A 288,358-nucleotide genomic window follows, 5' to 3' on the forward strand; every position below is an offset into this window, starting at 1 on the left:
TATTCCCTATGTGCCAACATTCTAGAGAATTTTTATCATAAATGGATATTGAGTTTTATCAAAATATTTTCTGCATATATTAAGAAAATCATAGAGTTTTATTCTTTTTGAGCTATGAGGGCTTGCCTCATAGCTCAAATCCATCTACAATGCATAAGACCCCAGGTTCAATTCTTGGGTCAGGGAGATTTGGTGGAGAAGGGAAAGGCTACCCACTCCAGTATTCTGGCCTGGAGAATTCCATGGATTGTATAGTCCATGGGGTCACAAACAGTTGGAGAGGACTGACTTTCCCTTTATTTGTTAATGTATCACATTGAAAGATTTGTGGATATTGAAAAATCCTTACATTACAGAGATAAATTGCAGTTTATCATGGAGTATGATCCTTTTAATATATTGTTGAATTCAGTTTATTAATATTTTGTTGAGGATTTTTGCATCTATGATCATAAGTGATATTAGCTTTTCATTGTTTTGCTATATTTTTATTTGATTTTGATATCAGGGTGACACTGGCCTTATAGAATGCATTAAGAAGCATTTCGTCCTCTGCAATTTTGGGGCTAGTTTAAAAGGATAGGTTTTAACATTCTCTACTGTGGAATTTTTGATATGTGGTTACCATGAAGTTTATTTATAGCAAACTATACATATATTTGATTGTTTTAAATTGCTGATCTCTTTACTTCAAATTCATTAACAATCTTAATTTGTGGTCTCTATCTTCAAACTAATTGCTTCTGATATCACATTTATGTAATGTCACTTTTCCTTTGCTGCTTTTGATATTCTCTTTATTTTTAGCTTTTTCCAATTTAATTACTATGTGGCTTTTAGTGTGCTTCTCTTTGGGTTGATTTTATCTGGGGCTCTATATTTGCTGGACTTGGAAGTTTATTTCTTTTTCCAGGTTAGGAAAATTTTCAGCTTCTATATCTTCAATTATTTTCTCAGTCCCTCTATCTCTTCTTTCTGGGACATTTATAATGGGAATATCTATGCACTTAATTTTATCTCATATTTCTCTTAAACTGACCTCATTTATTTTCATTATCCTTTTTTTTTTTCTATTCACAGTTCTTACTCTGTCTTCTAGCTCATTGATTAATTCCTTTGAATCATTTAGTCTACTATTGATTCCTTCTAATTTATTTTATTTTTCATTTCAATTATTGTATCATTCACCTCTGTTTCCTTGTTTTTTATATATACTAACTCTGTTAAAACATCTAACTTCTTGGTCTGTGCATCCATTCACTTTTCAAACCATTCACTTTCTCTGATCATCTTTACAATAATTAACCTGACTCTTTCTTGGGTAGAGTGGTTTTCTTCACCTCACTTAGTTCTTCTTCATTGGTTTTATATTGTTCCTTCATCTGGAACTTGTTTCTCCGTTGCCTAATTTTGCCTAAATTACTCTATAGGTGAGTTATGTTTTCTGACCTTAGACAAGGGATGTTTTGTAGAAGATATCCTATGTGTTCCAGCATTTCTCTCTTATCAACAGTGGTATATGCTCTAGGGCTTCCACCTATGATGACTGCATGGGTCTTTCTAGCATGATCACTTAATTATGTAGGCAGTCTAATAGTCTTGGTTAGCCCTCAGTCCAATTGACTGTTAGGCCCTGACTCGTGTGGAGGATGCTAGCTACTGATTGGTGTGACCAGGTGAGGAAGCAGCTGACTACAGGAACTGGAGGGCTCTGGAACTAATGCTAACTTAGTGGTGGATAAAGTCAACATTCAAGAGATCCTGAGGTTGTGCCTTGCCCACTGGTGAGTGAAGCCAGTCCCTGGGGCCAGTGGTGGTCGATTGATTACTCAGATCCTGGAGTTTGGTTGCTGGGACCAGAAATCACAAAACTGGTTTCAGATCACTAATGGGTGGAAATGGTTCTTGATACAGTTGGCTATGGTGTCTGGGCTCTGTTGACCTAATAATGGGAAGATTGAGGGCCAAAGTAGTCCCAGGACAGGATCTGGCCTGCTAGTGTTTGAGTCAAAATTGTAGGTTATGGAGCTGTGCTTTTCATGCTGCTAGTACATACCCTTGGAGAAGGGAATGGCAACCCACTCCAGTACTCTTGCCTGGAGAATTCTGTGGATGGAGGAACCTGGTGCACTGCTGTCCGTGGGGTTGCACAGAGTCGGACATGACTGAAGCAACTTAGCATGCATGCATGCATTGGACAAGGAAATGGCAACCCACTCCAGTATTCTTGCCTGGTGAATCCCAGGAACAGAGGAGCCTGGTGAGCTGCCATCTATGGGGTTGCACAGAGTCAGACACAACTGAAGTGACTTAGCAGCAGCAGCAGCAGCAGCAGCAGCAGCAGTGCATACCCTCTTGTGGGTAAGGCAGGATCAGGTAAGCTAGATCAGGCTCACTGGTGGGCAAGGAAAAGGCCAGGTGATTCTGAGGCTGGTACCTGGTACCTGGCCTCTGTGGACTCTGCCCCAGAGTCTCTGACTGGAAGTCCTTGAGAGCCCCAAGTATGGGGCCTGCACAGTGATGTATGGGGCAGGGTCCTTGACCCTTTTGTGGACTGGATCTCGCCAGTATCAATGTCCACACAGTCAAAGGAGCTCCCTTAAATGGATGCCGCTTGTGTCTGCACTTGCCTACTGCCTTTCTGGGAGGAACTCCAATATCAAAAAGTAGGTCTCACTCTTGTTTTTGTTATTGTTCAGTCACTAAGTCCTGTCTGACACTTTGCAGATCCCTTGATTACAGCATGCCAGGTTCCTCTGCCTTCCACTACTGCCCAGAATTTGCTGAAATTCATGTCCATTGAGTCGGTGATGCTATCTAACCATTTCATCCTCTGCTGCCCACTTCTCCTTCTGCTGACAATCATTCCTATCATCAGGGTTTTTTCCACTGACTCAGCCCTTCACATCAATTAGTTGAAGTATTGGAGCTTGAGCTTTAGTATCAGTCCTTTCAATGAATACTCAGGGTTGATTTCCTTTAGTATGGATTAGTTTGATCTCCTGGCAGTTGAAGGGACTCCAGCACCATAGTTTGCATCATTTTTTCAGTGCTTTTTGCTTATTTATGGTCTAAATCTCACATCCAAACATGACTAATGGAAACATCATAGCTTTGACTATATGGACTTTGTCGGCAAAAAGATGTCTCTCTTTCTAATATGCTGTCTAGGTTTGTCATAGCTTTCCTTTCCAGGAGCAAGCAGTTTTTAATTTCATGGCTGCAGTCACCACTGCAGTGATTTTGGAGCCCTAGAGAATAAAATATGCCACTACTTCCACTTTTTTCTCTACTATTTGCCACAAAGTGATGGAATCAGATGTTGTAATCTTAGTTTTTATAATGGTGAGTTTCAAGTCTGTGTTCTTACTCTCCTCTTTATCTTTCATCAAGAGCTCTTTAGTTTCTCTTCACTTTCTGTCATTAGAGTGGTATTACCTGCCTGTATGAGATTATTGATATTTCTCCTGGCAATCTTTATTCTAACTTGTGATTCATCTAGCCAGGCATGTTGCATGATGTATCATGCATAGAAGTTAAATAAGCAGGGTGACAATATATAGCCTTGTCATGCTCCTTTTCCAGTTTTGAAATAATAGAATGGGAAAGACTAGAAATATTTTCAAGAAAATTGGAAAGATCAAGGGAACATTTCATAAAAGGATGGGCACAATAAAGGACAGAAATGGTAAGGACCTGACAGAAACATAAGAGATTAAGAAGAGGTAACAAGAATACACAGAAGAACTATATTAAAAAAAAAATAATAACAATGACCCAAATAACCATATTGGTGTGGCCACTCACCTAACAATGGACATCCTGGAGTGTGAAGTCAGGTTGGCCATAGGAAGCATTGCTATTATTCAGCAATGCTGGAAAAAGTCAGTTGTGTCTGACTTTTTTTGACCCCATGGATTGCAGCACTCAAGGTCTCTCTGTCCCTCACTTCTCCTGAAGTTTGCCCAAGTTCATGCCCATTGCATCTGTGATGCCATCCAGCCATCTCATCCTCTGATACTTTTTTCTCCTTCTGTCCTCAATCTTTCCCAGCATCAGGGATATTTCCAGTGAATCAGCTGTTCATATCAGATGACCAATAGTGGAATTTCGGCTTCAGCATCAGTCCTTCCAATGAGTACTCCTGGTTTATTTCCTTTAAAATTGACTAGTTTGAGCTCCTTGATGCCCAAGGGATTCTCAGGAGCCTTCTCCAGTACAACAGTTTGAAGGCATTAATTCTTTGGCACTTCACCTTCTTTATAGCCATCTCTCACAACTGTGCATGACTGCTGGGAAGACCAGTGAAGCCTTCTTTATAGTCCAGCTCTCAAAACCATATATGACCACTGGGAAGAAGTAAGAAGCATTAATGTGAACAAAGGTCTGATTCTGGCTCCTTTCAGATCATTAGTCTGTCTAGCTCCTAGAGTATATGAGGTTTTTTTGTCCACCTTTTAAGAATGAAATCTCTTTCTTCCAGCTTTCTGAGAATCTAGAAAGTAACCCAGCTGTTCTTTGAAGCCTAATGTTCTGGGGTTTAATTTTCCAGTTCGGGGGCCCCATGCTGGGGAGCCAAATGTGAAGCTTGAACTTCTCATTCCTTTGAGAGAAACTCTGTAATAGAATATATTCCATGAATCACTACATTTTATGTCTATAATTTATATATTATTATACATTGACTAAACTTCAATTGAAAATAGTAATTATTCTCCTGTTTGTGGTTTGCCCACCAAAATTATAAGTTGCTTCAGTCATATCTGACTCTTTGATACCTTATGGAATGTTGCCTGCCAAGCTGCTTTGTCCATGGTATTCTCCAGGCAAGCATACTGGAGTGAGTTGTCATCTCTTCTAGAGGATCTTCCTGACCCAAGGATAAAACCTCTATCTTTTATGTCTCCTGCATTGGTAGGAGGGTTCTTTACCAGTAGCACCACCTGGAAAACCCAAAGTTATAGACTTAAATATATTTACACCCTTGGCTTATTTATTTTACCATGTTTTAAATTTTTTCTTTAATTTAGAGATGACTTTATGGTCTCCAATATACATACATAATTTATCACATTTATAGGGCATACCACATTTTTTATAGAGTTACAAAACTACAAAAAACTACTTCCAAATTGTCCCTGCCATTCTGTGTATCATTTCTGTCACACACTAAGTTTTACTAGTTTATAAACTCGAGTGCATTATTCTTATTTTTTTAAACATTGTGTAGTCATTTCAAGGGATTCAGTTCAGTTCAGTCACTCAGTCATGTCTGACTCTTTGCAATCCCATGAACTGCAGTATGCCAGGCCTCCCTGTCCATCACCAACTCCCAGAGTTCACCCAAACTCATGTCCATCGAATCAGTGATGCCATCCAGCCATCTCATCCTCTGTTGTCCCCTTCACCTCCTGCCCCCAATCCCTCCCAGCATCAGAGTCTTTTCCAATGAGTCAACTCTTCACTTGAGTTGCCAAAGTATTGGAGTTTCAGCTTTAGCATCATTCCTTCCAAAGAACACCCAGGACTGATCTCCTTTAGAATGGACTGGATGGATCTCCTTGCAGTCCAAGGGACTCTCAAGAGTCTTCTCCAACACCACCGTTCAAAAGCATCAATTCTTTGGTCTCAGCTTTCTTTATAGTCCAACTCTCACATCCATACATGACCACTGGAAAAACCACAGCCTTGACTAGATGGATGTTTGTTGGCAATGTAATGTCTCTGCTTTTGAATATGCTATCTAGGTTGGTCATAACTTTCCTTCCAAGAAGTTAAAAAATATCTTTCATATATAGATTCATTTTTACCATTATTGGAGTTATTCCTTTATTTGTGTGGTTTCATGTTCATTCTGCCTGCAGAACTTCTTCCTTGAATATTTCTTATGGTACAATGAATTTTATAAGTTTTCTTTGTCTGGCCAGATAGCTTTCACCTTAAGTTTTCAAAGACATTTTCATTAGAATTCAAAGAATTCTGAGTTATTTGCTTTTATTTGTTTACCTGCATATTTGTTTTTATGATTTTCTCCCCAACACTTTAAAGGTGCTATTTAACTACCTTCTGTCTTACGTAGCTTCTGACAAGTAATCTACTATAATCCTGAGTAGAGTTGAGTTCAGTCACTCAGTCATATCTGACTCTTTGCAACCCCATGAATCGCAGCATGCCAGGCCTCCCTGTCCATCACCATCTCCCGGAGTTCACTCAAACTCACGTCCATCGAGTCGGTGATGCCATCCAGCCATCTCATCCTCTATCATCCCCTTCTCCACCTGTCCTCAATCCCTCCCAGGGTCAGAGTCTTTTCCAATGAGTCAACTCTTTGCATGAGGTGGCCAAAGTACTGGAGTTTCAGCTTTAGCATCATTCCTTCCAAAGAACACCAGGGCTGATCTCCTTCAGAATGGACTGGTTGGATCTCCTAGGGTGGGTTTTAAAACAATAATAGTCTTCTCTGACTTCTTTCAAAGTATTGTTCTAAAGCTATATGTTCTTTGTTCTGTTTTATTGAGCTTGTTTTCTTTTTGTATTTCAATTTTGTTTTGTGTATAGTTGTTCAAGTTCACAAATTCCTTCTTCACCTTCCTTGAATCTACTAACGACTTTCTCAAAGTACTTTTTCATCAATAGTTTCTTTTATTTTAACTTGATTCATTTTTATAGCTTCTATAACTATTTAAAAATTTTTATCTATCCATGCTTACTATTTTTGAGACCTGCCCCATGGGAGAGAGTGGTGAAAGAGGAAAGGTTCCCTCATCCTTGGAACTCCCTTCACCAGCTGGGAGATCAACCAGGAAGGGTAGACAGTTTCAGAGACTCTGAGAAGGCTGCAACAGTCAGCTTTCAGTAGGCAAAACAGAGAGAGAAAAGCACAGACAGTCCTGGCCACGTCACTGTACACCCTAGCCTGAGGCATGCTTTAACTTGTGCGTGCAGTACTGTGACAACCACATAGAAAAGAGGAGGTCCCACTCAATATCTAGTGTAGGCTTTAGTAACCACAACATCAATCATACCCCTATCAAAGGGATAACAGCAAGTACACATTGAGCAAGGTCATGGCAAACATCCATAGTTATTTTTATTGAACTAAAGCTATTAGACTTAGGCATGCTATACAGGAAAGCTCCCACATAAAAGATAGACCTTTGAGACAAAAATAGATAATTATTTCTCCTAAGTTCATAGAGTCAGAGAAATATAAGTAAAATGAAGAAGCAGAAGAGTCATGCCCAAATAACAGAACAACAACAACAACAAAAATATCTTGGAAGAATAAGCAATGAGATAAATCTCTCTGAATTGCCAGCCATAGAGTTCAAAAGGAGTTAATAAAAATATTGAAGAAATTCAGAAAGGAAATTGATGGAAATGCAGATCACTAAAACAAGGAACTAGAAAATATAAAGAGAAGCTAATTTATTGTCTTTAGCTTGAGAAAAACCAATGGAAATAATGGAAATAAATAGCAAAATAAATAATGCAGAAAAACAAATAAGTGGTCTGGAAGATAGAATAACTGAAATCACTCAATCAGAACAGCAGACAGAAAGTTAAATTTAAAAAGAAAGCATATAAAAGACATAGGATAATATAAAGTATACCAATTTATTCATAAAAAGGATGCCAGAAGGAGAAGAAAGATAAAAGGGGATTTGAAAAGGTATTTGAAGACTTTATGGCTGAAAACTTCCCAAACCTAAAGACAGAAATGTATAACAAGTATAGAAAAGACAGAATCTCTCAAACAAGATAAACCCAAACAGACCTACACAAAGATATTGCACTTAAAATGCCTCGATTTAAAGATAAGGAGAATTTTAAAGGCAGCAAGAGATAAATATAGTTTATTTATTTTATGGAACGCCCATAAGGTGATCATCTGATTTCTCCACAGAAATGTAGGTCAGTTCAGTTCAGTTCAGTCGCTCAGTCGTATCCGAATCTTTGAGACCCATCAGTTGCAGCACGCCAGGACTCCCTGTCTATCACCAGCTCTCGGAGTTCACGCAGACTCACGTCCATTCAGTCAGTGATGCCATCCAGCCATCTCATCCTCTGTCATACCCTTCTCCTCCTGCCCCCAATCCCTCCCAGCATCAGCCTTTTCCAATGAGTCAACTCTTCGCATGAGATGGCCAAAGTACTGGAGTTTCAGCTTTAGCATCATTCCTTCCAAAGAAATCCCAGGGCTGATCTCCTTCAGAATGGACTGGTTGGATCTCCTTGCAGTCCAAGGGACTCTCAGGAGTCTTCTCCAACACCACAGTTCAAAAGCATCAATTCTTCCGTGTTCAGCCTTCTTCACAGTCCAACTCTCACATCCATACATGACCACTGGAAAAACAGCCTTGACTAGACAGATCTTTGTTGGCAAAGTAATGTCTCTGCTTTTGAATATGCTATCTAGGTTGGTCATAACTTTCCTTCCAAGGAGTAAGCGTCTTTCAATTTCATGGCTGCAGTCACCATCTGCAGTGATTTTGGAGCCCAGAAAAATAAAGTCTGACACTGTTTCCACTGTTTCCCCATCTATTTCCCATGAAGTGATGGGACCAGATGCCATGATCTTCATTTTCTGAATGTTGAGTTTTAAGCCAACTTTTTCACTCTCCTCTTTCACTTTCATCAAGAGGCTTTTTAGTTCCTCTTCACTTTCTGCCATAAGGGTGGTGTCATCTGCATATCTGAGGTTATTGATATTTCTCCTGGCAATCTTGATTTCCAGCTTGTGTTTCTTCCAGTCCAGCATTTCTCATGATGTACTCTGCATAGAAGTTAAATAAGCAGGGTGACAATATACAGCCTTGACATACTCCTTTTCCTACTTGGAACCAGTCTGTTGTTCCATGTCCAGTTCTAACTGTTGCTTCCTGACCTGCATACAGATTTCTCAAGAGGCAGGTCAGGTGGTCTGGTATTCCCATCTCTTTCAGAATTGTTCACAGTTTATTGTGATCCACACAGTCAAAGGCTTAGGCATAGTCAATAAGGCAGAAATAGATGTTTTTCTGGAACTCTCTTGCTTTTTCCATGATCCAGCAGATGTTGGAAACTTGATCTCTGGTTCCTCTGCCTTTTCTAAAACCAGCTTGAACATCTGGAAGTTGACCGTTCACATATTGCTGAAGCCTGGCTTGGAGAATTTTGAGCATTACTTTACTAGCATGTGAGATGTGTACAATTGTGCAGTAGTTTGAGCATTCTTTGGCATTGCCTTTCTTTGGGATTGTAATGGTCAGAGGGAGTGCCAAAATGAATCCAAAGTCATAAAGGGAAAAGCCTGCAATCTAGGAACTCTACCCAGCAAGATTATCATTTAGAATAGAAGGAGAGATAAAGTATTTCTCAAACAAGCAAAAGTTTAGAAAATACAGCAATATTAAATTACTCTAAAGGAAATATCGATAGCTAGTCTCTAAAGAGGAAAGAAGCAGGCATCTACAGGAAAAAGAAAACCACAATTGGAAAGTAAATTACTAAATAGGCCACTGCAAAATTTTTTTGTTTAAATTGTGAGAGGATAAGTATAATAAAAAAAAAGTATACATGAAAATGTAAAAGAAGACATCAAAATCATAAAATATGGGAGAAGGGAGTAAGAAAAATGGAGATTATTTTAAGAATATGTTTATGCCTATATGACTACCAGTCTGAAGCAAGTAGATATAGAAATGGATTAACATACCTGAAAAACAGGGTAATCAGAAATAAAAAATACACAATAGATTCACAAAAACCAAAAATAAGAAAACTCAAGCATAATAGAAAAGACAATCATCAAAACACAAAAGGAAAAACAAAAAGGAACAAAGAAAAAATACAAAATAACCTCGGAAACAAGATTTAAAAATGATAATAAACACACATCTGTCAATAATTACCTTGCAGTACAATGGATTAAATCCTCTGATAAAAAAATATATAGCATGACAGAATGGATAAAACATTCAGTAACCTGAAGTATGCTGCCAATAAGACACTCACTTCAGGGCAAAAGAAACACTTATACTGAAAGTGAGGGGATGAGAAAGATATTTAAGCAAATGGAAATGATAGGAAAATAGAGATAGCAATACTTGTATCACACAAGATATACTTTAAAAAAAAGACATTAAAGAAAGAAAAAAGATACCATGTAATGATAATTCATCCATGTAAGAAGATATTAAACTTATTAACACCCAATATTGGAGCACCAAAATATATAAACAAATATTGGTAGAAGTAAAGTGATGAATTGACCAGTATGAAATTACAGTAGGAAACTTTAGCACCTTATTAAAATCAACGAACAAATATTTCAGACAGAAAATCAATAAAACAACTGTGATCCTAATTGACACTATAGCAGTTACACTTAATTTATACTTTCAGGGCACTATATTAAAAAAAAAAAGAATACACAGTGTTTTCCAATGCACAAGGAACATTCAAGCATTCTCTGGAATAGACAACACACTAGTATACCAAACAAGCCTCAAGAAATTTAAGAGGATAGAAATTACTTCAAGCATCTGTTCTAACAACAACAACATGAAACAAGAAATCAACCACAGAAAGAGAAACGAGGAAAAATAATTACATGGACAATAAACAACATGCTAATAAATACCCAATGGGTCATGATGACATCAAAAAGGACATTAAAAGACAAATGACATTGAAAACACAATCACACCAAATCTTCAGGATGCAGCTAAAGCAGTCCTAAGTATGAATTTCATAGTGATGGAGGTTCACTCAAAAAAAAAAAAAAAAGGTCAAATAGACAACTTGAACTACCACTTGAAAAAATTAGAAAGACACAAACCTAAAATTATCAGACAGAAGTGTCAGGGGAATGTTTAATTTATTCGGTTCTGTCTCATCTCAACAAAAATTTGAAGCAATGGACCAGTGTTACAGCCCTCGGACAGACCAGTGTTACAGCTCTCAGATGGATCAGTGTTACAGCTCCATGTTTCAGTTCAATTTTATTTAGAAAATAAAGGGACTACATCCTCAAGGTGTGAGGGCATGCCAACCCAAAAGTTGCAGAGAAGAGAGAGACCCCTACCCTTTAGCTCCTGTTTTATGTTTTTGTTTTTGTTTTTTTCTCTTCCCCTGGGTCTGCCCTCTGTAAATTAGGCTAACCAGGAGTGCTGTTTGTTCTACCTGAGGTCTTCACTCTAGTTCTCAGACCTTCCTTTGTTCTATTTTTGCAGGCTTTTCCCTTCCTTGTATTTTAGCCACTGCCATTCTGGACTCCTTTTTCCTATTTTAACTAATGAAGGAAATAATGAAAATCTGAGACAAAATAAAATTTTTACAAAGCAATAAAACCTTAATAAAACCAAGAGGTCTCTTTAACACAGTAAAAAAGTTAACAAACCTTTGGCCAAGCTCACCAAGAAGGAAAAAAAAGGGGGGGCCCAGATAAACAAAATGATAAAGGAAAGAGGAGAAATAACAACTGATACTACAGGAAAACAAAAATCATAAGACAATACTAGGAACAATTTTATGCTAAAAAATTTGACACCCTAATGGCCCAATCAAGTTTCCAGACAAATATAGCTCATGAAAACTGAATCAAGAAGTAAGAAATAATTTGAATAGACATCTTTAGAAGTCAAATAAAATCTGTAATTAAAAAGAAAAAAAAAAAACACCTGCAATAAAAATTCCAGGCCCATGGAAAATATCACCATGATAGTTTCATTGATGAATTCTACCAACCATAAAGAGAAGAATTTATACCAATCTTTCTCAAACTCTTTCAAAAGGAGGAACATTCCCAAAGTCATTCTATGAAGCTATCATCACCTTGGTGCCAAATCCAGGTAAAGACATGTCAGTAACTCTGAAGAATACAGAGGAAATATTCTCAACAAAGGGCTTCCCTGGTGGCTTAAACAGTAAAGAATATGCCTGAAATGAGGGAGACCTATGTTTGATCCCTGAGTTGGGAAGATCCCCTGGAGGAGGGCATAGCAATCCCTTCCAGTATCCTTGCCTGGAGAACCCCACGGACAGAGGAGCCTGGCTGTCTTCAGTCCACTGGGTCGCAAAAAGTCAGACACAACTGAGTGACTAAGCACATTCACAACAAAAATATTAATATGACAACATAACATTAAAAAATATATAAAAAAAATTTTTTTTAAAGTGATCTTACACCTGATCAAGCAAGATTCCTCCCAGGATCACAAGAATATTTTAACATTTGCAAATCAATCAGTGTGATATACCACTTTCAGTTCAGTTCAGTTCAGTCGCTCAGTCGTGTCCGACTCTTCGAGACACCATGAATCGCAGCATTCCAGGCCTCCCTGTCCATCACTAACTCCCAGAGTTCACTCAGACTCACGTCCATCAAGTCAGTGATGTCATCCAGCCATCTCATCCTCTGTCGTCCCCTTCTCCTCCTGCCCGCAATCCCTTCCAGCATCAGAGTCTTTTCCAATGAGTCAACTCTTCACATAAGGTGGCCAAAGTACTGGAGTTTCAGCTTCAGCATCATTGCCTCCAAAGAAATCCCAGGGCTCATCTCCTTCAGAATGGACTGGTTGGATCTCCTTGCAGTCCAAGGAATCTCAAGAGTCTTCTCCAACACCACAGTTCAAAAGCATCAATTCTTCGGTGCTCAGCTTTCTTCACAGTCCAACTCTCACATCCATACGTGACCACTGGAAAAACCATAGCCTTGACTAGACGGACCTTTGTTGGCAAAGTAGTGTCTCTGCTTTTCAACATGCTATACCACTTTAGTAAAAGACAAAAACTACATTATCCTCTCAAAAGATGCAGAAAATACTTTGATAAAATTAAACATCCATTCATGTCAAAAAAAAGAATGAAAAAAAAAAAAAAAAACTTACCAAAGTCAGTATGCTGCTACTTAGTCATGTCTAACTCTCTGTGACTGCATGGACTGTAGCCCACCAGGCTCTTCTGTCCACAGGATTACCCATGCAAGAATACTGGAGTGGGTTGCCATTTCCTTCTCTAGGGGATCTTCCCAACCCAGGGATCAAACACAAATCTCTTATGTCTCCTGCACTGGCAGGCAGATTCTTTACCACTAGTACCACCAAAGTCAGTATATCTTAACATCATAAATAGTATTCATGACAAACCAACAGCCAGTCTATTACTCAATGGTCAAAAGCTAAAAAGCTTCTTGCTAAAATATGAAAAAAAGACAAGGATGTCCACTTTCACAACTTGTATTAAATATAATATTGGAAGTCTTAGCCACAGTAATCAGAGAATAAAAATAAATAAAAGCCATCCAAAGAGAAGAGGTTTAAAGAGAAGAGGTAAAATTGTCATTATATGAAGGTGGCACAATACTATATATAGAAAACCCTAAAGACTTCACACAAAAACTATTAATGCAGATAAACAAATTCAGCAAGGTAGCAGGATAGAAGATTAACACACAGAAATCTGTTGGATTTCTTTACACAAACAATGAGATATTAGAAAGGGAATATTTTTAAAGTACTTTAAAAATTCCACCAAAACAAATTAACATACCTAGAAACAAACCTGATTAAAGATATTAAAGATTTATATGCCAAGAACTACAACATTAAACTAGATGATTCAAATAAATTAGAAGATATCCCATAATCTTGTTTGGAAGAATTAATGTTGTTGAAATGTATGTACTAATCAAAGCAGTCTACATATTTAATATGACCCCTATCAAGTTATCATGACATTTTTCATAGAACTAGAGCAAATAATCCTAAAATTTTTAGCTTTCATAAAACTAAAGCAAGTAATCCTAAGTCATGTCTGACTCTTGCAACCCCATGGACTCTAGCCCACCAGGCTCCTTTCTCCATGAGATTTCTCAGGCAAGATTACTAGAGTGGGTTGCCATTTCCTTCTCCAGAAGATCTTGCTAACCCAGGGATCAAACCCAGATCTCCTGCATTGCATGTAGAATCTTTACTGTCCGAGGCAACAGGGAAGCCCCTAAAATTTGTATGTAACCATAAAAATTCCATAAACACTAAAGCAAATGGGAGGAAAAAGAATAAATTTGGAAGTATAACCTTCCAGACTTCAGACAATATTGCAAAGTTACAATAATCAAAATAATGTGATATTGCATAAAAACAGACATATGGATCAATCAAACAGAACAGAAAATATTAAAATAAACCCACACACCTATGGCCTATTAATCTATGACAAAGGAAGCAAGAATATACAATGGAGAAAAAACAGTCTCTTCAGTAAGTGGTGTTGGGAAAGTTGGACTGTTGCATGTAAATTAATGAAGTTAGGGCATGCCCTTACACCAAACACAAAAATAAACTCAAAATTGCTTGAAGACTTAAATATTCATTATAATACCATAAAACTCCTAGAAGGGAACATAGGCAAAACATTCTCTGGCATAAATCATAGCAATGTTTTCTTATATTAGTCTCCCACAGTAATTGAAGATGCAAATCACTATATGTAAAACGGATAAAGTCTCTACTAGATAGTGCAGGGAACTATATTCAATATCTTGTAATAAACTATAAAGGAAAGACTATAAAAATACATATCTGAATCACTTTGTTGTATACCAGAAACTACCAAATATTGTAAATCATCTATACTTCAATTAAAAAATTAATAGAAATAATATTATATTTGGAGAAGAGGAGATATGGGGGAATTTCCAATACCCAAGGCTTGTCATATGGAATATGGAGCATACTGTTCCATGTAATCCCATAGGAGAGAAAACTGACCAAAGAACAGAGGTGTACATTGATTCAATAGGACAAAGTTCAGTGGATCTAATGATGACCCAATAAAGCTCTCTAGTTCTGCAATATTTTAACTAGACTGAATCTCTAAAGATGCAAGTACAAAATTGAACTGCATTCTGTTTATCATAGTAATCTTGTGAGGATTCAAAACATAAAGACTGATCAAAAAAACAGTCTTTCTCTGGCCCATTTTCTGCAGTGGTCCTATTCCAAAACGATGCTTTCATTTACTTAACTGAGGAATAATTGCTGCCCCAATTCATTCAACTCTCTAGCTCTTAATTGCCGGGGTCCAGCCCCGGCTGATCCAGGGTATTCGAAGCAGGGACGGCGTCGGCGACTTATTTATTTATAAATATTTATCAAAGATTTAAAGAGTAATAGAATGAGGATAGCTCAGTGAGGAAATTCAGTGGAGAAAAGCGGCTGAAATAAGGATAGCTCAGTAAGAAAATTCAGTGGAGAAAAGAAGCTGAGTGGCTTGGTTTACGCGGAAAATCAATATAACCCGTGACACCAGGTTAGCTCTGACCACGGAGGCCGCAGGCGCCCTCTCGAATAGCGGAAGGTGCCCCACCTTAGACACCTTCTCGAGTGGGTCTTAGAAGCCCAGGCAAATAAATGGTCGCAGAGGACATCCGCGCTCCAGATGGACACTCAGCTGGAATTTGGGAGAGAGAGTGACATGGGGAGACCAAGTTTCAGTGAACAAGGCCCGCACTTTATTTTCCAAAGTAGTTTTTATACCTTAAGGTATGCATAGAGGATAATGGGGGAAGGGGTGGAGTCATGCAGCAAGCCAGGCTTTTTTCCTGTAAACTTATCATATGCAAAAGTTCAGGTGATAGACATCATCTTCTGGCCCGGAGGCCTGTTAACATTTTAAGAAACTTATCTTTCTCTAAAGGTGATTATTCCAAAGTCAGGCGCCAGCCTTCCAAAAAGCATTGGACAAAGCTGCATTTTACATTTCTATACACCCATTATATCAGTAAATACACTGCCAAGGACACAGTAGGTAAGGAGTATGGAGACTTAGCAGCAAACATTGGCCCAACAAGTGAAAAACCCTTCACCAATACAATTTCTAATCAATCTTTTAACTACTCAAAGGAATCTGTGTTTAGGCAGTTTAGAACATCTCCTGCCTCTCACAGTTGGGAGGCTCTGAACAATCACATGTGGCCAGAAAAACCCATTCAGGCAGGCTAGAGGATTTCCAAAGGAGTTTGTAGGTTGAAACACTGTCACATCCAAGAATTATTAACTGGAGCTGTAAGCTAACTCTTTTTCCAGAGAGAGGTAGTGGGAGACAGCCCCCCATAAAGTCAGAGGTGTAGGTGAAAGCACAAAGCAGAAAGTAGGCAGACTCTGGTTTTGGGGGTAGATGCTCGAGAATTTCCAGGGGGACTCCTGAGGCTCGATCCCGCCTTTGCGTATGTCGAGCCTCCTTCCTCATGACCTTTGTCATGGGCGGAGTGCCTCACGCTGGCTCCCGGCAGTGATAGAATTCCAGTTGAGCTATTCCAGATCCTCACTCAATATGCAATATGCCGGCTCCCAGCACTTAATGGTTATTTAATTCTAAAAGTTTAAAATTTTTTTCCTGGAATTTTTTATCAGAATTTTTCTCTTCAGCCAGGCACATTTATTGTTTTATATATTCTTGTGAAAAACACTGTCTTTTTTCTCTGTATACCTATATGCACATCATATAGGTATATGTATACCTATATGCATACTATATAGGTATATAGTATACCTATATGCACATCACTCTATATGGCTAAATCCTTAGCCACTAAGCATTCCTAAACATTCATTTCTGTGTCAGTCACATATGTGTGTTAGTTATTCAGTGGAGTCTGATTCTTTGAGATCCCATGGACTGTTGCCACCAGGCTCCTCTCTACATGGAATTCTTCAGGCAAGAATACTAGAGCGGGTTGCCATTCCCTTCTACAGGTGCTCTTCCTGACTAGGAATCAAACTCAGGTTTCCTGCAATGAGGCAGATTCTTTACTGCCTGACCCACCAGGGAAGCCAATGAGTCATAAACCTTTTAATTTGAGCAGGGATAATTCTCAAAGATGCCTCCAGTGACAAAGACATTTTTCTCAGTCCACTTCTGTCTCTCAGGCATGTCTGATTCTCTGTGACCCCATAGACTGCAGCATGCCAAGCTTCTCTGTCCATCACCAATTCACAGAGCTTCTTCAAACTCATGTCCATCGAGTAGGTGATGTTATACAACAATCACATCATCTGTCCCCACCCCCACCCCTGCCCCTTCTCCTCCTGCCTTCAATTTTTCCTAGGATCAGGGTCTTTTCCAATGAGTCAGTACTTCACATCAGGTGGAAAAAGTATTGGAGTTTCAGCGACAGTCCTTCCAATGAATATTCAGGACTGATTTCCTTTAGGATGGACTGGTTGGATCTCCTTGCAGTCTAAGGGTCTCTCAAGAGTCTTCTCCAAACCATAGTTCAGAAGTATCAATTCTTCAATGCTCAGCTTTCTTTAATGTCCAACTCTCACAACCATACATGACTACTGGAAAAAAAACATAGCTTTGACTATATGACCTTTGTAGGTAAAGTAATGTCTGTGCTTTTAATATTCTCTTCCAGGTTTTCTTCCAAGGAGCAAGCGTCTTTGAATTTCACGGCTGCAGTCATTATCTGCAGTGGAGCCCAGGAAAACAAAGTCTATCACTGTTTCCAATCTTTCCCCATCTATTTGCCATGAAGTGATAAGACCAGATGACATGCGTTTAGTTTTCTGAAGGTTGAGTTTTAAGCCAGCTTTTTCATTCTTGGGCTTCCTTGGTGACTCAGAGGGTAAAGTGGCTGCCTGCATCTGGGAGACCAGGTTTGATCTCTGGGTCTGGACGATCCTCTGGAAAAGGAAATGGGAACCCACTTTGGTACTCTTGCTTGGAAAATCCCATGGACGGAGAAGCCTGGTAAGTCCATGGGGTCACAAAGAGTCGGACACGACTGAGCGACTTCACTTTCTTCCTTTTTTTTTTTTTTTCATTCTCTTCTTTCACCTTCATCAATGGGCTCTTTCATTTCCCTTCAATTTCTGCCACAAGGGTAGTACCGTCTGTGTATCTGAGGTTATTGATATTTCTCCCTCCAATCTTGAGTCCAGCTTATGCTTCACTCAGCACAACATTTCACATGATGTACTCTGCATTAAGCTGAATAAGCAATGTGACAATACGCAGCCTTGACATACCCTTTCCCAGTACAGAACCAGTCTGTTGTTCTATGTCTGGTTTTAACTGTTCTTTCTTGACCTACATACAGATTTCTCAGGAGGAAGATAAGGTGGTCTGATGCTCCCATCTCTTTAAGAATTGTCCACAGTTTATTGTGGTCCAAAAGGTCAAAGGCTTTAGCATAATCAATGAAGCAGTAGTAGATGTTTTTCTGGAATTCTCTTGCTTATTCTAATATCTGGTGGATGTTGGCACTTTTATTTCTGGTTCTTCTGCCTTTTCTAAATCCAGATTGAACATCTGGAAGTTTTCATTTCATGTACTGTTGAAGCCTAGCTTGAAGAATTTTGAGTATTACTTTGCTAAGTTTGAGTTGAGTGCAATTGTGTGTTAATTTCAACATTCTTTGTCATTGCCTTTCTTTTGGATTGGAATCAAACCTGATTCCAGTCCTGTGGCCACTGCTGAGTTTTCCAAATTTGCTGGCATAATGAGTGAAGCGATTTCACAGAATCATCTTTTATGATTTGAAGTAGCTCAGCTAGAATTTCATCACCTCCAATAGCTTTGTCCATAATGATGCTTCCTAAGGCCCACTTTACTTCACACCCCAAGATGTCTGGCTCTAGGTGAGTGATCACACCATCGTGGTTATCTGGGTCACAAAGATCTTTTTTATGTAGTGCTTCTATGTATTCTTGCCAACTCTTCTTAATATCTTCTCCTTCTGTTAGGTCCATATCATTTCTGTCCTTTATTGTGCCCATCTTGCATGGAATGTTCCCTTGGTATCTTTAATTTTCTTGAAGAGATCTCTAATCTTTCCCATTCTATCGTTTTCCTCTATTTCTTTGCATTGATCACTTAGAAAGGCTTTCTTATCTTTCCTTGCTATTCTTTGGAACTCTGCATTCAGACAGCTATATTTTTCCTTTTCTGCTTTGCTTTTCACTTCTCTTCTTTTCTCAGCTATTTATAAAGCCTCCTCAGACAGCCATTTTAACTTGTTGCATTTCTTTTCCTGTGGAATGATTTTGATCACTGCTTCCTGTACAATGTTACAAATCTCTGTCCATAGTTCTTAAGGCACTTGGTCTATCACATCTAATCCCTTAAATCTATTTGTCACTTCCACTGTATAATCATAAGGGATTTGATTTAGGTCATACCTGAATGATCTAGTTGTTTTCCCTACTTTCTTCAATTTAAGTCTGAATTTTGCATTAGGGAGTTCATGATCTAAGCCACAGTCAGCTCCTGATCTTGTTTTTACTGATTGTATAGAGCTTCTCCATCTTTAGCTGGAAGGAATATAGTCAGTCTGATTTCAGTATTGACCATCTGGTGATGTCCATGTGTAAAGTCTTCTCTTGTGTTGTTGGAAGAGGGTGTTTTCTATGACTAGTGTATTCTCTTGGCAAAACTCTGTTAGCCTTTGCCCTGCTTCATTTTGTAATTCAAGGTCAAACTTGCCTGTTACTACAGGTATCTCTTGACTTCCTATTTTTGTATTCCAGTCCCCTGGAATGAATGTATTACTTATACAGTACCCTGCAAAGAGTGTAATAAAGACTTCTAGCAGATTTACACAGTTTTATCCAAATACCTAACATTTTAATTACCATCAACAAGATCCTAATGACCTATCATCTCCTTTATGCTCTATAAGTATCTCCTGCATCTGGCCTATCATTTACACTAGGTCCATAGAGTTTCTTGCTCTTCTTTTGCTTACCAGGAATGCTCTTTAAGATCATTGCTCATGCTGCTCCTTTGATTTCTTCATGGTTACTAGAAAGCTACATGGTATTTTCTCACTTTTTCTTTAACCTAATGACATTCTGTCAGATATGCTTTCCTTGAGCAACCTAACTTCCTTGCCTTCTTATATTTTTTTCCAAACACTTATCACTTCATATCATAATGATTTTTTTACCTATTTCTTTCAATCTTCCTGTAGTATGAAAGCTGAATGAGGACAAGATTTAATCAATTTTGAATATTGATTTATCCTCCATGTTCATATCAATGCCTCACCCACAATAGGTACTCAGTAAAATTTGTCAAATGGATGAGTAAGTGAAAGAATGAATGATAGGGAAATTTGTTCTTGAAAATTACGACTTGCCAGTCAATCTAAGTGGTAAAGCAATGTACTGAGTGTCCAGGATTCCTACTCTTTCCTGTACTGAGATTATAGGTCTCAGAAAGGAATCCATACAAAGAGAGGTAAGAGGACTGAAATAGCCTAGATTTTCTTTATTTTAATGATAATTGTAAAAATATGTGCTAGTTAATTTAACTCATATTGGAGTACACAAGAGATCCATCATGGACAATTATAGGGGCATGTAAAATTACAAGTAATAAGAGATGCACTACAAAGGTGCAGGCTGTGCATTATTATACTTTCAAGGTATAATATTATATTAATTTCTACAAAGCATATCCTTGCAGCAATAGCATAGTAATTCAATTATCAGTTCCATTTAATTACTGGGTAATATACTTAATTGATATACTCTGATTTAAGTTCTGTTAAATATAGCAAATCTCTGGAATGAAATAATTTTAATTAACAATCAACATAAAAACATTAATCACATTAGTGTAATTTCATATTCTGTATAAATTTTACAGTTTCGCTCAATTAATTAAAGTTTAGTTAAAATTATCAGATCAGTTGCTCAGTCGTGTCTGACTCTTTGCGACCCCATGAATCGCAGCATGCCAGGCCTCCCTGTCCATCACCAACTCCCGGAGTTCGCAGAGACTCACGTCCATCAAGTCAGTGATGCCATCCAGCCATCTCATCCTCTGTCATCCCCTTCTCCTCTTGCCCCCAATCCCTCCCAGCATCAGAGTCTTTTCCAATGAGTCAACTCTTCACATGAGGTGGCCATTAAAATTAAAATTACAGTTTTGTTAAATAAATAAAGCATGTATTACAAATATGAATGGTTTGTATACATAAGTGGTTTGAGTTTAAAATAGCTGCCCTTACAAATACATTGTAAAAGTAAATTTATCAAGTGAACTTGATTTAAATTTCTTTGAAGGATACATTTGGAGAAATAAAATATTTGAGTTATCAGAAGTTTCCAATTGCTTATGAAGTTTTCAACACTGTTGTTGTACATATAAGGCATTTGTTAATTTCTTTTTTAGTTATGTTTCTAGACTTTCTCTTATTATGTCCTGTACCCCTATGTTGACAGCACAAAAATCTGCCTTAATCAAAAGCCTCATTGTTCTATATGTCAAAGTCCTATACAAATTCTAAAATGAGTCAATATAATCTGAATTACTTGTTTCTTCTCATTAAGAAATTTTATTTAATTTGGAATTGTATGAAATTCTTTATACATAAAGGAAATCAAAATGAGAAACTAATTTACATAATCAAATATTTCCAAGCATATGTAAGCCAAGTGTGCTTGAAAATGCACTGCAATGGTTTAAATAAATAAGTAAAAGAAAAAAAGAAAGAGTAACAACAACAACAAAAAAAAGTCACTTGGAAAAGATGAGCCTGAAAAGAGCTCTCATTGTATATTGGAGCAAAAAATGTAGATGGGAAGACAAATGATGACACCAAGCCCAAGGCAAAAGTACTAAAGCCCAAGACCTCTCTTTAAATAACGAAATGCAATTTTTCTAAAATGTTAAGGTTATTTTATAGTAGCTATGAAATGTTTATAGTATAGCATCTATTAAAATTTATTTTATACTAGCCTGGCATGCTGCAGTCCATGGGGTCTCAAAGAGTCGGACTGAGGGACTGAACTGAACTGAACTGATAGTAGCTATATTGCCAGCGGTGTCATGAGGAAAGAAAGAGAGAGACAGAGATACATAGATACACAAGTATCAGATTAAAAATACAGCAGAGATGAATCAGTTGTGGGGCATGGAAACCAGGCACTTATTTTATTTATTTTACAACTGACTTTTAATGTTTGTTTTGTCTCCATTACTCATTGAATGAAGGAGCTACCCTCTTCTCATTTATCCATTAGGTACCCATACACTTGATTTTTCTTCTGGAATTTCTGAAGTATTGAATACATCTTAAAACCTGACATTTTATGTTTGGCTTATAATCTCTTGAGAAATAACTTCTTTGTTTCAACATCATTTTCCATTAGACACCTATTTTAAGTCCTAGTGGAACTTCAACTTTTCTGAGCCTTAGCATTTTTATCTGTGAAATGGCATTAATAATATGTCTTACATATGTTCCAAGACTAATTTTAGAGACCAATAGCAACTGAATCCAAAAAGTTTATATATATATATATATATATATATATATATATATATATGCTGCTAAGTCACTTCAGTCGTGTCCGACTCTGTGCGACCCCATAGACAGAAGCTCACCAGGCTCCCCCGTCCCTGGGATTCTCCAGGCAAGAACACTGGAGTGGGTTGCCATTTCCTTCTCCAATGCATGAAAGTGAAAAGTGAAAGTGAAGTCACTCAGTCCTGTTCGACTCTTCGTGATTCCATGGACTGCAGCCTACCAGGCTTCTCCATTCACGGGATTTTCCAGGCAAGAATACTCGAGTGGGTTGCCATTGCCTTTTCCGATCTACTTCTCTCTAGGATACCTTAAATATTTTTCTTCAAATCATTATCTAAGTAATATCCTATAAACTGCTGTATATAAATTAAAAAATATACTTCCATCTAGAGTAGTTTTACATTTACAGAAAAATTAGGAAAAAGTACAGGGTTCTTATATACCTTCCATAGTTTCCACTATTACTAATATATTTTATTGTGTTCTGTGCTCAATTGCTCAGTTGTCTGACTTTCTGTGGCCCAATGGATTGCCAGACTTTTCTGTCTATGGAATTTTCCAGGCAAGAATGTTGGAATGGGTAGCCATTCCTTCTCCAGGGGATCTTCCTAACTCAGGAACTGAACCCCAGTCTCCTGCATTTTAGGCAGATTCTTTAAAGTCTGATCCACCAAGGAAACACGTCTTTCATTAGTGTAGTACCTTTTCTTTAATTGATGAATCAATATTGATATATTGCTATTAACTAAGGTGCATATTGTTATTAATTAAGGTAAAGCTACCAGGTAAAGCTACATATGTTTCTTCGAAGTCAAGAAAAACCTGGAGTAATGGGCAAATTTGGCCTTGGTTTATGGAATGAAGCAGGGCAAAGACTAGTAGAGTTTTGCCAAGAAAATTCACTGGTCATAGCAAACACCCTCTTCCAACAACACAAGAGAAGACTCTACACATGGACGTCACCAGATGGTCAACACCAAAATCAGATTGATTATATTCTTTGCAGCCAAAGATGGAGAAGCTCTATACAGTCAGCAAAAACAAGACCAGGAGCTGACTGTGGCTCAGACCATGAACTCCTTATTGCCAAATTCAGACTGAAATTGAAGAAAGTAGGGAAAACCACTAGACCATTCAGGTAGGACCTAAATCAAATCCCTTATGGGTATACGGTGGAGGTGAGAAATAGATTTAAGGGCCTAGATCTGATAGATAGAGTGCCTGATGAACTATGGATGGAGGTTCGTGACATTGTACATGAGACAGGGATCAAGACCATCCCCATGGAAAAGAAATGCAAAAAAGAAAAATGGCTGTCTTACAAATAGCTGTGAAAAGAAGAGAAGCAAAAAGCAAAGGAGAAAAGAAAGATATAAGCATCTGAATGCAGAGTTCAAAAGAATAGCAAGGAGAGATAAGAAAGCCTTCCTCAGCGATCAAGGCAAAGAAATAGAAGAAAACAACAGAATTAGAAAGACTAGAGATCTCTTCAAGAAAATTAGAGATACCAAGGGAACATTTCATGTAAGGATGGGCTCGAAAAAGGAAAGAAATGGTATGGACCTAACAGAAGCAGAAGATATTAAGAAGAGGTGGCAGGAATACACAGAAGAACTGTACAAAAAAGATCTTCAAAACAAAGATAATCACAATGGTGTGGTCACTCACCTGGAACCAGACATCCTGGAATGTGAAGTCAAGTGGGCCTTAGAAAGCATCACTATGAACAAAGCTAGTGGAGGTGATGGAATTCCAGTTGAGCTATTTCAAATCCTGAAAGATGATGCTGTGAAAGTGCTGCACTCAATATGCCAGCAAATTTGGAAAACTCAGCAGTGGCCACAGGACTAGAAAAGGTCAGTTTTCATTCCAATCCCAAAGAAAGGCAAAGCCAAAGAATGCTCAAACTACCGCACAATTGCACTCATCTCACAAGCTAGTAAAATAATTTTCAAAATTCTCCAAGCCAGGCTTCAGCAATACGTGAACAGTGAAGTTCCTGATGTTCAAGCTGGTTTTAGAAAAGGCAGAGGAACCAGAGATCAAATTGCCAACATCTGCTGAATCATCGAAAAATCAAGAGAGTTCCAGAAAAACATCTATTTCTGCTTTATTGACTATGCCAAAGCCTTTGACTGTGTGGATCACAATAAACTGTGGAAAATTCTGAAAGAAATGGGAATACCAGACCACCTGACCTGCTTCTTGAGAAACCTAAATGCAGGTCAGGAAGCAACAGTTAGAACTCGACATGGAACAACAGACAGGTTCCAAATAGGAAAATAAGTATGTCAAGGGTGTATATTGTCACCGTGCTTATTTAACTTATATGCAGAGTACATCATGAGAAATGCTGGGCTGGAAGAAGAACAAGCTGGAATCAAGATTGCCGGGAGAAATATCAATAACCTCAGATATGCAGATGACACCACCCTTATGGCAGAAAGTGAAAAGGAACTAAAAAGCCCCTTGATGAAAGTGAAAGTGGAAAGTGAAAAAGTTGGCTTAAAGCTCAACATTCAGAAAACGAAGATCGTGGCATCTGGTCCCATCACTTCATGGGAAATAGATAGGGAAACAGTGGAAACAGTGGCAGACTTTATTTTGGGGGGCTCCAAAATCACTGCAGATGGTGACTGCAGCCATGAAATGAAAAGACCCTTACTCCTTGGAAGGAAAGTTATGACCAACCTAGATAGCATATTCAAAAGCAGAGACATTACTTTACCAACAAAGATCTGTCTAGTCAAGGCTATGGTTTTTCCGGTAGTCACATATGGATGTGAGAGTTGGACTGTGAAGAAGGCTGAGCACCGAAGAATTGATGCTTTTGAACTGTCTTGTTGGAGAAGGCTCTTGAGATTCCTTGGACTGCAAGGAGATCCAACCAGTCCATTCTGATGGAGATCAGCCCTGGGATTTCTTTGGAAGAAATGATGCTAAAGCTGAAACTCCAGTACTTTGGCCACCTCATGTGAAGAGTTGACTCATTGGAAAAGATTCTGATGCTGGGAGAGATTGGGGGCAGGAGGAGAAGGGGACGACAGAGGATGAGATGGCTGGATGGCATCACTCACTCGATGGACATGAGTTTGTGCGAACTTCAGGAGTTTGTGATGGACAGGAAGGCCTGGTGTGCTGTGATTCATGGGTCGCAAAGACTCGGACATGACTGAGCCACTGAATTGAACTGGAAGTCCATAGTTTGGGCTTCCCTGGTGGCTCAGATGGTAAAGAATATACCTGCAATGTGGAAGATCTGGGTTCTATCCCTGGGTTTGGAAGATCCCCTGGAGGAGACCATGGCAACCCACTCCAGTATTCTCATGTGAAGAATCCCCACGGAGCCTGGACGGAAATAGTTCATCAGATCGCTAAGTGTCGGACTCGACTGAACCACCAAATGTAGTTCAAGGTCCATAGTTTACGGTAGGGTTCACACCTTCAGTTCAGTTGCTCAGTCATGTCCATTCTTTGCAACCCCATGAACCGCAGAACACCAGGCTTCCCTGTCCATCACCAACCCACAGAGTCCACCCAAGCCCAAGTCCATTGAGTCAGTGATGCCATCTAACCAACTCATTCTCTGTCGTCCCCTTCTCCTCCTCCCCCCAATCTTTTCCAGCATCGGGTCTTTTCCATTGAGTCAGCACTTCACATCAGGTGGCCAAAGTATTGGAGTTTCAGCTTCAACATCAGTCCGTCCAATGTATACCCAGGACTGATCTCCTTTAGGGTGGACTGGTTGGATCTCCTTGCAGTCCCAGGGTTCACACCTGGTGCACATCAAATGCGTTCTGAAAAATGTATAACAAGTATTCACCATTATAGTGTCATGCAGAACAGTCCAACTGCTTTATAAAGCCCTTTGTAGGGGGGCTTTATAAAGCCCTCGCCTCCTCCCTCCCAGCTTTTCCCTCCCAATGGTTTTTCTATAGTTTTCTATAGTTTCTATGGTTTTGCCTTTTCCAGAATGTTACGTTTGCGTGTTAGAATCAAACTTTACATATCCTCTTCAGACTGTTTTTTTTTTTCCCCCCAATTTGGAAATACACATTGAAGCTTATCCTCTTTCTGTGGTTTGATAATTTAACATTAAAACACTCTATTATATGAATATATTACTGCTTGTTTATCCACTCACCTATGAAAGGATATCTTGATTGTTTCTAATTTGTATTTCTATTTTTGTATTTCAGTATTTCTAAGAGTAATTCAACATAAATCTTTTGGTGTTTTAATGAGGGAGGGGAGAGATGCAGCTGGAAAGCTGATATGGAATTAGATTGTGGAAACTCTCATATCCCCAAGTAAAAAGATTGGAATTTATCTAAGAAGTGATAAATAGAAATACATGAGGAAAAGTCAAACCTGAATAAAACTAAAGTTCCATGACTGAAAAGAAGTGCAGAGAGAAACAAAGCCTAGGTAACAAATGATATCTGCCTCTATAACATGTTTATACAAAATGGTTTACAATAAAAAGCAGCAATATGACTACTTCCAAGGAGGAAATGGGCAGCGTTTCAAAAGAAATCGCTTTGGTCTTAAGGAACATGCAAAAGTTCACCAGCAGAGCTTTGAAGTTGAGTTAAGCAAACAGTATGAAAAGGAATGAGAAAACCAGTAATGATACATAACTGATAACATGACAATGAGGCAAAAAGTCCTTTGTGTGGATAGATTTTCTCACTAGCTTTTTGAAACAAATCCTAGTGCCTAATTAAATGAAAATGTCTCCACTTTTTTATGCAGCTGTCTTCATGATGTGAATATACAATGATCACAATAGTTATTTTATGCATTATATTATGTTTTGTAAAACTTCAACTCCAGATAAATGAATCTGCATTTAAGATATTCAAGGCATTTTCACCAAGGTGCCCCTTAATTGGGTAGCTCACTAACCTAAAGATTGTTCATTTAAATGTGCTTAAGAACATAAGAAATTATAATTTTGTCTCATTAAAAAGCTCAGCTTAGCTAAGCTCCCACCTAGAACAAGAAAACTGTAAGAAGTAGTGTTTTCATTCTAACAAGAAGAAGGAAGAAAAAAAGAGAAAAAACAACTACAAAATCACAAGCTTTCTTAAACCCATCAGGAAGCTCATCTTTCATGGCAATAATGTAAATCTGAAATCTAAAGAACAATAGGATTTTCCTGGAAGAGCTAGGACCTGTGCCCCACATTACCTGTAACAGAGTGTGGAGGAAAATATGCCAGGTGCTGTAAAAAGCAGTGAGAATTTAACTACATTTTGGTAAAGAATTTGCCTGCAATGCAGGAGACTTGAGTCCAACCCCTGAGTCACGAAGTTTCCCTAGGGAAAGGAATAGCAACCCACTCCAATATTCTGGCCTGGAGAATCCCATTGACAGAGGAGCCTGGTGGGTATGATCCATGGGGTCACAAAGAATTGGACATGACTGAGCGACAAGCACAGGTATATAAAGGTAGGGTGCAGGTATATGCTCTCTCTTAGCATAAGAGAGAATGGAACTCCTGAAAGCCACAGACATACAGATATTTCATTCACAGTCACAAGTTCTTCTTCACAAACCTTCGCTGTGCTTGCCAGAAAGATCCAGAACAGGCAAGAGGCCTGCTGATGCATGCCTAGAAAGACAGTTTGTCAGTTTCTTATAAAGTTAAACAATACCACTGAACACTCTTATGCCTAAGTATTTACCCAAGAGAAATTAGCAAATTAACACTTTTATTCATACAATATCCTACATGTGAATCTTTATAGTGGTTTTACTCATAACTACTCAAAACTGGAAATAGCCTAAATATCCACCAAATAGTGAATAGATACATTTTGATGTATCCATAAGGTGAAACAGTAGTCAAAAACAAGGGGAAACATGCTTCTGATACACTTTAAAGCATGGATGAATCACACATTTACTATAAACTGGATACAAGAAGGGCTTCCCTGGTGGCTCAGATGGTAAAGAATCTTCTGCAATGCAGGAGACTTGGATTTTCAGTATTCTTGCTTGGGAAATCCCACGGACAGAAGAGCCTGGCAGCCTAGACTCCATGCGGCCGCAGAGAGTCAGACACGACTGAGTGATTCACACACACACACACACACACACACACACAAGAAGGCAGAATGGAAAAGGTACATACTAAATTTCATTTATATTACATTATGAAATGTAGGAGAGAAATATAGGAATAGAATACAGATCTGAGATTTGTATAGGTTAGGGTGGAGTTAAGGTTTGACTTCAAGGGCATGGATGGATTTTTTAAGCAATTTAACTATTCTGTATTTTGATTGTGTTAGTGGTTACATGAATGTATATGTCATAGAACTGTGCACTGAAAAGGGTGAATTTTCATTTCTAAAAAAAATAAATAAATAAAGTAATATAATGAAACCTCCTCCTCTTTGATAAATGGAGCATTGTCCCTGGCTTGATGAGTGGAAGGAGAAGCATGGAAACCAATTTTAGTTTTAGAGGTCAACCATCTAATGCAACAGTTTTCATCATAATTCTGCTCTCTTTTCTTTAAAACCAAACTATAAATAGCTGAGCAGTCTATTTGGAAAGTTCAATTCAAAATAGCTGGTTAAATTTGTCAGTTTGTATATTTAGGCCTATATATTCATATTTGAAGCAATATCCTAAAATACTCTGAGAAAGATACAAAATACTTTAAACAAAATATTTCACGTTTCAAACAAAAGGAATAATCTTATATTAGTTTTTAATCAGCCTTTTAATTTTAAGACAAATATAATATTTTAAGTGATACTACCACCTAATTTTAGAAAATACTTATTTTTATTCTGAACGCATAATGTAAAATTCAAACCTAAAAGTTTGCATTTGTGTGCATGTGTGTGTGTGTGTGTGTGTGTGTGTGTTTAGCTTACATTTCCCTAAGCTGATAACTGAAGAAAAACCTCTACCACAGATTATATTTGCTGTGAAATGCAAAAACAGACAGTGTCCTTTGGCTTTCTGAAAAATGGATACATATGCCATCTATAATTTTCTCTTATTATTTGCATGTAGGAATTGCAACCAGACTTGTTATGAGTGAAAAAAAAAAAAAAAAAAAAAACCCACCATAAAGACTTTAACTAATTTGTTTTCCTTCCCAATATTGAAGAAAACAGTAAAGTGCCTACCTTTGTCCCTAGTTGAGTGCAAAAGAACACTCTAGCCCAGGGGTCCCTAACCTCCAGGTTGCGGATGGGTACCTCCTATCAGGTTAGTGGCAGCATTTATTAGAAATAAAGTGCACAGTACGTGTAACATGCTTGAATCATCCTGAAGCCATCCTCCCCACATTTGGTTTGTGGAAAAATTGTCTTCCACAAAATTGGCTCCTGATGCCTAAAAGATTGGGGACCACTGCTCTAGCACACCTGAAATCACAGATGTCATATTGTGAGAAATTGCTCTTCCCACAGTGTCAAACTACTTGGCAGACTCTTCTAGAAGCAGTTGGTGAGACTAGAAGCTTCTGAACTGCCTTGAGGGCTGTCATATGCCTTATTTGTTGTTGAATTAATGGTCTGTTCAGGAATCCTGACCTCAAATTCTGAAGTTTGCATACAGAATCAAGTTAAGTGAATAAAAAATAAAAAACAAAATCAAAGTAAAAGCATCGTATTATTTCAGCAGTCTTACAAAATCAAATCACACCATTCCCAGATGTGATATTTTGTGATTGGTGTGTCATGGAGTAAAATAGCTGAAAATCAGCAATTTATCTTGCTATTGATGCAATCTGAGCCATCTCTTTGATCTCTCCTTTACTGAGCAAGCACTGTATGATCTCCATTGTAATAGGCACTAGTGCACATAAATGAACAAGGTATGGGCCCTGTGGTAAAAAATCTAAGGCAAGAAAGATATGTAAAAAAAAAATTGATGCATTGCTTCCCAGTGAAGTTTTATATATGTGTGTGTATATATATATACAGATATATATAAATAAATATATATACATGTATGTATATATAAACATGTATCCATGAAACACAAGGAAAGGACAGCAAAATCTCCATCAAATCATTGGGAATCTTACAAGGTTGTATGTAATCCATCTCAGTATTAAAGAATAAATATGAATTTTCCAGATAGAAAAAAAAAAGAAAAAGGCATTTCAGGCAGACAAAAGCAAGTATATGGGAAAGGAAAATATGTGCTGAGAAAATACTAATGCATATATGTGGAATTTAGAAAGATGGTAACAATAACCCTGTATACGAGATAGCAAAAGAGACACTGATGTATAGAACAGTCTTATGGACTCTGTGGGAGAGGGAGAGGGTGGGAAGATTTGGGAGAATGGCATTGAAACATGTAAAATATCATGTATGAAACGAGTTGCCAGTCCAGGTTCGATGCACGATACTGGATGCTTGGGGCTAGTGCACTGGGACGACCCAGAGGGATGGTATGGGGAGGCAGGAGGGAGGAGGGTTCAGGATGGGGAACACATGTATACCTGTGGCGAATTCATTTTGATATTTGGCAAAATTAATACAATTATGTAAAGTTTAAAAATAAAATAAAATTTTTTAAAAAAATTTAAAAAATAAAAGTTTTATGTTTAAAAAAATAAAAGAAAATGGTGAAATGTAATAAATAAGGAGAAATGCTTTGAAGAAGTTACAGGATGCAAGACAGAAGAGTTAGATATAAATAAAATTTAGAAATAAGGTTAACTTTACTCTAGATATTGCTCTTTTGTTGCAAGTCACAGAGAACCTTAAACAGAAAATCTGAGGCAATGATGAAATTTGTGTGGATGTAAGGACAAAAAAAAGTCAGCTTAAAGCTCAACATTCAGATAACGAAGATCATGGCATCTGGTCCCATCACTTCATGGGAAATAGATGGGGAAACAGTGGAAACAGTGTCAGACTTTATTTTTCTGGGCTCCAAAATCACTACAGATGGTGACTGCAGCCATGAAATTAAAAGACGCTCACTCCTTGAAAGGAAAGTTATGACCAACCTAGATAGCATATTCAAAAGCAGAAACATTACTTTGCCAACCAAGGTCCATCTAGTCAAGGCTATGGTTTTTCCAGTGGTCATGTATGGATGTGAGAGTTAGACGGTGAAGAAAGCTGAGCACCGAAGAATTGATGCTTTTGAACTGTGGTGTTGGAGAAGACTCTTGAGAGTCCCTTGGACTGCAAGGAGATCCAACCAGTCCATTCTGATGGACATCAGCCCTGGGATTTCTTTGGAAGGAATGATGCTAAAGCTGAAACCAGTACTTTGGCCACCTTCTGCAAAGAGTTGACTCATTGGAAAAGACTCTGATGCTGGGAGGGATTGGGGGCAGGAGAAGAAGGGGACAACAGAGGATGAGATGACTGGATGGCATCACCAACTCGATGGAAGTGAGTCTGGGTGAACTCCGGGAGTTGGTGATGGACAGGGAGGCCTGGCATGCTGCGATTCATGAGGTCGCAAAGAGTTGGACACGACTGAGCGACTGAACTGAACCTAAGGACAAAAAGCATAGTATATTCACACCTTAAGTGCAATACAAATCTCACAGGATCTCTATACTCTCTTTATTGTTCAGTGACCACATGGCCTCATTCTTTCTTCTTTTCTCTGTTTATTCCATTTTTTTCTTTTAAAAAAACTTTTTATTTTGTATTGGGGTATAACCAATCAACAGTGTTGTGGTAGTTGCAGGTGAACAGTGAAGGGACTCAGTCATACATGTATCCATTCTCCCACAAATTCACCTTCCATCCAGGCTACCACATAACACTGAGCAGAGTTCCTTGTGCTATACACTAGCTCCTTGTTGGTTGTTGTTTTTGTTTAGTCACTAATTTGTGTTCAACTCTTTTGCAGCCTCATAGACTGTAGCCTGTCAAGCTCTTCTGTCCATGAGATTTCTCAGGCAAGAATACTGGAATGGGTTGCCATTTACTTCACCAGGGGATCTTTCTGACCCAAGGATTGAACCCACATCTCCTGAATTGGCAGGCAGATTGTTTACCACTGAGGTTATTCATTTCAAATATAACAGTGTTTACATGTCTTCTCTTCTGATAGACACTGTCTTTTTGCATGGTTGTCAGTTTTTGATATGTTCTTAAATTGAGCAATTGCATCCTGAAATATAAATGAGCTTCATCTCAGGAATAGCCAACTGGTTAAGCTACAGTGTATTTGTCATTCTGTGATCATTCTGTATTTGAAGATTTGAGGCAGGCTTCAGGACAGATTTTTTTTTTTTTCTTTAGGTTGTTATAGACTCTTTAATTCATCCTTTCTCCTATATATCTATTAGACATTGTTGGAAACTCTAGGTTCATTATATATATATAATAGCTCTTTACATCATATACCTTTGTCCTTTAGCATTTCAATTTGAGAGAGTTGCTTAGGTCAAGTTTCTATTGCCTACTTAAATTTTCTAATGTGCTCATTCTATCTATTGAAACATTTCTTCTCTTACTCCACATCCTTTTCTTCCTTTTCCTTCTTCTTCTAGTGAATTCAGAGCGACTTCACTTTCACTTTTCACTTTCATGCATTGGAGAAGGAAATGGCAACCCACTCCAGTGTTCTTGCCTGGAGAATCCCAGGGACAGGGGAGCCTGGTGGGCTGCCGTCTATGGGGTCGCACAGAGTCGGACACAACTGAAGTGACTTAGCAGCAGCAGTAGCAGCAGTCTCCTTTTTTTTAATGAAATTATGCTCTGCTACATTGGGGTAACAAATTAATCCTGAATTTTTAGTGGCTTATTATAGTAATACTTGTTATTGTCTCAAAAAAATGATGGATTCAGGGAATCTTCCTCTACTTGAGGACTCTGAAATCAGAAACTTATGGCATTCAGGTAATAATGTCAGGGAAAGAAAGTCTGAATAAATTCATGAAATACTATTAAGGACCAGGTCTACATAATTTTTACTCACATTCCATTGTCTGTAACCCAGTGACTTAATTTAACTGCCAAGAAATTTGGCATCATAAAAAAGGAAAAGGAAAAATATTTGATAAAGAGTGCATACCTTTGTTGTTGCCAAAATTGTAATCTTCAAGATATTAATAGGTGATACTATTCCTTTTATATTATTTGTAGTTATCTAAAGTTCTCTTTGTTTTCTTCAATTTCAGCAAATAGTTTTCAGCAAAACTATTGTTTCTGCTGCAGCAATTGACCCCAAAGTATAATCGCTGTTCATAACCTCCTTCTTTTACTGGCTATTCTAAGTGCTACTCACTCTCAGGCAATAATTTTGCTGATCTAGGAGGCCAGATCTTCACCCATGGTGGGATAACTCAGATCTTCATCCTGGTTGCATGCCCTTTCAGATCAAATTTGCTGCAAATTTTCACCTAAATTTGCCACTGGGCATGAATGAATAAATCAGAACCTCTGTGTATCCTGATTTCAGACACACTCCTCCTCACCCCAATAATATAGCAGCAACACTCTCACCTCAATCTAATGTCCAACCAATGGTAAAGAATCTGCCCACCAATGCAGGAGCTGTGGGTTTGATCTCTTGGCCTGGAAGGCCCCCTGGAGAAGAAAATGGCAATCCACTCCAGTATTCTTGCCTGGGAAATCCCATGGACAGAGGATCCTGGTGGGTTTCCATGGGGCTGCAAAAGATTCAGACATGACTTAGCCACTAAACAACAACAATTTTTGCTAGAGTACTAACTCCTTTTTTCCTTTCTAGCCTGTCCACTGTCATAGGAGTGGACAAAATATCCAGTGCCAGCTAGATCTCCAGGCTTGAGGAAACCTTATTGTGCCCTGGTGAAACTACCCTCCCTTTAAAACGGAACTCTAGTTCAGTTTGGAGGAAAAGTGGTAAAAATTACCCAAGTGAGTCAGTGCTATTCATTGATAGTGAACAGTATGTACTCCTAATTTAAGAGACATCTATTCTACTATTGGGACATCCCAGGTGGTCCTAGTGGTAAAGAACCTGCCTGCCAATGCAGAAGACATAAGAGATGAGGGTTTGATCCTTGGGTCAGGAAGATCCTCCGAAGGAAGGAATGGCAACCCACCAGTGTTCTTACCTAGAGAATCCCATGGACAGAGGAGCCTGGGGGCTACAGTCCATAGGTTCTTATAGAGTTGGACATGACTGAAGCAACTTAGCACGCAGGCACACACATTCTACTATTGAAGATATAGCACCATATAATACCTGTTGACTTAGACTTGAATTCCTCAAAGATTCATCTAAAAGAGCTCAATTCAGATGTATCTTTAATGAAGTCACTCTAATGTCCTATCAGGAAATAGTTTTTAAATGATGCAGAATAATATAGGACAAATGGATCTTATGTTTCTATAATATTTCTTTCCTATATTTTGTATATCTCCTATATTTTAATATTCCTTGTCAAATAGGCTCATTAGCCCAAAACTATGTTATGATAATTCCATGATCATAAAATTGATACTTTGTGAGCCTGAGATCATAATGCTAGCTGAGACAGTGAAGATAAATCTATATCTAGAAAGCATGGTAAGCATATTATTTCATGCAGTGCCTCAAATAAGGAAGAAAAAGGAGATTATGTCATGATAAAATGGTCATTCTAAAATTTATTTTATTGCATTGTCTTTGGTAGCATGTTTCAAAATATTACTAAAGGTAGATATTCATTAATCTTGATAGTGATTGACTGGATATTACTCTCATCAAACAACAATTATATCCTCTAATATAGATTCTCATTTCATCTTGTAGACTAGTTTGATTATAATTGACTGCTACCAAAGACATGTGTTAGACATCTACTATATCTAAAGCACTTAGATAGGTGCATGACCTGGAAAGCTGACAGTTTATTGGCAGGACTAAGAGATAATAGCATTAATACAAGTCAAATATATAGAAGAATAAGCAGTATTATGAAAGTGCTGATGTGGGAATAGTTTATTTTATCTAGGTAATTAGGAAATGATCACAGAAGAGTTAACAATTGGATTGGGCAATGAAAAATTGGTTGAATCAAGTCATAAAAAGTTGTAGGAGCAAAGATATGGAGGAATTAAAACTTGTAATATATTTGGGAAAGGGAGAAAAACTCAGGGATACAATTCAGTACAAAGAGAAGTAGTATGGGAACGATAGAATATGTGACCAGACAAATATGTTAAATGACATATTATTAATATCTAATGCTCGTGAAAATGCATAAGTATTCAGATGTACTTGAAGCAAAAGTAATATGTAAAAAAGTGGCGTGAAATCCTGAGGAGATTTTGAGCCAAATTATAAAACTTTGAGTAGAACAATAAAGAAATGATAAAGAATTGATACCAAATAAAACATTTTGAGATCACAAGTAACAAAATTAGTGAAGGAGGAAGAAGAGAGTGGAATCAATGAAAACAACTACTAATTAATTAAATGAGGCTAGATAAAACGTTTTAAAAAAGTATGAAGTATAGAGTAGCAAAAGGCAAGGATACAAGATAACAAGTGTGATAGACATATTGATAGTAAAACAAATGTGAATCAATGATAACAGCAGATACTGTAAGTGATTCACCCATCTCCCATCAGCCTTTACCATCTCCCTGCACTCTGGCACAAATTCCAACTACCAACACCTCTGATTCTTTGCCTCAAAGTTGTCACTGACCAGCAGAGCCTGCTCTGTCTTCTACATGGTTGGGCTAGAAGCCGTGGTGAATCAATTATCTTCAGGATCCCTTAATCAATAGCTGATAGGACTATTTGAATCATTATCCCCATCTCCCTTTTCCCTGACTGGGATGATTCTCAAGTGCTTGTTCTTCTCTTCTTCTCTCATTTCTTTATACCAGGTACTCATATGGTACACATCTTTTTAAATTTTATTTTTAGTTGAAAGATACTTGCTTTACAATATTGTGTTGGTTTCTGCTATGCATCAATCTGCTATGAATCAGCCATAGATATATATATGTACCCTCCCTCTTGAAGCTCCCTTCCACCTATCACTCTATTCCACACCTCTATGTTGTCACAGAGCCCTGGTTTAAGCTCCCTGAGTCATACAGCAAATTTCCCCTGGCTATCTATTTTACATATGGTAGCACATATGTTTCCAACTACTCTCTCCATTCTTCTGACTCTCTCCTAGGCCCCCCTCCCCTCAGGTCCACAAGTCTGTTTTCTATGTTTGCATCTCCATTGCTTCCTGAAAATAGATTCATCAGTATCATCTTTTGAGATTCCATATATATATGCATTAATATACATAAGTCAGAAAGAGAAAATTATGGTAATGTACTTATTTGTTTTATTCCCTTCTTTGTATTATCTATGTTCTCTCCAATGGTGTTTTCCAGAATCACTCCCCAAATATACTACTTGCATTTCAATTATTTTCTTCAAGATATTCTATTAGGAGAACCCAATTAAAATAGGTTTACTGGAAATAGTCCTACACATCCTCGGATTGGAAAACTAAGAATGAACCTGTTCCTAGGAATACATCACCAACAATTCACTTAAAGTGGCTAGAGATAATCACTGGTGCACTTTAATATTACAATTACTAATGCTCTCACCTGAGGAGATAAAAACAAAGTATCAGTGAACTGGAATTCACTGATGTATTGATTTTATATTGCATCCATAACGTTACTATAAACTTAGTGACTTGACACAACTATATTATCTTTGAGTTCTATAGAAATCCAATACAGATGTCAATAAACTATCATGTGTCAGGAGGTCTGTGTTTCCTCTGGAGGCTCAAAGGGAGCATCCATTTTCTTGTCTTTTCAGCTTCTAAGAAGCCATTTGAATTCCTTGGCTTCGTGCTACCTTCAAAACAAGTAATGTTACCTGTCTCTGACTATTCCTCCATGGAAAGATTTTCCTCTGACACTTTATGAGTCCTGCTTTTAAGAATCCATGTGATTGGGAAGAGTCAGGGAGGGATAAACTAGAAGTCTGGGACTAAAACATACACACTATTAAAACTATATTTCAATAAAGATTTTAAAAAGAACCTATGTAATTATGTTGATTTTACCCTGATAGCTTTGTTCAGTATGACTGGAGATGGAAGTGAAGCCTAATGCTGTATAGAACTATATTGCATAGGAACGTGGAATGTTAGGTCAATGAATTAAGGTAAATTGGAAGTGTTCAAACAGGAGATGGCAAGAGTGAACACCAACATTTTAGGAATCAGTGAAGTAAAATGAAATGGAATGAGAGAATTTAATTCAGATGATCATTATATGTACTACTGTAGGGAAAAATCTCTTAAAAGAAATGGAGATGGAGTAGCCATCATAGTCAACAAAAGAGACCAAAATGCAGTACTTGGGTGCAATTTCAAAAATGACAGGATGATTTCTGTTTGTTTCCAAGGCAAACATTCAATATCATGGTAAACCAAGTCTATGACCCAACTCTAACGCCAAAGAAGCTAGGGTTGAACAGTTCTATGATGACTTACAAGGCCTTCTAGAACTAACACCAAAAAAGATGTGCTTTTCATCATAGGGGACTGGAATTCAAAAGTAGGGAGTCAAGAGTTGCTTGGAATAACAAGCAAGTTTGCTCTTGGAGTACAAAATGAAGCCGGGCAAAGTCTAACAGAGTTTTGTCAAGAGAATGTACTGGTAATAGCAAACACCTCTCCCAACAAAACAAAAGAAGACTTTGCACATGGACATTACTAGATGGTCAGTTTTAAAATCAGATCTATTATAATCTTTGGAGCAAAAAATGGAGAAGCTCTACACAGTCAGCAAAAACAAGACTGGGATATGAGTGTGGTTCAGACCATGAACTCATTGCAAAATTCAGACTTAAATTGAAGTAGGGAAAACCACTAGACCATTCAAGTATGACCTAAATCAAATCCCTTACAATTATACAGTGGAAGTGACAAACAGATTCAAGGGGATAGATCTGATAGACAGAGTGGCTATAGAACTATGAATGGAGGTATGGGACATTGTACAGGAGGCAGGGATCAAGACCATCCCTAAGACAAAGAAATGTAAAAAGGCAAAATAATTGTCGAAGGAGGACTTACAAATAGCTGAGAAAATAAGAGAAGCTAAAGGCAAAGCAAGGAGAAAAGGAAAGATAGATCCATCTGAATATAGAGTTCCAAAGAACAAGGAAAGATAAAGCCTTCTGCAGTGATCAATGGGGAGAAAAAAAAAAAATAGAGGAAAATAATAGAATGGAAATAGAGATCTCTTCAAGAAAATTACAGATAACAAGGGAACATTTAATGCAAACATGGATACAATAAGTGACAGAAATTGTATGGACGTAACAGAAGCAGAAGAAGAGGTGGCAAGGATACACAGAAGAACTATACAAAAAAGATGTTAATGACCAAGATAATCACGAAGGTTTGTTCACTCACCTAGAGCCAGCTATCCTGTAATGTGAAGTCAAGTGGGCCTTAGGAAGCTTCACTATGAACAAAGCCAGTGGAGGTGATGGAATTCCAGTTTAGCTATTTCAGATCCTAAAAGATGGTGCTGTGAAACTGCTGCACTCAATATGCTAGCAAATTTGGAAAACTCAGCAGTGGCTACAGCACTGGAAAAGGTCAGTTTTAATTCCAATCCCAAAGAAAGGCAATGCCAAAGAATGTTCAAAGTAACACACAATTACACTCATCTCACATGCTAGCAAAGTAAGGCTCAAAATTCTCCAAGCCAGTCTTCAACAGTATGCCAACTGTGAATTTCCAGATGTTCAAGCTGGAGTTAGAAAAGGCAGAGGAACTAGAGATCAAATTGCCAACATCCATTGGATCATCGAAAAAACAAGAGAGTTCCAGAAAAACATTTCTGCTATATTGACTAGGGTAAAGCCTTTGACCGTATGGACCACAACAAACAGTGGAAAATTCTCCAAGAGATGGGAATACCAGAAAACCTTACCTGCCTCCTGATAAGTCTGTATGCAGGGCAAGAGGCAACAGTTAGAAATGGTCACGGAACAAAGACGGTTCCAAATTTGTAAAGGAGTACGTCAAGACTGTATAGTGTCACCCTGCTTATTTAACTTATATGCAGTGTACATCATGTGAAATGCTGGGCTAGATGAAGCACAAGCTTGAACCAAGATTGCCAGAAGAAATGTAAATAACCTCAGATATGCAGATAACACCACCCTTATGGCAGAAAGAGAAAAACAAAACAGACCCATGATGAAAGTGAAAGAGGAGAGTGAAAAATTTGGCTTAAAACTAAATATTCTAAAAACGAAGTTCCTGTCATCTAGCCCCATTACTTCATGGGAAATAGATGGGGAAACAGTGGAAACAGTGACAGACTTTATTTTCTTGGGCTCCAAAATCACTGCATATCGCAACTGTAGCCATGAAATTCAAAGATTCTTGCTCCTTGGAAGAAAAGCCATGACAATCCTAGACAACTTATTATAAAGCAGAGACTACTTTGCCAACAAAGGCCCATATAGTCAAAGCTATGTTTTTTTCCAGTAGTCATGTATGGATGTGAGAATTGGAGTATAAAGAAAGCTGAACACCAAATAATTTATGCTTTGAACTGTGGTGTTGGAGAAGACTCTTGAGAGTCCCTCGGACTGCAAGGAGATCCAACCAGTCAATCCTAAAGGAAATCAGTCCTGGATTTTCACTGGAAGGACTGATGCTGAAGCTCCAATACTTTGGCCACCTGATGCCAAGAACTGGTTCATTGGAAAAGACCCTGATTTTGGGAAAGATTGAAGACAGTAGCAGAAGGACATGACAGAGGATGAAATGGTTGGGATTGCATCCCTGACTCAGTGGACATGAGTTTGGTCAAGGTCTGGGATTTGGTGATGGATGGTGAAGCCTGGTGTGCTACAGTCCATGGGATCCAAAGAATCAAGCACGACTGAGAGACTGAACTGAATTGAGTTGTTCATAAGTTCTATTTCTTCCTTGTTCAGTCTGGAAGATTGAACATTTATAAGAATCTCTTTTCTTTCAGGTTATCCATTTTATTGTCACATTCAGTTCAGTCCCTCAGTTGTGTCCTACTCTTTGTGACCCCATGAATCACAGCAAGCCAGGCCTCCCTGTTTGCCACCAACTCCTGGAGTTCACCCAAACTCATGTGCATCGAGTCAGTGATGCCATCCAGCCATCTCATCCTCTCTCGTCCCCTTCTCCTCCTGCCCCCAATCCCTCCCAGCATCAGGGTCTTTTCCAATGAGTCATATAGTTGTTCGTAATAATCTCATAATCCTTTGTATTTCTGCATTGTCTGTTGTAACCTCTCCTTTTTTATTTCTAATTTTGTTGATTTGATTCTTCTCTCTTTTTTTTTTTTTCTTGATGAGTCCAGCTAAAGGTTTGTCCATTTTGTTTATCTTCTCCAAGAATCAGTTATTAGTTTTATTAATATTTACTATAGTTTATTTCCTTTCTTTTTCAGCTATTTCTGCTCTGATGTTTTGATTTCTTTCCTTCTGCTAATTGTGTGTGTGTGTGTGTGTGTGTGTGTGTGCTGTTGTTCTTCTTCTTTCTCCAGTTGTTTTAGGCATAAAAATAGGTTGTCTATTTAATGCTTTTCTTGTTTCTTGAGGTAGGATTGTATTGCTATAAAATTCCCTCTCAGAACTGCTTTTGCTGCATCCCATAGGTTTTGAGTCGTCATGTTTTCATTGACATTTGTATCTAGGCATTTTTTTATTTCTTTCATAACCTGTTGATTATTTAGAAATGTATTGTTTAATCTCCATGTGTTTGTGTTTTTTATCTTTTTTTCTTGTAATTTATATTTAATCACTTAGCCTTGTGGTCAGAATAATTCCTTGATATAATTTCAATTTTATTAAATTTATTAAGATTTGATTTGTGACCCAAGTTGTGGTCTATCCTGGAGAGTGCTACTTGTGCACTTGAGAAGAAAGTATATTCTTCTGCATTTGGATGGAATATCCTGAAGTTATCAGGGAGACCCATCTCATCTAATATATTATTTAAGACATATGTCCTTATTAATTTTCTGTTTTGATGATCTGTTCATTGGTGTAAACGGGGTGTTAAAGTCTTATACTATTATTGTGTTACTGTCAATTTCTATTTTTATGTCTGTTAGTGTTTGTCTTATATATTGAGGCACCCCTATGTTGGGTGCATATATAGTTACAGTTGTTATGTCTTCCTCTTGGACTGAACCCTTGATTCTTATGTAGTGTCCTTCCTTATCACTTGCAATATTGTGTTTTAAGGTCTACTTTGTCTGATATGAGGATTGCTACTCCAGCTTTCATTTGCTTTCCATTTGCATGGAATATATATTTCCATCCTCTCACTTTCAATCTATATGTGTCTTTAGGTCTGAAGTGGGTTTCTTGTAGACAGTGTATATATAGGTCTTGTTTTTGTACCAATTCAGCCAGTCTGTGTTTTTTGGTTGGAGGATTTAATCCATTTTAATTTAAAGTAATTACTGATAAATATATTCCTATTGGTATTTTCTTAATCATTGGGGGTTTGCTTTTGTAGATTTTTTACTTCTCTTTTATTTCCTGACTATATAAGTCCCTCTAACATTTGTTTGGTGGTACTGAATTCTATTAACTTTTACTTGTCTGAAAAGCTTTTGATTTGTCCATCAATTTTGAATGAGTTCCTTGCCAGGTAGAGCAATCCTGATTATAGATTTTTCCCTTTCCATACTTTAAATATATCCTCCCATTCCTTTCTGGCTTGCAGAATTTCTGCTGAAAGATCAGCTGTTAAACAAATGGGCGTTTCTTTTGTATGTTACTTGTTGCTTTTCCCTTTCTGCTTTTAATATTTATTCTTTGTGTTTAATCATTGTTAGTTTGTTAGTATGTTCCCTGGCATGTTTCTCCTTTGATTTTTCCTGTATGGGACTCTTTGTGCATCTTGGACTTGATTGACTATTTCTTTTCCATGTTGGGGAAAGTTTCAACTACAATGTCTTCAAAAATTGCTTTCTCATACTCTTTCTTTTTCTCTTCTTCTTCTGGGAGCCCTATAATTCCAATGTTGGTTCATTTAATATTGTCCTGGGGTCTCTGAGACTATCCTCAGTTCTTTTCATTCTTTTTACTTTATTATGCTCTTCAGAAATTATTTCCACCATTTTATCTTCCAGTTCACTGATCCGTTCTTCTGCTTCAGATATTCTGATATTGATTCCTTCTAACATATTTATAATTTCAGTAATTGTGTTACTGGTCTCTGTACGTTTATTCTTTAATTATTCTAGGTCTGTGTTAATTATCTTGCATTTTCTCCATTCTGTTTTCAAGGTTTTGATCATCTTTACTATCATTATTCTGAATTATTTTTTCAGGTAGTTTGCCTATTTTCTCATTTATTTGGACTTCTGTGTTTCTACTTTGTTCCTTCAGTTGTGCAGTATTTTTCTACCTTTTCACTTTTTTTTTTTTTAACTTGTTGTGTTTGAGGTCTCCTTTTCCAAGGCTTCAAGGTTGAATTATTTCTTCCTTTTTGTTTCTGCCCTCCTAAGATTGATCCAGTGGTTTGTGTAAGCTTCATATAGGGTGAGATTTGTGCTGAGTAGTTTTTTCCTCTGATGAACAGGGCTGAGTAAGATGGTAATCCTGTCTGCTGATGATTAGATTTGTATTTTTGTCTTGTTTGTTGTTTGCATGAGGCTTCCTGCACAGGGTGCTAATGGTGGTTGGGTGATGCCAGGTCTTATATTCAAGTGGTTTTCTTTGTTGGAGTTTTCATATTTGATACTCCCTAAGGTTAGGAGTTCTGTGGCAATCTAGGGTCTTGGAGTCAGTGTTCCCACTCCAAAGGCTCAGGGCTTGATCTCTGAACTGAGCCTTGAAGAGCAAGCATATCTTCTACACCTGGTTATCAGAGGCCATGCCATTATATTGTAGGCATTTAAAAACTGGCTTTTCCTGAAGACTTGGCAGAAGCTGGACAGACTCCTATTTTGATGCACAACAAACACACGGGCACAGAGTTCCCTGAGGCCAGAAGCACCACACAGGGCACTAACAAGATGTCTACCCATGTTAACAACATGGAAAGAACCTGAAGAAGCAGCTTCATATGCAGAAGAAAGTTACCAGAAGCCTCACGTGCAGGAAGACCAGGTCTCACTTGGACTATATGGTCTCATGTGGACTATAAATGTGGTAAACCTGAGCCCGCACCTGCTGCACTGGCAAGTCTATGGTATTTTAATTAGATTCACTCACCTTGTGTCTGACCTTACTGAGGCTCAGGTTTTTGTGTCTTAGCTCAGAAGGAATTTAGAGAGAGTCAAAGTGAAAGACAAGAAATATTTTTATTTATATAGAACACTTGTAAATGATGCCAAACAGGCAAGCAAGGGAGTTCTGCCCTAAGGATTAAGGGGGGGTGGGGTACGATTTTATAGTCAAAGGAAAGAGGGAGGAGCAAAGACCATCTTTCTTCAAATAGACATGAGGCTTATATCCCTAGCTCCTACATTGTATCAGGAATGAGAGTGTCTGACCCTATAAAGTCAAAGTAGGATTATCAATGGATTTACCATGTGGTGCAATGGTAAAGAATCCTGCTAATGCAGGAGATGCAAAAGACTCCCTAGACTGGGAAGATCCCATAGAGTAGAAAGGTTATTATAGTTCTTATTCAAATCAGTAGATGGGTGGTGAAATTTTTATTTGACTTAATGTCCTGGGGCACATTTCATGTTTTTATTTATGGCTTTATAGTTGGCAACCCACTCCAGTACTCTTGCCTGGGAAATCCCATGGATGGAAGCCTGGTGGGCTGCCGTCTATGGTGTCACACAGAGTCGGACACGACTGACATGACTTAGCTTAACTTAGTTAAGCTAGCCTGCTTAATTCCATGGGAGTTCCAATAGCTTTCTTGAGCAATCATTAACTTACAGTGGTCTCCCAAAGTTCCTTAGGTTTCCGTCTATCCATAGTCCCTTACTGGGATTTCTACAGCTACATATCCATGGGGTTCTCCAGGCAAAAACACTGAAGTGGTTTGCCATCCCCTTCTCTGGTGGATCACATTATGTCAGAACTCTCCAACATGACCCATCCATATTGGGGCATGACCCATCTACACCATGACCCGTCCTACACAGCATGGCTCATAGTTTCACTGAGTTAGACAAGACTGGGATACATGTAGTCAGTTTGGTTAGTTTTCTCAGATTACGAGTTTAATTCTGTCTGCTCTCTGATGGATGAGGATAAGAGTTTGTGGAAGCTTACTCTGATGCTGGGAGGGATTGGGGGAAGGAGGAAAAGGAGACAACAGAGGATGAGATGGCTGGATGGCATCACCGATTCGATGGATGTGAGTTTGAGTGAACTCCGGGAGTTGGTGATGGACAGGGAGGCCTGGCGTGCTGCAATTCATGGGGTCTCAAAGAGTCAGACACGACTGAGTGACTGAACTGAACTGAACTGATGGTGGGGGACTGGCTGTGGGGAAAACTGGGTCTATGTTGACCAAAGGTCTATATAGTCAAAGCTATGGCTTTTCCAGTAGCCATGTACAGATGTAAGAGTTGGTCCATAAAGAAGGCTGAGCACCGAAGAACTGATGCTTTCGAACACTGGTGTGGGAGAAGATTCTTAAGAGTCCCTTGGACTGCAAGGAGATCAAACTAGTCAATTCTAAAGGGAATAGACCCTGAATATTCACTGAAGGACTAATGCTGAAGGTGAAATTCCAATAATTTTGCCACTTGATGTGAAGAGTCGACTTATTGGAAAAAATTCTGATGCTGGGAAAGATTGAAGGCAGGAAGAGAAGGGGATGACAGAGGGCAAGATGGTTGGATGGCATTACTGACTCAATGGACATGAATTTGAGCAAACTCTGGGAGAGAGTTAAAGACAGGGAAGCCTAGCATTCTGGAGTCCATGGAATCGCAAAGAGCTGGAAAAGACTGAATAACTGAACAATAACAGCTACATTTATAACTATTATATTCTATTTATATCAGGTGAATATGTACTAACAGAGGAATGAGTAACTCCTCAAAGTTATGTCTAAGGGGATAACCACGTGTTCCTTACCTCCAGGATCCTACCAGATTCTCACAGTGAAAATTCAAAAAAATAAATAAATAGCCTTTGAGTTTATATCAAGAAGAAATGACAGTTAGCTTCTTTGATATATTTTCAGAGATAACAGTGACCTACTCTCTAAAGAAAAGGACTATTTAATACTTTCTAAGGAAGGGCATTTATCCCATTCAGTCCTATCTAGCCTTTCTATGTCACCTACAGGTAAGGGAAAAAATATTCAGGGACATTTGTGAAGGTCACAGGCCTGGGGCCCAAGTCCCCAATACTAATATTTAATCATAAATTTATGTAATACTTGTCTTCCCACACATTTTACCACCACATAAAAAAGACTTTGATATAAAAATGGTAGTTTACAGCTGAACTGTATGACACAGACTCTACTTAAGAAGGAGATCTTTGTTCCTCTTTGCCAAAAATAACAGGATAAAAACAAGGACACTAGAAGAAATTGAACCTCTGACACCGATGTCTACAACAAACATTAAATACAACCCAGTGTCTACCAGGATTATTAAAACCTCACACTGAAAGCTTACATACCACAGCTCCTGTTACGTGATACATAGTCTGGTTTTCAACAGCAACAAAAAATCATGTCATACTAAAAGTAAAAAACAAAAACAAAGTTAGAAGACTTGATCCAGCACACATGATTGGCTTATTTTTAAACAAGCAAGCAGTGACAAAAATATGATGAATAAATATTTGCAATATTCTGAGTGACCATTTATAGTGTTGTTTCTTTTAATCTCAAAGCATTTCTAGGATATGCAAGCTGAAATCAATAGGAATATGTGATATTTGATTTTGAAGTTAAATGACCATAATTTGAAAGCTATTTTTATAAAAGTATTTTTATAGTATTCCTGCCTATCAGTTAGATAGATTCTTCAGTTTGTTGTTTTTTTTTTTTGGGGGGGGGGTCTGAACCTCTTATTCTTAAGGAATTTTCTTTTTTATATAAATAAAAGCTTCCTCTGGATAAAAATGAAAAGAGAGCAATGGCTTTGACTGTACAATTCATTGACAAAACTCTTGTTGACTTGTTGAAGAAATAACATGTGACAAGGTTAACCCAAGCAATTTAATCCAAAGGTGAATGTCATTTCACTAAATATAGAAAAGTTTCAAAGAAAAAAGAACACAGAATAAAGAGAGTCACTATGGATAAGTGAGCAATTTTAATTACTTTGGGTGACATAGCAACTGAAGAATATACATAGATGAAAATTAGGTATTTAGTGGAAAAGCCTAAACTGTTCAAACAAAAGCTAGATTTCAGAGGGTTGGACTCAGAATGGTGAAGAAATAGAATCCAAGAAATGCAAAACTCAATGCATTAAAGTAAATCAGTTGTAGTGACTTAAAAATTACTATATATTTCTTGATGTTATACTAATGTTTCATTGTTGACAAAGAATGTACAGAAAATAGCAATGTTTCCTTCAGATACATCATCAGGAGTCGCTGTTTAGTCAATCAGTCATGTCTGACACTATGCAACCTCATGAACTGCAGAACACCAGGCTTCCCTGTCCTTCACTGTCTCCCCAATTTTGTTCAAACTCACGTCCATTCAGTTGGTAATGTCATCTAGCCATCTTGTCCTCTGTCAATCCCTGCTCCTCCTACCTTCAGTCTTTCCCAGCTTCAGGGTATTTTCCAACGAGATAGCTCTTTGCATCAGGTGGCCACAGTATTGACACGTCAGCTTCACTACCAGTCCTTCCAATGAATATTCAGGATTGATTTGATTGACTGGCTTGATTTCCTTGCTCTCCAAGGAGATCTCTAGTGTCTTCTATAGCATCACAGTTTAAAAGCATCAGTTCTTTGCCACTCAGTCTTCTTTATGGTCCAACTCTTACATCAGTACATGACTACTGGAAAAAACATAGCTTTGATTATATGGAGCTTTGTCAGCAAAGTGATGTCTCTGCTTTTCAATAGGCTGTCTAGGTTTCTCATAGCTTTTATTCCAAGAAGCAAATGTCTTTTAACTTCATGTCTGCAGTCACCATGATTTTGTAGCCCGAGAAAATAAAGTCTGTCTCTGTTTTGATTTTTTCCCCTATTTCCCATGAAGTGATGGGCCCAGATGCCATGACCTTAGTTTTTTCAATGTTGAGTTTTAAGCCAGCTTCTTCATTCTTTTTCATCTTCATCAAAAGGCTCTTTACTTCCTCTTCTCTTTCTGCCATTAGAGTAGTGTCATCTGCATATCTGAGGTTATTGACATTTCTCCCAGCAATCTTGATTCCAGCTTGTGCTTTATCCAGCCTGGGATTTCTCATGATGTACTCTGCATATAAGTTAAATAGAAGGAGGACAATATACAGCCTTGATATATTCATTTCCCAATTTGAACCAGTCCATTGTTCTATGTCCAGTTCTAACTATGTTTCTTGACCTGCATAAAGGTTTCTCAAGAGGCAATTAAGGCAGTCTGGTATTTCCATCTCCTTCAGAAGTTTCCACAGTTTGTAGTGATCACACAGTCAAAGCCTTTAGCTTATTCAATGAAGCAGAAGTAGATGTTTTTCGGGAATTGCCTTGCTTTTTCTGTGATCCAGTGGATGTTGGCAATTTGATCTCTGGTTCCTCTGTCATTTCTAAATCCATCTTGTATACCTGAAAGTTCTCTGTTCACATATTGTTGAAGCCTAGCTTAAAGAATTCTGAGTATTACCTCGCTAACATGTGAAATGAGTCCAAAGGTGCAATTGAAGGGTCAGAAGTAGGTAGGGATACAGATGAAGCAGCATTAGCTACCAGTAGATAATCATTAAAACTGTGTTGGAAATATGTTATTTCATATTACCCTGTCCTTACATTTTTATTTGCTCAAAATTTTTCTCAATAAGATAATTCACATTTTTCCTGTCACTTCAAAAACATAAATGCATTTTTAGATGTTTTGCTACCCCAGTATATAGAGGCACTTCACTGGTGACTCAGTGGTAAAGAATCCTCCTGCAACGAAGGAGACTCCAGGAATACAGTTTCGATCCCAGTGCAGGGAAGATCCCCTGGAAGAGGAAATGGCAACCCACTCCAATGTTCTTGCCTGGAGAACCCTTTAACCCTATGTATAGAGGAGTTTAGTGGGTTGCAGTCCATGGGGTTTGAAAGAGTTGGATATGACTGAAGTAACTGAGCATGCATGCATGCAATCAGGTAGAAATATTTGTTACCTGTTCCTTACATACCTTATGTCATCTCTGTCTCTACATTTTTGTTCATGCATCTTTTAAAACTTTAGTATTTTTCATTGTTTATAAATATAGAATTTGCATCTATAAAAGAGCACAGATAATCTTATAATATCTAATTTTATTTTACTTTGCATTTTATTTTTTTAATTTTCTAGTTTCTCTATTGGACTAGTGAAAGCAAGAACTGTATGTTACTAATTTTTTTAATCTCTCACAATATCTTATATATTACAGCTGATCAGTAACCCTTTGTTATGTGAAATGAATTAATGAATGAATAATGATGTGGTTAGTATATGTGTTAGTGTGTGTGTGTACCAAGTTGATTTCTGTGAACTTAACTATGAAGATTTAGTCATGCACATCTTAAGTCTATTTTTTAATAGGTATTATATTGAGTATTTCAGTTAAGTTTATCATAAAAATGATTGCATAATAATTAACAGGCCATCTAGCCATTTAAATAATAGCTAAAAGCAATTATTTAAAATCTTCTAAAAATAAAATAATGAAAAAGCAGACACTGTAGCAGTACAGAACAGAACTGAAAGAATTAGAAAAAGCACATTTATACACATTTTATTTTCAATACTGAAATCTTGAGCAAAATTATTAAGAAGAGGAAGAAAAAAAAAAGATTTTGGAAAGCTTTCTGACAAGAAGAAAGAAATTGACTTAGATCAATCAGACCCAGCTCTGAGAAGGCATGAAAACTTAATCTCACAGTACTACTAATTAGATTACTTTTAGATCATGTTGACATCTCATTAATTTGAGTGTGCTGACCATAATATGTTAGGCATTCTAATAATTACTTTGAGACTAGTAGAAGGTTTCCTTCTTTGTAACAATAATTTCTCTCGATTTAGTAAAATACCAAAAACCTCTGGTTCATTTCAACTTTAGTGTTTCACAGACTGTATCTACCACTACATTTAACTATGACAGAAGTCATCCATGTGATCAAAGAAAAGATGTCGTTACAACAATGAAAACCATAATTATAAGTAATTATAAATCATTTCATATTACAGAATCATTACTAAAAGAAAAAATTTTATATAGGTATGATAAATAAACCATTTATGTCAATGAAGTACTATTTAAAGAAAAATCTTACACCATGCAATTTATTTATAAATTCTATTTCTAGAAATTGAAAATAAATACAAAGATTCGGCTAAAGAAATGATTATTGCAGCACTATTCATTAGAAAATCCAATAAGACTATGTTCAACAATAATACTGCATTGAATACTAGGTAATCCTTAAGATATTGATTAGACTTATGTTTACTCACTTGGGTAGTTATTCACAAATGCAAAAGAATATATGTAACAATAATATGATTAAAAATTGTATAGTGTAGAGGTTAAAAATTGGGCCCAAGGCCTGATGTCAGAACATCAGGCCTTCAATGATCTCGTTTCATTACTTATGGGTATATCATCACTGAGACTTGTTTACAATTTCTGGTTCTACATTTCTTCAAGTGTAAAATTATTTACCTAGTAAAATTATTTTAGGTACCTAATTTATCATGACAGATTTTTATTTAAATTTTAGGTACAACCAAAACAATTTGAAAAAAATACTTCTCCAACTCTCCCTCACATACATACAACTCTACTGTGTTTCCAGTTTGTAATATTTAATCATAGAGATGTGAAGTAATGAAGTGGTGCTCAAAAGTTATATATACTCACTGCCTTTTGTTACTTCTCACCATGTATTTAGGAACTAGAGTGAAAAAGTGATTTCAGTGCATTATTATCCTAGGTTATGCAGACATACTGATATTGTACTTAACAACAAGAAATCTATCATATTTTGAAAACATATATCATTATTATGTTTCAACTATGTTATAATAACAGCATTAAATTTTGTTTTCACCATGCTTATATTCTTCTCACAAAGCAAGAACAATATCTCCTGAAGAATCTATGCCTTAGTCTAACTGCATGATTACTTTGCTAAAGAACTATGATTCAATTGTTATCCTTAATCTATTTACCTTCTAAACCTGGTATTTCTGGATTACTGAAATTGTTAGGGATGCCCTCTCATGCTAACCCAGAGAAACTGATGTTTCCTCTTTCCTATTCCTTTTTGCCTTGTGTATTAGTTTTATATGTAACAGATTACCACATATATAGTGGGTTAAAATAATACAATACAAATGAATCGTCTTACAGTTCTGGAAGCCAGAAGTCCTAAATAGATTTCACTAGGCTAAAATACAGGTGTCAATAGGACAGCCTTCCTCCCAGAGGCTCTAGGAAAAAATCCATTTCCTTCACTTTAATAATTTCTAGAAGCCACATCTTTTCTTTGGCTCACAGACTCTACCCTCAGAGCCATCAGGGTAACACATTCAAATCTCTCTTTCTCTCCCTCTCACACACACAGCTCTTTCTGATTCCAGTCTCATTCCTTTCTTTATATGTGCCCTTGTGATTACATTGAAGCCTGATGGATAATCCAGGATAATCTCCATCACAAACTCCTTAACCTTTTAACATGTAATGTAATACATTCACATGTTCCTGGGATTAGGGCACTGACATTTTTAGAATGTCTACGATTCCACATCATCCTGCCCCCTGCCCCCTCCACAACTTCCTACACATAACCTCCTCCTTGGTCCACATGAGAGACAAAGATAGGAATAAATTAAGCAGTAACATGATTAATAGAGAAAAGAGGAGAGTTTAGTGGTATACTTAGGAAGTAGAATTATCTTTGCTTAATGATCTCTTAATTGTGTGGTAGGTTGAGCTATCAAGGGGAAGAGAGGAAGTCAGGAAAATAAAATTCTCAGTAAAGAACAAAAATTCTCAATAAATTTTTGGGTGGAGAAAAGCCAGGAGCGCAGTTTGTGAAAAACTGCAGGTGAAAATCTACAGTAGATGTTAGGATAAGAAAATTATTAAGTGTCATGGACTTTTGTATAAAATTCAAGCCTACTTTTTACGTCAATGATTTACTGTGCATATTGATTACTTAATATTTGAATTACACATTTTAAAAAGAAGATAAACATACGACAACACAAGCAGCTGTTGTCATCTAAAAATATTCCCCTTAATGGCCTATAGATATTCCTTTTTAGCTGTTCTGCACAGTCTTGTAGGACCGATGCAAATTATAAATGATGAAATTATTTTTTATTTGTGTGAAAGTGCCAACAATCTTGTCAGCTGTAAAGACAGTTGGCCCACAATCTTTAGATGTTAGTCTATTCAGTGTTTTTGGTTTCATTCCAGGAACAGGCTATGAATAGCTAACTTGGTGAGGTTTGTCTTTGGTTTTCTTGCAAAGCTTTATTTGATGCTGATTCATAAATTATACTTGCTGCATTACAGAATTTCATTATCTATCATTCATTAGAAAAAGCATACTAAATAGATATTAGTATTACTTGTCAGGTATTGCCTGAAGGATGAAAAAAGTGGATGAAGGCATTGTAGTTTACCAGCAGAGAGGCAAGAAAATGCAGGCTCTATTCCTCTTGTCCTTGATATGAAACATGTCTTATAATGAAGTCCAAATTTAGGCTAATTAATGGATAAGAACCATTAGTAAACTCTTAAATGAGAAGATGTTTATTATATCTCAGCCCTCCACAAATAGCTGTGAGAGGTACAGTGCTACAATGTCTGGAATGTAATAAATTATAGATAAATAAATGTGAGTAACAAACTTTAATTATTTCCCTGAATGAAGTCACGAATATTTGTTAATCAGAAAATTTTGAATCCTCATAAAGAAATACTGAGTATTCTTTACATCACAATTTTAACAAAGATTTATGATGTTTATGATTTTCCTTCATACACACATAAATACAAACAAATCAATGAGACAAAGATTCAACATCTGTCTGTAACTTTTCCCCTATTTTACTAATATAATGTTTGCACAGTATCTTAAGTTTACAGAAATAGAAAACATGGTCCCTTACCTCAAGAGCTTATGGTATACAAAGAATAATAAATACAGTGACAAATATAAAGATAAACCAGAATGTTTCTAACAGTCAAGTCACTGATTCCAGTTAATTTTATATCACTTTTCAGAAATGCATAGTAAATTTCTAGGAGATGAGTATTAATATAAATCGAAACAATGCTTTTTACTAAAATATTTGAAATTGATGATTTATGTTATTTTTAATTTTATTTTTCAGGCAAGTCTTTATCAGGGCCCCTACCACAGCAGGGGCCAGCAGAAATAAGAAACAGGTTTGTTTGCTCTCTGGGGGAAGGGAACTGAACTGGTTCCTTAAATGGGGTGAGGGTAAGAGTGTGTCCAGGAGTCTGGCCAGAGGCCTGGCTTAGATGAAACTGTCTTTTTAAATAAAGGAGCATTAGTTAGAAACAGGAGCGCTTAGATTTTTGAAAAGCCAGTTTTGAAGAGGTTTTAGAAACAATTAGAAGTTAATGATTCAGAGAGCACAAGATATTAATTACAGCTGGACAGAACTCTGCAGGCAGCCTAAGGTCTTCATGGTGTTACCACCACTCCTTTCCTAGTCCCTAAATCAAAGGGCACTAAGACCTAGATTCAAAGAAACAATGGGATGATAGGATAATAGAGCCGACTTGTAAGAGAGCTAGAAAGATTTTTAGACTGTATGCCCAAATTGTTGGGTTATAGGGTAAGGGTAATGGGGATGGGGGTAGGTCATGACAAATACTGAGCTATGGAAAGGAGTAGTTCAGTTATGAATGGAGATAATTATGTATTTCTTAACTTTTTCTAGGACTATTTTTTAATCAAGTAGAAATTTCTGATTGGATTGTCAAAATATCATTTATCTGATTAAGAAAAAATAGAATTCATATAAACTCAAGCAAGTAAGATGAAAGAATTTGAGAGAATCTAACCAATTTAGAAAAACGAATGCAGAAATAGTTGACCAGATTTCCATAGGGAGCCGTAACAGCCATAATAAATGAAACATCAGAATCAATGTGCCAGAAAGATGATCATCATGATAGATCTATGTGTTTCATTTATGAAATAAAATTGGGACAAGAGAGGAGGAAAAGGGTACGACAGAGGATGAGATGATTGAATAGCATCACCAACTCAACGACATGAGATTGAGCCAACTCCGAGAGTTGGTGAGGGATAGGGAGGCCTGGGGTGCTATAATCCATGAAGTCACAAAGAGTCAAACATGACTGAGAGACTGAACAACACAAGGAAAAGTAAATTTCTGGGTGTGTTAAGTGACATTAAAGACAGAAGAAGAAACAATCAAAAACATTTGGTCTCCAAAACAGTTTTATCCTTTTTCCTAAAGAAATATTTCATAATTGCATGTTATCTTAATATGGGCAAACAAAAAGATCATTGAAGAGGAAAATAATGGAATGTTTGAGATTTTTAAAAAATGTGTCAAAGTTGCTAGTCCTGTCTGACTCTTTGTGACCCCCTGGACTATAATCTCTAGGCCAGAATACTGGAGTAGGTATCCTTTCCCTTCTCCAGGGGATCTTCCCAACCCAGGAATCAAACCCAGGTCTCCTGCACTGCAGGCGGATTCTTTACCAGCTGAGCCACAAGGGAAGCCTAAGAATACTGGAGTGGGTAGGCTATCCCTTCTCCAGCAGATCTTCCCAACAGAGGAATTGTACTGAGATCTCCTGAATTGCAGGTGGATTCTTTTCCAACTGAGCTATCAGGGAAGCCCTTTTAAAAAATGTATTCCTTTAAGACACTTATTCAGGGTTTTCCAGAGGAACAGAACCATCACCATGGTCTTTTTATAAGATAATAAAAGAAGGAAATTTAAATAGCAGTTGTAGATAAATATAACATTAACTGTCCATCTTTAAAACCTAATGTGTCCACTACTTGCTTCATTTTTTTTCTGAATGTTTATGGAAGATAAAAACATAGTTCTTTTACTTTCTGAAGAAGGACTGAAAATGGATGAGCTTTTTACCTAGTATTAGTAAACTTCAGGAAATTGCCATATTTGATGGCATATAGCTTTGAGGACCTCAAGTTTAGCTGGGTGCATGTGTACTCAGTTATGAAAGATTCTTTGTGACCACATAAACTGTAGCCCATCAAGTTCCTCACCCATGGGATTATTCCGGCAAGAATACTGGAGGGACTTACCATTTTCTCCCCCAGGGGTCATCCCGATCAAGGGACTGAACTAGGTATATTTTTCCCCCTTTCAAATCAAACTGCTTATGAATTTTCAATTTGCAATTTTAGTGTCTAAAAGAAACATTTTAGTTATTTAAGATACTTGTCCTGTGTGTTGTTTTAAAATATTGCTTTACTTGCAATCCACTTGCATCACCCTGGCCAAGTATTATAATGCATGAGAGCAAAATACTTAAAGCAACTTAAAACTGACTTGCTGCTGCTAAATCCTAATTTATTTTTAGGGTTTCCAAGAAACCAAATTGTTCAACCGTGTTCAACTCTGCATTTAGTATGTAATGACAAGTCAGAAAATGACTTTATAAAAAATTTCAACATCATAAGTACACTTCAGAGAAAGCACTATTGAAGAGCCCTGCACTGTCTGGCTTTAAACATGCATCAGGACCAAAATATGGTCACAAAGCAAGAATTCTTTGAGATCATGGTTTTGCCACCTCGGAAAAAATAAAGAAATAAATTGCCATTATTAGTAACTTTTTCTGCTAGGATTGGGAGAAGGGTAAAAAAAAATTCATAGTAGCTTCATTATAGACTTCCACTTCACTTAAAGAAGTGGTAATATTTTAATATATTATTGTAAATGGATATGAATAGTTTAGATTTTGCAATAGTAATTAAAGTCAGGCTAAAATGTGCTACATTTTGAAGCCTTTGCAATTCAGTCTAATTTCCATGGATAATTGCGTATTCACTGCTTATTTTCCCTCAGGGTGATCAATTGCTAAGGGAAATATCCTCCACATTTTCCTACAAATAGGAATGATTCATGTCTGTTTCTATGCATTTTTTATTATGTTTTGTATAAAATTGGCAGCCTTGCATATTGTACATTTCTAAATAGGGGATCATTGCTGAAAGGTTTTCCCCACTAATTGGTTCTGGTTTAGAAATCCCCAAACTTACATCTGTATATTTAGTGGCCCATGTGTCACAAATACAAAATAGCCAAAAATAACTTTGCTTTGTTAAAGTTGTTGTTGTTGTTTAGTCACTAAACTGTATTTAACTCTTTGTGACCTCATAGACTGAAGCAAGCCAGGCTCTTCTGTCATTTATTATCTCCAACAGTTTGCTGAAATTCATATACATTGAGTCATTGATGGTATCCAACCATCTTCTCCTTTAGCCTTCAACATTTCCCAACATCTGGGTCCTCTCCAAGAGTTGGCTCTTTGCTTGAGTGGCCAAAATATCAGAACTTCAGCTTCAGCATCAGTCCTTCCAATGAATATTCAGGGTTTATTTCCTTTAGGAATGAACAGGATTGATCTGCTTGCAGTCTAACAAACTCTCAAGAGTATTCTTCAGTACCACAATTCCAAAGCATCAATTCTTTGGGGCTCAATCTTCTTTAAGGTCCAACTCTCACATCTGTACATGACAACCACAGAAATCATAGCATTGACTAAATGGACCTTTATTGGCAATGTGATATCTGTGCCTTTTAATATATTTCCTAGTTTGGAAATAGATTTTATTCGAGGGAGCAAGTGTCTTTTAATTTCATGGTTGCAGTAATCACCTGCAAGTGATTTGGGAGCCCAAGAAAATAAATGCGTCACTGCTTCCACTTTTTTTCCTTTCTATTTGCCATGAAGTGATGGGACTGTATGCCATGATCTTAGTTTTTTGAATATTGAGTTTCCAACTAGCTTTTTCACTCTCCTCTTTCACCTTCATCAAAAGGCTCATTTAGTTTCTCTTCACTTTCTGCCATTAGAGTGTTATCATTTACATATCTGAGGTTGTTGATATTTCTCCAGTCAAATTGATTCCAACTAGTGATTCATTCAGCCCAGCATTTCACAAGATGTACTCTGCTTGTAAGTTAAATAAGCAGGGTGACAATATATAGCCTGGTTGTATCCCTTTCCCAATTTTCTACCACTCAGTTGTTGCATGTTTGGTTCTAAATGTTGCTTCTTGACTTGCATACAGGTTTCTCAGGAAACAGAGAGATTTCTAGTCTTTTTCAGTGCTATTGCTTTCCTTTCAGTTCAGTTAGTTCAGTCGCTTAGTCATGTCCAACTCTTTGCGACCCCATGAATCGCAGCACGCCAGGCCTCCCTGTCCATCACCAACTCCTGGAGTTCACCCAGACTCACGTCCATCGAGTCAGTGAGGCCATCCAACCATCTCATCCTCTGTTGTCCCCTTTTCCTCCTGCCCCGAATCCCTCCCAGCATCAGAGACCTTTCCAATGAGTCAACTCTTCGCATGAGGTGGCCAAAGTACTGGAGTTTCAGCTTTAGCATCATTCCTTCCAAAGAAATCCCAGAGCTAATCTCCTTCAGAATGGACTGGTTGGATCTCCTTGCAGTCCAAGGGACTCTCAAGAGTCTTCTCCAACACCACAGTTCAAAAGCATCAATTTTTCGGCGCTCAGCTGCCGGGGTCCAGCCCCGGTGGATCCAGGGAATTCGAAGCGGGGACGGCATCGGCGAGGATCAGGAAACAACTGCTTAATTAAACTTTAATTAAGGATATAAAGAGTAATAGAATAAGGATAGCTCAGTGAGGAAGTTCAGTGGAGAAAAGAGGCTGAAATAAGGATAGCTCAGTGAGAAAATTCAGTGGAGAAAAGAGGCTGAATAATTCAGTCAGAAGGTGAGAGAAAGAACGACATGGGGAGACCAAGTTTTGGTGAACAAGGCCCGCACTTTATTTTCCAAAGTAGTTTTTATACCTTAAGTTATGCATAGAGGATAATGGGGGAAGGGGTAGAGACATGCAGCAAGCCAGGCTTTCTTCCTGCAAACTTATCATATGCAAAAGCTTAGGTGATTTGCATCATCTTCTGGCCCGGAGGCCTGTTAACATTTTAAGACCCTTTCTTCAGAAAGCTTATTTTTCTCTAAAGGTGATTGGTCAGGAGCCACCCTCCAAAAGCATTAGATAAAGTTGCATTCCTACAGAGCAAAGGTGTGGTGGGCTATAACAAGAAAAAGAATTAACTCAAGGGTCCCAGGTTACAAACATTAAAGCTACTACTTACACCAATTATATTAATCAATACACTGCCAGGACACAGCAGGTAAGCGATATGGAAACTTAGCAGCAAACATTGGCCCAACAAGTGAAAATCCCTTCACCAATACAATTTCTAATCAATCTTTTAACTGCTCAAAGGAATCTGTATTTAGACAGTTTAGAACATGGAGCTGTAAGTTAACTCTTTTTTCAAAGAGAGGTAGTGGGGGACAGCCCCCCGTAAATCAGAGGTGTAGGTGAAAGCACAAAGCAGAAAGTAGGCAGACTCTGGTTTTGGGGGGTAGATGCTCGAGAATTTCCAGGGGGACTCCTGAGGCTCGATCCCGCCTTTGCGTATGCTGAGCCTCCTTCCTCATGACCTTTGTCATGGGTGGAGCTCCTCACGCTGGCTCCCGGCAGTGATAGAATTCCAGTTGAGCTATTCCAGATCCTGAAAGATGATGCTGTGGAAAGTGCTGCACTCAATATGCAATATGCACTCAATATGCAATATGCCGGCTCCCTGCACTCAGCCTTCTTCACAGTTCAACTCTCACATCCATACATGACCACAGGAAAAAACATAGCCTTGACTACACGAATCGTTGTTGGCAAAGTAATGTCTCTGCTTTTGAATATGCTAATCTAGGTTGGTCATAACTTTCCTTCCAAGGAGTAAGTGTCTTTTAATTTCATGGCTGCAGTCACCATCTGCAGAGATTTTGGAGCACAAAAAACTAAAGTCTGACACTGTTTCCACTGTTTCCCCATCTATTTCCCATGAAGTGATGGGACCAGATGCCATGATCTTCGTTTTCTGAATATTGAGCTTTAAGCCAACTTTTTCACTCTCCACTTTCACCTTCATCAGGATGCTTTTTAGTTCCTCTTCACTTTCTGCCATAAGGGTGGTGTCATCTGAATATCTGAGGTTATTGTTATTTCTCCCAGCAATCTTGATTCCAGCTTGTGCTTCTTCCAGTCCAGCGTATCTAATGATGTACTCTGTATATAAGTTAAATAAGCAGGATGACAATATACAGCCTTGACGTACTCCTTTTCCTATTTGGAACCAGTCTGTTATTCCATGTCCAGTTCTAACTGCTGCTTCCTGACCTGCATACAAATTTCTCAAGAATACCCAGCTGTGGATGTGACTGGTGATAGAAGCAAGGTCCGGTGCTGTAAAGAGCAATATGGCATAGGAATCTGGAATGTCAGGTCCATGAATCAAGGTAAATTGGAAGTGGTCAAACAAGAGATGGCAAGAGTGAATGTTGACATTCTAGGAATCAGTGAACTAAAATGGACTGGAATGGGTGAATTTAACTCAGATGACCATTATATCTACTACTGCAGGCAGGAATCCCTCAGACGAATTGGAGTAGCCATCATGGTTAACAAAAGAGTCCAAAATGCAGTACTTGGATGCAATCTCAAAAACTACAGAATGATCTCTGTTCGTTTTCAAGGCAAACCATTCAATATCACAGCAACCCAAGTCTATGCCCCAACCAGTAATGCTGAAGAAGCTGAAGTTGAATGCTTCTATGAAGACCTACAAGAACTTTTAGAACTAACACCCAAAAAAGATGCCCTTTTCATTATAAGGGACTGGAATGCAAAGGTAGGAAGTCAAGAAACACCTGGAGTAACAGGCAAATTTGGCCTTAGAATACGGAATGAAGCACGGCAAATACTAATACAGTTTTGACAAAAAAATGCACTGGTCATAACAAACACCCTCTTCCAACATCACAAGAGAAGACTCTATACATGGATAACACCAGATGGTCAACACCGAAATCAGATTGATTATATTCTTTGCAACCAAAAATGGAAGAGCTCTATACAGTTAGCAAAAACAAGACCAGGAGCTGACTGTGGCTTGGATCATGAACTCCTTATTGTCAAATTGAAACTGAAATTGAAGAAAGTAGGGAAAAGCACTAGACCATTCAGGTATGACCTAAATCAAATACTTTATGATTATACAGTGGAAGTGAGAAATAGATTTAAGGGCCTAGATCTGATAGATAGAGTGCCTGATGAGCTATGGAATGAGGTTCGTGACATTGTATAGGAGACAGGGATCAAGACCAACCCCATGAAAAAGAAATGCAAAAAAGCAAAATGGTTGTCTGGGGAGTCCTTATAAATAGCTGTGAAAAGAAGAGAAGTGAAAAGCAAAGGATAAAAGGAAAGAGATAAACATCTGAATGCAGAGTTCCAAAAAATAGCAAGAAGAGATAAGAAAGCCTTCTTCAGCGGTCAATACAGAGAAATAGAGGAAAACAACAGAATGGGAAAGACTAGAGATCTCTTCAAGAAAATTAGAGATACCAAGGGAACATTTCATGCAAAGATGGGCTCGGTAAAGTACAGAAATGGTATGGACCTAACAGAAGCAGAAGATATTAAGAAGAGATGGCAAGAATACACAGAAGAACTGTACAAAAAAAGATCTTCACAACCCAGATAATCACAATGGTGTGATCACTGACCTAGAGCCAGACATCCTGGAATGTGAAGTCAAGTGGGCCTTAGAAAGCATCACTATGAACAAAGCTAGTGGAGGTGATGGAATTCCAGTTGAGCTCTTTCAAATCCTGAAAGATGATGCTGTGAAAGTGCTGCACTCAATAGGCCAGCAAATGTGGAAAACTCAGCAGTGGCCACAGGACTGGAAAAGGTCTGTTTTCATTCCAATCCCAAAGAAAAGCAATGCCAAAGAATGCTCAAACTACCACACAGTTGCACTCATCTCACACGCTAGTAAAGTAATGCTCAAAATTCCCCAAGCCAGGCTTCAGCAATACGTGAACCGTGAACTTCCAGATATTCAAGCTGGTTTTAGAAAAGGCAGAGGAACCAGAGATCAAATTGCCAACATCCGCTGGATTATGGAAAAAGCAAGAGAGTTCCAGAAAAACATCTATTTCTGCTTGATTGACTATGCCAAAGCCTTTGACTCTGTGGATCACAATAAACTGTGGAAAATTCTGAAAGAGATGGGAATACCAGGCCACCGGATCTGCTTTCCTCTATCTCTTTGAATTTTTCGTTTTAGAAAGGATTCATATCTCTCCTTTCTATTCTATGGAACTCTGAATTCTGTTGAAAATATCTTTCCCTTTCTCTCTTTCCTTTCCAGAGAAGGCAATGGCAACCCATTCCAGTACTCTTGCCTGGAAAATCCCATGGATGGAGGAGCTTGGTAGGCTGCAGTCCATGGGGTCGCTAAAAGTCAAACACGACTGAAGCGACTTAGCAGCAGCAGCAGCAGCATGCATTTCACTCCTCTTCTTTTCTCAACTATTTGTAAAACCTCTTCAGAAAACCACTTTGCCTTCTTCCATTTATTTTTCTTTGGGATAGTTTTGATCACTGCATCCTGTACAATGTTTTGAACCATCTTCCATAGTACTTCAGGCACTCTGTCAGCCAGATCAAACCCCTTGAATCTATTCATGACGTCCATGTATAATTGTAAGGGATTTGATTTAGGTCCAGGCAAGTCTTTTGTCCTTATCTAACAGAGGGCAGACAGAATGAAAACTACAATTGTGGAAAACTAAAGAAACTGACCACAGGGATTGCAGCCTTGTATAACTCAATGAAATGATGAGTCATGCTGTGTAGGGCCACCCAAGACAGATGGGTCATGGTGGAGAGTCCTGACAGAATGAGCTCCACTAGAAGAGAGAATGGCAAACCACTTCAGTATTCTTGCCTTCAGAACCCCATGAACAGTATGAAAAGGCAAAACGATAGGACACAGAAAGATGAACTCCCCGGGTTGTTAAGTGCCCAATATGCTAGTGGAGAAGAGTGAAGAAATAGCTACAGAAAGAATAAAGAGGCTGACCCAAAGTGAAAACAATGCTCAGCTGTGGATGTAACTGGTGATGACAGTAAAGTCCAATGCTGTAAAGAACAGTATTGCATGGGAACCTGTAACTTTAGATCCATGAATCAAGGTAAACTGGAAGTAGTCAAAGAGGAGATGGCAAGACTGAACACTGACACTTAAGGAGTCAGTGAACTAAAATGGACCTGAATGAGCAAATTTAATTCAAGTGGCCATTATACCTACTTCTGTGGGCAAGAATCCCTTAGAAGATATGAAGTAGGTCTCATAGTCAACAAGAGAGTCCAAAATCCAGTATTTGAGTGCAGTCTTAAAAATGACAGAATGATTTCTGCATATTTCCAAGGCAAGCCATGCAATATCACGATAATCTAAGTCTATGCCCCAGCCACTAATGCCAAAAAAGTTGAAGTTGAACAGTTCTATGCTGACCTACAAGACCTTTAGAACTAACACCAAAAAATATGTCCTTTTCCTCATAGGGGACTGGAATCCAAAAGTAGGAAATCAAGAGCTCCCTGGAGTAACAGACCAATTTTTCCTTGGAGTACAAAATGAAGCAGGTCAAAGTCTAACAGAGTTTTGTCAAGAGAAAACATTGGTCATAGCAAATTCACTGGTCATAGCAAACACCCTCTTCCAACAACACAAGAGAAGACTCTATACATGGACATCATCAGGTGGTCAATACCAAAATCAGATTGATTATATATTTTGCAGGGAAAAATTAAGAAGCTCTATACATTCAGGAAATACAAGGCTGGGAGGAGAATGTGGCTCAGATCATGAACTTCTTGCTGCAAAAATCAAAGTTGAAGAAAGTAGGGAAAACCACTAGACCATTCAGGTATGACCTAAATCAATTCCCTTACAATTATACAGGGAAAGAGATAAATAGATTCAAGGGATTACATCTGATAGAGTGCCTGAAGAACTATGGACAGAGGTTCTTAATGTACAGGAGGCAGTGATCTAAACCATCCCTAAGGGGGGAAAAAATGCAAAAAGATAAAGTACTTGTCTGAGGAGGCCTTTTGAATAGCTGAGAAAAGAAGAGAAGCTGAAGGCAAAGAAGGAAAGAAAAGATAGATATATCCATCTGAATGCAGAGTTCCAAAGAATGGTAAGGAGAGATAAGAAAGCCTTCCTAAGAGAAAAATGCAAAGAAATAGAGGAAAACCATAGAACGGGAAAGACTAAAGATGTCTTCAAGAAAATTAGAGATACCAAGGGAATATTTCATGCAAAGACGGGCACAATAAAGGACTAAATGGTATGGACCTAACAGAGACAGAAGATATTTAGAAGAGGTATCACAAATATACAGAAGAAATATACAAAAAAAAATCTTAATGATGCAGATAAACACAATGGTGTAGTCACTCATCTAGAACCAGACATCCTGGAATGCGAAGTCAAATGGGCCTTAAGAAGCATCATACAAACAAAGCTAATGGAGTTGATGGAATTCCAGATGAGCTATTTCACATCCTAAAAGACAGTGCTGTTAAAATACTGCACTCAGTATGCCAGCAAATGTGGAAAAGTCAGCAGCGGCCACAGGACTGGAAAAGATCAGTTTTCATTCCAATCCCAAAGAAGGGTAATGCTAAAGAATATTCAAACTACAGCACAATTGCACTCATCTCACACAATAGTAAAGTAATACTCAAAATTCTCTAACCTAAGCTTCAACAGTACGTGAAATGAGAATTTCCAGATGTTCAAGCTGGATTTAGAAAAGGCAGAGGAACCAGAGATCAAATTGCCAACATCCAATGGATCAAAGAAAAAGCAAGAAAATTCCAAAGACATCTACTATTTGCTTCATTAACTATGCTAAAGCCTTTGACTGTGTGGATCACAGTAAACTGCAGAAATTTCTTAAAGAGATGGGAATATCATACCACCTTACCTGCCTCCTGAGAAATCTGTTTTCAGGTCAAGAAACAACAGAAGCAGACATGAAAAAAAAAAAAAAAAAAAAAAAAAAAAAACTGGTTCCAGATAAAGAAAGGAGTATGTCAAGGCTGTTTATTGTCACCTTGTTTATTTAACTTATATGTACAGTGCATCATGCAAACTGGCAGGGTGAATGAAGCACAAGTGGGGATCAAGAGTGCCATAAAAACATCAATAACATCAGATATGCAGATCACACCACCCTTATGGCAGAAAGTGAAGAGGAGCTAAAGAGTCTCTTGATGAAAGTGAAAGAAGGGTGAGCAAGCTGGCTTAAAACTCAACATTCTAAAAACTAAGATCATAGCATCTGGTCCTATCACTTCATGGCAAATAGATGGGGGGAAAAATGGAAACAGTGACAGACTTTATTTTCTTGGGCTCCTAAATCATTGCAGATGGTGACTGCAGCCACAGAATTAAAGGACACTTGCTCCCTGGAAGAAAAGCTATGACAAACCTAGACAACATATTAAAAAGCAGGCATTACTTTCCTGACAAAGGTCAATGTAGTCAAATTATTATTTTTCCAGTGGCCAAGTATGGATGTGAGAGTTGGACTGTAAAGAAACCTGAGGGCTGAAGAATTGATGCTTTTGAACTTTGGTGTTGGAGAAGACTCTTGAGAGTCCCTTGGGCTGCAAGGAGATACAACCAGTCAATCTTAGAGAAAATTAGTCCTGAATATTCATTAAAAGGATTGATGCTGAAGCTGAAGCTCCAATATGCAGGCCACCTGATTTGAAGAACTGACTCATTGGAAACAAACCTGATGCTGGGAAAGATTGAAGGTGGGAGGAGAAGGGGACAACAGAGGATGAGATGGCTGGACAGTATCACTGACTTGATGGACATGAGTTTGAGTAAGCTCCAGGAGATTGTGATGGACAGGGAAACCTGGTGTGCTGCAGTCCATGGGGTTGCAAAGAGTCCAACTCAACTGAGGGACTGAACTGAACTGAAGTGAGCATACCTGAAAGGCCTAGTGGTTTTTCCTACTTTCATCAATTTAAGCCTGAATTTTGCAATGTGGAGCTAAAGATCCGAGTCACAGTAAGCTCTGGGTTTTGTTTTTGTTGACTGTGTAGAACTTCTCTAACTGCTAAGCATATCTAATCAAGTTGATCAGTATTGACTATCTAGTGATTTCCTTTTTTAGAATTGTCTCTTGTGTTGCTAGAAAAGGGCATTTGCTATTTCCAGTGTATTCTCTTGACAAAAATATTATCCTTTGCCCTACTTCATTTTGTACTCGAAAGCCAAATTTGCCTGTTATTTTGAGTATCTCTTGACTTCTTAATTTTGCATTTCAACTCCCTATTATAAAAACGACATTTTTTTTGTCATAGTTCTAGAAGGTCTTGTAGGTCATCATAGAACTGTTCAGCTTCAGCTTCTTTGGCATCAGTGTTTGGGGCACAGACTTGGATTACTGTGATCTTCAGTGGCTTGATTGGAAATGAATTGAGATCATTCTGTCATTTTCGAAACTGCATTCAAATACTGGATTTCAGACTCTTTTGTTGACTAGAGGGTACTCTATTTCTTCTAAGGAATTCTTGTCAACAGTATTAGATATAATGGTCATCTGAATTAATTTCTCCCATTCTAGTCCACTGACTCATAAGATGTTGATGTTCGCTCTTGCTATCTCCTGTTTGACCACATCCAATTTACCTTGATTCTTGGACCTAACATTACAGGTTTCTATGCAATATTGTTCTTTACACCATCAGACTTTACTTTTGCCATTGGACATATCCACAATTGAGGGTTGTTTCCGCTTTGACTCAGCTGCTTCATTTTTTCTGGAACTATTTGTACTTGACCTATGCTCTTCCCCAGTAGCATATTAGACACTGTCTGCCCTTGGGACTCATTTTCTGATGTTGTATCTTTTTGCCTTTTCATAGTTTTTGTGAAATTCTGTAGGCAAGAATACTGAAGTGGGCTGCCATTTCCTACTCCAGTTTGTTACTTTTTGTCAAAATGCTTTATTATGACCCGTATGTCTTGACTGGACCTTCATGACATGGCTCATAGTTTCAATGAGTTACACAAAACTCTTTCCATTACAAGACTGTGATTCATGAATGGGTTTGTTAAAGTAGTAACTTTATATATACATACACTTTGCTAAAATATAAATTTTAAATTACTTTATTTTTCCATTCCATGACATGTAATGGCAAAGTAATTCAGTATAAGATTAGAGGAACTCATATAACTTTGTTAATCCTAAAGGAAAACTGTATCAGTTTTCTTTACTAACCAGGAGTAAATGGGTGACAAGCAGAGAGCTATTATTATATTACAGGATAAACTCTTTGCCCCTCAGGTTTTTAGCATGAAAGATAGAAGAACAAAAGTTATCTATTTTTTTCACCAAGGGGTGAAGATTAATTACTTCTGATATCCCATGAAGGGAGTTAGATAACTACAAAAGTTCTATCTGAACTCTTCAAATTTTAATTTCTGACTGGAATGGGTGAATTTAACTCAGATGACCATTATATCTACTACTGCGGGCAGGAATCCATCAGAAGAAATGGAGTAGCCATCATGGTCAACAAAAGAGTCCGAAATGCAGTACTTGGATGCAATCTCAAAAACGACAGAATGATCTCTGTTCGTTTCCAAGGCAAACCATTCAATTACACAGGAATCCAAGTCTATGCCCCAACCAGTAACGCTGAAGAAGCTGAAGTTGAATGGTTCTATGAAGGCCTTTTAGAATTAACACCCAAAAAAGATGTCCTTTTCATTATAGGGGATGGGAATGCAAAAGTAGGAAGTCAAGAAACACCTGGAGTAACAGGCAAATTTGGCCTTGGAATACAGAATGAAGCACGGCAAAGACTAATACAGTTTTGCCAAGAAAATGCACTGGTCATAACAAACACCCTCTTCCAACAACACAAAAGAAGACTCTATACATGGACATCAGCAGATGGTCAACACTGAAATCAGATTGATTATATTCTTTGCAGCCAAAGATGGAGAAGCTCTGTACAGTCAGCAAAAACAAGACCAGGAGCTGACTGTGGCTCAGATCATGAACTCCTTATTGCCAAATTCAGACTTAAATTGAAGAAAGTAGGGAAAACCACTAGACCATTCAGGTATGACCTAAATCAAATCCCTTATGATTATACAGTGAAAGTGAGAAACAGATTTAAGGGCCTAGATCTGATAGATAGAGTGCCTGATGAACTATGGACTGAGGTTCATGACATTGTACAGGAGACAGGGATCAAGACCATCCCCATGGAAAAGAAATGCAAAAAAGCAAAATGGCTGTCTGGGGAGGCCTTACAAATAGCTGTGAAAAGAAGAGAAGCAAAAAGCAAAGGAGAAAAGGAAAGATATAAACATCTGAATGCAGAGTTCCAAAAAATAGCAAGAAGAGATAAGAAAGCCTTCTTCAGTGATCAATGCAAAGAAATAGAGGAAAACAACAGAATGGGAAAGACTAGAGTTCTCTTCAAGAAAATCAGAGATACCAAAGGAACATTTCATGCAAAGATGGGCTCGATAAAGGACAGAAATGGTATGGACCTAACAGAAGCAGAAGATATTAAGAAGAGATGGCAAGAATACACGGAAGAACTGTACAAAAAAGGTCTTCATGACCCAGATAATCACGATGGTGTGATCACTGACCTAGAGCCAGACATCCTGGAATGTGAAGTCAAGTGGGCCTTAGAAAGCATCACTACGAACAAAGCTAGTGGAGGTGACAGAATTCCAGTTGAGTTATTTCAAATCATGAAAGATGATGCTGTGAAAGTGCTGCACTCAATATGCCAGCAAATTTGGAAAACTCAGCAGTGGCCACAGGACTGGAAAAGGCCTGTTTTCATTCCAATCCCAAAGAAAGGCAATGCCAAAGAATGCTCAAACTACTGCACAATTGCACTCGTCTCACACGCTAGTAAAGTAATGCTCAAAATTCTCCAAGTCATGCTTCAGCAATATGTGAACTGTGAACTTTCTGATGTTCAAGCTGGTTTTAGAAAAGGCAGAGGAACCAGAGATCAAATTGCCAACATCCACTGGATCATGGAAAAAGCAAGAGAGTTCCAGAAAAACATCTATTTCTGCTTGATTGACTATGCCAAAGCCTTTGACTGTGTGGATCACAATGAACTGTGGAAAATTCTGAAAGAGATGGGAATACCAGACCGCCTGACCTGCCTCTTGAGAAATTTGTATGCAGGTCAGGAAGCAACAGTTAGAACTGGACATGGAACAACAGACTGGTTCCAAATAGGAAAAGGAGTACGTCAAGCCTGTATATTGTCACCCTGTTTATTTAACTTATATGCAGAGTACATCATGAGAAACGCTGGACTGGAAGAAACACAAGCTGGAATCAAGATTGCCGGGAGAAATATCAATAACTTCAGATATGCAGATAACACCACCCTTATGGCAGAAAGTGAAGAGGAACTAAAAAGCCGCTTGATGAAAGTGAAAGTGGAGAGTGAAAAAGTTGGCTTAAAGCTCAACATTCAGAAAACGAAGATCATGGCATCTGGTTCCATCACTTCATGGGAAATAGATGGGGAAATAGTGGAAACAGTGTCAGACTTTATTTTTCTGGGCTCCAAAATCTCTGCAGATGGTGACTGCAGCCATGAAATTAAAAGACGCTTACTCCTTGGAAGAAAAGTTATGACCAACCTAGATACCATATTGAAAAGCAGAGGCATTACTTTGCCAACAAAGGTTCATCTCGTCAAGGCTATGGTTTTTCCTGTGGTCATGTATGGATGTGAGAGTTGGACTGTGAAGAAGCTGAGCACCGAAGAATTGATGCTTTTGAACTGTGGTGTTGGAGAAGACTCTTGAGAGTCCCTTGGACTGCAAGGAGATTCAACCAGTTCATTCTGAAGGAGATCAGCCCTGGGATTTCTTTGGAAGGAATGATGCTAAAGCTGAAACTCCAGTACTTTGGCCACCTCATGCGAAGAGTTGACTCATTGGAAAAGACTCTGATGCTGGGAGGGATTGGGGGCAGGAAGACAAGGGGATGACAGAGGATGAGATGGCTGGACGGCATCACTGACTCGATGGACGTGAGTCTGGGTGAACTCCGGGAGTTGGTGATGGACAGGGAGGCCTGGCGTGCTGCGATTCATGGGGTCGCAAAGAGTCGGACACGACTGAGCGACTGATCTGATCTGATCTGATCTGATCCAATGTAAGATATTTTCCCCCCTAAGACTCAATAAGTCTTAGTGATGATGACCAAGACGGTGGGTCAAACTTCAGAGCCGCTATAAAATGTAACTTTGCCCTCAATCTGAGCATGAAATTAGGACTCCACAGTATTTGTACCCATAAAAAGATGCTTTAGGTTTTGGATCCTATGCCAATATCATAAGGTTTCAAGTTTTCAAAAAGATTAGTTTTATTATTTACAGAACAAATGTATAAAACTTTATAATAAGGCAATATATTTTGAAGTTGCATACTCAGAAAGAGGAACGCATCCTTAAAAATTAAGCAATTCTTGCCCTGAATTACGTGCTGTAAAGATATTGCAATTAAATCTTTACCAACCTACTTTATTCAGCTTTGTATAATCCATTTCTATAAGGTGTCTGTCACTTAAAAGACATTCCAAGAAAATTTATTCAATGCAGGAAGGTTATATATGCATAAAACCTACATTGTTCACGTTTCATTTTAAATTGAAATTTAAAGGAATAGTTTAAGGCAAAAGACTTTTAAACACGCACAATTATAATATCCAGTTTAAGAAAATAATATGAGCAATTTTGGAGTAACATCCTTTAACACACAATAGGATTCAACTTCTTTGGCAAAGAATTTTAAAATCAATAGTGTAAGAGTCAGGACTTATTTCTTTTAGCTATAAATATTCATTTACACATTTCCCCACTGTGCACTAAAGTAGTAGAAAAAGAAAGTGTACACATAAGCTGGGGATAGGTGATGGCCAAAAACATTTTAGAAATCATTCATAATTTATCTCTCTCTCAAATAGTCTTGTAGCAAAAGAACATGTTCACTTGTGTAACACATTGCACTTCAAACTTACTTGGCCATGGAATATTTTATTCAAAGGAGGGATATCTATTAATATCTGGTAGAGCTAGCATTCTAAAGAACATAGTTTTAGGAAACGTAATAGTTACAAATATTTCCCCAAGCATTTTAAAGATGTATTGCTCTACTGTAGATGTAAGGAAGTCCTAGAGGTAGTATAGAGTTTTATTTTAATGTCAACAAAAATATATGTACATGCATGTATACAAGTGCATAGGGAGCGAGAGAATTAATTTTTATCATGTAAAAACTTTCTGAGCTTGTTTGACTTTTTAAAAAGCTATTTAAGGATGTGAGAATTTATCAAATATATTTGTATTAGCTATTGAGATAATCATGCTGCTGCTGCTGCTGCTGCTGCTGCTAAATCGCTTCAGTCGTGTCCAACTCTGTGTAACCCCATAGACGGCAGCCCACCAGGCTCCCCCGTCCCTGGGATTCTCCAGGCAAGAGTACTGGAGTAGGGTGCCATTGCCTTCTCCGGAGATAATCATAGGGTTTTTCTTTTACTTATTACATGAAAGATTAGATTTTTTAAATATTTAAGCATTATTCCATTTTCTACTTGGTAATGGCTAATGTATTATATTTGATTTGCTAAAATTTTACTTGAGATTTTGCATCTTTATGAGTGAGATCTATTTCCAATTATATGTACTATATCTATAGTATTTTTGTATCAAAGCTATGCTATATAATATCAAGCTATTGGGAAATTTTCCTCCTTAAAGAAAATTAAGTGCTGAACGAGTCAAATAGGGTATAATTGATTGTTTGAAGTTTATAATAAGCTCAATTTTGAAGCCTTCTGTGAACATTTTTTTTAGTAGCTTTTGGTAACTATCTCAAAAATTTTGTAAGGCTCTTTGTCTATTCAAATTATACATCATTTTGTGGTCACTTTGGTAACATATTACATAGCACATCATATCAATCAGATTCAATTTCATTAGCATCATAATTACAAAGTATCATTACATCATTTTGCTCACATTAAATTTTGTACAATTACTCTACTTTTCTTGTTTACATTAACAGTTGGTTTATATATTTTATTATGTATAGAAAAGTAATTCATGACTATGTTAATGCAAATTTTATTCAATTTTATACTTAATTATATATATATTGCTTTTTAAAGTTATTATAATTTGTTTTCTTACATTGATTTTGTAACTATCTTTAATATTAGATATGATTTTTAATTCAATTTATGTTGATATTATATTACAAAATAATCAAAATTTTTAAGAAGAGGAACTTTCTTCTGAGAATATGCTTTTGTGTTAGTCACTCAGTTATGTCCAACTCTTTGTGACTCTGTGGACTGTAGCCCACCAGGCTTCTCTGTCCATGGAATTCTCCAGGCAACAATACTGGAGTGGGCTTACATTTCCCTCCCCAGTGGGTTGCCATTTCCTTCTCCAGTATATGTTTTTACCACAATTCAGAAACTTGATAATGTAGTACCATTAATATCTACATAATTTTATTTAAAGCTTATTTTATAGAAATATAAAATAGTTAAAAAAATGTTTCCTGCTAGTAGAAGTATGGATGGCTTTTATTTATTGTAGTCTTGTTTTCCATTTATTACCATGTTGCCTACAGTGAACATATATTATTTTTCCAGGAACAATTTTCTTTTTTTCTAATTAAGATGATCTGTAAATGTATGACTGAAAGTAAGCCCTTTATCCCCAATACAAAGCAATAAATTAACTATCAAAAGTGTTTTTTTTGGTGTTAGTTCTAAGAAGTCTTGTAGGTCCTCATAGAACTGATTAGCTTCAGCTTCTTTGCCATCAGTGGTTGAACCATAGACTTCGATTATTGACATGTTGAATGGTTTGCCTTGGAAAGGAATAGAGATCATTCCGTCATTTTTGAGATGGCATCCAGGTTCTGCATTTCACTCTTTTGTTGACTATGATGGCTACTCCTTTTTTTCCAAAGGATTCTTGCCCACAGTTCAGTTCAGTTCAGTTTAGTCCTCAGTCATGTCTGACTCTTTGTGACCCCATGAGCTGCAGTATGCCAGGCCTCCTTGTCCAACACCAACTCCCAGAGCCTACCCAAACTCATGTCCATTGAGTCATTGATGCCATCCAAACATCTCATCCACTGTTGTCCCCTTCTCCTCCTGCCCTCAATCTTTCCCAGCATCAGGGTCTTTGCAAATGAGTCAGCTCTTCACACAAGTATTGGAGTTTCAGCTTCAGCGTCAGTCCTTCCAATGAATATTCAGGACTGATTTCCTTTAGATCTGACTGGTTGGATCTCCTTGCAGTCCAAAGGATTCTCAAGGGTCTTCTCCAACACCACAGTTCCAAAGCATCAATTCTTCAGGGCTCAGCTTTCTTTACAGTCCAACTCTCACATCCATACATGACTAATGGAAAAAACATAGCCTTGACTAGGCGGACCTTTGTTGGCAAAGTAATGTCTCTGCTTTTTAATATGCTGTCTAGGTTGGTCATAACTTTCCTTCCAAGGAGTAAGTGTCTTTTAATTTCATGGCTGCAATCACGATTTGCAGTGATTTTGGAGTCCAGAAAAATAAAGTCAGCCACTGTGTCCTCATCTATTTGCCATGAAGTGATGGGACCGGATGCCATGATCTTAGTTTTCTGAATGTTGAGCTTTAAGCCAAATTTTTCACCCTCTTCTTTCACTTTGATCAAGAGGCTTTTTAGGTCTTCTTCACTTTATGCCATAAGGGTGGTGTCATCTGCATATCTCAGGTTATTCATATTTTTCCCGGCAATCTTGATTCCAGCTTGTGCTTCCTCTAGCCCAGAGTTTCTCATGATGTACTCTGCATATAAGTTAAATAAGCAGGGTGACAATATACATCCTTGACATACTCCTTTTCCTATTTGGAACCAGTCTATTGTTCCATGTTCAGTTCTCTGTTGCTTCCTGACCTGCATATAGGTTTCTCAAGAGAAACATACAGGTGAGGTGGTCTGGTATTCCCATCTCTTTCAGAATTTTCCACAGTTTTTTGTGATCCACACAGTCAAAGGCTTTGGCATAGTCAATCAAGCAGAAATAGATGTTTTTCTAGAACTCTCTTGCTTTTTCAGTGATTCACTGGATGTTGGCAATTTGATGTCTGGTTCCTCTGCCTTTTCTAATACCAGCTTGAACATCTGGAAGTTCACGGTTCACATATTGCTGAAGCCTGGCTTGGAGAATTTCGAACATTACTTTACTGGTGTGTGAGATGAGTGCAATTGTACAGTAGTTTGAGCATTCTTTAGCATTGCCTTTCTTTGGTATTGGAATGAAAACTGACCTTTTCCAGTCCTGTGGCCACTGCTGAGTTTTCCAAATTTGCTGGCATATTGAGTGCAGCACTTTCACAGCATCATCTTTCAGGATTTGAAGTACCTCAAGTGGAATCCCATCACCTCCACTAGCTTTGTTCATAGTGATGCTTCCTAATGCCCACTTGACTTCACATTCCAGGATGTCTGGCTCTGAATGAGTGATCACACCATCGTAATTAATGGGTCATGAAGATCTTTTTTGTACAGTTCTTCCGTGTATTCTTTCCATCTCTACTTCTGTCAGGTCCATACCATTTCTTGCCCAGAATAGTAGATATAATGGTCATCTGAATTAAATTCACCTGTTTCAGTCCATTTCAGTTCACTGAATTCTAAAATATCAGTGTTCACTTTTGCCATCTCCTGTTTCACCACTTGCAATTTACCTTGATTCATGGACCTAACATTTCAGGTTCTTATGCAATACTGTTCCTTACAGCATGGGACTTTTCTTTCACCACCAGACACATCCACAACTGGGCATTGTTTCTTCTTTGGCTCAGCCTCTTCATTCCTTCTGGAGCTATTTCTGCACTCTTCTCCAGTAGCGTATTGGGTACCTACTGACCTGGGGAGTTCATCTTTCAGTGTCATATTTTTTTTTTTCCCTGTTCATACTGTTCATGGGGTTCTCAAGGCAAGAATGATAAGTTGTTTTTCATCCTCTTCTCCTGTGGACCACATTTTGTCAGAATTCTCCACCATTACCCATCTGTCTTGGGTGGCCCTACACAGGATGGCTCATAGTTTCATTCAGTACCATTTTTAAAAGTAGGAAAGCATAGGAATAATGTTCCACATGAAGATACAAGACTTCCTTTGGATTAAAAAGGAAGAAAATGATATTTGGGAATTGTCTACCAAGGGCTGCCAGTATCTATATTGTTTTATTTTGCAACAACATATATCAATTTTTTTATTTGATTAGTGCAAATACTATTTTTATTTATGAGCTTATATATTTTCCACAGAATTGATATATTTTATACTAAAATATGGAACGCTAAATTGAAATTATATTCATCATGTTATATCCACCATGTAATAACCAACTTGACATTAATTTTATTAGACTTACTGATAATTTACTTGTGCATAAGAAGAAGTTATCATGAAAAATAGCTAGCAGTATGTACCATTTATAAAGAATTTATTTTCTGAATCTATATAAGATTTTTTATATAAATTTATTTATTTTAATTGGAGGTTAATTACTTTACAATATTGTATTGGTTTTGCCATACATCAACATAAATCTGCCACAGGTATACACGTGTTCCCCATCCCAAACCCCCCTCCCTCCATTTTATATTATTTCCTCATTGGAATAAATATTCTTGTAATTACTTGCTAAAGACAAAACTATTAAAGGATTATATTGGGATTAAGTTTGTCCAGTACCCGCTTTGACAAGGCAATTGATGTTGTTTAATTGCTAATCTGTGTCCATCTCTTTTGCAACCCTATATCCTGCCAGGTACCTCAGTCCATGTGATTTCCCAGAGAAGAATACTGGAGTGGGTTGCCATTTCCTTCTCCAGGGGATCTTCTTGACCCTGAGATCAAACCTGCATTTCCTACATTGGCAGGTGAATTCTTTACCACTGAGCTACATGGGAAGCACTGCCAAGGCTATGAGTGAGTGTGTGCATGGCTCAGTAGCTTCAGTTGTGTCTGACTCTTTGTGACCCCATAGACTGCAGCCTTCCAGGATCCTTTGTATATGGAATTCTTCATGCAAGAATACTGGAGTGGGTTTCCACGCCCTTCTCCAACCTAGTCTATGCACCCTCTATAAAACTACAGAGCTTCAGGAGTCCTTAGCTAAAAGGAGAAGTTGTCTCTGACCTCAGTGACTTTCTTTTCTGGAGATGGATACAGAGCAACTGAATCACTTGGGCTTGAGCCCAGTGCCAAAACCAATACTCTTTGATTGGTTATTTTACCTTCACCTCTTCCTGGGTTCTGGGTTGTGCCAGAGTTTGGGAATTGATACTAGAATAGTGATGTCATATACTGGAGACAAGAAAAGTTCAGAAAATTAATTGAAAGGAAGGATTTCTTATAGGTCAGCACAAATTTCTGAATCAAGGTGTGTAGAGTTGTCTAAAAGCCCCAAAAATGACACCACCTATGCATAATTTGTTACTTTATCAGTTATTATAGTAAAGCTTCTCAGTTATGATCTCTCTCTCTCTCTGTCTTTTTTTTTCCCCTTCCTTTAATAGAATTGTGCTGAATTTGCAATACTTTGGTCACCTGGCGAAAGTCAGGTGGCGAAGAGTCAACTCATCGGAAAATATCCTGATGCTGGGAAAGATTGAAGGCAGAAGAAGAGGTTGACAGAGGAAAGATTGAAGGCAGAAGGAGAAGAGGACAACAGAGGATGAGATAGTTGGATGGCATCACGGACTCAATGGACATGAATTTGAGCAAATTCCAGGAGATGGTGAAGGACACAGAAGCCTGGCGTGCTGCAGTCCTTGGGGTCACAAAGACTCAAACACAACTGAGCGACTGAACAACAACTCTTCAGGTCACTAAATCTAAAATTTCAATATTTTTCTCTGTCATTCATCTTTACCACTGAAGTTATAGCTTTTGAAATTATATGTATAGTGCTTTATATATTGTGTTTACAACCAGGATGACATTGAAAATTAAGAAAATGTAGTTGTAAAAGTCAGTTCAGTTCAGTTCAGTCTCTCAGTCATGCCCGACTCTTTGTGACTCCCATGGACTGCAACACGCCAGGCTTGTCCATCACCAACTCCCAGAGCTTGCTGAAACTCATGTCCATAGAGTCAGTGATGCCATCCGACCATCTCATCCTCTGTCATCCCCTTCTTCTCTCACCTTCAATCTTTTCCAGCATCAGGGTCTTTTCCAATGAGTCCGTTCTTCTCATCAGGTGGCCAAAGTATTGGAATTTCAGCTTCAGCATGAGTCCTTCCAATGAACATTCAGGACTGATTTCCTTTAGGATGGACTGATTGAATCTCCTTGCAGATCCAACAAACTTTGTGCACACCGGGACCCAGGGACCCCACAAAGACTGAGACAGAACTGTGTTTGAGCATCTCTTGTGGAGGTACGGGTCGCAGTGGACTGCCACAGGGACGGGGTTCTGGGATTGGGTTCTGGGACAGAGTTTCTTTGGGATTGGAATGAAAACTGACCTTTTCCAGTCCACATTAAATACAATACAAGAAATATGATTAGATACACCACCTTTAGTATATTTCTTTTTTTTATTACGATATTCTAGGTTCCCTACTTTGTGATGTTAAATACAGTTGTAAAATAGAGATACATTTCCATATATTTCCACATATATACATGACTATGAAATCCAGATTTTCCTTTTTCCCTCTGTGATTGCCCATCTAAATATATGATTCATGTATTACATGTAGGGTGTATTCCAAAACACTTCATGAGTGTCAGTATATAAACACACTGCCTAAAGATATTTTACCAGCACTTTTCCTTTTAAAAATTAGAGTCTAAAAGACTGTTCTATACATCTGTGTCTCTTTTGCTGTCTCACATACAGGGTTATTGTTTCCATCTTTCTAAATTCCATATATATGTGTTAGTATACTGTATTGGTGTGTTTCTTTCTGGCTTACTTCACTCTGTATAATAGGCTCCAGTTTCATCTACCTCATTAGAACTGATTCAAATGTATTATTTTTAATGGCTGAGTAATACTCCATTGTGTATATGTACCACAGCTTTCTTATCCATTCATCTGCTGATGGACATCTAGGTTGCTTCTATGTCCTGGCTATTATAAACAGTGCTGCAATGAACATTGGAGTACATGTGTCTCTTTAAATCTGGTTTCCTCAGTGTGTATGCCCAGCAGTGGGATTGCTGGGTCATAAGACAATTCTATTTCCAGTTTTTTAAGGAATCTCCACACTGTTCTCCATAGTGGCTGTACTAGTTTGCATTTCCACCAACAGTGTAAGAGGGTTCCCTTTTTGCCACACCCTCTCTAGCATTTATTGCTTATAGACTTTTGGATCACAGCCATTCTGACTGGCGTGAAACGATACCTCATTGTGGTTTTGATTTGCATTTCTCTGATGACGAGTGATGTTGAGCATCTTTTCATGTGTTTGTTAGCCATCTGTATGTCTTCTTTGGAGAAATGTCTATTTAGTTCTTTGGCCCATTTTTTGATTGGGTCATTTATTTTTCTGGAATTGAGCTGCAGGGGTTGCTTGTATATTTTTGAGATTAGTTGTTTGTCAGTTGCTTCATTTGCTATTATTTTCTCCCATTCTGAAGCCTGTCTTTTCACCTTGCTTATAGTTTCCTTTGTTGTGCAGAAGCTTTTAAGTTTAATTAGGTCCCATTTGTTTATTTTTGCTTTTATTTCCAATATTCTGGGAGGTGGGTCATAGAGGATCCTGCTGTGATGTATGTCGGAGAGTGTTTTGCCTATGCTCTCCTATGAGTTTTACTCTGTGGGAAAGGGAGAGGGTGGGATGATCTGGGAGAATGGCATTGAAACATGTATAATATCATATATGAAATGAATCACCAGTCCAGGTGTGATGCATGATACTGGATGCTTGGGGCTGGTGCACTGGGACAACCCAGAGGGATGGTACAGGGAGGGAGGAGGGAGGGGTTTCAGGATGGGGAACACGTGTATACCTGTGGCAGATTCATGTTGATGTATGGCAAAACCAATAAAATATTGTAAAGTAATTAACCTCAAATTAAAATAAATAAATTTATATTTAAAAAAAGAAAGAAGATTATTGGCTAACATCATTCATGAATATTGACACAAAATTCTAATCCAAATATTAGTAAAAATAATTAGCCAAAATAATTCAGTGCCATGTAAAGAAAATAATGCATGATGACCAAGTGGGTTATGTTCCAGAAATGAAAATTTGGCTTAATATTTAGAAATCAAATAATGTCATACATAACATTAATAAAGCCAAGAAAGAGAATCAAGGAAGCTAGCAAGTCTTTGAATAAATCAATACCTATTCATTATAAAACCAAAAAAAAAAAAAACAAAAAATAAAAATCAGAGTCTATATATATTTGTCTATCATAAATATCATATATATAATTACTTATCATTGGTATATATTATATCACAGATATAATAGAAAGTTATGTTTGAATAAAGTCATATCTTTTACATCTGTATTAACATTTATTAAGAGAGCTTTAATTCTCATTCTTCTCCATATTGGAACATTTTCAGGAATCCAGAAAAGTAGCAATTGTCTAAAAATTTAAGTTACTGACATATAGTGTCTTTAAAGTTAATTTTAGATGTACAGCTATATCTTTTTTTCACTATCTTTGATAATATATATTTTTAATCCTTGTATACACAATATTCTCATGTATATTTTAGTATGATACTACCTCACACCAATATTGTGACATACGTCATCTTCCTAAGTTCCAATGAATTGTTGCTATATAACGAAATACTCTAAAACTCTTGTTTTTAAACAGCAAAATTTATTCAGTCTTTATCCTGCAGTTTGGGCAGGATTCAATGGAGATGTAAGTCTGTTTACATGATTTACCTAGGTAGCTATCACTGGTCATATAACCACATTCAATGAGGAGCAGCTTAGTGGACTCCTCTCTCTACCTTCTAAAGCATAAGTTAAATAACCCCACCCCACCACCCCCAAAAAAGTGTTTATTGGAAAACAAGAACTCACATTTAGTGTGAATAGACTCATATGAATGAAAGTTCCAAAAGAATCTTTAGGGGGAAGGGAAATATATAAAAGTTGTAGAAATTATCAAGGACAGGTTAAAAAATAGAAAGGCTGGAGGGGCTAGAGATAAACATTGATCATTTAATGTCTGCCTACTTGCCTGAATATCACTTATGGAAATTGTGCACTTATAAGTGAAACTGCCAGGTATTTCTGCAGTGAAGCATCAGAACCCAAGCTTAATTTCACTTTGAATTTTCTATGTCCTAGAGTTGAAAGCAATTAGATAGCAAATTCTTTCAAACCCTAAGAGAAATAAATCGTTAAAAGTGTTTGAAAAAGAGAAGAGCCTAGCTGTCATTTCCTGTGATATTAACTTGGAAAACTGTTCATTTCCATATACCTTTTTAGGACCTGCAGATGTTTTAGATAGCTAATTTTAGCACATGATAAATCACTGCACCCTGCAATGCAATTTTCCTCATTTTAGATGTGCAAAAGCCTGTTTTTTTTTTGTTTTTTGTTTTTTTTTTTTTGTAATTGAGCATCAAACCAGTATCCCCGCCCCCCACCTCCAGGAGAAAATTTAAATTCAGTTTCCAATTAAGGAGATAATTGTACAGTTGAATGAAGGATCTCTATCAGTAAGCCACTTTTAGACTGAGATTGGATGAATTCTTTGTATATCTATCTCATTTCCTGTAATTTTGATTCTCTGGCACTTAGATAATGTTGAAGTAAAGAATAAGATCTGTCTTTCTTCAGTTCAAATAATGAGTCAGTGATCAGTCAGATGAATCCCCAAATCATCTTTCATTATCTGTGACAGCTATGTTTTTGAACAAATCACTTGGCTTTGTTTTTCTATGGTAACATTTCAAGGGCAGTTTCCCAACCTTCAAAAAAGTTTGCATAGGACAACACTAAGTGATTCTGGAAATGTAAATCTTATTTGCATAATTTAGCCATGAATTTTTTGAGTATCTACTGGTATTCAAATTTGTCTTAAGGGACATGCAAATTATATTTATCTTGACCAAGAGTTGAAAATTAATTGTAGATATTACTGTCAACTTAAAATAATGCACAATGTAAAAGCTGTGAGTTGAATTTATTCAGTGTCTTACTGAGTTCTGTAGCCCAACAGATAACCTCCCAAATAGGTCTGAGAAACTGTTCTGAAAGCTGAAAGGGTGGGGAGAAGTCAATATATATGGGATTTTGGTGAAGGGGTACATGTAATTAAGCACACATCTCTGTAGAAGGTTGCTGCTAGTCATGAAGAACAGATATCTTAGCTAAAGGTTGCAGTGCTTTTCTAAGAATGGAAAGATGCAAGAATTGTGGTTCATAAAATATTCACCTGAAACTATTTTAACTATCTGAAGTCTTATTCTGCCAGTTTGCAAGAGCATATAGTGTCTTATTCCCGATCTCCACCCTGAACTCCTCTCAGGCTGTGCTAAAGGTCAGCGACTGCAGTGGCCCAGTCTTTTTAAAAATGGACTGGAAGGCACATTCTTTAACTGGCAAAACAAACCCACATAAAATAGTGTAAAATAAAACTTTAACACTTAATTTAATATTAAAATAGTAAATAAAATAAATATTAATTTTAAAGGTCAGTGATCAAAAAGGGAAAGCTTGAGAATTCTTGAGCACTTAAGAGATTTAAATTAAATCCTATAAAATGTACAGACTTGGAAGGAGAAAGTAATATAGCAAGCAAAATGGGAAAATTAGTAATAATTTGCATTGATTTAAAAAGAAAAAACATAAAGCCTATTATTTGAAATAAAAATGCAAATACCAATTTATAAACTACTTGTTTTACATATAAAAAAACTATAGTAAAATGTTAATTTAAAGAAGTTAAAATGGCTATAGTTAAAAGAAAAGTGTTAAATAGTACATCTGAAGTTTCTTATGCTAGTTATGATTTATTTTGAAATTAATGTTCATAAATTTATTAATTTAATTTAACCAAGATTTATTGAGAATGTACTTAGAAAAAGAAATATATACATAGTCATTTACTGATACACAGAACTCAGAAAGAGATGGCTTAACGGTTCTGAGAATGAGTTCCATTTTGGACATATCAGCATGAGCTGTTCTGCAGGATTCAAGTAGATAAGATGAATACAAAACCAGATATGTACCTGAGGAGTTTGGAATAGATGTGAAGACTGGAGATGTATATTTAAAAAATAACAGCCTAAAGGAGTGACAGGTATCAGAGAAATAAATGAGAATAACTAGGGAATATTATACAAATTCAAAATTCTTTTAGACTCAGACCCTTCTTGAAATAATAAAATAAAATAAAGACATGTTTTAAAGTAGATTTTCATAACACAGAAAATGTGCTCATGAAATCTATCAACATATGGTCAAGATATCTTGATAATAGATGTTTTCATTGCCTGTTGTTTTCATTAGCAAGAACATCATAGAATATAATAATAGTTTGAGTGTGTAAGGGAACAAAATTTGTCAAAATGTTTCTTTGGCATGTGGATTATTTCAAGATGAAAACAATGGAGGTCCAAAAGACTCATAAAGTACCAATGACCTTCCCTGCTAGATGACTAAAAGTTTAGTTAAAGTCCCTGGCCCTGACATGAGGAGAAGGAGATGGCAGAGGATAAGATGGTTGGATGGCATCACTGACTCAAGGGACATGAGTTTGAGCAAATTCTGGGGGATGGTGAAGGACAGAGAAGCCTGGTGTGCTGCAGTCCATGGGGTGGCAAAGAGTTAGACACGACTTAGCAACTGAACAACAGCAACCTGGCCCTGGAGGAATGGAGCTGTCACCAAAAATAATTGCAAAGGATATTGGCCAGGTATGTGTGTTGGGGGAGAATGTGGGATTTAGAGATTAGAATCTACTCTGTGCCCACTGTCTTTGCATGGCCCTCCAAACATTTTTTTTTTTTTAACCAAACACTTGCTTTTCTATCTTCATGTGAATGTTTTTTCAACTCTTTGAAGTCCCAAACCACTCTTCCTACTATCCTCTTTTTTCTTTAGCTGAAGATATTATTTAAGGTGAAAGTTCCAGCCATTTTCTCCTGTTAATTTGTCTCCTGTCAATTTAATTCTTAGACCAGCCAGAAGAACTTAGAAGTGTAGACAAAAATTTATTTCTCCCTGAGAAGTAGAAGATGGAGTTTGAGTAGTTTTAGTGTTTTGGTGTTATTCTGTGTTGTTATGTTGCCTTGATTTTAGGAAGGAAGACTGAGGATGTTTGACTAATGACAAGAAACCTATGGAAAGTATGCAAGGTCTGGAAAGAACATTTCTGGATGAAGATTACAAATGACAAAATTAGCCTAAATATAAAGAAGATATATAAAGCTGGAGTCAAGACTGTTGGGGGAAGTATTAGCAATCTCAGATATGGAGGTGATACTACCCTAATGACAGAAAGTGAAGAGGAACTGTAGAGCTTCTTGATAAGGGTGAAAGAGGAGAATGAAAAAGCTAGCTTAAAACTCAACATTCAAAAACTAAGATCATGGCTCTGGTCCCATCACTTCTTGACAAATAGAATAAGAAAACATGGAAGCAGTGGCAAATTTTATTTACTTGGACTCCAAAATCACTGTGGATGGTAACTGCAGCCATAAAATTAAGAGATGCTTGCCACTTGGAAGAACAGCTCTGACAAAACTAGACAAGGTGTTAAAAAGCAGAGACCTCACTTTGCCAACAAAAGTCTGCATAGTCAAAGCTGTGGTTTTTCCAGTAGTCATGAACCAATGTGAGATTAGGACTATAAAGAAGGTTGAGCACTCAAGAGTTTATGCTTTCCAATTGTGGTACTGGAGAGGACTCTTGAGAATCCCCTGGACTACAAGGAGAACAAATCAGTCAATTCTAAAGGAAATCAACCCTGAATATTTATTGTAAAGTCTGATGATAAAGCTGAATCTCCAATACTTCAGCCACCTAATGCAATGAGCAGATTCATTGGAAAAGACCCTAATGCTGCCAAAGATTGAAGGCAAAAGGAGAAGAGGTGGCAGAGGATGAGATAATTAGATAGCATCATTAACTCAATGGACATGACTTTAAGCAAGCTCCAGAAGATACTGAAAGACAGACGAGGTTGGCATGCTGCAGCCTTGGGATCGCAAAGAGTTGATCATGACTTGGGGACTGAACAACAACGACAGAAACAAAGAAGAGTGAAAATTCTTCCTCTGTTAAAGAAGATAGAAACTTTAACATATGTTAACTTAGATAAGGGCTTCCCTGGTGGCTCAGATGGTAAAGCGTCTGCCTGCAATGTGGGAGACTTGGGTTCGATTCCTGATAAACATGAAATAATTTAAATTTCTTGAGTTCCTGCTTTCAAGTATACTCTTCCAGCTAAATGGTAGTTCTTGTTAAAAAAAAAAAGAAAAAAACTTTAGCTCAATTTAATTTGTTATTAATATTTGATAATAATTTGATAATATTTGATAACTGATCATTCAATATAATCACTCTAATTTCTTTAAAGTTTCTGGTTTTTAATTTACTCTTTAACAGAAAGATCCCTGATATCTCTATCAATTGGAAGTGGGATATAATTTATTCTAACTGCCTTCACTCTTTCTTTCCTCAGCTACACCTCTGTCATTAAGCTGAGAAGAAGAGTTGTGGAGACAAAGACATCCTTACCCTTGGCTTATATTCCTGTTTTCAAGATACAATTCTTTCCTAGTTTGTCCTGAACTTTTCCCAGTTCATGTAAGTATCAAGTCCAAAATTTCATCTTCCTCCATGGTTTCTAACTCCAGGACCTAAAGGCAAATTTAGCATAAATATTTTGATCTCTTGAAAATCAGAATATAGAGGGAATATCCCTGCTCTCCACACTTTATTTATGCCTTTCCTATTCAGGTTTTTGCTCCCTATTCTAGCGTCAAAGGGCAAATCAACATGTCCAAAGGTTCAATGAATATTATACCTGGAAACAAAATGCTGGTGTCCTTTTTTTTTTTTTTTTTTTTGTAAGACTCCACATTTCGCAAGTGATTTCCTTGTGTCCTTCCTCTCTTTACTGGTGGAGGAGGAAGCAGACCCTTTCCTTCTTTATAGGGAAGAGAGTGAAGAAAGAAGCTTTTTGTAAAGAATACTGCACTCTATGAAAAGACCCATATGACTCTCGTCAATTTTAAAATTTCATTAACAGGGTTTTGTGTGGCAATAGTTTGGGGATTGTTTATCCTGTGGCAACCTTTTAATAAACCCTATGAAAAGGCAGGGAGATCCAACCAGTCCATTCTGAAGGAGATCAGCCCTGGGATTTCTTTGGAAGGAATGATGCTAAAGCTGAAACTCCAGTACTTTGGCCACCTCATGCAAAGAGTTGACTCATTGGAAAAGACTGATGCTGGGAGGGATTGGGGGCAGGAGGAGAAGGGGCCTACAGAGGATGAGATGGCTGGACGGCATCACTGACTTGAAGGACGTGAGTCTCAGTGAACTCTGGGAGTTGGTGATGGACAGGGAGGCCTGGTGTGCTGCAATTCATGGGGTCGCAAAGAGTCAGACACGACTGAGTGACTGATCTAATCTGATGAAAGAGTATCAGTCCAATTGTTGATTTCTCTTGAGTTTAGAATATGGACTATTTAGGAATTTTTATTCTTAACTTTGGGGCTTCCCTGGTGGCTCAGCAGTACACAATTTGCTTGCAATGCAAGAAACACAAGTTTGATCCCTGGGTCAGGAGGATCCTTTGACAACCCACTCTAGTACTCTTGCCTAGAAAATCCCATAGATAGAGGAGCCTGGCAGGCTGCAGTCCATAGGGTAGCAAAGAGTCAGACACGACTGAAGTGACTAAGAAGCAGCAGCATTCTTAACTCTGGGGCTTAGCAGCATTTTTAAGAAATCAGGAGAATTCCACTCAGAATGCAGTATAAATTTACACAAGAATAAGAAAAATACAGGTTTTGAGAGGTAAGGAAGAAATCAATGTATGAGATTTTATTTCCTTGGGAAATAAAAGTCAAGTTATGAAAATAGAGATAGCCAGCATAAATTAAGAAGTGAAAGTATAATAACTATTGGCAAATAGAGAAAGAGTTGCACATAAAATTAATACTGGAAACTTTAAAGACTTATCTGTATTGAGAAGTTTAACTCTTGGATGAATCCAACCAGCATATTTATATATTTTTCTCAAACAGGGTAGGTTCAGTGTCCAGTTTTGATTCTAAGTTGAAAGATCCAAAGAACAGACGTGGAAAAAGACCATGAGAATCAAGGGAAATTAAGAAACTTAATCCATTTTAGATCATTGATGTCTTTGCACATCTTCTTGAAAGGGGACCTTAGAAAACCAAATCTTGGCATCCAGTTGTTTTGAAAAACTAAGAATTCTTAGAATCAGGAAGAGATTCTTGTCTTATTCCAGTGTCATTCAAATTGAAAATGGAGAAGAGCCATGGGTGGGAGATATGCAGTTATGTAAAGGTTGTGGTGGTTTAGTCGCTGAGTCGTATCTGACTCTTGCAACCCTATAGACTGTAACCTGCCAGGCTCCTCTGTCCATGGGATTCTTGAGGCAAGAATACTGGAGTGGGCTGTCATTTCCTTCTCCAGATGATCATCCCAACCTAGGAATCCAACCTGGCTCTCCTGCATTGCAGGCAGATTATTTACCAACTGAGCTATGAGGGAAGCCCATGTTAAGGTTACAGATAATCATCATTAATGGCCACCTATTTAAAATTTAAAAATAAAATTAAGTATTGATTATACTAGATTTATGAATATCTGAAAGTGAGAGTGTTAGTCACTCAGTCGTGTCCAACTCTTTGTGATTCCATGGTCTGTAGCTCACCAGGCTTCCCTGTCCATGGAATTCTTCAGGTAAGAATACTGAAGTGGGTGGCCATTCTCTTCTCCAGGGGATCTTCATGACCCAGGGATTGAACTTGGATCTCCTGCATTACAGGCAGATTCCTTACCATCTGAGCTACCCTGTCTAATGGTCTTCCAAGTATTTTAAATGTTAAATTATCATTTCGAGTATAACATCAGAGAGCTAGTGAGTGAGATAGACAGATAAAGGAAAGATTTTTTATGCTTTAAATTTAATTGTAAGATTATTTTTGTGGGAACCAGTTCCACTTTGTAAATGAATGCCTGCCTTCAGTCAAGGTAAATAATTCAGAAGGGGGAAATAATTTGGTACTCCATTTATAGCTAACACAAAATTTAATACTCTTCTAAAGGTTATATGTTATTTTAATGACCTGATAGCTCCTTACAGTTTACTAAAATATTCTGATCCTGCCCCACCTGCTGTAATTAAGCTGGTTGTTTCCTGATTCTAGACCTCACACAGATCCTGTGGCCCACATCCCTCTATGACCTGGTGACCTCCTCTACTGGAATGATTACAAAATGAAGCAGTTTTAGCTCCTCTGCCCATAGTTGCTAAGATTCAGACTTTAAATACTATCTTCATAAACAGTAGTTATATCTCTTTAACTATTTGTTTGGATTTGCTTTGACTCACAAGTCCTATCTGTAATAGCAGGACTTACCGATATTAACTCTCTCACCATGTCTTCTACCTAAATCCCTGACACAGCTGTTTGGCATTGGTTTGCCCCTTCTCCACTGAGATAGCAGAGTTGGGCTTATTTAAATTGCTATGACCTTTGGAATAAGGTGGGGTGAAAGGAAGTCCTTTAAGATTAAGCTGGCCTTAGAAAAATCTTCCTTCAAAGCACTACAAAGGAAAAAAAAAAAAAAAAGAAGAAGAAGAGGAAGAACCTCTCTGGCTAGAAAATCTTTGAGCTAAAATTTGCCTTAATAATAAAATGAACTCATTTAGTTTTCAACAGCTCCATGAATTAGTAGTATCACTCTTATTTCCCATTTTTAGATATAGTGATGAAGTCACAGAAGCTCAAAGTCTTGGAGCTAGTGAGTCATACTGTTGGGCACAGTATTTATTTCCAACATGCTTTGCTGCATGCTGTACTGCTAAGTCACTTCAGTCGTGTCCAACTCTGTGAGACCCCATAAACGGCAGCCCACCAGGCTCCCCCATCCCTGGGATTCTCCAGGCCACAACACTGGAGTGGGTTGCCATTTTCTTCTCCAATGCATGAAAATGAAAAGTGAAAGTGAAGTCACTCAGTCATATCTGACTCGTAGTGACCCCATGGACTGCAGCCTACCAGGCTCCTCCGTCCATGGGATTTTCCAGGCAGGAGTACTGGAGTAGGGTGCCATTGCCTTCTCCAGCAAGTCATAACAATGATTGAAGGAAGGAGTGAAAAAGAATAAAGTCTTAGGGCAGAACTTTGCATCCATCTACATATAACTGCATATCAATGACCATAATACTACACTCATCAGGTTTCTAACAAGGTAAGAGAAAATTAATGCCCTTCCAGGTCTCTGAGTCACTGGGCAGACAGAGAGAAATGGATTGCCATCCTATTTCTTCCAGATGGCCCATGATTGCTGCTGCATTTCTTAGAGTAAAGCAGAGTGGGGCACCGAATCTTTGTTTCAGTCCAACTGTATTGTCCTGAAATTAGGTAGAATCTTTTTTTTTTTTTTTTTTAAGATGGCACTCATTGGACTATTATTGTTGACCTTCAATATTGTGACTATTTTATTTTTCTGAACCATTTTAGATATTGTAGTACAAGGTTGAAAAAGACTGCTTCAAGGTCTCTCAGAGTTTTGTTTTTTTTTTTAATATCTGAGAATCTTTTTAAAAGTTCTTAGAGAGATGAGTGACAGCATCAGAACTGTGTTTCTGAGAGAATTATCTGGCAGTAGTTTTTAAGATGTGTTGAAATGGGGCAATGTATAGATTTTAGAAACATTATGCTCATTTATGCATGATGAATACTAAGAGAAAATTCCCATCTTTCTGAGGTATTTCTGGTTATTGAGACTTCTTAGAGTTTGCCTCAATAGCTCCAGGTAATGTTTGGTTTTAAAAAAAAAAAAAAAAAAAAAAAAAATCAGATCGTTTAACTCTGTTGACTTATTTAAGTCATACCAGTCACTCAGGAAACTCATCTAGTAATACATCCTGAATTTTTGCTGTTTGATACTTTCAGCATTGACTTCTCTCTGGGCATGAAAATCATATTGGGATAACATTATTCATAAGACTTAATCTAGTTTTAAACCCTTATATACCTTTTTTGAAAAGACAGCCTTCAGAATGGAAGAAAATAATAGCAAATGAAGCAACTGACAAATAATTAATCTCAAAACAATACAAGCAACTTCTGCAGCTCAATTCTAGAAAAATAAACGGCCCAATCAAAACATGGGCCAAAGAACTAAACAGACATTTCTCCAAAGAAGACATACAGATGGCTAACAAACACATGAAAAGATGCTCAACATCACTCATTGTCAGAGAAATGCAAATCAAAATCACAGTTAGGTACCATCTTACACTGGTCAGAATGGCTGCTATCAAAAAGTCTATAAACAATAAGTGCTGGAGAGGGTGTGAGGAAAGGGAACCCTCTTACACTGTTAGTGAGAATGCAAACTATTACAGCCACTATGGAGAACAGTGTGGAGCTTCCTTAGAAAACTGGAAATAGAACTGCCATATGACCCAGGAATACCACTGCTGGGCATACACACAAAGGAAACCAGAATTGAAAGAGAAACGTGTACCCCAATGTTCATCGCCACACTGTTTATAATAGCCAGGACATGGAAGCAACCTAGATGTCCATCAGCTGACGAATGGATAAGAAAGCTGTGGTACATATACACAGTGGAATATTACTCAGCCATTAAAAAAAAGCATTTGAATCAGTTCTAATGAACTGGTTGAAACTGGAGACTATTATACAGAGTGAAGTAAGTCAGAAAGAAAAACACCAATACAGTGTACTAACGCATATATATGGAATTTAGAAAGATGATAAAGATGACCCTATATGCAAGACAGCAAAAGAGACACAAAGGTAAAGAACAGTCTTTTAGACTCTGTGGAAGAAGGCAAGGGTGGGATGACTTGAGACAATAGCATTGAAACATGTATATTATCATATGTGAAACAGATTGCCAGGCCAGGTTTGATGCATGAGTCAGGGTGCTTAGGGCCAGAGCACTGGGTTGACCCTGAGGAATGGGATGGGAAGGGAGGTAGGTGGGGGATTCAGGATGGGGAACACATGTACACCCATGGCTGATTCATGTCAGTGTATGGCAAAAAACATTACAATATTGTAAAGCAATTAGCCTCAAATTAAAATAGATAAATTAATTTAAAAATAAATCCTTATATACTTTTTGATCCATACATTTTCAATCTCTGTCAAAGAGGTACAATAAAGAACATTACAAAGGCTAATTAAAAAAAAAAACAAACATAATTATTGAAGATATTCCTTGGTAAAAAGAGATTGTCTGCAGAAAACAGCAGAGCCACAAATCTGTAGTGAAAAGAGATATATCATATTGATTCCTATGAATAACAGTAAAACACTATTTTAGATATGTAAACTAATTCAATGACACTAGAACAATTGGTAGTTTTAGAGCTGCCAATATTAAGCCTTTTATGGTTTTAAAATTTATTTAATGTGTCTTCTAGAACTATAAAATTGCAATATTTCTTCTGAACTGTAAGTGCCTGAAAAAAATAGAGGAATATTTAATAAGCATATTTCTTTACAATTTTTGAAAATAACTTTTCTTGATTGCAATAGAGAAAAGCCTTTGAAAACTGCCCCCCTCCTCCTTTCACAGGCTGCTGCCAAAAGGAAATGAATAATGTCTTTGAGATATTCACAAACATCCGGTGTGGATGGGGAAGCTCACTTTGAAAGCCAGAAATGTATTCTACTTTCTCTATTTGAACCAATCTCAACAAAAGCTATTCCCTATTCTGTCTGTTACAGTGTCTTACTGCCACACCAGATGTAGAGATAAATTCTCTATCCCTTCTGTCTTCATTCTCTCTGTCTTGATCTCACTTGTTTCCTATTCTGGGACCTGGGGATGAGGTGTGAAAGATTTGTTGGACTCTCCTTAGCTCATCACAGAGGGAAGTTCTGGGACATACAAGTAGGTCAGGAATGCAGTATTTGTATGATACATGCTTCCCACAAAGTCCTTATCTACTGGTAGGCATGCGGCCTCCCAAGGAGATCCCATTGGGTGAGACCAAACCTGCAGTTCAGCAGTATCTTCCTATTAGGTGGAAACTATTTCTCCATTCAGGAAAGGATTTGTTATCCGATGAAGCTGAATATATTTTGTGGCAGCAGTTCCCCCTCCAATCACTGTCTTGAACACACAGAGTGAAAAAGAATAAGCCTTTCTGGCTCTGACTTTCCCCCACCCAATGTATGTGATATACATCTTACAGGAGTTGTTAAGTACTATCCTAATGGTCCTGATGTAATTCTCTGGGAATACAACACACAAATATGATTATAATCATACTTCCTTTTCAACTTTTAATTAGCTGTAGCAATAGTATATTTGTAATGACCTATTTCCATCTAATTTCCATATTGTCAGACATTATGTTTATCTCAAGGCCTACCTGTAGTCTCGTATCCATGGGAAATAATGGTATTTCCTGCATTTGCTCTGTAATTCCAGTGGCACTACCCCTTTTCTCTTATCCAAGCTAATTCTTAAGTGACTGGTTTACTAGTCTTACTCTCTTTCTCATATTGTATCTCCCACTGTAGTTAGCTCTTTCCTTAGCCACATGATCTGATCCTTGCTTTGTACTTCTAGCATGTACAATTTTCAGTTCTCTGGCAGATGCGTTTTTTAAATTTTCTTCATCCTTTAGTTAGTCTTGAGGGTCATATAAAATCATTGCCATAAGAAGTAAAACACACATTGGCCAGCCGTGACTGGACGGGCCAGTGTCCCCAGCCCTGCTCCCCGGCCGCCAGGTCAGGGCTTGCGTGGAACAAGCCTCCCTGTGATCCAGGTGGGTCAGTGGGCCTCCCCAGGGGATCGCCTTCCCCATCTTACTTTGTGGGCTGCGGCCGCCGCGGGTCACCTACACCCCTGCTGGGCATGCCTGGCTCCTTGAGCTGGCTTCCTGGACTTCCCAGGTAGCGCAGCTGGTAAAGAATCTTCCTGCCAATGCAAGAGACACAAGAGAGGAGGGTTCCATCCGTGGGTCAGGAAAGATCTCCTGGAGTAGCAAATGGAAACCCACTCCAGTATTCTTGCCTGAATTCAGGAGCCTGGCAGCCACAGTCCATGGAGTTGCAGAGTTGGACACTGAGGAGAAAACACACCCATAAAGATATGAGGCAATGAGCTGGCGGCATTGAATGAATCTAGAGCTCACTCCAATAGCTTGTATGTGATTGTCTAATTGGTGGTTAAGCCAAGGAAAGCACTTGGAAAAAAGAGTGAGAGTACATAAAATAAAGAAGGGTCAAGGTCTCCCTTCTGATTGCATGCTCAGTCCTGTCTGACTCTTTGAACTGTAACCCCACTACTCCCCTCTGTACACAGGATTTTCAGGCAAAAATACTAGAGTGTGTTGCTATTTCCTCCTCCAGGGGATCTTCCCCAAAGAGGGATCAAACCCTTATCTCCTGTGTCTCCTGCATTGCAGGCAGATCCTTTACTGCTAACCCCTCTGATTACATCATCCCATTACCTGAAGTTTAGCCCGTGTCACTCTTTAACCATGAATTTGCCTTTGTTTTCTCTGCTTAATGTCTTTCTTCCTTGTCCCTTGGAGAAGGGAATGGCAACCCACTCCAGTATTCTTGCCTGAAAAATCACATGGACGGAGGAGCCTGCTAGGCTACAGACCATGGAGTCAATGGACGTGGGTTTGGGTGAACTCCAGGAGTTGGTGATGGACAGGGAGGCCTGGCATGCTGCAATTCATGGGGTCGCAAAGAGTCGGACAGGACTGAGCGACTGAATTGATACTGATACTGAATGTTGTGGACAAAATACCTGGAGGCATTCCACCCACATGAGTAAATCCTTGGCTCATGCAAGTACCATCACTGTCATAACAAGGGGGCCTACCAGGCTGCTTGTCCTCCTCTAATCTCTACTTTATCTCCTGTCAAAACACACTAGAAATGCTATGATAAAAAAGTTCCCAAATGCATTCTAGGAACAACCTACTTAAAAGTTCCTAATGATGTGGCTGTCTTCCACTTCATTATGCTATTTTAAATTCACAAAAACAAAAAGCTGATTTGTCAGGGTGTAAAGAGGAAAACACAATGACTTAGAAGTTTATATGATTTTTTCCCCTAGGGGTAAAAAGGTAATTACAATGATGGGATCTTATAAAGTTAGTTGTGAGCCGGGGTTAATATATGGTCAGACACTTTAAGATCTAAAGTTAAACTGAGAGCTGAGTTAACTTATCCCAGAAGAGAAGAAATCACTGAAAAGCAAATCTAGAGGAGAATCATACCTCAAGGGCAGAGGAGACACAAAGATCAGCCAGTGCAAGCTCACTTTGAGAACCCAAAAAGACATGAAATACTGTAGAAATGGCCAGGATTCCGAAAAGACCAAATGTTGTTATAATTGCTTCACAATGCTGTTATTTATACCCCATTCAGATAAGTCCTTTTTGACTATAGTTACTATATAACTATAATCTCTCCAAAAGCCCCCAAACTTTTTGCTTTTGTCTCAAAAACTCACTTTTGAAATAAATCCTAAGAGGGAAGAAAGGAAATTAAGCAGCTTCAGCTTTCACACTCTGATTTGTTAAGGAAATTCATTTCCATTAAATACTATATATTATACATATATGTATCTATATTTACAATTATGTATTTATATTAATATACACAAAGAAGGGCACTGTGAAAATAATACCTCCAAAAGGAAAAATCATTTTACAATTCCTCTTTTTGCTTGTTCTCTGGAAAATTTTACAGACAACATTCTGATTTTTCCTACTTGAAGTGCTAGGCCAGCGGTCTTGAGCAACACCACAATCTATGGAACAGGAGTGGTTAACAGCTCACACAAGCAAAATCACAAAGAAAAACACCTATATGAAACAAGCTCAAACACTTTCAATATTAGATTTTAAGATCCCTTTATACATATAGAAATTCTAGATTAATATCTATTTTTTCATTTTTGTGAGTTTTTCACTTTTTTGACTGGTATCAGAGTGAAAGTTTTGTTGTTGTCTGTTTTTTACTATGGAATTTTCCCGCTTCTTGCAAAATTTCAAAGCAGGAAAATTTTAGGAGCTAGAAAAAAATGCCTGGCATTTAAGTTAGTTCCTGCTGCTGCTGCTAAGTCACTTCAGTCGTGTCCGACTCTGTGCAACCCCATAGAGGTCAGCCTACCAGGTTCCCCTGTCCCTGGGATTCTCCAGGCAAGAACACTGGAGTGGGTTGCCATTTCCTTCTCCAAAGTTAGTTCCAGTATGACCTAAACCCTGCTTTCACCAATTGTTAATTTGCAGTCTATTGCAACTTATTGAACCTCACACTCATATCTCCATAAAGGAAACAGAAACATCTATCAAGCAAATTTGATCTACCAAGGGCTAATGACATAATGCATGTGAAGCATTTAACTGATATATGATCAGGATTAAATAAATACAATGTATTTATTATTGCCAGAGACTATACATTTTAATCTCCGTATGAAAGGTTGTTGTTGAATCACGCAAAGACTCTGGATTCTTGGCCCCAGGAGGAGAATAATTCAATCCGGGGCCAGAGACAAGGCTTGATTGCTCAGAGCTTTTGTGTGATAAAGTTTTATTAAAGTATAAAGGAGACAGGGAAAGCTTCTGACATAGGCATCAGATGGGGGCAGAAAGAGTACTCCCCTGTTAGTCTTCAGCTGGATGTTACATAGTCACTAGCAGTCTGTTAATGAAAGAAAGGAATGTCTTAAAACTCAGAATGGCATCAGGCCCCTCACCCATAATATACATTTTGGGATAATCTTGGCACCAAATGGTTTATCCTGGGCCATAAAATGATTAACTTGAATCTTGAAGAAGGGCATATCACCATACAAATAGTTTCATTTACATAGATTAGGGAAACAATATTTGAATATAACAAACTGGTTTGTCAAGTAAGTTCTGAGCCAAGAGGAGGAACCAACTTGAAGACAGAGTTTGGGGGTAAATGCATAGTACATTAGCATAGCTTAAGACAAACATTTCCATAAGAAAAAGGCATTGGTTATCTCTAGGTTTGAGAATAGTTACCTTCAGGTGAAACCAGGTGTCATTATGGCAACACAGTATTTTAAGAGAAACCTCCTTTTAAATTTGTATAGAGAAGGACAAAATGTTGCTAGTTTGTTTCTTCCTGCTGCTTAAAAGAGAGAAAAACGTGTGACACTGCCGGCTATTTCCTCCGCTTGGAGACCCCTGGCCTTCCTGCCTGTTACCCTCTCACATATCTTGAGAGCTTTTTCTACATAAAATTGTTAAAGTTTGAGTAAATAATAAGTGAGGAAGTTAAATAATATGTTTTACTTTTGACACACTATTTGTTAAGCATCATATCCTGCAGTGCCATACCCTGGAAATATAAGCAATAACCCTATCACCCAATAGTACAAACCTAAGCCAATATAGGAAATAAAACAAATAATTATAACAGACCCCTTGAACATAAACCAGTATATGCATAAGGCATACTTGTTGTGACTGACGTGAAGGTGGTTCAGCTCTGTCTTCACAGAAAAAGGCACTTGCCTGGTAAGAGGCTTTCCAGGTGACATTAGTGATAAAGAATCTACCTGCAATGCAATGCAGGAGACTAAGGTTCAATCCCTGGGTTGGGAAGAATCCCTGGAGAAGGGAAAGGCTACCCACTTTAGTATTCTTTCCCTTAGAATTTCATGACAGAGGAACTGGCAGGCTACAGGCTATGGAGTCACAGAGAGTCAGACACCACTGAGTGACTAACACTTTCACTTCCACTGGTTCTTAAAGCTTGAGTATCTCCAGAAATGAGTGAATCCACATGGATATATATGAAAAACAGAACTGCCTCACAGTTAGGTACAGACAATGAACCATAAATGATGCAGAATGTATAAATGAGTCCTTGACACCGAACAGATCCAAAATGTTGGTGTGGCTTCGATTTATAAATCTACTTCACCTTATTGATGATCACTTACATAGCCTCTATTCCTGAGTCACTATTGCAAATATTAAAATGTTCTCTTTTTATGTCCTGGAAACTTACCCAGTTTATGTGTGAGTTGAATCATGAAAGCAGCTATGAATTCCCCTGCAGTTGCTAGCTACTAAGACTTTATTTTCCTTCCTTCAAATAATAAAGTTTTATCTGCTTTGGAAAAACTACCACTTTTTCATTGCTGGTTATGCGCTTTTCCTGGCCATAGTGACTGACGTCAAGGAAGGGTTTCGGCATATTGATTTATTTATTGGATGAGTTCACAAATCAATGGATGAATACAAATTTTACTAAATAGGCATATTATATTTTCCTAGCCAGCAGGATTGCTCCAGGCATTGACCAATCATTTAATCCAATCCAATAAGTGTTTTCCTAAGAACGATTGTGAGAAGTACTAGACAACAACGTCCCCTCCATGGAGGGACGTAGGAGGATGCGAGCATTGCTGCTGCGGTTGCCACTTTACATTCATTTTATACCATCCTGAGAGCTGAGCTCGCCCAGGGAGCAGAGGGTATAGTGTAAAAGAGAAATCCTAATGATTAGGCTCTAGCTTCCACTTTCAATGAACTATTTGTTTACCTTAGCCAATAGTCTGCCAAGCTTATTAATCCAATTTAAGTTGTCAGTCATTTACAGCAGAAAAGAATCCTGACTAATAGCTGTATCTTTTAGTCGACTAGTTGCAATTCTTCATTTCTATGTCTGCGGCTTATCACATCCCAAATTTTGAGACTTTTATAGTTTGAGAAAGTCAATTTTTATCAACTTTCCACCTGTTTCAAAAAATCAGGACAATTCATGAATGATGATCCAAGTAACAGAGAAAATTTAAATGTAAAGCTTTCTGGTGACTGCTGCCACTTTGGTTTTTTTCTCTTCATTTTATTCCTTTTCCTTTGGTTTGAAAAGCCAGTTTCCACTCTCATGGCTCTCCCCATGGTCTTTCAGTTCCTCAGATTCTTATGTCTTCTTATTTTTTGCATCTTTACTTTTATTTTAGGTTTATTGTATAGATGTGTGCAGTTTGCTGCTGCTGTTTAGTTGCAAAGTTGTGTCTGACAATTTGCAACCCCATGAATTGTATGTAGCCTACAAGGCTCCTCTGTCCATGGGATTTCCCAGGCACAAATACTGGAGTGGATTGCCATTTCCTTCTCCAAGGGATCTTCACAATCCAAGGATCAAACCTGCGTCTCCTGCACTGCAGGCAGATTTTTTACTGCTGAGCCACCAGGGAAGCCCACAGTTAGCATACCGAAATAAATTTTTATATTCCATGCCTATATGAAATTACTAACCTAATGCATAGCTTGTCAGAGCAACCATTTCTCAACATCATTGTACCAAAGTTTAAAATTATTTTAATAAAGTAAAATATTAAAAAATAATAATCTAGATAGGAGTATTACAATTTACCAATGATAGGATCCATATGATTACCAGAAATTGGGTATGAAAAAATAATATTCAAAATTATAAATGTACATAACATTAAAATGTGCATACTTTAATTTCTAATTTAATTTTTTTTCTGAATCAGAAAGTGCTTTAGTCTCATCCATGAATATCAGGTAGCATTTAACTATTAATTTATAATGGGATTCATAATAGATAATTTTTGTTGATTGCCTGATAGATAAGTAAAGTTTTATTTATATTGACTGTGCTACAATGCAGATTTTTCTCTATATAAATATACATAAAATATTAGTAAATAGTTATTCCTCTTGTTTCTCCTGAATCATTAATTTTTTCAATAAGTGACTTCAGGGGAAAATGAAACTTAATAACGAAAAATTAAAAACAAGCTATACGTTCTCATCCAATTCACAAATTAGTGCTTCTGATTCAACTCCAGCCTCAAACATTTCCTTTTTGAAACCATCCTGTTGAATGGTTACATACCATCCAAGTATATTTTTTTATCTTAATATTAGTAGATAATGTGCTGGCTTATACATCTTTATAAATGTTCATTAGCTGCAAGCAGTATGCTCTGACTTTTATGTCCTTGAAACTATGAACATCAATTTTTCCTAATGTTTCTACTTTAAATAGAATATATTATGAAACTGAGATCTGAGCATTTTTAGAAATTCTGAGCTGAGGATATCAATTTAGTCAGAACAGTGTCAAATGTGGAGCCCAAACAACATAATTGGTACTTTGAGGTTGAAGTTGATGTGACATTTTCTTGAACATATTTTAATTCTTATGCATATTTAAATTAAAAATTTAACCTCCTGACATTCAAACCAAAAAAGCCATTCACAATCCAACTACAGAGCCATGTCTGACAAATAAGATGGTATACATCAAAAATCATTTGTTTTGAATCTATGCTTATTTCACAGGAAATTTCAAAAAGGTTCAGTTTTCTAACATGTTCTGACAGTGAATTTTGATATTAGCATAGATTTTCCAATTGATTATATGGCATGAATTTACTTCAGATATTTGCCTATATATTATTCTAAATGGACGCTAACTAGGAATGTTATGGTATCTATTTAAGTCATGACATCTTTTAAGTTTTATTATTTTTCTTTTTGTATGGCAAGTACTTTTCTGGTTATGCCACTTAATACAATCTCTTGCTTCCAGGAAGACTGGATAAGATAGGAGTCTATGCTACACACACTCTACCTCTCTGTATCAATACCCATCTGTACAGAAATAGTATCTGTGATCTTACCCGTTTTTGATCTACTTTGTCAGCTTCAAAGCAGCATGGCTCCTACAGAGAAGTGTGTCTGTGAACAGAGCCAGAACCAGGTTGGCAGGTCAGACACCACAGTTTGTTTTACCCCAGCATGTTCCTGTCACAACTCATTTTGGTGCCATGGATCTGCAGATATGTTTTAGTTGAGGATTCTAAGGTCAAATGAAAGTGGCACTCCCATGCGCAGCTGGGTCTCTGTGGGAAAAAATTATCATTATTCAGCCATTCAATGCTATTTCAAATGTGTATTTTAATTTCACATTTGTCATAGTGCAAACTTTAGAGTAAGATGCCAAAGCAAAACTCCCCATGTTCAATAGCAGGCACAAATAAAAATTACTGCATCTGACTAAATACAGTAAGTATTCTGCACTTGCAGTGAAGAGTTGACATTTAAACTGGGAAGTTGCCAGGGGCCTTTGGCTTCGTCCCATAATTATCAAGTTCCAGGGCATTGAAGACATTATTTTAAGTCCAGGAAATGGGAATTAGTATCTTCAGATCCAATGCTGCTACTCAAAACTAAACTATATCAGTGTTTATGGCAGTGAAATACAGAAGGCTCTTCTTGCCAATTGCCTTTGTGTTTATTAGCTTCAAGTCCCAGATGAACAACCCAGATCAGTTTTGCCACCCACGTTACAAAGAGCATAACAAATTAATAGTCTTTCTTCAAAGGACAGAAATAATTCTAAATATGACCAAACTCAGTGTCCTTGTGAGGGAGATAGGAAAAGACAGAATATGTTCTCTAATATCAAGTTCAGGAAAGCAAGGAACATAAAAGTTAAGTGGCTGGTCTCCATTTATTCAAATAAATTTATTCAGGAGTAGATCCAGAAATAAAGATCAAGTCTCTTGGCTCATGTGGGAGGCCCCATATTGCCTCATGGCTTTCAAAACTCTCATTTTCCAGGAAAGTGAGAAAAAGCTTGTCCTTGCTACACTAAATTCAGACATACTGCCATCTACTGACCCACCTAGAAATGTAGCTTTCCCTTCATAATGTCATCTCCAGGGTGCCAATGGACTGTCCATTGGACTACTGCTGTAAGAGGTAACTAAACTTATGACATTTCTTTCCTTAGCAAAAGATTAGCACACTGGCATTCTTAAATTTTATATGGCAGTGCAACAATGCACCATGTTCTTTATATGTGGAATATCTTGAAATTATCTGTTCCTCTCCATACCCTTATTGTGATATACACTTCTAAGGAATCAGCTAGTCTAAGACAGCCTTTCTTTTCACATAAAGCAATTTGAGGAATGCCATACCATTTTGTGTTGCCTGTCCTTTACCAGTGTTTTACAAGATGTGCTAGTGATCCTACATGTTGCCAAATAAGGAATGAGAGAAACCAAGCTAAACAGCTATAATCTTGTGCTTGTAGAAAATATTGTAAAATGTCCTAAAGGTGTTTTAATAATAAGTGAACAGGATCACAAATATATTTTCAACAAGATTCCCTTTGTACAGAGCCAAACTGTTATTTTCCCAGAACTGTGTATCACTATATTTTTTCACCATATCAACCCTTCACAGCCTGCCTGCATTTTCCATAGAATAAAAGTGACACTTTTCAATCAAGTTCTTTTCACACACAACTTCACACACACAATTTCTGTGTTCATCTCATTATCATAGCTGAGTTATAGTGTTTATCTGTCACTGTTGCTCCTCATCATTATATTTAGCTCACTACCTCTAAGAATAAAGTTGAGTTTACATATTTGGAATACGTGTTTGCTTGATTAGAAAAACTGATTGACAATCGCTTAATACAGAATCAGCATTTATAAGAACAGTTCACACAGTATCAGAGAGGCATCTATGCCACTCCAGTTACCTGTCTACAGCCTGCTTTGAGACCTTAAGAGAAAATTATTTCCTCTGATGGTGGTTCACAGACAACATGCTTAAGAAACCTTGGATACATAACTGAATTATTTCAGGATATAAAAGCTTATGCTCATAATGATTGAACTGCTTGCATGAAGTCATCATTTTGATCTTTAAAATTAATCAAGCAGAACTTATCTTTTCAAGTTCATAGTTTGAAATTCAATCTGAAGAAGACCGTGTATTTATTTTGGAATAAGTGCCTGTATTTCTCCATCCAACTTTCTACACAAATATCTTAATTTGTTGTCATATTGGGCAGAAATGAGAAGGGATATTGTCTCCACGTTTTTGCTTTGATACAAGGGTGCCAAAAGTCACAAAAAAGGTAGAGAGTACAAGTAGATATATATTGAGAATGAAAACATTATGGAGTTTTATTAATTCACAATTAATTTTAAGTGAAAAGCTTATAGAGGAAACTTCAGCCCAGAAATCTAGCATCATATTCTTAGTTGTTACTGAAAACCTGTTAGATGTTGGAAGGTAAGAGTGAATTCAGAGAAAGGCTAGATGGAAAATGAGAAGACAAGAAGTGATGAGGAGAGAGGAAAAGAATAGGGAGTGCAAAGGAATTTGAACATCTTTGTTATGAACTTAGACAATGAACCAAATATTTGGAGGATTTATCTGAAGGAATGAGGCTAAAGCTGAAACTCCAGTTCTTTGGCCACCTCATGCAAAGAGTTGACTCATTGGAAAAGACCCTGATGCTGGGAGGGATTGGGGGCAAGAGGAGAAGGGGACGACAGAGGATGAGATGGCTGGATGGCATCACTGACTTGATGGATGTGAGTCTGAGTGAACTCCAGGAGTTGGTGATGGACAGGGAGGCCTGGCATGCTGCAATTCATGGTGTTGCAAAGAGTCGGACATGACCAAGTGACTGAACTGAACTGAACTGAGCTGAAACTGAAGCACTAAACTTTTTGAGAAGCAGTAACAAAAACAAAATATTTTCAGCCTTCTATTAAAGCTCACACACCTATAACAATGTTTCACAAAATAATTCTTTATACTCGCTTCTCTTTATAACATGGTAACAATATATCATATGGTAGGAGAAGTTATGCTTTTCCCTCTTATCAAAAAAGCAAGTTGGTTCAGAGGTATACTCACATATTCTATGTTATTTATCCTCTCATTTTTTTCCTACCCTTATATGTTGATCATCTGTTTAAAGTAAAATTATAACATCATTTCCTTAAATGAAGAGTACAAGAAAAACTTCAACTGAGATTTAAGGCCTTAGTATAAATTAGCATGGCTTGTTTTAAGTACAGGGTTATATAAACAGCTCTATTTCCCACCTAGGTGAGACAGAAGAGACATAGGCCAACTGTGGCATTCTGGCTGAGCTGAGGAAGCAGCTGAAAGTTCAGATGCAAAGCAGCTTGGTTCCACAGAGCAAACACCAGGAGACAAAGTTCTGCAAAAAATAAAAAGAAAAATTCTGGTAATATGCAGAATGGCTGTCTTAAATTTTTCAATAGAGGACAGATCTTCACATATATATGAGAAGGATAAATCTATCTGAAGCTGAGGAAAGAATCACCTGGAAGAATTAGGGAGAACAATTCTTAGAGTCTATACAGACTTAGGAATATTGCCACTTTACACTCTCCAGAAGAGTCAGCTTATAAAGAGGATACAATAGTCATAAGTATACTATAAATGCATATACATGAAGTGAAATAGAATTTCAAAGAGAATAAATCTGCAGCTATAATTGGAGAGTTCAATATCTCATTCTCAATAACTGATAAATGTAATGCTAGTTCTATGCAATATTCCAAAAATTGAAGAGGAGGGAATACTTTTCCATAACTCAATGATGACAGCATTACCCTGACAGCAAAACAAGAAAAATTTTTATGAGGAAAAAAAACTAAGGACCAATATTTCTCATGAGTGTAGGTACAATAATCCATTGTTATTGTTCAGTTGCAAAGTCATGTTCGACTCTGTGACCCCATGAACTGTAGCATGTCAGGCTTCTCTATCCATCACCAACTCCCTGAGTTTGCTCACTCATGTCCATTGAGTCAGTGATGCCATCCAACAATCTCATCTTCTGCCACTGCCTTCTCTTGCCCTCAGTTATTCCCAGCATCAGGGTCTTTTCCAATGAGTCAGTTCTTTCCATCACATGGCAAAAGTGTTGGAGCTTCAGCCTCATCATCGATCCTTCCAATGAACATTCAGGACTAATGTCCTTTAGGGTATCCTGGTTGGATCTCCTTGCTGTCCAAGGGACCCTCAAAAGTCTTCTCCAGCGCCACAGTTCGAAAGCGTTAATTCTTCAGCTCTCAGCTTTGTTTATGGTTCAACTCTCACATCCATACATGGCTACTGGAAAAAAAATACAGCTTTGGGCAATACAGACCTTTGCTGACAAAGTGATGTCTTTGCTTTTTAATACGTTGTCTAGGTTTGTCATAGCTTTTCTTCCAAGGACCAAGCGTCTTAATTTTGTGGCTGCAGCCACCACCCAAAGTGATTCTGGAGCCCAAGAAAATAAACTCTGTCACTGTTTCTAACTTTCCCCATCTATTTGCTAGGAAGTGATGGGATGAGATGCCATGATCTTAGTTTTTTGAATGTTGAGTTTTAAGTCAGCTTTTTTACTCTCCTCTCTCATCTTTATCAAGAGGCTCTTTAGTTCCTCTTCGTTTTCTGCCATTAAAGTGGTATCATCTGAGTATCTGAGATTTTTGGTATTTTTCCTGACAATGTTGATTGCAACTTGTGATTCATCTAGCCTGGCATTTTGCATGATGTACTCTGCATACAAGTTAAAGAAGCAGGATGACAATATACAGCTTTGACATACTCCTTTCCTAACTTGGAATCAGTCCATTGTTCCATGTTCAGTTCTAACTTGTTGCTTCTTTTCCTGTATACAGTTTTCTCAGGAGGCAGGTAAGGTGGTCTGGTATTCCCATCTCTTTAAGAATATTCCAGTTTGCTGTAATTCACACAGTCAAAGGCTTAAGCATAGTCAGTGAAGCAGAAGTAGATTCTTTTTGGAATTCTCTTGTTTTTTCTATGATGCAGCATATGTTGGTAATTAAATCTCTGGTTCCTCTGTCTTTTCTAAATCCAGGTTGCACATCTGGAATTTCTCAGTTCAAATACTGCTGAAGCCTAGCATGAAGGATTTTGAGCAAAATCTTGCTGGGATGTGAAACGAGTGCAATTGTACCTTAATTTGACTGTTCTTTGGGATTACTTTTCTTTGGGATTGGAATGAAAATTGACTCTTTCCAGTCCTGTGGCCACTGCTGAGTTTTCCAAATTTGCTGGTATAATGAGTGAAGCACTGTAGCAGCAGCATCTTTTAGGATTTGAAATTACTCAGCTAGAATTCTATCACCACCACTAGCTTTGTTCATAGTAATGCTTCCTAAGCCCACTTGACTTCCCACTCCAGTATATCTGGCTCTAGGTGAGTAACCACATCATCCGGTTAACTGGATCATTAAAAACTTTTTTTTTTTTTTTTTTGTACTGTTTTGCTGTGCATTCTTGCCACCTTTTCTTAATCTCTTCTGGTTCTCTTAAGTCCTTTTTGTTTTTGTCCATTATTATCCCTATCTTTGGAGAAGGCAATGGCAACCCACTCCAGTACTCTTGCCTGGAAAATCCCATGGATGGAGGAACCTGGTAGGCTGCAGTCCATGGGGTCGCTAGGAGTCAGACTCAACTGAGCGACTTCACTTTCACTTTTCACTTTCATGATTGGAGAAGGAAATGGCAACCCACTCCAGTGTTCTTGCCTGGAGAATCCCAGGGACGGGGGAGCCTGGTGGGCTGCCATCTATGGGATCACACAGAGTCGGACAAGACTTAAGCAACTTAGCAGCAGCAGCAGCATCCCTATCTTTGTATGAAATATTCCCTTGGTATCTTGAATTTTCTTAAAGAAGTTTATAGTCTTTCCCATTCTGTTCTTTTCCTCCATTTCTTTTCATTGGTCACTGAAGAAGGCCTTCTTATCTCTCCTTGATATTCTGTGGAACTCTGCCTTCAACTGGGTATATCTTTCACTTTCTTTCTTGCTTTTCACTTCTCTTCTTTCATCATCTATTTGTAAGGCCTCCTTAGACAACCACTTTGCCTTCTTGCATTTCTTTTTCTTGGGGATGGTTTTGGTTATCACCTCCTGTACAATGTTACAAACATCTTTCCATAGTTTTTCAGGCATTCTGTCTACCAGATCTAGTCCCTTGAATCTATTTGTTACCTCCACTGTATAATCGTTAGGGATTTGATTTAGGTCATACCTGAATGCCGTAGTGGTTTTCCTTAATTTTTTCAACTTGAGGCTAAATTTTGCAATAAGGAGCTGATAATGTGAGCCACAGTCAGCTCCAAGTCTTGTTTTTGCTGTTTATAGGACGTCTCCATCTTTGGCTGCAAAGAATATAATCAATCTGATTTAGGTAATAACCACCATGTGATGTCCATGTGTAAGTCTTCTCTTGTGTTGTTGGAAGAGAGTGTTTGCTATGACCAGTATGTTCTCTTGGCAAAACACTGTTAACTTTTGCCCTGCTTTATTTTGCACTAGAAAACCAAATTCACTTGTTACTCCAGGTGTTTCTTGACTTCCTACTTTTGCATTCCAGTCCCCTATAATAAAAAGGACATCTTTTTTGGGGTGTTAGTTCTAGGAGGTCTTGTAGGTCATCATAGAATCATTCAGCTTCAGCGTCTTCAGTATTATCATTTGTTGCTTTGGCTTGGATTACTCTAATGCTTGAATGGTTTGCCTTGGAAATGAACTGAGATCATCTGTCATCTTTGGGATTGTAACCAAGTACTGCATTTCAGATCTTTTGACTATGAGGTCTACTCCATTCCTTCTAAGGGATTCTTACCCACAGTAGTAGATATAATGGTCATCTGAATTAAATTCTCCCATTCCTATACATTTTAGTTCACTGATTCCTAAAATATTGATGTTGACTCTTGCCATCTCCTGTTTGACCACACCCTTTTTACCTTGATTCTTGGACCTAACATTCCAGGTAATATTGTTCTTCACAGCATCGAACTTTACTTTCACCACCAGATACTACCACAGCAGGGCGCTGTTTCCTCTTTGGCTCAGCCTCTTCATTCTTTCGGAGCTATTGCTTCGCTCTACCCCAGTAGCATACTGGGCATCTACCAACCTAAGGGGGGTTTCATCTTTTAGTGTCATAACTTTTTGCCTTTTCATGCTGTTCATGGGGCTCTCAAGGCAAGAATGCTGAAGTGGTTTGCCATTCCTTTCTCCAGCGGACCACATTTTGTCAGGCCCTAACTAATAGGACAAGCCCTTCAACTGCTCAGTGTAGTTGGATGAGATTCCTGGTGGTCTGGCTGTCTCACTGCTGGTCCTCATTGAGCATTTAAACCTTCACTGGCTGTGGGTGTCAGTCAACATGCGGCCAGAGGTTGAAACAAAGGCCCTGTTGGAGTGGCCGGGAAGGGTGCCCAGGGAAGGCTGGAGCTGATGTTGGATGATGCCCAGGAGCGGGGTGGCACCCTGGCCTCACCGCTGCCATCGACCGCTCTGGAACAATCCACTGCCCAGGAGTCACTGTTGCACAGGGACCATCCTTCGTCCAAGAGTTGCTGTCCACCATGCAGCCAATCAGTCACCCAGGAGCCACTGTCCACCATGGAGACAATAATAATTCATGACCAAATCTAAATAAATGGAATGCAACAGTATGTAAAAAGGTCAATGTTTCATTATGAAGTAGAAGTGATTTCAGAAAATTCAAGGCTATTTAGCATTTGAAAAATTATCAATGCAATTTATGTTTACAGATTAAAAAAGAAAAAACTTTAATTTCAAAAAATAGAGACAAAATATTTGACAAAATCCGCATCAATTTCTGATTTAAAAAAACAAACAAACTCTCAATATGTGGAGAAAAGACAACTTAAAAAAGAAAATTTGAAGAAAAAATAATACTACATGTAAAATCACACTTGATTTTATGAGATTCATTGCTCTTCTCCTAACAAGAAAGTTTTATTATGCCTATTCAGCATTACCCTAGAGGTTCTAGCCAATGCACTAAGCCAAGAACAATAAATAAACATATTCAGAATGCAAAGAAAGACGTCACCGTCTATATTTGCAGGCAACATGATTATCTTTTGTAGAAAAACCAAAGACATCTCCAAAAAATTTTTTAAAGCTATTCAAAGTAATAAATAAGTTTAGTTATTTAACAAGATGAAAGAACACAGAATAAATATGTTATATTTAGTATGCTACCAGCAAACAGTCCACATTTTAAAAAAAATTGTTGTAACTTTAAAAATATTTATAAAATACTTATGGATAACTATGCTGAAAGATGTGAAGACCTTGAAACAGTTCTAATGAGGTGGATGAAACTGGAGCCTATTATACAGAGTGAAGTAAGCCAGAAAGAAAAACACCAATACAGTATACTAACACATATATATGGAATTTAGAAAGATGGTAACAATAACCCGGTATACGAGACAGCAAAAGAGACACTAATGTATAGACCAGTCTTTTGGACTCTGTGGGAGAGGGAGAGGGTGGGATGATTTGGGAGAATGGCATTGAAATATGTATAATATCATATATAAAATGAGTCACCAGTCCAGGTTCGATGCACGATACTGGATGCTTGGGGCTGGTGCACTGGGATGACCCAGAGGGATGGTATGGGGAGGGAGGAGGGAGGAGGGTTCAGGATGGAGAACGCATGTATACCTGTGGCAGATTCATTTTGATATATGGCAAAACCAATACAATATTGTAAAGTTAAATAAAATAAAATAAAAAAAAAAGAAAGGGGGATATTACAGGAAAAAAAAAAAAAAGAAAGAAAGAAACTAGACCTAGAAAACTACAGAGCATTGATGAGGAAAATTAAAGAAAACATAAATAAATGGATATACAGTACATGTTCAAAGATCAGAAGGCTCAATATTATTAAGATATTGTTGTTCAGTTGCCCAGTCATGTCCAGTTCTTTGCTACCCCATGAACTTCAGCACACTAGGCCTTCCTGTCCCTCACCATCTCCCGAAGTTTACTCACGTTCATGTCCATTGCATCAGTGATGCTATTAGGCCATCTCATCCTCTGACTCCCTCTTCTCCTTCTGCCCTCCATCTTCCCCACTATCAGGGACTTTTCCAATGAGTCAACTCTTTGCATCAGATGAACAAAATACTGGGATTTCAGCTTCATCATCAGTCCTTCCAACGAGTATTCAGGGTTGATATCCCTTAAGATTGACTGGTTTTATCTCCAGTCCAAGGGACTTTCAGAAGTCTTCTCCAGCACCATAGTTCAAAGTCATCAATTCTTTGGTGCTCTGACTTCTTTATGGTCCAAATCCCACAACTGTGCATAGCCACTAGGAAGACCATGGCCTTGACTATATGAATCTTTGTCAGCACTGTAATGTCTGTGCTTTTCAACACACTGTCTAGATTTGTCATAGCTTTCCTGCTGAGAAGCAATCGTCTTCTAATTTCATGGCTGTGGTCACCATCTGCAGTGATTTTAGAGCCCATGAAGAGGAAATCTGTCACTACTTCCAATTTCCCCCCTTCTATTTGCATGAAATAATGGGGCCAGATGCCATGATCTTAGTTCATTTTTTTGTTTGTTTGTTTTAATATTTAGCCTTAAGCTGTCTCTGTCATTCTCTTCCTTCACCGTCATCAAAAGGCTCTTTAGTTCCTCTTCACTTTTTGCCATTAGAGTGGTATCAACCACATATCTGAGGTTCTTGATGTTTCTCCAGCCTATCTTGATTCCAGCTTGTAATTCATCCATCTGGTATTTCTCATGATGTGCTCAGCATATAGGTTAAGCAAACAGTGCAACAGCAGACAGCCCTGTCATACTCCTTTCTCAGTCTCGAACCAATCATTTGTTCCATACAGGGTTCTAACTTTTGCTTCTTGACCTGCATACAGGTTAAGCTTTTATATTAAGAAATTAGTTTTTCACAAGTTGATTCATGGTCAATCCAATTTCAGTCAAAACTCAACAGACAATTCTATAGAAATTGGAAATTTCAAATGGAAATTCAGGTGTCTAGAAAAGTTAAAATAAATTTGACATATAATATAATTTGATGACTTATGCAACCAGACTTTAATACAAATTATGAAAACTATAATAATCCAGACAGTGCAACATTGGTGTTAAGATAGACAAAGAACAGTAGAATATATAAAATAATCCAAAATTTTATTTTCAACAAAATGCAAAGAAAATTCAGTGGGGAAAGAATAGTCATGTTTTGTATTTTTTTTTTAAAACCTGGAAATTGGATATCTATGTGCAAAAAATAATGAAATTTAATCCATAGCTCATATCATATACAAAAAGTAATTCAAAATGGATCACAGACCTATATGTAAACTTAAAACTATTAAAGTTCCTAGAAGAAAATAGGAAAAATAGGAGATATTATTTTTTATTTTTTTCTTTCTTATCTTGGGGTAGGAAAAATTTCTTATTTAAAAATTGCACAAATATATATAAGAAAAATAGATACATCCTATGTCATCTAAATTAACTACATTTTCTGATAAAAAGACACTGTAAAGAGAATGAAAAGGAAAGTCACAAATGAAGGGAAAGAATTCACAACTCATTAAGTTGGTAAAGGATTTTTATCTATATTATATAAGAAACTTTAAAAATAAACAAAGTCACATAAAATCATAGGTGAAATTTTTAACAGAATTCAGAAAACATGTATGCATGCGCTCACTTCCTCCTCTTCCACTCTCTCCATGCCTGTCATAAACAGAAAGAAGGGTTCATGTGAGCACACATGGGAATGATAACTATATGCAAGATAAGAGAAGAAGCCTTGCAAAGAAACCTACTTTGCCAGTATCTCCATCTTGGACTTCCTGGCCTTCAGAACTATGAAAAATAAATTTCTGTTGTTGGAAAAAGAAGTATATGAGTGATAGATAAGTGCAGGAAAAGGTGCTCAAATTATTAATCATTGTTGTTGTTGAATTGTTAGGTTGTGTCCTACTCTGTGATCCTACTGCAGCATGCCATGCTTCCCTGTCCTTTACTATCTCCCAGAATTTGCTCAGACTCATGTCCATTGAATCAATGATGTTATCTAACCATCTCATCTTCTGTTGCCATCTTCTCTTTTTGCCTTCAATGTTTCCCAGCATGAGGATCTTTTCCAGTGAGTCAGCTCTTTGAATCTGGTGGCAAAGTATTTATTAATACTAATAAATAATTACTTATGATTAGGAAAATGCAAACTACAATGAGATATCTCTACACAAAAATTACAGCCTTTACAATTTAAATGACTGATTCAACCAAGTGTTTTGAAGGACATGGAGCCATTCATTTTACCCATAAATATTTGTTGTTTTTTAGTCGCTAATTCATGCCTGACTCTTTGTAACTCAATGGTGTGCAGCACTTCAGACTCCTCTGTCCTTCACTATTTTCTGGAATTTGCTCAAATTCATGTCCATTGAGTCAATGATGTTATCTAATCATCTCATCCTCTGCCATGCTGGGGTATGAAATGGCAATCTACTCAGTATTTTTGCCTGGAAAATTCCATAGGCAGAGGAGCCTCGCAGGCTGTAGGCCATGAGGTCACAAAGAATCAGACATGATAGAGTGAGTGAGCAATCATATAAGCATAAGTATTTACATAACATAAATAAAAGAGTATATCCATAGAAGAGTTTGTACATAGCAATGTTATACATAATAAACATTGGAAACAATGTAAATTTCCATTAATAAGTGAATAAATTAACAAATTTTAGCAAAATGAACTGCTGTTCAGAATAAATATAAAAATAAAAAGTATGATACATGAAATAACATGTATGAATCTCAAAATAACTGTGCCAAGAAAAATAAGCAACAGAAAATGAATACGTACTGTATGATCACATTTATATAAAATTCTAGGACATGCAAGCTAATTCATAGTAATAGAAAGTGGGTAGGGGGTTACCAGAAATTGTTGTGGATCATGGGGTATATAAGAAAGATTATAAGGGAAGGGACAAAAGAAAACTTTGGGGGGTGGTGGATACATTTATTATCTTGACTCTGATGATAGTTTCATGAATGTGTAAATATATCTAAATTTACAAAATAATACACTTTCTAAACTATGTATTTTATTTCCTTTACACCTTTAATATTAAAAAAAAAAAAAAAAGGAAAGCAATGAATAGCAGGAGATAAATTGGCTAGCCTGGATTGAAAGATTTGCACAAAAAAATGGTCCCAGTTATTTCTTCTCTCATGTCCACATATTTTGCATGTATTTAAGGACATTACAGGGTACTATAAACCTAATAACCAAGTTTCTGGAAGTTGAGAAATGAAAGAAAACAGTAGATTAATCATTCAAGATATTTGATGATTTGAAATGTATGAGAAATTTGAAGAGAGATTTCAGAGCTGGTGCAGTGTTTCATGAGTAGTTCAGTCACTCAGTCGTGTCCAACTCTTTGCAACCCCATGAACCACAGCACGCCAGGCCTCCCTGTCCATCACCAACTCCTGGAGTTTACCCAAACTCATTTCCATTGAGTTGATGATGCCATCCACCCATTTCATCCTCTGTCGTCCCCTTCTCCTCCTGCCCTCAATCTTTCCCAGCATCAGGGTCTGTTCAGATGAGTCGGCTCTTTGCATCAGGTGGCCAAAGTATTGGAGTTTCAGCTTCAACATCAGTCCTTTCAGTGAACACCCAGGACTGATCTCCTTTAGAATGGACTGGTTGGATCTCCTTGCAGTCCAAGGGACTCTCAAGAGTCTTCTCCAACACCACAGTTCAAAAGCATCAATTTTTCAGGGCTCAGCTTTCTTTATAGTCCCATTCTCACATGCATACATGTCTCTGCTTTTAATATGCTGTCTAGGTTGGTCATAACTTTCCTTCCAAGGAGTAAGTGTCTTTTAATTTCATGGCTGCAATCACCATCTGCAGTGATTTTGGAGCCCAGAAAAAATAAAGTCAGCCAATATTTCCCCATCAATTTGCATGAAGTGATGGAGCTGGATGCCATGATCTTAGTTTTCTGAGTGTTGATCTTTAACTCAAATTTTTCAATCTCCTCTTTCACTTTTATCAAGAGACTTTTTAGTTATTCTTCACTTTCTGCTGTTCAAATGATCTTGAATTCTATTCCTTCTCCTTCCATTCAGAGAAGGCAATGACACCCCACTCCAGTACTCTTGCCTGTAAAATCCCTGGATGGAGGAGGCTCGTAGGCTGCAGTCCATGGGGTCACCAAGTGTTGGACACGACTGAGTGACTTCATTTTCACTATTCACTTTCATGCATTGGAGAAGGAAATAGCAACCCACTCCAGTGTTCTTGCATAGAGAATCCCAGGGATGATGGAGCCTGGTGGGCTGCTGTCTATGGGGTTGCACAGAGTCAGGCATGACTGAAGTGACTTAGCAGCAGCAGCAGCAGACAGCATATTAAAAAGCAGAGACATTACTTTGCCAACAAAGGTCCATATAGTCAAGGCTTTGGTTTTTCCAGTGGTCATGTGTGGATGTGAGTTGTAAAGAAAGCTGAGTGCCTAGGAATTGATCCTTTTTTTTTAAATGATAGAGTAAGCTTTATTAAACAGACAGTCACCAAAAGAGTGTCATAGAATTAATAAAGATGACCCCTTCATAGAAAAAGAAATTATATTCCCCAAGAAGATATAAATTCTAAATTTTAAATCTGGATGAGTTGATGCTTTTGAACTGTGGTGTTGGAGAAGACTCTTCAGAGTCCCTTGGACTGCAAGGAGATCCAACCAGTCCAACAGGATTTCTTAAAAAAAAAAAAAAAAAGACAGAACTATTGACTGTATTCATAAAGAGATGGGAATAAGAGAACACCTTACCTGCCTCCTGAGAAACCTGTACACAGGACAAGAAGCAACAGTTAGAAATGGACATGGAATAATGAAGTGGTTCAAAATTGGGAATGCAGTACATAATGGCTACATGCTGTCACCCTGCTTATTTAACTTACATGCAGAATACATCATGTTAAATGCCAGGCTGCATGAAGCACAAGCTGGAGTCAAGATCACCAGGAGAAATATCAATAACCTCAGATATGCAGCTGACACCACTCTAATGGCAGAAAGTGAAAAGGACTAAAGAGCGTCTTGATGAAAGTGAAAGAGGAGCGTGAAAAAGCTGGGTTAAAACTCAGCATTCAGAAAACTAGGATCACGGCATCTGGTCCCATCACTTCATGGCAAATAGATGGGGAAACAATGGAAACGGTGAGAGACTTTTTTTTTTTTTTTTTTTTTTTTTTTTTGCGGGGCGGGGGCGGGCATGGGGGGGATCTCCAAAATACTGCAGATTGTGACTGCAGCCATGAAATTAAAAGACGCTTGCTCCTTGGAAGAAAAGCTATGACAGATCTAGATAGCATATTAAAAAGCAGAGACATCACCTTCCAACAGAAGTCTGCATAGTCAAAGCTATGGTTTTTCCAGTAGTCATGTATGGATGTAAAAGCTGGATCATCAAGAAGATTGAGTTCTAAAGAATCAATGCTTTTAAACTGTGGTGCTGGAGTAGACTCTTGAGATTCCCTTACAGCACAGAGTTCAAACCAGTCAATTCTAAAGGATATCAATACCCTGAATGTTAATTGGAAGGACTGATGCTGAAGATGAAGCTCCAACACCTGATGCAAAGAACTGACTCATTGGAAAATATCCTGATGTTAGGAAACGTTGAGGGCAGGAGGAGAAGGGAGTGACAGAGGATGAGATGGTTGGATGGCATCACCAACTCAATGGACATGAGTTTGAGCAAACTCTGGGAGATAGAAAAGGACAGGGAAGCCTGGCATGCTGTAGTTCATGGGTTCACAAAGAGTTGTACATGACTGAACAACAATAACAATTTTTTGAAGCAGAGTACATTTAAGAAACTTAATAAATATCATATATCTGCAAATGGAAAGCCATAGTTTGAATGAAAGAACCTCTGCTCAATCATAAAGCTAAATTATTCACTTTATTTATTATTTATTTTAATTAATAAATTAATCTTAAGATTTTGTTTTTTAAGTAGATCCTTGTTGTTTATCTATTTTAAATGTATCAATGTGTACATGTCAATCCCAAAATGCCAATCTATCCCTTCCGCACAACTTTCCCCCTTGGTAACCATAAGTTTATTATTTAAGTCTGTGAGTTTTTTCCTGTCTGTTGATAAATATTTTTGCATCAAAAAGAATAAAATGCTTAGCTATAAACCTATCTAAAAACACAAAAGACTTGTCTCTGAAAACAATAAAACACTGATGAAAGAAATCAAAGATGACACAAACAGATGGAAAGATCTGTCACGTTCTTGGATTGGAAGAATCAACATTGTTAAAATGACTATGCTACTCAAGGCAATCTACACAGTGAATGTGATTCTATCAAATTACCAATAGCCTTTTGTTATAGAACTAGATTTTTTAAAAAATCTTAAAATTTCTACAGAGACACAAAAGACCTCAGTAGGAGACCTGGGTTCAATTCCTGGGTCAGGAAGATCCCCTAGAGAAGGAAATGGCAACCCATTCCAGTATTCTTGCCTGGAAAATCCCGTGGATAGAAGAGCCTGGCAGTCTACATTCCATGGGGTCACAAGATTCAGACATGACTTAGCAAATAAACCACCACCACAAAAGACCTCAAACAGTCAGAGAAATCTTGAGAAAGGTGGAACTGGAGGAGTCAGATTTCCTGACTTCAGAATATACTACAAAACTATTGTTGTCAAAACAGTAATGTTGTTGGCACAAAACCAGAAATAGTCCAGAGTAACACCCATTCTCCTAAGGTCAATTAGTCTATGACAAAAGAGGAGGACAATGGAGGAAAGATAGTCTCTTCAATAAGTAATGCTGGGAAAACTATATGTAAAAAAGAAAGAAAGAAAATAGAACACTTTATACCATCATATAAAAAAATAAACTTAAGGTGGATTAAAGACCTAAATATAAGATCAGACATTATAAAACTTTTAGAGGAAAACATAGACAGAAAAAGTTTTGACATAAATCACAGCAAGATCTTTATTGAGGCATCTCCTAGAGTAATGGAAATAAAAACAGTAATAAACAAATGGGACCTAATTAAATTAAAAAACTTTTGCAGAACAAAGAAAACCACACACACACACACACACAAAGGACAACCTATAGAGGGAGAAAATATTTACAAATGTTGTGACTGACAGGGTACTGGTCTCCATAATTTATAAGCAACTCACTTGCCAACAAAGGTCTGTATAGTCACACCTATGATTTTTTCAGTAGTCATGCACAGATGTGAGGGTTGGACTATAAACAAGGCTGAGCACCAAAGAATTGATGCTTTTGAACTGTGGTGTTGGAAAAGACTCTTGAGAGTCCCTTGGACAGCAAGGAGATCAAACCAGTCAATCCTAAAGGAAAACAACCCTGAACATTTGTTGGAAGGTCTGATGTGGAAGCTGAAGCTCCATTATGTTGACCACTTGATGTGAAGAACTGACTCTTTAGAAAAGACCCTGACGCTGGGAAAGAATGAAGGCAGGAAGAAAAGGGGACAATAGAGCATGAGATGGCTGGATGGCATCACTGACTCAATGTACATGAATTTGAGCATGCTCAGAGAGATGGTGAAGGACAGGGAAGCCTGGCATGCTGCAATGCATGGGGTCACAAAGAATCAAACATGACTGAGCGATTGCACAATGTGTGGCTCAAAAAAAAAAAAAAAAAAAAAAAAAAACCATAAAATAAAATAACAATAAAAAATGGACCTAAGACCTAAAGAGACATTTCCTCAAAGAGGATATAAGATGGCCAAGAGACACATGGGAAGATACTTTAACATGGCTAATTTTTAGAGAAATGTAAATAAAAACTACAGTGAGATATCAACTTACACCAGTCAGAATGTCCATCATCAAAAAGTCTGTAAACAATAAATGCTGGAAAGGGTGTGGAAAAGGAACCCACCTACACTTTAGTTGGAAAATAAATTGGTATAGCCACTATAGAGAGAAAGCGTTCCTTAAGGAACTAAAATAAAGTTACTATAGGAAGCAGCAATCCCACTCCTGGGCACATATCCAGAGAAAAACATGCCTCAAAAGGATATATGAATACCAATATTCATTGAAACACTGTTTAAATTAGCCAGGGCATTGAAGCAACCTAAATGTCTATTAACAGATGAATACAAAAAGAAGTTGTGGAATATTACTCAGTCATTAAAAAATGAAATAATGTCATTTGTAGAAACACGATGGACCTGGAGATTATCATCTTAAGTGAAGTAAATCAGACAGAGAAAGACAAATATTGCTGCTGCTGCTGCTAAGTTGCTTCAGTTGTGTCCGACTCTCTGTGACCCTATAGACAGCAGCCCACCAGGCTCCCCCATCCCTGGGATTCTCCAGGCAAGAATACTGGAGTGGGTTGCCATTTCCTTCTCCAATGCACGAAAGTGAAAGGTGAAAGTGAAGTCGCTTAGTCATGTCCGACCCTTAGCGACCCCATGGACTGCAGCCTACTAGGCTCCTCCATCCATGGGATTCTCCAGGCAAGAGTACTGGAGTGGGGTGCCATTGCCTTCTCCGAAGACAAGTATTGCTATGCTAAGTCACTTCAGTCGTGTCCGACTCTGTGCGACCCCATAGACTGCAGCCCACCAGGCTCCCCCGTCCCTGGGATTCTCCAGGCAAGAACACTGGAGTGCGCTGCCATGTCCTTCTCCAATGCATGCAAGTGAAAAATGAAAGTGAAGTCGCTCAGTTGTGTCCGACTCTTAGCAACCCCATGGATTGCAGCTTAACAGATGCCTCCATCCATGGGATTTTCCAAGCAAGAGTACTGGAGTGGGGTGCCATTGCCTTCTCCGGAAGACAAATATTATATATGCTTATATGCAGAATCAAGAAAATTTCCTTAATATATGCTACTCACTTATAGAATAAAAATTTCCAAGTCTAGTTTTAAGCATATAAAGTGCAATAGTGTTTGCTTCCAATTAGCATCTTATTTGTCTAGACATATCTGCTAATTTTGTGTTTTGTAATCAAAATACCAAAATACAGTGATAGTATGAGAAATGCTAAATCTGCCCTCATTTAAGTTGTGGTCCCAGCAACATACCAGAGCAATTTCATATTTGATGACCTCTGAAAAGAGAGGTGCAGCTATTCTTGGCCAATGAGGAAAAGATTAAAAGGAAAAATCAAAAGCAGAAATATAATAACTCACTGGAATAATTCCTGTGATGTCTGTAATATAAAAGTGAGTCTTCCTATATCCCTGTGTAAACTTTAGGATGTACTCTATAGCTCATTCTCATATCATAACATTTATATATGCTAAGCACAATATTTTTAATAATTTGAAGTAAAAGATAAGTAAACTGATGTGACTAGAAAATGTAGTAAGACTGTGGATATTCATTGATTGCTTTCACAGTTCCCTCAGAGTCACCGACTTATATGTCAACATGCTATTCTTTACTGCAAGAGAAAGAGAATTTTTTTTCAGTGTTCAATTTCTTAATTATAGAGTTTCTTTACCTTTCTTGCCCCAAAGATAGTTTTAGGAGAGTATACGATGCATCCCTATTAAAATTACATGGCCATAGACAGAAATCAGCAAATTTCTTTAGGCATATGAAAAACAGAAACCATTTGAATTTGGAGATTCATAGGGAGGGGTCACCAGACCATGTCTTGCATATGAATTGGGTTGAAAGGACCAAATCAAGTATGGAGAGAGTGTAACTTAGATGACTTCCTCTTTGAATATGCCAAAATAGAGCGGCAAGATTTCCCTGGGAAAAAAAAAAAAAAAAAGTATGTTAGAATCAGAAGGAAATCATTTTATTAAATAGGAAAAAGGAGAAACAGGAGAATAGGAGACAATACTGAAGTCATGTGGAGTTGAAAGCAAGGTAGACAAGAAACATGCCACAGCCTATGTGCAGAAACTTGCAAATTTATTTACATTTATTGTAGTGTTGTTTCTCTGTTGTGCTCTCTATAGTCCATGGGTGAAGAAGCATATGTGAAAGCGGTCAGACCGAATGTTGGTGGTTATCCTGGCATCTTGAAAAGACATATCTAATGCCTTAACATCATAGAGGCCTGAACTGGGTGTTGCTATGTGGCTTAAACAAAAAAAATATCACATATTTAGCAGTCATTTTGTACTGACCCGTTCCTGCTAAGATTCAATACCCTTGGTGCTGTTCTTTGTGCTTAGTCTCTCAGTCGTGTCCAACTCTGCAACCCCATGGACTGTAGCCTGCCAGGCTTCTCTGTCCATGGGATTCTCCAGGCAAGAACACTGGAGTGGGTTGCCATGCCCTCCTCCAGAGGGCTTTTCTCAACCCAGGGATCAAACCCCGGTCTCCAGCATGGCAGGTGCATTCTGTACCATCTGAGCCATCAGAGCTTACCCTTAAGCATTTATTTTCCTAATTTTCCATTTCTGCTCATACCGCATACCTGCTTTCCTCATTTTTTTTTTCTAAATTACCAGTCTTTTAATATAGAGGAAAGAGAAAAGAGCTAACCTAGGAATAGTGCTAAAAAAGTAGAGTGGAAAGGAAATTCAAAATTGTCACTTTCAATCCTCTACTACACACAAGGATCACTGTCTCCAAACATTTTAATATAGCTTTTTTAAAAAAAATTTAAATTTATTTATTTTAATTAGAGGCTAATTACTTTACAATATTATATTGGTTTTGCCACACATCAACATGAATCTGCCACAGGTGTACATATAGCTTTTTTTAAAATATCCAATGATAGGAATCTGGCTGCTTCAGAGTCAGCTTATTCTATTCATGATCAACTGCAATTTTTAGAAAAAATAATTCTTACAGTGAGCTGAGATAGTTTAACTAACTCAAATTTATTTTTAACATATCTTTTCTAGTAGAGTACAGAAATGTTACTTCTCCTCAAATTAGTTTTACTTGTCTTTCCATCAGTCACCTGTTTCCCAAACTAACATTTTTCCTTTTTTAGTGGAGCTATCAGTCACTACCACTGAGTCAGTGGCACCCTTGGGGCTGTAAGATCTTGATTGGATTTAGACTCATTAAAAATAAAAAGAAAACTTCTTATAACAACTAGAAATTTTGGTAACCACACAACCACAGCTGTTTCACAGAGTGAAGGATTACTCTTTAGTTAATAATGAACGCTGCTTACCTGTCTGATTTGGCTCCTTTTATAACTGACACTTGGAGAAGGAAATGGCAACCCACTCCAGTATTCTTGTCTGGAGAATCCTGTGGATGGAGGAGCCTAGTGGACTGCTGTCCATAGGGTCGCACAGAGTCAAACATGACTGAAGCGGCTTAGCAGCAGCAGCAGGAGCAGCATAATTGACTCTGAGCTTTTCTGTAACTCTTTGCTATTTTTAAAAAGTCTTTGGGATGGCACAATGTTGATTCTATTTCTCCCTCACCTGAAAAATTTTGAAACACTAAATAGATCAAATTAAAAACATTCATTAAGAAAAAAATTGATAATCTTAGGTATTTCACTGCCCATTAAAATATGGTCAGATCCCTAAGAGGGGGTGCCCCTTCTTCAGAGGCATAAAACCTTAATGTAAAGATAGGTTTTGCCACTGCATGACTGTGTGATTTTGGGGAAACAGCTTGACTTATGAAATTCAATTTTCTCATCTATAAAGTAACATTAATAAAAAATAAGTAAAATATATAATCAATAAAGCACTACATAAACTTTAGATATTATTTTTATTCTACTATACTATGGGCTTCTTGAGGGCAGCAACTGATATTACTTTTCTTTGTATCATAGAGGCCAGATATCCTGAAATAGAATTGAATGCTCACTAAAAGCTTGTTTGAAAAAAAGCAATAATTTCACTCCCTTTTATTTGGTAGGTAAACAATTTTCAGTAAATTTAAGACAAAGTAAACTTTTATGGACAAATATTAACACAGAGCTCAGAAATTTTTGTATTGTTAAATCAGTGTACATGAAGGCAGTGTGGGAATACTTATTTAAATTATATATATATATAATTTCTCAATTAAATATATAATTTTAAATAGCTATTCCCCAGGTAAAGTGGATCTTTCTTGAGTTTCCATAATACTATATTAAAGAAAATAGTGGGTATTTAATCAATATTTATTTGTTGAAAATGGATATATATTCCAGCATTCCCAAACCAAGGACACATGTAATTTTTTCCTGGAGTTTTAATGAATTTGTGTTTTAAGGTTTATTTATAATCTCTGAAATTCAAAATAAGAAAAATAATAGAGTGGATGTCTCATGATAACTGAACTGTATGTTCTCAGGATCATCAGATTTTGGGACTTTGTAATCTGACAAAATTCTTTGACTCATGACAACCAAAAGCACTCTGAATATTTTACAGAAAGAACTTGATGATGAAGTTATTATTACAACAGAAATTTTGTTAATATAAATGGATTGCATCTTTCTGTAATTAACTGCTATAAATATAGAACCTGCCTCTTTAAATCTTTACTTCAATGCTACCTGAGTTCTCAAAATTTACTCACTGAATATAGACAAAGCACTGTCAGACTGGCTGGTTTAGCCTGACAAAGTGACCATTTATCAAGAAAATGTCTGCCTGTTTAGTCACCAGTTCCTAGAATCATTGCCTATTCTGCTTCACAGTAAGACGCAAGAAATAGAGAGAAATTGCTCACAAAAGACTCTTGTTAGTTGTAACCTCCTGCAGATGTCTGTAATTAGGGTTAAATTGGTGACCTCAAGCCTATTTGGAAGTAGAAACTACTTTAAGAGAGAAGATAAATTCAGTTGGAACTTTAAGAAAAAAAAATATATGCAGAGCTCCTGAGTGGGAACAAGATATTTAAGCAATGGTGAGAGCATAAATACAGACTTGGAAGAGAAAATGTCACTATGAAAAAAAAACAGATAAGATGAATTAAAAATTAATAGAAAACTAGACAATAAAATAAATTAGGGCAAAGTTGGGGTGGGAGCATGAATTTCAGCCAAGGAGTGTTACTACAGCTAATTGGATAGTGAGATGACATTGAAATGCAAAATATGAAATGACCAAAAAGGAACTTGCAATTCCTACAACTGTGCCCAGTGCTGAATATACTGGTTTCTTGAGCAGTATGTTACTTGTTTTAGATTAAATTTCTGTTTAAAAATGTAGATGCTATATACACCTTCATAGAGTATTTTCTCAATTTAAATTTAAAAATACAGAAAAATATCCATACATAAGGAAATTTTTCAGCTAAAAGCGAGGGGGGGGTAATGTCAAATGCTGCTTATGATTAGGATATGATGGTTGATGATACAATGTGCCACATATATTCATGTTTTAGAGCCTTAAAGATTATCACACATCCTAGTAATCTATCCTGTTTTAAATATTATGATATTTTGCTTATGATCTAACATACAGTTGATATTTACATAATATGTAATTCAACAAGAACCTATTTTTAATATACAGATTCAACTTAGTGATATTTATCTCAAGATTTTTTTTTTTGGAACACAATATCTATTTATTCTAATTAGTATATTGCATAATAATTTGAGCTCTTCATCAGATTATCACTTTGTTCTTTCCTCACGCATCTTTCTTTCTTTCTGGGTACAGGATTGTTCTGCCTCTTGGAAATGTGACTCTGGAATCACTTCCTGTCACTCTATATAGGCAATTAACTCACGAATAAACTATTTTTGACTATGTGCTGTGCTGTCGCTTCAGTTGTGTCCGACTCATCGTGGCCCTGTGCCCTGTAGCCTGCCAGTTTCCTCTATCTATGGGATTCTCCGGGCAGGAATACTGGGGTGGGTTGCCATTTCCTTCTCCAGGGGATCTTCCCGACCCAGGGATCGTCTCACACCTCCTGCATTGGCAGGTGACTTATTTACCACTACTGTCACGTGGGAAGCCATTTTTGACTACAGACATAGCCAATTTCAGCATTTTTTTCCCCCTGCTTGCATGTTTTTGTTTCAGGACAAGAGTTCTATTTCCTTGTCATAAATTGAGATGACTGTGACAGTGACACTTTTCAATATATTAATTTGACTAAGTCAATGCTGAGACCCAAATTCATTGATTTAACCAATAGCCTAATAATAATTTAACCCAAAGTTCACATGGTAGTGGAACAAGGCAGGAGCCAGTGCCTTGAAGTACAAATGTTCTCTGACTTTTCTGAATTTAATCTCCCAGAAAGCATATCTTTTGTGCATTATCTTGGATTAAGTTTCAATTTTATTGCAAAGAACTCTGTGATATTGCACAATACCTGGTGAATAAGCAGGGGAGCATTCTGAAATTGTACAGAGAATGTATCCTCTCTTGAATATAATTGAAAACTATGTTGCTGCCACTCTTCTATCACAAAATGCCATTTTTCAGAAGCACTAAGAAAAGTTGGAGCAAGAGTGAGACACCATAGTAGAAGAAACACAGATCCAACTGTCAAGAAAACTGAGGTCTAGCTTCAAATCCATTGCTCATGATCTTTGTGTACATAGGCTATTCCTATAATCCTAGTTTTTCATCTCCAAAATGAGTTATAAAATTTGACCCAACTTCACAAGATTCATATCAGATCAAGCTATTTCAAAATTGCAAAATACAATTCAACTGAAAAGTATTATTGTTCCATATAACCATATGTACTCTTAAGATGATTGAGAAAGGCTGAAATTGGCTCCCACAAATAAGATGCTAACCCAGAGAAAGGCCATAAGAAATACTAAAGTGTCTGTTTGTCATTCATTCAGGCTCAGGTCACAGGAATTTATTCTCTGATATAGAAATGAATTGCATTCTTGGCTTATAAATGTTTCTATCTTGCACTTAACCAACTCCAAATATATAGAATTTTTGATCATTCACTATCAAACTTAAATCCACATTGCCTGATGGCATAGTGTTAATATAATAAAAATAACAATGGATTACATCTGGGTCTAAAAAAAAAAGTTTGGCTCAACAAATATTAATTAAAAGCACAACAACTGATAGTAAGGTGTTCTGGTGTATTGAAAAGGTTGCACAACTTGGAGTCAGAAGTTATAGAACTAGTTTTTTCTCAGCTGAGTAACCGTGTAACAATCCATCATGTGTGACTTCATTCTTCTGTCCTTAGTGTTCTTAACTATAAAATGAAATTAAAAACTGATACTTTATTGGACTACGTTAAACACACAAAGTAATAAAATATGTGTATTTGTGATATATGGCATAAGTAAATATATTAATTTAGCTAAAATTAAAGTAAATCAGAGATGGGAATACCAGAGCACCTGACCTGCCTCCTGAGAAATCTGTATACAGGTCAAGAAGCAACAATTAGAACTCGACATGGAACAACAGACTGGTTCCAAATCAGGAAAGGAGTACATCAAGGCTGTATATTGCCACTCTGCTTATTAAACTTATATGCAGAGTACATCATGAGAAATGCTGGACTGGAAGCATCACAAGCTGTAATCAAGATTGCCGGGAGAAATATCAGTAAACTCAGATATGAAGATGACATCACCCTTATGGCAGAAAGTGAAGAGGAACTAAAGTACCTCTTGACGAAAGTGAAAGAGGAGAGTGAAAAAGGTGGCTTAAGAACTCAACATTCAGAAAACTAAGATCATGGCATCTGGTCCCATCACATCATGGCAAATAGAGGAGAAACAATGGAAACAGTGACAGACTTTATTTTGGGGGGCTCCAAAATCACTTCAGATGGTGACTGCAGCCATGAAATTAGAAGACGCTTGCTCCTTGGAAGAAAAGTTATGACCAACTAGACAGCATATTAAAAAACAGGGACTTTGCTTTACCAACAAAGGGCCGTCTAGTCAATGCTATGGTTTTTCCAGTAGTCATGTATGGATGTGAGAATTGGACTATAAAGAAAGCTGAGTGCTGAAGAATTGATGCTTTTGAGCTGTGGTGTTGGAAAAGACTCTTGAGAGTCCCTTGGACTGCAAAGAGATCCAACCAGTCCATCCTAAAGGAAACCAGTCCTGAATATTCATTGGAAGGACTGATGCTGAAGCTGAAACTCCAATACTTTGGCCACATGGTGTGAAGAGCTGACTCATTGGAAAAGACCCTGATTCTGAGAAAGATTGAAGGCAGGAGGAGAAGGGGACAACAGAGAATGAGATGGTTGGATGGCATCCCTGACTTGATGGACATGAGTTTGAGTAGGCTCTGGGAGTTGGTGATGGACAGGGAAACCTGGTGTGCTGCAGTCCATGGGTCGCAAAACCTTGGACACTACTGAGCAACTCTACTGACTAATTTCATCTTTAATATTTTATCTTTCCCAACTTTTTGAATTTACAAAATGGATTGGTTAAGTTTCAGAATAGGACTCAGTAAATCCTATTTACAGATCCCATTAGTACATATCTATGTCAATATGGAGGGAAAATATTGTTTATGTGCATCATCATCACTTATTAAAAGAGTTCTATACATGATAAGGCCTGACATTTCTAGGTTCCTGGTGAATAGACACAGCCTGACATTAAGAAAGTTCATGATTAGAATATACTCTCCACAAGTAATTAGGTACAACTTTCAACTTTATATATATCAGATAGTAACAGACTCATGATTTTAGTGACTTAAATTACTTTCAGCCAACATTACATCCAAAATAAGTATACATTCTTGACCTTTATAGACATGTTTCTCTATAGTTCAGTTGTTACTTGTTGGGTCTTGTTTATAACGTAAATTGGATTAGTTATGTGTGATATTCTAATACAACATTATTAGTGTGCTCAGTTGTGTCTGACTCTTTGCAATCCCATGGTATCCTGGCAAGAATACTAAAGTTAGCTGCCATTTCCTCCTCCAGTGGATCTTTCTGACCCAGGGATTGAACTTGCATTTCTTGCAGGTCCTGCATTGGCAGGCTGATTCTTTACTGCTGAGCTACCTGGGAAGCCTGCATTTTTAAATGAATATAATTTTATGACAGCACAGTTTAAAATTAAAATATTATAGGGTGGGAGGCCCAAGAAGGAGGGGATATATGTGTACATATAGCTAATTCACTCTGTTGTACAGCAAAAACTAACACAACATTGTAAAGCAATTGTAAGGGCTTCCCAAGTGGTGCAGTGGTAAAAAATCTGCCTGCCAATGTAAGAGGTGCAGGAGATGCAGGTTAGATCCTTGGGTCAGGAAGATCCCCTGGAATAGGAAATGGCAATCCACTTCAGTATTTTTGCCTGGAAGAGTTCATGGACTACAGAATCTGGCAGGCTATAGTCCATGAGGTTGCAGAGTCAGATGCAATTGAGCATGCATGCACTCATAAATGTGTTCATAAATTTCCCAGATGAACACAGATAATTTTTTAAAAATAAAAGAAATTTTACTTTCATATTCTACGTATTTCATTCAGTTTACATTTTGTTTCACATTTTTTTCCTCAAAAGGAAATCACTACAGCTTACTTAAAACATCAAAACTCAACTAAAATCTTAACTTACGAACTGTCCTAAAGGATCACCCACAGATATTCATTGTCTAGATAACTTGACCATGTTTTCTAATCTTAAAAGGTAAGTTTAGCTAATTTGCATTCTCCTAGCTACTTTGCTAATGAAATCAGTGTCATAAACAGGGACTATGTTTTTAGCTTGGGCTATGACCAAATCTTTTTTTAAAAAATCCAACTAATATTTTTAAAAAGTATTGTATCTACAAGTTAGTTACAGTGAGAAGAACAATGATAATTGAAGTATTAATAAAATGATATTTCTATTACAATTAAAGAAATAAAAATAATGAGTTAGAAAGGAAAGCCTGAATACCTAAGACTTTAAGAAGAAGAAGAAGAAGAAGCCATTTTAAAGCTAGTTTAGACAAGGAGAAGAAAGACTGCTTGTGACTGATGGTGTACAGAAAGAACCACAGGGATTTTGCCATGGTCCTCAAGCTGTGGTACATTATGTGTTTTTGTTGAAATACGGTAATAAGAAAATCTGTTTTTTAACATTATTATGCTAAGGTGCCATCAGATCCACTATTCTGAAGCCATGATCTAAATGATAAAGACGACCAGTTAGTAAATTTTCCCATTAGTTTACCAAGCTCAAGGAATAAAAACAATTGTCAATGTGAAATTTGTTCATTTACTATAACTTTTATATTGTGGAAGACTCTATCTCCAGGTCTCAAAAGGAAATATTTCCTTTCTCCTAAGGTGGGAAAAACTAGAGCCATAGTTTTTTAGCCTTTAAAAAAAATATTTTCCGTGATTGTCTAATTTTAGAAATTTTTATTTCTAAAATTTAGAAATAAAATTTTAGAGTATTGCATATTTAGATTATTTGATCATTGTTGATGAGTTAGAAACATCAATTAAATAGAAACACTCTGAAATATAAAACAGCTTACTTCTATGTTTATTATTAAAAACAATGCCCCCAAGAAAATAAAATGCTTTAATTTCATGTTATTATAAAAATGTAAGTAATCAATTTATTTTTAAGTAAAGCATTTTGAAAAACCTCTCCTAAGTAATGAATTCTACTCACTTAGTAAAATGTTCTTTCTTAAAGAGTTCATCTGTTTAAAAGTGTGCATGAAAAAAAAAAAAAAAAAAGTGTGCATGAAAACACTTGTGAGGCTGTCTTCTTTTCTTATCACGCTAGCTCTAACCTATACCTCCTCTTTATGCCAGGTCTTATGGTGTCTGTCAACCTTTTATTTATCCAGTTGTGAAGTAGGAAGTTAGCAGAGGAGCCTGGCTGAAAGGGATGCATGCTGATGTCTAAACATCACAGACACACCCAGGAGTGTTCAGAGATAAGCTGCAAAATAACCACAGAGACTTTTCAACTCCTACACGCTTGCCCTAGGCACACAATGGATACAAAATAACCACAGGGGCCTCTCCAAGTAACCTTAAGCAGTTAGGAGCTAATTAAGGGCTCATGAGTATTCTACATCTAATTATAACAGACTAAATCATGGGAAGACACATGGGAACACATAAACAACAGAGTCTGCTATCATAAAACTTGAAATTATGTAATTTGAAATTGTGAGTTGGCCTTGAATGTGTGCCCATTTTCATTCGCTTTCATTACTGGTGGTGGGTACAAGCTCTACGTTGCACTGGGAATAACTAAAAGGAGGAGACGGGAAGTCTAAAAGGTTGAAGCCAAGCATAATTGATAGGAAGGATAAGGAGGAGTCCATTGGAAGTGTCTAATAAGAGACCTGTCTGCTTGAGTTGAACTGAGTTATAACTGGTCTGTTGTTTTACACCTTTTGGTCCATCACTCTGAACTTTTGTTGCAATGAGATGAGAACCAAGGAAGAGAAATAAACTGACCTGACATAATCATACCTCGTAGCCTATAAAATAATTGACCTCACATTGGATCACGTGTCTATATAGGAGTTGCTCTGGAGTCTTTTTGAACATTTTTTCTTTTTTTTCCTGAGTGTAGGCTAAGTGTTATGATTTGAATACTTTTGTCCCATCAAAATTCATGTGTTGAAATATTAACACACCCCATGTAAAGGTATGGAGGTAGGGCCTTTGAGAGAAGAGGCCTTACAAATGAAACTAGTTCCCTTATAAGAGATCATTAGAGACCATGCTCACTCTCTTTCTGCTGTATGTGGATACACTAGGAAGTGAGCATCTGCAACTTGGAAGAACATCCAAACTAGAACTCAATGATCCTGGACTGTGATAAACAATCTCCAAACTCCAGAAATATGAGAAATCAATTTTTTTTGTTGTTAATAAGTCACCCAGTTTATGATATTTTGTTATAGTAGCCTAAGTTGTCCAGGATACAAGAAAGACTTACAAGGAAATGTTATTACTACTGTTAATAGGTATAAAGTTTATTGAACACCTGTTAAAATTTCTGGCTCTGTGCTAAGGGCTTTATGAACACTCTTTTAATCCACTCTGAAACCCTACAGAGTAGGATTTATTATTAACGTTTCTCTTTTAATTTTTATTTCCTTCAGAAAGAGACTTAATTTTGCCTAAGGGAGAAACATAATTACATATTGGTAATAATCATATGAGAAATTTTGTAGTCATATTGCCAAATATGTTTTCAGTTCACAAATCTTATAAATCACATATAGACAAACACAGAAAAATGGTAAAGATTCAGCTGGTTAGTGTAACAATTGTGACATCTCTGTTTCCTTGGAAACCAGTAGTGATTACAAAGCACAGAAAATAGTAATAAAGAGTTCTTTCTTGAACATAGATGTTTGAATTGTTAGATCTTCACAAAAAAATCATTTGAAAGCAAACATTTCTCTAATGTATATAGAAGAGCAAAACAGTAACAAATAATTTTGATCTATTACCTTTTCAATTTTGCTCAAGAAGTCAACCTCTAAAACACGTGTGCACTGGTCATGCTAGTTGACTTACACCACCATTAGTGGAGAAAACACAGCAAATTCAACCAAAGTTGTATACATAATAGAAAAATATATATGAAGAAAGAAGCTGGCAAAGAAAATGCGGAAGATTTTTTAAAACATTATTTCATCATTCCATTCTTACATGTTTGCAATGAGACTGTTTATCGTAGTCAGAATCTCCCACTATCAAGAAATCATAGTTCAGAGATTAACATATACACACTGGTATATACAAAATAGATGATCATCAAGAAGCCACTATACTATACTATACTAGTGAACTATACACTATATTTTATAAAAATCTATATGGGAAAAGAATCCCCCAATATATATATTATATATATATATATATAATACATACATATATATATATATGGGTGTGTGTGTGTACATGTAAAACTGAAATTTGGTGCTGTACACTTGAAACCATCATGATATTGTAAATCACTCTACTTCAATTAAAAAAATTGGCATTAAAATAAATAAAATGTACCTCCTAAATTAAAATTAAAATGATAGAAATCATAGTTCACTACAGAGGTCACCACACCTTTTCTGTAAAGAGTGAGATAGTAAATAATGTAATCTTTGCAGCCTAATTTGTCTCTGTCACAACTATTCAGCTCTGCCACTGTAGTACAAGACCAAACATGGACTTACATAAACAAACAGAAATGACTGTTTTCAAATAAAATGTTATTAAGACAAAAAAATTGGCAACCAGCCTACAGGTCAAAGTTTCCCAAGTATTGCTCTAAAAGAGAGAGAGAGAAATATTTAGAAATACCTATCTTCCTGATAAAAAGAACTGGGACTACTTAATCATGTGGAGTCTTAAAAGATCACATTGGATAGCTTTTCAAAATGAGTACTAGAAATGTGCTAGCATTAGTTTTATTATTTATGGGTGTAAACACAGAAAAATGCATTCCATAGCCCAAGGCAGTGAGCTCCAATTAATAATTAGAAACTTTTTAAAAAGTCAAGGCAATGTCATCATATATCTGCTGATCATGAATAAGTATTTTAAGATTATATGACAGCCAGGAGAAATTTACCAGAAAAAGTCCACATAGAAAGATACTAATTGCATATGAGACCATTTCAGGATCTCAAATTTGTGATAATGGGCAGCCTCTAAGCTCTTTATTGAGGTCCTTAAGACACTTGTGCCTTTTTACCATAGCTATTCCTTGTTCTAAAATTTGCAGATGATTTCAGAAAGTGTGCAGTTATCTACAATGTGTACACACCTATTCATATACATGCAAATAGATAAAAAAGGGGAAAAGTTTACTATCTGAAGAACTAACACTTCTATGCATGAAGGCCCAATGGCAGATATGGATTTGAGGTTCAGTGTGTGAGGAGAGTAAAAGCTATTTTTCAAAGCATACTCTTTGTTGACTCTGATCACAGACACTTCTAAAAGATCTTTACCTACTATTTGACTAAAATCACCTGCTGAACGAGCTCAATTCCATCAGAAGAAGGAAAGGAGAGTGATAATCATTCTTTCTCTAGGGTAACAAAGCTTTATAGTCACTGCCAAAAACTGAAAGTTTGTTGCTGAATGAAAAGACGCTGGGATTCTTGGCCTCTGGAGAAGAATTCAATCCGTGGCCAGAGACAAAGCTTGATCATTCAGAGCTTTTGTGTAATAAAGTTTTATTAAAGTATAAAGGAGATAGAGAAAGCTTCTGGCATAGACATCAGAAGGGGGCAGAAAGAGTACTCCCCTGCTAGTCTTCAGCTGGATGTTACATAGTCATTAGCAGTCTGTTAATGAAAGAAACGAATGTCTTAAAATTCAGAATGGCACCAGGCCCCTCATCCCTAAGATGCATTCTGGGATAATGTTGGCACCAGATGATTCATCCCAGGCCATAAAATGATTGACATGAATCTTGTAGAAGGGCAGATTACCATACAGATAGTTTCATTTACATATATTAGGGGAACAATATCTGAGTATAATATACTGGTTTGTCAAGTAGGTTCTGAGCCATTAAGCGGAATCCACTTGAAGACCGAGTCTGGGGTAAATGCATAGTACGTTAACATAGCTTAAGACAAACATTTCCATAAGAAAAATGCATTGGTTAACTCAAGGTTTGAGAATAGTTAACTTCAGGTGAAATCAGGTGTCATTATGGCAACACAGTATTTTAAGAGAAACCTCCTTTTAAATTTGTATAGAGAAGGATATTTTTTTCCTTCTATCGCTAGTTAGAAGGAATATCGCTAGTTTGTTTCCTCCTGCCGCTTAAGAGAGATAAAAATATCTGACACTTGCAGCCTATTTCCTCCCTTTGGAGACCCCTGGCCTTCCTGCCTGTTACCCTCTCAAAACCAAAAGAGGAAAACTGGACAGATCTTGTAATAATAAATTTATTTCAAAAATTGCTGCAAAACCTGTTTTTTCATGTTATCCATACATTGTGAATCATATCATCATTTATGCAATCACAGAAGTATGGGTAAATTTCCTTTCTTATATTCTCCCACTCTCCACTCCCAAACACTGACAATCTTATAGATTCTATCTTCACTACCATTTCCCAAGCCTGACCTTACTTTTCTACATCCATTGCTATTGCCTTCTTTATGCCCATCATTGCATCTTAGCTATATTGTAGAATAGTCTCCTATAACTCCTATCACTTGTATTTTTTTAATATAAATTTATTTATTTTAATTTGAGGTTATTTACTTTACAATATTGTATTGGTTTTGCCATACATCAACATGAATCCGCCACAGGTATACACATGTTCCCCATCCTGAATCCCCCTTCCTCCTCCCTCCCCGTACCATCCCTCTGGGACGAAAATTTTTTATTTCATGGAAATCAGAACCACAATGAAATATCGTCTTACCCCTGTTAAGTGGCCATTATCAAACAGACACAAGATCATGAGAACTGGGTAGCCTGTAGATTAAAAAAAAAAAAAAAACCTGTGCACTGTGTGTAAGAATGTACATTGGAACAGCCACTGTAGAAAACAGTACAGAGTTTCCTAAAAAAAAAAAAAAAAAAAAAAACTACAATATGATCCAACAATCCCACTTCTGAATATATACCTGAAGGAAATAAATCACAAGTTTCAAGGAATACCTGCACTTCCATGTTCATTGAAGCATTTTTCATAATAGCTAAAATCTGGAGACAACCTGTGTCCATTAACTGATGAACGGATAAGGAGGTTGTAATGTGTGTGTGTTTACATATATATACTTTCATATACAATAGAATTGTACTCAACCGATAAAGAGAAGAAAATCCTGCACTTATGAAAACATGAATGATCTTTAGGGCACGGACCTAAGTGAAATAGGTCACACAAAGAAAGAAACATATTGTTAGATCTCACTTATATTTGGAATCTAAAAGACCTGAACTCGGAGAAAGAAAGTGTAGATTGGTGGGGGTTGCCAGGGGTATGGCATGAGGGAAATGAAGGCACATTAATAAAAAGATACACGTTTCCAGTCTGGTGATCTAATGTACAGCATCATGACCATAGTTAACAACACTGTATTGTACTTGTAAGTTGACCAAAAAAAAAAAAAAAAATAGCTCTTATGTATTCTCACCACACACACAGATACAAAGGTAACCCTTTGTACTGCTGGTTGTGTTAACTAACCTTATTGTAGTATTTCATAATATATATGTATACTAAATAGTCACCCTGTAATGGCACCCCACTCCAGTACGCTTGCCTGGAAAATCCCATGGATGGAGGAGCCTAGTAGGCTGCAGTCCATGGGGTCGCTAAGAGTCAGACACAACTGAACAACTTCACTTTCACTTTTCACTTTCATGCATTGGAGAAGGAAATGGCAACCCACTCCAGTGTTCTTGCCTGGAGAATCCCAGGGACAGGGGCGCCTGGTGGGCTGCAGTCTATGGGGTCGCACAGAGTCGGACATGACTGAAGTGACTTAGCAGCAGCAGCAGCATGCTTCAAACTTACACAATGCTGTATATCAATAATATCTCAATAAAACTGAAAAACTTGTACTTTTATAAACCTAGAGAAAATATCTCTATTTTATTTCTTACATTGGCACCAGGAATATTTTTTTTTTAACATAACTTACTTTGTTTTTCTTACTTTTAAATCTGGGGGTGTAGTCATGAAGTCGTGTTCGACTCTTGTGACCCCATGGATTGTAGCCCACTAGGGTCCTCTGTCCATGGGATTTCCCAGGCAAGAATACTGGAGTGGGTTTCTATCTGCCAATGAATAAGCTATGCATATTTGATAAATGCCAAATCCTTTGGCAGGGCATAACAAACTCTGCATGATCTATTCCTGACCTGATATGCAATAAATGTGCACTTTCTTTCTTCTAATAGCCAAACCTGCCTTCCTGGCTACAACTGTGGATGTGTGGCCCAAACAGAGCTATCATAAAACTCATAATAACTCATTTATAGTGATTAATAGAGAAATTGGTATATAACCCAAATTGGGTCTATTAATGTTATTGCCTTAGAACTTTTAACCCCAGATGGGAAAACAACATTCTTTTCAAGTTTCATCATGTAGATAAAGAACACTGCATACAGGGCTGAGATCTATCTTCAGAGACCTTATCCTCCACATCACTCTAAAGGTGCAGTAGAGAAATAAAAAACTGCAAAGAGAAAAGTAAGAATAAGAAATGGACACAGTAGTTTAAGTCTGGCTGCCGCTGCCCCTAACTTAGCTTCCATCTACTTCATTACACTCTGTTCTTCCATTATGTCACATGATCCAATGAATTTCTTGCTTTATCTTAAATCACTGTACTGGAGTATTTTCACATGTGACTAAAGTTTTGCTGAAGTAGAGGTGGCTCAGTGATAAAGAATCTTCATGCTCATGCAGGAAGCACAGGAGTCACAGGTTTGATCCCCAGGTTGGAAAGATCCCCTGGAGTAGGAAATGACAACCTGCTCCAGTATTCTTTCCTGGAAAATTACATGGACAGAGCAGCCTGCTGGGCTACAGTCCATGGGGTCTCAAAGAGTTGGACAGGACTGAGCACACACACAAAAATGTTAAACTAATGCAAACTGCCTGACATGTCTTCTCCCTGGCTTTAGTCCTTTTCTCTATGGTTTTAGTCCTTTCTGTCTCAATTTTGAAGGCCTCCTTCATATCCATAGCTGCAACTTTATCCAAGGACTCTTTTTTGAAATGATCCTAAGGTCAGAGTCAAAGACCCAGCATACTCTTTCCTTCTTTAATTTCATTCTTGTCTTACCTAAGACTTGAATTTTTCATTTTTCTTAATACCAACATGTAAACAGAAAAGAGCTTTAGAATTCAACAATGAGAACTTCTAAGAGCCCTGAGAAGTTATGATGGCACCAGCCAGAAATAAATTTTTTTGGATGAAGTCAGCTCCTGGTAGAATGGGAGCTTCTGAAATAAGATAAGCAACTTGCTGTCCAATGAAGAATTATAGGGAAAAACTTAGATAATGAAAATTGACTCATAATAGCCCCCCAAAATTATAGTAAATAATTATTATTATTTTGTAACGCTTTTGAAATACTCCAGTCAGAAACCCTGAGTGATTGCTCTGAGTATTTGGACAAATAATTTAATCTTATTAGTTTCAGTTTCCTTTCTTATTAATGGGCATTAATGCCTTATGTAGCTATATCACAGTTATGGTGTGATGATGAAATAATGAGTGAATGAATAAACTCTGAGAATTGGATAGATCTTTGCAAGTGAGGGAATCTTATAAACAGAATAGCCTAAGCCAAAAGAGCAGACCATCAGGTGCTGAAATAGGATAGTGGCACAAGAGACTCTAACCCAGCACCCTCAGTCACACTCAATGGGGGCCATACTTTGTGTTTACTTACCAATTAGCACAACCAAAAGTTAAAGTAGAATGACTTTCCAAATAACTTTTTGAGGATAACTGAGAAAACTATCATTCCTGGTTTTCAAGGCCTAGATTCAATAAGTAATATAAATATGCCACTTGTGGAAGACATGGCAATGTAACTGATACTGTTAAAATTAAACAAGAAAATATGTTATTTAGGATCTTCTTTAAGAGCATTTATTTGCATGACTGATACTTCAAGAATTCAAGATAATTAGATTCATGAAATAACATAGCAAAAGCACCCAATTTCAGCATTCTGATAGGCCCATTTATAAAACCTGCCCAGGCAGAAAGCGAAGTTGGTGAAAATGACAGTTTAGTATCTTCTCCTAAAGTAAAGGAAATATCCTCAGAAACTTGAATCCATCTATCCTCTTTTAAGCAGAGAGTGTATTAGTTTTTTGGTTTTTTTTTTTTAATTAAAATTAGCACAAATTGAATATTTATAAATTGATTTTATCTATTCAGCCTTGGTTTGAAACTTAACTTCTTACACATTTTAACAGGGATTTCTGAATCTGAATCTCTTAGCAATGCCTTCTAAATTTAGCTATGACCTTTATGACAGTAAAGAAAGTAGTTATAATTTGGTAAAAACTTAAAGAAAATATAGCATCTGCTGATAAATACAAAAAAATAGCAATGACAACTACTTTTTAATGACTGAATTCTAAGATTTGCAGCTTTAGCATAATAGTAGCTCTTTGTTTTAAATACAAAATCATATACATAGAGGCAACCTAAGTGTCCATTGATAGAGGAATGGATAAAGAAGACGTGATACATAAATACAATGGAGTATTATTCAGTCATTAAAAAGAAAGGAATAATGCCATTTGAAGCAACATGAATAGACCTAGAGATTGGCATTCAAATAAGCCAGGCAGAGAAGGAAAAATATCATATGACATCCCTTATATGTAGAATCTAAAAAAAAAAAAAAAAAAAAAGATAGAATTGAACTTACAAAACAGAAAGAGATTCACAGGTTTAAAAATGAACTTATGGCTGCCTGGGGGAATGAATAGTTAGGGAATCTGAGATTGACACGTATGCACTGCAATATTAAAAATAGATAACAAACAAGGACCTACTTTATAGCACATGAAACTCTCTTTAAATTTATGTGGCAGCCTGTATAGGGAGAATGGATACATGTATATATAAGGCTGAGTCCCTTTGCTATTCACCGGAAACTATCACAACACTGTTAATCATCTATACCCCAGTACAAAATAAAAACTTTAAAACACATTAAAATATATAAAGTCATAGAATTAACTGTTCCATTTTTTTTTATATTTCTATGTCTTCCTGCAGAATTTATTGAGCACCTACTGTGTGCAAGGCATTGGACCAGGAATAGACATATAAATATACCATACACTAATATCAAAAAACTTCATTTGACTTCTCTAAAGTACAGAATATGACAAAAATGAAGGAGTTTGGCTTCTGAGTGTAGATCATAAAAGACAGCACTGGTATATAAATAGAAGATATCAGAGTAGAAAGACTGTGATCACTCTTACAAGCACATCAAAATTACAATTATTTACAGAATAACTATTGATGAAAAAGACTTGAATCTGCCAGAAAAGATCTTCTATAATTAAAATTATAAAGAAGGAACTACAACAAGATGGGTAGCAAGAATGGAGTCAAAGTATAGTCATGAGTCATACCCCTAGGAGGGTGAAGAGAAGAATTCGAATTGCAGAGGTTCTTCCTTGGGAGAAAGGATTCTGAGGCCCACATTGGTTCTCCAGCCTGGGTGTCCTGTATTGAGATTACTTGTCTTTGTCAGTTAGTGGGACTTATTTGTAGGTGTCCCAGAGTGTTACAGGAAATAGAAACTCCACTTTTAAACAATGCACATGAAATCTCACATGCTCTGTGATCCAGAGCAGAAATAGTAATTTGAAGGAATCTGGGTCAGGTGTACCTGTTGATCTTGGAGAGCCCTCTAGAGAGGTAGGAGGCAACTGGAGCTCACCCCAGGGATATAGACATTGTAGCAGCTGTTATGAGTAGCTCATTCTACCATGTGGTCATTAGTGCTGAAAAGCATCATTTTGCAATCCTCCTTCTAGCTTATGAGCCTCAGGACCCCACCTGGAACCTGCCCACCAGCTTGTGCACACCAGTATTTGGAAAAAGCACAGACATGTCAAGGGTAAACCATTTGCTACTAAACAAATGTAGCACTTATAAGATGGTTTAAGAAACTGAAAAATAATACCAGGAGAAAAATGAAAATGAAAACACGATGATCCAAGATCTATGGAATGTAGCAAAACCAGTTTTAAGAAGGACATTTATAGATATGCACACTTATCTCATGAAGCAAGAAAAATCTCAAATAAACAACATACCCTTAAACATAAAAGAAATAGAAAAAGAAAAACAAGCAAAATTTCAAGTTAAAAGAAAAAAATCAGAGCTTAAATAAATAGATACAAAAATAGAAAAACCAATGAAATTAAGAGGTGGTATGTTGAAAAGATAAACAAAATTAGTAAACCTTTAGCTAGGCTCTTCATGAAAAAAAAAAAAAAAGAACCAAGTCAATAATATTCTTTAAAAGACAAATTACAGCCAACATCACAGAAATACACAGGATCATAATAAATTACTATGAAAAACAAGATGCCAACAAAACAGATAACCTGGAAGAAATGGATGAGTTCCTAGAAATATATAATCCCCCATGACTGAATGAGGAAGAAATTGAAAATATGAACAGATTTATTTACAGTAATAAATTAAAACTGACAGTAATAAAATAAAACACACCCAACAAACAAAAGTCTATGATCAGAAGAATTTTTTTTTAATTTTATTTTATTTTTAAACTTTACAATATTGTATTAGTTTTGCCAAATATTGAAATGACTCCGCCACAGGTATACATGTGTTCCCCATCCTGAACCCTCCTCCCTCCTCCCTCCCCATGCCATCCCTCTGGGTCGTCCCACTGACTAGAAGAATTTAACCAAACATTTAGAGAAGGGTTATTACCTATCCTTCTCAAACTGTTCCAAAAATATCAGAAGAGGGAAGACTCCTGAACTCATTCTACAAGGCCAGCATCACCATGATATCAAACTCAAATACATCACACACACACACACATACACACACAAACTGACAGACTATATCCCAAATGAACATAGATGCAAAAATTCACAACAAAATACTAACAAACCAAAGTCAACAAATTATTGAAAGAATGGTGGTATCCCACTGTGGTAAAGTGGGATTTTCCCCAGGGATACACGTTTTTTCTACTAATATCTGCAAATTAATCAATGTGATATACTATGTTAACAAACTGAATAAAAGCCATACAATAATCTCAATAGATACAGAAAAAAACTTTGACAAAATTAAGCATCCATTTTTAATAAAAACTCTCCAGAGAATGAGCATAGAGGAAACATACCTCAGCCTAATGAAAGCCATATACGACAGAGAAAACATTATACTGATTGTCAAAAAGCTAAACACATTTCTGCCAAGATCAAAAACATGACAATAATACCCACTCTTGTCACTGGTATTTAACATAATATTCTAATTCCTACCACAAAAATCAGACAAGAAGAAGAAATGAAAGGAATCCAAATTGGAAAGGGAGAGGTTAAACTGTCACTGTTTGCACATGGTATGCTACTACATATAGAAAATCCTAAAGATGACACTAGAGAACTACTGGAACTCAGCAGTGAATATGGCAAAGTTGCAGGATAAAATATTAATATATGGAAATCTTTTGCATTTCTATACATTATCAATGAACTTTTATAAAAAAAAATAAGGAAAAAAAATTCATTTTATAATCACATCAAAAAGAATACAATACCTAGGAATAGGATCATGGAAAAAGCAAGAGAGTTCCAGAAAAACATCTATTTCTGCTTTATTAACTATGCCAAAGCCTTTGACTGTGTGGATCACAATAAACTGTGGGAAGTTCTGAAAGAAATGGCAATACCAGACCACCTGACCTGCCTCTTGAGAAATCTGTATGCAGGTCAGGAAGTAACAGTTAGAACTGGAAATGGAACAAAAGACTGCTTCGAAATAGGAAAAGGAGTACGTCAAGACTATATATTGTCACGCTGCTTATTTAACTTCTATTCAGAGTACATCATGAGAAAAGCTGGGCTGGAAGAAGCACAAGTTGAAATCAAGATTGCTGGGAGAAATAACAATAACCTCAGATATGCATGTGACACCACCCTTATGGCAGAAAGTGAAGAGGAACTAAAAAGCCTCTTGATGAAAGTGAAAGTGGAGAGTGAAAACGTTGGCTTAAAGCTCAACATTCAGAAAACGAAGATCATGGCATCTGGTCCCATCGCTTCATGGGAAATAGATGGGGAAACAGTGGAAACAGTATAAGACTTTAATTTTTGGGGCTCCAAAATCACTGCAGATGGTGACTGCAGCCATGAAATTAAAAGATGCTTACTCCTTGGAAGGAAAGTTATGACCAACCTAGATAGCATATTGAAAAGCAAGACATTACTTTGCCAACAAAGGTCTGTCTAGTCAATGTTATGGTTTTTTCTGTGGTCATGTATGGATGTGCGAGTTGGACTGTAAAGAAAGCTGAGCACTGAAGAACTGATGCTTTTGACCTGTGGTGTTGGAGAAGACTCTTGAGAATTTCCTGGACTGAAAGGAGATCCAACCAGTCTATTCTGAAGGCGATCAGCCCTGGGATTTCTTTGGAAGGAATGATGCTAAAGCTGAAACTCCAGTACTTTGGCCACCTCATACAAAGAGTTGACTCATTGGAAAAGACTCTGATGCTGGGAGGGATTGGGGGCAGGAGGAGAAGGGGACAACAGAGGATGAGATGGCTGGATGGCATCACTGACTCAAAGGACATGAGTCTGAGTGAACTCTGGGAGTTGGTGATGGACAGGGAGGCCTGGCGGGCTGCCATACATGGGCTCGCAAAGAGTTGGAGATGACTGAGCAACTGAACTGAACTGAACTGAAGGAGATAAAAAGTCTGGGCTCAGAAAACTATAACACGTTGATGAAACAAACTGAAGATATAACAAACAAATGGAAAAGTACATCATGTTCTTGCATTGAAAGAATTAATATTTTGAGTTTATTTTTGTGTATGGTGTTAGAAAGTGTTCTAGTTTCATTCTTTTACAAGTGGTTGACCAGATTTCCCAGCACCACTTGTTAAAGAGATTGTCTTTAATCCATTGTATATTATTGCCTCCTTTGTCAAAGATAAGGTGTCCATATGTGCGTGGATTTATCTCTGGGCTTTCTATTTTGTTCCATTGATCTATATTTCTGTCTTTGTGCCAGTACCATACTGTCTTGATAACTGTGGCTTTGTAGTAGAGCCTGAAGTCAGGTAGGTTGATTCCTCCAGTTCCCTTCTTCTTTCTCAAGATTGCTTTGGCTATTCGAGGTTTTTTGTATTTCCATAAAAATTGTGAAATTATTTGTTCTAGCTCTGTGAAGAATACTGATGGTAGCTTGATAGGGATTGCATTGAATCTATAAATTGCTTTGGGTAGTATACTCATTTTCACTATATTGATTCTTACAATCCATGAACATGGTATATTTCTCCATCTATTAGTGTCCTCTGATTTCTTTCACCAGTGTTTTATAGTTTTCTATATATAGGTCTTTAGATTCTTTAGGTAGATATATTCCTAAGTATTTTATTCTTTCCGTTGCAATGGTGAATGGAATTGTTTCCTTAATTTCTCTTTCTGTTTTCTCATTATTAGTGTATAGGAATGCAAGGGATTTCTGTGTGTTGATTTTATATCCTGCAACTTTACTATAGTCATTGATTAGTTCTAGTAATTTTCTGGTGGGGTTTAGGGTTTTCTATGTAGAGGATCATGTCATCTGCAAACAGTGAGAGTTTTACTTCTTTTCCAATTTGGATTCCTTTTATTTCTTTTTCTGCTCTGATTGCTGTGGCCAAAACTTCCAAAACTATGTTGAATAGTAATGGTGAAAGTGGGCACCCTTGTCTTGTTCCTGACTTTAGAGGAAATGCTTTCAATTTTTCACCATTGAGGATAATGTTTGCTGTGGGTTTGTCATATATAGCTTTTATTATGTTGAGGTATGTTCCTTCTATTCCTGCTTTCTGGAGAGTTTTTAACATAAATGGATGTTGAATTTTGTCAAAGGCTTTCTCTGCATCTATGGAGATAATCATATGGTTTTTATTTTTCAATTTGTTAATGTGGTGTATTACATTGATAAACTCAAAATGGATTAAAGATCTAAACGTAAGACTGGAAACTATAAAACTCCTAGAGAAGAAGATAGGCAAAACAATCTCTGACATACATCACAGCAGGATCCTCTATGACCCACCTCCCAGAATATTGGAAATAAAAACAAAAATAAACAAATGGGACCTAATTAAACTTAAAAGCTTCTGCACATCAAAGGAAACTATTAGCAAGGTGAAAAGGTACCCTTCAGAATGGGAGAAAATAATAGCAAATGAAGCAACTGACAAACAACTAATCTCAAAAATATACAAGCAACTCCTACAGCTCAACTCCAGAAAAATAAATGACCCAATCAAAAAATGGGCCAAAGAACTAAATAGACATTTCTCCAAAGAAGACATACAGATGGCTAACAAACACATGAAAAGATGCTCAACATCACTCATTATCAGAGAAATGCAAATCAAAACCACTATGAGGTACCATTTCACACCAGTCAGAATGGCTGCGATCCAAAAGTCTACAAGTAATAAATGCTGGACAGGGTGTGGAGAAAAGGGAACCCTCTGACACTGTTGGTGGCAATGCAAACTAGTACAGCCACTATGGAGAACAGTGTGGAGATTCCTTAAAAAACTGGAAATAGAATTGCCTTATGATCCAGCAATCCCACTGCTGGGCATACACACTGAGGAAACCAGAAGGGAAAGAGACACGTGTACCCCAATGTTCATCACAGCACTGTTTATAATAGCCAGGACATGGAAGCAACCTAGATGTCCATCAGCAGATGAATGGATAAGAAAGCTTTGGTACATATACACAATGGAGTATTACTCAGCCATTAAAAAGAATACATTTGAATCAGTTTTAATGAGGTGGATGAAAGTGGAGCCTATTATACAGAGTGAAGTAAGCCAGAAAAAAAAAACACCAATACAGTATACTAACGCGTATATATATGGAATTTAGAAAGATGGTAACAATAACCCTGTGTACAAGACAGCAAAAGAGACACTGATGTATAGAACAGTCTTATGGACTCTGTGGGAGAGGGAGAGGGTGGGAAGATTTGGGAGAATGGCATTGAAACATGTAAAATATCACGTATGAAACGAGTCACCAGTCCAGGTTTGATGCACGATACTGGATGCTTGGGGCTGGTGCACTGGGACGACCCAGAGGGATGGTATGGGGAGGAAGGAGGGAGGAGGGTTCAGGACGGGGAACACATGTATATCTGTGGTGGATTCATTTTGATATTTGGCAAAACTAATACAATTTTGTAAAGTTAGCAGGATCCTCTATGACCCACCTCCCAGAATATTGGAAATAAAAGCAAAAATAAACAAATGGGACCTAATTAACCTTAAAAGCTTCTGCACATCAAAGGAAACTATTAGCAAGGTGAAAAGACAGCCTTCAGAATGGGAGAAGATAATAGCAAATGAAGCAACTGACAAACAACTAATCTCGAGAATATACAAGCAACTCCTACAGCTCAACTCCAGAAAAATAAATGACCCAATCAAAAAATGGGCCAAAGAACTAAATAGACATTTCTCCAAAGAAGACTACAGATGGCTAACAAACACATGAAAAGATGCTCAACATCACTCATTATCAGAGAAATGCAAATCAAAACCACTATGAGGTACCATTTCACACCAGTCAGAATGGCTGCGATCCAAAAGTCTACAAGCAATAAATGCTGGACAGGGTGTGGAGAAAAGGGAACCCTCTTACACTGGTGGTGGGAATGCAAACTAGTACAGCCACTATGGAGAACAGTGTGGAGATTCCTTAAAAAACTGGAAATAGACCTGCCTTATGATCCAGCAATCCCACTGCTGGGCATACACACTGAGGAAACCAGAAGGGAAAGAGACACGAGTACCCCAGTGTTCATCGCCGCACTGTTTATAATAGCCAGGACATGGAAGCAACCTAGATGTCCATCAGCAGATGAATGGATAAGAAAGCTGTGGTACATATACACAATGGAGTATTATTCAGCCATTAAAAAGAATACATTTGAATCAGTTCTAGTGAGGTGGATGAAACTGGAGCCTATTATACAGAGTGAAGTAAGCCAGAAAAAAAAAACACCAATACAGTATACTAACGCATATATATGGAATTTAGAAAGATGGTAACAATAACCCTGTGTACGAGACAGCAAAAGAGACACTGATGTATAGAACAGTCTTATGGACTCTGTGGGAGAGGGAGAGGGTGGGAAGATTTGGGAGAATGGCATTGAAACATGTAAAATATCATGTATGAAATGAGTTGCCAGCCCAGGTTCGATGCACGATACTGGATGCTTGGGGCTGGTGCACTGGGACGACCCAGAGGGATGGAATGGGGAGGGAGGAGGGAGTAGGGTTCAGGATGGGGAACACATGTATACCTGTGGCGGATTCATTTTGATATTTGGCAAAACTAATACAGTTATGTAAAGTTTAAAAATAAAATAAAATTTTAAAAAAATCAAAAAAAAATAAAAATAAAAATAAAATAAAATTAAAAAAAAAAAAAAGAATTAATATTGTTAAAGTAACCATACTACCCCAAACAATCTAAAGATTCAATGAAGACCTAATGAAAATATTCATGGAATTTTTCACAGCACAATACATATAACCCTAAGTTTTGTATGGAGCCAGAAATATCCCAAATATCCATAGCAATCTTAAAAAAAAAATATAGCTGGAGGTATCACACTCCATGACTTAGAGTATAATACAGAGCTCCAGTAATTAAAACAGTATGGTACAGGTACAAAAATAAACACATAGATCAATGGAACTGAATTGAGAACCCAGAAATAAAAACACAAATTCATGGTCAGTTAATCAGCAAAGGAGACAAGATTATGTAATGGTGAAAACACAATCTCTTCAATAAATCATGCTGGGAAAACTGAACAGTTATATGTAAAACAATGAAAATAGAGTATTTCCTCACACCATTTTCAAAATTAAATTAGAAATGAATGAAATAATTAAATGTAAGAATTGAAACCATAAAACTCCTAGAAAGAAACATTAGCAGAACACTCTTTGATATAAAATGTAGTGATATTTTTTGGATCTGTTTCCTAAGACAAGAGAAATAAAAGCAAAAATAAGGACATGGGGCCTAGTCTTAAAAGCTTCTGCACAACAAAAAAATCCATAGGAAAATTGAGAAGGCAACCTACTGAGTGGAAGAAATTATTTGCAAATGATCTAATAAGGAGTTAATATCCGAAATATATAAACCACTCATTCAACTCAATATAAAAAATCAAACAACCCAATTAAAACCTATACCAAAGACCTGAATAAGAAATGTATGGATGACTAATAGGCTTATGGACATATGCTCAACATCTCTAATCATCAGAAAAATGCAAAACAAATCCACAATGAGATATCATCTCTCACCTATCAGAATGGCTAACATTAAAAAATAAAGTGTTGGTGAGAATGTGGAGAAAAGGGACCCCTAGTACACTGTTTCAGAGTAAAATCAGTAGACACACTGTGGAAAACACATGAAGTTTCCTCAAAAACCAAAAATGTATCTTCTCTATCATCCAAGAATTCCACTCCTGGCTATCTAGTCAAAGAAAAGGAAAACTTTAATTAGAAAATATAAATATACCTCAATGTTTATATCAGCCTTATTTACAATAGCCCAGATATGGAGGCAACATAGGTGTCTATCAACAGATGAATGGATAATGAAGATGGAATACTATACAATGGAGTACTAGTTAAACAGAAAATAATGAAAACTCACCATTTGTAACCACATGGATGGACTTGGAGGGTATCATGCCAAATAAAATAAGTCAAACAAAGACAAATACTCTATCAGTTCAGTTCAGTTCAATTCAGTTGCTCATATCACCACTTATATTTGAGTCCAAAACACAGAGCAAATTAGTGAATATAACAAAAAGGAAACAGACTCATAGAGAACAAACTGGTCATTACCAATGGGAGGCGTAATATCATGTTAGGCCTTTAAGAGGTACAGGCTACAATGTATAAAATAAATAAAATACCAGGTTATATTATACAGCATAGGGACTATAACCAATATTTTGTAATAGCTATAAATGGAATATAATCTCTAAAAATTTTGAATCACTCTTCTGTACATTTGGAACTAATATATTATAAATCAATTATGTGCATAAGATGGATATTCACTAAATTCACCATGATAATCATTTCATGATATATGTAAGTCAAATCATTACACTGTTCACCTTGAAAAACTATAACTTGATATAAATAAACAAATAAATATTTAAAAATAAGTTCACAAAAAGAAGCACTACTTTCTTGTCCAGAGGTTGATTTTAATTAGTTTTCTGAAGCTGGACAAGTCACTTTTCCCATGTCATTCATTTAAAAACACTTTTTTATTGGCATCTTCCTAGTGGACCATAAGCCAGAACACGTGGAATAAACATACCTCACTCCAGCCTTAGCTGGAGATGATTTTATAGTGAGCAAGACAGACACTAAAGAATTGACTGCACACAGAAATAAATACACACACTGATTACATAAAGTGTAATAAAGAAGCATTTGTGTGAAAGAATATTTAAAACTTGGCCCCCTGATTTATTTCACCAGTCTTAGAAGATGTATATGAGAAAACAAAGTTTAAACTCATATCCATAGTAAGATAGAACATTATGTGCAAAGAATAAAAGGGGAAGGGCAACTGGCTTGAAGAACATGAGTTTGGGTGGGTTGGAATGCAGTCCAAAGGGAGAAGGGTAAAGAGTAGAACTTAAGAGCTAGATCTTGTAAGTTCTGCCCAGATCTTGTAAGTTCTTATAGATATGCTAAGAATTTTGAAATGTATCCTAAGTGAAAGGAGGAAATTACCCCTCCCCCCCAAAAAATTAAGCAACAGAATGGCAATAATCAGATTTGTATTTTTAAAAGTTACTTGAACTGTTGTATATACAGTGAGTTGGTGGAATATGATGCAGCAGTTAGAAGGAAGAGACTAGATTGTAAACACTGAAATGTAGATAGACCGCTAAATACCATAATATTGAATGAAAAAAGAGAAGACACAATGCACTCTATAGAAAAATAGCACTTATATAATGATGATTTGAGCAAAACACATGAATTTTGGATACATTTAAAACACCCTGTATGGTTTCTCTTGAAAGAATTCATAGAAATGGAGATAGAGAGAGGAGCTTAAAGAATAAATAACTGAGTAAAACAATACTGAGGGCTCACATAAACACTGATGATAGTAGGCTAGAAATTATGGGTATGATTAACAGGAAACACTATAACTGAGTTCCTCCTTTGGCATGCTTATAGGGAAGAGTACCTGAGATGAATTTTAGTTGATTGGGGCTTCCCTGATAGCTCAGTTGGTAAAGAATCCTCCTGCAATGCAGGGAACCCTAGTTGGATTCCTGGGTTTGGAAAAGCCGCTGAAGAAAAGATAGGTTACCCACTCCAGTATTCTTGGGCTTCCCTTGTGGCTCAGCTGGTAAAGAATCTGCCTGTAATGTGGGAGACCTCTGTTCTATCCCTGGGTTGGGAAGATCCCCTGAACAAGGGAAAGGCTACCCATTCCAGTATTCTGGACTAGAGAATTTCTGGACTACACAGCCCATGGGTTCAACAAAGGGTCAGACACGACTGAGCGACTTTAACTTAGTGGAAAAGTAGGATTTAAACATAAAATATGAAAAGTGTTATTTTAGGAACATCATGAATAAAGCAAATATTTGCAAAATCCAGAGAATATTTGAGAATAGGGTTTTCTGTTTAGTTTGCCTAGAACATAATTGCAATATTAATAAGGGGGAGAAGAAAAATATTGAAAAATGGGTTGAATGTAGATATCGATAACTTTGCATGCCCTAAGGAGTTGAACTTCTGTTTAGTGATAAATTGTATATCATTGATTTATAAACAGAAAAATGATTGAAAATTTAGAAGAAATATGTTAGATTTAAAAATAACATAAGACAGATTGAATAGAAAGTGGATAGGGAGGAATTGAAAATAGAGAGACCAGGTAAAACATTCACATAGTAGTTTAGGAATATTTAACTAGACAGAAAACTAACACAGAAGTCCAAAATAAAGATTATAGGGACTTAACCATGCATTTTGAGGGATAATGGGAAAAATCAAAAGTGGGACTGTGTTAATATCAACATCAAAGTTGGTTAAAAAGCGGAGGTATTGAGGTGAGGAAAAGGTCTAAGCTAAATAACTCACTGATAACTCATGGAATCATTGATAACCAAGGGAATTGAGATCTCTTTAAAAGAAAAGTAAATTAATATATGTAGATGGAAACTCTAATTGGCACATGTTGACTCTATAGTACCAGAAGAAAATTCAGGTAAATGTACTTAAAGGATAAGGGAACAGGATGACAGTTAATGAATCAGAGATGGACAGGACAAATATGACAGATTATAAAAGGTAATTCATAAAATACTTGGAATACAGCAAACGGGTTTAAATTGGTGGTGACAATTTTGCTTTGTGCATTATAGCCACTTTATACATTTTAATCAGTTTATCCCCTTAATAAATAAAGTGTGCTTTCAGTTCAATTCAGTTCAGTTCAGTCACTCAGTTGTATCTGACTCTTTGTGACCCCATGAACTGCAGCATGCCAGGCTTTCCTGTTCATCACCAACTCCCGGAGTTCACTCAAACTCATGTCCATCAGGTAGGCGAAGCTATCCAGCCATCTCATCCTCTGTCATCCCCTTCTACTCTTGTCCCCAATTCCTCCCAACATCAGAGTCTTTTCCAATGAGTCAACAGTTCGTATGAGGTGGCCAAGTATTGGAGTTTCAGCTTTAGCATCAGTCCTTCCAAAGGACAACCAGGACTGATCTCCCTTGCGATGGACTTGTTGGATCTCCTTGCAGTCTAAGGTACTCTCAAGAGTCTTCTCCAACACCACAGCTCAAAAGCATCAATTCTTCAGCGCTCAGCTTTCTTCACAGTCCAACTCTCACATCCATACATGACCACTGGAAAAACCATAGCCTTGACTAGACGAACCTTTGTTGGCAAAGTAATGCCTCTGCTTTTGAATATGCTATCTAGGTTGGTCATAACTTTCCTTCCAAGGAGTAAGTGTCTTTTAATTTCATGGCTGCAGTCACCATCTTCAGTGATTTTGGAGCCCCCCAAAATAAAGTCTGACACTGTTTCCATGTTTCCCCATCTATTTCCCATGAAGTGATGGGACCAGATGCCATGATCTTCGTTTTCTGAATGTTGAGCTTTAAGCCAACTTTTTCACTCTCCTTTTTCACTTTCATCAAGAGGCTTTTGAGTTCCTCTTCACTTTCTGCCATAAGGGTGGTGTCATCTGAGGTTATTGATATATCTGAGGTTATTGATATTTCTCCCGGCAATCTTGATTTCAGCTTGTGCTTCTTCCAGCCCAGTGTTTTTCATGATGTACTCTGCATAGAAGTTAAATAAGCAGGGTGACAATATACAGCCTTGATGTACTCCTTTTCTTATTTGGAACCAGTCTGTTGTTCCATGTCCAGTTCTAACTGTTGCTTCCTGACCTGCACACACGTTTCTCAAGAGGCAGGTCAGGTGGACTGATATTCCCATCTCTTTCAGAATTTTCTAGTTTATTGTGATCCACACAGTCAAAGGCTTTGGCATCAGCACCTATTAGATGCAGGACAATACCAGGAACTGAGAATGCAGGAGTGAAAAATAAAACAGTCACTTTCATATTTGGAGGCTTTTACATTCAGTATTTACTGAGCACCCCCTTCACTGTGCAACAGGACTGGACATGGGTAGATGAGTAAGATTTGCCCTGTGCTGTGTTATGGGAACTACTAGAGTACTAGAGCCCTGGAGAAGGAAATGGCAATCTACTCCAGTATTCTTGCCTGGAAAAATCCCATGGACAGTAGATTCTGGGAGGCTACAGTCCATCATTCATGACTTAACTGAAGAGCAACAACAAAGAGTGCTAGGGACATCTGGAGAGAGGAAGCTCTACATGGAACAATAGCCTGGTTCAAAATTGGGAAAGGACTATGTCAATGCTGTATATTGTTACCCTGCTTATTTAACTTCTATGCAGAGTACATCATGCAAAATGCTGGGCTGGATGAAGCACAAGCTGGAATCAAGATTGCCAGGAGAAATATCAACAACCTCATATATGTAAATAATATTATTCTTATGGCAGAAAGCAAAGTGGAACTAAAGAGCCTCTTGATGAAAATGAAAGAGTGGAGTTGGGAAAAGTTGGCTTAAAGCTCAGCATTCAGAAAACTAAGATCATGGCATTCAGTTCCATTGCTTCATGACAAATATATGGGGAAACAATGGAAACAGTTACAGACTTTATTTTTTTGGGCTCCAAAATCATTGTGGATGGTGACTGGAACCATGAAATTAAAAGATGCTTCCTTCTTGGGGGTAAAAAATATATATGAAATACCTAGGTAGTGTATTAAAAAGCAGACATCACTTTGCCAACAAATGTCCATATAGTCAAAGCTATGATTTTTCCACAAGTTATGTATGGGTGTGAGAGCTGGACCATAAAGAAGGCTGAGCACTGAAGAACTGATACTTTTGAACTGTGGTACTGGAGAAGGCTCTTGAGAGTCCCTTGGACTGCAAAGAAATGAAACCAGTCAATCCTAAAGGAAATCAACCCTGAAAACTCATTGGAAGTACTGATGCTGAAGCTGAAGCTCTAATACTTTGGCTACCTGATGTGAAGAGCTGATTCACTGGAAAAGATGTTGATGCTGGGAATGATTGAGGACAGGAGCAGAAGGGGGCAACAGAGAATGAGTTGGTTGGATGGCATCATAGACTCAACGGACATGAGTCTGAGCAAACTCTGTAAGATAGTGAAGGACAGGGAAGGCTGGCGTGCTGTAGTCCATGGAGTGACAAAAAGTCAGACATGACAGAGTGAACAATAACAACAGACAATATTGGAAATGGACTTTGGGGAATGATGAATCCCTCTTTTTAGACTGCCTTCACATTTAGGGCACCAGAGAGCACTTAGTTGCCTGTGCTACATAGTATGCTCTCATTTGTTATATCTTTTATACATATCCCACCCCTTTTCTGCCTTGGTATCCATACATTTGTTCTCTATGTTTGTGTCTCTATTTCTGCTTTGCAAATAAGATCATCTTTACCATTTTTTTCTAGATGTCCTGCATATGTATTAATATACAATATTTGCTTTACTGTTTTTGTCTTACTTCATTCTGATGACACTTTCTAGGTCCATCCACATCTCTGTGAATTACTTAATTTCATTCCTTTTTATGGCTGAGTGAGTGAGTGAAGTCACTCAGTTGTGTCTGGCTCTTTGTGACCCCATGGACTTTAGCCTACCATGTTCCTCTGTCTATGTGACTTTCCAGGCAAGAGTACTGGAGGGGGTTGCCATTGCCTTCTCTTTTTATGGCTCAGTAATGTTCTATTGTAATGGGGGGGTTACATGCAATCAAGCTTGCTAGAGGGGCTTCCTTAGTGGTAAAGAATCTGCCTGCCAATGCCGAAGACCTGGGTTCAATCCCCTGGTTTGGAAGATCTCCTGGAGAAGGAAATGGCAACCTACTCCAGTATTCTTACCTGAGAAATCCCCTGGATGAAGAATCCTGTCGGGCTACTGTCCATGGAGTCACAAAGAATTGGACACAACTGAGAGACTAAGAACACACACACACACACACACAATATTCCAGTGTAAATATATACCACTTCTCAGTGGAAGAACAAAAGTATTCCTTGTGATTATTGATTTTTCAAGAGTACAAATGGTGTGAGCTATTGTGTTTGCCAAACAAAATACATGATTTCTAACACGTTATAACTAATTTGGACAAATATATTCTCTAAAGATAAGGAAACGGATTCAAGAAACAGGTTAAAACAAAAGTCCTCTGTCAGTTAATTTTCAACAATATTATAAAGGTTGGGTAAGAATTCCTCTTTGACAAAAAGGGTTTCACTTTCTCAGACACTAATGAACTTCTGAGTGAACTCCGGGAGTTGGTGATGGACAGGGAGGCCTGGCGTGCTGTGATTCATGGGGTCGTAAAGAGTCGGACATGACTGAGTGACTGAACTGAACGAATATAAATACACAAGCAAAACTTTATTACTTAGATTCATAGTGTTTGATGTTCATAGTCTCTAAAAGATTTAAATTTTAGCTTAATTTAAAACTAACAGTCAACATTTAAGAATTAAATATCATTCTCCAAATTAAGTGTTTTAGTTTGAATACCATGCATTGTTCTTCCTAAGAAAACAAGAATTTAATCTTCTATTTAATATCTATTTTTTCCTACTAATCAGTGTTGGTAGCTTATCAAAGAGTCAAGGACACCCTGCTTTACTACCAATGCAAATAAGTTTCAAATATGCTCAATAAGTTTCTACAACTTAAATAAGTCATTAATTTGAAAAACATGAGAATTAATGCCAAGGAATTTGGAGTTGATGTCAAAGACATTTTAAAATTGCTCCCAATTAAGCTTTGATTATTAATACTCCAAAAGTGCCTAAGGCAGATAATTTTAACTATGAACCATAATTTACACAATAAGAACACAACTTGTCAACTTCATAATTGTATTTCTAGCATAATTTTGACTAAAAACTAACATTTCTTTAGTTTAGAATATGACCATATTAGACAGCAAATGTGGCTCAAATTAAATATGCGAAGTGAAGTATGTTTAATCATCTCACTAAATACTTTATTTCTCTCCAATTCATATTATGTTTGTGAACAAAATTAGTGTGTCCCCCTTCTCTACAAGGATGGTGTTTTAAAAAAATTCATGCACATTTAATTTAATTAATGCACTCATTTTCTACATGTGCTGGGCAATTTTTTCCATTTGTTTTTAAAAGTTTTAGCTCTACCTATCCCCACAATTACATACTTATCTTATGCTTCAAATGTTTAAAGATTATTTATCAATGTCAAATTCCAGTTGATCATCCTTTAAATATACAGTGCAGTACATTTGAGTATTGAAACATGTCAGCAATAAATGAACTTGATAAGCTCATAATGTGTAAAATATATTTTATTTGAATTAAAAATGATATAACCTCTATAGTGAATTGATCATTTATGATCCAGGTGTTTTACTTCTTTCTTTTATAGATGAAAACAATCAGTTATATGTATTGCACACCTTCTCTTCTCCCAACTTTTTATAACCCCTCTTATATGAGGCTCTCCATCCTACCACTCCACCAAAAATGCTCTTGTCTATACCAACAATATATTATTATATTAACAATGGCCTTCACCTTACTAAATCCACTGTTGAATTGTCAAGTCTCATCTTTCTTGATCTATCAGTGGCATATGATTGAGTTTATATCACCCTCTTTAAAATACTTTCTTCAATTCACTTATATTTTAAGTCCTTATATTTTCATGATTTTTTTTGTAATTTGGCTGAGCCTTCCTTATCTCCCTGACTAACTTTTAAGATGATTCACGTCTCTTCATTCTCAAATTCTGTTTTGTTTGTTTCTCTCTCTATATTCACCCCTTGGTTATTTTATTTACTCCATATACCTACATATGTGCTTCCAAGGGTGTCTCAGTGGTGGGAAATTGCCTGCAGTGCAGAAGTCATGAATTTGATCCCTAGGTCAGGAAGATCCATTCTTGCCTGGAGAATTCCATGGACTGAGGAGCCTGGCATGCTATAGTCCATAGGGTTACAAAGAGTCAAACATGACTGAGCACCCATACCTACATGTACATAAATACATTTGATAATTTTCAGATTCATATTTATATTCTTGAACTCCAAATATATATATCAACTATGTATTTAATATCTCCTCTTTCCTGTCTAGCAGAAGTCTCAAACTTAGCATGTTCATAATAAGCTTTTGCTGTTTTCTTTTACCTTTCCCTCAAATTTGTCAGATAAATTCCTTGGAACCATCACTGAAGCTAAGATTTTTCTCAAATGACATATCTAATCAATTTAAGAACTACACCTACTTAAAAAAAATACAAAATCTGACCTTTTCTTATCTCCTCTATTTCTACATATCTGATGCAAAATGGAACCATTTTTCTTCAGGATTTTTGTAATTTGTTTCACTCCATTTTCTTATTCATCCTCTATTATGTTCTGGTTTAAAGTCAGTTGAGTTCAATTCAGTTCAGTTGTTCAATCGTGTCCGACTGTCCATCACCAACTCCCTGAGTCCACCCAAACCCATGTCCGTTGTGTCGGTGATGCCATCCAACCATCTCATCTTCTGTCGCCCCTTCTCCTCCTGCCCTCAGTCTTTCTCAGCATCAGGTTACTTTCTTTTTTTTTTTTAATATTATTTTATTTTTAAACTTTACAATATTGTATTAGTTTTGCCAAATATCGAAATGAATCCACCACAGGTATACCTGTGTTCCCCATCCTGAACCCCCCTCCCACCTCCCTCCCCATACCCTCCCTCTGGGTCGTCCCAGTGCACCAGCCCCAAGCATCCAGTATCGTGCATCAAACCTGGACTGGTGACTCGTTTCATACATGATATTATATATGTTTCAATGCCATTCTCCCAAATCTCCCCACCCTTTCCCTCTCTCACAGAGTCCATAAGACTGATCTATACATCAGTGTCTCTTTTGCTGTCTCGTACACAGGGTTATTGTTACCATCTTTCTAAATTCCATATATATGCATTAGTATACTGTATTGGTGTTTTTCTTTCTGGCTTACTTCACTCTGTATAATAGATTCCAGTTTCATCCACCTCATTAGAACTGATTCAAATGTATTCTTTTTAATGGCTGAGTAATACTCCATTGTGTATATGTACCACAGCTTTCTCATCCATTCATCTGCTGATGGGCATCTAGGTTGCTTCCATGTCCTGGCTATTATCAACAGTGTTGCGATGAACATTGGGGTACACATGTCTCTTTCCCTTCTGGTTTCCTCAGTGTGTATGCCCAGCAGTGGGATTCCTGGATCATAAGGCAGTTCTATTTCCAGTTTTTTAAGGAATCTCCACACTGTTCTCCATAGTGGCTGTAGTAGTTTGCATTCCCACCACCAGTGTAAGAGGGTTCCCTTTTCTCCACACCCTCTCCAGCATCAGGGTCTTTTCAAACAAGTCAGTTCATCGCATCAGGTGATCAATGTATTGGAGTTTCAGCTTCAACATCAGTTGTTAAAATGTACACCCAGGACTGATCTCCTTTAGAATGGACTGGTTGAATCTCCTTGTAGTCCAAGGGATCTCAAGATCCCTTGTGCAACACCACAGTTCAAAAGTATCAATTCTTCAGTGCTCAGCTTTCTTTATAGTTCAACTCTCACATCCATACATGACCACTGGAAAAACCATAGCCTTGACTAGATGGACCTTTGTTGACAAAGTAATGTTTCTGCTTTTTAACATGCTGTCTAGGTTGGTCATAACTTTCCTTCCAAGAAGTAAGCGTCTTTTAGTTTCATGGCTGCAGTAACCATCTGCAGTGATTTTGGAGCCCAACTAAGAACCACATATCAATACAATATTCCTAGACGGATTCCATGGTTTATTCATATTGTCTTAACTTTTACCTAGTGTCTTTTTCTGTTTCAGGATTCAATGTATAATATCCAAAATATCACATTGCATTTAGTTGCCATGCCTCCTTGGTTACGACTTGTTTTTTTTTTTTTTCATATTTTTCTTCTTTTTGATCACCTTGAAAGTTTGAAGGAACACTGCTTTTTTGTGTTTTTTTTTTTGCTTCTGTAAGATGTAAAAGACTTTTATTTCATAATAAGAATATACATATCATGAAATATATATTACATATTTTTATTTTAGATTATGTGTGTGTGTGTGTATATATATGCACACACACATATATATATGTAATGAAGTAAGTATTCTGGATCTTTAAAATTAAAATATTTGGATATGAAATGGAATATCTTTATTAATTTTGACAAACTGAAAATTATACATAGTATAGTTGACAGAGCACATATTAAACTCAGTAGAATAATGTATATAATATCATTTGTATTTAATAATGGAATGAAATAAATCTAACCCTTCAACATTTCTTACATAATCCCTGAGAAAGTACTATACAGAGGATGCTAAACAATGTTCACCATTTAAAGTCATGATTTGGTATGTGCTCTCATGTCCTTCACATATAGCTTAAAAAGAGAAATATATATAAACAAATGATTATACCAGAGTAGAGTGATCCCATATTAGAAGTTAAATATCCTAATGGCAGAAAGTGAAGAGGAACTAAAGAGACTTTTGATGAAGGTGAAAAGGGAGAGTGAAAAAACTGGCTTAAAACTCAACATTAAAAAACTACAATCATAGTATTTGATCCCATCACTTCATGACAAATAGATGGGGAAAAAAATGGAAACTACCAGACGTTATTTTCTTGGGCTCCAAAATCATGGGAATGGTGATTGCAGCCATGAAATTAAAAGACATTTTGCTGCTTGGGAGAAAAGCTATGACAAACCTAGACAATGTATTAAAAAGCAGAGACATTACTTTGCCAACAAAGGTTTGTCTAGTCAAACCTATGGTTTTTCCACTAGTAATGTATGAATGTGAATGTTGGACCATAAAGAAGGCTGAGCTCCAAATAATTGATGCTTTTGAACTGGGGTGCTGGAGAAGACTCTTGAGAGTACCTTGGACAGCAAGGAGATCAAACCAGTCATCCTAAAGGAAATAAATTCTGAATATTCATTGGAAGTACTGATGCTGAAGCTCCAATATTTTTGGCCTCCTGATGTGAAGACCTGACTCATTGGAAAAGATTCTGATGCTGAGAAAGATTGAAGGCAAGAGGAGGAGGTAGTGACAAATGAGATGTTGGATGACATCATCAACTCAATGGACATGAGTTTGAGCAAACTCTGGACATGGTGCAGGACAGGGAAGCCTGGCCTGCTGCAGTTCATGGAGCTACAAAGAGTGGGACACAACTGTGCAACAACAATAAGAAAATATAGTGACAACTGGAAAGAGGAAGTAACCAATTTTACTTAAGATGAAAGAACCAAGATTATACTTTAAGGTTTTGAAAGATAGATATCTGGTCCCTGTATCACTTATTGATCTTATTCCTGACACCAGTTGTCTTGCTGTTCACACTAGGTGCCATGTTCACTGAAACCAGGGTAGGCACAGCACAAGCTAAAAGGCTGGAAGAAGACTCGAGGAGCCATAGGAACTGCAGACATGTTTATTCTCTTCTGGCAGCCATACCACAATTCTTCTCCTCTAGTGGTTAACCCAGCTGACACAGCATTGACCCAGTAGCATTTCGCTGTTTTTAGGTGGAGCCCATATATTCATACAGCACAAAGTATCCTGTGAGCGAGTGCCGCATAACACGTATGGACAGTATTATAAATGATCTCAGCTCTTACATAGTCATTATTTACAAAACGTGGGGTGAGAGAACCTGAACATGCCATCTTGGATAATTTGCTCTCTCCCCACAGACAGAAAAGTGATTGAGTATTTAATGCAGAAGATGCAGTTTGTACAGGATGAGGTACGTGAGTGCTAAGCCACTTCAGTTGTGTTTAGTTCTTTGTGATCCTATGGACTGAAGCCCGCCAGGCTCCCCTGTCCATGGAATTCTCCAAGTAGAAATACTGGAGTGGGTTTCTATGCTCTGCTCCAGGGCATCTTCCCAACTCAGGGATCAAACCTGTGTCTCTTAGTCTCCAGCATGGGCAGGTGGGTTCTTTACCACCAGTGTTAGGTAGTACTAAAACCACCTGGGAAACCACCTAGAATGAGATACAGTGTGTTTGAAAAATTATCAGTATTTTGATGGAACTATATTAGTGAATTTGGACTTTAACACCATAAGGTATTTCTATATAGAATAATTTTAGTAGGAACTCACATAGTTGATTTACTCTTCAAGAAGTCCACTAATGGAAGAGGACTAGGAGGTCAAAGGTGCTGGACAGGAGAGCTCTTAGGAATCAAGGGCCACAGTCCAAGGCAAAAACATAGAATGGTTGCAAAGTAATTAGCCTCCAATTAAAATAAATAAATTTATATTAAAAAATATATAGAATAGCCTGACCTAGAGCTCTGGTGCTGTGAATTGACAGGTGAAGATAGATGTGAATCTCCTTAAAACTTCTTAAAAAGTAAAACTGAGGGACAAGCACTTAGTACTTTTTACATTGTATGAGATTGAAAAAAAAAGATAACACCCAAGTTATTCTCAAACTGAATGATCAGTATTTCTAACAATTGAGAGAGGGGACATGGGAGAAGTAAATGGAGGAGGCAAAAGAGATAGAAGATGGAAAATAATGAGCTAGATTTTGGATGTGAAACACTCGGCTCATGTGAGGTTGACATTGTTTAAATGAGACTGAGGAGCTGATGCAAAATCACGGTTACACATGTAGCCTTAAACTCCTGCAGAAGATATCTTTTTCAGTTTCCTCTCTGATGGTCTCATATTCTCACATAGCTCAGTGTATCTTACCTTTGTAGAGGTGAGCATTTGTCATCTAGTTTCAGCCCCAATACTGTTGAATGGCCAGAGCCAGAAGGCACAATATCACATTCGAAAGTAATTTTCAAACAACTTTTTATTCTAAGTTGAATAAGGGAGAGCATCACTAGATTCTGTGTTTACAGCTTCTTTCTAATTTCATCTACATGTGACAGCTGAAGCTCTGAGGAATACAGGTGAAAGGATTTATTAAGTGTAAGAGGATATGATGTTATAACAGTTCTATGTCAATTTTTAGCAGGTATGTTGCTACCCTGCAGGCTGGAGCTTTTTAGGATTTGGTTCTCTTCAAGTAGAAAGCAGATTAAGCACCTTCCAGACTTGGGCAATGGCACCCCACTCCAGTACTCTTGCTTGGAAAATCCCATGGACAGAGGAGCCTGTTAGGCTGCAGTCCATGGGGTTGCTAAGAGTTGGACACGACTGAGCGTTTTCACTTTCATGCATTGGAGAAGGAAATGGCAACCCACTCCAGTGTTCTTGCCTGGAGAATCCCAGGGATGGGGGAGCCTGGTGGGCTGCTGTCTATGGGGTTGCACAGAGTTAGACATGACTGAAGTGACTTAGCCTAGCATAGCATAGACTTGGGCAATGATTGTGTTTTTACAACATCCGGTTTCCAAACCAGTCTCTCACTGTTGTGATCTGAGCTGCTCAGCAGCATCCCATTGGTGCAAGTCTGGATTCCTGACCCTCTTTCTATATCCTGCCTTTTCATTTTCTATGAGTTTTCAGTTTTTTTTTTTTTTTAATTCATGTTGATGTATGGCAAAACTAATACAATATTGTAAAGTAATTAGCCTCTAATTAAAATAAATAAATTTTCAGTTGTTTTAGTTTCTTCTTTGTTTCTCTGAGTTTGTGTGCTCTATATTCATGCCACCATTCCCTGAACTAAAAAGGAGAAAAGGGAAAAAGGAAAGATATATCCATCTGAATGCAGAGTTCCAAATAATAGCAAGGAGATACAAGAAAGCCTTCTTCAGAAATCAGTGCAAAGAAACACAGGAAAGCAATAGAATCAGAAAGAGAAGAAACCCTTCAAGAAAATTAGAGATACCAAGGGAAAATTTCATGCAAAGATGGGCACAATAAACGACAGAAAGAGTAAGGGCCTAAGATATGAACAATAGGTAGCAAGAATACACAGAAGAATTATACAAAAAAGATCATGACCCAGATAACCTCAATGGTGTGATCACTCACCTAGAGCCAGACACTTGGAATGTGAAACTAAGTGGGTCTTAGGAAGCACGACTATGAACAAAGCCAATGGACGTGATGGAATTCCAGCTGAGCTATTTCAAGTCCTAAAAGATGATGCTGTAAAACTCAATATGCCAGCAAATTTGGAAAACTCAACTGTGGCCACAGGACTGGAAAAGTTAAGGTTTCATCCTAATCCCAAAGAAAAACAATGCCAAAGAATGTTCTAACGATTGCATAATTTCACTCATCTCACCCACTAGCAAACTAATGCTCAAAATTTTTCAAGCGATTCATCAATAGTATATGAACCGAGAACTTCCAGATATTCAAGCTGTATTTAGAAAAAGCAGAGGAAACAGAGATCAAATTTCAACATCCATTGGATCACAGAAACAGAAAGAGAATTCCAGAAAAATAGCTATGTCTGCTCCATTGACTATGCTAAAGCCTTTGACTGTGTGGATGACAACAAACTGTGGAAGATTCTTCAGATCAGATTAGATCAGTCGCTCAGTCATGGCCGACTCTTTGCGACCCCATGAATCGCAGCATGCCAGGCCTCCCTGTCCATCACCAACTCCCGGAGTTCACTCAGACTCACGTCCATTGAGTCAGTGATGCCATCCAGCCATCTCATCCTCTGTCGTCCCCTTCTCCTCTTGCCCCCAATCCCTCCCAGCATCAGAGTCTTTTCCAATGAGTCAACTCTTCGCATGAGGTGGCCAAAGTACTGGAGTTTCAGCTTTAGCATCAGTCCTTCCAAAGAAATCTCAGGGCTGATCTCCTTCAGAATGGACTGGTTGGATCTCCTTGCAGTCCAAGGGACTCTCAAGAGTCTTCTCCAACACTACAGTTCAAAAGCATCAATTCTTCGGTGCTCAGCCTTCTTCACAGTCCAACTCTCACATCCATACATGACCACAGGAAAAACCATAGCTTTGACTAGACAAACCTTTGTTGGCAAAGTAATGTCTCTGCTTTTCAATATGCTATCTAGGTTGGTCATAACTTTCCTTCCAAGGAGCAAGTGTCTTTTAATTTCATGGCTACAGTCACCATCTGCAGTGATTTTGGAGCCCAGAAAAATAAAGTGTGACACTGTTTCCACTGTTTCCCCATCTATTTCCCATGAAGTGATGGGACCAGATGCCATGATCTTCGTTTTCTGAATGTTGAGCTTTAAGCCAACTTTTTCACTCTCCACTTTCACCTTCATCAAGAGGCTTCTTAGTTCCTCTTCACTTTCTGCCATAAGGGTGGTGTTATCTGCATATCTGAGGTTATTGATATTTCTCCCGGCAATCTTGATTCCAGCTTGTGTTTCTTCCAGTCCAGCGTTTCTCATGATGTACTCTGCATATAAGTTAAATAAACAGGGTGACAATATACAGCCTTGACGTAGTCCTTTTCCTATTTGGAAGCAGTCTGTTGTTCCATGTCCAGCTCTAACTGTTGCTTCCTGACCTGCATACAAATTTCTCAAGAGGCAGATCAGCTTGTCTGGTATTCCCATCTCTTTCAGAATTTTCCACAGCTTATTGTGATCCACAGTCAAAGGTTTTGGCATAGTCGATAAAGCAGAAATAGATGTTTTTCTGGACCTCTCTTGCTTTTTCCATGATCCAGTGGACGTTGGCAATTTGATCTCTGGTTCCTCTGCCTTTTCTAAAACCAGCTAGAACATCAGGATGTTCACGGTTCACATATTGCTGAAGCCTGGCTTGGAGAATTTTGAGCATTACTTTACTAGCGTGTGAGATGAGTACAATTGTGCAGTAGTTTGGGAATGCCAGACCACCTTACCTGTCTCCTGAGAAATCTGTATGCAAGTCAAGCAACAGTTAGAACAGGACATGGAGCAACAAACTGGTTCCAAATTGAGAAAGGAATACGTCAAGGCAATATATTTTCACCTTGTATATTTAACTTATATGCAGAGTACATCATGTGAAATGCCGGGCTGGATGAATCACAAGATGGAATCAAGATTCTTGGGAGAAATAACAACATCAAGTATGCAGATGACATCACCCTTATGGCAGAAAGTGAAGAGGAACGAAAGAGCCTCTTGATGAAAGTGAAAGATGAGAATGAAAAAGTTAGCTTAAAACTCAACATTGAAAAACTAAGATCATGGCATCTGGTCTCATCATTTCATGGCAAACACATGTGGAAACAATGCGAACTATGATAGACTTTATTGTCTTCAGCTCCAAAATCACTGCAGATGGTGACTATAGCCCTGAAATTAAAAGACATTCATTGCTTGGAAAAAATCTTTGACCAACCTAAACAGCATATTAAAAAGCAGAGACATTACTTTGCCAGCAAACGCCATCTAGTCAAAGCTATGGCTTTCCAGTAGTCATGTACTGATGTGAGTGTTGCACCATAAAGAAGGCTGAGCACCAAAGAATTGATGCTTTTGAGCTGTGTTGCTGGAGAAGACTCTTGAGAGTACATTGAACAGCAAGGAGAGCAAATTAGGCAATCCTAAAGGAAATCAGTCCAAAATATTCATTGGCAGGACTTATGCTGAAGCTGAAGCTCTAGCTCTCAAGAGTCTCTTGATGAGAGTGAAAGAAGAGAGTGAAAAGGCTGGCTTAAAACTCAACATTCAAAAAACTAAGCGCATGGCATTTGGTCCCATCACTTCATTGCAAATAGATGAGGAAATTATGGAAACTGTGACAGACTTTATTTTGGGGGGCTCCAAAATCACTGCAGATGGTGACTACAGCCATGAAATTAAAAGACGTTTGCTCCTTGGAAGAAAAGTTATGACCAACCTAGACAGCATATTAAAAAGCAGAGACATTGCCAACAAATGTCCATCTAGTCAAAGCCATGGTTTTTCTGGTGGTCTTGTATGGATGTGAGATTTGAACTGTAAAGAAAGCTGAGCACTGAAGTATTGATGCTTTTGAACTGTTGTGTTGGAGAAGATGCTTGAGAGTCCCTTGGACTGCAAGGAGATCCAACCAGTCAATCCTAAAGGAAATCATTCCTGAATATTCATTGGAAGGACTGATGCTGAACCTGAAACTCCAATACTTTGGCTACATGATGCAAAGAACTGACTCATTGGAAAAGACCCTGATGCTGGGAAAGATTGAAGGCAATAGGAGAAGGGGACAACAGAGGATGAAATGGTTGGGTGGCATCACCAACCTGATAGATATGAGTTTGAGCAAGCTCCTGGGGTTGATGTTGGACAGGGAAGCCTGGCGTGCAGCAGTCCATCCATGTAGTCACAAAGAATATTACATAATTGAGCGGCTGAACTGGTACTGGTTCCTGAACTGACCTAATGAACATGGTACTCACCCATACCTAATCTCCACCATAACACTAAGGTACTACTTAGTAGACAAGAGCTCACTAGGCCAGTTCCCTACTTAGTCCACACCCTATGATATTTCTATGATACCAATTCTAATAGAAACTAGATTACAATGAAGAATGGGAATGTGGATAAAATAATGTCAGTTATTAGAACCACAATTTCCTCTGAGTCACCAACTTCCTATTTCACTCCTCATATTTCCCATTGAAGTGTTCAGTTCCACTTCTTTTTTCTAACATAATGTTCCAGGTAAAGAAATCTACTACCTCTAAGAGAAATTATCTGGGGAAGTCATGGTATGTGCTGAGAGATGTCTGACTCCTAGGGAACTACTTTCCAAGTTTTGTTAATAAAATTATAAATATAAAAGGCAGAATGCCATAAACCCAGAAGTTTAATTTTGTATAGTAACATCATCAAAGTTACCTCTGGTTATATATTATACTGTACTACTAGTTAAATTTTAAAAATTTGCTGAACATACATGCAATGCAGGATATTACCTTCTCACTCATTCCTCTCCTTTCTATGCAAAATTTCAGGTTTTTCTAGTGTCCCTATTCCTAAATTTTGTTCCAAATTAAACACAAGGTGCACCACATTTCACATTTGATATGCTATTAAAAAACATATATGATTATGATATTATGAATATTGAAGTATTCAATAGCTTAATAGTAGTTATAGTTCCTTTTTTACTATCATGTAATTTTCAAAGCATATTCATGTTTTTTTTTCTTCTTTTTTGATTCTCACATTTAAAAAAGTGAAATCTAGGCAGTGAGAGACTCCTAGGGCTACTAGGCTGAATTCTCTGGGGGAAAGACATCTGTTAGCTTGCTAGAGGTCTAAGCCTAGCTGCCTGGAATAAACATACCTTGTTACTCTCCTTTCCTTTCCCCATAAAAGGGTCACTAGGTGAGCTCTTATTTATAGAGGAGAATGGATCCAGGAAATTGAGTAGAAGGTTATAGTCGTGTTTGTTTGTAACCTAAGCTGAAGGTTTCACGTTTTACTCTTGAAGAGAGAGACACACAGAGAGAGAGACAGAGTGGGAAGGGGGGAAGAGATTGATTTCTTGCATTATTTTTTCCTACCTATATTCTCCTGCCAAAAAATTGCATTACTTTTCCCTTGAACTATATTCTCATTTGATGAAGATATTAATCAATGTTTTATTTTTATAAATTCAATCAATTCTTCTATTTGCTTTTTAAGGGAATGTTTTTGTATTGTGACTGACTTATGTGTGTTATTAATTGTTGCAGTGAATAATCTGCCAGAAACCATTCATATAAAATACATGCCAGGGAAGCCAGAAATTTTCTTACTAAAAGAAAATCTGAATAATCGGTAACATTTTAATATTTATTGGTTTATATAATACTTGAATGAAAACCCTGTATGTATATGAGTGTGTGCCTCTTATACACAAATAAATACATATACATATACATACACATACACTTATGTGTACAGATATGCATGTATATAAATGTGTATTTTGTGCTAATTTAAAGCCCTGAAACAATAATCATATTTTATCTTTTAGTTTACTAAATTCATTATTATACATTATTGCACCTCTAATCCTAAAATATCAACATCAATGAAATATAAATAAGCAAGTGAATATTCAGTAACTCAACTTAGCAGTCAAGAGTTGGATAGCATTGAATGTCAGTGGAATGTCATTCCCTTAATATCTGAAAAAGTCCTACTCTTTGAGCCTATGTTATAAGTGGGCAATGCTATATATGGAAAATTCAAGCACAGATAAGAAGTTTGACAAAAGAAAGCATAATGATTCACTTACCACTGGTATATCCTTGCTAGTTTTTTAATATCCAGATGTAACTTATGAAACATGTTACAGACACCTGGAGGACAGGGAAGCCAGCATGCTGCAGCCCATGGAGTCTTTTTTTTTTTTTTTTTTTAATTTTATTTTATTTTTAAACTTTACATAACTGTATTAGTTTTGCCAAATATAAAGAGTCAGACAAGACTTAGTGGTTGAACAGTACATGCCTAACACATAATTGTTGCTCAATAAATTATACTGAGGGAGGAGGATTTCACAGCAGGTGTGGATGATCAGGCCACTCAAGATGGCTGTTTTATTGCTTTCTGTACATCTCCTGCTGAACCAGTTTCTGCTTCACCTATACCCTACTCACAGGACTGACTATCCTATATACTTTCTCCAGGAGGGGTAAGGGCGGGGTGCCCCTCTGCTGATTTCCTTGGTAGCTGATAAGTCAACCTGACTTAACTCCTCCTAAAAGTGGCACTCTCCCCTTCCACCTGGGAGCAAAGAATGCTGCAATGTCCTGCTTGCCATGCATTGCACCCAGAGGGCTATTTCTCCAGACCTTGCTTCAGATGTTTACGATTCCCCATCCGTTAAACCATTGTCTCTGTTGATGATCCAGGCTTTTTCTTCTGTCTTAAAGCTGGGCAAGTGTAGGCATTGTAAACCCATAATTTGCAGTCCCAAAAAGAAAACAGGACTTTGAGTCAGATGGGGGTAAAATCTAAGTTTTAATGGTTATCAATTATACAACTTTGAACAATTTATTTAATCCAGCCAATGTCTTGCTTTTTCTTCTGGAAAATAATATTAATAATGTCCTCCTCACAGATTTATTATAGAAATTAAATATTGAATACATCATTATAGTGAGGTGAAGTCACTCAGTCCTGTCCAACTTTTTGAGACCCCATGGACTGTAGCCCACCAGGCTCCTCTGTCCATGGGATTTTCCAGGCAAGAGTACTGGAGTGGGTTGCCATTTCCTTCTCCAAAGTCATTATAACTCTAGGTCATAAATTCCCTCTTCTACCTTTATCCTCAACATCATCAGTACTTTTTACCTTTAGTTTTTTTTTTTAAATTAAATATAATCAGAAATCAGTTAACAATGAAGAATACCAAAGTTAAGATACCTAAAAAAGACATTATTGGAAAGCAAGATCAAGATTTCATGCCAGAGTAAGAAATATGGGATGATAAGTGTATAATTAAGTCAAGGAGATCAAAAAATACAGACTAGGAATATGGGTCAACGCTACTGAATATGGGTGAACACTCTAGAGAGTAAAATAGGGACTCAATAAACTATAGGCAGTGGCCATTGGGAGGCATAAAGCTTACATCTCTAAAGTATTTGTATTAAATACTATGATTCCCTTCTTAGTTCAGGCATATAACTTCAGGTTCTTTGGTCTTTTGTGTGCTTCTCAAAATAGCTAAGTGATTTTTTAGGCTTGGTAATATAAAATTAAATAAGGGTAGAAAAATTCATTGCAATTAATGAGAAGAAAAGATAATGAAATGAATGAAAACAACTTATTCAATAGTGTTCTACATTACACATTACAATACTGATACATGAACTCTAGTACTTTAGATTAAGGTTTGGAAGAGATGATCATTTTATTAATATTCACATAACTACCACTTCCCTGGTATCTCAGATGGTAAAGAATCAGCCTGTAATTTGGTATACCAGGGTTCAATCTGTGGATCAGGAAGATTCCCTGAAGAAGGGAATGGCAACCCACTCTAGTAATCTTGCCTGGTTGCAAGATTAGTTGCAAGTCCATGAGGTTGCAAAAAGACGGACAAAACTGAGCTACTAACACACACGTATGAAAATGCCTCTCCTACTACTGAAGTATCCTTTTAGCCTATTTATATGAAAGTGTGACACCTAAAGTTTGCAAATGTATATATATATATGTGATAACATCTATAAAAACATTCCTTAAAAATAACTGTACCGCCTTTTCTTTTTATTGACAATATGGATTGAGTAATGCATTGATTTGTGTAGCCTGTTTCCTCTGAACAAAAAGTCACAAGTAGAGCACATACTCCCAAATCTACGCTTTGGTGCATAAATTATTTAGATAGTTGTGTGACAGCCTAAAAATGGCCATAGTTCTCATCATTCATGACCAGATCTCCTAGAGTTAATCCCTGCAACATGACTTCCATCATGTGTTCATATGAAAACTTTAGCGCTGAGCCAGGCACTATATAGATGTATGACTAAGGGAGAAATGTGCCCACAAACTAGGAAAATAGTTCAAACCATTCAAGGTAAGACTTTTTTTCCTTTTACTGTATATCTTTCTTTTGAAAGTATAAGCTGTATAAAGGTATCTTTAACTGTCACTATGTACCTTGATTCTGATTCACATTTAATGGAAGGTGATACTTAACTGGAAAATTCAATCTATTCAAAACCCACGTTTCTTCTCATGGAGAGCATTAAGTCCCATACAAAGTGACATGATTATTTTCATTAAATACAGGTAATTATATCTATAAACATGCTTCCTTTCTGTTAATAAAAGGATATTAGAGTCTTATAAGAATCCAAGACAATTGTTTTTAATAAATACAGCAGACTGCAATGATGTATTTATAGATTTATTACTGATTATATTAATAATAATAAAATTTTAAAAGATTTGTTCAAATCACACAAAACATTAAAATAAATCATCTTAATATCCACTTTTATAAACTGGAAAAAGAATCATATAAAGTTTTTGCGACATTTGGAATGGAAAGAATCACTAAATAAAGCTGAATCATTTGACTTTTTACCAGATTAAAAACATACTTTTTTAATTTAGCAAATATTAAACAATAATATTTCAAACACCATATTTCTTTCTCAATGGAACACTATATGAAGTCGAACTGTTATTAATTGTATAGGATAATATGCTGATATTTAAAAAAAACCAACTTGGGTAGTCACAATGAAAGAAAATGAAGTTTAAGCTACTTCTTTATAGTGAGTTTACATCTTCTTTCATAGTATTGAAGAAATAGGAGAATAATTCTCTTGAATTATAATATTTCTCCTCTGAAAAGATTAAAATAACATGAAGTAATTGTTACAATTAAATTTTCCATGTCTTTGCTTTGAAATTTGAGAATCTCAACTCACAAATGGCTTGCAAATAATTAATCCAGAAATCTTTTCAGCTCCCACAGCATACACAAAAGAAATGCACCTTATTTTGAAAGCAAAGCATTTTTTTTTTAATGTCCTACAAAAGGTTAAACATTTAAGCATTGTAATAGATCACTGTGGGAAGCTTTACTCAGAGATGCAAAAATGAATTCATTTTTTATCAAAATGGTGTTTATGAGATTTCATTCAGCCTGAAATAACCTACACATACTTAATAACCTACACATTTGTGTAGGTTATTAAAAAGTCAAAGCATCTAAAGGGCCACGGGCATACAGCCAAGTTTTAGACAGCATTTTCTGTTCTTTGCTTCACATAGAATCACCATAAATCTAGGAAGAAGTCAATTGTTATCACCTCTAAACTCTACCATTGTACAGTAGAGAAATGCAATAGTGAAAGAGTCTCACATTTGAGTGAGTAAATTAAAAAAAAAAAAAAGTTTAGATAGGATTTAGATTTAAAAGCTCCTTCCACACAAACTGAAACATATCACACTATCTCAGAATTCATTTTATAGCATTAGAAACTTCATTTCAGCAGTTTTAACAGACTCTACAGATTAGAAAGATCTGTTTTAATCAAGTTGCCTAGCAGCAAGAAAGAGGGAGACTGGAGACTTCTATATTCCTTCAGAGTTTTTTGATTAAAGTTGCAAATATTTACCAATCATTTATTTAAACGTTTGCAGCATTTGCATTTATTCACTGAGGGGAATGATAAACTGAACAATGTGTGAGCCAAGAGTTTCCTTTCTGTAGACTGTTGAAAAATGACCAACTTAAATATAAAAGGAGAATTTGGCTAGAGCAAGCAGATGGCAGGAAACAACCTGAATGTCCCTCTTTTGATAAAAACTTTAATATGGGACAAGATTCTGGGACTAGCAGTATTGAAGGCTTCCTGGCTTAGCCTCTGGCATTTCTTTTGAGGGAAGAAGAACAGTTGTGAACTCTCACTGGTGTTTATTTCTTAAGGAATGCAGGGAGACTAAGGATGTTGACAGTACCCACCTCAGTCTTCACCTATTTTATGTATGTGTAGTGTTCATTTAAGGGGATTTGCTGTGGTTGTTGTTCAGTCGCTAAGTCCTGTCCACCTCTTTGAGATCCCATAAACTGCAGCATTCCAGGCTTCCTTGTCCTTCACTATCTCCTGGAGTTTGCTCAAAGTTACCTCCATTGAGTCAGTGATGCTATATAACCATCTCATCCTCTACTGTCCCCTTCTACTTTTTTTGAAAATCCATCAGAAATTTGGGAGTAATATTGTGACGGCTATTAAAAAGCTGTGATGTTAATGCTACAGAAAGAACATAAAACTGAATCCAAAGTTACTTTAATTCATATACCTAGAACCAAATAAAATTGAGTAGATTCTCATAAAATTCCCAGGTCAGTGGTTCTAAACTTTGGCACCAAGCTTGGATCACCTGAAATACTTATCTAAGCTTTTGAAGTCTGATGCTCTTCTCACAATTCTGAAATCACTTGGAGAGAGAAGGCCAGCAGCAGTCATTCAAAAGCTCCCTGTAGAAAAGGGATTTAATCAGGACTCTCTTGGACATCACATAGAATGAACAAAATTCTAGACCTTACAGAATATGTAGTGCACATGAATGCCTTCAACCTTCATTTTGTTTTCTCCCTTTTCTTGCTCTTTGTGCAAAAAATAAACACCTGAAAAAATTATGTGGAATTTCATACAATTTTGATCTTCCCTAGAGATAAATTTGCATTTATTTACAAAATCTGAATAGTCTTCCTCAAAAAAAGAAAAAAATAGTTTTTCTCATTATATTTGCATTTGATTTTCTCACTATATTTGCAGAGATATTGCATTTTCTCTGAAATATCAGTGTTTAAGTACAGAATGGAAAACTTTGCAAAAATAAGTGGCAACAATATTGCCAAACAATACTGCCAAAACATCATGCTTTTCTCAAGCACATAATCTCAGCAATGAAATGGCTCAGATGGTAAAAAAAATCTGCCTGTTGTACAGAAGACCCGGGTCCATTCCCTAGGTTTGGAAGATCCCCTGGAGAAAGAAAAGGCTACTCACTCCAGTATTCATGCCTGGAGAACTCCATGGACAGAGGAGCCAGGCAGGGCTACCATCCATAGAGTCACAGAGATGGATACAACAGAAAGACTAACACTTTCTTTTCATGTGAAAGATTACACCAATTTTAGGAGGTCCCATCTTCATTTCTTAAGTTTTTTTTTTTTTTCTTTTGTACAAATCTTGCAAAAATTGTTCATTAAAATAATCTATGTTACAAAAATCTGCTATATAAGTCCTATAATGTTTTGAATCTTTGGACTGCTGGGGTAGGAAAGACTCTAATAACTGGAAGGATGTATGCCCAACACTGAGAGATATTTGAAGGCATAGAACCTCTGATTTGAGAAGTTTTTTCTTAAAGAATGCAAGAGCAAAAATGCTATAGATGTATATATCTGCATAACTATATGAACTATGTTGTAAGATATAGTTTATCTATTCAGAAAGAAACCATCAGAATGGTTATATATAGCCTAAACTAGAAGATACTCATATGGATGTGAATGTCAGGGAGAAGATGATCTGTTTTCTTGGGAAATTAACCCTATTTTTATTAAGAAATTCTTCCCTGGTGGCTCAGTGGTAAAGAGTCTCCTGCTGATGCAGGAGACACAGAAGAATTGTGAGTTCAACCCCTGGGTCAGGAAGATCCTCTGGAGTAGGAAATGGCAAGCCACTCCATTATTTTTGCTTGGAAAATTCTAAGGACAGAGGGTCCTGGTGGGTTACAGTCTAGGGGCTGCAAAGTGTTGGACACAACTGAGTGCACACACAGACACACACATTCACAGTTTAACTGTGATGTGTGTTTTGTTAAGTTACTTCAGTTGTGCCCGACTCTTTGCGACCCTATGCCTTTAACTGTGATATGCCTCTCTCTCTCTCTCTCTCTCTCTCTCTATATATATATATATATATGGCTCAATTTAGATTGATACTTGATTGTTTTCACTAAGCTTCATGGATTTGTAAATTAATATTTTCACTAAATTTGGGAAACATTTAGGTTTTATTTCTTTTTAAGTTTCTTAAAACATTTAGACTATTTCTTAAAAAAAATTACAAATTATTCCCTTTCTTATCTACCTTTGGAAACCAAATTACATGTATACTGTATTTTTTTGTACAGTCCCACGGATACCAAAGTGTCTGTTAAATTTTTTATCATCATTTTTTTTTTTTTGTACATGAGATTGAGTAATTTCTATTGATCCTTCTTCAAGCTTACTAAACATTATCTGTCATCTCTATTCTATTGTTAAGTACATAAGTACATCCTGAGGTTTTTTTTGTTTTTTTTTTTTTTGGGTAATTTCAGATAATGATTTAGCAAATATAGAACTTGGTTCAATTCTAATTTTTCTATTTCCCAGACAAGATTTTTCTTTGTCTATTATGAGCATATTTTCCTTGACTTTTTTGGCCATAAACTAAACTGCTTTAAAACCTTTGCTAATTTTAATATCTAGAGTATCTCAGTTTCTGTATAGTGTTTGTCTTTTCTCTTGAGAATATATATTTTCTTATTTATTCACCTACTGAATAATTTTGAATTATATCTTGGACATTGTAAATTATATATTGTAGAAAGTTCTGAATTTTTTAATGTTTCTCCAAAGTGTGTTTTTATTTTTTTAAGCAAGCAGTTAATGGGGCTGAACAAAAACTACAAATTTTGGTGTCCCTGTGTTAGGTGGCAGCCTAAATATTACATAAGTTCTTTTCACCTTAGCTGGTCTGTTTACAGTCTGCACTGCCCATGATAAGTTGAGCATTTAGGGAAAAAACTCTACATGGAATTTTGTGTGTTCCCCTGCAGTGGTGTCCTTTCTAGAATTTACCTCTAAAATTCCAGGAACTGGTTGTCCTAAAGCCTTTTCTCTGGTTCTTCAAGTCAGAAATACTGAATTATTCTAAAGAAATTTTAGCTGGTTTTCATGGCACTGATTAGAACATGACAAAAACCTGAAAAAGATATAAATTCGCTTATTCATTTTCTTTCTTTCCAATGACAATTTACTTCAGTTTCTGTTTGCTTTGTTATAGCTTTTTTGAGGCTTCAGGTATATTTTAAAAGTATACTTTCCCAGATTTTAAAAAATTCAGGTATAATTTATATGTATATATTTCCCTGTGAGATCCTTTCACAAGTTTCTCAGGAAGAAGTTCTTAAAGAGTTTTAAGTTTGTCTTGGATCATACTATTATTATGAAAACAAAACAAGCAATGGGTTGGGAACTTGTTATAGAGTAAAGCTAATGATAAAATTTTTATTCACAATTGGTACTGTTAATAAGTTGCAGTCTTCCTCTTACCTTTGCACACAGGTATACAAGATTCACTTAAATCATAGAAAGAAAAGAGCACCACCAGACAATTATTATAAATGAGAACAAAATTCTAATTATGTAAGCAGTGATTATAATTAAAGTAATTTTTATTTTAGTTTACTATTTATACAAATCTTATTACCTGAATCTTCAAAAAGAATGCTAGACTGTATAGGTAATTTTTAAAAGAAATATATATTACAGCATAGCATTGTTAGTATCTTCTTTAACACAATATTACTATTTAAAAATCACATACCCAAGTAATATAAACAAGAAAATAAAGAAAAGCATTAGCTAAATTAAGAGCAAAAGAAAGAAGAATTTTTGAAGAAAATACTATGATTTTTATTTGGCATTAAGGATATATTACAAGCTTGACCAAATCTGAGCCAACATCTTTTTGTGCTGTTGCTTTTATTCTTGGGGATGCCCTAATTATTTATTTTTCAGTGAAAATATTTCACACAGTCAAATCACTGAACTGCCCTCTGCCTGCAACTTCACCCAGCCTTGCCCAACAGCAAAATGGCAAGACCATCAGCACATGAGGAATTTACTAACTCTGGGTATTTTAGACAATTGTGGAGATGTTGTTGAACAATATTTCTTGTAACATGGTTTCCTCCAGGACTTCTGTAAAGGCTTGTTTTATATCCCACATGTGGTAAGAACAAACTCTGGTGCCACTGAAAATGAGTTTTTCTCACTTACAGACAAAGAGACATAATGCAGTTAAAACGTATTAACTAAATATGTTAATTTACTTAATTTAGACATAAGAGCCATGTGAACTATTATGACACCATGATAACTAACACTAGATACAAAAATAAGTTTGATTGGTTTCACTGTTTCAGTAAATATGCAGATAATCAGAAAATATTTTTAGAGCAAAAGAAATCATAAGCCAGGTTTTAAGCATTGTAAATATTATTAGATAAAAGGGAAAGAAAACTGGATGTGATTCTTTATCTGTTGTTGCTTTTTGTTTGTTTGTTAGAATAAATAATGGCACAAAGACATGAAGCAATAGAAATCAAAGAGTGGAAGACAAATCACTAAGTGAATGAATTCAGAGACTTCTAAATGTACAAGTGTAGGGTGTATTGTCAAGAAATATGAATAACTTAATGCAAAGGCATTTATTTCTTTTAAGAAAAAAAAATAGCAGTACAATCGGGCCTTCAGATTAACTTGAGTGCATACCCTGTCTTTGGTTCTGTGTCAATCGGGAATGATTATGTGATAGTAACAAATGACCCCCAAATGTCAGTGGCTAACAGTGAAAGTTTATTTCTAACATATGCTACATGTCTGTACTGAGTTGGATGAAATTCTATTCCATATCATCTCAGCACTGATTCAATAGGCTCTATTTTTAAAATTACTATCTCTCATGACAGAGCAAAATGATGAATCACATGAAGGCTCTTAAAGCTTCTGCTCAGAAGTGACACATATTACTAATACTTCAAATCACATTTCATTGGCCAGAGCAAGTCTATGGTTATGCCTGAGTCCTACATGTGGAATGTATCATTGTCCATCACAGAGGAAGACTTCATATAGGAACACCGAATGTAGATGGAGATAATAAAATATACTACAGATATCTATGAGTTGAACTTAGACATGTAATTTAACATATTTTCCCCATGAAATGAAGTTTTCAATTTGTTAAAAATCTAAAAAAGCAATATTAGAGTTTGTTGTGAAGATTAAATGCAATGAATATTAATTGCCTGGATCAAGAACATATACAAAATACAGTAATGTTTTATTATTGTTCTATTTCATTTACCTACAAAATTTCCTTGCAATATGATCAAAAGTTATTTGACAAATCTTTGCTGTCGTAACTCAGAGTCAACACAAGATGTGTTAGTCTGTGTGCCTGGCAGTTAGCATTATTGTGAAATCAGCAACAGCTCCAGTGAAACTGCATATTTTTGGCAATTACACATTTAAAATTTTTTTTTTTTTGCCACAACTTATATAATTCAGAATGAAGCCTTTGGACATGAGTCTTATTCATTGATTGATTCATTGATTGATTAATTTTATTAATGATAAATAGTTTATTCCCTAATGGGAGAGTTATAGAAAAAAAGGAAAATTTAGGATATTAATATGTCAAGTCAGTGTGATCACTCCCAATAGTTAAATGTCATCACTCTTGGCTTAAGGATAAGTGTTCCAAGAAAAGCCTAAATCAATGGGAAGCAATCCAATATAGCCTGTATTCCTGAAATTCCCCCAAACTTAACTAAGTATCAAGTTCTTGCATATGTTCCAACAAACGTATCCCAGAATATTCAGTAATTTACACCAGGTGGCATGTGCTTGCCATTGTTTTTATCACTGAATGGGAAGTTTTGTTAAATGACCTTATGCTGCTGCTGCTGCTGCTAAGTCACTTCAGTCATGTCCGACTCTGTGCAACCACAGAGACTGCAGCCCACCAGGCTCCCCCGTCCCTGGGATTCTCCAGGCAAGAACACTGGAGTGGGGTGCCATTGCCTTCTCCAATGCATGAAAGTGAAAAGTGAAAGTGAAGTCGCTCAGTTGTGTCTGACTCCCAGCGACCCCATGGACTGCAGCCTACCAGGCTCCTCTGTCCGTGGGATTTTCCAAGCAAGAGTACTGGAGTGGGGTGCCATTGCCTTCTCCATAATAACACAAGACACTGAAAATAATATTAACTATTCTTCAAAGTAAAATTTTCTTACAAATTCCAATTGAACAAAATCCCAAATTTAACTGTATTAGAAGATACTAGGTATTGGCAACCTCTCTCCATCAATCACATTTTACTAACTTAATGGAAGACTCTCTATGAAATTTATATTGGAATGGCCATAGATCAATCATAAAAGAGGGATAAATCTCTTATTCTTATTTTTAGCAGGAGAAAGATACATGTGATAGAACTAGTTGGAAAATTAATAAATCGTGGGGTTTTAGTTATGTCACATAGAAATCTTTGATACATCAATTATTTGACTACACAGTCATAATCTATTTCAGGTCATGTATGGATTACTGAGTGAGAAAGAAATTTTGTGCGCATTTAAACAGCAAGATTCACCGTTGTACTTGAGTAGTAATAGAGCATGTTGAAACTTTTCATCTTTGGGGTCTAAGTTCACTTTAATTTTCACTACCTTAAGCTATTTAAAGACAAAATTATTTTTTATTTTAAGGGTACTGAGCTTGGCACCATGCATTTGTAAAGCAAGACTACCTTAACAACAGTACAAAACTAGAAAAACTTCAGGTTTTTGTTCTCTGTTCCCAGGACATGTGAACATTTCGTATTCTTCTCACCTCTCCCTATTTGTATCTCCACTCTTCAATCTATAGACTCAAAATGAAAAATATTCTATCCTATGGTAAATTTAGAAGTGTAAGACATGGAGAAGGAAATGATTGTTCTTATTTTAAATTTTCTATGTCTCGGTATAGACACTGAGCTTAACATAACTTAAGTAATTTGCCCAAATTCATATATTTCACAACTCAAAGGGAGGTAATCAGTACAAAAAAAAAAAAAAAAGAGCCAAAAATCTATCACAATTTGAAAATTTAGAATGCCCAATTGCAAGCATGAAGAACAATATACTTCTTGATTCACTGCAAAGGACAGCCAATACTGGCACAAACCCAACCTTAAGAATAAGCATGTTTAGGATAACTGAACCCTCACCACATAAAAAACCTTTTTGTTGGAATCAATGAGAGCCAGAATAAGTTTGTTCTTCCAAAAATTGATTAAAAACAAGATCTAAATATTTTATATATATGTGTGTGTGTTTGTGTGTGTGTGTGTGTGATGTGTGTGTCTATATATAGCTAAAACTGTCTTAAAATATTTATGTGTATATAAATTTGCTACTATCTTAATGGGATTATGGCTTTTTCACAAGGTATATATACTTTGATTAATAATTATCATTATTTATTTTATACTAATCCCAATTATAATGAATTGCCTACAGTTTCCATACATCTGTAATCTTAAAGAATACCACAGTATATTTGCTATTTTCTCTCAAATCTCCTTTTTTGCCTTAGTGTTAGTTTACCCACAAATAAAAACAACTGATATTAGACATTTATAAACAGCTCATCTGATCAGAGTAGAGTGAGCAGAAGGTGCACCAAAGAGTCAACTAATAGTGATGTGCTTTCAGTACATTAGGACGTGCTTTATGGAGGAAATGGAGAGCGTTAGATAATGTAAGAGTGGGTAAAGAGAGATCAGTCAAGGGTTGACCTGTAAAGGGGTGCAGAAGGCTATGCAAAAATGTCTTGATTCATCCCACAACTATGGAGATAGGCTGGTTAATAAAAGGCAATGAGCAAGGAAAGTCATTTCTAAACTAATCTCACAATGCTGCTGTCTCAAATTTGTGTCTGCTGCTAAATATCCAAAATTTCAGCTGTATTTTTTACAGTGTCAGTAAATTTTACCTTAACATTTACTAATGTATACTTAACATTTTATTCCATGGCAAGGAAAGAAAAAAAAAAAATCTAAGTGTGGATAGCAACAAATTAATACTCTCAAAGAGTAAACTCTGAGTTAGAAAAGAAAGCATCAGATTTTATGAAATGTATGTTAAGTAACAATATGTATAATGATAGTTTTCACTTGCTTATTGATGAAGAATATGCATCTTGCTATTTTCTAGGTAACATAGAAATTAAATTCCACTAGAAAAGAAGTTTAGTTAACTGATTCTTCTGAGCTCTTGGCAAAGTTATAACCATAACTTTCAACTTTCTCAGACACAAATGAAAATAATTCCAAGAAACAGGACATTATTAATGGTACTCTAGATTAAAAGCCTCTTTGTTTTTATATATTCCACTTAAAAAAATTGATAGCCTGAATTAAATTGAATATGGCCAATCTGAAATATTTTTCTATACTTAAGATTACCATATATAAGTCAAAGCAAGCATTGAGCACACCATCATCATTCTTTTTGCCCAGTCACATTTTTATTTTCTGAAATCTCAAAGATCATCAGTTCAGTCCAGTTCAGTCACTCAGTCATGTCCAACTCTCTGCAACCCCATGAATTGCAGCATGTCAGGCCTCCCTGTCCATCACCAACTCCTGGAGTTCACTCAGACTCATGTCCATCGAATCAGTGATGCCATCCAGCCATCTCATCCTCTGTCATCCCCTTCTCCTTCTGTCCCCAATCCCTCCCAGCATCAGAGTCTTTTCCAATGAGTCAACGCTTCACATGAGGTGGCCAAAGTACTGGAGTTTCAGCTTTAGCATCATTCCTTACAAAGAAATCCCAGGGCTGATCTCCTTCAGAATGGGTGTATGCAATTAAATCCAGTTAATGCAGTATCCCTGTTTCATTAAACAATCTTCTATTTTAATCTTAGAGTTAGGGGAGAGGAAACACAGAGGGAGGTAACTGGGGAAGGTTACCTGTCAACTTTTGGTTGACGATAGTGTTGTATAGCTCAACTGATGTCTAATTGCTTCTAAACTCCATCTTCATTAATTATTGAAAACACACCATAAAGTAATAAACAAGCATAACCTTTAAAACAAATGAGAATTCAATAACATATCCATTCACATTAGGCTCGGCTTGCTGCTGTTGTTGTTCAGTCTCTCAGTCATGTCTGACTCTTTGTGACCCCATGGACTGAAGCATGCCAGGGTTTCTTGTCCTTCACCATCACCCAGAGTTTGATTAAACTCATGTCCATTGAGTCTGTGATGCCACCCAACCATCTGATTCTCTGTCATTCCCTTCTCCTCCTGCCTGCAATCTTTCCCACCATCAGGGTCCATTCCAATTAGTTAGCACTTTGCATCAGGTGGCCAAAGTATTGGAGTTTCAGCTGCAGCATCAGTCCTTCCAAAGAATATTCAGGGTTGATTTCCCTTTGGATTGACTGATTTGATTTTATTGAAGTCCAAGGGACTCTCAAGAGTCTTCTCCAGCACCACAGTTCAAAAGTATCATTTATTCAGTGCTCAGCCTTCTTTATGGTCCAGTTCTCACATCCATACATAACTACTGGAAAAACCATACTTTTGACTATACAAAACTTTGTCATCAAAGTAATGTCTCTGCTTTTTAATATACTGTCTAGGCTTGCCATGGCTTTTCTTCCAAGGAGCAAGCATCTTTTAATTTCATGGCTGAGATCAACCTCTGCAGTGATTTTGGAGCCCAAGAAAGTAAAGTCTGTCACTGTTTCCATTGTTTACCCATCTATTTGCCATGAAGTGATGGGACTAAATGCCATGATCTTAGTTTTTTTGAGTGTTGAGTTTTAAGTCACCTTTTTTACTCTCCTCTTTGCTTTCTGTCATAAGGGCATATCTAAGGTTATTGATATTTCTCCCAGCAATCTTGATTCCAGCTTGTGATTCATCCAGGCTGGCATTTCATATGATGTACTCTGAATATAAATAAAATAAGCAGGGTGATAATATACAGCCTTGACATACTCCTTTCCCAATCTTGAACCAGACCATTTTTCCATGTTCAGTTCTAACTGATGCTTCTTGACCTGCCTACAAGTTTCTCAGGAGACAGGTAAGGTGATCTGGTATTCCCATCTCTTTAAGAATTTTCCACAGTTTGTTGTGATGCACATAGTCAAAGGTTTTAGAGAAGTCAGTGAAGCAGAAATAATTTTTTTTTTCTGGAATTCTCTTGCTTTTCTTTTTATATGATCCAATGGATGCTGACAATTTGATCTCTGGTTCCTCTGCCTTTTATAAATCCAGCTTGTACATCTGGAAGTTTTCAGTTCATGTACTACTGAAGCCTAGCTTGAAGGATTTTGAGCATTACCTTACTAGCATGTGAAATGAGCTCAATTGTGTGGTAGTTTGAACATTCTTTGGCATTGCCCTTCTTTGGGATTGAAATGAAACCTGACTTTTCCCAGGCTCTGCTAGTGGTAAATTCAAAAAAAAATTCCTTTAATTAATCTGGTGGTGATTAAAATTTTGGAAAAAATAGAATGGCATAGAACTTGAGTGGTAATTTTTGATAAATTAATTCAGAAAATGTTTTCTTACTGCTTCAGTAGTTATTGTGGTAGGAATATTTGTCCCTCAAAGGTGTTCATATCCTCATTCCCAATATTTGTGAATATGTTACAAATCTTAACAAAGGAAATTTAAGGTTGCTAATCAGATGATCTTAAATAGGGGATCATCTTCAACTATCTAGGTGGGCCCAATACTTTCACAACACATTTAATAAAACTTGAAATTTTCCAATTTTTTTTTTTATTCAAGAGAATATCTTTTTTTATTTTTGGTGTTTTCCCCAACCACCTCATATAACGTATTTTTATCATGACAACTGTTTATTGAATTCTTAAAGTGAGAATGAGTATTGTGCTATTAGAGGAGACACTTTTCTGTGTTATGTTTTTATAGCAACAAGCAAAGGCATCTAATGTAGACTTGGGAATAATGATGTGTGGGATCTCTTGACATGTTGGGGTGTGTGACTCTGTCCAACCTGTGATTCTCTGAAGAGTTATTAGAGGATGAGACATAAGGCATGAAAGACCAATAAAATGTGTAAAGTGAGACAAACTGATATATGAAAAAGATTATATAAACTATTCTAGATATTATTAAAGATATGTCATTTTTTTAGGAGACCCTACATCCATTTAGTAAAGAATGCTTTTTCTAGTAGTCATGTATGGATGTGAGAGTTGGACTATAAAGAAAGCTGAGCGCTGAAGAACTGAGCTTTTGAGCTGTGGTGTTAGAGAAGACTCTTGAGAGTCCCTTGGACTGCAAGGAGATCCAACCAGTCCATCCTAAAAGAGATCAGTACTGGGTGTTCACTGGAAGGACTGATGTTGAAGCTGAAACTCCAATAGTTTGGCCACCTGATGAGAAGAGTTGACTCATAGGAAAAGACCCTGATGCTGGGGAAGATTGAGGGCAAGAGGAGAAGGGGATGACAGAGGATGAGATGGTTGGATGGCATCACCAACTCAATGGACATGGGTTTGGGTAGACTCCCAGAGTTGGTAAATGGACAGGGAGGCTTGGTGTGCCGCAGTCCATGGGGTAACAAAGAGTCAGACACGACTGAGCAATTGAACTGAACTGACATCTGGGTAGTCTGAGAAGGCCAAGGAAGCTAAGCAACTCATGATAATTTAGGGTCCACATAAGCAGAGAAGTCCAAAAAATGGGATGTGTAGAGGTTGAGAGTCTCATTGATCTTAGGAAAACTGCCTAAGTATAGTTACCCTGCATCATTTGAGGACATGGGTCTAGAATTCAAAACAGATGAGATATTTTCTTATTGCAGTATAATTGCTTTAAAATATTGTGTTAGTTTCTGCTGTTCAGCAAAGGGAATCAGCTATAGAAAACAAGTATCCTCTCTCTCCTAAACCTCCCTCCCTCTCCCCAACATCCACTCCTCTAGGTCATCTCATAGCACTGTGCTGAGCTCCCTGTGCTATACAGTCAGATGAGGTATTCTTAAACAAGAGTCTTTGAGCCCAGGAAGCTCCTGTTTTGATTAGTTTGGATAAATATTCTGATTTCCATATATGTTTAATTTATACATTTTTATTTATAAATTTTCTAGAAAAATTTTTTTTTATTTTATTTTTAAACTTTACAATATTGTATTAGTTTTGCCAAACATTGAAATGAATCCACCACAGGTATACCCGTGCTCCCCATCCTGAACCCTCTTCCCTCTTCCCTCCCCATATCCTCCCTCTGGGTCGTCCCAGTGCACCAGCCCCAAGCATCCAGTATTGTGTATCAAACCTGGACTGGTGACTCATTTCATACATGATATTATACATGTTTCAATGCCATTCTCCCAAATCTCCCCACCCTCTCCCTCTCCCACAGAGTCCATAAGACTGATCTATACATCAGTGTCTCTTTTGCTGTCTCCTACACAGGGTTATTGTTACCATCTTTCTAAATTCCATATATATGTGTTAGTATACTGTATTGGTGTTTTTCTTTCTGGCTTACTTCACTCTGTATAATAGGTTCCTAGATGCCCAACCTAGAAAAAATTTTAATCATCCAACTTGTTCTGGTTAATCTAAGAAAGAGGTATTTTTTATACGTAGATTGAATAATTAAGTGTGATGGTGGCAACATATACTCAGCTAACCATCTGGGAAAACCTAGTAGAATTGGGGTAGTTAGGAATAATGGAAATTTTCTAATGCAACTTGTTTGCCAGCAGGAGTATTTTCCTCTCAGTTACCAGTGAGCTATATTAAAAGTAATTAGTTTCTTTACTTAAACAAGTTTATAGTTGTAGGCATAAAAAGAAATTATGAAACTAATTTTTCATGAAAATATAGTGAGTGTACTATGATAAAGATGATACAATTCTAATTTGCCTTGTAGTTTAGTTGTTAAACTTTTACCACTGGGAAATGTGTTCTTATTTTTTGATGATGTTAACATTTTTGTAAGATCAATCTGGTAGATCCAGGAAAGGCATACATTCAGCTAGAACAGAGTTAGAATAATTAAATTTTTATAGAAATACAGGAAGAAGGCTAGTATCTGAATCAATGTGGCTATAGTTCAACAGGAAATATGGACAGACTCTGTGAAAGCAGAATTAATGATAATTATTAAAGCTAATAGTTCACACTCATAGCTGAATCTGCAAAATGCAAGGAATGGTTATTGAAAGAGTTCATCAAAGACTTTCAACAGTAGCTATTTATATTTAAGTGGAAGAGGGTTTTTTGTTTGTTTGTTTTTTAAGAGCAACAAAAATGTCTCCTAACACTGGCTCTTGAGTTCATTTTCTCTTCTGCCAAAATATGCATGGACAACATTTAGTAAAATTTAATCTCTTGCCTGTATTTGCTTATTTTCCAAATAATGAAGTAATTCTAATTAGGTAGTGTAATCACCATAATAGTTGCTATATGTTAGAATTACATAGCTCTCAGCACTCCAGATTATTTCGTACGTCTTACCTTGTGCTGGATCATAGCCGACCTGGCAATTATTTTTGAATATAATAGAGAATTACAAATGTATTTTTATAATTATGCTGTACATATTGAGAACTTTTGTTCTAGTCATGGGTTTAATGTTTTAACTGAAAAAAATACAATTTACCTACCTTTCCTCATGATAATTTATCACTTAACTTCATTTTGTCTGAACTTGAACTTTGACATTACTAGTTGTAAAATAGGGCAATCCTTTTTCTCTGATCTAGAGAAAATACCACAGAAAGAATTTAAGATTTTTAATGAACTGAACATAGCATTTTTATCCAAAATACTGTAAAGGGATGCAATTGCTTATTCTTGTCTAACTTCATTTTTTTCTGTTGTAACTGCTGGAAATAGTCACACTCACAATGAAATAAAATTGGATAATTACTTTTTGAAGATGTACAAAAAATCCTCACCAGTTTATCCTAAAGAGGAATGCGGTTTACAAAATACACATTTCAAGCCATCATTTTAAATGTCAAGTTGCTAATATTCTCAAGTAAGCTGTGTGATTAGTTATACTGGCTACCAGGTAGAAGTTTTACTCTTCAGAAACCACTTCAAGAGTTTATTTGTAGGATGCAAGACTGTTGTCTCCTGGGAACACACTACAAAGCCTAGTTAAAGTTAAGAGGTAAAGGCAGAAACTATTTTCCCAAGGGATATGTATGACAGCCAAAATTTTATTTTTCTGTCAAGTCCTTCCCAAGTTCTGAGACACAAAATAGAAAAACAAAACCATAGAAAATGGTTTATTATGCTTCTCTTGTTTCCATTAATCTATACAATATCTGTGTTTTTTTCTGGAGTAGAAACCAAATCAAAAATATTTTAAGGGGAAAATGATATTCAAAGATGGAAATTTTATGTGAACTCTTTAATATAAATAGCAAAGAATAGTATAAGAATTTTGCCTGTTAATACCAGTATCCACAGGTCAATGTCCTACTCCCGACTACTCTTTAGAGCCATGTTTATGAACATTTAAGGGTTCTCAGATTCAGATCCAAAGCAAATAAATTTAGCACTAGATGATTCACTTACAAAAATATCTATTTGCCTTTGAAAATGTTTTCAATTTGGATATCTTTCATAAGGCAATCATACCAAATCAATGGTGAAAAAAAAAAAAAATTTGGCTGAGTAGATGTGACCTGAGGAATTCCTCAGAAGTTCAATCCACTAAATAAATGTAAATACTAAATAATAGCCTCAGAGGTGAAGGTCATTGAAATAATTACTATTTCTTCACTTATATAGACTTATCAATACATTTAGTGTTATTGTGATGTTTCTGTTCAAATAAATTCAGATCTTCAGTTCTTTTAACTATTAATGATTTACATTCTTCTAGTGATTCCTATACAATTCATTTTCCTTCCTAGCTTCATGCTATGCCACTATAGCATTCAGAAACTAACTTTATTTTTTCAATCATACTTCCTCTGCTCACATCCCATCCAGAGGAGACACATGATAAGAAGCTACTATGTTCTGGTGGATGCTGACATCCTGGCTTGCATTTGCCACCTGTGAGCTGTGTATGACCTTTCTTAGTCTCAGTTGTCTTGTGCAATTGCTTATACTGACATTTCACAGAGATTTTATTAAAGCCACAAGATGTTGTACTTTGGAAAATGCTTTTTGAAAACCTATGAAAGTGAAAAGTGGGGTGTTCTTAAAGACTTTCATGTCAGAGCCAGCTTTATGGCTCTGTCTGAGACATCTTTTCTGTTGATCTTGTCTTAATATTGAAAATAAGCTATTATTAAATCAGTTTAAGGGCTAAGCTTCATAAATATGCAGGTGTAGGTCTCATGTTAGGGAAATTTTAGAGATTGTCTGTATTTACTCCCTACCCTGGAGTACATACTAGCTAAAATTTAAAAATGTTACTTGTTTGTTTCTATGCTTTTCCTACTAGACAGATCTTCCTAAAAGTAAGCACAAGTGCAAGAATACAGTGATATCTACATTCATGGACACACACACACACACACACACACACATTTCCCTGTGATCCAAGGAACTTACATTCTAATGATCAGTAAGGCAGATTTTTTTCACTTGGGTGAAGGGTTCAGCTGGTGTGTGTTGATCTGTAGGACTCTGATTGCATCTGTTTCACCTCCATGTGAAAGTTTGAAGTAGGCTTTCATTATGTGTATCAGGATGCTACAAAGAATCTGTATGTGCCCTTTCTTCTTTCTTTATTTAGTCCCTAAGTTGTGTCTGATTACTTTGAGACCCTATGAACTATAGCTCACCAAGCTTCTCTGTCCATGGGATTTCCTAAGCAAAAATACTGGAGTGGGTTGCCATTATCTTCTACAGGGCCTTCCCAACCCAGGGATCAAGCCTGCATCTTATGCATTGGCAGGTGGATTCTTTACCACTGAGCCACCAGGGAAACATTTCCTTTACGTCCAGTTTAATTCTATAATTTATTAAACAAGAAAGCCAAATGCTGCAACAACTGGCAGTTGTGCAAGCCTGCCTTTGCAAGGCTTTCTTTTTTTTTTTAATTTTATTTTATTTTTAAACTTTACAATATTGTATTAGTTTTGCCAAATATCGAAATGAATCCACCACAGGTATACCCGTGCTCCCCATCCTGAACCCTCCTCCCTCCTCCCTCCCCATACCCTCCCTCTGGGTCGTCCCAGTGCACCAGCCCCAAGCATCCAGTATCGTGCATCAAACCTGGACTGGCGACTCGTTTCATACATGATATTATACATGCTTCAATGCCATTCTCCCAAATCTCCCCACCCTCTCCCTCTCCCACAGAGTCCATAAGACTGATCTATACATCAGTGTCTCTTTTGCTGTCTCATACACAGGGTTATTGTTACCATCTTTCTAAATTCCATATATATGTGTTAGTATACTGTATTGGTGTTTTTCTTTCTGGCTTATTTCACTCTGTATAATAGATTCCAGTTTCATCCACCTCATTAGAACTGATTCAAATGTATTCTTTTTAATGGCTGAGTAATAATCCATAATCCATTGTGTATATGTACCACAGCTTTCTCATCCATTCATCTGCTGATGGGCATCTAGGTTGCTTCCATGTCCTGGCTATTATAAACAGTGCTGCAATGAACATTGGGGTACACGTGTCTCTTTCCCTTCTGGTTTCCTCAGTGTGTATGCCCAGCAGTGGGATTGCTGGATCATAAGGCAGTTCTATTTCCAGTTTTTTAAGGAATCTCCGCACTGTTCTCCATAGTGGCTGTACTAGTTTGCATTGCCACCAACAGTGGAAGAGGGTTCCCTTTTCTCCACACCCTCTCCAGCATTTATTACTTGTAGACTTTTGGATCGCAGCCATTCTGACTGGTGTGAAATGGTACCTCATAGTGGTTTTGATTTGCATTTCTCTGATAATGAGTGATGTTGAGCATCTTCTCATCTGTTTGTTAGCCCTCTGTGTGTCTTCTTTGGAGAAATGTCTATTTAGTTCTTTGGCCCATTTTTTGATTGGGTCATTTATTTTTCTGGAGTTGAGCTGTAGGAGTTGCTTGTATATTTTTGAGATTAGTTGTTTGTCAGTTGCTTCATTTGCTATTATTTTCTCCCATTCTGAAGGCTACCTTTTCACCTTGCTAATAGTTTCCTTTGATGTGCAGAAGCTTTTAAGGTTAATTAGGTCCCATTTGTTTATTTTTGCTTTTATTTCCAATATTCTGGGAGGTGGGTCATAGAGGATCCTGCTGTGATGTATGTCAGAGAGTGTTTTGCCTATGTTCTCCTCTAGGAGTTTTATATTTTCTGGTCTTACGTTGAGATCTTTCATCCATTTTGAGTTTATTTTTGTGTATGGTGTTAGAAAGTGTTCTAGTTTCATTCTTTTACAAGTGGTTGACCAGTTTTCCCAGCACCACTTGTTAAAGAGATTGTCTTTAATCCATTGTATATTCTTGCCTCCTTTGTCAAAGATAAAGTGTCCATATGTGCATGGATTTATCTCAGGGCTTTCTATTTTGTTCCATTGATCTATATTTATGTCTTTGTGCCAGTACCATACTGTCTTGATAACTGTGGCTTTGTAATAGAGCCTGAAGTCAGGCAGCTTGATTCCTCCTGTTCCCTTCCTCTTTCTCAAGATAGCTTTGGCTATTCGAGGTTTTTTGTATTTCCATACAAATTGTGAAATTGGTTGTTCTAGCCCTGTGAAGAATACCATTGGTAGCTTGATGGGGATTGCATTGAATCTATAAATTGCTTTGGGTAGTATACTCATTTTCACTATATTGATTCTTATGATCCATGAACATGGTATATTTCTCCATCTATTAGTGTCCTCTTTGATTTCTTTCACCAGTGCTTTATAGTTTTCTATATATAGGTCTTTAGTTTCTTTAGGTAGATATATTCCTAAGTATTTTATTCTTTCCGTTGCAATGGTGAATGGAATTGTTTCCTTAATTTCTCTTTCTGTTTTCTCATTATTAGTGTATAGGAAAGCAAGGGATTTCTGTGTGTTGATTTTATATCCTGCAACTTTACTATAGTCATTGATTAGTTCTAGTAATTTTCTGGTGGTCTTCAGGGTTTTCTATGTAGAGGATCATGTCATCTGCAAATAGTGAGAGTTTTACTTCTTCTTTTCCAATTTGGATTCCTTTTATTTCTTTTTCTGCTCTGATTGCTGTGGCCAAAGCTTCCAAAACTATGTTGAATAGTAATGGTGAAAGTGGGCACCCTTGTCTTGTTCCTGACTGTAGAGGAAATGCTTTCAATTTTTCACCATTGAGGATAATGTTTGCTGTGGGTTTGTCATATATAGCTTTTATTATGTTGAGATATGTTCCTTCTATTCCTGCTTTCTGGAGAGTTTTTATCATAAATGGATGTTGAGTTTTGTCAAAGGCTTTCTCTGCATCTATGGAGATAATCATATGGTTTTTATTTTTCAACTTGTTAATGTGGTGTATTACATTGACTGATTTGCAGATATTGAAGAATCCTTGCATCCCTGGGATAAAGCCCACTTGGTCATGGTGTATGATCTTTTTAATGTGTTGTTGGATACTGATTGCTAGAATTTTGTTAAGGATTTTTGCATCTATGTTCATCAGTGATATTGGCCTGTAGTTTTCTTTTTTTGTGGGGTCTTGTCAGGTTTTGGTATTAGGGTGATGGTGGCCTCATAGAATGAGTTTTGAAGTTTACCTTCCTCTGCAATTTTCTGGAAGAGTTTGCAATGCTTTCTTGTTTCAACTGATACCTAAAATGGTATTCTGCCAAATATGTCATCTTGTATATATGCATCGAGATCGAGGTCACTAGCACAAAACAAAGTATTTCTTAAATGTGCTAATACTTATCATCTGACTTTGGAAAGCATAGTCAAGCTATCCTTTATTACGTATTCTATCCTTAAACAGTATGGCATGAAATAAGTTTAACACACTAGATCCCTCACATAACTTGTCTCATTCCATTTGGGGTTGACAACAGCTCATGCAGAGCACCTGGCCAGTTCCCAAGGAGTCCAGCTCTGCAGAATAATAGGTAACATATCTGAGGCATGTGATCCCAATTAACAATATACACCCATAAAGGAAATAACTATATAACATACTTAATTATAGTAAAAAATTCAAATAATCTACCTGTTGAAATCTTTAAATTACTTAATAACATAAACATTCATAATAGAATTGAATATTGACATAAAATTCATTCATATTATCACTAATTTTTCATATTTTCCTGATGTAAATTTGCTGATTTTGAGGCTATAAAATCTACAGCATTAAATAAAGGAATATGCCAAATTTGTGGAGACATACTACTATGTTAAAAAAAAACACATATATTTCCATAAAGTTTGAATAACTCTGAGCATACTGAATAAAACTGAAAAACTACAGGCTCAGATGGTTCAGCTGCTTGTCCAGATAGTGAGAAACACTTGTAGCTGACTGCAGTCAGCTGCCGTTCACAACCACTGTAGAGAATGTTCTAGACCTCAGTTCCTAACATTATAATCAATTATGTATTTAAAAGTCTGGGCTGGATGAATCACAAGCTGGAATCAAGATTGCCAGGAGAAATATCAATAACCTCAGATATGTAGATGACACCACCCTTATGGCAGAAAGCGAAGAACTAAAGAGCCTCTTGATGAAAGTGAAAGAAGAGAATGAAAAAGTTGGCTTAAAACTCAACATTCAGAAAACAAAGATCATGGCATCTGGTCCCATCACTTCATGGCAAATAGATGGGGAAACAGTGGCTGATTTTATTTTTGGGGGTCTCCAAAATCACTGCAGATGGTGACCACAGCCATGAAATTAAAAGATGCTTACTCCTTGGAAGGAAACCTTTGACCAACCTATATAGCATATTAAAAAACAGAGACATTACTTTGCCAAAAAAGGTCTGTCTAGTCAAGTCTATGGTTTTTCCAGTAGTCATGTATGGATGTGAGAGATGGACTATAAAGAAAGCTGAGTACTGAAGAATTGATACTTTTGAACTGTGGTGTTGGAGAAGACTTTTGAGAGTCCCTTGAACTGCAAGGAGATCCAACCAGTCCATCCCAAAGGAGATCAGTCCTGGGTGTTCATTGGAAAGACTGATGTTGAAGCTGAAGCTCCAATCCTTTGGCCACCTGACACGAAAAACTGATTCAGTGGAAAAGACCCTGATGCTGGGAAAGATTGAAGGCAGGAGGAGAAGGGGATGACAGAGGATGAGATGGTTGGATGGTATTACCGACTCAATGGAAATGAGTTTGCACAGGGAGGCCTGGTGTGCTGCAGTCCAGGAAGTCATAAAGAGTTGGACACGACTGAGTGACTGAACTGAATTGATATATTTAAAAAGAATATTATAGGTGTCTGCAAACTTCTCATAAACCTTCCCTTTCCTGAGAACTACATTTGGGTATTCACATACTGTAGGATATTAAGAAAGTCATTGCTTTTGTGCATGAGTTTGCATTGAGAACATGCTATCTTAATGATTGTGTGTGTGAAATAAAGCAAACAAGGTTTGAATATATTTCAGTTTCTTACTACTGGTCAAAAATGCTATTGGAAATATACAATTATATAGAAATAGCAGTATGGGTGTTTGGTAGTTAAGGAATTTCCTCACACATATTTAGCCACATAACTTTGTCTATGAGGGAAAGTGAATGTGACAGTAATTAAAATACTAGCTCTAGCAAAAACTCGTTGAGCCCTTCTTTTGTGCCATGCACTGTTATAGTGGCTTTATTTGGTGGTGCTAGAGGTAAAGAACCCCCCTGCCAATGGAGGTAGACTTAAGAGATGAGGGTTCGATCTCTGGTTTGAGAAGATCCACTGGAGAAGGAAATAGCAACTTAGTCTAGTATTCTTGCCTGGAGAATCCCATGGATATAGAAGCCTGGAGGGCTGCAGTCCATAGGGTCTTAAAGGGTTGGACATGACTGAATTGACTTACCACACAACACATTTAAATATAAGGTGTGGTTCTGCTGAAAGTTTTACTTTCTTTTTAGGCACAAAGGATTCGTTCACAAAGGAAAACATTCATTACATACAAATAAACAATTTCAGTTTTTAACAGAGGATTATTTAACTTAATTTTAGCACACAATCATTAGAAAAAAGAAATAGAAACAACAGAGAGAAAAATAATAGCATATACATCACCAAATTGAGCCAACACCTACATCCAGACTTGAACAGTGCTGGGAAGTCCCACATAGCAATAATCTTAAGTTTCATTTGGGAAAGGGTCCTGGGTGGTGAGTCCACCCCACAAGCAAGCCTTCACATTGCAGTTTTGGCTTAATATCCCAGGCTTCAAACTGTTATCATCATCAGTTTGCATGAAAAAATTCAAGTCTGATTTTACTTTAACTTTTTCAATGCTGTTGGTTTCACCTTCCAGTCATAAGGACTTCTTAGGCACTAGATGGTTGGCCAGGCCTCCAGGAGCTCAAGAATTCCAAGACCCATCACTTTCTTACCTAAAGTGCCATCAAATTTGCTGTGCTTGTAGATAGTCATGGAATCCAAGCAGTTTCTAGGCAGACTAGAAGGAGGTCAGAGGCCTGCTCTCTTGCTTCTGAAGCCTGAACAAAACTACTTTCATTTTAATTTTCTGAACAGCTATATATTTAATTTATGGGCTTTCCTGAAAGCTCAGTTGGTAAAGAATCTGCCTGCAATGTAGGAGACCTAGTTCGATTCCTGGGTTGGGAAGATCCACTGGAGAAGGAATGGGCTACCCACTCCAGTATTCTTGGACTTTGTAAAGAATCTGCTTGCAGTGCAAGAGACATGGATTTGATTTCTGAGTTGGGAAGATCCCCTGGATAAGGGAAAGGCTACACACTCCAGTATTCTTGCCTGGAGAATTTCATGGATTCCAAGAATTGAGTCCTTGGGGTGTCAAAAAGTTGGACACAACTGACCGACTTTTACTTTGTCTATGAGTTTGTTTTGGGCTTTCCTGCCAAGCAGGGATACGAGTTCGATCCCTGGGTCAAGAAGATTCCATGGAGAAGGGAATGGCAGCCCACTCCAGTATTCTTGCCTGGGGAATTCCATGGACAGTGGAGCCTGGCAGTGATGATGATGGTTTACTCACTCAGTCATGTCTGACTCTTGAGACCCTTTGGACTGTAGCCTGCCAAGCTCCTCTTTCCATGGGATTCTCCGGGCAAGAATACTGGAGTGGGTTGCTGTTTCCTTCTCCAGGGGATCTTCCTGACACAGGACTTGATCCCGGGTCTCCTGCATTGCAGGCAGATTCTTTATCAATTGAGCTATGAGGGAAGCCCGGAGCCTGGCAGGCTATAGTCTAAAGGATCGCAAAAGAGTTGGAAATGACTTAGCCGCTAAACAACAACAGTAAATAAGTTTGTTTAAATATATGCAAAATAAGGAAGGTACCAACCTCTTTGCTGCCTCCTAGATATAATTTTTACTGATCTAGATAGATTTGCTCACCTGTGTATATAAAGGCTTATGTGTATGCATGTGTTTATACAAGCACATCAGGTTAAACTAATTATTGGTTTACTTACAGTTTTCAAGTATTTAAAAGTTAAGCTCATATTTAGAACTATTATTGCAAAAGGGAAATGTAATGATAAGCTTCCTCAAAGGATTATAATCTAGATAGAAGACAAAACACACGTACTCTTATAATTAACATTTAAAAATGTAAATATGTTGTCACAGTCTCACTAGTATCACTACTGTTAGAGCTATGCAGAAATATAGAGTTAAAATGGCCATTTAATTGTGATACACTTGTATCTCATCAACAGAATTCTATATTAATTCAGTTCAGTTCAGTCACTCAGTCGTGTCTGACTCTTTGTGATCCCATGGACTGCAGCACATCAGACTTTCCTGTCCATCACCAGCTCCTGGAACTTGCTCAAACACATGTCCATTGAGTCAGTAATGCCATCCAAACATCTCATCCTCTGTCATCGTCTATATTAATTAGAATTTCCTTTTCTAAACATTGCTGCTATTGTCTCACTTGTTATCAGGACCCACTTCCATTTCCTAAACAGAATTTAGAATTTAACTCTAATCTTTACTTTCAACCATTTTCTTGATCATTTCAATATTTATGTCAATGATCCTTTATGATAATTGATTTTATTCATCCCACTGACCAATCATATGTCTTTACTTTGTAAATTAATTTATTTTAATTGGAGGCTAATTGCTTTACAATATTGTAGTGGTTTTTGCCATACATTGACATGAATCATCCATGCCTGTTTCAGTAGGATTACATTCAGGGCTTCATTATTTATTTATGTCATGATACTTCTAAGTTATTAAATTTAACGTCTTATGCCCTCAATATCCACCTCTTCTGTAACCTCTTTCCACTCAACCTTTAAAAGAGGGACTCATTCATTTTTACATGTTTAGCTTAATTGTACATTTTATGCTATGTTTCATTTCCATTTTCTAACTGCATAATGGATATTTCCACCTAGGTAACCTGTGGCCATTTTATTTATATGAAGCTTAATTCAACCTCCCCTTTTCCAAAATAGAAGCTTTATTTCAAAATTCTCCAAGTGTTTTACCTCTGTACTAGTCAACTTAGATTATTTTGAGACAATCACAAGAACACAATTTCCTTCATGATAATTTTTTCATCTTTATGATTCTCTAAGTTGCAACACTGCCATCCAAGTTCAATGTCATTTCATCTGACTTATTTCATTAACATTCTAATTGGTCTCTGGCCTGTCCTTTGCAGTCTACTTAATACACTTTTCCACTGAAGTAAACCTCCAATGACCTTCTACTCTAGTCAGACTAATTTTTTCACTGTATCTTCAGCACACAATATACTTTAGTCTTATATATATCATGGTTAGATCACTTCACTATCCTGAAATGCCCTTTCCTTTACTCTTCATCTATTTGTATTTTATCTTTTATTCCTCAGTTGAGGTCCATTTCGTCACTTCAGATTTTATTAAAATTTCTATTCTTTCTTTCTTTATTTTTTAATTTAAATTTATTTATTTTAATTGGAGGTTAATTACTTTACAATATTGTATTGGTTTTGCCATACATCAACATTAATTCACCACGGGTGTACACGTGTTCCCCATCCTGAACCCTCCTCCCACCTCCCTCCCCGTACCTTCCCTTTGGGTCATCCCAGTGCACCAGCCCCAAGCATCCTGTATCCTGCATTGAACCTGGACTGGCGATTCATTTCTTATATGATATTATACATGTTTCAATGCCATTCTCCCAAATCATTCCACCCTCTCCCTCTCCCACAGAGTCCAAAAGACTGTTTTATACATCTGTGTCTCTTTTTTAAACAATGTGTTATCTACATATTTACCATGCAAGTGTTTCGTGTGTCTTATACTCATTAGAGGAGAGAGGTTGAAGGGCTTTCACTTTTGTTGAGAACTGTGATTCAATCAAACAAATTCTACTTTCATTATTTCATACAACCCATCTATTTAATATATTCAATAAGTTACTTTGATCCTGAAGATATATATTGCCTTATGTTATAGACTGAATTTTTTTCCTGAATATTCATATGATAAAGTCCTAAACCCTAGTACATTGGAATGTGACAGTATTTGGAGAATAGGGCCTTTAAAAGAGGTCTGCAAAATGAGACCACCCTGACTAGCATCCTTATAAAAGAGAGAGAAAAGCACAGAGCATAGAGACTGTGGGCAACCATGTGAGGACACAGGGAGCTCATGAGGACACAGCCTTGAGACTCAAGCAAAACAGTCTATACCTAATCTTAGACTTTTAGCTTCTAGAACTGTGTAAATACTCAATATGTCAAAACTAATTTAAGTGGAAGAAAATATAGCCACTATGGGGGTTGACACCCTTGTTGACCTATTCTAAGAATAAATAACACCTGTAATAATAATATTAAGTATAGATTCTGAAAGGCCATTGGACTTCGTTTAACCTTATTTCTACCAATATAAAAGCTTTTAAAAATTTTTTTTACAATTGTCTACAATCTGGAGGTAGAAGGCCTCACTTTTTTTCCACAGTTTGGAAGGACTGTACAAGGCCTTCTTTGCTCCTGAGTTTTCCAAGGGTTCAAATAAGGCTGTCATTTTGACTAGCCAAGAGTGTGAATGCTGGGCTGGGTCTGACCATGGTCTGTAGTCTGCCAGGTTCCTCTGTCCATGGAATTTTCCAGGCAAGTATACCAGAACGGGTTGCCGTTTCCTTCTGCAGATGATCTTCCCAACCCAGGGGTCAAACCTGCATCTCTTGCATCTCCAGTATTGCCAGGCAAATTCTTTATCATTTGTGCCAATCAGTTGTCCACTAGATAAGTCATGTCAAACATTTTGCAATCCTATGAACTACAGCACACAATATGTGTGCTATACATGGGAGATGTGCCCTTTACTGTCTTCTGGAGTGTGCTTAAACTCATGTTCATCGAGTCACAAAAATAGCCCCCCCGAGAAATACAGCTCTCACAGAGAGGATGCAAAATATTTATAAATATCTATCAAGACTCAAGCAAGGAGTCTTATTTTATGGATCTTGATAAACTTCTCTCTTTCTCTTTCACTAGGCCATATATTATAAAAACCACAGGTAACATCATACTCAATGGTGAAAAGCTGAAAACATTTCCTTTACAATCAGGGAAAAGACAAGGATGCCTACTTTCACAGCTTTTATTCAACATAATTTTGGAAGTTCTAGCCACAGCAATCATAAAAGAAAAAGGAAAAAAAAAATAGCCAGTTGGAAGAAAGAAGTAAAATTGTCACTGCTTGCAGATGTCCTGCTACTACACATAGAAGATTCTAAAAATATCACCAGGAAACTCCTAACACTCATCAACAAATATGGTAAATTTGCAGGATATAAAATTAATATACACTAAGACTAAAATGTCAGGAAGAGAAATTAGGGAAATAATATTGTTTTCCATCACATCAAATACAATAAAATATCCAGAAATAAATCTATTGAAGGAGGCAAAAGACCTGTACTTCAAAAACTATAATATGCTGATTAAAGATTTTGAAGACAACACAAACAGATGGAAAGATACATCATGGTCTTGGATTGGAAAAATCAATATTGTTTAGAAGACCATACTATCCAAGGCAATCTACAGATTCAGTGCAATCCCTATCAAAATACCAATGGCATTTTTTACAGAACTATAACAAATACTTCCAAAACTTGTGTGGAAACAAAGGACTCTGAATAGCCAAAGCCATCTTGAGTATGAAAAACAGAGTTGGAAGTATCATGCTTTTTTTCTATTTCAAACAGTAGTATAAAGCTACAGTAATCAAAATAGTGTTGTATAACACAAATAAAGGCACATAGGTCAATGGCACAGAACAGAGAATTCAGAAAATAAAGTACCTAAATAATGTAAATTAATGTATGAAAAATGAAACAAGAGTATAAAATGAGGAAAAATATTATTGGGGAAATTAGACAGTTACATACAAAAGAATAGTCTGGGCTACTTTTATATCCTGTGTTCAAAAATAGACTCAAAATGGATTTAAAGCTTAAATGTAAGAGATGAAACAGTTAAACTCCTGTAAGAAAATATAGGCAGCACATGCTAGACATAGATCTTAGCAATATTTTCATGTCTCCTCCAGAAAGAAAAAATAAATAAGACTACATGAAACTAAGAAATTTTTGCAGAGTGAAGAAAACTTTCAACAAATTTAAAAGGAAGGTGCTATATGGGATAAGATATTTGCAAATGATATACCCTAAAGGGGATTTGTATTCAATTATATGAGAAGTCCTACCACTTAATATCAAAGGAACAAACAACCTGATTAAAACATGAGGAGAGATCCTAAACAGACATCTTTCCAAAGGCACACAGATGGCCAACAGAGACATTAAAAAAAAAAAAAAATGGTCAATATCACTAATTATTGGGGAATACAAATCAAAACCACAATAAGATACCCCCTGACAAGTGACAGAATGATTATTATCAAAAAACAAACAAAAAACCAGCAAATGACAGATGTTGGGGAGAATGTGGGGGAAAAAAACAAAAAACAAACAAAAAAAACACTCCTGCACTGTTGGTGGGATTCTAAATTGGTAAAGCCACTACAGGAAAACCATATGCAGGTTCTTAAAAAGCTGAAAATATAAACCAGCAGTTTTACAATTGGTTGTTTACCCAAAGCAAATCAAAACAATAATTTGAAAAGACATATGCACATCAAGTTTCACTGCATCATTAGCCAAGATGTAGAGGTTACCTACGGAGAAGGTAATGGTACCCCACTCCAGTACTCTTGCCTGGAAAATCCCATGGATGGAGAAGCCTAGAAGGCTGCAGTCCATGGGGTCGCTGAGCGTCGGACATGACTGAGCGACTTCCCTTTCACTTTCATACATTGGAGAAGGAAATGGCAACCCACTCCAGTGTTCTTGTCTGGAGAATCCCAGGGATGGGAGAGCCTAGTGGGCTGCCGTCTGTGGGATCACGCAGAGTCGGACACTACTGAGGCGACTTAGTAGCAGCAGCAGCAGAGGCTACTTAAGTGGCCATCAATATATAAGTAGACAAAAAAGGTGGGGTGTGTGTGTGTGTGTGTATATATATATATATATATATATGTATATACTGGAGTATTACTCAGCCATTAAAAGAAATATTGTCATTCTCAATAATATGTATGGGTCTACAGGCTAGTATGCTAAGTGAAATATGTCAGAGAAAGACAAACACTACATGATATTACTTATAGGAGGAATCTCAATAAGAACAAAAAAAAAAAAACTAAAAATGAAAACAGATTCATACAGAGAATAAATTGTTGGTTCCCAGAAAGGAGGATGGTAGGAGATGGGTAAGATTATTGAAGGGATTTAAGAGGAACAAACCACCAATTATGTAACAAATCAGTATTGATAATACCTTATAGGGGATATGGTAACAATACTGTAATAATATATATAGAAATGATTACTGGACCTATTATGGTGATGATTACATGATGTATGAAGATGTCAAATCATTATGTACTATACCTGAAGCTAATCCATTGTATATCAGCTATATTGCAATGAAAAAGAAAAACATTAAAGCAACTTTCACTTAGTAGAACCTGGCTAGCTATTCATCAAAACTGTTTCCTCTTATTTTGGTACATATAGCTAGATCAGCACCCTCTCTTAAAAGGGGTCATGTGACTAAATTTTAATCAATGAAATGGAAGCAGAATTGGTATGTTCTGGATTATTGTTCTGGCCTATGAAAGCCTTTCAAGTGTATGTCTTTATTCTCTTTCCCTTTTGGATGACTGAGATGAAGAAAACTGCCCTAATCTTGGAAGTCACATGTTAAAGTTGATGGAGGAACTTCCTTGGTAGTTCAGTGGTTAAGACTCTGTGCTTCTACTGCAAGGGGTGTGAGCTTGATCTCTGGTCAGGGAACTAAGATCCCACATGCCAGGCAATATGGCCAACTTTATTTTTTTTTAATGACATAATTGCAAGATTGAAAGAGCTTGTATTTCTGCATAATTGCATGAAGGAGAGCCTCCGAGCCTCTGACATCTCCCACGTTGGATTTTATATGGGTGAGAAATAAATGCCTGTGTTCATCTGTCACTTCACGGGAATTTCTTTAAAATCTACATGAGAAGTAGCCTGCTTCCTTTGATTGTGATATTGGATGGGAAAAGGTGATAATACAAGAGGAAATCAGGGGTACACCTTATCAGAAGAAATCCAGGTGCCTTCCTGAATTATAGTATTACAGAATACAGATGCTTCAGCATAAACATTAAGCTCAGAAGATTCAGATAATTACTGTTCACAAAAGGGAGACAGTAAAGCTGTGAAATGCACCTGACACTGAATAGTAGGAGGAAGATTCATTGCAGCTGTCATTGAACTGATTATCTGAAGGCCAAGCAATGCTATTTTGTGCAAACAATATATAATACTTAGGGAACAGCAATTAGAATCATGAATCCTTGCATGAGTGAATGGATCCTGATGGTGTTTACTCAATTTTAAATTGCTGGGGTAGTGATAGAAAGATAAGCCCTGCAAAGCACTTTGGAAATTTTACTTTCAGAACATTAATGACAGACTTAAATCTAAGAAGATGAATAAAGCAAACGAGAGATAAAGAAGAAAATCTTGTATTTATAAGGGTTCTCCCTTGAGGTCTCCCTATTATATGTTTCCATAGTAACTCCAAGTTTCCACAAGTTTTACAAACGACATCATTTAATGTCAAAACACTTGATGAATAAATTTACTATACATAGAGAGTGAACTACCTACTAGAGTATTTTATGCTCAAATTTTCCTGTGCCACTTGACAATACCTAAATACTGATACATAGCAATAATCATATAAAAATCATGGTTCATAATAGCCAACATAAAATACTTCTTTTTACACAGTTAGCATGCAGTCCAATATCAGTCAATTTAATCACTCAGTTGTATTCAATTCTTTGCAACCCCATGGACTGCAGCATGCCAGGATTCCCTGTCCATCACCAGCTCTCAGAGCTTACTCAAACTCATGTCCATTGGGTCAGTGATGCAATCCAACCATCTCATTCAATATCAGTAACACATTTTATTAACTATGCCTGGGCAATTCTGTGGCAAATTTTACAGTGTCACTACACCAAATTTGTTATTTAGTCTCACTCAGGTTTCATTTTTATTTCTTTCTCTTTTTGCTTTTCTTGTCACCTAAATTAGACTGAGAAAACTTAGTGGAAATTCTTTCAGAGGAACAGGCAACTGGGCATTTTATAATGAGCCTTTACCAGGTTTAATTCCAGAGAAGGGCATGGCAACCCATTCCAGTATTCTTGCCTGGAGAATTCCCATGGACAGAGGAGCCTGACAGCCTATATTTCATAGTGTCACAGAGAGTCAGACATGACTGAGCAACTAAGCAAAGCACAGCACAGGTATAATTAATTGAAATCTCATCAAAATATGAACAGCATGTAGTCAAACATGTAAACTTGCAAATTACACAAAGAAAACAGGCAGAAATATTGCACCTCAGGTTTCTAAAAATAATTAGTCCCATCCATAAAAATACAAATCACTCTTGGATAACTATGTAGTATAATTATATATATGGTTTTAACTCAAAATGTTATACATCAGACTGTAGATATCGATAATATAAATGGAGTCCAATCTTAGAATTACATTGGATTGAAAATGTGGGGGATAGACTTAAAAGAAAATCCAGTTTGACATATTAAAGGATGCCTGATGGAGCTTTTTTTTTTTTTTTTTGGTCTCTAGATTGTTTTCTAAATCAGCATCAAATAATTTATAAGAGGTGCTCAGAGTGGGAGGCCATCAGGGTAAGGAGGAAGAATAGTTGTATTGAGTAGGAGGGAATGATCTTAAAGACCAGAGTGAAGTTTTTCTTCTGTAATTTGAAGTGATTCATGGTATAATAACTCAAGATAAAATAATTTCAATTCATTTCACTCTAGCAGTCATTTACTGAGCACTGACTGTGAGGCAAATATCATTGCCCCTGCCATGTGAAAGGGATAGACAAAGACAAGTAAGGCAATGAAATGCTGTCTGAAAAAGCTATTGAGCTATTGGGGTTGTGCACAGTTGATACAAATATGACATATAAAAGTAAGTAGATTCATGCATTCAGAACATCAGCTCAGAGTGGACAGGAGTACCTGACCAGCAGAAAGGAATATATAGAACCACACAAAACTCGGTAGGATGAAGGAACTAGGGGGAAAAAATGGGAGTGTTAGTAGGACTGGGCCTGCCCTTGGCAGGTGGGGAAACTGAAGCAGGGGTCCGATCCCCACATCGGGGCAATTATCTGGGTCAGAAGGGAAACATTTAAGGCTGAGAGTGAGAGAGCTGATCTGTGGTAGTCTAAACGGAATGAGAACAGACAGCCCTTGCCACAGCCATAGGTACCCTAGACGGTGCGGTGGCTGGGAGCTGGAGTTTAGGGATTGTGGAGCAATCCCAGGGCAAGGGCTGGTCTTGACTGTGGAGAGACAGATCGAGGGGGTGTGAGGGAGGAGATTGTGGTGGGAAATGCCTGTGGAGGAAAGCCAGGCAGCCATAGAAGCAAGGTGATACTGCTGAGTCATGTATAGGGGGTGGAGCCATCACCATAGCCTCTCTCCCCACAGGCCAGCCTCCGCAGCTGAACAATAGAGAGGCTGGCCCAGCAAACGCCTGAGGCACTACACTACAGAGTAGGACCCCACCCATGGTGTCCCTTTAAGTGCCTGATACACCAATCAACAGAGAAGGACCCCAGGCAAGGAAGTCCTCTAAGTGCCTGAACTGGCAGATCTATGGAGAAAGACTGGCCAAAGAGGCCTTCTGATCGCCAGCTACAAGAGGCTCGAAAAAAGACTCTGAGAGGGCCATAACTCCTGCTGTGGAGTCAGTCCATATCCCTATGCACTTGGCACCACCAGAGTCCCCACAAGCCAAGCAGTTGCTCCACCTTCATGCTCATCTCTAGGGCAGGCAAAAAAAGTCTTGCATCTATGTGCACAAGATCACTTCAGTCATGTCCGACTCTTTGCGATCCTGTAGACTGTGGCTGCCAGGCTTCTCTGTCAGGGACGGGGTTCTCCAGGCAAGAACACTGGAGCATACTGGCCAATACTGGTTGCCATACCCTTCTAGAGCACTATATTTCCTGCTGCCCTAGCCGCCAACTCCCAAGTACCTGGTGCTGACAGAACCCCTGAAACTCAAGCAGCTGCACCACCTCCACACCTGACCCTCACAGGGACAAAGCCAAGTCCTCCAGGGCAGCCTCAAAAGCAACCCCAATGAACAACCCACATGAAGAGGTGGAGATAAAACCACAATTGAAACCCAGGGGCAGTGTGACTAAAGAAGACCCCAAACCCTCCCACCATCTGTACAAGCTGCAAATTAAATCCACACGATCAACTATTCTGTGTCTGTGGAAGATATAAAAGGTCATTGAGACCTCCCACAAAAGAAAATGCACTAGTTCTGATAGCTGTGGATACTGGAGGCAAGAACACACAGGAGTAGGAACAGATTAGAATCTTAACTGCCCTTATAGCAGGTCAAAAGATCAGCAGAGTGTTGGAGGGGATCCTAGGGAGGTGAAGTGGACTGTGACTCACAGGGAGGGAAAGGACTCTGACAGCAGTGACTCAAGAAAAGGCATTTTTATTCTTATGTTTTCGCTTCTGTAGATTCTTTGGATTTTTTTTTCCCTCCCCACCCCACCCCCATTATAGTTGTCAATTTTATTGGCACTATGAAAGCTAATTAAATTTTTTAGTTTTTTTTTTTCCCCACATTTTTTATTGTTGTTATAAACTTTTGCCTCTATATTGGGCTTTTGCAATTCTGGGAGGTTTTTTTGTTTGTTTGTTTTTGTTTTTCCTTTTCTCTTTTTTTAATTTTAATTTTTTAAACATTTTATTATTTTTTCTACATTTATTCCTTTTTTTGCTTTTCCTACTGTCCTTTTCCCCTTGCAGTTAATCTTCAATATATATAAATCTTCTTTATCTACCACTATTTATCTTTGCATATCTACTCTTTCTCTCTTTTCTTTCCTCTCAACATATTTGTTAGTTTTCTTTTCATTACTTTATTCCCCAATTGGCACTTTGCTTTAGTTTTGTTTTCCAGTTGTGCTTCAGTTAGTTTTGTTCTTGTAGATATAATTTTATGTTTCCTTTGTTTGCCAGATCAATATATTGTGCTTTACTTTTGTTGGACTGTTTTGATTTTGCTTATAGGTGTATATATATGTGTGTGTGTGTGTATATTCGGTCACACTTTTCATTGCTGTTATAAACCTCTGCACCTACACTAGGCTTTTGCAGTTCTGTGGAGTTTTCTTCTTCTTCTTCTTTTCTTTTTTCTTTTTTTTATCTTTTCTCTTTTTTAAAAAATAATTTTAACTTTTAATTTTTTAAACCTATTCTTTTTTACACTTATTTATTTGTTTGCTTTCCTACTGTTCTTTTCCCCTTGTAGTTAATCTTTAGTATATATAAATCTTCATATACCTCTAACTTTGCATATCTAATCTTTCTTTCTTTTCTTTCTTTACTTTCCTCTCAAAATATTTGTTAGTTTTATTTTCATTACTTTATTCCCCACTTGACACCATGCTTTAGTTTTGTTTTCCACTTTGTGCTTTAGTTAGTTTTGTTCTTAATTGGTAAATATAATTTTTGATTTCTTTGTTTGCCAGGTCAATCTATTGTACTTTGTTTCTGTTGGACTCTTTTGACTTTGCTCATAAGTGTATATGTATATGTGTATATTCCATTATTTTAATTATATTTGACAGATTTTTTTATTCCCATTTGTCTAGGGTTCATCTTTTGTTTCTCGTTTTTGGATATTTGTTTTAATCTCACTTAATGCCATAACAAACCACTTGTAGAATCTGCATTCCTGAACAGAGAACAAGCCCTGAGATTTAGAGTGGGATCACAGACTCCAAGACCCTAAACTACCAGATAACTAACCCTAGGGGCTATCAAATAGTGAGAACTAGCACAAAGGAAGCCACTGTAATACAAGACCCAGCATCACCCAACAATCATGTAAACAACAAACAAACAAAAAATACAAGCCCAATCATCAGCAGACAGGATTACCACCTCATTCAGCCTTTCCAATCAGAGGAAAAACAAATAAACAAAAACTCAGCACAAATCTCACCCTTGATGTACAGAACAGTCTTATGGACTCTGTGGGAGAGGGAGAGGGTGGGAAGATTTGGGAGAATGGCATTGAAACATGTAAAATATCATGTATGAAACGAGTTGCCAGTCCAGGTTCAATGCACAATACTGGATGCTTGGGGCTGGTGCACTGGGACGACCCACAGGGATGATGTGGGGAGGGAGGAGGGTTCAGGATGGGGAACACATGTATACCTGTGGTGGATTCATTTTGATATTTGGCAAAACTAATACAATTATGTAAAATTTAAAAATAAAATTAAATTAAAAAAAAAAAAAAAGAAGAAGTTTACACAAACAACTGGACTAACCTTAGAAAGTAGGTACCAAAAGAAAGAAATAATTCAACCTTGAAACCCGGGAAAAGGAGACCCCAAACACAATAAGTTAAAAAGAAAAAGAAAAGGCAGAGAAATACTACACAAATGAAGGGACAAACTAGAAACACAGAAGTATAAATAAATGAAGAGGAACTAGGTAAACTACCTGAAAAAGAATTCAGAATAATGTTAGTAAAGATGATCAAATCCTCGAAAGCAAAATGGAGAAAGTGCAAGGATCAATTAACAAGGAAGTAGAAGAATTAAAGAATAAACATGCAGACACAAACAGAATTATTGAAATTAAAAATACTCTAGAAGGAAGCAATAACATAATATCTGAAGCAGAAGAATGAATCAGTGAGCTGGAAGATAAAATGGTGGAAATTACTTCTGAAGAGCAGAATAAAGTAAAAAGAATGAAAAGAACTGAGGATAGGCTCAGAGACCTCTAGAACAATATCAAACACACCAACATTAGAATAATAAGAATCCCAGAAGAAGAAAGGAAAAAGAAAGGCTATGTGAAAAATTTTGAGGAGATTACAGATGAAAATTTCCCAAGCATGGAAAAGGATAGTCAATCAAGTCCAAGAGTCACAAAAAGTCCTATACAGGATAAACCCAAGGAGAAACATGCCAAGACACATGCTAATCAAATTAGCAAAGACTAAACTCAAAGAAAGAATATTAAAAGTAGCAAGGGAGAAACAACAAGTAACATAAAAGGGAAACCCCATAGGTTTAATGGCTGATCTTTGAGCAGAAACTCTGCAGGCCAGAAGGGAATGACGGATATATTTAAATCTAATCTTATCTTAGATATGGAAAGAGAAAAATCTACAACCAAGATCACTGTACCCAGCAAGGATCTTATTCAAAATTCATGGAGAAATCAAAAGCTTTTCAGAAAAGCAAAAGTTAAGAGAATTCAGTACCACCAAACCAGCTTTATAACAAATGTTAAAAGGACTTGTATAGTCAAGAAATACAAGAGAAGAAAAAAAGATCTACAAAATCAACCCCAAATGATTAACAAAATGGCAATAGGAATATATATATCAATAATTACTTTAAATATAAATGTATTAAATGCTCCAACCAAAAGACACAGCCAGGCTGAATGGATACAAAAACAAGACCCATATATATGCTGTTTACAAGAAACCCACTTTAGACCTCAAGACACATATAGACTGAAAGTGACAGGATGGAAAAATATATTCCAAGCAAATGGAAAGGAAAAGAAAGCTTGAGTAGTAATCCTCCTATTAGACAAAATAGACCTTATAACAAAGATTACAAGAGATAAGGAAGGGCACTACATAATGATCAAGGGATCAATCCAAGAGGAAGACATAACAATTGTTAATATCCATGCACCCTACATAGGAGCACCTAAGTACATAAGACAAACACTAACCGACATAAAAGGAGAAATTGACATAGTAGGAGACTTTAACACCCCACTCACACCAATGGACAGATCATCAAAACAGAAAATTAATAAGGAAATACAAGTCTTAAATGATACATTAGATGAGATGGACCTCATTGATATCTTCAAGACATTCCATCCAAATGCAAAAGAATACATCATCTTCTCAAGTGCATATGGAACATTCTTCAGTATAGACCACATCTTGAGTTACAAATCAAACCTCAGTAAATTTAAGGGAATTGAAACTGTATCAAGCATCTTCTCTGACCACAATGCTATGAGACTAGATATCAATTACAAACACATGTAGATTAAAAAAGACATTTCTAAATAGCTGACAAGTACTGAAGAAATCAAAAGGGAAATCAAAAAATTTCTAGAACAAATGACAATGAAAATACAACAACCCAAAACCTATGGAATGCAGTAAAAGCAGTCCTAAAAGGGAAGTGTATAGCAATACTATCCTACCTCGAGAAGCAAGAAAAACATAAAATAAACAGCCTAACTTTACACCTAAAACAACTGGAAAAAGAAGAAGAAGAACAACAACAACAACAAAAACACCAAAATTAGTAGAAGGAAAGAAATCATAAAGATCTGAGCATAAATAAATGAAAAAGAAATGAAACAAACAATAGTAAAGATGAATAAAACTAAAAACGGGTTCTTTGAGCAGATAAACAAAATTGACAACCTTTGGCCAGATGCATAAAGTAAAAAAGAGAGAAGAATCAAATCAACAAAATTAGAAATGAAAAAGGAGAGGTTACAACAGACATTGCAGAAATACAAAGGATTATAAGAGACTATTGTGAACAACTATATGCCAATAATATGGACAACCTGGAAGAAATGCACATATTCTTAGAAAAGTTCAATCTTCCAAGACTGAGCCAGGAAGAAATAGAAATTATGAGAAACCCAGTTACAAGCACTGAAATTGAAGCTATGATAAAAAATCTTCCAAAAAACAAAAGTCCAGGACCAGATGTCTTCACAGGAGAATTCTATCAAACATTTAGCGAAGAACTAATGCCTATCCTAAAACTCTGTCAAAAAATTGCAGAGGAACGAACACTTGTAAAATCATTCTAAGAGGCCACTATCATCCTGATACCAAAACCAGACAAAGACAATACAAGAAAAGGAAACTATAGGACAATATCACTGATGAATATAGATGCGAAAATTCTCAACAAAATTTTAGCAAACAGAATTCAGCAACACATCAAAAAGTTCATAGACCATGATCAATTTGGGTTTATTCCAGGAATGAAAGGATTCTTCAATATATGCAAATCAATTAATGTGATATACCATATTAACAAATTGAAAGATAAAAATCATATGATCTCCTCAATAGATGCCAAAAATAAAAAAATCAGCACTCATTTATGATGAAAACTCTTCAACAAATGGACATAGAAGGAACCTACCTCAACGTAGTAAAGACCATATATTATAAGCCTCCAAAAAACATTATTCTCAATGATGAGAAACTGAAAGCATTCCCCCTAAGATCAGGAACAAGGTAAGGGTGTCCACTTCCACCATTACTATTCAACATAGTTATGGAAGTCCTGGATACAGCAGTCAGAGAAGAAAAAAATAAAATAAAATAAACCAGATCAGAAAGGAAGAAGCAAAGCTTTCACTGTTTGCAGATGACATGATACTGTACATATAAAACCCAAAAAATAGTATCAGAAAATTACTAGAGCTAATTAGTGATTTTACCAAAGTTGCAAGATACAAAATCAACACACAGAAATCACTTGCATTTCTATATACTAACAATGAAAAATTAGAAAGAGAAATTAAGGAATCAATCCCATTCACGATTGCAACAAAAAGAATTAAATGTCTATGAATAAACTTACCTAAGGAGACAAAAGAACTGTACAGAGAAAATAATAAGAAAGAAATCAAAGATGACATAAACAGTTGCACCTAGGTAGGAAGAATCAATATTGTGAAAATGACTATACTACCAAACACAATATGCAGATTCAATGTGATCCCTATCAAACTCCCAATGGCATTTTTCACAGAACTAGAACAACAACAACAAAAAATTTCACAATTCATATGGAAACACAAAAGACCCCAAATAGCCAAAGCAGTCTTGAAAAGAAGAATGGAGCTGAAGGAATCATCCTTTCTGAAGTCAGATTATGCTACAAAGCTACAGTCATCAAAATAGCATGGTACGGGCACAAAAACAGAAATATAGACCAGTGAAACAAGATAGAAAGCCTAGAAATAAACCCATGCAACTACAAGTACCTTATTTTTGAAAAAGGAGGCAAGAATATACAATGGGGCAAAAGCAGCCTCTTCAATAAATAGTGCTGGGAAAACTGGACAGCTACATGTAAAAGAATGAAATTAGAACACTTCCTAACACCATACACAAAGGTAAACTCAAAATGGAATAAAGAGCTAAAAGTAAGACCAGAAAGTATAAAACTCTTAGAAGAAAACATAGGCAGAGCTCTTGATGTCATAAATCAAAGCAAAATCATCTATGACCCACCTCCTAGAGTAATGGAAATAAAACCCAAAGTAAACAAGTGGAAATTGATTAAACTTAAACACTTTTGCACAGCAAAGGATACTATCAGTTCAGTTCAGTTCAGTCACTCAGTCGTATCCAACTCTTTGAGACCCCATGAATTGCAGCACTCCAGGCCTCTCTGTACATCACCAACTCCCAGAGTTCACCCATACTATAAGCAAGGTGAAAAGACAACCCTCAGAATGGGAGAAAATGATAGCAAATGAAACAACTGACAAAAGATTAGTTTCCAAAATATACAAGCAGCTCATACAACTCAATACCAGGAAAATAAACAACCCAATGAAAAAGTGATAAAAAACCTAAACAGACATTTCTCCAAAGAAAACATACAGATGGCTAAAAAACACATGAAAAGATGTTCAGCATCACTCATTGTTAAGTGGAGTGGAGTCGCTCAGTCGCGTCCAACTCTTTGCGACCCCATGAACTGTAGCCTACCAGGCTCTTCCATCCATGGGATTTTCCAGGCAAGAGTACTGGAATGGGTTGCCATTGCCTTCTCCAGTGGATCTTCCCAACCCAGGGATCGAACCCATATCTCCTGCATTGCAGACAGGTGCTTTACCATCTGAGCCACCAGTGCAAATCAAGGCTACAGTGAGATATCACCTCCAACTGGTCAGAATGGCCATCATCAAAAAATCTACAAACAATAAATGCTGATAGGGTGTGGAGAAAATGGAACGTTCTTGCACTGTTGGTGTGGATGTAAATTGATAGAGCCACTATGGGAGATGGAAGATGGTATGGAGATTCCTTAAAACACTAGGAATAAAACCACCATATGACCTAGCAGTTCTACTCCTAGGCATATACCCTGAGGAAACCAGGGTTGAAAAAGACACATGAATCCCATTGTTCATTGCAGAAAAATTTACAATAGTTAGAACATGGAAGCAACCTAGATGCCCATTGACAGATGAATGGATAAAGAATTAGTGGTGCATACACACAATGGAATATTACTCAGAAATAAAAAGGAACACATTTGAGTCAGTTTTAATGAGGTGAATGAACCCAGAACCTATTCAACAGAGTGAAGTGAGTCAGAAATAGATAAATACCGTATACTAATGCACATATATGGAATCTAGAAAAATGGTACTGAATAATTTATTTACAGGGCATCAATGGAGAAACAGACATAGAGAACAGATGGGGAGAGGTGAGGAGAGTGTGAGATGTATGGAAAGAGTAACATGGAAACTTACATTACCATATGTAAAATAGATAGCCAACGGGAATTTGCTATGTGGCTCAGGAAACTCAAACAGGGGCTCTGTATCAACGTAGAGGGGTGGGATGGGGAGAGAGATGGGAGGGAGGTTCAAAAGGGAGGGGATATATGTATATCTACGGCTGATTCATGTTGAGGTTTGGCAGAAAACAATGAAATTCTGTAAAGCAATTATCCTTCAATAAAAAAATAAATTAAAAAAGTAATTAAATATAATGTTTGCCAAAATATGTTTATATGCCAGTGAAGGAAATGACTGTCAAGTGATCCTAAAATACTGAGGGATTATAACAGCCATCACCACATGGAGGAGATATTCCATGGGGAATTAGCATTAACAAATCCTTTATTTCTCCTATTGCTCCAGTGCACATGGGGTACTTATCTTTGAATTTGGATATTTTGCCCTGCTGACCATATGTAAGGTGGATACTGAGTTGAACTAGACCAATCAGATTCTTTCTTCTCAGACTATAGTATTTTTAATAGAGATGGACAGATACTGGGATTTGCTGATAACCAAGTCAAGTTTAACAGTGTAGAGACTGACAAAGACTCTCCTCAACACAACTATAGTCAACCTCCTCTAAACCCTCAAGGACCTAACCTTGGGCTCTGTCCTTGCCAGTTTAATCCAGTTTTAGTAATACTGCAGGATCTCTCTAGTAAAAATCATCCAACCTTGATATCTAATCAAATTCCTCATCTACTTCCCTGAAAATCTTATCACCCTGGCCTGCCTTCAGCAAGAATTTTGTTGAATTGGTCTTCAAGAATTCCCTTAGTCATTATGTTCCTTCTAATACTATCTATCCACTGACTCCCACTCCTCTCTTTGGCTATAAATCTTCACTTGCCCCTATATTTGGAGTTGAGCCTGATCTCTCTCCCTTACTGCAAAACCCCAATGTAGTCATTTCCCTGAATAAAACCTTCCTTATTGTCTTTTACAAGAATCATGAATTTTTTTTTTAACATAAATGGTTTTTCACCTGAAAACATTAAAAATTCCTGGCAATGAATCTGAAGAGCTGAACTAGTTCCCAAACTCTATGTGTGTCTGGGTGTTAGTCACTCAGTTGTGTCCGATCTTTGCAATGCCATGGGCTGTAGCCCACCAGCCTCCTTTGTCCATGGAATTTTCCAAGCAAGGATACTGGAGAGGGTTACCATGCCTTTCTCCAGGGGATCTTCCTGACCCATGGAATGAACCCAGGTCTCCAGCATTGCAGCCACATTCTTTACCATTTGAGTTACTGTTTCTGTTTTGTGCTGTTTTTCTTTCACATTTCCTTAGACACCTGAGATAGTTCTTTTGTGCTTAAATTAAATTAGTTTCAGTTTGTGTCTTAAATAGAAAACAGATTTTAAGCAATTCTTGGCAAAATTAAAAAAAAAAAAACTTTTATTTTAAGAAATCACAAGACACATTTTTGTGGCTTAAATGTATATTGGGGGAATTTTGACAAAGAACTTTATTACAGAACTAAAGAGTCAGTGCTCTGTTCAATAAAATGTAAAAAAAAAATCATTGAAGAATTTCAAGTATGACAATGGTATGACTGAACTAAACTTTAGGGAAGATCATTTGCAGTGTGGTTTATTCAAGTAGAAAACTACAAGTTAGAAGACTGGCTATGAGTCTAGGCCAATTGTTTAGGTAGTTAGGATTTACAAGAAAGTTGTGCATATTTCTGCAGATTTTGTAGTACACAATACCATGGAATACTATTTATAACATATTCTTTGTGAATGACACACTTAAAATTGTGCAATACACAATTTTCTCAACTAGAGTATGAAATAGCGTGGTGGCCATGATGTGTAAAAGAGAGAAAAGATATGAAAGATGTTACCAAGGTAAGATTTGAAGGTATTGGAAACATTTAGAAACAGTTGTTAAAGTACTGTGAGGGCACAAATTTACATCCAAATTTTAAATCCAAGTTACTTGGAAGAGTAATGGCAACATTTGTGTAAAAGCAGAAGGCAGAAAGAAAGCTCAGTCAAGATTTGGTGGTTTAGTCACTAAGTCATGTCCTACTCTTGAGATCCCGTGGACTGTAGCCTGCCAGGCTCCTTTGTCATCCATGGATTCTCCAGGCAAGAATATTGGAGTGGGCTGCCATTTTCTTCTCCAAGAAGGATTTGAGTGTGCAAAATAAAATTTAAGATGATATTGGTTTCCATGCAAATGAGTCTGAGATACCTGCATGAAATCCAAGTAGAGATAACCAATAGAAATTTTACATTTGAAAGTCATTTGAACAGCTATACAAACCAGTGAGATTAGAATAAAAAAAAAAATGCTAAAAGAGTAAAGAAAAAAATTTAGATACTGCTTAAGTTGAAATCTTAAGTTATTTGAAAAGGAAATAAAGCAAAGTAATGGGTATAAAAATATAGAATTCAAAATATGAAAGAGACAAACAGGACCAAGAATGTCAAATTATAAAGAGAGATCAGGAAGGAAATTTCAATGACAGCATTTGAATTGAATGATTGAGAAAGTGTTGCTTAGAGTTATCATCAAGATACTTTAGCTCAAAAAAAGGAAAATATACAGAATTGTAAAGATTGTTAATAAAAATAATAGTTGTAAGTTAAAATATTTGTGGTGAAAGCCACTCATTGTGACCCCATGGACTATACAGCCCATGGAATTCTCCAGGCCAAAATACTGGAGTTGGTAGCTGTGCCCTTTTCCAGGGGATCTTCTGAACCCAGGGATCAAATCCAGGTCTCCCACTTTGCAGGCAGATTCTTTACCACTTGAGCCACCAGGGAAGTAAAAAAAAAAAAAATGTTTGTAGAGCAGTAAGGAAACATACAAGAACAGAAAGATAAAATAAAGAAATTAAAGATGCAAGAGTAGGAGAAACTGATGGAGCAAGGTATCTCACAGGAGATGGAAAGGAGGGGCAAGGTCAACAAAGAGATTGGATTTATGTGAGAAGAGAGATGAATACCATCGTCACAGAAGTAAGGGTGAAGAGAATCAATAAAATACAGTGATATTGTATAATATAATGCACAAAAGTTGTGAAAGTACATGCAGAATTCAGGTACTTCTCGATTTTCTCTGTGAAATAGAAGAAGATACCTACTGAAATTGAGGGCTAATGGTAATAAGAAAGGATAAACATGGAACATTTTCAGGGGCAAATTATTATATTTTTATTATCACCAAGAAAGCCATGGGTGATGGATTTAAAACTTTCTCATTTACCTCCAGCACTAATAAGGATATATTTTAAATTCTAATTCTTCCTCCTTTTGCTTCTGCTTCTAAAGAGTATTTACCTCTCTTTCTCAGCAAGGTGTACCTCTTGTGTCTTTTATTCCATTTATTTCTCCAAATCTGAGATCCAGATTCAAAAATGTATTTTTTTGCATTGTGTAACTCTCCTTTATCCTACCAGCAGAGAGTCTGCGTTTTTGAAAATACTATTTCTTTATCCTACCACTTCCTCCAATAATATGTCAGCAATAATAATTCCTAAAAGGTACTGAAACCTTACTATCTTCTGGAAATTAGCTGAATCATTTTATTTCTAGCCATCATATAAACTTCAAAAAATCCTATGAGCTAGATGCTATGATTGTTCCCACTCTACATTTGGGGAGATTACAGTGTAGAATGATTTGCCCAAGATCTTACAGAAATGAGTGGTGGTACCATGAGGCAAACCTATAAAGAACAAATCCAGATCTCATATTCTTAACCATTTTCTTCTCTCTCCTTCATCCCCAACTTCTTGGAAAAAAAAAAAAAAAAGTTCTACTCTCAGCTGCTTTCATTACTTTCTATACAATATCTTAACCCACAATTACTCAAGGTATTCTGTAAACTGACCCCTGGGGCACTTTCAGGAACCTGAAAATCCAGGTTCCTGGATCCCCTCTACATAGAGTGATTGAAGATCTAGCAACTTCACCTTAATATATTTACCAAGGGCCTTTAAGTTTGAGAACATCTCACCTCAACACTTGCAATTTGCTTTTTGCTACCACCTGTAACCTTTTATCAGAGAAGGCGATGGCACCCCATTCCAGTACTCTTGCCTGGAAAATCCCATGGACAGAGGAGCCTGGTAGGCTGCAGTCCAGGGGGTCACGAAGAGTCAGACACGACTGAGCAAATTCACTTTCACTTTTCACTTTCATGCATTGGAGAAGGAAATGGCAATCCACTCCAGTGTTCTTGCCTGGAGAATCCCAGGGATGGGGAAGCCTGGTGGGCTGCTGTCTATGGGGTTGCACAGAGTTGGACACGACTAAAGCAACTTAGCAGCAGCAGCAGCTAATCTTTTATAATATGTTTGAACAAGTGAATTCTTTACTCATTATTTCCAAAAAAACCTTTTTAAATTCCCCCAAACTCTTTAACATTTCATTCAATTGCTCAATCCTGGCCTCTGCCTCACTTCCCAGCATCATAGTCATTTCTTGCTGCTACTTTCTTCACTCTGTGTTCTGTGTTTTAAAATCTAAACACTTCAGACTACTTGACTCCCCACCCTGCATTGTGTGCTTTGGCTTGTTTCACAAACTCTAGTCAAACAGCTTCTTTACCTTTCCTTACCCTTTTATCATTCTTCAAGACCCAGCTAAAACAATGTGTGTATTCGCAGTACATAGATATCATACATCCTCAATTTATCCTCCATGATACTAAAGCAGTGTTTTATGTCACTAACATAGGTATACTCTGACAGTTAGTTGCCTTTACATTTAAGTATGGTAACATAAACATGTAATATACTCTATGATGATTTATTGTCTTACTTTGTAAGACTGAGCTGCTTGAGGACAGAAAAATGCTCATCTCTAGTACAATCTTGTAGACAAGAGGGATTGGGGTAAGGACTGGGTAATAGGACCAATCCAGCATCATTTTGAGACATGTCTCCTAAGCCATGCCAGGAGAGTGTTGTGATGGTTTGTAAAGAAGACAGGACAGGAAATCATCTGGTGACTCAAAGGGAACAGAGAATTTAGAACCCAAATGCATTTTTATCACAAAGTCTCAAAGGGCTGGTCTATTTAATGGATGTCTGCATATTAATCCGAGCAAAAGCCTCCACTGTAAAGAAATAAAATGAATAAATTGAATGAAGGAATCTGTCTATCAATTGTCAAGCATAAAATTAAAAGTATATTGACATTTTCTAACTCAGTATGAATTTCTGTGTGACTTTTTCAGAAGTACTCCAAAATGGGCATAGAAAGATGAAGCTATATGTGTCCAATGAACTGAGGAGAGATTTTAAAGAAAAATTATGCAGTCATTTTGCATTATAGCCAGGCATTTTAGGATGATGAAAATTTCCACTGAACCAGAAGCATATGAATTACAATTATAGTATCTGTAATAATTTCATTTTCACTACTGATATAATTCTTGGGTTTGAGTTAGCATAAAGCAAATCTTTAGAATGAATTAGGAAACAGTGGTTTGCGGTGTGTGTGTGCGTGTGTGTGTGTGTGTGCACACAGAAAACTTAACAGAGTTAACTATTGCCGGGGTCCAGCCCCGGCTGATCCAGGGTATTCGAAGCGGGGATGGCGTCGGCGAGGGTAAGGATACAATAGCTTCAATTAGATATTAATTAAAGATATAAAGAGTAATAGAATGAGGATAGCTCAGTAGGAAAATTCAGTGGAGAAAAGAGGCTGAGTAGCTTGGTTTACGCGGGAGACCAATAAAACTTCAAGACAAGAAGTTTGCACCACTTACGTAGGCTGCAGGCGTCCTTCCGTTCTCCTGAAGGAGAGGAGACACTGAGGCCTCCCCGGTCAGATCTTAGAAGCCCAGGCATAATTAGCAAGCATGGCGGGTTCCGCGCTCCAGATGGAGAGGAGACTCAGCCAGAATTTGAGAGAGAGAGCGACATGGGGAGACCAAGTTTCAGTGAACAAGGCCTGCACTTTATTTTCCAAAGTAGTTTTTATACCTAAAGTTGTGCATAGAGGATAATGGGGGAAGGGGTGGAGTCATGCAAGGACAGCAGTTCCTGGTCCTAATCGAAGCCAGGCTTTCAAACTTATCATATGCAAAAGTTCAGGTGAATTACATCATCTTCTGGCCAGGAGGCCTGTTAACATTTTAAGAAACTTATCTTTCTCTAAAGGTGGTTATTCCAAAGTCAGGCACCAGCCTCCAAAAAAGCATTGGATAAAGCTGCATTCCTATAGGGCAAAGGTGAGGTGGGCTCAATCAAGAAAGAATTAACTCAAGGGTCCAACGTTACAAACATTGAGGCTACTACTTACATTTCTATACACCCATTATATCAATCAATACACTGCCAAGGACACAGTAGGTACGGAGTATGGAGACTTAGCAGCAAACATTGGCTCAATAAGTGAAAAACCCTTTACCAATACAATTTCTAATCAATCTTTTAACTAATCAAAGGAATCTGTGTTTAGACAGTTTAGAACATCTCCTGCCTCTCACAGATGGGAGGCTCTGAACAATCACATGTGGCCAGAAAAACCTATTCAGGCAGGCTAGAGGATTTCCAAAGGAGTTTGTAGGTTAAACACTGTCACACCCAGGAATTATTAACTGGAGCTGTAAGCTAACTCTTTTTTCAGAGAGAGGTAGTGGGGGACAGCCCCCCGTAAAGTCAGAGGTGTAGGTGAAAGCACAAAGCAGAAAGTAGGCAGACTCTGGTTTTGGGGGTAGATGCTCGAGAATTTCCAGGGGGACTCCTGAGGCTCGATCCCGCCTTTGCGTATGCCGAGCCTCCTTCCTCATGACCTTTGTCATGGGCGGAGTGCCTCACGCTGGCTCCCGGCAGTGATAGAATTCTAGTTGAGCTATTCCAGATTCTGAAAGATGATGCTGTGGAAAGTGCTGCACTCAATATGCAATATGCACTCAATATGCAATATGCTGGCTCCCGGCAAACTATGCTGTCTTTTTACCTTCAAAACCTTTGGAGAGGGAATGTAATATACTGATCTGGTCAAGGAGCTCATTAAATTCTTATAAGAGGACAGGCTATGTTAAATACCCTGGCCCTGGATTTTGGATCATTGCATCCTTGTAATTATCTACAGTTCATTTTAAGCCCCATATTTAATAAATAGCTGATTTGAAGATATTTTTATCCTAAAGAAAGATAAAAATATTTATCTTTATTTTCTTTATCTAAGAAAAACCTCTTCTAGAGTCTATCTAGTATCTCTAAATCAAGATTTTTTTCCTTTCTGTTACTGTAACTACTTTCGCTCTTTAATCCTACAATATGTGGTTTTTGATAACTTTATTATTGCCAAATCAGGGAAATGCATATATTTTAGGCTTGAAAACAAAATAAAACAAACAAGCAAAAAAAAAAAAAAAAAAAGGCAAGTCTAAGGAAATATATGATAATATCTTTCTATATTAAAATTGTTTCCTACTATTTTGGTTTGAATAGAAATTTGCATTAAATTAGGAAACAGAATCATGTCTTTTCCTTTCCAATTCATATCACTGAGAATTAGCATTCTCTGTTTGATACATAGGCAACAATAAATGTATTTATAATGATAAAAGGAAAACAAAAAATGAGAATATAATGAAATAAGAGTAAGCTTGAAAAATAAACAGGTAGAATTTTAGAAATAAAAGCAGTTAAATTAAAAATGCAACAGATGCATTAAACTATTAGTTAGACACAGCTAACCTTTTATTTATATCTAGACGTTAAAATGTCCTCTTAAATGGTACTATTCATTTCTGAGTTTACTTTTTTGAAAATTATACTAAATATATAGAATTAAAGGAACAAAACTAACCATCAGTGAATACGTTCTACATGCCCGAGATTTTCAAAGCTGTTTCTTACAGCCTAACGTCAGCGTGGTAGAGTGTATTTTACATACTGACATTTTACTGCAGAGGCACCAAGGCTGTGAGATACCGACCTGGGCCATCTGGTCTAGTCGGTCTCTGCTTTCAGCTTGGGCTCCCATGACTGCAGTTGCTACTTAAATCCCAAGTTTATATTTGCAGCCTAGAGTCGTATTTTAAGCTCAAAAGAAACATACTACTTGTTAATGGTCACGGTTTCTGGAATATCACACTGCTACCTCAAACTCGGTGCTGATCTGTTCTTCCCCACCTCCATCCTGTACCTCAACCCTCCCTGCCCAACATCCCTATCTCTTGGGCTCAATTTAACTTCTACTCATACCTTCTGGTCTCATTTCATCTCTTAATCTTTAAAAGTTTATTCATGATCATTAAAGTGAGTCAGTTCCTCTGATATGGGTTCGTCTAGCTCATTCATTTGTTCATTAATTTCCTCAATAAAGAGTTACTGTTAGAGTGGTATAACAAAATGGTCAAGAGCACAAACTGTGAAGCTGGAATGCTTAGGTTTACACCCAGGCATAGCCTCTTGGCAACTATGAAAGCTTGTAGAATTGAAGTTCTCTTTCCCTCAATTTCTCCATCTGTAAAATGGAAAATATTTTGATGCTTACCTCAAAGATGTTTAGGGCTTAATGAGTGAGTCTGAATATAAAGGTGTCCAGCACAAGTTTGTGACATGTTAGTTTTTTATACTGTCACTATTTACCTCCAAAAGTATGAGGCTTTCAGATGTGATAGAAAACAACGCCACCACCACCACCAAGGCCAGGTCCATGCTCTCATGGGACTTTTAATCTAAAGGCAAAAAAGCACATGAGTAACAGATTACTGTGATGAGAGAAAGATGCAGGCCATATTGATTATATGATGGGGCTACCCAATGTGAGCAAAGGCTTTTCAAAAAAAGTGACATTTATCCTGAGACCTGAAGGTTGAGTAAAATTCAGTCAAGTAGAGAAGGTAGGAAACAGTTAAAAAATACAGCAGTAGCCTAAGGGAGTTCCTACATTTTGTTTCTTCTAGCATATGTGATGCTTCACTCTTCTGACTTGTCTGGTGCCCATTTCTACTTCACCCCGCCTGCACCCCTTTCCCAGGAAACAAAGCCACGAAACCTGAAACTATAACTCAACAACTATGGGATCGTCACATTTTTCTTCTGTTCTTCATTAATTCTTATTAAATGTATTATAATTAATTAATTTATCAAATAGGTAACAAAATCAGTAAACAAATAGCTAATTAAGTAAGTGAATATTTAGAAGAAGGGGTATCCATGAAAGAGGATGGAGATATACTCTTTATGTACTTCTCACATAAATTCTAATGCATGTGCTTTAAATTGGACCTGTTACCAAGTCAAAGCTGCACATTGCACCTCTAACAGCTCCATTTCTTACAGCAGCATAGATCTCTCCCTGTAGGCATTTCAACTGTTTGCTGCAGGCTCTAATATTATGTTCTTACTGACCAAACAAGTGGGGGACTTTATTTATAGATAACTATTCAGGCTGGGAAATATGCCAGCATTTTCATTATCAGCCAAAGAAAAATTATCAGCAAAGTCTAAATTCTAGACTGAATCAACTAAGAAAAGATTCCGGTCGTTTTCTTTGAACAACCATTCAGCTGGAATACTTTGGGCTTTGAAGCTCATTCAGCTGGAATACTGAGTAAAAGGGTGGGTTACAATTTACTTCACTGTGTGTTAGTAGATAGTGCCAGGTTTGTATTTCTGTTCCTTGGAGACCGTGTGGGCTTATTTGCACTCATATCTGAAACATGGAAAGTGTTCTCATAACGGAGTAGGTGGTTCCTGGATCTGCGGTTCTTGGGTCTTGAGAGCCCACCCCTCACCAGCATTGTTTCTGCATGCTCCTGGCTTCCTGGGACTTCAGAGCCTATCTTTCATGGATTATAGTAAAACTGGTTGAGAAACTGGAACAAAAATTCTACCACCAGCATCTGTTAAAATCTGTGACATAGCTGATAGGTTGAATAATCATTTGAAGCCGAAGAGACATATGGTTTGCCCTTACATTAGAGGGAAATAAAGATAGGTTGGATGCAGATATTAGGAATCTCTTGCTTCATTTTATTGTAGAAAGAAAAATCTGTCAATGTGAGTACATTGTGGCTAAGAAGAAAATCAAGATTTTTTGAAAGATTCCTAAGTTATTTGTCAAAACTTTAATTCCTAGTTTTTGCATTAAAGTATAGATGCTTGTTTAAGCAATGAAGCTTCCATCTGTTGTGCCTTAATTTAAAAATGTAGTTTATAAAATAAAACCACAAGACAATGTTCTTTGAAACACAAAATCTTTTTACTTAATCACCCAAGTAACGTATGAATTAAAACAAGCCTAGAAAGATAAAATTTCTACACACAATGACAGTGTCACTTTGCTTGCAAAAATTGTATTTGAAATGTACCTAACCTTTTCAAAATAATTATGTGGCCTAAAATTATGCATAAAAATGATTCTGATCTCAGTCTCAGATAATAGTATCTAGGAAAACACATGAAAAGCAAATTAGTTTGCATAGGCATGTTTGCAGTCAGATATTCTCTCTCAAATGGTAGGGTAAATAAAAAAGTCTTTGCTATAATAAATCTCATTGTCTTCATGGATAAGTGTGACATTTGATAGAACTCAATTTTGGAAGAATATGAAATAAATAAAACATTCAGTTACATAAAATTGCAACTGTAAAATAATTATTTTCCAGAAAAGCAGTATTATCCTTTAAAATTTACATGTTTCTCTTGCAGAAGCTGATTTTCTTAGAAATATTTATCTAATTTTCCATGACTGCTGAGTTGTCTCTGAGGTAGCATTTTCTACACTCTTTGAATTGACTTATAATTTTTTTTTATTATGATTTTTTTTTTTACTTTACAATATTGTATTGGTTTTGCCATACATCAACATGCATTCACCACAGGTGTACACGTATTCCCCATCCTGAACCCCCCTCCCACTTCCCTCCTGATACCATCCCTCTGGGTCATCCCAGTGCACCAGCCCCAAGCTACCTGTATCCTGCATCGAATGTGGACTGGCGATTCATTTCTTTTATGATATTGTACATGTTTTAATGCCATTCTCCCAAATCAACCTCCCCCTCCCTCTCCCACAGAGTCCAAAAGACTGTTCTATACATCTGTGTCTCTTTAACTGTCTTGCATACAGGGTTGTCATTACCATCTTTCTAAATTCCATATATATGCATTAGTATACTGTATTGGTGTTTTTCTTTCTGGCTTACTTCACTCTGTATAATAGGCTCCAGTTTCATCCACTTCATTAGAACTGATTCAAATGTATTCTTTTTAATGGCTGAGTAATACTCCATTGTGTATATGTACCACAACTTTCTTATCCATTCATCTGCTGATGGACATCTAGGTTGCTTCCATGTCCTGGCTATTATAAACAGGGCTGTGATGAACATTGGGGTACACGTGTCTCTTTCAATTCTGGTTTCCTTGGTGTGTATGCCCAGCAGTAAGATTGATGGGTTGTATGGCAGTTCTATTTCCACTTTTTTAAGGAATCTCCACACTGTTCTCCATAGTGGCTGTACTAGTTTGCATTCCCACCAACAGTGTAAGAGGGTTCCTTTTTCTTTACACCCTCTCCAGCATTTATTGCTTGTAGACTTTTGTATCACAGCCATTCTGACTGGTGTGAAATGGTACCTCGTTGTGGTTTTGATATGCATTTCTCTGATAATGAGTGATGTTGAGCATCTTTTCATCTGTTTGTTAGCCATCTGTATGTCTTCTTCGGAGAAATGTCTATTTAGTTCTTTGGCCCATTTTTTGATCGGGTCATTTATTTTTCTGGAATTGAGCTATAGGAGTTGCTTGTACATTTTTGAGATTAGTTGTTTGTCAGTTGCTTCATTTGCTATTATTTTCTCCCATTTTGAAGGCTGTCTTTTCACCTTGCTTATAGTTTCTTTTGTTGTGCAGAAGCTTTTAAGTTTAATTAGATCCCATTTGTTTATTTTTGCTTTTATTTCCAGTATTCTGGGATGTGCATCATAGAGGATCCTGCTGTGCTGTATGTCGATGAGTGTTTTGCCTATGTTCTCCTCTAGGAGTTTTATAGTTTCTGGTCTTACGTTGAGATCTTTCATCCATTTTGAGTTTATTTTTGTGTATGGTGTTAGAAAGTGTTCTAATTTCATTCTTTTACAAGTGGTTGACCAGTTTTCCCAGCACCACTTGTTAAAGAGATTGTCTTTAATCCATTGTATATTCTTGCCTCCTTTGTCAAAGATAAGGTGTCCATATGTGCGTGGGTTTATCTCTGGGCTTTCTATTTTGCTCCATTGATCTATATTTCTGTCTTTGTGCCAGTACCATACTGTCTTGATGACTGTGGCTTTGTAGTAGAGCCTGAAGTCAGGTAGGTTCATTCCTCCAGTTCCATTCTTCTTTCTCAAGATTGCTTTGGCTATTCGAGGTTTTTTGTATTTCCATAAAAATTGTGAAATTATTTGTTCTAGCTGTGTGAAGAATACCGTTGGTAGCTTGATAGCGATTGCATTGAATCTATAGATTGCTTTGGGTAGTATACTCATTTTTACTATATTCATTCTTCTGATCCATGAACATGGTATATTTCTCCATCTGTTAGTGTCCTCTTTGATTTCTTTCATCCGTGTTTTATAGTTTTCTATATATAGGTCTTTAGTTTCTTTAGGTAGATATATTCCTAAGTGTTTTATTCTTTTTGTTGCAATGGTGAATGAAATTGTTTCCTTAATTTCTCTTTCTATTTTCTCCTTATTAGTGTATAGGAATGCAAGGGATTTCTGTGTGTTGACTGTATATCCTGCAGCTTTACTATATTCTTTGATTAGCCCTATTAATTTTCTGGTGGAGTCTTTAGGGTTTTCTATATAGAGGATCATGTAATCTGCAAATAGTGAGATTTTTACTTCTTCTTTTCCAATTTGGATTCCTTTTATTTCTTTTTCTTCTCTGATTGCTTTGGCCAAAACTTCCAAACTATGTTGAATAGTAGTGGTGAGAGTGGGCACCCTTGTCTTGTTCCTGACTTTAGGGGAAATGCTTTCAATTTTTCACCATTGAGAATAATGTTTGAATAAAAAACAAGTCTCAGGATTAGCCAAGCACAGGATAAATTATCCCAGATATGTATCTGTGTTTGTATAAATGTATGTGTGGCATGTGTGTTTGTGTATGTATGTAGGTTAACATTTATATGTGTGGTGTTATCATAAGTTAATCATTGTTAAAAATTTAAGAGATGCAAAAATAATTATCTTTTCAAACAACATTCTTAACTCTTCATTTGTGCTCCTGTCATATTCTTCTCATAATTTGGGGTAACAGATCTATTAAAGAATTTGATGAAATTCATAGACTCTCTCCATAAATGCCTATAAGCAAAAATAATAATAATAATGATAATTTGTACCATAGCTGTAAATACTCCATGGATTCCATCAATGCCTTCTTTGGACTTTAGGAAGAAAATTTTCTTGATACTTTTTTTTTTTTCTTTTATCAAAAGTTTCTTTTCTTTTTTTAATTTTTAAATTTTATTTTATTTTTAAACTTTACAATATTGTATTAGTTTTGCCAAATATCAAAATGAATCCACCACAGGTATACATGTGTTCCCCATCCTGAACCCTCCTCCCTCCTCCCTCCCCATACCATCCCTATGGGTTGTCCCAGCGCACCAGCCCCAAGCATCCAGTATCATGCATTGAACCTGGACTGGCGACTTGTTTCATACATGATACTATACATGTTTCAAAGCCATTCTCCCAAATCTTCCCACCCTCTCCCTCTCCCTCAGAGTCCATAAGACTGGTTTTTTGTTTGTTTGTTTTTTTTTTTTTTTTTTTTTTAATTTTATTTTATTTTTAGACTTTACATACTGTATTAGTTTGCTTGGCGCTGGTGCACTGGGACGACCCAGAGGGATGGAATGGGGAGGGAGGAGGGTTCAGGATGGGGAACACATGTATACCTGTGGCGGATTCATTTTGATATTTGGCAAAACTAATACATAAGACTGTTTTTAATTAAAATCTTTAACCATAGAAATTTTCTCTGGAAAAGACTTTGAAAGTGAAAGTGTTAGTTGCTCAGTCATGTCCAACTCTTTGCAATTTGAAGGACTGTGGCCGCTAGGCTGCTCTGGCCAGGGAATTCTCCAAGCAAGGATACTGGAGTGGGTAGAGGTTATCTAATCCAGTTGTCTTAAAGCCCAGAGAGGTAAGGTGGTTTCCACCAGGATACACTGCCAGAAAGCAGAAGAATTGGACTGGCTGCTGTCCATGGGGTCACACAGAGTCAGACACGACTGAAGCGCCTTAGCATACATGCATGCATTGGAGAAGGCAATGGCAACCCATTCCAGTATTCTTGCCTGGAGAATCCCAGGGACGGGGGAGCCTGGTGGGCTGCCGTCTATGGGGTTGCACAGGGTCAGACATGACTGAAGCCACTTAGCAGCAGCAGCAGCAAGTCTCCTACTTGTCCAATGAAATTTCAGTTAAGGTAGGCATTGGTGTTCTAAGAATATGCAGCTGGTACTGTGTGTGTGCTCAGTCATGTCCCTCTCATTGTGACCCCATGGACTGTAGCCCTCCAGTCTCCCCTGTCCATGGAATTTTTCTGGCAAGAATACTGGCATAGGTTGCCATTTCCTACTCCAGGGGATTTTCCCAACCCAGGGATCAAAACCAGATCTCCTGAGTCTCTTGCATCAGCAGGTGGATTCTTTCCCACTGAGCCACCTGGAAGGCCCTGCTTCCATCCATGGGATTTTCAAGGCAAGAGTACTGGAGTGGGATGCCATTGCCTTCTCCAGTAAAGAGTAAATGACTTAGAAAGAGAGAGAGAGAGAGAGAGAGAGAGAGAGACAAAAGGACACTTAAAATTGCAAATATCCTGACTGCTGTAAGAGCCATCCTTCTGTGTAACAGCTATTTCCCCTTGTGGTTACCCAAACACTAATATTGAGTTATTGCACAGATCTTGTAGGGCCAATCCAAGCACAAAGCTTCCATTAGCATCAAACAAGCTTTAGTTCTTGACTCAGCTCTGTGGGGATGCTAAACAAGGCATAATGCAGCCCAGTGCTTTTGAGATGAAAACTGGAAGCAAATTACTATATGACACTTAGTTGAATAATAAAAATGAACCCCATTCCTACACACTACTAAATTTCTCTGACCATGTCCCTTAATCCAGACACTTGAGTCTCATTCTTTCACAATGTCGTTTCAATCACAACAATGAAATTTTGGTTATTTCATCTCAGGAAACTTGGATACAATTTGTTAAGCAGCAATTGTGTTACCTAAACTATTGATTTGGGTGCTTATCCCACATGGAGCCTGGCAAATGATGAAGTTTGCTTTAGCTGCATTGTCTGACTACTCTTACCATACATTGCAGTAAAAACGTTCCTCTTCTTTCAAAGGTAAGTACAAATATTTCTTAGAAAGCTAATGTTCCTCAATCAGATGCTAGCTATTGGCCTGCAAGTTACATAGCCATTGCACAACAGATCAATTTCAAGCATAAGTACTTTTTAATAAAGAATGACAGGTCAAAGACAAAGTTTGCTATTGCTGTTGTTCAGTTGCTATGTCCTGTCCGACTCCCTGAAACACCATGGACTGCAGTGTGCCAGGCTCCTCTGACCCTCACTAAAAGATCCTCAGCTTCCTTTTTTAAATATTTAATCAAACTAAATCAGATGACAAATAAAGCATTGTTAGATATCTCCCAAGACTGTGCAAAGCAATTGAAATCAGTGAAATGTAAGCATAATGGTTTTCAAATTTTAAAGAGAGAATTGGGAGAACTGCTGCTGCTATTCAGTTGCTAGATCACAGCTGACTCTTTGCAACCCCAGTGGACTGTAGCCCACAAGGCTTCTCTCTCCATGGCATTTCCAAGGCAAGAACACTGGAGTGGATAGCCATTTCCTTCTCCAGGCGATCTTTCTGACTCAAGTACTGAACCCACATTGCCGGGGTCCAGCCCCAGCTGATCCAGGGTATTCGAAGGAGAGACGGCATAGGCGAGGGTCAGGAAACAACTGCTTAATTAAACGTTAATTAAGGATATAAAGAGTAATAGAATAAGGATAGCTCAGTAGGAAAATTCAGTGGAGAAAAGAGGCTGAGTAGCTTGGTTTACGCGGGGGACCAATAAAACTTCAAGACAAGAAGCTTGCACCACTTACGTAGGCCGCAGGCGTCCTTCCGTTCTCCCGAAGGAGAGGAGACACTGAGGCCTCCCCGGTCGGATCTTAGAAGCCCAGGCATAATTAGTAAGCATGGTGGGTTCCGCGCTCCAGATGGAGACTCAACCAGAGTGAGAGAGAGAGAGACATGGGGAGACCAGTCTTTCGAGGAACTGATCCCAATTCTTTATTTTCCATGGTCTACTTTTATACACTGAGATGTTATGCAAAAGTCACGCGGGGTCAGCAGTCCTGACTTTTATCAAAGTCAGGTGCTTCATACAAATGTATACATAGGTCTTAGGGGTGTTACATCATCTTCTGGACAGGGGGCCTGCTGACAATTTATGACCCTCTCCTTGTGACAGCGGTCAGTCAACCAGGACACTTATTTCTCCAGGGGTGATTGTTCTTAAAACAGACGCCACCCAAATAAAGTTACATTCCTATAGGGTGAGGGTGTAGTGGGTTTTAGTTAAGGAAAGAATTTACTTAGCCTAAGGTCTAACGTGATTTATATCAAAGGTTAATACTTATTTCTTCTATATATTCATTAATGTGTGTTAAGGGCAGGGGATATGGAGACTTAGCAACAAACATTGGCTCAACAAATGAAAAACCCTTCACCAATACAATTTCTAATCAGCCCATTATACTTATACTAATAATTTTCTAACTTTTCTAAAGAACCTGTTTTTAGAAGGTTTAAAGCATCTCGTGCCTCTCACGGTTGGGAGGCTGTGAGCAATCACATGTGGCCAGACAAGCCTGTCAGGCAGGCTAGAGAACCTTCAGAGGAGTTTGTAGGTTGAAACACTCCTATCACGCCCAGGAGTTTTTATTAACTGGAGCTCTAAGTTAACTCCTTCTCCGAAAGAGGTGGTGGGGGACAGCCCCCCATAAAGCCAGAGGTGTAGGTGAGAGCACAAAGTAGTAAAGTAGGCAGGCTCTGGTTATGGGGGTAGATACTTGAGGATTTCCAGGGGGACTCCTGAGGCTCGATCCCGCCTTTGCGTATATCAAGCCTCCTTCCTCATGACCTTTGCCATGGGCGGAGTGCCTCACGCCGGCCCCCAACACCACGTCTTCTGCTTTCCAGGCAGATTATTTACTACTGAGCCTCCTAAGATGCTAGAGATAAAATTAGAATCTGATTTAGTGGGTTTGAGGTGAACCTGCATATTCTACATTTCTAACATGCTTATAGGGAACTGAATAGCAACACTGAATAGCAGGGCTTAAGGTAGCTGTGAGCTAAGATAACCAATATTAAACATTTGTTTTAATATATACTAATGCTTGCCAAGTACCTACTGTGTGCTAAGAACTTTACTTATGTTCAACATTTACAAAGCCTGCTTAAGAAGGTGTCATTGTGCTTAAGAAGGTATCATTACCCCTTTCACAGCTAATAAAGAATTGGACTCAAAAAGTTATACAACATGAATAAAGCAAAAATTATAAATGGGTAGGACTAGGCTCTGAACTAAGCATTTCATGTCTCAAAATCTTTTCCTTCATTTATTCATTAAACAAATATGAATAGAATATTTACATGTGCATGATATCAAGTATGAGAACAGCAGTACACAAGGAAAAGAGCCTGAGCTCATAGAGCTGATATTACAGTTTAGCTGAGTTCAGTTGCTCTGTCTTGTCTGACTTTGTGACACCATGGACTGCAGCATGCCAAGCTTCCCTCTCCATCCCCTAGTGCCTAGTATGACAGGCAATCCAAATAACAGCATCATAATGCTGAAATCTTCAACTGAGCATCTTTATTTCACTGAATCATTTAATGAATTTCATTGTGCTTTTTAGGGCATATGGCATTTTTATTCATTTTAGTCTCATACAATACTTAGGGACTTTTCTGCTTCATTATTACAACTGTTTGCCATCTGTTAATGCAATCAAGATAAAATATAGACTTTAATTATTTATATTTTGAGCTTACTAGAAACTGAATTTTGTGTATTGACAGTTATAATGACACTTACAAATAACAAGAAAATTCAGCATATACTGTAGTAGAGTAATGCCACCTTCCCCACCTCAAGTCAAAAATGTCCATATCTCAATCCCTAAAACCCAGGAATATGTAAGTTTACATCATAAAAGGTACTTTGCAGATGTGATTACATTTAGGATTCTGAGATGGGAGATGAATATGGATTATCTAGGTGGGCCCAATATAATCATAGACTGATAATTATAATCACCCTTACAGGAGTGAGGCAGGAGAGTCACAATCAAAGAGGATTTAACAGTAGAAGCAAAGGTCAGAGTGATATGGGAAAGAGGTCAAGGGCCAGTTAATATGGGTGGCCTCTAGAAAACTAGGAAAGGCAAAGGAATGCATTCTATTTCTAGAGAGTCAGTAGAACACAACTCTGTCATCCCATTTTAGACTTCTGACCTCCAGAGATATAAGATAATAAATATATGTTGTTTTAAGCCATTTAGTTTGTGGTTATTTGCTACAGTAACAACCAGAAACTAATACATATGGCAATATACTTCTCAGGATCTTTGACCTTCCAGAAATCACAAGATTTGTACTCTGAATGATATTACAGTATTTAAGTAATGAAGGGTTGTTTTTGTCTTTGTTATATCAACATTCTACAAAACCTGAAAACACTACAGTACTGCAGGAGAAAGGCTTGCTTTCCTTTCCAAATTATGAAACAATGTAAGCATATCAGTAAGCATAATTATGATAAGAAATGTCATCTATATCCAGACCTTCACTAATAAAATGAAAATATTTTTCCATCCTGACTTCTCACTGTTACTGCCTAATCTAACCAGAATCCTGATAGATCTTCTTGAACTTATTTTTACTCTCCTTCAATTTATTTTCTACACTGAAAACATAATGTTCTTTAAAAATTGTGAACTTGTTCATGCTTGGTCTTTATTTAAACCTCTCCTATTCTTTCCTTTATTTGTAGACAAAGACCTCCATTGTTAACAAAATCATAAGTATGGCCTTCAAGGCATCACAGGATCTTGTGCACAGTTTTCCATCAGCCCCATCTCAAGTCCCTTATCTCTGTTTATCTACCCTGGGTTTTGCACATACTATTAATCTGCCTGGGAGGCCTGGTTGAATGCTAACCCCTTCTGATCAACTAATTAATTTTTACTCATCTTTCTGAGCTCAACTCAAAATGCATTTCTTTGCAGGGTTTTTTTTTTTTTTTTTTTTTTAACTTTATCTCAGCTTAGGACAGTCTTTACTTTATCAAGTTTACTTGATAAACTTTCAAAATACCTTGAAATTTTACAGGAATTAAAAAGCTTCAATCAATTAATTATTTAATTAACTGTTGAATTTGTTCCTTTAATTTTATCTTCTCTACTGCAATATGTTCAAGCTGGATTTAGAAAAGGCAGAGGAAACAGACATCAAATTGCCAACATCCGCTGGATCATCAAAAAAGCAAGAGAGTTCCAGAAAAACATAAACTTCTGTTTATTGACTAGGCAAGAGCCTTTGACTGTGTGGATCACAACAAACTGTGGAAAATTCTGAAAGAGATGGGAATACCAGACCACCTGATCTGCCTCCTGAGAAATCTGTACGCAGGTCAAGAAGCAACAGTTAGAACTGGACATGGAACAACAGACTGATTCCAAATTGGGAAAAGAGTACGTCAAGGCTGTATACTGTCACCCTGCTTATTTAACTTGTATGCAGAGTACATCATGAGAAATGCTGGGCTGGATGAAAGACAAGCTGGAATCAAGATTGCCAGGAGAAATATCAATAACCTCAGATATGCAGATTGCACCACCATATAGCAGAAAGTGAAAAAGAACTAAAGAGCCTCTTGATGAAAGTAAAGAGGAGAGTGAAAAAGCTGGCTTAAAGCTCAACATTCAGAAAACTAAGATTATGGCATCTACTCCCATCACTTCATGGAAAATAGATGGGAAACAATGAAAACAGTGACAGACTTTATTTTGGGGGGTTCCAAAATCACTGAAGATGGTGACTGCAGCCATGATATTAAAAGATGATTGCTGCTTAGAAGAAAAGTTATGACCAAACTAGACAGCATATTAAAAGGCAGAAACATTAGTTTGCCAACAAAAGTCCATCTAGTCAAAGCTATGGTTTATCCAGTAGTCATGTATGGATGTGAGAGTTGGACAATGAAGAAAGCTGAACATCAAGGAATTGATGCTTTTGAACTGTGGTGTTGGAGAAGACTCTTGAGAGTGCCTTAGACTGTAAGGAGATCCAACTGGTCCATCCTAAAGGAAATCAGTCCTGAATAGAAAGGACTGATGCTGAAGCTCAAACTCCAATACTTTGGCCACCTGATGTGAAGAACTGACTCATTGGAAAAGTCCCTGATGCTGGGAAAATTGAAGGTGGGAGGAGAAGGGGATGACAGAGTATGAAATGGTTGGATGACCTCACCAACTCAATAGACATGAGTTTGAACAAGCTCCAGGAGTTGGTGATGGACACGGAAACTTGGTGTGCTGCAGTCCATGGGGTCACAAAGAGTTGGGACTGAGCTACTGAACTGAATTGAATTGAACTGAATATTCAGAACTGATAATGGCTCAACAATCCAGTATGTTTTGCTCATACAAATGTTCTCCTAATCTATGTTAATGAGATCATGTGTTTCTTTGGAGACCTGCCTTTCTTCAAGGTTCATGTCAGTTGTTTTATGTCCTGGGGTGACTTTGTGCCAATGTTATCTCAAAATGCATGTTGCATGTGAGGGGCCTGGTACCATTCTCTGAGTTTTGAGAAATTTCCTTTCTCTAATTAGCATCCTGCTAGTAGGTATATAACTTCCTGCTAAAGATTAGGGAACATTCTTTCTGCCCTCTTCTGATGTCTATGTACAAAGCCTTCTCTAGCTCTTTTATACTTTAATAAAACTTTATTACACAACATCTCTGAGTGATCAAGCCTTGTCACTGGCACCAAATTGAATCCCTCTCCTCCGGAGGCCAAGAATCCCAGCATCTTTCACAGCTCAGCAACAGTCTTTCAACTGCAGCCATGAAATTAGAAGATATTATGCTCCTTGGCAGGATAACTATGATAAACACAGACAGTGTATTTAAAAGCAAACACATCACTCTGTTGACAAAGTTCCATACAGTCAAAGCTATGGTCTTTCCAATAAACATGTATGGATCAGAGAGTTGGACCATGAAGAAGGCTAAGTACTAAAGAATTGATGCTTTGGAACTGTGATGCTGGAGAATACTCCCAAGAGCCCCTTGGACAGCAAGGAAATCAAATCAATCAATCCTAAAGGAAATCGACTTTGAATATTAATTAGAAAGACTGATGCTGAAGTTAAAGCTCTAATACTTTGACCACCTGATGTGAAGAGCCAAGTCATTGGAAAAGACCCTGACATTATGAAAGATTGAAAAGCAAAAGAGAAGAGGGTAGCAAAGGATGAGCAAATGGAATCACTGACTCAATGGACAAGAACTTGGGCAAATTCTGGGAGATAGTGAGAAACAGGAAAGCCTGGCGTGCTGCAGTCCATGGGGTTGCAGAGTCAGACACAACTTAGTGACTGAACAACAACAACAGCAAATATAAAAATAAATCTCAACCCCCATAAAGTATTTCTTCCATTTCTAAGGCCCATTTTAAATATATTTCAAAGGATTTACCATGAGCAAGACCTTAAAGAGTACAGTGGATACATAAGCATTAAAGTCTCATAAGTGCAACAGTTTCAACAAAGAGTTTAGTGTCATAGAAAAGAACATAATACTATAAGTGTAGAAAAGAAAAAGACACTCAGTCATGTTCAGCTCATTCCAATCCCACGAACTGTAGCCTGCCAGGCTCATGCTGCTGCTGCTAAGTCACTTCAGTCGTGTCCAACTCTGTGCGACCCCATAGACGGCAGCCCACCAGGCTCCCCCGTCCCTGGGATTCTCCAGGCAAGAACACTGGAGTGGGTTGCCATTTTCTTCTCCTATGTCTATGGAATTCTCCAAGTGAAAGTACTGCAGTGGGTTGCCAATTCCTTCTCGAGTGTAGAACAACTGTCAAAACATAGAGAGTCACTGAATAACCCAGAATAAACCAGGCTTATTTGTGGGTATTTGACTTTTACTGAAAATTACTTAAGTTAGTGAATTTTTTAGCACTTTCTCATGAACATTGTTTTTTTGTATATTTAGGTGATATATAGCCCTAATTATGGAGCTAATGTAAAAATTCTCAGTTAATAACAGATTCAAGTATATGTGAAATAAAATATAATCCAAGCAAGCAATCATATGCCTAAGGCACTGACCCAAAAATGCATACAATACAATGCACATCTCCTTTTTTCTTTTGAATTTTCAAAAATTTTATTCCTGGAAGATAACTTTTGCATTATCTTTGGTTAGTGAGTTTAATGAAAATTTAACAGGAAAATAGAGATTTCAGTATAACCTATCTGCTAATTAAGCAGTACTTTCTTCTATAATGCAGAGAAGTAATCAAATCTTTTTTAAAAAATCACAATTTAATGACATGATGTTTAGAAAATAACAATTGCACAGAGTCACTAGACATCAGACAATATGTGGCTTTTTTTTTTTTAGTAAGTATTCTACAAATTTTATAGAATTCAGAAAAACAAATTTTATGAGATGTAATCTAGAAAGGATTTTATCCACTAATTCATTCGGTAAACACTTGGTGGTAATGGTTGTTTAGTCTCTAAGTCATGTCCAACTCTTGCGACCCCATGGGCTGCAGTCCACTAGGCTGCTCTGTCCATGGGATTCTCCAGGCGAGAATGATGAAGTGGGCTGCCATTTCCTCCTCCAGGGTATCTTCCCGACCCAGGGATCAAACCCAGGTCTCTTGCACTGCAGGCAGATTCTTTACCGACTGAGCTACTAGTAAACACTTAATTCTTACTAATTGATAGCACTGTTTGAGACCTATTGAGCAACTAAACTTGACCACTACCACATGGAGATTACAGACTGAAAATAAATGAGGTTACATAAGTCAGCAACACTCACATCTAACTAATTTAAAATGTATATGCAATAGAAAAAGCATGGAGCAGTCTTGTTTAATGGAATATGTGAGAAATGTGATGGGGTCAGTCTATGGGGCCCTGGGGTGAAGAGGAGATTGGCCATTTTAGAGAAGTGGGAAGCCCAACAGCTCTGTCAAGTGGGGGACATGGAGGATTATTACAGGAGGGGCCTTTGTAAAGTATTCCATCTAGCTTGTTCTCAACTGCCCAAATGAGAAGCAATTTTAAAGATCCATATCTTTAAAAATCTGTCAAAATGTAATTATTTTCATATATCAACTTCCTAACATGGGAATTACTGGGTCAAAGCTTGTGGTATATTTTTAATCTTGTTTTTACACAACTCCAAATTGCCTGAGGATAAGGTTATTCTAATACTACCAACAATTATTATTACCTGATGGGTTTTGTAGACATTTTATTTCATGTTGAAGAGGAAAACTTTACTCCAAAAATGTTAAATTAAAGAAAAAATAGTGCTTAAATTCTTTGACATTATTTTCTAGATGAGTAACCAGCTTACATGTAGAACATATAAATTTGGTATAAACATTTCTTCTCAGTTCTTGAATTAGATCTCTCTTGTCCATAAATTGGGTATGTGCTTATCCTCACAAAGTATGAGTCCCACTGTGACATCCTCAAAAAGTCACATGGACAGATGAGCTTGGCAGGTTACAGTGCATGGGGTCACAAAGAGTCAGACACGAGTTAACTACTGAACAACAACAACAGGTGCCACAAAGTTTCTCAGATGTTCACCCTCCTGTTCTCTGTCCTCTTCTCAGAGATACTGTTTATCTTCTTGCAACTTGTATTTTCTAATCTTCATTTCATTTACATTTGCAGAGATAATAGAAAAAGTCCCGTTATGACTGGATCAGTTCAGTTCAGTTCAGTTCAGTCATTCAGTCGTGTTCAACTCTTTGCGACCCCATGAACCGCAGCACGTCAGGCCTCCCTGTCCATCACCAAATCCTGGAGACCACCCAAACCCATGTCCATAGAGTCGGTGATGCCATCCAACCATCTCATCCTCTGTCGTCCCCTTCTCCTCCTGTCCTCAATCTTTCCCAGCCTCAGGGTCTTTTCAAGTGAGTCATCTCTTCGAATCAGTTGGCCAAAGTATTGGAGTTTCAGCTTCAACATCAGTCCTTTCAATGAACACCCAGGACTGATCTCTCTTAGTATGTACTGGTTGCATCTCCTTGCAGGCCAAGGGACAGTCAAGAGTCTTCTTCAACACCACAGTTCAAAATCATCAATTCTTCAGAGCTCAACTTTCTTTATAGTTCAAATCTCACATCCATACATGACCACTGGAAAAATCATAACCTTGACTAGATGGACCTTTGAAGATAAAGTAATGTCTCTGCTTTTTAATGTGCTGTCTAGGTTGGTCATAAATTTCCTTCCAGGAGGTAAGTGTCTTTTAATTTAATGGCTGCAATCACCATCTACAGCGATTTTGGCGCCCAGAAAAATAAAGTCAGTCACTGTTTCCACTGCTTCCCCATCTATTTGCCATGAAATGATGGGACCAGATGCCGTGATCTTAGTTTTAAAATGTTGAACTTTAAGCCAACCTTTTCACTGTCCTCTCTCACTTTCATCAAGAGGCTACTTAGTTCTTCTTCACTTTATGCCATAAGGGTGGTGTCATCTGCATATCTGAGGTTATTGATATTTCTTCCGGCAATCTTGATCCCAGCTTGTGCTTCCTCCAGCCCAGCGTTTCTCATGATGTACTCTGCATATAAGCTAAATAAGCAGGGTGACAATATACAACCTTGATATACTCCTTTACCTATTTGGAACCAGTCTGTTGTTCCATGTCCAGTTCTAACTGTTGCTTCCTAACCTGCATATAGGTTTATTCAAGAGGCAGGTCAGGTGGTCTGGTATTCCCATCTCTTTCAGAATTTCCCACAGTTTATTGTGATCCACACAGTCAAAGGCTTTGGCATTGTCAATAAAGCAGAAATAGATATTTTTCTGGAATTCTCTTGCTTTTTTGATGATCCAGTGGATGTTGACAATTTGGCCTCTGGTTCCTCTGCCTTTTCTAAGACCAGCTTTAACATCAGGAAGTTCACAGTTAACGTATTACTGAAGCCTGGCTTTGAGAATTTTGAGAATTACTTTACTAGTGTGTGAGATGAGGGCAATTGTGTGGTAGTTTGAGCATTCTTTGGCATTGCCTTTCTTTGGGATTGGAATGAAGACTGACCTTTTTCAGTCCCATGGCCACTGTTGAGTTTTCCAAATTTGCTAGCATATTGAGTGCAGCACTTTCACAGCATCATTTTCGGGATTTAAAACAGCTCAACTGGAATTCCATCACCTCCACTAGCTTTGTTCGTACTGATGCTTCCTAAGGCCCACTTGACTTCACATTCGAAGATGTCTGGCTCTAGCTGAGTGTGTGTGATCACACCATCATGATTATCTGGGTCATGAAGCTCTTTTTTGTACAGTTCTTCTGTGTATTCTTGCCACCTCTTGTAATTATCTTCTGCTTCTGTTGCTGCTGCTGCTGCTAAGTCGCTTCAGTCGTGTCCAACTCTGAGCAACCCCATAGATGGCAGCGTGCCAGGCTCCACCATCCCTGGGATTCTCCAGGCAAGAACACTGGAGTGGGTTGCCATTTCCTTCTCCAATGTGTGAAAATGAAAGGTGAGAAGTCGTTCAGTCGTGTCTGACTCTTAGCTTCTGTTAGGTCTATACAATTTTGTCCTTTAGTGAGCCCATCTTTGAATGAAATTGTCCCTAGGTATCTCTAATTTTCTTGAAGAGATCTCTAGTCTTTCCTGTTCTATTGTTTTTCTCTATTTCTTTGCATTGATTGCTGAGGAAGGCTTTCTTATTTCTCCTTGATTTTCTTTGGAACTCTGCATTCAAATGGGCATATCTTTCCTTTTCTCCTTTGCTTTTCACTTCTCTTCTTTTCACAGCCATTTGTAAGGCCTCCTCAGACAGCCATTTTGCTTTTTTGCATTCCTTTTTATGGGGGATGGTCTTGATTCCTGTCTCCGGTACAATGTCACAAACCTCCATCCATAGTTCACCAGGCACTCTATCAGATCTAGTCGCTTAAATCTATTTCTCACTTCCACTATATAGTCATAAGGGATTTGTTTAGATACTATCTGAATGGTCTAGTGGTTTTCCCTACTTTCTTCAATTTAAGTCTGAATTTGGCAAAAAGGTGATCATGATCTGAGCCACAGTCAGCTCCTGGTCTTGTTTTTGCTGACTGTATAGAGCTTCTCCATCATTGGCTGCAAAGAATATAATCAATCTGCTTTCAGTATTGACCATCTGGTGATGTCCATGTGTAAAGTCTTCTCTTATGTTGTTGGAAGTGGCTGTTTGCTATGACCAGTGTGTTCTCTTGACAGAACTCTATTAGCCTTTGCCCTGCTTCATTCTGCACTCCAAGGCCAAATTTGCCTGTTACTCCAGGTGTTTCTTGACTTCCTACTTTTGTATTCCAGTCCCCTATAATGAAAAGGAAATCTTTTTGGGGTGTTAGTTCTAGAAGGTCTTGTAGGTCTTCATAGAACCGTTCAGCTTCAGCTTCTTCAGCATTAGTGGTGAGGGCCTAGACTTGGATCACTATGACATTGAATGGTTTGCCTTGGAAACAAACAGAGATCATTCTGTCGTTTTTGTGATTGCATCCAAGTACTGCATTTCAGACTCTTTTGTTGACTCTGATGGCTACTCCATTTCTTCTAAGGGATTCTGGCCCACAGTAGTAGATATAATGGTCATTTGAGTTAAATTCACCCATTCCAGTCCATCTTGGTTCGCTGATTCCTAGAATGTTGATGTTCTCTCTTGCCATCTCCTGTATGACCACTTCCAATTTGCCTTTATTTATGGACCTAACATTCCAGGTTCCTATGCAATATTGCTCTTTACAGCATCGGACCTTGCTTCTATCACCAGTCCCATCCACAACAGGGTGTTATTTTTTTCTTTGGCTCCATCCCTTCATTTTTTCTGGACTTAATTCTCCATTCTTCTCCAGTAGCATATTGGGCACCTACCGACCTGGAGAGTTCATCTTTTTGCCTTTTCATACTGTTAATAGGGTTCTCAAGGCAAGAATACTGAAATGGTTTGCCATACCCTTCTCCAGTAGACCTCATTCTGTCAGCCCGCTCCACCATGAGCCATCCATCTTGGGTGGCCCCACATGGTATACCTTAGTTTCATTGAGTTAGACAAGCTGTGGTCCATGTGATCAGATTGGCTAGTTGTCTGTGATTGTGGTTTCAGTCTGTCTGCCCTCTGATGCCCTCTCTCAGTGCCTACCATCTTACTTGTGTTTCTCTTAGCTTGGGCGTGGGTTATCTTTTCATGGCTACTTACCTTGGACGTTGTGTAGCTCCTCTAATCTGCTCCTGATATATTAGAGGTCAAATTAAAGACCCTTGTTGAAATGTTTGGTTTTGTTTTCTACAAAGAGAAAGTACTTAATACATTAATGAGAGAATTTTTTGAGTTATTTCTTTCCATGAGACAAATAAAGTTATACTGAGCCACAGATACATACCACCTCATTCTTTTCTGCTTTTTACTTATAGGTAGCTGGACAGGGAGAATGACAGTTACATTCATTTCATGCTAGCAAGATAATGCTCAAAATCCTTCAAGCTAGGCTTCAACAGTATGGAAACTGAGAACTTCCAAATGTACAAGCTGAGTGTAAAAAAAAGCAGAGGAAGGATAGATAAAATAAACAGCCAACACCTGCTGGATCATAGAAAAAGCAAGGTAATTCCAGGCAAACATATTATTTCTACTTCATTGACTAGTCTACTTCTTTGACTGTGTGGATAATGACAAACTATGAAAAATTATTAAAGAGATGGGAATACCAGATTATCTTACCTGCCTCCTGAGAAATCTGTACGCAAGTTAAGAAGTAACAGTTAGAACTGGACATGTTATAATCAACTGGTCCAAAAATTGGAAAGGAATATGTTAAGATTGTATATTGTCAACCTGCTTATTTAACTTATATACAGAGTACATCATGTGAAATGCTGGACTGGATGAAGCACAAGCTTGAATCAAGATTGTGGGGAGAAATATCAATAACCTCAGATATGCAGATGACACCACCCTTCTGGCTGAAAGCAAAGAGGAACTAAAGAGCCTCTTGATTAAGGTGAAAGAAGGGAGTGAAAAAGCTGATTTAACACTCAGCTTTCAAAAAACGAAGATCATGGCATCTGGTCCCATTACTTCATGACCAATAGATGGGGAAACAATGGAAACACTGATTTATTGGGCTCCAAACTCACTGCAGATGGTGACAGCAGTCATGAAATTAAAGATGCTTGCTCCTTGGAAGAAAAGCTATGAAAAACCTAGATAGCATATCAAAAACCAGAGACATTACTTTGCTGACAAAGGTCTGTATACTCTAGGCTATGGTTTTTCCATTAGTCATGGATGGATGTGAAAGCTGGACCGTAAAGAAGGCTGAGAACTGAAGAATTGATGCTTTTGAACTGTGGTGTTGGAGAAGACTCTTGAGAGTCACCTGGACAGCAAGTATATCAAACCAGTCAATCCTAAAGGACATCAACCCTGAATCTTCATTGGAAGGACCAGTGGTGAAGCTGAAGCTCCAGTACTTTGGCCAACTGATGCGAAGAGCTGACTCAATGGAAAAGACCCTGATGCTGAGAAGGAGACAACAGAGTGTGAAATTGTAGGATGGTATTACTGACTCAAAGGACATAAATTTGAGCAAACTCTGGGAGATGGTGAGGGTTTGGGAAGTCTGGCAAGCTGCAGTCCATGGTGTTGCAAAGAGTCAGACACAACTGAGTGACTAAACAATAAATTCAATAGAAATATAATATGATCCATGTGCATCATGTATGTAATTTTAAATTACCTACCAGCCATATCCAAAAATTAAAATATTATATATATAGACCTTCCCAATATCCTTAACTATCCCTCCCCACCCTCCCTGCCTCAGCAACCAAATGTCATGTACACATTGCTGTATTATTTAAAGTGGATAACCAACAATAACTTATTATATAGCACATGAAACTTTGCTCAGTGTTATGTTCCAGCCTGAATGGGAGGAGAGTTTGGGGGAGAATGGATATGAGCATATGTATGTCTGTCTGGGTATCTTTGGTGTCCACCTGAAACTACTACAGCATTGTTAATTGTATGAGTTCAGCTCAATTCAGTCACTCAGTTCAGCTCAGTTCAGTGACCTGAACTCACTTCAGTTCAGTTCAGTTTACTTCAGTTCAGTGGGGTAATTGGCAATGGCCCAATACAAAATAAAAAGTTTAAAGTTTGGTGGAAAAAAGAAACAGATAAGAGTAATTCTGATAATATATTTTATTTAACTGAAAGTATCCAAAATATTATATTTTCTACATATAATCAATATAAAAATTACTAATGAGAAATGTTACATTTCTACTTGTCATGTCTCCAATATCCAGTGTATATTTTAAATTTAAGAACATGTCAATTAAGAAAACTACCTATCAGTTGCTCAATAGCAATATGTGGCTAGCCCATACAGTACAGCTTTACAATGACATGACAGAGAAATGATAACTTAATCATACAGAAAATGAATTGATATCAGAATGATATGTGGTTTACCTTTAACATATACAGCTCTAGCAATCAAACTTGACTACATATCATAAGAGAGGACCCAAGAGGGTTTTATTGATCTGTTGGCAGCTTGCAAATGGATTCTCAATATATTCATATAATTAAAACTTTTCACTATTAGAGACTCCTTCTTGTTCCTGAATTTTGTGTTGTATCGTATATCACTGTATCTGTTGTAGATGAAGGACAAATATCCCGCTGATAATCTTTCCTTCTTCCATGGTAGACTAGAATTTATTTTCTCATAGGAAGACAGTGGAAAAAGGCCCATAATTTGCATCAACTATAAATTACAGAGACGGATATACTTAATGTGGTTCTACCCAGCATATAATGAGCTAACCACAAAGCTATTTTAATTAATCAAGAAACGTGCATTGTTTGTGCCTAAGGACTTCTAGGAACTACAAGATAAAGGTTGGAAATCATGTCTGTAACACAGCTGGTGAAACTTTGTGAGTTATTTCTGTCTTCTCCTTCATACCTCTCTTCATGCAGGTATTCTCCTGATCTTTCTCCAGTTCTCAGCTCAGTTACAGCCTCAGCTGTTCATTACAACAATAAAATTCAAAGCAATATTTTTACAATGTACATATCTTTGATGGCACTTTCTTGCCTAAACAGAATATGATACAAAAACAAAGAGTATCTGTTACCCAACATAGAACAAACAGATAGGCAGTCCTTTTGCACCTCAGGTCATTGCCTAAGGCCTAGACTCAAGAATAGTTACTGAAAATGTGAGTAAGTATGTGCAAGATATTCGAAGTTTTTCATGTGATGTCTGGCACAGTGAAAAATGTTTCTTTTCACATGTTTTACATTTTCTAAATGTATCCCTTTATCTAAAATAGATATGTATGAGATATTTTTTTAAAGGAAGAGATAATAAGTAAAAGGAACCTGGAATGGAGGAATGGAGGTAAAAAGGAAGATGGAAGGAAGGGAAGAAGTAAAGAAAACTGAAAAGATGGGTGGGAGAGGGGAAAGGAGATAGAAGGAATTATCTGAAAGTTCCGGCCTTTCCTAAAAGGATGCAGCATAACATAATGCAACAGCTCAGCTTCTGGTACAATATTTGTCTAGCTGTGAATCCTTAACTCTTTCTTGTATTACACAGTTCACCTGAAATATCTGTCCCTCAGCTTCTCCATCTCTGAAATAAAGATAATAATAATACTTTCACCAAGATGGTGTCATAAACATTAAACAAGATATTATTATGCACAAAGCATTCATAACTCTGTCACAAACAAATGTTTAGATATTTCCAGTCATTTTTATTACTCAAAGGGACTGTCTTCCAAAAGTACTTCTGGAATACTCTAGGAATATTCTGGAATACTCTAAAGAGCCATGTATATATTTGATAGCAGTTATTGCTGGTATTCTGTTTGTACTTGCAGAAGCATACAGCTGGAAGCAGTTGTAGCAGAATATGAGACATCTGGATAGAGAAAATAATAAAAACAAATGAGCACATGAAAAAAGTTATTGGTTAGGAAAAAAAAAAAAAAAAAAACACTTTAGAATCGTTTTTGCCTCAGTTCAGTTCAGTTCAGTTTAGTCTCTCAGTCATGTCCAACTCTTTGCGACCCCTTGAATAGCAGCATGCCAGGCCTCCCTGTCCATCACCAACTCCAGGAGTTCACTCAGACTCACGTCCATCGAGTCAGTGATGCCATCCATACCAGTAATGAAAAGGGATATAAATTCCCACTCTTTTCGTTGAATTGAGGTAATAGAGGATAGAAGTTTAGATCTGATCTGAATCCATTGTACTAGGGAACCTCAGTGCACATGTTCTGAGGAAGAACCCCAAGGAATCTCACCCTATGGCATTTCCTAGTAGGGGTAAATTATGATGAGAGCCAGTTTCTAGAACACTCCTACCTGGCAGTAGATGCTCTGTAAGATCAAGTTAAATTTTATTCAAAATGATATAAAGTATTTCAAATTAAAAAAAAAAAAATTGGCTGCTAAAATGTGTGCTTCTTCTCTGTAACAGTCCCTCTTATCCTTATGCTAATTATATCCTTATCTTCATTCTCAGTTCAGTTCAGCCCTTCAGTTGTGTCCAACTCTTTGGACCCCATGAACTGCAGAATGCCAGGCTTCCTGTTCTTCACCGAATCCCAGAGCTTGCCCAAATTCATATTCATCGAGTCGGTGATACCATCCAACCATCTCATCCTCTGTCATCCCCTTCTCCTGCCTTCTATCTTTCTCAGAATCAGGGTCTTTTCTAATGAGTCAGTTCTTCCCATCAGGTGGCCAAAGTATTGGCCACCTTCAGCTTCAGCATGAGTCCTTCCAATGAATATTCAAGACTGATTTCCTTTAGGATTGATTGGTTGGATCTTCTTGCAGTCCAAGGGACTCTCAAGAGTCTTCTCCAACACCTCGGTTCAAAAGCATCAAGTCTTTAATGTTCAACTCTCATGTCCATACATGACTACTGGAAAAAAACAGCTTTGACTAGACGGATCTTTGTTGGCAAAGTAATTTCTCAGCTTTTGAATATGCTGTCTAGGTTTCTCATAGCTTTTCTTCCAAGGAGCATGTGTCTTTTAATTTCATGGCTGCAGTCGCCATCTGCAGTGATTTTGGAGCCTAGAAAATAAAGTCTGTCATTGGTTTCCATTGTTTCCCCATCCATTTGCCATGAAGTGATAGGATGAGATCCCATGATCTTAGTTTTGGAATGTTGATGTTAAGGCCAACTTTTTCACTTACCTCTTCCACTTGCATCAGAAACTCTTTAGTTCTTCTTTACTTTCTGTCATAAGGGTGGTGTCATCTGCATATCTGAAGTTATTGATATTGCTGCTGACAACTTAATTCCAGCTTGTGCTTCATCCAGCCCAGCATTTTGCATGATGTACTCTGCATATAACTTAAATAAACAGGGTGAGAATATACATCCTTGATGTACTCTTTACCCGATTTTGAACCAGTCTGTTTTTCCATGTCTGGTTCTAACTGTTGCTTCCTGACCTGCATACAGATTTCCTAGGAGGCAGGTCAGGTGGTCAGTATTGCCATTTCTTTAAGAATTTTCTGTAGTTTTTTGTGATCCACACAATCAAAGGCTTTTTCAAAGTCAATAAAGCAGAAGTAGATGTTTTTCTGAAACTCTTACTTTTTCTATGATCTATCGAATGTTAGTGTTTTGATCTCTGGTTCCTCTACTTTTTCTAAATCCAGCTTGAACATCTGGAAGTTCTCACTTCATGTACTGTTGAAACTTTACTTGGCAAACTTTAAGCATGACTTTTCTAGCATGTGAGATGAGTGCAATTATGCAGTAGTTGCACAATTCTTTGGCATTGCCTTTCTTTGGGATTGGAATAAAAGCTGACCTTTTCCAGTCCTGTGGCCACTGCTGAATTTTCCAAATTGCCCAGTATTTTGAGTGCAGCACTTTAATAGCATCACCTTTTAGGATTTGAAACCGCCCAGCTGGAATTCTATCATCTCCACTAGCTTCGCTTGTAGTGATGTTTTCTAAACCCCACTTGACTTCACACCCTAGGATGTCTGGATGTGTAGGTGTGGTAATATATAGCAAACCTCTGTATTTCCTCTCAATTTTCTTTGTAACTACTTAAAAAGTCAAGTATTAAGAAAAGAGAGTAAAGCTTTTGCTTGTGTTTGTTTATTGCCTTTCCTCCAGAATTAGAATTTAAGTAATTTAGAAAATTCATTCTTTACTAGTCATTCAGTTCAGTTCAGTTGTTCAGTCGTGTATGACTCTTTGTGACCCCATGAATCATAGCACGCCAGGCCTCCCAGTCCATCACCAACTCCTGGAGTTCACTCAGACTCATGTCCATCGAGTCAGGGATGCCATCCAGCCATTTCATCCTCGTCGTCCCCTTCTCCTCCTGCCCCGAATCCCTCCCAGCATCAGAGTCTTTTCCAGTGAGTCAACTCTTCGCATGAGGTGGCCAAAGTACTGGAGTTTCAGCTTTAGCATAATTCCTTCCAAGGGTCAAAAACAATTCGACCTCACCAGCAGCCTTACAACTAAAGAAATATTGAGGACTTTATTCTCATGAATTCAGGAGACGCTGACTTCTCAACTAAAATTCTCAAATTGCTAATTGCTTTAAAAAAAAGTTATGGTGAAGGAGGAATGCTATCTGAGGTTTCAAGAGAGAAAAGTGACCAAATATTAGTGTATAACAGAGGTAGTGGGGAGCCAGAGGATGGGAAAGAAAATATATTTAAATTAATCTTTCATGGATTTCCCTGGTAGCTCTGGTACCAGGTAAAGAATCTGGCTACAATTTAGGAGACCCTAGTTCCATTCCTGGGTCAGGAAGATCCACTGGAGAAGGGATAGGCTACCACTCCAGTATTTGGGGCTTCCCTGGTGGCTCAGCTGTTAAGAATCTGCCTGCAATGTGGGAGACCCGGGTTTGATCCCCAGTTGGGGAAGATCCCCTGGAGAAGGGAAAGGCTACCCACTCCAGTATTCAGGGGCTTCCCTGGTGGCTCAGCTGGTAAAGAATCTGCCTGCAATGTGGAAGACCTGGATTCAGTCTTTAGGTCTGGAAGATCCCCTGGGGAAGGAAACAGCTACCCACTTCAGTATTATGGCCGAGAGAATTCCATGGACTGTATAATACATGGGGTTGCAAAGAATCAGACAGGACTCAGTGACTTTCAGTTTAATCTTTAATATCTTATGAGATTAATTTAATATTTAGTAAAACCTGAATATTAATAAGCCTTCTTAATTAGTTTTTATAAACACATCAGAAACCTCAGATATATTCTTGTTTCTTTAGGTTATACTTAGTCAACCATCCTTCCAGCAGTTTATCACTGCCCACATGACCATTCCTTTATTATTCTGACTCAACAGCTACTCAAATAATTAATATTGTATGTAAATGATTATGTTCCATAAGTTGTTTTTTTTTTTTTTTTGGAGGTGATTATATATTTATTACTTTGATTCGTGGCTTCCAATATATGTATGTATATGTCCAAACTCTTCAAATTACATATATTATGTATGCACAGTTTTTATACATCAATTATATCTAAATAAGCTGTTAATTTTATAATAAGATATGTGTAAAAGTTGTTAGCAGTAAAGAATCATGATACTGAAGGTATATTTCTTTTAAAATTCATAATCAATGTAGACCTCAGAAATATTCAGAGCTCTAGTAATATTCAGAATTTAGTAATGCACCCATAAGTCATGGTGGATCTGGATATTTTGCTGTCTGAATTCCCTATTTCTGAACACTTATGCACTAGCCATTTTTTCCAGTGCCATTTCCTATAACTTGCCCCATTTTTTTCCATTAACTTTCACCAAGTGTATACTATGTGCCAGGTGCTTGTGACTTAGCAGAGAAGAAGGCCTTGTGCCTGCCCTCTTAGTTCAACCATTTCACTCAGTTCTCCAAACATTCCAAGCCCATTCTGTCTCCTATTTCTCAGTCACTTAGAGACAGAAGGTTCATACTCACAGGAGATAAAGTGAATGGTCTTTGTAAATAATAAAGCAGCATTATAAATTCTGAAGACTGGAACCTCAGCTCCAACTCCAAACACTAGAAATTATCTTTCAGTTCAGTCGTGTCCTACTCTTTGGGACACCATGGACTCCAGTACAACAAGCTTCCCTGTCCATCACCAACTCTTGGAGCTTATTCAAACTCATGTCCATCAGGTCAGTGATGCCATCCAACCATTTCATCCTCTGTTGCCCTCCTTCTCCTCCTGCCTTCAATCTTTCCCACCATCAGGATTTTTCCCAATGGGTCATTTCTTTGCATCAAGTGGCCAAAGTTTTGGAGTTTCAACTTCAGCATCAGTCTTTCCAATGAATATTCAGGACTGATTTCCTTTGGAATGGACTCGTTGGATCTCCTTGCAGTCCAGGGGACTATCAAGAGTCTTCTCCAACAAAAAGCATCAGTTCTTTGGTGCTCAGCTTTCTTTATAGTCCAACTCTCACATCCATACATGACTACTGGAAAAATCATAGCTTTGACTAGACAGACCTTTGTTGGCAAAGTAATGTTTCTTCTTTTTAATATGCTGTCTAAGTTGGTCGCAGCTTTTCTTCCAAGGACCAAGCATCTTTTAATTTCATGGCTGCAGTCACCATCTGCAGTGATTTTGGAGTCCCCCAAAATAAAGCCTCTCACTGTTTCCATTTTCCCCCCATCTATTTGCCATGAAATGATGGGACTAGCAAAGAGTCAGACACAACTGATCGGCTGAACTGAACTGAACTGACCTGATGGGACCAGATTCCATGATCTTAGTTTTCTGAATGTTGAATTTTAAGCCATCTTTTTCACTCTCCTCTTTCAGTTTCATCAAGAGGCTTTTTAGTTCCTCTTCACTTTCTGCCATAAGGGTGGTGTCATCTGCATACCTGATTGCATACCTGCAATCTTGATTTCAGCTTGTGCTTCATCCAGCTTGGCATTTTGCATGATGTACTCTGCATATAAGTTAAATAAGCAGGGTGACAATATACAGCCTTGATGTACTCCTTTCCCGATTTGGAACCAGTCTGTTTTCTTTATCTAGATAAAAAGAATTAAGTCATTCCCCTCATCCTCCCTAGCACTCTTCATATCTGCTCACACATATAAACATTATAGTTCTTAAGAACTTAGGCTTTAGAATCAGAAACCCTGTAGTCATGCTATAAGCTTGAACATCTTATTTAACAGTCTAAGTCTCAATTTTCTTTCTTTCTTTTTTTTTTTTTTTTTGGTGTATTTCCATCATTTTAAAATTTGTATTGATATATAGTTGTTATTAAATGCTGCATTAATATATTATATACATATATATTTTGTATGTTCTTTTACATTTTGTTTTATTAACAGAAAAAGAATACAGTTTTCTGTACTATACTAATAAGAACTAGTTGTTTATCCATTGCATATACAGTAACTTATATCTTCTAAACCCAACCTCCCACTTCATCCCTCCCCTAATCACCTCCCCTTTGGCAACCACAGTATGTTCTCCACGTCCCTAAATCTGTTTTTGAGATAGGCTCATTTCTGTCATATTTGAGATTTCACAAATAACTGATGTCATTTGATATTTGTCTTTCTATTTCTTACTTACTTCACTTAATATGATACTCTCTAGTTGAATCTATGTTGCTGCAAAAGGCATCATTTTGTTCTTTTTTATGGCTAAGTGGTGTCCCATTGTGCATATATATTACTTTTCTTTATCCATTCATCTTTTGAATGACATTTAGATTAATTCCACATCATGGCTATTGTGAATAGTGTTGCTGTGAACATAGGTGATCATGTATCTTTTTGAATTATAGTTTTGCCTCTATGTATGTCCAGGAATGAGATTGTTGGATCATATTATAATTCTATTTTTAGCTTTCTGTAGAATCTTCACACTGTTTTCTATGACAGGTGCACCACCTTATATTTTTACCATATTCTCTACTGCTGCTGCTGCTAAGTCACTTCAGTTGTGTCCAACTCTGTGCGACCCCATAGACTGCAGCCCACCAGGCTCCCCCGTCCCTGGGATTCTCCAGGCAAGAACACTGGAGTGGGTGCCATTTCCTTCTCCAGTGCATAAAAGTGAAAAGTGAAAGTGAAGTTGCTCAGTCATGTCCGACTCTTCACGACCCCATGGACTGCAGCCTATGAGGCTCCTCTGTCCGTGGGATTTTCTAGACAATAGTACTGGAGTGGGGTGCCATTGCCTTCTCCATACTCTCTACAGGACTTGTTATTTGTAGACTTTTTAATAATGGTCATTTTACTCTGTGTAAGGTGGTACATCACTGTAGTTTTGATTTGCATCTCTGTAATAATCAGCAGTGTTGAGCATCTTTGTGCCTATTGTCAACATATATTTCTTCTTTGTAGAAATATCTATTTAGGTCTTCGTTCCATTTTTCAATTGAGTTTTTGTTGTTGTTTAGTTGCATGAGCTTTTTGCATATTTTGGAAATTAAGTCCTATCTTTTGCATCATTTGCAAATATTTTCTCCCATTCTGTAGGCTGTCTTTTTATTTTGTTTATTATTTTCTTTGCTGTGAAAAATATTGTTTGTTGATTGGTGGTGGTGATTTAGTCACTAAGTCATGTCCGACTCTTGTGACCCCATGGACTGTAGCCTGCCAGGCTCCCCTGTTCATGGAATTCTCCAGGAAAGAATACTTGAGTGGGTTGCCATTCCTTCTCCAGGAGATCTTTCCGACCCAGGAATTGAACCCTGGTCTCCTGCATTACAGCCAGATTTTTTCTCAATTGAGCTATGAGTAAAGCCCATAGCTTGTTGATTAGGTCCAATTTGTTTATTTTTGGTTTTATTTCTATTGCTTTGGAAGACTGACATAAGAAAACATTGGTACAATTTATGTCAGAGAATGTTTTGCCTATGATCTCTTCTAGGAATTTTATGCTGTTATGTCTTATGTTTAAGTCTTTAAGCTATTTTGAATTTATTTTTGTTCATGGTGTGAGAGCGTGTTGTAAATTCATTGAGTTACATGTCCAACACTCCCAACACTACTTGCTGAAAAGACTATCTTTTTCTCATTGTATATCCTTTGTCAAAGATTAATTGACCATAGGTATGTGGGTTTATTTCTGTATTCTCTCTTATTCAATTGATCCATGTGACAATTTTTTTCTGTCTATTCTGTTTTGATTATTATAGCTTTGTAATATTGACTGAAGTTAGGGAAATCTGTGACTGCTGCTTTGTTCTTTTTCTTCAGGATTGCATTAGCAATTCTGGATCTTTTATGATTCCATATAAATTTTTGGAATCTTTGTTCTAGTTTGTTCTAGTTCTGTGGAAAATGTCATGGGCAATTTGATAGGGATTGCATTAAATTTGCAAATTGATTTGGCTAGCATAGCCATTTTAGCAATGTTAATTCTTCATTCCAGGAGCATGGGACATCTTCCCATTTTTTTGAGTCATCTTCAATTTCACTTATTGTTTTATAGTTCTCAGTGTATAAGTCTTTCATTTTCTTGGTCAAGTTTATTCCTAAGTATCTATTATTTTGGATGTAATTTTAAAGTGTATTATTTTTTATCTTTACTTTCTGATATTTTATTGTTAGTGTAAAGAAATATAACCAATTTCTAGATGTGAATCTTGTATTCTGCTACTTTGCTAAATTTGTTTATTAGTTCTGTTTTGTGTGTGTGTGTGTGGAAATTTTAGGTTTTCTATATATAGTTATCTTATCATCTGCATATAATGACAAAATTTCCTCTTCCCTTCCAGTTTGGTTACCTTTTATTTCTTTTTTCTTGATTGATTGCTTAGTTAGGACTTCCAAAACTATGTTCAATAGAAGAGAGGAGAGCTCCAGATTTTAGCAGGAAGACTTTCATCTTTTCACCATTGAATATTGTATTAGCTGATAGTCATAAATAGATTTTATGTTGGGATATGTTTCCTCCATACCCATTTTCATAAGGGTTTTCATGAGTCTTGGTTAAATATTATCAAATGCTTGTTCTACATTTATTGAGATGATGACATATTTTTTGCCTTTTCTTTAGTCTATGTTGCATAAGTTGAACTATCCATGTGAATTTTGGATGAACCCCATTTGGGCATGGTATATGAAATTTTGTATGCATTATTGGATTCAATTTGCTAATATATTGTTGAGAATTTTTTTGCATCTATAGTCATCAAAGATATTGACCTGTAGTTTTTGTTTTTGTTTTATATAAATTTATTTATTTTAATTGGAGGCTAATTGCATTACAATATTGTATTGGTTTTGCCATACATTGACATGAATCTGCCACAGGTGTATATGTGTTCCCCATCCCGAACACCCTTCCCACCTCCCTCCCCATCCCATCCCTCTGTTTTTTGTTTTTTTTTTTTTAATGTCTTTATCTCATCTTGGTATTATGATGATAGTGGTTTTCTAGAATGTCTTTGGAAATGTATCTTCCTCTTCAGTCTTTTGTAAGAATTTGAGAAGGGTTGGAAGAAGCCCTTCTTTTTATGTTTGTTAGAATTTGTCTGTGAAACCATCGGGACCTGGTTTTTTGTTTATAATGGGTTATTTTATTATAGATGCTATTTCACTTCTAATCTGTTCAAATTATCTATTTCTTCTTGAGTAAATTTTGATGGGCTCTATATTTCTAGAAACTTGTCCATTCCCTCTAGGTTGTGAAATTTGTTGTCCTATAATTTTTCATAATATTCTGCTATATTTTTTCTATTTCTGCAAATGGAGTATCATATCTCACTTTTATTACTTTGTTTATTTGGGGCTCTCTCTTCTTCTAGATATGCAGATGACACCACCCTTAGGGCAGAAAGTGAAGAGGAACTAAAAAGCCTCTTGATGAAAGTGAAAGTAGAGAGTGAAAAAGTTGGCTTAAAGCTCAATATTCAGAAAACGAAGATCATGGCATCTGGTCCCATCACTTCATGGGAAATAGATGGGGAAACAGTGGAAACAGTGTCAGACTTTATTTTTTTGAGCTCCAAAATCACTGCAGATGGTGACTGCAGCCATGAAATTAAAAAACGCTTACTCCTTGGAAGAAAAGTTATGACCAACCTAGACAGCATATTGAAAAGCAGAGACATTGCTTAGCCAACAAAGGTCCATCTAGTCAAGGCTATGGTTTTTCCTGTGGTCATGTATGGATGTGAGAGTTGGACTGTGAAGAAAGCTGAGCACCGAACAATTGATGCTTTTAAACTGTGGTGTTGGAGAAGACTCTTGAGAGTCCCTTGGACTGCAAGGAGATCCAACCACTCCATTCTGAAGGAGATCAGCCCTGGGATTTCTTTGGAAGGAATGGTGCTAAAGCTGAAAGTCCAGTACTTTGGCCACCTCATGCGAAGAGTTGACTCATTGGAAAAGATTCTGATGCTGGGAGGGATTGGGGGCAGGAGGAGAAGCGGACGACAGAGGATGAGATGGCTGGATGGCATCACTGACCTGATGGACATGAGTCTGAGTGAACTCCGGGAGTTGGTGATGGACAGGGAGGCCTGGTGCTGCAATTCAGGGGGTCGCAAAGAGTCGGACACTACTGAGTGACTGAACTGAACTTCTTCTTGGTGGGCATGGTAAGATGTTTGTTAATTTTGTTGACATTTTCAAAAGTTTTATCGATTTTAAACTGTTTTAATCATTATTTTAATTATTTCCTCTCTTATCTCTATTATTTCCTTCTTCTGCTTACTTTAGGTTTGCTTTTTCTTCTTTTCAAAACTCTTAATTGCTAGGTTAAGTTATTTTTTGAGGCTTTTCTTGTTTTACAAGAAATATCTGGGTCATTGTGAAATTTCCTCTTAAGAACTGCTTTTGCTTGCATCACATACATTTTGTATAATTATATTTTCAGTGTCATTTCTTTCGAGTTACTTTTAAATTTTCTATTTGATTCCATCATTAATCCATTTTTTTTAAGAAATGGGTTTCTTTTTTTTCTCATTTTTTTCCTGTGGTTGATTTTTTATTAATGCTTTCATGCTACAGTGATCAGAAAAGACACTGAAATAATTTCTATACTCTTAAATTTGCTGAGATTTGTTTTGGTTTTGTACCCTAATATTTTGTCAATCCTAGAGAATGTCTCAAATGCACTTGAAAAGAATGGGTATTCTATCTTTTTTTTTTTTTTTAATGCATTATGGTGAAAATTGCAATTAAGCATAACTGTTCTATTTTACCACTTAAGATCTCTATTGTCTCGTGGAATTTTGTCTAGAAGATCAACATGAATGAAGTGTTGAAACTTATTATTATTATATTCCTGTCAATCCCCCTCTTTGTTTTGTTTGTTGTTTTGTTTGTTTGTTGTTTTTTGGTGTGTATGTGTGTGTGCTCCACTACTATATTAGGAGATGATGGAATTTTAGCAGAGCTATCTCAAATCCTAAAGAATGATGCTATTAAAGTGCCACACTCAATATGCCAGCAAATTTGGAAAACTCAGCAAAGGTCACAAGACTGGAAAATATCAGTTTTCATTCTAATCCCAAAGGAAGGCAATGCCAAAGAATGTCCAAACTACCACAAACTACCACATAATTGCACTCATTTCACACACTAGCAAAGTAATGTACAAAATTCTCCAAGCAAGTCTTCAATAGTATGTGAAACAAGAACTTCCAGATGTTCAAGCTGGTTGTAGAAAAAGCAGAAGAATCAGAGATCAAATCACCAACATCTGTTGGATCACAGTAAAAGCAGGAGAGTTCCAGAAAAACATCTACTGCTTCTTTATTGATTATGCTAAAGCCTTTTACTGTGCAGATCACAACAAACTGTGGAAAATTCTTCAAGAGGTGGGGATACCAGACCACCTTACCTACCTTCTGATAAATCTGTGTGTAGGTCAAGAAGGAACAGCTAGAACCAGACATGGAACAACAAGCTGGTTCCAAATTGGGAAAGGAATACATCAAGGATATATATTTCCACCCTGTTTATTTAACTTATATGGAGAGTACATCCTGTGAAATATCAGGCTGGATAAACCACAGCTGGAATCAATATTGCTGGGAGAAATATCAATAACATTAGATATGCAGAGGACACCACCCTTATGACAGAAAGGGGAGAGGAACTAAAGATCCTCCTGATGAAAGTGAAAGAGAAGAGTCAAAAAGCTGGCTTAAAACTGAACATTCAAAAAGCTAAGATCATGGCATGCAGTCCCATCACTTCCTGGCAATTAAATGGTGAAAAAATGGAAACAGTGACAGAAGTTATCTCCTAGAGATCCACAGTCATTGCAGATGGTGACTGCAGCCATGAAATTAAAAGACCCTTGCTCTTTGGAAGAAAAGCTATGACCAACCTAGACAGCATTTTAAAAAGCAGGGACATTTACTTGCCAACAAATATCAAACTAATCAAAGCTATGGTTTTTCCAGTTCAGTGTATTTCAGTTCAGTTGTTCAGTCATGTCTGACTCTTTGCAATCCCATGGACTGCAGCACGTCGGGTTTCCCTGTCCATCACCAACTCCTGGAGCTTGCTCAAACTCATGTGCATTGAGTCGGTGATGCCATCCAACCATCTCAGTCTCTGTCGTCCCCTTCTCCTCCCACATTCAATCTTTCCCAACATCAGCATCTTTTCTATTGTGTCAGTTCTTCACATCAGGTGGCCAAAGTATTGGGAGTTTCAGCTTCAGCATCAGTCCTTCCAATGAATACTTAGGACTGATTTCCTTTAGAATGGACTGATTGGATCTCTGTGCTGTCCAAGGGAAGCTCAAGAGTCTTCTCCAACGCCACAGTTCAAGAGCATCAATTCTTCGGTGCTCAGCTTTCTCTATAGTCCAACTCTCACATCCATACTACTGGAAAAACCATAGCTTTGACTAGACAGACCTCTGTTGGCAAAGTAATGTCTCTGCTTTTTAATAGGATGTCTAGGTTGGTTATAATTTTTCTTGCAAGGAGCAAGCATCTTTTAATTTCATGACTGCAGTCACCGTCTTCAGTGATTTTGAAGCCCTCCAAAGTAAAATCCCTCACTGTTTCCATTGTTTCCCCATCTATTTGCCATGAAGTGGTAATGCCATGATCTTATTTTTCTGAGTGCTGAGTTTTAAGCCAACTTTCCAGTAGTCATGTATGGATGTGTATGGTTTTGAGAGTTGGACCATAAAGAAAGCTGATCACCAAGAATTGATATTTTTGAACTGTGGTGTTGGAAAATTCTGTTGAGAGTACCTTGGACTGCAAGAAGATCAAGTCAGTCAATCCTAAAGGAAATTAAGGACTGATGCTGAAGCTGAAGTTTTGGCCACCTGATATAAAGAACTGACTCATTGGAAATGCCCCTGATGCTGGGAAAGATTGAAGGCAGGAGGAGAAGGGGATGACAGGGGATGAGATGGTTAAATGGCATCACTGACTCGATTGTACTGAGTTAGACCAAGCTCCAGGTGTTTGTAATGGACAGGGATGTCTGGTGTACTGCAGTCCATAGTATTGCAAAGAGTCAGACAGGACTGAGCTACTGAACTGAACTGATACTGATGAGTGTAGAATCCTTTTCTTATATTGATCCTTTTATCATTAGATTGTCCTTCTTTATCTTTCTTTATTGCCTTTGTTTTAAAGTTTATTTTGTCTGATATGAGGGTTGCAATCACCACTTTCTTTTTATTTCCATTTGTACGATATATCTTCTTTCATTCCCTCACTTTCAATCTATGTGTGTACTTTGCCCTAAAGTGGGTCTTTTGTAGGCAGCATATTGTAGGCTCTTTTTTTTTTTTTCCATTCAGTCTGCCACTGTATGTGTTTTGATTGGAGTATTTAGTCCACTGACATTTAAGGTAATTATTAACAAATATATATTTTTTATCATTTTAAATCTTGTTTTCCATTTGATACTGTATTTCTTCTTTGTTACTTCATTTTCCTTTTTCTTGTTATGGCTTATTTCCTTCCATTATATGCTTCTGTTCTCTCTTAATTTGGTTCTTATGAATCTATTGCATTTTTTTGATTTATTGTTACTCTGTTTTTTTTTTTTTTAAGTATCTTAACCTCTTCCTATATCTACTTGCTTTAGTCTGATAGTCACTGAGGCTCAAGCACATTCTTAATAAAGAGGAGGGGGAAATTTACATTTTCTTATTTTCCTCCCCCACATTTTATAATTTTGATATCCTTTTTACATCGTCATGTTTATCCTTTTGTTGTTCATCATGGATGGTATTGTTTTCACAAAACTGTTTTGATTTTTTTTAATCTTTCTGCTGGCTTATTTAAATAATTACAATTGTGATTTCCTCTTTCCTTCAGTTTTTTGCTACTTTCCTGTTTAGAGAAGAATTTTTTCAATATCTTCTTTAGGATAGACTTAGTATTTGCTTTGTTCTTTTGGTTTTTGCTTGTCTGACAAATTCTTTATCTCTTCTTCTATTGTAAATGATAATCTTGCTTCTTTGAGTATTGTCAGTTGCATAATTTTCTTTTTAGCTATTTGAGTATATGCGTCACCCCCATCTGGTCTGCAATGTCTCTGGAAAGAAATAAGCTGATAACCTTAATAAGGGGGGTTCTCTTGTGATTAGCTCTTTTTCTTTATCCTTGCTGCCTTTAGAATCCTCTGTTTAATTTTTTGCCTTTTAATTATGTTTTGATGGAGGTCTGCTTAAGTTCATCTTGTTTGGGACCCTTTGTGATTACTGTACCTGGATTTCTGTTTCCTCTTTAGTTTTGGGGAGTTTTCAGCCATAATTTCTTCAAATATTTTTGATCCCCTTTTCTCTTTCTTCCCCTTCTGGAATCCCTATTATGTGTAGATTGGCATGCTTTATATTATCTCATAGGTGTCATATTACTTCTCTTTTTTATTTGGTTTTCTTCATTTGACTTTTTGTCTGCTGTTCTGATTGGGTGATTTCTATTATTTTATCATCCATATCACTTATTCATTCTTCTTCATGATTCATTCCATAATTCATTGCCTTTAGTTCAGCTTTCCTCTCAGAAAATGAACTTTCTAATTTTCCTTGGCTCCTCTTGATAGTGTCTAGTTTGTTTTTACAGTACTCTGCATTTCTGTTGATAGTCTTTCTTAATTTCTTTAGTATGTTCATTATCTGTTTTGAAATTGCTATCTATTAGGCTGAAGAGGTCTCATTCATTGTTCTTTCAGGGGAATTTTCTCCATCTTTTAATTGGGAATGATTCCTTCACTTCTTTGTTATATTTCTCTTATTTTGTGTTTAAGAGAAACCATGATCCACTGTGGTCTTGGAGGGCTATTTATATGTGGGAGCATCCCTGTGTGGATTGTGCAGAATTAATATATTTTGTGCAAAGGCTGTTTTAGTATGGATGTCTGCTGCCTCTTCCCGCAGTGTGTGCTGGACATTACACCCTTGATAGGGAGTGTGGAGATGAAGCAGCGGTGCCTGCTCCCAGGGCTCTAGGCAGGGGTGGTGGCTTCTGTGATCCCCTAGGGCCCACAGTGGAACAGAGGTAGTCTGAGAATTTTTCTGGAAATTGTGATGGAGGTGGCACCTGGTCTCCGCTCCTAGAGCTCAAGTAGGCAGTGTCTTGTCACCTGGGAGTCCATGCAGGGAAAAAGGCTGCAATGGTGGTTCCTTCCCCTCCACTCACACACCTCACAAACAATAGCGTCTGGCCTCTTAGGTGGGATCAGGCTTTCTATGTGTATACCCTCAGTTGAGGTCATACCAGACTCCAGCCCCTTAATTCCTGTGTAATTCCTGCACAGCCAGCCCTGATCTCTTCATGTCTGATCTCTGAAGTTTGAGCTTGAGCACCTAGCCCCCACCCATAGTGGGGAATGCACACCCCAGACTCACTAGCACTGGGCGCTGGCACTGACTATTTGTGCAGACTTTCTCTATTCTGGCTGCTGCAAACAAGTTGTTGCACTCTCCTCTGGGAAATAAAAGCTTCCCCTCTGTCTTGACTGATCTCCCGCCGGTGTGAGAACTTCTTAGGGCGCAGGAACATTTCCTCTTTCAAAACTCCCTTCCAGGGGTGCAAGTTCCATCCTGATTCTTTTCTTTCTTTCTTTTTTCTTTTGTCCTACCCTGTTATGTGGAGATTTTCTTGTTTTTTCAAAAGACTGAGGTTTTCTGCCAGAATTCAGCAGATATTCTATGAGAGTCGTTCCACCTGTTGATTTATTTTTGCTCTGTCTATGAGAGGAGATGAGTCCCACAGATACATCAGTGAGGGAAGGATAGAGTTGGATGAATGGAGAGAGTAGCATTGAAACATATACATTACTGTGTGTAAGATGGATAGCCACTGGAAATTTTCTCTGTGATGCAGGAAGCTTAAAGCCGTTGCTCTGTGACTGCCTAAAGGGGTGGGATGGGGTGGGAGTTGGGAGGGAGTTTCAAGAGACAGGGGACATTTGTATGCCTGTGGCTGAATAATGTTGATGTATGGCAAAAACCAGTACAATATTGTAAAGCAAGAATCCTCCAATTAGAAATAAAATAATTTTTAAAGCTTTTTGTTTGTTTGTCTTTTACTTCTAGTATAGCAGTTCTCAGTAGTAAATCAAGGTACATAGTCAAATAAACACTGGACAGAAGAAATGCAGTATGGGGAAAATGTGAGAAAAATCCAAAGAAATTACCAAGTAGCTTCTATAACTTTGGTTTTAAATTGATGGGTGAATGCTCTGCGGTTTAAAAGAGTGGATCTGCATATATAAATATATGTTGCATATAGCCTCCCTGTCTCAGAGTTATAACTTAATAATAAACAACATAGATTTTAGAGTTAGACAAGAATTTTTCAATTTTTTTTCAACTAATGTATTTTTTTTTTTTGAAAGAAAGAAAGTTAAAAGAAAATGAAGTCACTCAGTCGTGTCCAACTCTTTGTGACCCCATGAACTGTAGTCTACCAGGCTCCTCCATTCGTGGGATTCTCTAGGCAAGAATACTTGGTGCTTGGGGCTGGTGCACTGGGACGACCCAGAGGGATGGAATGGGGAGGGAGGAGGGAGGAGGGTTCAGGATGGGGAACACATGTATACCTGTGGCGGATTCATTTTGATATTTGGCAAATCTAATACAGTTATGTAAAGTTTAAAAATAAAATAAAATTAAAAAAAAAATAAAAAAAAAGAATACTGGAGTGGGTTTCCATTTCCTTCTGCAGGGGATCTTCCCCACCTAGGGATCAAACCTGGGTCTCCCGCATTTCAGGCAGACCCTTTACCCTCTGAGCCACCAGGGAAGCATTTTGTTTGAAAAAGGTTTTTAAATCACCATTTCCCCAAATACTACAACATTCTTTCTCTGAAATGTATTCTTTTTAAGGTTGACTTCTTAACTAGTTACATAAGATTTCAATTCTGCTACAGATAATCCTCAAAAATTACTACTTCACTTTATGAGTTTAGTTTCTTTATTGATTAAAAAAATAATTATGCTTTCAAAATGTGGTGTTGAAGACCCTTGAGAGCCAACACATTAGAAAAGACTCTGATGCTAGGAAAGATCGAAGGCAGGAGGAGAAGAGGATGACAGGGGGTGACATGTTTGGATAGCCTTATTGACTTGATGGACATGAGTATGAGGAAACTTTAGGAGTTGGTGATGGACAGGAAGTCTGGCATGCTGCAGTCTATAGGGTTGCAAAGAGCTGGACACAACTGAGCAACTGAACAACAACTTTGTACAGAAGTTAAATAAGCAGGGTGACAATATACAGCCTTGATATACTCCTTCACCAATTTTGAACCAGTGCATTTTCCCATGTCTGGTTCTAGCTGTTATTTATTGACCTGCATACATTTTTCTTAGGCGACAGGTAAGGTGCTCTAGTAATCCCAACTTTTAAAGAATTTTCCAGTTTGTTGTGTTCCATACAGTCAAAGACTTTTAGATAGTCAATGACACAAAAGTATATATATTTAATTCCCTTGCTTTTTCTATGATCTAGCAGGTGTTGGCAATTTGAGTTCTGGTTCCTCTGCATTTTTTAAATCCAACTTGTACATTTGGAATTTCTCAGTTCATGTACTACTGAAACCTAGCTTGAAGGATTTTGAGCATTACCTTGCTAGCGTATGAAATGAGCACAGTTGTAAGGTAGTCAAACATTCTTTGGAATTGGCTTTCTTTGAGATTGGAATGAAAACTGACCCATTCTGGTCCTGTGGCCCTTGCTGAGATTTCCAAATTTGCTGGCATATTGTGTGCAGCCATTTTAACAACATCATCTTTTAGGAATGAAATAGCTCAGTTGGAATTCCATCTCCTTCACTAGTTTTGTTGGCAGTAAGGGTTCCTAGGACCCACTTAACTTCATACTCCAGAATGTCTGGCTCTAGGTGAAGGACCATGCTATTGTGGTTAACCAGGTCATTAAGAACTTTTTGGTTTAGTTCTGTGTATTTTTGCCACCTATTCTTGATCTTTTCTGCTTCTGTTAGTTCCTTGCCATTTCTGTCCTTTATTGTGCCCATTTTTGCATGAAGTGTTCCCTTGGTATTTCCAATTTTCTTGAAGATATCTTTAATTGTTCCCATTCTATTGTCTTCCTCTATTTCTTTGCATTATTCACTTAAGGCTTTCCATATCTCTCCTTGCTATTCTCTGGAATGCTGCATTAAGTTGAGTGTTTCTTTCCCTTTCTCCTTTGCTTTTTGTTTCTCTTCTTAGCTATCTTTAAGGCTTCCCCAGACAACCATTTTGCCTTGTTGATTTTTTTTTTTTTCTTGAGGATGGTTTTGGTCACAAAAAAAAATCCTATTTTTAACTTAAGATAATAAATCATATTAATAAGCTTCTTAATGTTTAGCCATCTTCACCTACCCTGATAATGCATAATTAGTCATATTTATCAGTATTTAATTAGCTAGAGAAAGTAAATACATTTTGCTAATATTTTACTTAATACTTTAATTCTATACTCATGAGTGGCTCTGGTTTATACTTCTTTGTACATGACTAAATAGTTAAGCATTATTTTTCTATGTGCTCTAAAAATGCTCCAGTAAAACTTAAAGTTTTGCCAGTTTAATTTTAATTCTAAAAATTATCAGCAAATACTCTTGTTAATTGTACATTAATCAAGTTAATAATTCATTAGGTCACCAAGTTTTCAAAGCACAATCTAAAATATCTAGAAATAAAGTTAGTACTAAAATTTACCAATGTTTCAACCTTTCTTCATGACTCAAATAAAAAAACTTCAATATTTTCCAAGATTGAAAGGATCCCAATAGAAAACAGATGGCACATTTAAATTATTATAATTTATCAAAATTTTCTTTGCAAATGGCCTATAAAAAGCCTAAGAATGTGGTATTGAGGAACCACATGGAATAAAGATCCCTGGGACCAGGAGCAGAGGACTATTTCCACCTACAAGAATCAAAAGGATGAGGGAGAAGAAGGGCTAGGAGAGAGAAAGTCATGTAAAAGATGCCACCTAGTGAAGTCTATGTGTTAACAGACTCAGTCAGCTTGAAGTAATCCCTCAAGGAAGGCAGCTAGAAGCAGGAGAGCACGGAAGCTGCTGGTGTATTCTATAGGGGTCAGCTTCCTGAGATAGCAGAGCAGAAATGGAGATGAAGCACATTTACGAACAGAAAAGGAAGATATTCTGCACATCTTTCCAAGGGGTCAGGGGCTTCCTGTGCTTTGCTTTTTGTTGTATCCCTACTGCTTACAGTACTGCCATATGTATTTTTGGAATAAATATGTGAACAATTAAATTATAAGAAATATTCAGTGGACATTAGGTTAAAACTAAAATTTTAAAAAGCATTCTTACCTGCAAATATTTTCCATTTACCCTCCATATAATTACTTGATTTGTTAAAGCATTGATATGAAAATGTCCAACCCAATCAATTCTTTGTATCTATGTAAACACAAATTAATAAAATTTGCTTTTGAAAATAAATGCATCAGGTGCTTTCTTAACAGATCTCTAATTAATTAAATCTCTTCTCATAAAGTTCTCCCTTGTCCCTGGAAACACATACTCTGTTGCTTACGACACATGCAACATGAATGGCCAATGGACGGTACCACTCCTGCTTCCCCAGTGGAATCTGAATTCACCAAGAGCCTGATACTTGCTTGCAAATCTTGTTGTACTTCTCAATATATTATTTAATTAAAGTATATGTAAACAGATGATATGTAATAAAAAAGAAGTTTTTTTTATGAAAATTAAGTTGTATGTTAGGAAAAGATAATGAAACTGAGTCACAAAAAAATGGTATTGGTTTAGGTATAGAAAAGTAATGAAAATCCAGACATCTCTCCATGTAAGTATTGCTTTTCAATATTTTTAAGTATTTGCTCTGTTTTAAATAGATTTAAGTTAAAGATCACTGAAGAAGAGATAAGAAAGCCTTCCTCAGTGATCAATGCAAAGAAATAGAGGAAAACAACAGAATGGGAAAGACAGGAGATCTCTTCAAGAAAATTAGAGATACCAAGGGAACATTTCATGCAAAGATGGGCTCCATAAAGGACAGAAATGGTATGGACCTAACAGAAGCAGAAGATATTAAGAACAGGTGGCAAGAATACACACAAGAACTGTACAAAAAAGATCTTCACAACCCAGATAATCACGATGGTGTAATCACTGACCTAGAGCCAGACATCCTGGAATGTGAAGTCAAGTGGGCCTTAGAAAGCATCACTAGCACAAAGCTAGTGGAGGTGATGGAATTCCAGTTGAGCTATTTCAAATCCTGAAAGATGATGCTGTGAAAGTGCTGCACTCAATATGTCAGCAAATTTGGAAAACTCAGCATGGCCACAGGACTGGAAAAGGTCAGTTTTCATTCCAATCCCAAAGAAAGGCCATGCCAAAGAATGCTCAAACTACCACACAATTGCGCTCATCTCACACGCTAGTAAAGTAATGCTCAAAATTCTCCAAGCCAGGCTTCAGCAATACGTGAACTGTGAACTTCCACATGTTCAAGCTGGTTTTAGAAAAAGCAGAGGAACCAGAGATCAAATTGCCAACATCCGCTGGATTATGGAAAAAGCAAGAGTTCCAGAAAAACATCTATTTCTGCTTGATTGACTATGCCAAAGCCTTTGACTGTGTGGATCATAATCAACTGTGGAAAATTCTGAAAGAGATGGGAATACCAGACCACCTGACCTGCCTCTTGAGAAATATGTATACAGGTCAGGAAGCAACAGTTAGAACTGGACATGAAACAACAGACTGGTTCCAAATAGGAAAAGGAGTACATTAAGGCTGTATATTGTCACCCTGTTTCTTTAACTTATATGCAGAGTACATCATGAGAAACGCTGGACTGGGAGAAACACAAGTTGGAATCAAGATTGTTGGGAGAAATATCAATAACCTCAGATATGCAGATGACACCACCCTTATGGCAGAAAGTGAAGAGGAACTCAAAAGCCTCTTGATGAAAGTGAAAGTGGAGAGTGAAAAAGTTGGCTTAGAGCTCAACATTCAGAAAATGAAGATCATGGCATCTGGTCCCATCACTTCATGGGAAATAGATGGGGAAACAGTGGAAGCAGTGTCAGACTTTATTTTGGGGGGGCTCCAAAATCACTGCAGATGGTGACTGCTGCCATGAAATTAAAAGACGCTTACTCCTTGGAAGGAAAGTTATGACCAACCTAGATAGCATATTCAAAAGCAGAGACATTACTTTGCTAACAAAGGTCCATCTAGTCAAGGCTATGGTTTTTCCTGTGGTCATGTATGGATGTGAGAGTTGGACTGTGAAGAAGGCTGAGTGCCGAAGAATTGATGCTTTTGAAAAAACTGTGGTGTTAGCAAAAACTCTTGAGAGTCCCTTGGACTGCAAGGAGATCTAACCAGTCCATTCTGAAGGAGATCAGCCCTGGGATTTCTTTGGAAGGAATGATGCTAAAGCTGAAACTCCAGTACTTTGGCCACCTTATGTGAAGAGTTGACTCATTGGAAAAGACTCTGATGCTGCAAGGGATTGGGGGCAGGAGGAGAAGGGGATGACAGAGGACACTATTGAGTGACTGAACTGAACTGAACTGATGATATAGTCAGGGTATGATTTATGCCAGGAAGATGACTTTGAAATTCAGTCATAAGACAACATTCAAAGAAAGTCTACTGAACTTCCAACAAAACCTTCTAACTGAATGGTTACATATAAAACTACAAAGTATTATATCTATAAACTTTATTATAATTCCGTATTTAATAAGATTTCTAGTTATTTCTGTTAAGAAATATTGTATTAAAGTTGCATTTTGACATAAAATGAATCAGAAAAGCATTATTTGTCATAAAATTGCATATGACTGTATTTATTTTCATATCTATGCTTATTGATTCAAAACGTTTTTCAGTTCAGTTCAGTTCAGTCGCTCAGTTGTGTCCGACTCTTGGCGACACCATGAATCGCAACACGCCAGGCCTCCCTATCCATCACCATCCCCTGGCGTTCACTCAAACTCATGTCCATCGAGTCAGTGATTCCATCCAGCCCTCTCATCCTCTGTCGTCCCCTTCTCCTCCTGCCCCCAACCCCTCCCAGCATCAGAGTCTTTTCCAATGAGGTGGCCAAAGTATTGGAGTTTCAGCTTTAGCATCATTCCTTCCAAAGAAATCCCAGGGCTGATCTCCTTCAGAATGGATTGGTTGGATCTCCTTGCAGTCCAAGGGACTCTCAAGAGTCTTCTCCAACACGAGAGTTCAAAAGCATCAATACTTCAGCACTCAGTTTTCTTCATAGTCCAACTTTCGCATCCATACATGACCACTGGAAAAACCATAGCCTTGACATATTTACTAAGTACCTAATACATTCACAACATAGTATAGCCAATGAATAGTAATGAATAAAACAAGTTCTGCCTCCTCTCTAAAACCTGCTTGCTAATAGGAAGGAGCATAAAATATTCATAAATACATACATGTATACCTGCATGGTGCTGCTACTAAGTTGCTTCAGTCGTGTCAGACTCTGTGCAACTCCATAGACAGCAGCCCACAAGGCTCCCCAGTCCTTGGGATTCTCCAGGCAAGAACACTGGAGTGGGTTGCCATTTCCTTCTCCAATGCATGAAAATGAAACGTGAAAGTGAAGTCGCTCAGTTGTGTCTAACTCATTGCGACCCCATGGACTGCAGCCTACCAAGCTCCTCTGTCAATGGGATTTTCCAGGCAAGAGTACTGGAGTGGGGTGCCATCACCTTCTCCGGTATACCTGCATACATGCATATATAAACAAACAAGCAATGAAAGGAAGGAAGCACAGGGGCAAGGAAGGAAAAACAACATAATCTCAAATATAGAAATGTTATATAATGAAGTAGAGTAAAGGGAGTAGGATCTCTTTTAATGGAAGTAATATGTAAAAATATTTATGGTACATTATAAAGGAATGAAGTTTTTCACTCTGTGAGCATAGATTATTATAGAAAAGGACCTGAGAGCATTGATTATTTTACAGAAGGATACGAGCATAGACTATAATACAGAAGAACCCAGTAAAATGGGCAGTAGGAGATCCAAATTCAACCAATAGGTCAATTATAAATTTGGAAGCAATTGGAAGCATTCAAAAAAGAAATGTGAGTGTGATTGTGAAGACAAAACCCTGATTATTGTGAGTTAAGGAAAGAATAGATAATGAAGAAGAAAGAGGGAGTATAGATCATTCTATTGAGAATTTTATTGTCAATATAGAAAATAACACCCTCTTTCTACCACTCACTCAGTTAGGAAAATGTGAAGAAGAGGGAATTGAAAACTTTTTGTAAGTGGAAGCAACTTCCCCTTTTAAGCCAGGAGGTGCTGAGAAGAAAAGTGCAATCACAAATTGAGTCAGTAAACACTGACTCTGCCACATCCCTTTCTCCTTTCTCTTTTAAGTCCTTGAAGGTGTTAACTGTGAAAAGACTTGACTTCAAATAAAATTCAGAAGTGAGAGGAAGCAAAACCAATTGAATTTTAAAGTAAATCTTAAATAAATGAGCAGCAATGATTTACTTTTCTATATAAGGATCTACATCTATGTATGCAAATAAAAATCATATCATTCAATGTGAACATTACACATTTCATAGGTATATAGTTTTACATTACATTTCATATAGCATATAGTTTGTATATAGTCATCATACTATAACGGCATATGATGTCTACCAAAATAAAGATTTATAAAGCTACTCTGATTTGTGTTATTCTGAGAAAAAAAATTTCCAAATGGTCATTCCCCTGGAAAAATAAAAGTTGGTTTTATAATATGGTGAAATTTCCCTCAGAGGTCTATAAAATTTGAGCAAATCAGATCATAAGACAAATTATAATGAAAATGGATGGCATCATCTTTTCCCAAATGTATGGAATATTGCTGAAGTGCAATCCACTCTAATTTTTCTACTGTCTCAGAATTTTCCAGTAGAAAAAATGTCCTGTTATATATTAGTGACAGATATCTTTTATTTCAGATTGTGCGCTTCACTTGACATACATAGAATAAAATAAATCATGACTATATACCTAGTTATCCTCCATAGTTGTTGTTGTTTTCCTTCAACCAAGACACATTTTATTGTGGTTTTAAAAAAAGAGCTTAAAATATCCAATTTAAATCCAGTTTAGAAAACTTAGTCACTTTATTTTTTTTCCTTCTAATTCTAGTTTATTGAGTGTTTTGGTTTTTTTTCTTTTTTTATTATTTTTTTACTTTACAATATTGTATTGGTTTTCACTTTAAATAAACATACAGATAAAAAGGAAAGAAAATTTCTGTTTTTAATCATATGAAATCATAAATGACTTTGAGACTACAAAAATTAAAATAACTGCACAAACATGTTAATAATATCTAGATAATAACCCAGGAATGATGGATAATAACACATAATTTATGAGTAAATACTTTCCTCTGAATATTAAATATATTAGATTGGAATACAAGAGCAAATAGCTCTGTCAAACTTTCAAAAATTCTCTTTGTTTTAGAATCATCTCACAAAGTATTGTTAGTTAAGTACACTGGTTATATAAATAATAAAATAAATCAAGTTATTTTCAGAATAGGGAGCACGAAACATCACAGGTTTGTTCAGAAATATTTCAAATCATAAATATGATCACATCAGGAACAGAAACATGCAGGTTTGTAAGAATGTGAAGGTCATGAGGAGCCATGTATCTAGAGGAAAACAACTTGGCATCATGGGAAGTTACAGGTTCTGGAGACAGGCAGGGTTTGATATGGCCTGGAGACAGGCCATATCACTGTATGGCTTTTGGATTCCCTCAGAAGAGGACTCTAAAGTAGGAATTTGTGTACAAGGAGTTTATTTGGGAACTAGAAGGTCACTTGCAATGATGTCAGAAAGTATTAGAGCAGGAATTCAGTTCAGTTCAGTTCTGTCACTCAGTCGTGTCTGACTCCTTGCGACCCCATGAATCGCAGCACGCCAGGCCTCCCTGTCAATCACCGTCTCCCAGAGTTCACTCAAACTCACGTCCGTTGACTCAGTGATGTCATCCAGCCACCTCATCCTCTGTCATCCCCTTTTCTTCTTGCCCCCAATCCCTCCCAGCATCAGAGTCTTTTCCAATGAGTCAACTCTTCACATGAGGTGGACAAAATACTGGAGTTTCAGCTTCAGCATCATTCCCTCCAAAGAAATCCCAGGGCTGATCTCCTTCAAAATGGACTGGTTGGATCTCTTTGCAGTCCAAGGGACTCTCAAGAGTCTTTGCCAACACCACAGTTCAAAAGCATCAATTCTTCGGCCCTCAGCTCTTTTTATAGTCCAATCTCACATCTATACACGACTACTGGAAAGTCCATAGCTTTGACTAGACGGACCTTTGTTGGCAAAGTAATGTCTCTGCTTTTCAATATGGTACCTAGGTTGGCCATAACTTTCCTTCCAAGGAGTAAGCGTCTTTTAATTTCATGGCTGCAGTCACCATCTGCAGTGATTTTGGAGCCCCCAAAAATAAAGTCTGACACTGTTTCCACTGTTTCCCCATCTATTTCCCATGAAGTGACAGAACCAGATGCCATGATCTTCATTTTCTGAATGTTGAGCTTTAAGCCAAATTTTTCACTCCCCTTTTTCAATTTCATCAAGAAGATTTTTAGTTCATTTCATTTGCTGCCATAAGGGTGGTGTCATCTGCATATCTTAGGTTATTGATATTTCTCCCGGCAATCTTGATTCCAGCTTTTGCTTCTTCCAGTCCAGTGTTTCTCATGATGTACTCTGCATAGAAGTTAAATAAGCAGGGTGACAATATACAGCCTTGATGTACTCCATTTCCTATTTGGAACCAGTCTGTTGTTCCATGTCGAGTTCTAACTGTTGCTTCCTGACCTGCATATAGGTTTCTCAAGAGGCAGGTCAGGTGGTCTGGTATTCCCATCTCTTTCAGAATTTTCCACAGTTTATTGTGATCCGCAGAGTCAAAGGCTTTGGCATAGTAAATAAAGCAGAAATAGATGTTTTACTGGAACTCTCTTACTTTTTTGATGATACAGTGGATGCTGGCAATTTGATCTCTGGTTCCTCTGCCTTTTCTAAAACCAGCTTGAACATCTGGAAGTTCACGGTTCACGTATTGCTGAAGCCTGGCTTGGAGAATTTTGAGCTTTACTTTACTAGCGTGTGAGATGAGTGCAACTGTGCGGTAGTTTGAGCATTCTTTGGCATTGCCTTTCTTTGGGATTGGAATGAAAGCTGACATTTTCCAGTCCTGTGGCCACACTGAATTTTCCAAATTTGCTGACATATTGAGTGCAGCACTTTCACAGCATCATCTTTCAGGATTTGAAATAGCTCAACTGGAATTCCATCACCTCCACTAGCTTTGTGCTAGTGATGCTTTCTAAGGCCCACTTGACTTCACATTCCAGGATATCTGGCTCTAGGTCAGTGATCACACCATCGTGATTATCTGGGTCATGAAGATCTTTTTTATACAGTTCTTGTGTGTATTCTTGTCACCTCTTCTTAATATCTTCTGCTTCTGTTAGGTCCGTACCATTTCTGTCCTTTATGGAGCCCATCTTTGCATGAAATGTTCCCTTGGTATCTCTAATTTTCTTGAGGAGATCTCTAGTCTTTCCCATTCTGTTGTTTTCCTCTATTTCTTTGCATTGATCACTGAGGAAGGCTTTCTTATCTCTCCTTGCTATTCTTTGGAACTCTGTATTCAGATGGGTATATCTTTCCTTTTCTCCTTTGCTTTTCACTTCTCTTCTTTTCACAGCTAATGTAAGCCCTCCCCAGGCAGCCATTTTGCTTTTTTGCATTTCTATTCCATGGGGATGGTCTTGATCCCTGTCTCCTGTACAATGTCACAAACTGCCTTCCATAGTTCATCAGGCACTCTAACTGTCAGATCTAGTCCCTTAAATCTATTTCTCACTTCCACTGTATAATCATAAAGGATTGATTTAGGTCATACCTGAATGGTCTAGTGGTTTTCCCTACTTTCTTCTATTTAAGTCTGAATTTGGCAATAAGGAGCTCATTATCTGAGCCACAGTCAGCTCCTGGTCTTGTTTTTGTTGACTGTATAGAGCTCCTCCATCTTTGGCTGGAAAGAGTATAATCAATCTGATTTCAGTGTTGACCATCTGGTGATGTCCATATGTAAAGTCTTCTCTTATGTTGTTGGAAGTGGCTGTTTGCTATGACCAGTGTGTTCTCTTGGCAGAACTCTAATAGTCTTTGCCCTGCTTCATTCTGTATTCCGAGGCCAAATTTGCCTGTTACTCCAGGTGTTTCTTGACTTCCTACTTTTGCATTCCAGTCCCCTACAATGAAAAGGACATCTTTTTTGGGTGTTAGTTCTAAAAGGTCTTGTAGGTCTTCATAGAACCATTCAACTTCAGCTTCTTCAGCATTACTGGTTGGGGCATAGACTTGGATTACTGTGATATTGAACAGTTTGCCTTGAAAATGAACAGAGATCATTCTGTGGTTTTTGAGATCGCATCCAAGTACTGCATTTCAGACTCTTTTGTTGACCATAATGGCTACTCCATTTCTTCTAAGGGATTCCTGCCCACAGTAGTAGATATAATGGTCATCTGAGTTAAATTCACCCGTTCCAGCCCATTTTAGTTTACTGATTCCTAGAATGTCAACGTTCACTCTTGCCATCTCCTGTTTGACCACTTCCAATTTGCCTTGATTCATGCACCTGACATTCCAGGTTCCTATGCAATATTACTCTTTACAGCATCGGACCTTGCTTCTATCACCAGTCACATCCACAACTGGGTATTGTTTTTTTTTTTTGGCTCCATCACTTCATTCTTTATGGAGTTATTTCTCCACTGATCTGCAGTAGCATATTGGGCCCCTACTGACCTGGGGAGTTCCTCTTTTAGTATCCTATCATTTTGCCATTTCATACTGTTCATGGGGTTCTCAAGGCAAGAATACTGAAGTGGCTTGCCATTCCCTTCTCCAGTGGATCACGTTCTGTCAGACCTCTCCACCATGACCTACCCATCTTGGTTGGACACACGGGCATGGCTTAGTTTCATTGAGTTAGACAAGGCTGTGGTCCTAGTGTGATTAGATTGACTAATACAAATCCCTTTTTTATTTCTTTTAAAGCTAATTCAGAACACTATATATTCATGTGCATATGGGCAATGGATTACAAATAAATATATGGATTCATGTATTTAATAAAAATTGAATAAACTGGGTGTTACTGATGAAGGCTTCCTCCATTATAGTACAGTCTTTGCCCTAACTTCTTTCATCTTTAATGCTCCTAAAAAATATACTCAGAAATTTCCCTTTCCTTTTTTTCTAACTGAATCCCCAACTTCTCTATCTCAAGTTACCAAATTCTGACTTTTTCTTTTCAAAAATATATATATATATATAAATAAAACTTCTTTCATGAATTGTTTCTTTTCATGTGATTAGAATTGATCTTACTCTCCTTTGAATCCCTCAGTCTTTTAGTTATTATTGCTGTTATCACACCTATAATAAACAGGTGCATATTCATATGTCTCTCATTAATATGTAAACTCATTTAAGAGCAAAAGTTGACTTGTTTTTTTGTAGAAGTTTCATAAGTTAAAAAAAATGCTTTCCTATATTTTACTTTGTTTTATTAAAATACAGTTGCTTGGGACTTCCCTGGTAGTCCAGTGGTTAAGACTTCACTTTCCAATGCAGGGGTTTGAAGGTTTGACCCCTGGCTAGGGAGCTAAGAAGCCATATACCTCATGACCAAAAAACCAAAACATCAAACAATATTGCAATAAATTCAATAAAGAATTTTAAAATGGATCATATTAAAAATAGTAATAAAATACAGTTGATTTATAATACTGTGCTTGTTTTATTTTGTTTTCTGATCAACTTTGAATCATCTAGGCATTTAGCATGTGTCCAGATCCATGCAAACATTCCAGAAATGCTTATTTAATTTTGATATTAATTTAAAACCCCTTTCAATATTTAGCAAACTAACTAAACTACTAGGTGTGTAAAAATGTTTATTTAATCAATTGCTTCTCAAGGAGTTAGCTAAACTCTATAACACAGGCCATCTACATTGCTTGGTTTCAGTGTTTATGGTTAATAATGCTACTAAGGATTATTTTCATAATGCTTTAAGTTCAGGTTGTCTCATTTTAGACACTGTAATTTTAATTTAAAAAAAAAAAATTGATTCCGGTTTCCTGAGAACAAAAGAAAAGCCTGAAGAGCGCCTTTATTTTGGGGGTTAGTCACTGAACCATATCACACTATAATGAGGTATTTGTTTCTGTGGCATGAGTACAACTGCATCTTTGGTTCAATATATGCTCATAGAACAAGATTAAAGCAGATAAGTAGGCATTTCATATGATATGCAAAGAATCTTTATTCCTGAGAGTGTGAAGTTTAAAAAATATTCCATAGTTCCACTTTGGCTTTCAAATAAGTGTCTACCTCCTTGATTACATGAGTGTAGTTCTGAATTTCCAGGTTTTTAATGTAGTTTTTTTAGTTGAAAACAATTCATAAGGAAATAATTCTTAATAATACACAGGATATAGCTTATGTATTAATTTAACTGCCATCAGCATCATTCACTTAATAAGCAGTTATTTATCCACTATTCTAGGTGTTGATTGATGAAGAAATACAGCAGCAAAGGGGAAAAAAAGAAACACAAAACTCCTGCTGTCCTGGAGTTTCTTTCTGCATGTCAGGGAGTGGTCTCTCATAAGAACAGAGCAGGGTAAGAGGCCAAAGACTGTCCAACTCAAGGCATGATTATGTTCAGTTTTGGAAAGCTTCATCAGGGGAGCTCATCTGATAAGACGACATTAAAGTAAAACCTTGAAGGAAAGAATGGAGAAAATTGTGGAGATACTATGTATGTAAAGGGTAAGACAAGGGTAATTCCCAAAGAGATAACACCCATGCAATGACTCTGTTGTAGAAGTCGATTGACATATCTATAAAATAGCAATGTGGTCTTTATGGCTAGAATGCTACAAGTGGAAGGTGGAAAATGACAGAATAAAAGATCAGAGCACTAACAAGAGAACCAGTCCTCTTACAGTGGTCTCTTATAGGACATTTATTTCTTTCTGAATAATAAAAAAAGATACTGCAAGATTCTAAACTGAGGAGTAGCATGACCTAACTTATAGTTTCAAAGATCTCATATTTCTGTGTGGAGGATATTTTGTATAGCAAAGATAGAAGCAAGAAGTTTTAGAAGACTCTTGGAACTTCTAAGTTGAGAAATTAATGTGGCTAGGTTGGAGATGACAGTAATGGAGGTGGATAGAAATGGCAAGATGCTGAATATATTTTTGAGGTATTTAAAATATTTTTCCTTGCTGGCTTGTGTTTAGAGTGTGAATGAAATTCAAGAGCAACTGAAGGTATTTTGAATTGAGCCAGTGGTAGAATGGAATAGACATTACTAAATCAAGAAGTGGGGAAAGAACAAAAGTGTATGACTGGAGTTTAGGAGTAGATGAGAATTATTAACATAGTTACGGTACAGAATTCTTTGAGACTGAATAAGATCTCCAAGGAAGTTAGAGAAAATAGACAAGACCAGCTGTCCAAGAACTGAATGTGGAAGATTACAATATTTAGAGCTTGGCAATATGGGAAGAATGGAGAAAAGGAGGCAAAAGTGGCCTGAGAGGAGGAGAAAAAGCTAAATTAAGAAAAGGAGTCAACAACTGATCAACCTTATCAGATGTTGTGGATAACTTGGGGGGCTTTTCTGGTGGCTCAGTGGTAAAGCATCTGCCTGCAATGCAGGAGATGCTGCAGGTTCGATTTCCAGGTTGGGAAGATCCCCTGGAGAATGGCATGGCAATGCAATAAAGTATTCTTGCCTGGACAATCCCATGGACAGAGGAACCTGGTGGGCTACAGTCCATAGTGTTGCAAAGAGTCGGACATGACCTAAGAGACTGAGTACACACTCATGGATAACTTGAATAAGACAGGGAAAGATTATTGGCAATTGGTTAGATAACGTGTAGGTCATTAGGTAATACAAAAGGAGAAATTTCATGGAGGGTAGAGAGGAAAACCTCATTGGAAGGAATTCAAAGGACAGGGAGGAGATAAAGTGGATATAGAAAATAGTGACAGCTTTCAAGGTGTTTTGTAAAAAACAAACAAACAAGCAAAAAAACAAAACAACAAGAAGGTTGTGGGGTGGGCAGAGAACTAAAGTAGCAGGTCATTCAATTGGACATATAGTCAACGGATTAGCTTTTGGTTTGTTTTAATATCACTCATCAATATTAGAATATTTTTATACAGTGACAGCCATTATCCAACTCACGGAAAATGTTACCAGACATTTGGCCCTGCCCAAAACATCCATATGACACTTATTTTATAAATCATTTGGTTTAAGTCAAAAGGTTTCTGAAATTTGATCCTGCCCATAAACATTTGATGGCCCATGCAAAAAGGTCCTTAAGATGGTGTCCTATCCAAAATGTCATTGAGCATACTTGGTCCATGACAAATGGTTTTGAAAGAACCAAATATTAATGACCCTTTGAAATAGACCAAAGGCCTTCATGAACGTTTTTAAAGGAATCAAATATGATCAAATATCAAGGATCTTTCGGCATGGACTAAATGTCTTATGTGCATTTGGGCAGGACCAAATGGTCTGCAAGTCAAGGAAACTAATCATAATGCAGAAAAAAATTAGAGAATAATTTCAGGATCAAGTTTCTTGAGGAAGTGGACCTCTGAATTCAAAGTTCATTCAGAAGAATTTACCATAGGCAAAACAAATAATCCAGCCATCAAAATAAAAAGGAAGACAGAGTTTCAAGTGTAAGTGTATTAGATTTAGTGGAATAGGCACATCCAAGTTTTTCCTGTTTGCTTCTCCTCCTGTTGCTTTTCTTTCTTTCTTTTTTCCTTTCTTTTAAACCAATGAGATTTGAGACCAGGTCACCAGTTGAGAGTTTTAGCCAAGATGTATTGGAGGTTTCAGGACATGTAGGATTGTAGTTGTCTAAATAAGTGGGCAAGTGAAAGAATTAGAGATAAATCTTCAGAGAGTGAAATAAAGGTGTAGATGGTCAGATCGAGATGATTTTTTCCCAGGTGATAGTGGAATCAAGGCCCACAGCCCTGCAGTGAATGCAAAGGGATTACAGGCCGATAGTAAAGATCTAATGGTAGCATCCTAAGCAGACCATTCTCTGCTGTGCCTTTTCTTCCTTGTGCTAACACACTTCAGTCATGTCCAACTCTGTGTAACCCTATAGTCTGTAGCCTGCTAGGTTCCTCTATCCATGGGATTTTCCAGGCAAGAATATTGAAGTGGGTTGCCATTTCCTTCTCCAGGGGAACTTCCTGACCCAGAGATTGAGCCGATGTCTCTTATGCCTCCTGTATTGGCAGGTGGGTTCTTTACCACGAGTGCCACCTGGGAAAAGCTGGTTCTCTGGCATTCAGGTACACCCTATGATTTACTCCTATAGTCTTCCACTATATGACTTCTACTTTTTATGATAACCAGAATTGGTTTCTATTACTTGCAAATAATAACCCTATGTTAACTGGCAAATATTAGTTGGAGCTACTCAAGAATCATGGCAAATATCTAGGGCCTTGGAAGGAATTCTATCATATATTAGTAAACTATGATTATTGTTTACAAAGTTTACTTAATCCAATTAACAGGACATCTTTTTCAGCTGGATGATTCCCTATCACAGTCTGCTTACAACTGTCTCTAAAGTTATAATATAACAAGGACATAGGGTGATATATTTAGGAATTTAACCATCACTGTCAGGTATGAAATGACATTTTAATCAAATCCACCAAGAGTATTTTGTAACTAGATCAAGGTAGAAACATATTTTCCTCTAATGAGCTGTATCATGCAAACCACTCCCAAAGGACACACGGGTGGTAGAAGTATTAGCTATTACTATAAAAGGTAAATGCTCCAGAAGGGAACTCTTGAAAGTTGAATCACTTGTAGTTTAAAACTGAGAAAACTGAGGAAGGTAAATATGATTCAAGCCTACAACTGTAACATATCCAGGAATAACATTTTCTGAAGACTAGATTGACCTTTAGTTAACTCATGAAACTGTTCCCTATATAGATTATCTGTCCCTGGCTCATAGATCACATGTTCTTTATTGTTCAGGACAGCCCAGAATATTTAAGTTTTATCACAGCCCCCCATATTTCCTCTTACACATGAAGAATTTAAAGGATCTAAAAATTTCTATACCACTTATGTCAAAGTGCATCCCCAGACAGACTCTGGAAACTAGAAAAACACAAAACTCTTTATTACGTTTTTTCATCCAACTTAAGAGTTTGAAAAAATGTGATTTTTCCATAAAAATATATTTTATTTAAAATTACATAAGCACACATTCCACTTTAGTATTCAGTAAGGATACTGTTATCAGCTGCTTTTAGTAAAATTCATTTGGTTTTCAGTCATGATCTCTTAAATTATTCTTGAGTGAATATCTTCTGTCAGTCTTTTCCAAAAGGAAGATAACAGCCTTTTTCATCCCATCATTTTCTTTTTTTCACTTACCTTCCAATCTGTTTATTTAGTTTGCTATCTAATTTTAAAAATGCTTATTTTGACAGGAAGGACATTTTCATTTGAAGTTAAATCAGTAGAATATTAATTTGACTTTAATAATAATAACTTTCTTTCATTTTTCTAAGCAAGATCCTCATAGGAAAAAAGTGAACCCAGGCAAAATCATAAAGTGAAATGTAATTTGACTCTAATTTGAGGTCAATACTCTATCTGTGACTCCTCCATTGTTGGTGGTTTGGGAACTACCATTATTATACTAAACTGAAGCTTGATCTTCTCAGAGCATTGTCTCATATTCTCAAATTAAGATATATCTTTCTCTATCCCATTCTCACCCATAAGGTAATAATTTCAAGTGACTCATTAAGGTAATAATAATTGTCAACATTGCCTGAGTCCTTTATCTTATGTCTGATACTATTCTTAGTGTTTTACATGAATCAACTTGCTTAAAGTTAAAAAAGCACCCTGTGAGTTAGGTACTATTATTCCTAGTTTACCCATGATGACCATGTGCTCTGATTTACAAAAATGGATGCATGGGAAAAAAAAATTATTATGATTATTTCAAAGTATAGTATTTCAAATATTAATACTATTTATGAATTTAAATAGTAGTGTGAATAAACAGTGGTGTGAATAAATAAAGATAACACATGAGCGTTTCTGTCTCATCTCTTTTTGCTAAACACATGAAGAGGATTTTTAAAAGAGTTAAAAGTTAAATTGCTGTTATGAAATTTTTTATAGAAATAGCCATCATAGCCTTTCTCTGAGCCATTTGTAAATATATATTAATTTTTTCCCAATCTTCTGTTGTGAAAAAAATTTCAAGTGTTCAAATGCTATGTTCAGACTTAATTGAACTTGCAAAGTTCTTTCTGTATAGGGTTTATGTAGTTTGCAAACAGGCTGATATGGAAGGAAAATTTACTTTCTAGCCAGTATTTCTCTCTAAAAGAGGTCATCTTTCTTTAATTCTCTGAAGATAAAGCCTAAGAAAACTATATTTGGCCAGGCCAACTCAAATGGCAGACCAGAGAGGAAGCTGTAAAACGCAGTCTGAAAGGGTTGCCAAGACTCATTTTAGTTCTGTGTACCTCCTTCCTCCCCACCTGACTTCATGACAAAGAAAATCCACAGGAAACCAGATGGGAGAAAAAGTGCTATGGTCCCTGATCATTTGATCTATTCTGTATCAGACTGAGTTAAATTTGATTTTTTTACACCTTTACTGAAACCTTTATCAACAAAATGGTTTCTATATTTCTAACCTACATTTGATTCTGGCAAGCGGTACCTGATTTTAGCTATTCCCATGATGTAATCTCGTTTTGACTATAAAAAATGGAAAGATAAAAATGGTTTATATTTTTTTTCTAAAGCTACATCTGTTGAGCACAAAAAATAAAGAGAATCAGCTGCTTCATATAATCATATTTAGACAAATATTTTTAAAGGACCTAAAAATGAGTGTTTTCTGTTTATATTTTTCCTTTATTCTCTAAATTGGCTTGCTGAATTATAGCAAACAATCAAAACAAAATGGCCAATTTGTTCTTTCTCTTTAAGCTAACCTGAGAAATGAACTATTCACACAAATACAGAACCAATTATTGTGTAGAATGAATCATTTTGACAACAAACTCCTTGAATAATATTGATCTGGGCATCTTGTCATGGATGGGTAGGGGCATAGTATTTTTAGTGCATTAGCTATGATCTAAGCAAAGGCTTGATGCTAAAGCTGAAACTCCAGTACTTTGGCCACCTCATGCGAAGAGCTGACTTATTGGAAAAGACTCTGATGCTGGGAGGGATTGGGGTCAGGAGGAGAAGTGGATGACAGAGGATGAGATGGCTGGATGGCATCACTGAGTCAATAGACGTGAGTCTGAGTGAACTCCGGGAGTTGGTGATGGACAGGGAGGCCTGGCGTGCTGTGATTCATGGGGTCGCAAAGAGTCAGACACGACTGAGTAACTGAACTGAACTGAACTGAAGGCTTTAGATAACATTAAGTATCACGCTTTTTTTTTTTCTTTTAGAAGGTTAAAACACAGAAATAGAGACATTTTTTAAATGTACCATTGCGAAGAAAAACTCAACATTTTTAAGGTAATATTAAAAAAAAAAAACAAAACAAAGATAACTTATAGCAATGATACTATGCTATAAAGATAGCTTAGATGTAGCATTTTAAATTCAATACCCTTGAGTACTTCAAGAAGAAAAAAATGAAACAGAAAAGAAAAATATTTCTTAATGCCAGATTTGCTAGTATTCCAAAAAGTTATCATTTCTCTTTACTTGTGTTTTTTCAAAGCCACATTGTCAAGTCTGGATTAAATGCTCATGCATTATGTTCCTGTTCTCTAGGAATACATGTTGATTTTTTATTATTCTATAAAAATAATACGTGAACCTATGGACACCTTATCTTTGACAAAGGAGGCAAGAATATACAATAGAGCAAAGGCAATCTGTTTAACAGGTAGTGATGGGAAAACTGGTCAACTACCAGTAAAAGAATGAAACTAGAACACTTTCTAACACCATACACAAATATAAACTCAAAATGGATTAAAGATATAAATGTAAGACCAGAAACTATAAAACTCCTAGAGAAAAACATAGGCAAAACACTCTCTGACATAAATCACAGCAGGATCCTCTATGACCCATCTCCCACAATGATGGAAATAAAAGTAAAAATAAGCAAATGAGGCCTAATTAAACTTGAAAGCTTTTGCACAATGAAGGAATCTATAAGCAAGGTGAAAAGACAGCCCTCAGAATGGGAGAAAATAATAGCAAATGAAGCAACTGACAAAGAATTAATCTCAAAAATATACAATCAGCTCATGCAGCTCAATACCAGAAAAATAAATGACCCAGTCAAAAAGTGGGCCAAAGGGCTAAACAGACATTTCTCCAAATAAGACATACAGATGGCCAACAATCACATGAAAAGATGTTCAACATCACTCCTTATCAGAGAAGTGCAAATCAAAACCACAATGAGGTACCATCTCATGTGGGTCAGAATGACTTCTATCAAAAATTCTACAAACAATAAATGCTGGAGAGGGTGTGGAGAAAAGGGAACCCTCTTACACTGTTGGTGGGAATGCAAACTAGTACAGCCACTATGGAGAACAATGTGGCGATTCCTTAAAAAACTGGAACTAGAACTGCCATACTACCCAGCAATTCCACTGCTGGGTACACACACTGAGGAAACAGAATTGAAAGAGACACATGTACTCCAATATTCATCACAGCACTGTTTATAATAGCCAGAACATGGAAGCAACCTAGATGTCCATCAGCAGACGAATGGATAAGAAAGCTGTGGTAAATATACACAATGGAATATTGCTTACTATTAAAAAGAATGCATTTGAATCACTTTTAATGAGGTGGATGAAAATGAAGCCTATTATACAGAGTGAACTAAGTCAAAAAGAAAGACATCAATACAGTGTATTCATGAATATATATGGAATTTGGAAAGATGGTAACAATGACCGTATATGAGAGACAGCAAAGGAGACATGGATGTAAAGAACAGACTTTTGGACTCTGTGGGAAAAGATGAGGGTGGGATGATTTGAGAGAATAGCATTGAAATATATATATTATCATATGTGAAATAGTTCACCAGTTCAAGTTTGATGCATGAAACAGGGCACTCAAAGTCTGTGCACTCAGACAACCCTGAGGGATGGGATGGGGAGGGAGGTTGGAGGGGGTTCAGGATAGAGGACACAGGTACAGCCATGACTGATTCATGCCAATGTATGGCAAAAATCACTACAATATTGTAAAGTAATTAGCCTCCAATTAAAATAAATAAATTTAAAAAATAATATGTGAAATCTTTATAGAAACATGTATAATATCTTATATGAAATGAGTCTCCAGTCCAGGTTTGATGCATGATACTGGATGCTTGGGGCTGGTGCACTGGGACCACCCAGAGGGATGGTATGGGGAGGGAGGAGGGAGGAGGGTTCAGGATGGGGAACACGTGTATACCTGTGGTGGATTCATTTTGATATATGGTAAAGCCAATACAATATTGTAAAGTTAAAAAATAAAATAAAATTTAAAAAACCTAATCATGTGGAGGCAAAGTTTGATTCCATAGTTAGGAGATAGAAATCTTTATGAAGTAGCCCTTCAATAGATATACATATTTAATTTATAAGACAACCTTCCTTATGAAGTTTCTCTTCCCTGCTGGCTCAGATGGTAAAGCATCTGCCTGCAATGTGGGGACCCGGGTTCAATCCCTGGGTTGGGAAGACCCCCCAGAGAAGGAAATGGCAGCCCACTCCAGTATTCTTGCATGGAGAATCAGATGGATAGGGGACCCTGGTAGGCTACAGTCCATAGCGTTGCAAAGAGTTGCAAACTGAGAGACTTCACTTTCTTTATTTCTTTCTTTTCCTTAGTAAAGGAGTTTAAATAACCTAAAAATAATGTATAAAGACAGTTCTGTTTGTTATCTTTTTACTGTTTGTAGTATCACCTTACATCCAGAAAATAGATGTTTCTCTTTTCCAAATGTATCTTCCTTTTTCCTACACTAATTCTCCACAAATGTGCAGAGCTTCTCTCCCTCCTATTTTTGAATTGGGTAGAAATAAATCTATTCTCCTTTATTTTATCACAAAATATCTTATTTAAAACTTCTTATTTTTCTAAGAAAACTGCTTTTAAAATTGAGAAGCAATGCATGGGCTTCTCAGGTGGCACAGTGGTAGAGGAATCTGCCTGTCAATGAAGGAGATGGCAGGAGAACCGAATTTGATCCCTGGCTCGGGAAGATCCCCTGCAAGAGGAAATGGCAACCTACTCCAGTATTCCTGCCTGAAAAATCCCATGGACAGTGGAGCCTGGCAGGCTATAGTCAATGAGTTCACAAAGAGTAAAACACTATTGAGCACACATGCTAAATTATAAATTAAATTTTGGGTAGGGAGTGTTGGACAGGATTTTTATGTATGTGCACTCATGCCTTTTTATGCTGCTGTTTTTCTATGTAACATTACTCTTATTAAAAAGAGCTGTGGTCTCAAATCTGTTTGTATATTATATACATCCATGTAGTTTATTTAAATGACATATGCTCATCACACAAAAACAAGAATCCCTGGGTATGAAGTCCTGGTGTTGGTACTTTTAAATTGCCTGCCCCCACACCCAGGGAATAATAAGTGCAAACAGCTTTGACAATCTGTCAGGTCAGTTCAGTAGCTCAGTCATGTCCGACTTTGCGACCCCATGAATTGCAGCACTCCAGGCCTCCCTGTCCATCACAAATTTACGGAGTTTACTCAGACTCACATCCATCGATTCAGTGATGCCATCCAGCCATCTCATCCTCTGTCGTCCCCTTCTCCTCCTGCCCCCAATCCCTCCCAGCATCAGAGTCTTTTCCAATGAGTCAGCTCTTCGCATGAGGTGGCCAAAGCACTGGAGTTTCAGCTTTAGCATCATTTCCTCCAAAGAAATTCCAGGGCTGATCTCCTTCAGAATGGACTGGTTGGATCTCTTTGCAGTCCAAGGGACTCTCAAGACTCTTCTCCAACACCACAGTTCAAAAGCATCAATTCTTCGGCGCTCAGCCTTCTTCACAGTCCAACTCTCACATCCATACATGACCACTGGAAAAACCATAGCCTTGACTAGACGAACCTTTGTTGGCAAAGTAATGTCTCTGCTTTTGAATATGCTATCTAGGTTGGTCATAATTTTCCTTCCAAGGAGTAAGCGTCTTTTAATTTCATGGCTGCAGTCATCATCTGTAGTGATTTTGGAGCCCAGAAAAATAAAGTCTGACACTGTTTCCACTGTTTCCCCATCTATTTCCCATGCAGTGGTGGGACCGGATGCCATGATCTTCGTTTTCTGAATGTTGAGCTTTGAGCCAACTTTTTCACTCTTCTCTTTCACTTTCATCAAGAGGCTCTTTAGTTCTTCTTCACTTTCTGCCATAAGGTGGTGTCATCTGCATATCTGAGGTTATTGACATTTCTCCCAGCCGTCTTGATTCCAGCTTCTGTTTCTTCCAGCCCAGCGTTTCCGATGATGTACTCTGCATATAAGTTAAATAAGCATGGTGACAATATACAACCTTGACATACTCCTTTTCCTATTTGGAACCAGTCTGTTGTTCCATGTCCAGTTCCAACTGTTGCTTCCTGACCTGCATACAGGTTTCTCAAGAGGCAAGTCAGGTGGTCTGGTATTCCCATCTCTTTCAGAATTTTCCACACTTTATTGTGATCCACACAATCAAAGGCTTTGGCACTATACACCAATAATAAATATGTGAAATCATAGAGAAGGGATTAATTTTTTATGATTCTTGCCTTTATTTTCTCTAATTAAATCTCATTATGATCTATATATATTCATGAATATATCTGAAGGAATAAATATGACATTATAGATATTTCTCTTTTTTTCTCTTTTTCTTTGAATGCCTTACAAAAAACAAAAGTCATATAAGCCCTAAAAAAGTCTATCTTAGGACAGTGGTTCCTTAATATAATAAAAAAAAATAATTCTTCATAGAATTTGAGTATTAGTACTCTATACCAGTGTTGCTAAAGCTATCATGCTTTCTGGTTTATAACCAAAAGTAAGCACAATTGTGATGTTGGAGAAGACTCTTGAGAGTCCCTTGGACTGCAAGGAGATCCAGCCAGTCCATTCTAAAAGAGATCAGTCCTGGGTGTTCATTGGAAGGACTGATGCTAAAGTTGAAACTCCAATACTCTGGCCACCTCATGCGAAGAGTTGACTCATTGGGAAAGACCCTGATGCTGGGAGGGATTGGAGGCAGGAGAAGGGGATGACAGAGGATGAGATGGCTGGATGGCATCACTAACTCGATGGACATAAATCTGAGTAAACTCCGGGAGTTGGTGATGAACAGGGAGGCCTGGCGTGCTGCAATTCATGGGGTCGCAAAGAGTCGGACACGACTGAGCAACTGAACTGAAGCACAAATTATATAAAGTAAAAAACATTATACTGGAGCCTATTATACAGAGTGAAGTAAGCCAGAAAGAAAAACACCAATACAGTATACTAACGCATATATATGGAATTTAGAAAGATGGTAACAATAACCCTGTGTACGAGACAGCAAAAGAGACACTGATGTATAGAACAGTCTTATGGACTCTGTGGGAGAGGGAGAGGGTGGGAAGATTTGGGAGAATGGCATTGAAACATGTAAAATATCATGTATGAAATGAGTTGCCAGTCCAGGTTCGATGCACGATACTGGATGCTTGGGGCTGGTGCACTGGGATGACCCAGAGGGATGGAATGGGGAGGGAGGAGGGAGGAGGGTTCAGGATGGGGAACACATGTGTACCTGTGGCGGATTCATTTTGATATTTGGCAAATCTAATACAGTTATGTTAAGTTTAAAAATAAAATAAAATTAAAAAAAAAAAAGAAAGGATATTAAACTGAAAAAAAAAAAAAAACCAAAAAAAAAACATTGCTGAGGTTTTGAGATGTGATTCACCAGAAAAACCCTCACTCAAACTCTCAGTCACCACATAATTGCTCCCTTCCTCCAGCCCTGTCTATTCCTCTCTCACACACATTACACACACATAGACACATATTTGATTTTATTTCTTTGACTCTGTCTTTCTACTTGGTATTTCTATGCCAGTATATTGGTATTTCTGTTCCAGTATAAAAAAAATCACCTCTTTTTACAATATTTCTATTTCTTTTACTTCAATTAACATAGTTTAGAATTATCTAGGGAAAAATAGCTATCAAGAATCAAAACAGTGGATGGGGAGAGTACATAACTGTTTCCAAGCATTTTAGCTTCACTTATGACCAACGTCAAGTAAAATTGATGCATCTCTATTTTTTCATCTCTTAATTGAAGTTAAAATTAAATATTCCCTGCTTATCTTATAGAAATTGCAGTAAGAGCAAATGATATAATTTTGTTGTGAATATCAATGTGTTGGTGAATTTTTAGTTGTAATTCAAATTTTGAAAGAAGGATTAATAATAGAGGTAGCCTAAGTTCTGATTTCATTATTTCTTGAGTATGTGTGTATGTGTGTGAACAATAAGAGCAATTCATTTTTTTAAATCACCCATAATTCATATCTTTAGTACAATTGGAGGTTTACATTAAATTTACATGTAACTGGAGACATAACCTCCCCCCCCAAAAAAAAACCAGAGCGAACTCAAGAGATTACAGTAGAACAAAGTCAGGTAGGACTTGCTTGTAATAAGAGAAAAGGTGGCAAGCTTATAATTTTATAAAAAACACTAAGTAGAGCTTACACACAGAAGCGGATGGTGCCATACTAAGTGGCTAAAATCTGAAACATCTGCTCTTCATCATATATAGTATGATAAAGCTGCAAAAGTAAGGCGGTTAGAAAAAAAAAACATGCATACTGTGCTGTATATGTAAATAAATTTATAGAGGAGCCTGGTGGGCTACATGATATAGGGTTGTAAGCAGTCAGTCAAGACTGAAGCTTGACTGACTGTTTACAACCCTATATCATGTAGCCCACCAGGCTCCTCTGCCCATTAGATTTTCCAAGCAAGAACACTGGAGTGAGTTGCCATTTCCTCCTCCAGGATATCTTCCTGACTCAGAGATTGAACCTGCATCTCCTGTATTGTAGGCAGATTCTTTACCACTGAGTCACTGTGCCTAGTCACTCAGTCATGTCCAACTCTGTGCAACCCCATGGTTTCTAGCCCACCAAACTTCTCTGTCCATGGGGATTCTCTAGGCAAGAATAGTGGAGTGGGTTGCCATGCCCTCCTCCAGGGTATCTTCCCAATCTAGGGATCAAATCCAGGTCTCCTGCATTGCAGGCAGATTCTTTAACAACTGAGCTACTAGGGAAGCAAAAAAAAAAAAAAAATATATATATATATATATATATATACACGCACACATATATATAAAACACATATCTGTGATATACTTATTAAATTCAGAATCTGAATAAACTGATAAGAAAGCATACATTCCAATCCCATGTGAGCAAAGATTTCAAAAATATTTCATTAGAGAAGATATATGATCAATAAACACATAGAAAGCCACAGAACATCATTTGTCCTTGGGAAAGTGAAAAATTAAAAGTGCAACATGATGCTATTGCACACCTGTTAGAATAGCTTTAATTTAAAGACTTGATAATGATAAGTGTTAATCCAGCCACGAAGTCACGATAATTTTCTTACATTGGGAGACATATAAAATTTCCAACCACTTTGATAAAAAGTTTTGCAGTTTCTTATAAAGTTAAATATGCACTTACTATATAACACAGAAATTGCAATTTTCATTTTTATCCAAGTGATATGAAAAGGCACATAAAGGTATGCACAGTGATGTGCACAGCACTTTTATTCACAATATTTAAAACCTAGAAATAGCCCAAATGTCTGTCAACAGGTAAATAGATAAACAAATCAGAATATTTCAATAAAATGGAATACTATTTAGCAATACAGGGGAGGGAGGAACCTACTTACATATGCAAAATATTAATAAATCTCAAAAATAATATATTCAGTGGGAAAACAAGCAAACTCAATAGGCTACATAGCAAAGTACTATATTTATATGAAATTCTAAAATTGGCAAAAACTAATCCATAGTGACAAGAAGTATGGAGAAGGCAATGGCAACCCACTCCAGTACTCTTGCCTGGAAAATCCCATGGACAGAGGAGCCTGGTAGGCTGCAGTCCATGGGGTCGCTGAGAGTTGGACACGACTGAGCGACTTCACTTCTACTTTTCACTTTCATGCATTGGAGAAGGAAACAGTGTTGTTGCCTGGAGAATCCCAAGGACGGGGGAGCCTGGTGTGCTGCCCTCTATGGGGTTGCACAGAGTCAAACACAACTGAAGAGATTTAGCAGCAGTGACCAGAAGTAGACTGGTGGTTGCCTGAGGCTGGGACCAATACCAAGGGAGCAGGAAATTTTGGAGGAATCAGAGAAGTGTTCTATATCTCTAATATAAAGTTCTATATATCTAATGTTGAATTAGAAATTTAAAAAAATCAAGTAAAACAATTAAATAGCAAAACTTTTTCTTTTTTAAATTTAATTTAATTTTATTTTTTAACTTTACAATATTGTATTGGTTTTGCCATATATCAACATGAATCCGCCACAGGTATACACGTGTTCCCCATCCTGAACCGTCCTCCCTCCTCCCTCCCCGTACCATCCCTCTGGGTTGTCCCAGTGCACCAGCCCCAAGCATCCAGTATCGTACATCAAACCTGGACTGGCGATTCATTTCTTATATGATATTATCCATGTTTCAATGCCATTCTCCCAAATCATCCCACCCTCTCCCTCTCCCACAGAGTCCATAAGACTGTTCTATACATCAGTGTCTCTTTTGCTGTCTCGTATCCACTATGAGGTACCATTTCACGCCAGTCAGAATGGCTGAGATCCAAAAGTCTACAAGCAATAAATGCTGGAGAAGGTGTGGAGAAAAGGGGACCCTCTTACACAGTTGGTGGGAATGCAAACTAGTACAGCCACTATGGAGAACAGTGTGAAGATTCCTTAAAAACTGGAAATAGAACTGCCTTATGACCCAGCAATCCCACTGCTGGGCATACACACCGGGGAAACCAGAATTGAAAGAGACACGTGTACCCCAATGTTCATTGCAGCACTGTTTATAATAGCCAGGACATGGAAGCAACCTAGATGTCCATCAGCAGATGAATGGATAAGAAAGCAGTGGTACATATACACAATGGAGTGTTACTAAGCCATTAAAAAGAATACATTTGAATCAGTTCTAATGAGGTGGATGAAACTGGAGCCTATTATACAGAGTGAAGTAAGCCAGAAAGAAAAACACCAATACAGTATACTAACACATATATATGGAATTTAGAAAGATGGTAACAATAACCCTGTATGCAAGATAGCAAAAGAGACACTGATGTATAAAACTTTTTCTTGAAAAAGTCATTTAATTGAACAGATAGATAGCTAACAATTACAATTAAATGGAAAAGATTCAACTTTAAGGAAAAAAATGAGAAGGAAAATACCATTGAAACGTCAATGGTATTTGAAAATCTAGATGAACTGGGTAATATTATAGAAATGTATTGTTTACCAGAATTGACCCAAGTGTAGAAGGAAAACATAAAAAGATTAATTTCTAAAGGAAAAATAGGGAATCTTTTTTAAAAACTGCTGCAACACCTTGTCCAGGGAATTTTATTGTGGAGTTCTGTGAAATTGTTAATTACCAAATAAGTACAATGCTCTTTAAACAATTCTTCTCAAAGGAAAAGAAATTTTTCAAATGTTTTTTGTTGGTCACTAACTATACACCAATACTCAATACTGACTAATATTGCTAAATGTAATTTAAAAAATAAGAACTCAATATAAATCTTAAATTTCTATGTAATTTACATTTAAAATATGTAAAATTATAAATAAATTATACATAAACAGAACCCATTAATGTATAATATCCACATTACAAAATAATAGAAATAATAAATTTTTATCATATGAGGTTTATTCTAGGAGTACAAATTTCACTCAATATTAATAAACCCATTAATTAATATACTTATAAAGTTAAAAATAATGATTACCATATTTGATGATATTCAAAAATTCTAGCTTGGGAAGATCCTCTGGAAGAAGAAATGACAATCCACTCCAATATTTTTGCCTAGGAAATCCCATGGACAGAGTAACCTGTCAGGCTGCAGTCCATGACTTACTCGTTATGATCATATACCTGGAAAACCCTGAGAGAACTAACAAAAAGAAGGAATGAATGTTCATTATACTTATTAGTAATTTCTTCTTTATATTGAGAAAAAAATTGTCTCCTTACCAATTTGTAATAGTCTTCATTTTTCTCTGTGAAGACTGAATATTTTCTAACGTTATACTTTCTTTTTTTATTGTTTTTTGTCTTAAGACAGATTTTATTTTCTTGGGCCTCAAAATCACTGTGGATGGTGACTGCAGCCATGGAATTAAAGCTACAACAAACCTAGTTGTTGTCATTCAGTCCCTCAATTGTGTTCAATTCTTTGTGACTCCATGGACTGCAGGATGCCAGGATTCCCTGTCCTTCATTATCTCCCGAAGCTTGCTCAAACTTACGTCCATTGAGTTGGTGCTGCCATCCAACCATCTCACGCTCTTTAACCTCCTTCTCATTTTTCCCTCAGTCTTTCCCATCATCAGGGTCTTTTCCAGTGAGTCAGCTCATCTCATCAGGTGGTCAAAGTATTGCAGCTTCAAATTCAGCATCCGACCTTCCAATGAATATTTAGGGTTAATTTGTTTTAGGATTGACTGGTTTGATCTCCCTGCTATCCAAGGGACTCTTAAGTGTCTTAATCAAGCACCATAGTTTGAAAGCATCGATTCTTGAGCCCTCAACCTTCTTTTTGGTCCAACTCTCACATCCATACATGACTACTGGAAAAACTATAGCTTTGACTAAACAGAGCTTTGTCAGTGAAGACTCAGCTTTTTAATATGCTGTCTAGATGGATCATAGCTTTTTCCAAGGTGCAAGCATCTTTTACTTTCATGGCTGCAGTCACCATCTGCAGTGATTTTGGAGCCCAAGAAAATAAAGTCTGTTGCTGTTTTCATTGTTTCCCCATCTAGTACTGGGACTGGATGCTATTATCTTTGTTTTCTGAATATTGTTTTAAGTCAACTTTTCACTCTCCTCTTTCAACATCATCAAAAGTCTCTGTAGTTCCTTTTCACTTTCTACCATTAGAGTGGTGTCATCTGCATATCTGACATTATTGATATTTCGCCCAGCAATCTTGAGTCATCAAACCTAGAGAGCATGTTAAATAGCAGAGACATCACTTTGCTGGCAAAGGTCCATATAGTCAAAACTATGGTTTTTCAAGTGGTCATATATGGATGTAAGTGTTGGTCCATAAATAAGGCTGAACACTGAGGAATCGATGCTTTCAAATTATGGTGCTGGAGAAGACTGTTGAGAGTCCCCTTGGACTATAAAGAAATTGAACCAGTGAATCCTAAAAGAACTCAACCCTGAATGTTCATCGGAAGGACTGATACTGAAGCTGAAGCTTCAGTAATATGGCCATCTGCTGCAAAAAGCTGACTCACTGGAAAAGACCTTGTTGTTGGGAAAGATTGAGGGCAGAAAGAGAATGGGGTGGCAAAGGATGAGATAGTTGTAGGCATCACTGATTCAATAGACATGAGTTTGAGCAAACTCCAAGAGATAGTGAATGACATGGCATGCTGAATTCCATGGGGTGCAAAGAATCAGACATGACCTAACAACTCAATGACAACAATAAATACTTCCTTATGAATTTGACAAAAAAAAAAAAAAAAAAATTCACTGTTCACCAAAGTCTAAACTTTTCCAAGAGGGTGCTTGAATCTTTCAAATAGTTATTAAATGGTTACCAGACTAGAACAGCATTTATCAACTATTGTGCTTAGCATGAATTAAGACCTAACCTATTCCACTACTGAATCTGACAATAAATATATAATTTATCATTCATACAGTGAACTCTTAAGAGTGAAATGGGATGCTATTAATAATTATGCTGGGATAATAGAAATAAAATAAGTCTATCTTTCACAAACAAGAGTTGATGTCTCCTCATCTATTAATCTGCATTCTGCACTTTTTCATCTTTCATTAGCCTTCTTAGTTCATGAGAGGTTTGGTATTATATACAAAAGAATCCCATATGCAACTCGCTTTCATTTGTGTAACAAATGTGTACTGTATTTAGGCAAGTATATTATTAATAACAATAACAACCAAGTGTCACCTTTATTGAAGACCTTCAAATGACAGGCACTTGACATTCATTATCTCCAGTCCTCACATGGACACGGTAAGAGATTCAGAGTAAGAGAACTGAGATTCATTGATAACAGGTGATTGCCTAAGCTATAACTGATAAAAAGTGTGAGACTAAACTATGCCTGATTTCCTCATATGCTTTTTAAAAATTATAGGATAATTCAAATATTCAGAAATAATAAAGAATAATACAGTATGAACATATGTATGGTAGATCATAATATTTATCTATAATCATAATATTTGCCATCTGCCACAGACATATTTTTTATTAGAAAACAGAGACACAGGTGAAACTCCTCTGAATCTTTCCTAAATTATATTCACTACCACCTTCCCTAAAAGTAACCACCAGTGATTGTTATTTACTTGTTCCATGAAATTCTATAGTGCCTTTTGAGCTTTGTGACATTATATAAATGAATTATGCTTTCCACATTCCTTAGCATTTTGTATTTTTTCAACTTTATAATGTTATGATTATGCATTTAATACTTGATGTTTCATTCTTCTCTTTTTTTTCTGTATTTATTATCTTGTTGAACTTTTAAGTTAATTTCAATGTTCGATAATTGTACGATGGCATGGTAAACGTCCATATACATCTCCTATTGTAAATGGGACAATTTCACACCCTTAATCTTTCAAAGACATGACAAAACCCTTTTACACTCTGTCTTATAGTTCTGTAGTTGTGAGTCCAGGCTCCCTTACCCCTTTATTTCTGTCAACATGAGGAACTGGCAAAAGATTTGGAAAGAAGCAGAAAGAAGGAAGGGAATATGCTTCCTATATCTCTACAGCAGCAGAGAATTTGAGAAGGACTCCAGTCTTGAACATCTTACCCAGCTCTAAGTAGAAGCAGCTGCTCTGTAGGGAACCTTCAATGGTCATAGAACCAGTCATGCTCACCCTCAGCCACAGTATTTGGAGTACAACCATACCATAATTTAAATTCCAAATTTATAAAGAGAAGTTATCTTATTGGACAGAGGTTATTCCAAACACACACAAGTCCATAAATTGACATTAGTTCAGTTCAGTCTCTCAGTCGTGTCCGACTCTTTGCAAACTTATGGACTGCAGCATGCTAGGCCTCCCTGTCCATCACCAACTCCCGGAGTTTACTCAAATTCATGTCCATTGAGTGAGTCATGCTATCCAACCATTTCATCCTCTGTCATTCCCTTCTCCTCCTGCCTTCAATCTTTCCCAGAATCAGGATCTTTTCAAATGAGTCAGTTCTTCACATCAAGTGGCCAAAGTATTGGTTTCAGCTTCAACATCAGTCCTTCCAATGAATATTCAGGACTGATTTCCTTTAGAATGGACTGGTTGGATCCCCTGGCAATCCAAGGGACTCTCAAGAGTCTTCCCTAACACTACAGTTCAAAAGCATCAATTCTTCAGTGCTCAGCTTTCTCAACTCTCACATTCATACATGACTGCTGACACATTCCTACTTTCTGTAGTTCTCAATGTTTCTACATGGTCTTTGTTAAGAATAAGCAAATTATTTGAACAAGGGATTATTCAAGATGCAAAATTACAGGATTCACTAAAATAAATCACCTTAACATTCAATACATCAATTTATGGAAATTTTCTTTCTATCCATTGCCTGAATGCTAATGAAACAGAACAATGAGTATTCTATTTATTTACGCTACTAAGAATAGATTCAAGAGATATATTTGTCACTTTCGCTGTATAATCATAAGGGATTTGATTTAGGTCATACCTGAATGGGCTAGTGATTTCAGACAAATAGATTCAAAGAGTTAGATATGATAGACAGAGTGTCTGAAGAACTATGGACAGAGGTTCATGACATTGTACAGGAGACAGGGAGAGAGATCATCCCCAAGAAAAAGAAATGCAAAAAATAAAAATGGCTGTCTGAGGAGCCCTAACCAACAGCTTTGAAAAGAAGAGAACCCAAAAGCAAAGAAGAAAAGGAAAGATATACCCATTTGAATGCAGAGTTCCAAAGAATAGCAAGGAGAGATAAGAAAGCCTTTCACAGTGATCAGTGAAAAGAAATATAGGAAAATGATAGACTGGGAAAGACTAGAGATCTCTTCAAAAAAATTAGAGATACCAAGGGAACACTTCATGCAAAGATGGGCTCAATAAAGGACAGAAATGGTCTGGACCTAACAGAAGCAGAAGACATTAAGAAGTGGTGACAAGAATATACATAAGAACTATACAGAAAATATCTTCACAACCCAGATAATCACAATAGTATGATCACTGACCTAGAGCCAGACATTCTGGAATGTAACGTCAAGTGAGCCTTAGGAAGCATAACCACGAACAAAGCTAGTGAAGGTGATGGAATTCCAGTTGAGCTATTTCAAATCCTGAAAGATGATGCTGTTAAACTGCTGCACTCAAAATGCCAACAAATTTGGAAAGCTCAGCAGTGTCCACAGGATTGGAAAAGGTTGGTTTTCATTCCTATCTCAAAGAAAGATGACGCCAAAGAATGCTCAAACTACTGCACAATTGTACTCATCTCACATGCTAGTAAAGTAACGCTCAAAATTTTCCAAGCCAGGCTTCAACAGTAAGTGAACCATGAACTTCCAGATGTTCAAGCTGGTTTTAGAAAAGGCAGAGGAAACAGAGATCAAATTGCCAACATCCGCTGAATCATCAAAAAAACAAGAGAGTTCCAGAAAAACATCTACTTCTCCTTTATTAACTATGCCAAAGCCTTTGACTCTGTGGATCACAACAAACTGTGGAGAATTCTTAAAGAGATGGGAATACCAGACCATCTGACCTGCCTCTTGAGAAACCTATATGCAGGTCAGGAAGCAGTAGTTTAAACTGGGCATGGAACAACAGACTGGTTCCAAATAGGGAGAGGAGTATGTCAAGGCTGTATATTATCACCCTGCTTATTTAACTTATATACAGAGTACATCATGGAAAACGCTGGGCTGGATGAAGCACAAGTTGGAATAAAAACTGCTAGGAGAAATATCAATATCCTCAGATATGCAGATGACACCACCATTATGGTAGAAAGTGAAGAAGAACTAGAGAGCCTCTTGATGAAAGTGAAACAAGAGAGTTAAAAAAGTTGGCTTAAAACTCAACATTCAGCAAACTAAGATAATGACATTTGGTCCCATCACTTCATGGCAAATAGATGGAGAAACAGTGGAAGCAGTGGCTGACTTTATTTTCTTGGGCTCCAAAATCACTTCAGATGGTAACTGCAGCCATGAAATTAAAAGATGCTTGCTCCTTGGAAGAAAAGTTATTACCAACCTAGACAGGATATTAAAAAGCAGAGACAACACTTTGCCAATAAAGATCGGTTTAGTCAAGGCTATGGTTTTTCCAGAAGTCATGTATGGTTGTGAGAGTTGGACTATAAAGAAAACTGAGCACTGAAGAACTGATGCTTTTGAACTGTGGTTTCGGTGAAGACTCTTGAGACTCCGTTGGACTGCAAGGAGATCCAACCAGTCCATCTTAAAGGAAATCAGTCCTAAATATTCATTGGAAGGACTGATGTTGAAGCTGAAACCAATACTTTAGCCACCTGATGCGAACAGCTGACTCATTTGAAATGACCCTGATGCTGGGAAAGATTGAAGGCAGGAGGAGAAGGGGATGACAGAGGATGAGATGGTTGGATGGCATCACCAACTCAATGGCTATGAGTCTGAATAAATTATGGTTGTTGGTGATGGAACAGGGAAGCCTGGTGTACTGTAGTCCATGGGGTCACAAAGAGTCCATCATGACTGAACGACCGAACTGAACTGAACTGATGTTACCTATATTTTACACTCCTTAAAACCATTCCAGAATATGACAGGCACATTAATTAAGTTGGTAAATAACATTTTCTGCATGCTGATATTTTAAAAATACCACATGATGAGATGTGTGTTATTAGCTTTCTAATGAAAAGAATAAGAATTACATTATTGTTAAAAATGACTGCTGGACCAGTGTTATTTAGTTTTCTTGAAAAGTAAATTTATATTGGCATATAATGTCTAGAGATGACTAGATTTAAATAAAAAACAAAATGCTTCGTGAAAATTATATTTATAATGTTTTTTAATGACATTAACTATGCCATGACAGCTAAGTCATCTCCTCCTAGATGAGCTTTGAGGCATAATTATCTATAGTTTTGTCTCTCCCATGTGAGGACAGGAAAGTCCTTATATACCTCTCAATGGCAGTATGAGACTTATAAATGGTAGTAACTAGTCAATAGATATTTAATGAGATTTTGTTGAAAATCAGTGATTAGACTTAAAAAGAATATGAAGTTGCTATGAGGTTTTGGATCTTCTGAAAGGGTTTGAAGATATATGAGGTAAATGTGTGGCCTAGCAGAAGACATCTCTGTTTCTGCTACTTTTGCAGGAATGTTTTTTTCACACATTGGATCTTTAATCATCTAGCATAAATATATCTGTTCATAATT

At 37.2% G+C, this 288,358-nt stretch overlaps 1 long non-coding RNA gene across 2 annotated transcripts; it reads right to left on the bottom strand.

The window, feature by feature from the left end:
- Nucleotides 1-93,423: 93,423 nt before the first annotated feature.
- Nucleotides 93,424-211,674, bottom strand: LOC129628052 (uncharacterized). Of its 2 annotated transcripts, XR_008702709.1 has the most exons (5): nucleotides 211,284-211,674; nucleotides 105,025-105,178; nucleotides 100,789-100,907; nucleotides 97,549-97,770; nucleotides 93,424-93,551 (listed from the first exon to the last, which is right to left on the bottom strand). It is a non-coding gene; the product is annotated as an uncharacterized LOC129628052 (long non-coding RNA). The 2 variants fall into 2 exon arrangements; XR_008702708.1 differs by lacking the exon at nucleotides 105,025-105,178.
- Nucleotides 211,675-288,358: the final 76,684 nt, after the last annotated feature.

This window comes from Bubalus kerabau, chromosome 15 (assembly GCF_029407905.1).
Source record: "Bubalus kerabau isolate K-KA32 ecotype Philippines breed swamp buffalo chromosome 15, PCC_UOA_SB_1v2, whole genome shotgun sequence".
In the NCBI taxonomy this organism is placed as follows: Eukaryota; Metazoa; Chordata; class Mammalia; order Artiodactyla; family Bovidae; genus Bubalus; species Bubalus kerabau.